Source organism: Anabrus simplex, chromosome 1 (assembly GCF_040414725.1).
Source record: "Anabrus simplex isolate iqAnaSimp1 chromosome 1, ASM4041472v1, whole genome shotgun sequence".
NCBI classification, from domain to species: domain Eukaryota; kingdom Metazoa; phylum Arthropoda; class Insecta; order Orthoptera; family Tettigoniidae; genus Anabrus; species Anabrus simplex.
In genome coordinates, this window is record NC_090265.1 from 1,764,512,740 (window position 1) to 1,764,801,097 (window position 288,358).

General features: G+C 40.0%; 2 protein-coding genes across 7 annotated transcripts; both read right to left on the reverse strand.

The window, feature by feature from the left end:
• Window positions 1-3,870: 3,870 nt before the first annotated feature.
• On the reverse strand, window positions 3,871-57,246 carry LOC136858756 (glutathione S-transferase 1-1). 3 transcript variants are annotated; one of them, XM_067138529.2, is made up of 7 exons: window positions 57,030-57,111; window positions 42,955-43,134; window positions 39,430-39,582; window positions 39,071-39,129; window positions 33,814-33,955; window positions 15,096-15,260; window positions 3,871-4,274 (listed from the first exon to the last, which is right to left on the reverse strand). In XM_067138529.2, the coding sequence occupies exons 3-7, from the start codon at window positions 39,568-39,570 to the stop codon at window positions 4,128-4,130; spliced, it is 654 nt and encodes a 217-aa protein (XP_066994630.2). In that variant the 5' UTR covers window positions 39,571-39,582; window positions 42,955-43,134; window positions 57,030-57,111; the 3' UTR covers window positions 3,871-4,127. The 3 variants fall into 3 exon arrangements, with proteins under 3 accessions (XP_066994630.2, XP_066994631.2, XP_066994628.2); XM_067138530.2 differs by lacking the exon at window positions 42,955-43,134 and having other exon boundaries at window positions 57,110-57,246; XM_067138527.2 differs by lacking the exon at window positions 42,955-43,134 and having other exon boundaries at window positions 3,872-4,274; window positions 57,030-57,180.
• Window positions 57,247-99,496: 42,250 nt separating this feature from the next.
• Window positions 99,497-225,401, reverse strand: LOC136858757 (uncharacterized). Of its 4 annotated transcripts, none has more exons than XM_068225684.1 (9): window positions 225,193-225,401; window positions 224,974-225,025; window positions 196,627-196,758; window positions 188,832-189,059; window positions 169,166-169,471; window positions 156,087-156,194; window positions 139,660-139,805; window positions 123,568-125,208; window positions 99,497-99,613 (listed from the first exon to the last, which is right to left on the reverse strand). In XM_068225684.1, exons 1-8 carry the CDS (start codon window positions 225,388-225,390, stop codon window positions 124,510-124,512), a joined length of 1,869 nt encoding a protein of 622 aa, XP_068081785.1. In that variant the 5' UTR covers window positions 225,391-225,401; the 3' UTR covers window positions 99,497-99,613; window positions 123,568-124,509. The 4 variants fall into 4 exon arrangements, with proteins under 4 accessions (XP_068081785.1, XP_068081784.1, XP_066994635.2 ...); XM_068225683.1 differs by lacking the exon at window positions 99,497-99,613 and adding an exon at window positions 116,002-116,377; XM_067138534.2 differs by lacking the exons at window positions 99,497-99,613; window positions 196,627-196,758 and adding an exon at window positions 116,002-116,377.
• Between the last annotated feature and the right edge of the window lie 62,957 nt (window positions 225,402-288,358).

The window sequence follows — 288,358 nt, forward strand, 5'->3', positions numbered from 1 at the left end:
CAGTGGAGATATTACAGGAATTGATTTCATTAATAAGGAGAAAATGTTATGGTTCAGTTATGCACACATATGAAATTTCTCCTGTTATACTAAATTTCATTTTTGAGTAAGGGGGAATATAACCTTCCAATGGCTGCTGGATCAGAGTCAAAGAGAACATTGGAAGTTTATGGTAATGTAAAATTAATGAAATCGTAGTTGTGGATACGTCCAGTTGTTATACGTCCAGGTACATCAGTAAATGAAAAACTCGCTCAGTTGAATAGGTAACAGATAACGAATTGAAGGTACCGGTGAATTCACAAGCTCAGAACCCCCTGATATTTATTAGGTTACGGTCTGTATCGGAATGTTTTAGTACGATGAGATAATACTGAATAAATATTGTAATTTCTTCAGCGGAAGATGAACAAACATCAGTAGATGGTATGAAATCTCAAAGACAAAGGTGTGTAGTGGAGGCCATGGAATGGGCAGGATCAAAAGGACCAAATCCAATTCACATATAGTGGTCATACATTGTCTATCTATTACGATATAATTCGAGAATCGAGACCCATTATGAGATAGTCGATTGGTACGTCGAGCTATGAAGGCGAAGGATTGTTAAATATGTTCCTTTGCCAAGATTAGTGATTACAAGAGCGTTTTGTATCAAATAGGGTATGCGTTAAACGTCAAAATCTTCTGGAAGGGAAATTACTGGCTACAGAATTCTAAAGATCTATTAAATGCAAACCGACTTTTTATTGTGTTCTAGAATTGGATTTTGTTTTGAGAGAACAATGTTGATAGAAATAAAAAAATATTTTAGAGGACATCAGAAGCATCGCACACGGCTAGGAAGAAGGTAGATCGAAAGCTGATTTTAATTGTATAAATATTGTACGAATAGTACGGATTATTCATTGTAAAGGGATAAAGATATATTTTATTTCCTCGAGTAATAAAGCAAGTGTAAACTCAGTATATTGTCAAATGCTATTGATGTATGTGACATTGTGCTAATTTCATATCACAAGTTTCAGGTACTACGACATCGCCACATAGGGGATAACTCATCATTATCTGGTAGTTAGGCATCATATAACACACATGATTAAAGATTGTTATATGATGCCTAACTACCAGATAATGATGAGTTATCCCCTGTGGGTGCGGGCGGTAGAATAACACACACGGTATCCCCTGCCGGTCGTAAGAGGTGACTAAAAGGGGCCCCAGGGCCTCTGAACCTTGGAGCGTGGATTGGCGACCACGGGGCCCTTAGCTGTGTGCTGGCATTGCTTCCACTCACTTGTGCCAGGCTCCTCACTTCCATCTATCCTATCCGACCTCTCTTGGTCAACTCTTGTTCTTTTCCGACCCCGACGCTATTAGGTTTGCGAGGGCTAGGGAGTCTTTCATTTTCACGCCCTTTGTGGTCCTTGTCTTCCTTTGGCCGATATCTTCATTTTTCGAAGTGTCGGACCCCTTCCATTTTTCCTCTCTGATTAGTGTTATATAGAGGATGGTTGCCTAGTTGTACTTCCTCTTAAAACAATAATCACCACCAATCACCACCTAATGATGAGTTAAACTCGGGAAGTGGTCCTGTGGGACCTGTAGAGTGTTGCAATGGATGCCAAATGATAAAATTAAGACCGAGAGGTGGGAGATGTCATCTTCCCGAACCCATCATTTCGATAAGTACGGTACCAAAAATAAATGTATTTCGTCTATTCTGTTATGTAGTTGCTTAAAGTAGTGTAGAATCAATTTATGGTGTCAGAATATCACATGAATAGGTAAACAACTTGAGTGATACCGTATGGTCGTCGATCATTATTTCATAATGGACAGGGAATGTTTTGATTTTCATTATGAATAATCCAGCAGAAATTATAATCTGTCGTGTGCTATATTTTGAATCGAAGCGCTCAACAGTAGATATTACGTAGGAGATTTTTAGATATGGTCGCTGCATTTTATTAAGATAATATCATCGTAAGTGAACCTCAGTGTGTGACTTGGTGCATAGATATGTTTTATTTGAAGGTGACCATAAGATGATTAACATGTGTGTCAAGATCATATTTTCACGTCATATGCATAGCTTTCGCGAGTAAAATGATAGTATTATCGTATTGATATTCATTTTATGGGTATGTAAGGATGAGGTAGTGTTCGAGAAATAATGTGCTTGAGTATTTGGGAAATTAATTGAGAATTTATTTAGTATGACGCGCATGTGGAATGAGAGAGGTTTAGAATAGGATGGTCGAAATAAAGTGAATAATTAATATGACTGTTTGATGGACAATAATTTATAGGGGCCATGCATTGAATGATACGATGTAGTCTTCGAAAAGTCCCGGTGATATGTAATTGAGGTAAGGATTTATGTTCGTCATGCGTATAAATTTAATGGTGGTAATGAGTGACGAGTACTTAGGCATCGATGTAATTTTTGTGATGATGTTTTCGAAGAATACTAAAGTTATTTATCAGATAGTCGTCAAAGATGCGATAACCTGAGATTTAATGTAAGTGAATTACGCACAGATGTGAAGGGGTGAAATAGAATCTTCGATAATAAATGACACCATGTAGATAAGAATCATGTGGCAGATGAGATGTTTAGATTTTATTTTGAGTAGTGTAGATTAATTTCCTTCTAAATAATAGTGTTCTGGTAGATCACTGAGTTGGTAATTAGCACTGAATGTAGATTTTCAGGATTTTTCATGGAGAATACCAGAGGTTGCATAGTCATCAGAAGTTTTGAATTAGTATTATTAGTGATGACCTTATTTTCAGTAACTTGTTGTCTAGATGCAGCTGTTGCAGAATTTCAAAGGAGGCTGATTTCCAATCTACTACGCAACCTTAGTAATTAAAAGGGGATCATAACATAATCCTAATATTTGATCGCATGGTGGTATAAGCGACAACGTTGTGAGCACGTCATTGGAGCACCCAAGTTGTTTTTTAGATTTTACTGAATTAGGTGATGTTTTGAAAGATAACGGAATAATGAAAGACATGAATTTTTGGGGTCAGCGAATACGAGTACCAAAGAATAAAATTTATCTAATTTTATTTTATTATCTAGAAAATAAATGATGTGGATAATGGATTTCTAACGTAAATTAAGCCTTCAGCAACTCGTATGTTGGTTTCTTTTTATTTGTTTGAATTTAAGGTTAATAGCGGAGCCAACCTGTTTTAATTATCCTATGAAAGTTTGCTATTGTGACATATTATAACCAACAAAATGTTAGGGACTTTGGACACTTACAGTTATTAATTATATTCAATTTCGACGAGACATTCATTTATGTTGCTGTTTTAATTAATTTGTAATTACGTTTCGTGAGATGATATTCATTAAACGGAATATCCTTCCAAGGAAAAGAACCATTCTCCGAATTCTCAATCATAGGCTAAGTTTAAAATCATAGTATGGTATATTTTTAAGTAATTATTGAATATGCGCTCTCGTACGTCAGTCAGATCTCGAAAGTCTAAACGGTGCGACACTGTGACCAGACTCGTCGAACTTGAGTGGAGCTTCTTGCATCCCTGCACGACACCAGCCGAGGCATAACATTAACATCTTGAATCCTGAATCAGAAATACGTATAAGGTCATAGCAGATTTGTGTCCTTTGTAAATATTTATATATCATTCATTTTAGATTAATATCTATTGTACATAGCTCGTATCTTTGTAATTCAGCGTTATGCTGTTGCTGACCTTGAATAAATAAATTTAAAAATATATTTCTAGAAATAATAAAATAAGAAGTCAGTAATACCTATTTCTCTTTTCCTTGCTTCAGGTTGTGCTCCCAATGGTCCACTAAGGAATTTGTTACGTTTGCTGTTTTGTAAATATTTTCTGTTATTCTTGTGTTAATTTGAGTTTTTTTATTAATATGTTCATTTATTATTTCTTGACATTACATTAGTTAAAGACATAAATGTACTATTATTTCTTGTGATACACAGCCTATTTTCCTTGAACCCCGTTTTAAGGAAACCCCCTTTTTAAGGAAGAAATATAATATCCACCTGAGATTCGTTAAGAAGGGGTTCCACTGTAGTCAATATTATTTTTAATACATGGAAACAACACAGAACAGTTCACTTCTTTGAAGTAAGATTTTCAAACATCTTCTTCAACTCCAAGCACCCTGCATGGTTAATCTCATCGTAGCCTTTCATTGTTGCCTTAGCTCTTGAAAAATACTTGGACACATTAGGATATCTGCTGATGTCGAATCCCAAAATCTGAAAAGGAAAGGGAACTGAAATGATCAGCATGACAAAAGCAAGCAATTACAAATTAACGTGAAAACAGTGAGAAAGATATTCAATACAGAATACTCTTCTTCTATTACTCCCCCCACCTCCACCCCATCCTGGTGGAGTTGCTGGTATGAACTGTGTTACACATATGGACTTTGCCCTGATTTACGACCAAGTACCTTTTGTGATGCCAATCCTGTGTAGAGGGATCTATTCACTATTGCATATATGTATATGAAGAGGATTGGGTTGGAACAAACGCAAACTCTCAGTCCTTGAGCCAGGAGAATTAACTGGATGCGATTAAAACCGTGACTTGGCCATAAATTAAACATTGGACCCCTTACAGAAGAGACAGTTCAGGATTGAATATAGTTCAAATAATTGTCTCACACAATTAGGGGAAAATAAAGTATAATATAAACTGTAGCCGTTTGTTTTGATGCTCTTGTCTGCTTAATGTTCATAGTTCTAGAGCTATATTATCAACTCTGATACTATTACTATTAGCATGTGCAACTGCCATTACTGGACTTGAAGTAAGAATGAAGGCAATTGAACCAAAAAACCGGTTAACATCCTACCCCTCGTGAGGAGGGATTTCTCTTACAGGGACCGAGGATTTAAATGTTAATTCCTCAAATCATCATCTACATCAATTGCTAGTACCATATGTAGACTATTTTAAAATCAACTTATATGCTTCCCAGTCATATATTAATTTTACTTATTCTACCAACTCGGTATATGTTTTGGCACATACTTCAAGTTAACTGTAAAACTATGCCATAAAATGAGGTGATTCCAATCACGTGGTGTGAATCCGATCATTTACAATTTTTCAATAATAGGAAATGTTGGCGTGGCACCATAACAACAGAATTGGGATTGATAAGGAGAGATCATGATGGAGTAGAAGAACTGGTTAGGTCGTATAATTTCCATGGTTTCCCATTTTCACGCCAGGAACATGCTGGGGCTGTACCTTAATTAAGGCCATGGCCATTCCCTCCCCACTCCTAGCCCTTTCCTACCCATCGTTGATCAGTGTTTTAAGTTCTAGACAAACTGGACTGCAATAACGGTGAATTGTAGTGCACAGTACCAACAATTGGCATTGTCAGCAGATATTTTTCATGTGTGCTGCACTTGTGAAGTAACTGCAGTTAGCGTCAATTTCCAACAAGTATCTCGGTTGTAGGATTGTTAGGTTATGCATTTTTTACTTTCATACAAATATCATAAACGCTACTCTTCATTTCCATGTCCATAGTTAACCCTGTTCTGACACTATTCATATATAAGTACACTCATGTTCATAAAAACCAGAACACCTTCAAAGACTAGAGATAGGAAGTTCATATTCACAGGACATGGGCATTAGTATGTTCTGAAGAAATGATTAGCATTTAAACCATCGGTCTTAGGTTCAAGGTCCACATCGATATCTTCGCGCACCACCACCAACTGGTAAAATGTGGCCTCGGCTCTCTTTGTCGTTATAAACCGAAGGTAATGGATCAGTCTGACTTGAACAGACGTGAAGGATGCCTCGCAGACATATGCGAGAACCGTACCATCAAATGAATGAGTTTTAAAGAGGACGCATTATTGGCATGAGAGAACGTGATACATCCATCCGGGAAAATGCTGCTCGTGTGGGACGAAGTGTTTCGGCAGTGCAACGGGTGTGTACAGAATGGTTCACAGAAGGCCATACAACACGACGATATGGGTCTGGTCGCACCACCAAGACCCCCACCCCCGAAAAGAACAAAACATCATCCGAATGGCACTGCAGGACAGATCTGCGTCCTCCTTGGCTCTGGCGCAACAACGGAACAGTGTAACAGATCTTACACTATCAGGAGTGACAGTCCATCGCTGTTTATTACGGTCTGGGTTACCTGCGTGTCGTCCACTTCTCCGCCAACCTTTGACTAATGGGCATAAACATGCTATAATGCAATGGTGTATGGAAAGACGTCACTGGAGGCAGGAATACCAGCAGATAGTGTTTTCGGACGAATCCAGGTTCTGTTTGTTTGAAAATGAGGCCACATTTTAGTTCGCCGCAGACAGGGGGAAAGGCATCACATTGACTGAATTCACACAAGACAAACAGCGCCAACTCAAGGACTTATGGTGTGAGCTGCTATTAGGTGCAATCACAAATCACAGTTAGTGCGTGTCCAGGGCACTGTGACCAGTTTGATCTACGTGAATGGCATCCTGTGACCCGTAGCCATACTCTTTCTGCACGACATCCCAGACGCCATATTTCAGCAGGAGAATTTGCGACCACATGTTGCTGTATGAACACGTGCCTTCTTATTGTCACAGGACGTCAGACTGTTGCCCTGGCCGGCCCGATCACCGGACTTGGCGCCAATAAAAATGTGTGGGATATGGTGAAACGCCGGGTGCGGCGCTGTGACCCATTGCCAACCACCAAAGATGAACTGTAGAAGCAAGTGAATGCAGCATGGATGGTTATACTTCAGAACGCCATTCGCGCCTTATACGCGTCGATGCCATCACGCATGGAACAAGTTATCAGTGTCTATGGGGGAACGAGTGCCTACTAGGTAACAGGACACATGTTGAACCTAGGTGACTGAACTGCTAATAGTTTCTGCAGAACATACCAATTAACATGTCCTGTGAATATGAATTTCCTATCTCTAGTCTTTCAAGGTGTTCTGGGTTTTTTTTTATGAGCATGAGTGTATATTACAATTTTGCAGGGTGAATCAGATCATATAAGTTTAAAAGAAGGTTCTGAGACCAATTTAAGAATCGATGTCCTGGCACAATCTTTCAAACTTATACTTCTTCTGCCTTAGGTGCATGCCCATTTTCCAGAAAGACAAATTAAACATTGCTATGAACAATTCATTTTCTCTAAAATGTAATTTCATGTGTGCCATCTTCAGTGGTCCAAATAGAATATCTAATCGTCTTTTGGTAGAAATTTTACGATACTGAAATAACCTAATTTACCTTTAATTCTGCACTCTATTTTTCCCCTTACCTTGTCTGCTTCTCGATTTTATTTGGCTCCCCTGTGGGTGGGTGACGCAGAAGAAGAATACACCCACGGTATCCCCTGCCTATCGTAAGAGACAACTAAAAATAGCCCCAGGGGCTATCAACTTGGGAGTGTGGGTTGGCGACCGGAGGGCCCTTAGCTAAGTCCTAGTATTGCTTCCACTTACTTGTGCCAGGCTAATCAGTTTCATCCATCCTGTCTCACCTTCCTTGGTGAACTGTTGTTCTTTTCCGACCTCGACGGTATTAGAACATTCGAGTGCTGTGGTGTCTTTCATTTTCACGCCCTTGGTGGCCCTTGCCTATCTTGGTCCGTTACATCATTTTTCGAAGAGACGGATCCCTTCTTTCTTGTTCTTTTTTCTCTCTCTACCCCCTGTAGGTGGGGTACGCAGACGAAGAATACACGCACGGTATCCCCTGTCTGTCGTAACAGGCGACTAAAAGGGGCGACCAATGGGTGATTGTATTAGGAGCACGAAACTACATGTGATAAGTACCATCATGCGGGGAACACCATGGGTCACCTTTACTTGCGAGTAGTACCACTATGTTCGGTACACAATAGGATTGTGATTAGTAGCAGCAGAGAGTGGTTCACTGTAGGTCTCCAGTACCCGTGATTAGTACCACTGTGAGAAACACCGTGGGTCTGGGCCTTACCTTCCCGGTCTGTACACTCCAAGTATATCACGTTGCCTATTACCTTTAGAAATGAGCCTTACACCTAGAATTTTACGTTTCTCATCTTTAACTTTTTCATAGCTTACAAATTCGTCTTTCACCAGAATGAATACTCCCCCTCTCACCATTCCTATCCTATCTACTATACACACTCCAGTTCCGTGAGAAAATTTCTGCATCCATTATACCATTTCGCAGCCATGATTCAACTCATATTACCATATCTGGTAAGTATGTATGTATTAAATTACTTAATTCTGTTCCTTTCTTTACAATACTTCTACAGTTCAACACTAACATGTTTATGTCATCCCTACTTGATTTCCAGTTCCCTGTTCCCTTATCACCGCTCCCTAGGCCACTCCGTTTCCCTGAATGTACCTCCCTATTACCCTTACAAACAAGTTTCCTAACTTATACGTACCGTACCACTGCGGTTTAAGTGAAGGCCATCTGAGTGCAGATCCCTATCTCCTACCCACCCATTAAGATCTAGAAATTTCACTCCCAGTTTCCCACATACCCACTCCATACTCTCATTTAGTCGGTTGACATGCTAAACTAGCAGTCTTATTATTCTTCTTAAGGTTATTTGCTTTACATCGCACCGACACAGATAGGTCTTATGGCGAAGATGGGGCAGGAAGGGGATAGGAAGCGGCCGTGGCCTTAATTAAGGTACAGCCCCAGCATTTGCCTGGTGTGAAAATGAGAAACCACGGAAAACCATCTTCAGGGCTGCCGACAGTGGGGTTCGAACCATTCTTCTTCTTTGTAGCAGTGTTTTGTTCAAAATGGCGGTTTATTAATGTGTGTGTGTGTGTGTGTGTGTGTGTGTGTGTGTGTGTGTGTGTGTGTGTGTGTGTGTGTGTGTGTGTGTGTGTGTGTGTGTGTTTAATTTGTACATAAGCACAGTTGAAAGCATTTCGTGTGTGCGTCTTTGTGAACACGATAAGCAAAATGAAAAGATTTTAAGGACGCATTTGTGGGAACAGCAGTAATAAGAAAGCAGAAGAAATACTGTGGTGGAAAGAGAAAGAGCACTAAAGAAATTGATAAATGGGAAATCCTCAGGAATGGATGAAGTAAGTATAGGAATTATTCAAGGTACTGGGAATTTGGGATTATACTGGTTATGTACGGTCTTTAAAGGAGCTGGAGAAAGGAGAAAATTCCAGAATATTAGGAAAAGGGAACTGTTGTCCCTATATTTAAGAAAGATTGTGGAAACTACAGAGGAATTATCCTGATTCCGCATGTTAATGAAAGTGTTTCGTAGAATTCTAGATAACATATGAAGGTTACTGGTGGAACCTCAACTCAGAGAGGAACAACAGGGATATAGGAGTGGGCGTGATATTTGCAATGTGACACATTGTGGAAAAATACAGGGAATATAACAAAAATCAAATTCAAACTTTTATCAATCAATCAATCAATCAATCAATACTGATCTGCATTTAGGGCAGTCGCCCAGGTGGCAGATTCCCTATCTGTTGCTTCCCTAGCCTTTTCCTAAATGATTTCAAAGAAATTGGAAATTTATTGAACATCTCCCTTGGTAACTTATTCCAATCCCTAACTCCCCTTCCTATAAATGAATATTTGCCCCAGTTTGTCCTCTTGAATTCCAACTTTATCTTCATATTGTGATCTTTCCTACTTTTATAAATGCCATTCAAACTTATTCGTCTACTAATGTCATTCCACGCCATCTCTCCGCTGACAGCTTGGAACATACCACTTAGTCGAACAGCTCTTCTTCTTTCCCTCAATTCTTCCCAACCCAAACATTGCAATATTTTTGTAACGCTACTCTTTTGTCGGAAATCACCCAGAACAAATCGAGCTGCTTTTCTTTGGATTTTTTCCAGTTCTTGAATCAGGTAATCCTGGTGAGGGTCCCATACACTGGAACCATACTCTAGTTGGGGTCTTACCAAAGACTTGTATGCACTCTCCTTTACATCCTTACTACAACCCCTAAACACCCTCATAACCATGTGCAGAGATCTGTACCCTTTATTTACAATCCCATTTATGTGGTTACCCCAATGAAGATCTTTCCTTATATTAACACCTAGATACTTACAATGATCCCCAAAAGGAACTTTCACCCCATCAACGCAGTAATTAAAACTGAGAGGACTTTTTCTATTTGTGAAACTCACAACCTGACTTTTAACCCCGTTTATCAACATACCATTGCCTTCTGTCCATCTCACACCATTTTCGAGGTCACGTTGCAGTTGCTCACAATCTTGTAACTTATTTATCACTCTATAGAGAATAACATCATCCGCAAAAAGCCTTACCTCCGATTCCACTCCTTTACTCATATCATTTATATATACACTGACTGACAGAGCAAATGCAACACCAAGAAGGAGTGGTTCGAAAGGGATGAAAGTTGGGGAAAAAACAGAGACGGCACGGACAAATAATTGATGTTTATTTCAAACCGATATGCAGGTTACACAATGCGCACGGCATCGACTCAGTAGGATGTAGGACCACCGCGAGCGGCGATGCACGCAGAAACACGTCGAGGTACAGAGTCAATAAGAGTGCGGATGGTGTCCTGAGGGATGGTTCTCCATTCTCTGTCAACCATTTGCCACAGTTGGTCGTCCGTACGAGGCTGGGGCAGAGTTTGCAAACGGCGTCCAATGAGATCCCACACGTGTTCGATTGGTGAGAGATCCGGAGAGTACGCTGGCCACGGAAGCATCTGTACACCTCGTAGAGCCTGTTGGGAGATGCGAGCAGTGTGTGGGCGGGCATTATCCTGCTGAAACAGAGCATTGGGCAGCCCCTGAAGGTACGGGAGTGCCACCGGCCGCAGCACATGCTGCACGTAGCGGTGGGCATTTAACGTGCCTTGAATACGCACTAGAGGTGACGTGGAATCATACGCAATAGCGCCCCAAACCATGATGCCGCGTTGTCTAGCGGTAGGGCGCTCCACAGTTACTGCCGGATTTGACCTTTCTCCACGCCGACGCCACACTCGTCTGCGGTGACTATCACTGACAGAACAGAAGCGTGACTCATCGGAGAACACGACGTTCCGCCATTCCCTCATCCAAGTCGCTCTAGCCCGGCACCATGCCAGGCGTGCACGTCTATGCTGTGGAGTCAATGGTAGTCTTCTGAGCGGACGCCGGGAGTGCAGGCCTCCTTCAACCAATCGACGGGAAATTGTTCTGGTCGATATTGGAACAGCCAGGGTGTCTTGCACATGCTGAAGAATGGCGGTTGACGTGGCGTGCGGGGCTGTCACCGCTTGGCGGCGGATGCGCCGATCCTTGCGTGCTGACGTCACTCGGGCTGCGCCTGGACTCCTCGCACGTGCCACATGTCCCTGCGCCAACCATCTTCGCCACAGGCGCTGCACCGTGGACACATCCCTATGGGTATCGGCTGCGATTTGACGAAGCGACCAACCTGCCCTTCTCAGCCCGATCACCATACCCCTCGTAAAGTCGTCTGTCTGCTGGAAATGCCTCCGTTGACGGTGGCCTGGCATTCTTAGCTATACACGTGTCCTGTGGCACACGACAACACGTTCTACAATGACTGTCGGCTGAGAAATCACGGTACGAAGTGGGCCATTCGCCAACGCCGTGTCCCATTTATCGTTCGGTACGTGCGCAGCACAGCGGCGCATTTCACATCATGAGCATACCTCAGTGACGTCAGTCTACCCTGCAATTGGCATAAAGTTCTGACCACTCCTTCTTGGTGTTGCATTTGCTCTGTCAGTCAGTGTATAAGAAAACATAAAGGTCCGCTAATACTGCCTTGAGGAATTCCCCTCTTAATTATTACAGGGTCAGATAAAGCTTCACCTATTCTAATTCTCTGAGATCTATTTTCTAGAAATATAGCAACCCATTCAGTCACTCTTTTGTCTAGACATGAAGAAAGCATATGATTGTATTTCCAGAGATAGGATTTGGTTGGTTTTGCAGAAGAAAAAAGGGCCCTCATAAATTGATCAAGACTGCAAATGCACCTGTAAAGTTTGGACCAAAGAAGGAGAGACAGAAGAATTCAAAGTTAGAACAAGAAAGGGAGTGTGCTATCACCTCTCCTATTCATTACCATTTTGGATGAAATACTCAAAGAAATCGAAAAGAGGACTGGGGCAGATGCACTAAACGCATGGTTACCGGTATTTACTGATGACACTGTGCTGTTATTATTATTATTATTATTATTATTATTATTATTATTATTATTATTATTATTATTATTATTACTTGTGAGGAATTCATACGGAATGAAGTGATTGAAGAATGGGGAATATTGTCCTATTGTGGAGACCAAGATGTTTGAGGAATGGAAGAGGAGGTTACCAGTTCAGTTTGAACCACTAGAGGTAACAAGATCATTGTAGTACTCTGGGAGTTTGATATGGGAAGATGGAAGTATGGCGGAAGAGTGCAGTTAGCTGGAGGGTTTTACCAGAGTGCGAGAGGACTGTTATGGAGTAAGAAATTGCCAATGCAAATGAAAGAAATCATGTACAAGAACAACTTTCAACAAATTTTGATGTATGGTGCTGAAACGTGGGTAACGACCAAAGCAGAGGAAAGTAAAATCCAAGCAAGTGAGATGGAATTCCTAAGAAGACAAGACAGGACCAAATAAGAAATGCAGTAATATAAGAAACACTAGGCGTATTCTGAGTGAGATAGTTTAGAATGATCAAGACCGCGATGATATGGGCATGTGAAAAGAATGGGAGAAACGAGGACAAAACTGTCATTATATCGGGCTGTTTTCAGACCAGCTTTGCTTTACAGGAGGGAAAGCTTATTAATAAGTTAGAAGTAACAGGCATGATTGCTGGTACAGCCAGGTGGGAACAATGGCAGGAGGGTACTAGGAATAAGGAGATAGGTAAGGAATTAATTTGATGGATAAAGCTGTTTCCATAAACCGGCTGTTATGGTGAGGTCCTGTGAGGCGAATGGAGGAGGATAGGTTACCTAGGAGAATAATTGACTCTGTTATGGAGGGAAAGAGAAGTAGAGGGAGACCAAGATGACGATGGTTAGACTCAGTTTCTAATGATTTAAGGATAAGAGGTATAGAACTAAACGAGAACACAGAACTAGTAATAAATAGAGGATTGTGGCGGCATAACAGTTTATAAAGAATATGTATGTATAATGTACTTGGTCCTGTCCAGTAATTTATCTACCCAGTCCTATGTGGAGCCTCCCTTCTCAGTTGTTCCTCCCCCTCCCACCAGATTTAATGTGAGTGAGCAATTTCAATGTGAGTGAGCAATCTCAATTTTTGCATTTCCCGTTCGCCCCGTATAGTATCACCTGGGTGCCTTATTGGAATAGATATTTGCTTTTTTATGTATTTATTATTGTTGATAATTCTTTATGTGCCAGAGATGAACCTTAACACCCCTTGTGACAAATTCTGGTTGGGATTGAGGCGTGAGTGGGTGCAATATGATAAATGATTCATATTCATTCCTTAATCACTTTACGTTCTTTGATTGTTTATTTCATTGTTCACTTTCTCAATTCTTTTCATTGTGAAGAACATTTCTGTTTCCGTTTTAGAGTATAAAGCTCTTCTCTGTCAGGAATAAAACAAAACAGTAGTTCTCAATGTAGAAATGTACAGTCTACTCCGCAAGGATTATTACATAATATGTTAGTTTCAATGCTGCTATTCTTACCTACAAGTGATTCTGGAGGAGAGATGAGTTCATTACGCCTGCCAAGGTCCAACCCACCCGCCTAGAAGTATATTTACTTTTACAACCTAAAGTAGTGGTCGAGGCGCCATTATCCATTGCTTCTGCCAAGGAACACAGGCATTGGCCTGCGTTACCAACCACTGCAAACGAAAAAAGACTAAAGAGTCCCACCGAGTTTGGAAGTGTCATGGCGTCGGACGGTAACCTTACATTTTCTCAATTCCTCCTTTAATCTCGAGATTTACGGCAGGAAATAAAGGTCATTTATTAGCTTTAACGTATTTTTGCCTATGCAGGCCAATCTCTGTCATGAGAACAGTGACACACTCCTTTCGAGAGGCTCTTTTCTATCGCCGCGGTGCATATTGTCCGCACAGCAAGGAAAAAAGTATAGACAAATCAAACCAACAACTTACAGTTGGCAGCATTGCTATTCTACTCACCTATACTTACCTCAGCGCTACTAGTGGAAACCCAAGTACTAAACAAAGGGCAGTCACTTCGCGCCCGCCACATAGTGGTGCCTCGTGTTACTAACATTCTGGAGTAGACTCTACAGCTTTGCCGTTCTCAACAACAGCAGCAACAATTGTTATCAAATTGCACACCGTTATACTTAGAAATGCATTTCAGTTTTATAAAATGTTATAAATTGGGTTTCAAGTAACAATAACGACATAGTGCTTTTCTGATTTTATTTTCTAGTTTTTGAAGTAACAAATTCACCAAGTCCAGTATATTTTCAAAATGAATGACGAAAATCAAAATTTGAGAATTGGTTGTTGAACAGTTGTAGAATATTTTCATTATTAAGTGAAAGGAGTTTACAAAGCTTTTAATTTCAAAATATGCAAGTGAAACAAGCAAAGAAAGAATATTCTCTTAGCTCTCGTGTTAAGTTCTTTATTAGTGTACAGTACCCTTTACCTCCAGGGCATAGATATATCTTGGTTCAAAACAAAGAGTTATTCTGTACTGTTTGATCCTAAAATCGTGCTAATACATCCTATAGAAAGCAATAAAGAAGGGCCATAATCATCATTGAATTAAAACAGTCTATCAGCACACTTGAGTAGCAGCTGTTCAGTCATTCCTCTGACAACAAGCACAATTGTCCTGAACATTTTAAACTTCTTGACAGCACACTTACGCGAATGTTAGTATATTTTTCAACATTTTAATTTGTACTAGGTCCACTGAACATGGAATACAGTTTCCGAAAGCCATTTATGTATTAAATGATTTTGACAAAGTGTGCTGATACAGACTGGGTTTTAAATCGAGAAATTGTAGCAATTCACTAAATTAGGTAAGTGGACATTTACAACTGAACTTACATCAGCAGTAGACACGGAAGAAACAACAGCAAAATCAGCAATAGTGAGGTTATTGCCAGCCACCCATTCCTGATTCTCAAGAAATGTATCCAGAAATTCATAGGCTTCTTCTAGTTTCTTCAATTTGGCAGTATCATAATCAGCACCAGCAAAGAACACAGGATACTAGAAAACCATTTATAACATCACATTAAAAGAATCCCTTATATCAAATGGTATATTTAATTTCAGTGTCATACGAGGGTGGATCAAATATAAACGGGAATACATACACACATACATATATTATCATTATAGACTGTTATGCCTTTCAGCGTTCAGTCTGCAAGACTCTGAGAATTTACTAAACGCCGCCACAATCCTCGATTTGCAACAAGTGTTGTGGCCTCATTTAGTTCTATACCTCTTATCTTTAAATCGTTAGAAACCGAGTCTAACCATCGTCGTCTTGGTCTCCCTCTACTTCTCTTACCCTCTATAGCAGAGTCCATTATTCTCCTAGGTAACCTATCCTCCTCCATTCGCCTCACATGACCCCACCACCGAAGCCGGTTAATGCGTACAGTTTCATCCATCGAGTTTTAAAATTTATTGCATCAAACAAAAAAATACACATAAGGAGATCACTTTTGTACACAGTGTCCTGCCTTTGATACACATTTTCTCCATCGGATTGGTAAGTTTTCGATGCCGTCCTGATAGAAAGAAGAGGGTCGTGTGCGGAGCCAGCTGCCCACAAACTCTTCTACACTTGCATCATCATCGAACCGCTGTCCTCCTACGTCTTTTTTGAGTGGTCCAAACAAACTGTGGTTGCAGGGCGATAAATCTGGACTGTACGGAGGGTGTTCCAGAGGTGTCCAGTGAATTTCCTCCAGTTTTTCCTACGTGAAAGCGGCGGTACGATGCCTTGCATTGTCATGGAGAAGAATGACGTTTCAGATCGGTTTCCGGCGTCGCTTGTTGCAATACGCAGCTTTTGCTTCGTCCAAAATGCGACAGTAATAAGTTGCATTAATTGTCGTTTTTTCGTGAAGAAAATCCACCAGCAAAATGCCCGCAGAGTCCCAGAAATTTGTTGCAAGCACCTTTCCAGCAGATGGACGTGTTTTGGCCTTTACCGGATCTGCTTCGTCTCTTCGCCGCCACTCCATGCTTGCTTGCTTTAACTCTGGGATGTGATGATGCACCCAAGTTTCATCACAAGTCACAATGTGACGCAAGAAATCCTCTCCTTCCTTTTTGTAGCGACGCAGGAGTCTCTGACAAACTTCCTGGCGTAATTTTTTTTGTTCCTGGTTGAGGAGACGAGGAACCCACTTGGCAGACAATTTTCTGAAATAGAGTTCATCTCGGATGATGGTTTGAACACTTCTGTAACTTATTCCTACGGCTAAAACAATCTGCTGAATTTTTATTCGCCGATCTTCACCAATAATATCACGAATGGCAACAATGTTGTTTGCAGTGATGCTTGTCCGCAGTCTCCTTTCATGAGGTTCATTTTCCACAGCGTCTCTTCCTGCCACAAATGTTTTAGCCCTCTCATACACTCGAGTCTGCGGAAGTGTTTCTTCCCCAAACTGTGCGCGGAGCCGTCTCAAAATTTCGGAAGGTTTGGTGCCCTTTTGCTGTGAGAAATTTGATAATGACGCGTTGCGCACCAGACGTATGCACCTCTTGATCACTCATGGCGTACTGAAGCAGCCCAGCTCTCCACCGTGGTTCGTGCGCACAAGCCCCTTCTCTAGACACCCCCAGCAACATCCTGGCAAAGCCCCATCTCAGAATTTTTACTAAAAACAGCAGCAGTACATTCAAATTCCCGTTCATATTTGATCTGCCTTCACAGCTACAGTATTAGTTTTTAACGTGGAGTGTGGGTTCCTTCCTTTGCCTGGCAGAAAATTCCTAGGAACAAAGGCGGTTGGGCATATAGCTAACCTTTCCATCCCACTTTATGCTGAGGTTACAAGTGGTAGAAGTCTTTACCTCCTACTCCTCCCAGGGACATCATGGCCTGTATGGAGTTTTCTTTGCTTCTTTCTATGAGAAAATAACCTATGAAATATATCAAAATTATTTGTTTGCTAATCTTCAATGCGCGGCTGGGACCTTGCATCCGGGAGATAGTGGGTTTGAACCCCACTGTCGGCAGCCCTGAAAATGGTTTTCTGAGGTTTCCCACTTTCACAACAGGCAAATTCTGGATCTGTGCCTTAATTAAGGCCACGGCCGTTTCCTTCCAACTCCTAGGCCTTTCCTATCACATCGCCGCCGTAAGACCTATATGTGTCGGTGCGACGTAAAGCCACTAGCAAAAAATATCTTCAATGTACTCAAAAACTACTGAATATTTTTCAATTTGTTCTTATTTGTCCTGAGAGGGTTTAGGGAGTAGTTTGAAGAAACTTAGTTACCTTATCCCACAACATCTTCTAAAACAGATCTACTACTCTTTAGTTCATAGTCACCTACAATATTTGAATGTTATCTGGACGCGTCTAAGAAGTCTGACTAGAAAGAGCTAATGGTAGTACTGAATAGAGCTGTTAGAAATATACTTAATCTTCCCTACTTAACGCCAATCAAATATCTATACCCAAGTGCTAAAATACCACCCCGAAGCATGAACACAGAATTCTAGTGCAGCCATACTCATTTATTTAAAAAACATAAATCAATACACCATAACACTACATATACCCTGAATTCTGACAACCAATTTGCTTTGTACAATGTTTACTCCTATAAATATGGTACAAACTGCTTGAAGTTCTCTGCAATCCAAATATTTAATAACATCCCTGTGGAGGTAAAAACAGCCGCAACATTGGCAACATTCAAACAAAAAGTCAAGCGTTATCTGTGGGAATGCTACAGTGCTGTTTAATTCAAAATATCAGTTGTCATTTAGGTCATTCTCCCAAATAATCTTGCAAAATGTCCCGATCTATTCTTGTACCTCTGCAACTCTTATGTTATGTAAATATAAATACTCCGTAAATACAGTCAGAAATATTTCTTTGTAATCCTCATATTAATGATGAATATAGTGCATTTATTGTATGCGTTTATATGCTCAACCACTTATAAACACAAACGATATTTTGATATGTAAGTGCCCGCCAGTATGTAATGTCCTGTACAATTCCTATGTAGGAGCCTGCAGGTTCGTTGGAATTAATTGAAATAAATAAATGAATGAATTATTGATACCTAGTTCTTTTTATGATGGGTAATTTTATGTAGTTATTTTAAGTACAAAGCTGCACCAAAAAGATTTGGATCGACCTTGATGGTCAGATTGTCGCTATGCAGCAGAGACTTGCTCTGTATCATGGTAGTCCAGTATAAGAAACGCTGTACTGTATATAGGAGGATGGGAACACGCCGCCATGTTTTGTGAAGTATCTTTCCACATATCCTGCTAAACCACTGGAGCAATTCCAACCAAATTTAGTACACACATGATTTACTATCTGGAGACAAATACTGTGGGGTAAGCCACCCCTAGCACCTATAGGGGTGGGAGTGGGAAGGGGGTAGCATATAAAAATAATTAAAAATAGTGTTGAAACCATAGTTTTCGGGGTCCCTGAGATGAACTGTGACGCCATGGATGCCGTTTAAGTCAAAGTTAAGCCCCATCAGCATGCTGGGTGAGAAGAAGATATCGAAAACTGGGCGAGATTATGGATGAATGTATGTTCCAGCATAGCTGTCAACCAAACTTAGTACACATATGATTCACTATTTGAAGAAAAATACTGTAAAGGTAAGATACTTCTAGCAGCCCTATGGGCGGGGAGTGGACAGGGGCGAAATATTAAAAAATTTAAAATGACCCATTTAAATGCACAGTCCATAGTTTTTGGGGTCGCTGAGGTGAATAGTGACACTTTGGATGTCGTTTTAAGTCCAATTCTTATATCGCACCAGTGTGCCAATTTGGACTCATCAGTTGGTAACTAGTACACCTACCAAGACACATGACTAGTGTATACTGTGGAGGCCAAGCATAGGCTAGTTAGAGCCACTGGCAGTGCCAATGCACTATGAGAGACTTCGTCTCTTTTTCAAAAATTGATACTACAGAAATTTTATTCCCATAGAAAACCTGAAATATTTGTCCCAAATGAGTAAATGTATAATAACAACTAGCAGTTACCCGCGGCTTCTCCCACGTGGATTTTGTAATTTGATAATATGAATCGCTCCTCGGCACTGTACTAAGACATTATCTGAAAATTCCTAAAGTATAAAAACTCACCGAAAAATTGAGTTTCATTTTCCCCAGAAATTCTTTGTAAACCACGTTTGTGGTATTGCCTTTTGGGGCTAAGATGACCATTGTGGCGATCCTTGTGTTTATTAAGTCGGAAACAAATAGCTATTCCTACGAAAAAAGGGAAAGGATGACATACACTAAAGCGTGTTAATAGTGCCACACAACAAGCAGAGCGCGGGGAAGCGTGGTATAAGATATATGTGGCGTCGAATTATCGAGACCGAACGATCATGAGCAGTAAAGGTAAGATAGCAAGACTTCAACTGAGTAGTGTACAAATAATTTTGGGCCCTATTTTCCCAGAGGATTTCCGTAGTAGGTACACGTAGTATAATGAGAGGGAATGAAAAAATGAGAACTCCCAAAATAACAGGTTTCAATAACAGATATATTGTAACGACAACAGAATGGAAACAAGAAGCATTATACAACAACGAGTAAAAATAGATATCTTTGGCTTACACAGGTACTGAAATAACCGGAGTAATATAAGTTATAATAATGGTTATCCAGTTAAATTTCCAAGGACTAGATTAGGACAGGTTTTTACATGAATTGGAGTCATTCACACTAAAGTACCAAAACTTTGAAAAGGCATACTCAATCTTTCACAAATAGAATGGAACATTCCGGAAATTAATATAAGTGCAAGTAAAAACAATGTCTAATTCCCCAAGATCAACCAGGCTTGCTTCAAATAAGAAAGATGACAGAATATTTCAAAGACCAGAGAAAATACACTATTCGATTCGCAGACCACAATTTCACAGTGATTAGTTTATAAAATCTTCATAATTAAAGGTAGAAAGAAAGGACAAGGGAAAATATGTTAGGAAGCGAAACAAGGAGGATGAAAATTTAAGTAGGGATCAGGCTGCAAAGTCCCAGTTGGAAATAATGATGTTGATTACACCAGACGCAAAGTTCAGTCACTGACAAGGTTGCCAGTCCACCACTCCCTTCTTACACACTCGGAGAAGAAGTCTCAGAACGAAAATTTGTGCACCATAATTGTATTTTGACGTTGAGTCCTGAAGGGACTAGAGTTCAGAATCAAATAGTAGTAAAGCCTCTCAAGGCAAGGAAAAGGCAAGTATTGAAAACATAATGTAAAATACTAATCTGCTCACCCGGTCTGAAGAGGAAGAAGAAGAAGGTTAACAGCACACGGTCCAGCCGTGCGGAATGCAGGAGCTCTCACTGCCTATTACAAAACACGAAGCACACCTGATCGCTGGTCGAAGGAAAGCGGCGAGTATATATACGCCAGGGAAGGCAAGTCTAGAAAATGCTGGAGACAAATGACGTCAGGTGGTGGCGTGGGGAGGAGCGACAGCGCAAGCAGTAGTGAGGCAGACTAGCAAGCAGACGGAACGAAAGGAGAGCAGTATAATGTGTAGCAGAACGGAGCGGAGAAGTATGCTTAAGGTAAGAAAAATGTTGAGATCGGGAGCTCGTAACACCATGCGACATAGAACTGTACACGTGAGAATATCTTCCCCCCAGTTAAACAACGTTTATTTGTTTTTAAAGTAAATTCCAAATACCAATTTCCACATCTGTAACATCTTCAGGTTTTGAGATATAAGTATCCCCATAAAAAGAATCCAACCCCTTCATCAGCCCTCCTCCACCCCCACCTAGGTGGATTTTCCAAAAACAAAAAAGGCATCCTTCTTTATTTTTAAAGGAGTATCCTCGTACCAAGTTTCATGTCTGTAACATGTTAATTTTTTGCCATACACTGTACATATTCCGATACTCATTTTAAAAATTCACCTGTGGTTTCAATTCTTTTCAGCCCCTTAAGTGGTTTTCCAAAAACAAAAAATACCTGTTCTTTTACTTTTAAAGGCGATTTCAAAAACCAGTTTTCACGACTGTAACATCTTCAGTCTTTGAGATATAAGTATGCTCTTAAAAAGTTCAACTTCTTCGTCACTTCTTTCCACCCACTCCCCCTTAATTGAATTTTCTAAAAACAAAAAATACGTGTTTATTTATAAAGGAGCTTACAAATACCAATTATCACCACTGTAACATCTTCAGTTTTTGAGATATTTTCATCCTCATGAAAAGAAGTCAACTCCTATTTCTCACCCCAACCCCCAAGTTGATTTTCCACTCAAAAATGCCTGTTTTGTTATTTTTAAACGAGATTCCAAATACACATTTTCACGTCTGTAACATCTTTAGTTTTTTAGATATAAGTATCCTCATACAAATAATTCAACCGATGTTTCAATCATTCCATCCCCCCTTAAGTGGATTTTCCGAAAACAAAAGAATGAGTATTTCTTTTTTTAAAGGAGACTCCAAATACCAATTTTTACGTCTGTAACATCTTTAGTGTTTGAGATATCAGTATCCTAATAAAAATAATTCAACCCTCTTTTCAGTTCCTTTTACCCTCACGTTAAGCAGTTTTACCAAAAGCAAACAATACCTGTTTTTTATTTGTAAAATTGTTTAAATACCAATTTTCACATGTGTAAAATGTTAAGTTTTGAGATATACTGTAGATATGCTCATCTTACAAATTCACGCCAACCCACTTTTCAGTCTCTTAGAGGTGAAGCTTCCACGGTGTGTGGAATTATTCAGTTTATTTTCCAGGTTGAACCGTGTTGTTGTTTTCTGTACATTACATTCAGTTTGCTGCCGTTTCGAATACACTGCAGTATTCTTTGTCAAGGCGACTGAAATACCCTTACTCGATCCGAGGAAATCAGTCTCCCAGGCAGCAATTACACTACAAGAGTGGTTGGTTCCTGACCTTGGTCTATATATCCTAGCATTTCTGGCTGACCTAAGTCCACTGACTGTCCCGTGAGAATTCTGGAAGGTATATGTCACAGCCGGGTAGTGGAGCTTGCCCGCGCCGTTATGTAATAGGAGGTTCGACCTGCGTGTTTATACTGTGGTAACGGCGCGGGCAAGCCCCACTACCCGGCTGTCACCCATACCTTCCAGAATTCTCACAAGACAGCCAGGGGTAAGGCTCTATAAGATGGGGATGCTTAGCCGCCATTTCGGTTCATACATGCGCAATGGGCCATATGATCAAAACTCTAGATTCTCCTACGCGCACTCGCTGCGTCACATTGAACGTATCGCTTTAGTCACCGCGTGCAGGGAGAGAATAGTGCTATGTTTGTGTGGATATTTATTACATAATGGTGGGCTGTCCTGCACCTAATTGTAGTAATGCCTTTACTGCGGGATAGAGGTTGTTTCGATTCCCTTCTGGTGTATTATGCCTCCACTGCCTCTGATACACCTTCTACTTCAAGTGCGGACTTAAACCTGCATCCAGCTCCCACTGACGTTACTACATCCCTTAATTTAGTCACATTGACCATTCAAAATTCAGTTCTTCCCCCAAAAATCCGGCAAAAGGAGATCAAACACCACAGTTACAACCAAGATATGTGGTAAGCCTATATGCAGACAGGTTTTAAACTATGAGCTTTCTGACTCAAGCTCTGGAACATTCGTTTTTTTTAATTTGGGTGGTGTAAGGAAACCAAACTGTGAAGTTATGGAATTAGATTGTAACTGTGAGGTCTTCTATAGGGACTATAAGCATTATATACTGTACCGGGAAATAGTTATGGGGCAAGAGCATGCGAAGGATCTCAGGTATTTTGCGATTGCGATTGGAGCAGGTACAGAGAAGGATGATTTCGCAAGGCGAATAATAGGTGGTAATTAAAACTGTTGACAATATTTATTGATAATCTCGAGCAAATCACCCTGCTTCTCCTTCATCACAATTAAATTTTCAATTGATCTCTTCAGAATGCAATTAAGTAAATGAAATATATGCGCTGTGATAATCCAATATATCCACTCGATGTTAATAATGTTCAGAATAAATAGCAGATCTCAATACATCCTAAAGTTCATCTAGGATCTCCTATACAAACTCAAATTCAAAACAACACTCTGATCATAGAACTTCATTCAACCACTTGTTGATTTACCAACATTTTTAAATTGCAAATTAAGTCTATCACTTGTGGTAAAAACCTAAAATCTTTCTAAAATAATTATTAAACAAAATATTAACTGACACTTGCCGTAGCAAGCCTACACTTCAAATTCGATATTTTCAGTCATTTGATGAAGAAATCCTACAGCTCATCTAAACAAATGTACAAGATTGTTAAATAGTGCACTTGTTATATGACAAGCCCTACAGTTCATCTAGGTATTGTGAAATGATTTCAGTTTACACAACTTCGAAGAGAAACCTAAAGTTCATTGAAATATGACTCTAAGTCTCCTACAATTTCTACAAGCAGAATTCACACGATTAAAATTACGAAGCACTTTTCATTTGATCAACGTAGCACTGTTGAATGATTGAGTGCATTATTAAAAGGTCAGTTAATGTCCAAGTGTAATTACTCACTTAAGAACAGATAAAATACACTTATATCACCGGTGTTCTGCTCATAAGAATGGATGAAGTACAGCTCTGCAGCTCGGTGACTGGAGCTTCTGTAGCGGACAGCCTGAACTCGAACTCAGTCACTGGTAACTGATTATCAGTGCAATACTTCAGGTTAGGAGATAAGATTCAGCTATAGAAGTAGTTACTCTATTCCTATTTTCTTCCCGAATGTAATTTATAACAACATAACATTTGTTTCATGAATATTCGGTTGAATAAACTAAAATCCTGTCCGGCTCCATGGCTAAATGGTTAGCGTGCTGGCCTTTCGTCACAGGGATCCCAGGTTCGATTGCCGGCAGGGTCGGGAATTTTAACCATCAATGATTAATTTCCCTGGCACGGGGGCTGGGTGTATGTGTTGTCTTCATTCTCATTTTATCCTCATCACGACGCGCAGGTCGCCTAAGGGAGTCAAATCAAAAAAGACCTGCACCTGGCGAACCGAAACCGTCCTGGGAACTCCCGGCACTAAAAGCCATACGCCATTTCATTTCAACTAAAACCCTCTATTCATTACAACTGCATAAGCTGGTGAGATTCATAATTAACACTCATAAAAAATAAGTTTATTTTGCACATAGAATGTCTTTTTTTAAATACTGGTAAATAAGAAAAGGGGCTAAATTTTAGAAAGAAATAAACATAAAGAATCTCAGTTACTTGAGTGTGTTCATCTTCGTACATCAAATTTCAGCGTTCTTTTTGTTCAAAGAATATTTTTCTCATTATTCTGACAACATTGAAAATAGTGCTGAATCAATTTCACACAAGTATGAAATATGGTATCAAAATATTCAATAACAATTTATATATCTTCGACGCGGACTGATTACCACTTCAAATCTCACGATTTAAGAATGATAGTAGCCTATATGTATACCACGGTATCCCTCATTTCATTTGACAGTACCGCAGCGCATAGTTTACGAGCATCCTATTCTGCTTATCAATAATAATAATAATAATAATAATAATAATAATAATAATAATAATAATAATAATAATAGTACTGGCTGGTACACCTCTACGCCGCACATTTGAATTTTCCGCCTTAAAGTACTCCTCTACACGAGAAACTTTGAACTTAAAACTGGATCTACTTAAACCTTTCCTCTGAAGATGTCACTGTGTGAATTTCGACTTGTTTTTGTTTACTATTTATCAAGAAGTTTGGACATTCTCTCATAGATGTCACTGAATAAGAACTGTGACCATGCACCCTGGTGCGAAGTGAAGGAACTTTCTTGAAGAAATTATGTACTCATTAGTTTTGTCCTTGCTAAATTTCGTTCTTTCATTTGTGGGTTGGCAAGATTAATCTTTCTTTCTGCCAGTTTTGAACTTAGCCAATCCAGAATTTCTGTAATTAATTTCCCACCAATCATAGGTTTCTTTTTCGATTTTGTGTGTAACTGTGTACTGTAGCCAATAAAAGCCTGTGGGTGTGTCTTGATTATTCATGAAAGGTCTCGAATCTTTCTCGAGGGTATAATAACTGTTGATTTTCTTGTCTCTAGGCCACTTCATCAACTTCTTAGTGTATGGACGTGTAGCAGGAGGCGGGAAGCGCCTCTTTCTTCAGGCAGCAGTTCTTCAGGAAGGTAATGGCCGCTTAACATCTTTATCTCTTGCTAGCTCAGCAGTTTAACCCGCGGGGAAGGTCCGAAACCTTTACCATGTAACCTATCTCTATAAACAAGTAAATTTTTTCCAGTTTATGTAAAAACTTCATATACCTTTAACTGTAAATCGGGGATAGAGAGTGCTTTACCGTCTCGAGCTCCCCTTCATTTTGATTTGATGGTGACTATGTTTTCGTAACCGATTTTCTACTCTTCCTTAATGTGTTAAGTTTATTCAGTATACGAGTAACGAGTGACATTCCGCAATTTTTAAGGTGAATAGCCCCTGTTTCTTCGGCCTAGTGCCTTTTAGGTTTTAAAATGTGTATTTAGGAGTGCAAGTACTCGCCTCCATTCCTTTGGTATTGCGGGCCATTCACTTAACCTGTTCTTTTTCCGCTAAGGCCCAGTAGATTGGGTAAAAGATATCCCCGTTTCATTTTGTGTAAGTTGTGCCTAGATGGCAATTTAGTGTAAAGCCTGGTATTGCCTTTAATAGGCTTGGAAAACTGAGAGCGGGTCAGCTCTTTTAAGTATTTGGATATGTGCCTCTAAGAGGCTTGACATTGCTAGGTGGGAGTAAGTGCTCCATGTTATTAGGGGTTTTCTGCCCTTTGGTAAATATGTGTTTGTGAGCTGAGAGCTCAGAAATTGTAAAACTTGGGGCTTGAAGGCCAGATTGTTAAATTATCTCTAAATATTGGCTTTTCCTGGTCTTGTACCTGATTGTCGGTTATTTGTTGATTTGTTGTTATTTGTTAAACTTTGAAATTCTATGTGAAAATTGTTAAGTTTGCTATTTTCGAAAATATAACCTTTAATGCAATTTTAATTCATATCTCGGCTTTGTAGTTAGACCCATTAACCCCAGCACCTTCTTTCACCTCTGCTGTTCCACAGATACCTCGGAATAATAATAATAATAATAATAATAATAATAATAATAATAATAATAATAATAAACCGATTTATTAGTAAGCTATTTTTTCTAATATTTCTCCAGTGAGATTATATGCCTAGTTTGTTTATTAAAAGACGCATAATCAACGACTTTGTTTTTACAATCACCGTCTCGAGCAGAAATTACATAATAATGTACGAAATATACTAATATTTATGTTGAGTAACCGTTTGAGTAATACTAGGAATGAGTATTTTTACAGTATGTTCGTTTAGCATTATTTTCTAGCGTGGAGAACAGTGAAAAAGAGGGATATACAAGGCTGGGGCGGTCAACTGCCTTACCAACGTAGTGCAGGAATGAACCATAATGGCAGGCGAGCATACCTAGTCTTTAAAGAGCCCTAGCCAAGGGGCTTACGTCAGCCAAAAAGGCTAGGATATATAGACCAAGGTCAGGAACCACTCTTGTAGTGTGATTGCTGCCTGGGAGACTGATTTTCTCGGATCGAGTAGGGGTATTTCAGTCGCCTTGACAAAGAATACTGCAATGTATTCGAAACGTCGGCAAACTGTATGTGATGTACAGAAAACAACATGTTTCAACCCGGAAAATAAACTAAATAACACTACTTTTCAGTCCTTTTTACCCCCCCCCCTTTAGTGTTTTATCCGAAAATGAAATAATACATGTTTCTTTATATATATATATAAAATGAATGTTTGTATGTATGTAAATGACACATCTCCTCCTAAACCACTGGAGCAAAATGAAGAAATTTGGTACACTCATAATTTACTATCTGGAGGCGAGCACTGTGGGGGTAAGCCATCCCTAGCACCCTTAGGGGTGGGGGGTCAGGGGGTTTATATATAAAATTAATAGAAAATAGTATCAAATACATAGTTTTCGGGTTCGCTGACATGAATAGTGACATGCCGGATTTTTTAAAAGTTCAAGTCAGCCCCTTTAGTGAAGGGGGCGAGGGAGGAGTGATATATAAAAATAATCGATAATAGCGCCGAATCCATTGATTTCGGGGTCGCTGAGATGAATAGTAACACTCCGGAAATTTTTAAAGTCCAACTTCAGCCTCCTTTGGAGTGGGGGGTCCGAGGGGGAATGATATATATAAAAATAATCCAAAATAGTGACGAATCTATGGATTTCGCGGTCGCTAAGGTGAATAGTGACATTCCGCAATTTTTAAGGTGAATAGTGACATTCCGCAATTATTTAAAGTCCAACTTCAGCCCCCTTTGGGGTGGGGGGGCGAGGTGTTAGTGATATATGAAAGTAATCGAAAATAGTGTCGAATCCATACTTTTCGGGGTTGCTGAGATGAATAGTGTCACTCAGGATATTTTTAAAGTACAAGTTCGGCCCGCTTTTGGGGTGGAAGGCTTACAAATATTACCTACCATCTGGAAAATATACTGTGGGGGCTGGACACCCCTAGAATCCATACGGAACGGGGTTAACTATAACCCATATTAATAAATGAAAGTTGGTTTGGAACGATCTATGTAAGTAGTATACTGTACTGTATATATAAGTTAAGGTATAAAAATTAAAATAGACGTTAATTAATTAAGCACTTCCAGGCATCCTAGAAACTTAAGACTTGGTACCAGAAAAGCTGATGACTTCAAGATCCATAGATTAATAGAAAATTTTCAAAATACCCTGAGGGGCCTCGGTGGGAGTCTCAAATTTGGGGCTCAGCATAAGAACGCAGTTGGATATATTTAACCTAAACGATAACCTATAGGTTTCATGGGCTTAAAAGTTTCCTGAAAGTCCTCATTTTTAATCCCCTCCCCCATATCGAGATGGCGGCATAATCTGCCAGACGAGCTAGAAAATTGAAATTTGGCAAAAGTATAGCTTTCAGCCTGTAACTGACGGAAAAATTACGAGATGTTTAATATGTTTATTTTTTACCCCCCAAAAATATCGAAATATGGAGGCAATTATATAGATGGTGCAGACCTTCCTTTTGCGGTATTTGGTGGCTAAATGGTAAGTCGTATCACAAAAGGGATGGCACATTCTACGTTCAATTTGGAGTGATCTACAACTTTGGACCTATGACTTTTTGTCGTATCTCTATCCCTTATACGTTAAATTTGGCTCTGTTTCTGTACTGTACGTATTTTTTGCACTTTTTACAGGTATAATTGGTAGTTTGATTCACTTATCCGAACGATAGGATCGTCACCTTGTACGTGAAGCTTGGCCCACGCAATAGCTATATGTGTACCAAATTTTATGTTTGTAGCTGTCACATATGTGTTCGAAAAGTAATTCATTGTGAGAAAACCTTACCAAATTTCACCGTATTCAACCTTTCAAACTCAATCTTACCCATAAGTAGATGAGGTACGAGAACACATCATAGGACCAGCCATTTAGACCGTTATATATGGCGTCTTATTGTAGGCCTACAATCCTTTTGTCGATATGATGTACCTTTTAGAGCAGTTAATCTTCAAATGAAGGTAAAAATTCATATACTTTCGTATATTGATCTATATTTATTCACTGAAGTCGATTTGTATTGAACCAGAAAGGGTGTGCGTGCCTTTGTAATTAATACTTTACAAATCTATAATGACTCTCAGCAGGGGGGCGTCTGCTATTGTAATCAGTGCCACCCACGTCGACTTTAACTGGCAGTATGAATGGAGTCTTTCTCCAACTCCTGTATACCATTATAACGAATATTTTCCTTCTCGATTTGACTGGCAGAAGGCTACGGAACATGCAATTTTTTTCAAAACTCCTTTACCCCACTGTGTTTGGTAGTAGACTAGGGCGCTCGCCATTATAAACGAATTTACCCATCTAAAATATGTTTGACGTTAGGCATAGTGGCCTGCTATTATAATGGAAACTCACCAACTCGGTGTGACTGGCATTAGAAAAAGGGACCTGTCATTATATTGATAACAGCAGAACTCAATTTTGACTGGCTGTAGGGAAGGTGCCTGCAATTATAATAAAAATCCTCGATTGTTATCTGTCTGGAAGTAGGAAATGGGGCCTGTCATTGCAACGAAATCTCCCCAAATATATTGTGACCGCGCAGCAGGCAATGGGGCCCGCCATTATAATGAAAATCGCCAAATCGATTGCGAATGGCAGTCGGTTATTGGACCTGCCGTTATCATCACAACTGCGCAACTCGCTCTTTACATTAGAAGCAACGTATGTGGACCTCCCTATGCTGTTTCTCGGATAACGCTCAGAGACATGGAATTAAAGAGATCATATTCACTGCATGTACAATAATTTTCTTAGATATCCGTATACAATATAGAATACCGTAGCGAAGCACGGGTACATTTGCTAGTTCTTTTTTAAAAATTTTTAACTACCACTTCACGTCTGTAACATGTTAAGTTTTGAGATATACTGTAAATATGCTCAGGGATTATGTATACCAATTTTGGTTGGCAGCAATGCCCGAACATACACGCATAATCGCTGCTGCAAAATCCTGGAGCTAACGTTGCCATGGTTACGGCAGTTAATGTCTTTACCCTATTCCTAGAGCAGGAGTAGTGTGGTGCCAATATTTCCATAACAAGCTAGCAAAAGAGACAAAGTGTCTCATAGTGCATTGGCACTGCCGGTGGCTCTAAGTAGCCTACGCAGTGGGCTGCAAGGTATGCACTGGCCATGCGATCGACCTCGCTATTGGGCATATCCAATCGCAATTTCTCCTACTAATTTTGCTCGGCCGGGTTGCTCGTCAACTATAATCAGCTTTCCGCCGATCTCAAAAAGCAAGTGGCCGAACTCCGCATTGGACGTGTGCCACGTCCACTACCACCACTACGACTACCACGACCTCCGCCTTCACCCTTCAATGCCTCCCTCTCACAACTTTAACTTACTACCATTCCTCCCCAGTAATGTCTTCATCTGTTCCTATACAACTCACCTCTGAACGCCCTAGCCTTTTACGTATCCCATCTCGCTACTTCCATCACCAGCGAATCACCGAAAAGTCTGCATCAATTACCGCATCCGTCGCACCGTCAACTTCGTTACCACCACCACCGTCTCAACCCGCAATGTTTAGCTGCATCCTTCGCGCCGTTGCCACAACCATCACCGAACAAGAAGTCCTCCATGAACTTCATGCAACAGGAGTCCCAGCACGGCGGGCGTTCCGCATACTGAACTCTTCTAGAACAACTACCTTAGTACGTCTCCATCTACCGACAGAAGACGCAGTCCATCGCCTCATCGCCAGTGGAGCTCACATCTATCGACCCCATTATCCAGTGGAACTCTCTCCCTCCCCTCCTCGACCTTTCCCCAGACATCCCTCCGTTGCTACACATCATCGCACCCGGCCAGCTCGTCCTCTCTATCAAAGTTGTCACTACGTACGCCCACCCCTTACCGCAACTCATTCCTTCTTCTACCCGTCTCCACATCCAGATCTGTATAGAATCCTCACAACTTCCCTCAGTCACATCGCCGCAGCCTACAACTCCTCAACCCATCCTTCCAATTTAGCACTCCCCTCCCTCTCTACAACCACTTATTCTCGCATCTCCCGGTCCGAGAAAGCGCGTAACGCTCTGCCCTTCCGGCGGGGAATGAAAACTTCTTCAACAACAACTAGTCATGCGTCTTGGTATATGTACTAGTTACCAACTGATGAGCCAAAATTTGGCACACTGGGGTAAAATATTGGCAACAGGAATGAGTTAGCTGGAAAATTTATTATGTCCAATAACGGACCAATTATAATGGATTTGTGTATGTTCCAGCATATTTCTTAACCAAACTTGATACACACGAATTACTATCTGCAAAAAATACTGTTGGGGTAAGACACCATTAGTACCCCGAGGGGAGGGGTTGATATGTAAAAATAAGCGGAAACGACTGATATTAGTGTTGAATCCATGGCTTTCGAGGTCGCTGAGATGAATTGTGACATTCCGGATGCCCTTTAAGTCCACGTTCAGCATCCACCAGCATGAGGGTTGAGAAAAATAATGTTATTGTCTTTACGGTCCATTAACCACCGTTTTTAGAGACACCGAGGTGCTGAAATTTAGTTCAACAGGAGTTCTTTCACATGCCACTAAGTATACCGATATGAGGCTGACATATTTGAACACCTTCAAATATTACCGGACTGGGCGAGAATCAAATCTGCCAAGTTGGGGTCAGAAGGCGAGCGCCTGAAATGTCTGAACCACTCAGCCCGGCATGGGGGTTGAAAAGGGGTGAACAAGAATATGCCCAAAATGGCCGATATTTTTCTTTAGTCCACAGTTTTCGGGTCCCTAGCCTGATTGGTGCCACTCGCAGTGACAGTTGGAATCGTGTACATCATTTCTATTGCGCGAGGCATAAATACACACGGTTATAACTTACTTTCATTATTTATAGATAAGCTACTTCCCCAACAATCTGGGCTGACACAGGGTAATAGTTTAACACTAAATTATAGTCTCAAACTAAAACTCAAAATTAAAAACACAACAATAATAATTCTAAATTCACAAAAGAGTTCATAGACTATCAGTCAACGTCACAATAAAGAAATCTACAAAAACATTACTTAGCACTACAGACCGGAAGAATCTTGGTCTACCAAGCGACCGCTGCTCAGCCCGAAGGCTGCAGATTACGAGGTGTCGTTTAGTCAGCACGACGGATCCTCTCAACCGTTATTCTTGGCTTTCTAGACCGCGGCCGCCATCTCACCCTCAACAGCTCCTCAGTTCTAATCATGTAGGCTGAGTGGACCTCGAACCAGTCCTCAGATCCAGGTAAAAATTCCTGACCTGGCCGGGAATCGATCCTGTGGCCTCCGGGTAATCAAACCGTTAATACAAATTCTAAAATTAAAAAGTCAAGAAAATGTCTGAGCAAAGCCGGGTAATATAGCTAGTTATGTTATAAAATAGATGCATTACAAATTCCAAGACCGCAATGTAGTATTCAGTTAAGCTAAGAAGTTACTGTATGTTCATGTAGATGTAATTACATTTTTTTATTACAGGACATTTAGTATGAGTTTTTCATCAAAATAGTAAAGTGAAATCATAGCCATAGATAGCTCTTAGTTTGTAACATGGAATGTGGGTTCCCTTCTTTGTCAGTCAGAAAAGTACTGCTAATTTTATCATCATGACACTTTCCTTTAATTCAGATAACGTACCTATTTTGTAATACTGTCCGATTGTTTCTAAAATTCTAGTATAAAGTATATGCTAGGTAAGGTTCTAGCATGGCCTAGTATGGCCTTCACAGCTGATCTGATGTGGTGTTGTCGCAGCAACACTTAAGCTCTAGTAAAGTTGGCTGAGATGCAGAACTTCTTCTTCTTCTTCTTCTCCTTCTTATGACGCTGTCTCCCAATTGGCGATCCAATTGATTATGATTACACGCGAAACGGCAGCACGGAAGATTTCTATCAACGTATGTCCATACCACCGCCGCAAGTCTTTCAGCCAAGAATTTCTCCGTCTTCCCACATATCTTTTCCCATCAATCTTCACCTCTCATGATGTGCCCGAGGTAGCTGAGTTTACACTCCTTGATGGTTATGAGAAGCTCTTTCTTCTTGTTCAGGATGTTGAGGATTTCTCCATTTGTCTTCTTTTCTACCCAAGATATTCGGAATATTCTTCTGTATAAGTACATTTCAAAAGATTCAATCCGCTTCTCCAATTAAGGGCTGAGCGTCCACCCTTCGAAACCATACAGAAAGACAGGAAAGACATAACAACGTAGCATTCGAACACCGAGCTGGCGGTTGAGTTCTCGGCTGGTGAATAAGGTCCTCATGGTATTGAACTTATTCATTGCTTGTCCAATCCTCGATAAGATTTCACATTTTTGAATCACAATGCTGGTTCACTAGAGTTCCAAGATATTTGATGGAAGATACTTGTTGGACGATGTTGTTATTGGTGTAAAGAGAGACTTGTTTTGGTGTTTCGAGAATACAGTCAGTTTGGTCTTGTTAATATTCAAGGATAAACCGTAGGTTTCACTGGTCCTCACGATGTTGTTTATAATGATTTGAAGATCACTAGGGTTGCTGGCTAAAACAATCGTGTCATCAGCAAATCGGATGTTATTAATGACATAGCCATTGATCGTGATACCTAGATTAACATCTTCCATAGAATCTCTGAACACAGCTTCAGAGTAGATGTTGAAAAGGAGTGGGGACAAGACACATCCCTGGCAGACATTTCTTCGTATAGCTATGTCTTCAACAGTAGTTCCGTCTATTTTGACCGCTGCCGTTTGATTCCAGTACAAGTGGGTAATGATGCGAAGAGACCCAGAACAGTGACACAAATATATAAATAGCTAAGTTGTTCAAAAATTACTGTATATCTCAGACTCTTGAAAGAAGGGAAATTAAAGATAAGGAATCTAAATAGTATACTTACATAATAATCAGCAAATCTTTGGTAGAGTGTTCCCATATCAAAATACAATCTTTGGTCTACTTGGGCTCTCTTCTTAACATCTTTGGGGTAGAGAGATTCATCTTTTCCATACTGCTGGACCAGGTAACTCAGTATGGCTCGGCTGATAACATATCATAAATTACGATATAAATTAATGTGTAAAATATTGATATACCAATATTGCATGCCGTAATAAAATGATGACTAGTAAGAGATGAACAATCATATATTACATGCATACACAAATAGGTATGGAAATTGCTGCAACCATAAGAAGTCATTGCTCAAATTAAAAAAAAATTAATGGTATTTCTGTATTGGTCGTGTCCACAGTAACAAGGAAATGCACTTTTAAAATTTCCGTCACCTCCGTCTGTCTGAATGGCTGAATGGAATTTAATGAAAATAAGTACTGTATGTTAAGTCGCGGGATGAGCCACTACACTCTAGGCTATAAATAATTTTTATTCACGCTCAGTGAAATAGTAGTTTAGAGGGAGGCCTAAAATGTAATTCTCAAATATTTACGCTATTAGTGGTCCTATCGATAAATACCACATAACTGAAGTTATTTAGAATTAAATATCCGATCATTTATGTCTTATACCTTTTTACTGTACCGGCTATGATATCAGAGATATTAATGATTTTGGATATTTGTTCGTAAGTACATAGGAACGCCGAGCCACGAGAAAATGGGTGAACAGAATTTAATGAAATATTGTTCAATCATGTTAACTGGCGATGGTTTTTGTCATGATTATCTTAAGGTGTAAAAATACAGGGTCAGTCCATATTGACAAGGAAAATTGTGAAGATGATCATAAAAATGAGAAAAAATCGTAAAGGAACGATTACTTGAAAAATAAGACAAGAAGGAGTCACGAAAGGAAGGAGGGCTTCCATTACATTAGATGCTCTAATATCACAGAGTGAAAACAAAACGAAATGTGAAAGCCTACAACATCAAAAGACCATAAAATTGATCAACAGAAACAATACATTGACCATTGTTTGTCTCTTCTGCTGCCGCTCATCTCCGATAGATGGGATCACTGATGCGTACCGAGTATAACAGCCTGCCTGAATATTGGTGGGAAGTAGCTGGGAAGTTAGATAAAGTTCTTCTTTAGCATGACATTCCTCTGGTTCATAAATTTTCTGATACTACTGGAACGTAGCATGCTGGTTCATCATAGTACTCCAGCGATTCGGTCCCTATTCTGAGTCGCTGATTGGAATGTGCAGTGTGCACACTTAACAGAATAATGGCAGAGAAGTGTTCACAGCTGTTTGCGGCTTGCTCATTCCAGCTCTGGAATTTTGGACTGTTATATCGGCAGCGTAGTACTGTTCGCAAAAAGTGAGAAAATGTGCGGTATTTCATTTGATCGAGTGTTTCATCTGATAGCATTGCTTTTAATCGCAACATTCCTACTGACGTCATTTTAATTACCTATGTTGATTTCAGTTGGGAAAACACAAAGACAGTCTTTCCGAAGATATGATAAGGGAGGTGGAGAGTGAGTATCTTTACAAGTTATAAATCTCAACACATTACTGCACAAAATAATGTCTGAAACACAACGCGAGGAATCCCATAAAGGCTAATTTACGCCGATCTAGACGACGTTTTATCATCAGTGAACTTCGTTTTTCAACCATCATATGTGATTTCAGCATTCCTCATCATGATTATTCTTTTTAAAAAACAGCATCATAGTTTATAATAAGAGCTCACCCTGATATGAAAAACTGTTTTTATCATAAACAGTCTAATGCAATCGAGCGTAGATATAATGGACAACGATTTTTAAGAACATCTAATCACTACATACTATCTTAACATTTTAAGTCGTCCATTCCATTTTAATGATCAATTTTTGTTTTAATAGACACATATAATCTTATTGATTATTTTTAAAGTGTTAAATTCATATATTTTTATCCATGTATATTAGACATTCTTTTGTGATATACACCAGGATCAGGGCCCTGACACACCAATGATTTATGTTATCTACGGCTGATGATGCTCACAAAGATTGAGCGAAACATGTCCAATTTGTAATTAAATGGTTTCATCCTAAATATAAGGATTTTGTGTATTGGAAAGGTGTTTTTTTTAAATATAATAATTTATTATTGAGTGAGAATCTGCCATTATAATGAAACCTGTACCACTCGATTGTGATTTGCAGTAGGCAAGTGGGCCTGCCAGCATAATGAAAACTCCCCAACTTGATTTTGACTGATAATAGGCAAGAGGGCCTGCCATTACAATGAAAATTCCTTAATCCAGTCTTCACATAAGAAAATACGTATGGTGACCTCCCTGTCGCATTTCTGGGGTAGCGATAAGAGGTGTGCAATTTAATAGAATCTTACTCACAGCATCTACACTACTTAACATAGACTTCAGTTTACAATGTAGAATTCCATAGCGAAGCACGGGTACATTAGCTAGTTTGCAATAAAATCAAATCCACATAGAGTACCAATGGTGAAATGTAAATTATTGAGCAGAATCCACATAAATATCACAGTAACATGTAATGTAGTGGGAGGGGGCGCAGCAATTGTCAATACCAGAGCAAAAAGGACCATAGAACAGGCTAGAATGTCACAAGCTAGACAAATATGCCACAGAATCCTACTTGAATCAAAAATGACCATTTAGACCTATTTGAATAGGGTTTTATCATCGGAATACATGAATGCAGATGGTTGATTTTTCATATAGCCAGTGATACTGAGTGTAGCCTGCATTTACTTTTTTTTTTTTTTTTTTTTTTTTTTTGCTACTTGCTTTACGTCGCACCGACACAGATAGATCTCATGACGACGATGGGACAGGAATGGTCTAGGAGTGGGAAGGAAGCAGCCGTGACCTTAATTAAGGTACAGCCCCAGCATTTGCCAGGTGTGAAAATGGGAAACCACGGAAAACCATCTTCAGGGTTGCCGACAGTGGGATTCGAACCTACTATCTCCCGAATACTGGATACTGGCCGCACTTAAGCGACTGCAGCTATCGAGTCCGGTGCCTGCATTTACTAATAACAAATGTGTGCAAACATGGGTACATACACATACATCACGTACTGTAGACAGGTAATAGCACTTGGTTCTGAGAAATTCTGCAGTTGGTGAGCCTGCACTGCTTTTGCCATTCTCAACAAGTATCATCAGTTGGTGAAAAATGAAATGGCGTATGGCTTTTAGTGCCGGGAGTGTCCGAGGACAAGTTCGGCTCGTCAGGTGCAGGTCTTTTGATTTGATTCCCGTAGGCGACCTGCGCATCATGATGAGGATGAAATGATGATGAAGACGACACATACACCCAGCCCCCATGCCAGCGAAATTAACCGATTAAGGTTAAAATTCCCGACCCTGCCGGGAATCGAACCCGGGACCCCTGTGACCAAAGGCCAGCACCCTAACCATTTAGCCATGGAGCTGAACATTAAAGGCAATGGGTTGAGATATAGTGCCATACCTGAAATACTTAGTTGATTACTATTTGCATGAACGAGTGACATCTAATGAATGAAACCAGTGAACAAAGGAAAGGGTGATAAACATAAAGGGGGTACTTACTACAGATTCAGACGGACGGACGTACAATTAATTGGAGAAACCAGCAACAGGGCCGAGATAGAGAAGAGAACATCCACTCGGCATCTGCTTGCTATCATGGCAAACTCACTAGCGTCACTCCCTTGGCATTGCAAAATTTGGGGATCGAGAAGGGCACAACTCAAATCCAGATCCTTAAAAATGCCAGGCACAGTATATAGTGAAAGATAGGGAGCTTTATGCCCAATTCGACCATAGCCTACAACCCTGGGAAACTTCTTTTATCAAATGGGCTGTATCGCGATTGACCTGTCTAAAGCATTTGATAGGGTGGATCATGGGAGAATACTTTCAAAAAAGAGTGCAATTGGACTAGACAAAAGAGTGACTGAATGGGTTGCTGTATTTCTAGAAAATAAATCTCAGAGAATTCGAGTAGGCGAAGCTTTATCTGACCCTGTAATAATTAAGAGGGGAGTTTCTCAAGGCAATATTATTGGACCTTCATGTTTTCTTATATATATAAATGATATGAGTAAAGGAGTGGAATCGGAGGTAAGGCTTTTTGCGGATGATGTTATTCTGTATAGAGTAATAAATAAGTTACAAGATTGTGAGCAACTGCAACGTGACCTCGATAATGTTGTGAGATGGACAGCAGGCAATGGTATGTTGATAAACGGGGTTAAAAGTCAGGTTGTGAGTTTCACAAGTAGGAAAAGTCCTCTCAGTTTTAATTACTGCGTTGATGGGGTGAAAGTTCCTTTTGGGGATCATTGTAAGTATCTAGGTCTTAATATAAGGAAGATCTTCATTGGGGCAATCGCATAAATGGGATTGTAAATAAAGGGTGCAGATCTCTGCACATGGGTATGAGGGTGTTTAGGGGTTGTAGTAAGGATGTAAAGGAGAGGGCATATAAGTCTCTGGTAAGACTCCAACTAGAGTATGGTTCCAGTGTATGGGACCCTCGCCAAGATTACTTGATTCAAGAACTAGGAAAAAATCAGAAAAAAGCAGCTCGATTTTTTTCTGGGTGGTTTCCGACAAAAAGGTAGCGTTACAAAAATGTTGAAAAGTTTGGGCTGGGAAGAATTGGGGGAAAGAAGAAGAGCTGCTTGACTAAGTGGTATGTTCCGAGCTGTAAGCGTAGAGATGGCGTGGAATGACATTAGTAGACGAATAAGTTTGAGTGGCGTTTATAAAAGTAGGAAAGATTACAATATGAAGATAAAGTTGTAATTCAAGAGGACAAACTGGGTCAAATAATAATTTATAGGAAGGTTAGTTAGGGATTGGAATAACTTACCAAGGGAGATGTTCAATAAATTTCCTATTTCTTTGCAATCATTTAACAAAAGGCTAGGAAAACAACAGATAGGGAATCTGCCACCTGGGCGACTGCCCTAAATGTAGATCAGTATTGATTGATTGATCATGATACCATTTGAGAAAGCCTAAGCTGTCGTGTTATAAGTACTTCTAACTTGTTATTTTATGTAACTGGATCAATTGTTTTACATGGAATCTTAAATACTGGGACTTCGAAATCTTTCACGTTTATGTGTGTCTTGTTGAGAATGTAGGGAACATATTGTTGTGCACTTTCTCTATTTTTCAAGCAAACAACCTTATATCGTGTTTAAACAGAGCTCACCTCTCCCAGAGAGCAAATCCATTGTCCACCATTGTTGGCACACAATGCTGAGGATTTATCTGAAAATAATAATAATAATAATAATAATAATAATAATAATAATAATAATAATAATAATAATAATAATAATAATAATAAGTGGTACCAGATAATATAATATTTTAAATGTATAATTTAAAAAAATATTTTGAATTATGCTTTTACTAGAAAATTAGCGTTGCACCTCTTATCACTTTAACAAATGTATATGTACACATACCATGTACTCTTTCTACAATGCCCCCTTGTGAGGCTTATTATTAATCGGAAGAATTTAATGTCAAGATTAACCATTTCATTGACGTAAGGTATACACTTACCTTAATAAATTCTGGTTTAAGATGATCACCCGACGTGAGTTCAGTCAGCTTGAGATTAAGATCAACTCCAATAGCTTTGGCACAGAGCAAGACTGATCTGCAGGGAGCACTTGCCGGAACATAGTAGAAGTCGACAGTCATGTTAACGATAAACTGCAAATATAAGCCAAAAGTGAGCACATAAGGAAGTTAAAAACAATGTATCTAAAAGGCATTAATATTAATTTTACAATAATGATAATTCCTTTGTAATAAAGTGGATGTTAAATAGTTAATTCCTGGTTTACAATGAGGTGAATATTCCGTGTGGAGATTTAATTACGAGGGTTGTAAGTAAACTAGTGCCAGCGTAGTCTAGACACTCGCAGGAGATTGGGCATGCGCAGATAGGATATGGGAGCGTTCAGATGGAACTGTGTCGATGTGTAGTGCACATTTGATGGGAGTCCAATTGGGAGTGTTGTTCCTGTGTGGCGTTAAAGTGAACTGTAATCCAAATTGCGACAGACGATTATCAGGTGAATGTTGATGCAAGTGTAATGGACTAGTATAACTTGGAAACAATTCTCTAAAACGATGGGTAAATACTAAAAATATTGAGCTAAATTAGTAAGTGTTATTATTATTATTATTATTATTATTATTATTATTATTATTATTATTATTATTATTATTATTATTATTATTATTATTTATGAGGTGTGACTATGAAGTTGTTTACGTACATGAGTATTATTATTATTTACGTAGTAATGTAGGGACATTTTTGGGTATAAATCGTGGTCGTATAATTTATTATTTGTGTGTTGTACTATCTGTCTTGTGTAAGAAAACTATTGTGAGGTTATGTCACGACACGTCTGCTATATGTATATTAATATGACTTTATTTGGTGTAAGAACACGCAATAAATAGTGTATAAATATGATGTATAAATCCAATGTAATATTGTAAAACACAAGGTAATAGTCCAGAACAACGCATCTTTGTCACTAGTGGTTTGTAGAATGTTCGATCCATTTGTACATAGGTTATTGCAGACTCGAGAAGATTCGAGAATAACATGTTGGGTCATACTTTTCTAGAAGCCTGGCCAGGCAATGTATATAAAGAGGCAGTCTTGGGAGACGGTGTAGAGTTGTTAGAGAGAGTTGTTGGTGAGGAGTCATTAGCCGAACTAGGTGTGTGAACTGGTGTTGTGATTTTGTTGTGTTGGTAGTGTACCTGTCCAAGGCTTCAGTACATAAACAAGTTACCGTGGTTCATAAACATAATATTAGAATGGAGCACCTCCGATGAGCTTCTAACTCAGCCCGGTTATCGAAGTCTCACCTTCCCCTACTAGAATGATTCGCTAGCTGAGTCGGAGTAGCATTTTCGGGTCTGACTGGACCGTCCGATTGGGCGATAATCTTCTAATAATCTCTATAGTAATGGAATATTAATTATGAGAGGAACACTAATTCATTACTAAAGAGAAGAAAAACTATATCTTATATAATAACCTTACTATACTAGTGAAACACATCTTATCCGCATGGATATGCCATACAAACACTTCACATATGGTATTTAAGGTGATCTTGACGTTTAAATGTTCGGTAGTCTCTCTCTACACCACATTCTACGTTCAATTATTCCAAAATTAAGAGGCGTTCCCTCTCGAATTATTTACACTACTTCAGACTTAGAGAGGCGTTTCCTCTCGAATTATCTGCACTCTACACTTACACTTATCACTTTGCGCACATATTTAATTAGTATGGGCATACCCTGCTATAATTCTGTTTACCTGTCGAGAATTAATATATTCAAATCATATCAAGTTACGATATCCTATGGTCGGATGAACTGAAGTAAACGTACGTTTCTTATGTATACATTCCCAAATCTTTGAAAGTCGTATCACAACACTTCCCTAAATTAACCATTGCTGAATATGCAATATAATACACACGCTCGTTTCATTAGGATTCCAGAAAATATACCCACATGACATTATGTACAACGCTGCAATCCTGTATTACAAAAAAGAACATGGAACGACTTCAACATCCAACATCTCATTAATATAAAATTAGCACTTCCTGCAATAAAATATACAAACATATATGCCCTTTAAATACACTAGATGAAGTTAGAGGTTTCCATCTGTCGGTAGTAACAGTGAACACAAACTTTCACTGTATCCAAGGAGCGAACCTGGTTCTCCTGAGACATGAATATGCAAATCTGAAACCCTAGTCGCTTTAAATGGTTAAAGAAGAAATTAGTGGGGATCGTCCATCTAAGAATAACGGAGCTCAATCGACGGTGTCAATAATAAATAATAGCTTGAGTCATTGTCTCCAGGGGAATACGACAGACAATACTTCTTTACTCTTCACAGACAGAGCGAGCGGTCGCGCTGGTCTCCATCTCCTTTTACCGAGCATCATAAATAACTCCAGACATGGCCTGGTTCACTTTCAACACACAACGGGGCACCTTTTCTAGGTCCCTTTAAATCTATCCCTTCACAGCCGAATACATCATTCCTTTCCTGTTATTTACATCTCGTATCTACTTCCGGCATTAATTATTTTATCTATAGTACGGCATATTCCTCGCATTGATCAATTTAACTCGAAAGGGGCTTCATCTACGTTCGCAATGTCATATCAAACCACAGTCTGGACAGTAAGCTGTCCCTTATCCCCTGACACGCTGACAACAAGCCACTTGGCAGATGATCCTATTACATGGGTCAAGTTATTCAAGCAAATCCCGAGCTAAATAAGTACACAATGCATATTCCAATTTCATGTCTCAGTCGCAATCTCCGATGTCTTAAATTCTAAATGGGACTTTCCTATATAATTATGCGAAGCGTTCTAGTAACATATTGAGGCACTTGTGATGACTCCTGTAATCTAGTGAATCGGTGATGATCTGAGCCATTTATACAGAATATTTACGCCCTATTATTTTACAACACTTCACAGTTACTCTAGGGTTCTTAAATCTACGTCATGCATTATATTATAATCCCTTGTAAATAAAAAGAAATGAAATATGGTTGCCCCAAACATTGAAAAATTTCCTATAAAAACCCATCAAATAAAATGCTGTTATACCGCTGAAATAGCATATTGGCGATCGACATTACATCTACATGCAAATTTACTCTATATTTACACTAGGAGACCACTTTCAAAGCTACAAATAGTTGGAAATGTACTCAACCTTCAGGACACCACGAACACAGCTTATACCGAGCTCGATAGCTGCAGTCGCTTAAGTGCGGCCAGTATGCAGTATTCGGGAGATAGTAGGTTCGAACCCCACTGTCGGCAGCCCTGAAAATGGTTTTCCGTGGTTTCCCATTTCCACACCAGGCAAATTCTGGGGCTGTACCTTAATTAAGGCCACGGCCGCTTCCTTCGCACTCCTAGCCCTTTCCTGTCCCATCGTCGCCGTAAAACCTATCTGTGTCGGTGCGACGCAAAACAATTAGCAAAAAACACAGCTTACAGGAGGGCATACCCATGTATTTACTCTGCCCTCATGATGCGATCAGCGATGTGAAGTCCTTTGATCACCAACTGCTGAATCACGAACATGATGGCTTGATCTCGTGCGAACTCCCAGACGATCTCTGCTACACCAGGCGAAATTCCGGCAGGCAGCTAGATGTCTCGTTCTCTCCGACGTTCTTGTAGACTCCTTATGTAAATTAGGGGAATTTATGTCATGTGAATGCGTTAATTTATATTACCCATCACAGATTAAATATACGGTTGGGTCTGCTCAATGACACAAGCATCCCAACCTAATGACGGTTGTGTCCCCGAAGCCCGACATTATTCCCTTCTTATCTACCTATCCTTCTTATTGACAGCTACTCTATGTCCTGAAGTTCCACTGGTTCACTTAGTAACGTCACTGGTTAGGCCACTAATGTTTTAGCACTCTCGTATTACACACCAATAATTCAGGCATACTCTATTGCACTTAGTCATACGTAAGTCGAGCTCTCTACTGCGATAGGGATTGATCTAACGTGGCACTGCCCTTAATATGCCGACAATGAGCCGTTCATTCACTTTTCTCATTCACTTTCCTTATATTTCACATTTATATCGAGTACACTCGCTCCAAGCACTTAGTTAAATACATGCCTATTTATGTTAATTGAGCCGTCTTAGTTTAGGCATATATGAGGCTCGATGCACGACCTCTTCGGCACACGGACAGCGATCATCATGGTTTCGTACCGTTCCTACTATATTTGTTAGCGGCACAGTGTACGCGCAAACAGCTTACTCAGATTGTGGTTATTTCCTCATACATACACAGACTTTAATAAATCACGGCATTACACTGCTCACATTACAGAATGGTTTCTTCATAAAAGACTTACACACAAATCACGACGAACTGGTAACGAACTGACGTTGAACTGAAAATGAACTGGTGGTGCCCGTTCCTCAGCTCCTTACTATATAGGCGAGATGCCCTGGAGCTGGCAGTGGGGGAAAAACACAGCCCCTTCTCAAAATGTGCTCCGGTAATACGCAACGTAGAGTGACGAACAGGATATCAAATTGTAGCTCCTGTATTACCATTTTCACTGAGCGAATATTATTAAAATAGCTTCGTGGATTCTCAAGCAATCTTAAAAGCTTCCTTTTGTCTCTGTCGGTGAATGATGACGAGCGCTAGGGAAATCCTCGAGCTCGTTGCCACGGTTGGGACCCAACATCTGGTAACCATTAAGACGCGCCCTTGTTAGGGCGTAGCTACTGTTCTTTCAATTATGTAGAGCACTTCTCGGCCTCATAATTATGTGTAAAATTCTCGGATTCAAGTGAATGTTTGCACGTGACTCTCCGTTGAGTATTTCGCGATTTATATTAATTATCAGGGAAAAACAATTGAACTCGATGAGTTGGCAGTGGTGAATGAATGAGGGAAATACGGTATAATGTTAGTTCTCACGTTGGATGTACTCCATGAGCTCTGTTAGTGACCTAGATTCTCTGTCACGTGATAACGCGTCTCCTTTCATCTCGCTTGTGGTTGGAGTGTGTAAACTTCAAGTACCAGCGCTCCTGCAATGCCTCGCTGCTAATTACCGACAACTAGAGTTGGGTCGCGCGAGTCTGCATACTGCGAATCGCATCCCGGAGCGGGTGGAAAAATCCTAACTTGGACAGTTTTTACCGCAGAATGACGCGGAAAACGGCATATTTCATCTCCTGAGTATCATGACATACTATTTGTGACGCTGTGAACGGTCACAGTAGTTATAGTAATAGTAATCGTATGGCCTCAGCTACTGTGTGCAGACATTTCAATTTGACGCCATCTGGCTGTTTTCTCGTCAAATTCGACGGTCGATTTTACTCTAGGCCTACTAGATAGCAGACCGAGTAAACCGTAGCTCTCTTGAGTGTCTGTGGCTGATATTTAATGAATTTTGTCGGGTAAACACCAAATGTGTCACCAGAGATATTTTACATGCCGACATCGTACGACATGGAGTGTAGAATGGACTTTTCCCCGCCCTTCAAAAATCCGACTACCTCTGCCGCGTTTGAACCCGCTATCTTGAGATCCGGAGTCCGACACTCTACCACTGATCCACAGAGGCAGCTTGTTGGTAGTTGGTTGGCATGCTAATGTGGCAGTCCCCTGATTCTTCTTCTTCTTCTTCTTCTTCTTCGTAGCAGTGTTTTGTTCAAGATAGCAGTTCATTAGTGTGTGTGTGTGTGTGTGTGTGTGTGTGTGTGTGTGTGTGTGTGTGTGTGTGTGTAATTTGTAAATAGAACCGTGTACACAACTGACAGCAACTCATGTGTTCGTCTTTGTAGTTCCGACAATGTCACCAGGTTTCTTGTGTCGAAAAGAGGCGGCCCTACTGTACGCCGCTCAGTTAATTGCTAGGAATGTGATCACCGGAAATACAGCGCCTGTCAGTTTGACTTGAAGAGGAGGGACTGTTCTCCTAAAAATATTGCGTCATAACTTCCAGAGCGCATTGGACTCTATACGCGTAATATTAAAAGAAGCATTTTGACAGCTAGAGCTGGAGGGAGGAGCATTACACGGTGTTGCCAAATTCCTGCATTCCTTTCTCCTTCCCTTCGCTTACGCCTCACTTGTTCGTTCGTTCAGACCGCTGTGTTGTGTTGTACGTAACTCAGAAGTGAGATGTTTGGCAACTTTAAGAAACACGAGCTGGCCAGCAGGATTATCTCCATGGCAACAACAGTGGGTCCGCCAACGCTTCCATAGCAACCATACCCTACTCCCTTCGCCCCTCCCGGGCAGGCAGTAAATGTACCTCCGTCTAAGAACTGTCGGAACATATCTTACTATATTACGAATACAGTTCGAAAACTGAACCTAGGTCAATGTTTTTATCACTAAAATGACATTTATCAAGGGTGGTCGGCTAAACGGTGCCAAGTCGAAAGGTCTGCGCCAGGTAACTGAGGCCATAGATCATGATTATTATTATTATTATTATTATTATTATTATTATTATTATTATTATTATTATTATTATTATTATTATTATTATTATTATTATTATTATTATTATTTATATTATTATTATTATTCGTTATGCCCAACTAAGGAGCATGTGTGAACTTAATTAGCTTAACCTTTCTTCTTGTCTTCCCAAAATCTCTTTATCCTTTCGCTGTGCTTCTTTTTGCGTTCTTCCGTCCATCCTGTAGCTTGTCTTTTAGGCTGATCAGCAAATTTGTTTGTTTATGAGATTTCTGAATTTTTTTCTATCTTGCAAGATTTCTTCATTATACCAATTTCCTGAAGATCTTTGTTTATTTTTGTAGGCCAGTTGTTGTTGTTGTTGTAATTTTTTTAGATAATGCGATATTTAGTATTTTCTTTGTTAGCCTATTGTTACCCATCCTGATGAGGTGACCATAGAATTTTAATCTTCCTTTTCTGATGGTGTATGTGATTTTTTTCTGTTAGTTGATAGATTTCCTGTGATTTCCTTTTTATCCAAATATAATTTTCGCATTTAGGTCCGAGAATTTTCCTGAGAATTTTCCTCTCTTGTTTTCCGGTTTTTTATTTGTGATCTGCCACTAATTATCATATTTTCTGATGCGTAAAGGGATTCTTGTTTGACAAATGTATTGTAGTGTCGTAATTTTCCGTTTAGGGTTATAGATATGTTGTGGTATCTGCTCCAGACAATTTTGTACGCTTTTTTAATTGTATAATTCTTTCTTTGTTTGCTTGCTGATTTATCCCGTTTGGTTGTATAATGTCGGATAGGTGTTTTAATTTATCTACTTGATTTTCCCATATCCAGTGATTTGAGGATGGTTATTAAATTATTATTATTATTATTATTATTATTATTATTATTATTATTATTATTATTATTATTATTATTATTATTATTATTATTATTATTACCTAAAATCAAACAGCATGACATGTACATTGCTAATGATGATGTTTCTGCTATCGAGCAACGACGTTCACTACCAAAATTATGTAAGAACTCAGGATCACCATGAGTATGTCACCTGTTTTACAGTAAACATTAGTTTGGAATTAATCGGCACATCTATTGAAACGTCCTGAGTGAAATGTTCGTTCGTTCGTAATCTGTTTACCCTCCAGGGTCGGTTTTTCCCTCGGACTCAGTGAGGGATCCCACCTCTACCGCCTCAAGTGCAGTGTCCTGGAGCTTCAGACTTTGGGTTGGGGGATACAACTGGGGAAAATGACCAATACCTCGCCCAGGCGGCCTCACCTGCTAAGCTGAACAGGGGGCCTTATTGGAGGATGGGAAGATTCGAAGGGATAGACAAGGAAGAGGGAAGGAAGCGGCCGTTGTCTGAAGTTAGGTACCATCCCGGAATTTGCCTGGAGAAGAGGTGGGAAAACACGGAAAACCACTTCCAGGATGGCTGAGGAGGGAATCGAACACTCCTCTACTTAGTTGACCTCCCGAGGCTGAGTGGACCCAGTTCCAGCCCTCGCACTACTTTTCAAATTTCATGGCAGAGCCGGGAATCGAACCCGGGCCTCTGGGGGTGGCAGCTAATCACACTAACCACTACACCACAGAGGCGGACCTGAGTGAAATGTATTGTCTTTAATCATGACCTCAGAACAAGCTTTATTACGATTTGAAAAAGTAGTTTTATGCTCCGAGTACCTAATTTCTAGTATTTGTGAGATAGCCATAATTCAATCCATTGAGTACTATTTCAAAGATAATACACAAAACACTGCAAAAATAACATTCAACTTTCAAGTGGTCCATTTGACCTCGTAAACTCCGCTCCCCTTTCAGTTAACATTTTTAATGAGCGATATTAGGACGAAGTCCGCCCCTGTGGTGTAATGGTTACGTGATCAGCTGCCATCCCCAGAGGCCCGGGTTCTATTCCAGACTCTACCACGAAATTTGAAAAGTGGTACGATGGCTGGAACGAGACCCACTCAGCCTCGGGAGATCAGATGAGTAGAAGGGGTTCACTTCCCACCTCAGCCATCCTTGAAGTGGTTTTTTCCTTCCCTCTTCCAATTCCCCACCACTACCACCACCACCACCACCAGGTAAGCCCACTCACGCTCCAGGGCACTGCCCATCAGGCGGTAGAGGTGGGATCCCTCGCGACTGCGAGGGTAAAAATGACGTATGGCCTGAAAATAATGTTAATCAGAATCAGAGGATACTCTGTTTGTTTGTTTTTTTTTTTTTTGCTATTTGCTTTACGTCGCACCGACACAGATAGGTCTTATGGCGACGATGGGATAGGAAAGGCCTAGGAATGGGAAGGAAGCGGCCATGGCCTTAATTAAGGTACAGTCCCAGCATTTGCCTGGTGTGAAAATGGGAAACCACGCAAAACCATCTTCAGGGCTGCCGACAGTGGGGTTCGAACCCACTATCTCCCGGATACGAGCTCACAGCTGCGCGCTCCTAACCGCACAGCCAACTCGCCCGGTGGGGATACTTTCACTGTCCCTTTCGTCTTCGTCTTCGCTTGAGTACACACTACCTAATTTTATAACAATGTTATCCATTTGATCTTCTAATAGACTATTTTTGCCGATTTCATGGCATGCCGTTCAAATCCTTCCCAATCAGCTGGTGTCGCAGGTAAGACAGCATCTCTCGTCACTTGCTGTGGTTTATCAATGTCAAGTTCCTAACTATGTTCCCTTACAGTTCTCTTGACTTTTCCACAAGCTACCTCGGTTGCGTTAAGTTCACTCATGTACGGAGGTAGCCTTAACGCCTCATCGAAGCGATATATGTTGTCCTTTTTTTTAACTTTTTACAGTCTGTCAAAATCATCACAATTTAATTTATACTCTACGGATTTTGATTGCTTTTTACCGGGAGTACACAGTGAAGATTCTCAGGCAGAAATGTCTCATTTCAAAAAGCTTGGTTTTTTTTCATAAGTTCAGAAAATGGAACATAGTTTTTCTGTAGACATTCCATCATGTCTCGTTTCACAGCGTATAAGAGGGTGGTTTATTTTCTTAAACGCTGTTATCAGTGGGATTATCTATGTTATATTGCTTTTCTTTTTAAAGGAAGCAATCTTTTACTCAACCTCAAAACTGGCAACATTCATTTGCAGATGGTGATCACCCCCGACCATACCTGCTCTGTAAATTCGCTGTGAGTCATCAATGAATCCACTTTTGGATGTAGCATGGACGAGTATCAGCCTATTTGACCAAATAGAAGCCCCTTATAATGTCTCGTATCACAAAAGTGTCGAAAACGTCACAATTTAATTTATACTCTTTGGATTTTGGTTGCTTTTTACCCGGAGTGCACAGTGAAAATTCTCCGACAGAAATTCCCTTATTTTAAATAGTAGGCCTAGAGATGCTATACGCCGCCTGTCCGGATTCATATTAGAAGAATTTGGTACGCCCACTCACGAGAATTTGACTAGGTAGTTGCGAGACCGTCCGCCTCTGTGGTGTAGTGGTTAGTGTGATTAGCTGCCACCCCCGGAGGGCCGGGTTCGATTCCCGGCTCTGCCACGAAATTTGAAAAGTGGTACGAGGGCTGGAACGGGGTCCAATATGCCTCGGGAGGTCAACTGAGTACTGCCGGGATGGTACCTAACTTAAGGCCACGGCCGCTTCCTTCCCTCTTCCTTGTCTATCCCTTCCAATCTTCCCATCCCCCCGCAAGGCCCCTGTTCAGCATAGCAGGTGAGGCTACCTGGGCGAGGTACTGGTCATCCTCCCCAGTTGTATCCCCCAACCCATGCTCTGAAGCTCCAGGATACTGCCTTTGAGGCGGTAGAGGTGGGATCCCTCACTGAGTCCGAGGGAAAAACCGACCCTGGAGGGTATACAGATAAAGAATAAGAAGAATAAGAAGCACTTAAAATGTCCATTTTATAAATCAAAATCTTGCAAAATACGCACATTGATCTTCAGGAATAATAGGTATTACGATAATTATCGACAATTATTTGTCTTCATTTAATGTTTACACAACGCTGAATATCAAACTCCAACTTTTCAGAAAGATAATTCATTCCATACATCGCCCATCAAAATCACTATTTCCCTCCACAATCGTTTGAATTATTGACATCGCAATACTGAGTGTATTTACTTCTACCTTTGATAAAACCAAACCCGGCGAGTTGGCCGTACGGTTAGAGGAGCGCAGCTGTGAGCTTGCATCCGGGAAATTGTGAGTTCGAACCCCACTGTCGCCAGCCCTGAAGATGGTTTCTACGTGGATTCCAATTTTCACACCAGATCAATGCTGGGGCTGTACCTTAATTAAGGTCACGGCCGCTTCCTTCCCCTCCTAGGCCTTTCCTATCCCATCGTCACCATAAGACCTAACTGTGTCGATGCGACGTAAAGAATTGTAAGAATAAAATAAAACCAAAGCTCAGTCACTTATGATGTATTTCTTCTGGTTTGATATCTTCTCTAGTTGGTTTCATAATTACTACGCTGAAAGAAGCTTGTAGATTCTACACAGGATGCCTGAAACCTACCCCTGTTGAGAAGCTATACTGGGTGGTATGAATAAAACGTGAGTACTTACTCAAACTACATACTCATGAGCATGAGCATTTAGTAGGAGTATATTCTCAGTCCAAGTAGTATGTACTCCATTTGGTAAGAATAAAAAGATTCTCCTGTGATGGAGTAGATACTCAAGCGCACCGCCATGTGGATCGTTTGAAACTGAGTAGATACTCATGTTGTGTACGATCGTCAACTGTTATCTTGTTTGGTTCCAATCGCAACATAACCTCAACTGGATCCGGTTTGGTTTGTAACTTTGCAGTTTGCACTGATTGTTCGTTCGTGAAGTTCGTCGATATGGAAAGTATTCATCCGGTAACATTTTCGAATATATTGCGGGAACATGCGGTACTTTTTAGTAAGTCCCAACTGCCGGCGGTTCAGAAAGAAAAATCCGAATCGTTGGAGGCAATTCAAACGAAATTGATAGCTATGTGCGGCAAGAAAGTTGAGATCGGCACCATTACGAAAAGGATAAACAACATGAAAATGAGGGTGAAACAAAAGTGCGACCTAAACCAAACGGGGAATAAAAGGATAGTGCTGAAGGACTGGGAGAATATTATCCACGAGCTGTTGGATGGGGATACCAATCCAACATTGACACGAATTCCAGGTATGTTCCTAAAGTATATTCACGATTATTTTCTTGAACAGGTTTATAGAGGTTGTAGAAAGTTCAGTATTTTGTGTGCCAACACTACAAACTTTAAGGTTAAGATATTTATATTTATTGCTTTATAAGAACCAAATAGCACCTAGGCATTTGGTTCAGAGTACCGGGTTTGAATCCCGGGCCTGGGATTTTAGCTCCGTTTAATTCACTTGTCCGTAGAAAACTGAATTAGTGAATTAAAACGTTTTTCGTTTTTTTTTTTTTTTCGTAGGAGCAACTGCGGTTGGAGTAGGGCTTACTGAAGTTCAGCCACAACATATTCCTCCACCTGTAGTGGAATTTGTAGTATTGGAAGAGGGAGGAGAAGGAGGGAGTCCTGTAGAAATCGACAACTCTCCAAATGTAGCCACCCCTAAACGAAAAAGAAGTGTTTTGGATGACTATGAAAATGACGAAACCAGAACTCTAAATAACACAGACCTGCAGCGCTTGGTGCTGTTAAAGCAGATAAGAGTGTTGGAACTCACAGAAAAAAAGTTAAAATCAGAGATGAAAGAATGAGAGTCGAGTATATATATATATTTAAAAATAAATTGTTTTGCATACATTTTTGATTTTTTTTAGTGAACAATAAACAGAGTGACACTGGTACTTGCTGCAACTCAAACACCTTGATATATTATCTCTGCCAATTCATTTCGCCTAGCTTCACCATTCCACCTGATATTTGCAGCAGCTGCCATGTCATCCTCATTTCCATCTTCTAACCTTACATTGCCACCTAATGGTTGTAGTTCAGGGTCCTCATCCTGTAAGTACTTGGCAATATTGTGCAACACACAGCAACAAATGATCAGTTTTGGCACTTTATTTAAAGATAGGCGTACTTTGTGCTGAAGAATTGGGAAACGTTGTTTTAGTTGCCCAAAACATCGTTCGATCACAACTCTTTCTTTGGTAATGCACCTGTTATAAGCAATTTCTTGAGGTGTTTGTGGATTTCTGAACGGTGTCATAAGCCAAGGTGCAATACCATAGCCACTATCCGCTAAAAGTAAAGCATTTACCCTATTCAGACTTACTGTTGTCTGGACAGCTGAATTTCTCCAGACTCGAGAATCATGCACAGATCCAGGCCATGATGCATCGACACTGGTAAAAACTTCCTTGGCATTGCACGTTGCCTGTACAGTAATACTTGTATAACCTTTCCTGTTTACGTATTCATCACCATAATGTGTAGGCTTATTAATTCCAACATGAGTGCAGTCAAGAGCACCTACCGCTGCTGGAAAGTAGTACTTTTCCTGCCACTCTTGTTTCGCAACTTCAAATTCCATATCTGTTTGAGGAAATTTTATCCACACTGCAGCTTTAGCCACGATGCGGTCCATAACCTCAACAAGATTTTTAGACACAGTTGTTTGGTGGATTCCAAGATCTTCTCCTATGCCACACTGGAATCCTGGGTCACCTACCAATCTTAAAAATGCTTTTAATTTTACTATGTTTTTAACAGCACCACCTCTTGTTTCCAGTTTCTCCGGTCCAAATAAGTATAGGTTTAACCAGTCCACATTAACTTTGGAAAAACGATATAGACTTTTAAAATTATTAGAGTCCACATGTTCACTTCTCTCCTTGTAAATTTTTCCACGAGGCACCACATTATTAATGAACTCAGCCATGTTATTTCTCCTCAGAAGCTAAAAATTGGCATATACTCAAGCTTGAGACAACTATCAGCCATACTCAAAACAAAGTGAGTATATACTCATCAATCTGAGAAGGTACTCCCTTTTATTCATAGCACATATGAGAAACTACTCTCAGACTCTTAGGAAGGTGAGTATATACTACACCATCTCCATAACATGAGTATATACTCAGCTAGTGAGTACATTCTCAAGAACTTTATTCTTATGAAGTGGAGTATATACTCAGAAAAGTTGAGTACATACTATATTCTCATTTTTATTCATACCACCACTGTCTTTCTGGCGTTGCACCTCCGAGTATTCGTCGAGAAATAACTGCCGATCAAGAACGACTGTAGGTTGAGAACATTGAACCCCCCTCACCCGCTGTTTGGTCATCAACAATCTCAATCTAGGCTGAAATCCAGGAAAAGCTTCCTCCAGACATCAAAGCCCTTGAAAGGACCACCAGATAAGGCAAGACTTTCCTTGTGGAAATCTAAGCAGCAAGAAGGGATGGAGCCACGTGAACAACTTCCGGCTGGCTACAATGAAGACTGGAGTGTTTGGAGGTCCCTTAACCGATTAAGAACTGGTGTCGGCAGGGCTAAGTGCTCACTTAAGTTATGGGGCTTCACATCAGAGGACAGCAAGTGCGACTGCGGTGAAGAGCAAACAGTGAACCATATGTATCAATGTCCTCTCTGCCCATTTTCATGCTTAGAGCAAGATGTAATGCTTGCTGATGACAACGCGCTAAATGTGGCTCAGTTTTGGAAAAACACCATCTAGATACACAGTAAATTTGGTCAATTTCCTATTATTGTAAATAGTTTTATTATTATTTTTAACTGTATGATTAAGTATGTTTCTGACACGACTAAATAAATAAAAATTACTAAAAATGAGGCTAATAATGTTCTGCTTAGTGCCTTAGTTGTAGTATTAAATTGCATGAGTGGTCAGACGCCTAAAAAATGACAACTATTTCGACAACTCGGTACCACGGTGCTCCACCTATGTAATCATGATCACGACCATTTTAAGAAGTACTTCCTCTAATCTGCTTCTACAAAAATCGTGTGGCGCAAATGAAGTTCAGTTACGTAGGGTAGACGATAATCGAGACCCAGAGGTAGATCAAGGAGAGGAGGTTAGATTTCTGAAATGATGATAGTCAGGTTTATTTATGATTTGAGTGGATAAAACAAGATAAATATTTATTTATATGATTCTAAATCAGAGGAATGAAAATGCTAACTTCAGATAGAGGTATTTTGGATGGGGTACATAGTTTATTTTTATAGACTTATCACAGGAATAACAATCTAGAATGAAAACGATTTCGGGCCCTATAAGGTAGTAAAAGAAGAAAATATAATAATATAATCATAATCATCAAGAATATATCACTAAGGCATAAAACAATTATTATTGATCTGTAAGGTGCGATGGCACAGTTTTCGAGTTGCTGTCCTCCCAACCTGTGTCCGGGCTCTAATTCCGGCGACCTTGGGTGTGATGTTCAATAAGAACATCCCAGGATGACGAGGAGAACGTTCGGCTCTCTAAAGCCAATAGATTATATAATTTTTTAAATTAAAAAAACTACGTTCGGCTCTTGATCCTCGGTAAGGCCAATGCTAGAAACACAGCCAATTGAGCCAGTGACCACACACAATTATGGGAATGAAGAAAAGAAGATGAACCATAATATTTGCCTCCATCCATGAGCACAAAAAGAAATGAAGCTTATAGTTTTTACGTGACTGTTGATAGTGTTGATTACGTTGAATGCAGGGGCGGGCACGGGCCTTAAGAGGTCCCGCAGACTGCTCGCAAAAATAAATAACTTAATAAATAAAATAAATAAATAAGTAAATGTAGCCTGGTGTCACTCTGCACGGAAATAGTCAGGGCGGTTTTGGGTAGAAATGTAGAGGCTACTCCGCAAGGATTATTACATAATATGATTGTGGAAGAGAGATGTGTTCAATATGCATGCCAGGAACTAACCCGTCCGCTCCTAGAAGTACCGGTATATTTACTTTTATAACCAAAAATACTGTTTTAGACGCCATAGTCCATTGCTTATGCTGTACTCCCTCAGTATGTCGTCCTCTGTGGTATTTGGATTTCCCGAACTTACCTTCGTAAATTTCGATGAAAACGCTGGGACCACTAATGTTCTGCTTATTGGTATGTACCCAAGCAATGCGCACCTCGCGACAAAAACTACACCTATAGTCCTGGAAATAAAACGTAATTCTTGCTTGATGAAGGGAGTGATAGGCTTCGGCAGATTCACCAAAGGACAGAACATAGTGATATGTCAAATATGGTAAGTCTGGAGTCACCGAAGAATGTGTTCTTTCTCCTACATTCATACCACACGCACTCTTTCCCGCCTTGAACGCGACGACGGCACCTAAAAACAATTATTTTGCCTTTAACAGTACACAATTTGACACTGTGACCGCACTTAACGTAATACCTGGTCGTAGTCATTAAATTATGTCCTTCAAGAACAGAATTAAATTAGCCTGGTTCTCCTTAAAATCGCTTGAAAACTTGTTCACCTTAATGTCACAACCACCACATACAGCCATTGCAAACGAACAAGATACAGCTATTGCAAAGAAACAGCAATGATCAACACCAACAGCAAAGGGAAGCATGATTTCAAGAAGCAACAGTTGGCAGCATTGCCGTTCCCCCTCAGCGCTACAAGTGGATAAACTGCGCTACTAGTGGATAAACTAAGTATTACACAAATGACAGTCAACTCGCGTGCGCCACCTAGTGGTGCCTCGTGTTACTAACATTGCGGTAGCCTCTACAGCTTTGCCCGATTTTGTAGAATCAGTCGAAATAGTTCGTTTTATAATGTGTACGTAGAGGAATAATTGAAAATGGTGTATAGTCTCGAGTTCAGCGGCTTAAACAAAGGAGGGCTAAAATAGAACTTACTAAATGATATTTCTAATAATCTCACAATAATGAATAATACCTTTGTTTATGTAATTTGACATTAAAGTATCTTTACCTGTTGTGATTCAATTTACATTAGTTATTCATAGGTCTTATATTTTATTTTTATTTTTAAATTTCGTGTGGCTATTTCTAGCCGAGTGCAGCCCTTGTAAGGCAGACCCTCCGATGAGGGTGGGCGGCATCTGCCATGTGTAGGTAACTGCGTGTTATTGTGGTGGACAGTGTTATGTGTGGTGTGTGAGTTGCAGGGATGTTGGGGGTCTGGGGACAGCACAAACACCCAGCCCCCGGGCCATTGGAATTAACCAATGAAGGTTAAAATCCCCGACCCGGCCGGGAATCAAACCCGGGACCCTCTGAACCGAAGGCCAGTACGCTGACCATTCAGCCAACGAGTCGGACTATATTTTATTTGAAGGGGCCCGAATTTATATTAGTTATTCATAGGTTTTACAATTTATTTGAGGGGGCCCGAATTTATATTTGTTATTCATAGGTTTTACATTTTATTTGAGGGGGCCCGAATTTATATTAGTTATTAATAGGTTTTATTTTTATTTGAGGGGGCCCTAATTTATATTAGTTATGCATAGGTTTTACATTTTATTTGAGAGGGCCCGAATTTATATTAGGTTTTCATAGGTTTTACATTTTATTTTAGGGGGCTCGAATTTATATTAGTTTTTCATAGGTTTTACATTTTATTCGAGGGGGCCCGAATTTATATTAGTTATTCATAAGTTTTACATTTTATTTGAGGGGACCCGTACCACATTCGTTACGCCCCTGGTTGAACGCCAACCACAAGGACATGATTTTTCATTTCAAAAATCTCACGTGCGTTGCCCGGGATTCGAAGAATAAAAAGAAACGATTTACAGTATGAGCGAACATTACAACTATCAATGAAATGAAAACGTCCAGATTTCGTAAAAATAGTTGTACCGGTAGTAGAATAAATGCGTGTGGGCGGCCTGTTCTTTTGGTAATCCTCTCAACTATCAACGTTTCGGTATCTTTTCCTGACAAACTTATACGGCACTTAAGTTGGCGAATACATCGTCTTTCTTTGGATGTAATTCGAATGTCACCACCTTCCCAAAGTACGGTACTGTCATTAATTCTCTGTTTTGAATCCTACATCAATGGAGCTTAAGTCGTGATATTGTGAACTAGATTATTACAAAATATCATTGAGCAACATAATTTATCATGTATAAACTTACCTTAAGCAAAACAATGTGACACACGTAAAACTTAACTGAACTAACCGAATTATATTTCCGCTGCCCTTCATATAACCTACCGTGGCTCACAATGACTCACTTCAGCATAATTTGCTGGCTCTCCGAATGGTGGCTGCGGTGGGTGGGGACATGAAAGCCAATCGCACAGCGTCGGCCGAAGTTTACTCGCGGAGCGCCACAGGTTTTAGGTTATCTTTCGTGCTGGGAGCTGCAGCGATAAGAACGCAACTGTCTGACATTCCTGGAGATCTTCACTCGGTTTTACCTCAAGACAACTATTTCCTTAGTGTACCGGTATACTCTTTTATGACACATATCTGCATTTGTGCATTTCATATTTTCGCGATTGGTTTCAGAATTACTATACGTGTCGAATAACTCCATTGCCTTTACCATTTCCTTGTCCGGCTCCATGGTTAAATGGTTAGCGTGCTGGTTTTTGGTCCAGAGGATCCCGCGTTTGATTCCCGGCTGGATCCCTTAGCTCGGGGACTGGGTGTTTGTGCTGTCTCCAACATCACTGCAACTCCCACACCACACATAACACTATCCTTCACCAAAATAACACGCAGTTACCTACACATAGCGGATGCCGCCCACCCCCATCGCAGGGGCTGCCTTAGAACAGGTATTATGGCTAAAAATAGGCACACAAAATTATTTCAAATTAAATCCTTGACGCAAAAGACGGTGCAACAATTTTCTTGAAAAAATCTTAATTTCGATCAGGAATGAAATAGCATTTATATCAAATCACATCAGAATAAAGGTGCGGGAGACGAGTAGGCAGGGGCGGATTTATGGAATCGCCCAAGTCGCAATCGCGGTGACGAGGGCCCCTAGTTCCGGTGGGTCTCCAGATCACAATGAGAGGGGAACTGATACAAGTAGGAAAAGACGGAAAGACAAAAAAAAAGGGGGCCAATCCTGTCGAATACAAGAATTCCCGTATACCGTGATTCAAACTTTATTATAGCACTAGTAGTGTGTTCTCTGCTTTAAGGCCTGTATTCACGAACGCCAGCAAACGATTTTATCTTAGTTTAATGCTAGATAAACAGAGATAACAGTTAAGTTTGTATTCGCCAACCACATTATCTCGGATAACGGGTATTATCTTTCTTTCTTTCTTTCTTTCCTTTCTTAATCTGTTTACCCTCCAGGGTTGGTTTTTCCCTCGGACTCAGCGAGGGATCCCTCCTCTGGAGCTTCAGACTCTGGGTCGGGGGATACAACTGGGGAGGATGACCAGTACCTCACCAGGTGGCCTCACCTGCTATGCTGAACAGGGGCCTTGCGGGGGATGGGGATTTTTGGTGTGGGAGTTGCAGTGATGTTGGAGACAGCACAAACACCCAGTCCCCGAGCTAAGGGATCCAGCCGGGAATCGAACGCGGGATCCTCTGGACCAAAAACCAGCACGCTAACCATTTAACCATGGAGCCGGACAAGGAAATGGTAAAGGCAATGGAGTTATTCGACACGTATAGTAAGCGGTCGTGGCCTTAAGTTAGGTATCATCCCGGCATTTGCCTGGAGGAGAAGTGGGAAACCACAGAGAACCACTTCCAGGATGGATGAGGTGGGAATCGAACCCACCTCTACTCAGCTGACCTTCCGAGGCTGAGTGGACTCCATTCCAGCCCTCGTAACACTTTTCAAATTTCATGGCAGAGCCGGGAATCGAACCCGGGCCTCCTGGGGTGGCAGCTAATCACACTAACCTCTACACCACAGAGGCGGACATAACTGGTATTATCTCGGTTTAAAATTTTACCGGATATTGGTTGACCGTATGCTTGTTTATAAGATACTGATGAAACGCTTACATGTTCATACATTATAATAGAATCTTTTTTTTTTTTTTTTTTTTTTTTTTTTTTTTTTTTTTTTTTGCTAGTTGCTTTACGTTGCACCGACACGGATAGGTCTTATGGCGACGATGGGCTAGGAAAGGTCTAGGAGTGGAAGGAAGGAGCCGTGGTCTTAATTAAGGTACAGCCTCAGCATTTGCCTGGTGTGAAAATGGGAAACCACGGAAAACCATTTTCAGGGCTGCTGACAGTGGGGTTCGAACCCACTATCACCCGGATGCAAGCTCACAGCTACGCGCCCCTAACCGCACGGCCAACTCGCCCGGTATAACAGAAACCAGCGGGTTGATTTCAAGTCGGTTGGATTGTATACAACCCATGTGTAGTTCCCTACCCTTTTAGTCGTTTTCAAACGGTTAGATAAGCCCGATTAAGGGGACCACAACACGGTCTGATGTACACGTCCTGAGAGAAAAGAGAGAATTATCATGCTTTATAAAAGAGATCCATTTTGATGAAATTTCCGGACATTTATTATTATTATTATTATTATTATTATTATTATTATTATTATTATTATTATTTGTTTGCTAGTTGCTTTACGTCGCAAGGACTCAGATAGGTCTTATGGCGAGGATGGGACAGGATAGGGCTAGGAGTGGGAAGGAATCGGCCGTGGCCTTAATTAAGGTACAGCCCCAGCATTTGCCTGGTGTGAAAATGGGAAAGCACGGAAAACCATTTTCAGGGCTGCCGATAGTGGGGTTCGAACCTACTATCTCCCGAATACTGGATACTGGCCGCAATTAAGCGACTGCAGCTATCGAGCTCGGTATTATTATTATAATTATTATAAACAACTACACCGGCAGATAAGCACATCAAGTGCTTTGCAGGTGTAAATAATTGCAAAGATAATGTATAATATCCTACTGCATATTTGCAAATGTATTTTAGATAAGTTATAAATAAATAAATAAATAAATAAATAAATAAATAAAAATTATTATTATTATTATTATTATTATTATTATTATTATTATTATTATTATTATTATTATTATTATTATTATTATTCACATCTCAAGAAAAGTTTCAAAATAGGTATAGCTACAATGTCTAAAAAATTGTATTGCTTATGTTTCATCACAAAAGATATAATAATTGTATGATGAATTTTTACATCATTTCATTAAACAACCTGAATGAAACAAATTAAAAATAAGTACACTGTACATCTACTTCCATAAAGTATAATATCATGTAGGCCAATCTAATATACAATAGTGATTTTTATTAAAATTAATATGGTAGATAAATTTGACGCTGAAGAGATTAAAAACAATTGATTTCTTAACGGATAAGAGTTACTCCGAAGATAACGAGACATCAGTGATATGCAAAAACCGACGCAAATAAAAATAGGTGTATTGGAACTCGAAAAGTCTACCTAAATTATGTTTCACCATACATTTGGCGTGCTTTATCATTACTAAGAATAATTCTTTCGCTAGAAACCGAAAGAAATAGAAGCAGTGGCGCCCACCTCAACATGCGTCTACCCTTACCCATAGCACTATCAACTTGAGATTTGATACTGTACCCGCTCAAAGCCTGAGTCCCAACCAGCATTTATCTCAGGGAGTGTTACGGTCCGAATCTATCGCACCTAATAAACAATAAAATTTAATATAGAGATATAAGATCTCAAACTAAATGTATGGGCGCCATCCAATCAGTACTACAGGGTTGAACGGGACACTCTATAATCATTAACTTTAAGGCCCATCATAAAAACACATAAAAAATATATTAAATCAGATCACAGGAAAAAATATGAAGGCTCCGTCCTAGGAATGGGGATGGATATTTAAACTGGTCACCAAGGGTTTACTATTTTACAAGAACAAGAACCTGGAACTGTTTCCTTGCAAATGTTAAAGGAGCATTTTATTTAAGTAAACAAAATAAAGTTTTCTTACACACACCTAAAATCTGCTGATCCTTAATTTGCCGGGATTGGCAAATTATTCCTGAAATTTTTACACAATATTTGACACTTTTGACCACCCATCCATTTGGGTGGCGGAACCGTTGATATCTGAAGGTATCAGATTTATCCTAGTTGGCCAAGTGGGCGCAATCACATGACCCCTGTCATCGCCTCCACTTTTATTGAGATGAGACCAACCCGGGAAACTACAAACTCTCCCCGGGTTCCTAACCAAGATATGCTAATCGTTAACTGAAGGAAACAACAAAGGGACTCTAACCTAATGGTCCAGATGTAGGGATTTGCCTTCATATTACAAATTTTAACTTAACTTATTATTTACAACAACTTGACATTATTACGTTATTTTGCCAGCTGACTTCCCTAGTATCATGCATCATCATCCGAAATAATAATAAAAAATAAAAATTATTATTATTATTATTATTATTATTATTATTATTATTATTATTAACATTATTATTAATAGTGGAGATCATGATTATCGTAACCCGTAATCATCCTCGCTGTAATATTTCAACTTCTCACTCTTATTATCATCATCTGAAATAAGAAAGCAGGTTCTTCTTCTTCTTCTTCTGATTCTTCAAATATTATTATTAATTTTATTGTAGTTTGAAAATTTTAATATTTTCATTTCAACTCCTACCATCATTGTTATGTTCAGAAATATTTCAAAAATTCTTCTTCTTCTGCCTCTTCAAATTATTATTAATATTATTATTATGGTAAATTAATTTCACGTGTTACACCCCCGTTAGCGATATTTATGGTTAATGCATAAGCTTTTACAATTTCGGTCTACTTTGGCCCTAGGCAATTGATTTATGATTTACTCGGAATCTTATTATTATTATTATTATTAGTATTATTATTATTATTATTATTATTATTATTTCGAAAATTTATATTTTAATTTCAATTTATACCTGGCAGTTGACTATTATTATGTTTAACGCATAACCCCTTTTTACAATTCCGGTCTAGTTTGGCACTTCATCAATTAAGACATGATTTACTTGGAATATTTTTTATTTTATTTTTTGCTAGTTGTTTTACGTCGCACCGACACAGATAGGTCTTACGGCGTCGATTGGACAGGAAAGGGCTCAATCAACAGTACGGCTCAATTCTCACCTCATGCCGGATTTTCCTCAAGGACGACTTCCGATCTCGAAAATGGGCTCAAACCACTCTGGGATTTCAACATATCATGACCATCCTATACATGTGCCTCTATCACTTCTAAACAAATATTTATGATTATTAGGGAGTCCAAAAACGTTAAATCAACAATTAAGGTTAAATCAAATTTACTGCCCGAATAAAAATATTCCGCCACATGTTATCTGCACATTGAAATTACTTTAACTTGCAATCATACCATTAACTTAGGCCCGTGCCATTATTCACAAAGCATTGCAATAAACTCGCATTTACACATTACCCATGTTCATTTATCACTCCGATACTTCTACTGATTATTATGCTTCTGTCCACTGGCGAACTTCGCTGCATGAATAATCATCGATATTTACAGACATTTCAATGGACTTCATTCCGTCCCACAAGAACAAAAACCACTCGGCAACCCTCTACCTCTGGATACTCTTACAACATGCCTTAATATCTATAAAGTTTCCGATAACGGAAAAAACATTTTGAGCACTTCTAAAATGAATATTAATCTTATCTTTACGTGAAACGTGCTGAGATGAGTACCCCTTAATATAAATTTGTAGATTGCTATCGTTAGCGGGAGTTTATCATATTCCTTCATTATGGTAACTTGATTGTGAAACATAATGTAAATATACATTCTTCGTTCCTTTTCCGGACACTTGGAACATGGGATACCTCGGGATCCCCTTTACGACGGCACGGACGCGCACTCGATTTCCCGACGCGTGTTCGCGCTGCTGACCAGGTATCAGTTGATGATTGACTGTTTACTGGATGAAATACGTCGAAGACCCGTGATCGTTCTCACGCCACGTACTTCCTAATTTCCTTTTGTAGAATCTCACACTCCTATCCGTAGGTTTTAATTTAATTTGTTCGGTAAATATTGGAACTCTTCTTGCTAGTAGACTGTTCAAGACTGTAATATGAACTACTACACGCCATGAATCACTGTGCTACGTAACATTCTAACACTTCGAACACTACTCCACGAGCAAATACACACATGCTCCCTGACGTAGTAACGGCACGGAAAATATTCACAAGTAAGTTACGCACCGCTGGCGTGGTAACAGCTCGAGCACATTATCAGAAGTAAGTAAGTCCTTCTCCACGACCCTATATTTATATTCATCTCCCCTCTCCTCCGAGTTCACGAAAGGTCATCTTACGACACACAACTCCGATATCCTCATACGACTATTTGCGGCTCTGCCAGTGGCTTAAATATGGGATCCAATGATGTAATTATGTTCTCAAAGGCTCCATGCCAATTCTCAACCAATATCGTTCGCTGGTAATTGATATAATTGCGAATTTAGCTCTTGTATCCCGGCCTGGGATTTCGCGCCATATTGTAGCGTCTCCTGCCTGCAGCCAATCAACGGATAGCATCCACGAATTCTCAGAATTTCGCTAATCAGTCTCCCTCAGTTAATAACTTTTAATAAAGTTTATTATATGGTTAGGCTTCTAAATTCCACCTTATTCCGAATTTATTAATCACTTCCTTCTATAAATTTAATCCGTGGAGTTAAGGATGACAGTGCTTCTTACAATACGAAGTTGTCGTACCTACTACTGGTCTATGAATTTTACGATTGGTCCAAGCTAGCGCGGGACAGAGAAGTTTCATATTTTTTCTTCAAGTGCCAACCTTGCGTTCAGCTCCTCCTAGTAACTTGGAGCTCCCTTGACATCCTTTCTAGGAATTTTGCACACGGCTCCATCCAGTGTCTCGCACTATAATTTCGCCCGCGGGCCTGAAACCTTCCACTGACTAGGAAATAACTCTTGCCTGTCTCTTCCCTCTCGTCACAATTTCTGAGAATTCTAATTCTGCTGGCCATTGTATTCCTTAATCTTAGTGGAGACAACAGTCTGTGGCAGGTTGCACAATACCATCTCGGCCTGGCCTGCACTTACTATATGTAAAGTAAGATATTCTTTCTTCTGAATATGAAATGTATATTCCTCAATTAATTATAATTGAATGACGCCTATCACACCCCCACCAGGGCGCAATACAATATAAACTTTGAACCTTTATCTCCAACTTTGTCGCTGTAAGTTTTTCGAGGCAATAATCCGGGTTTTCGTAGCTTACTGAAATAATGCCTGCAAAATATTTAGGCAGTAATATTGCAGACTTTTGTTCTTATTAATGCTGTGATTTGGTATGTGCGAGCAATACCAGTTGTAGCTAAGTAATATAATGAGACATATCATATATGCTCCATGATTATGTATTTGGAATATTGCATAACACTGTGCACTCATTTAAAAAAGGATAGCTTTGTGTGAGAGGCAGTTGGTTAACGGACGCTTTCTGGACCGCGCGAACTTAGAGACCAGGCGGTACCTAACCTCGTATCAGCGTTCAGTTTGAAATTTTTATATAAGTTGGTTGGGAGTGTCACAGTATCGCCTGTGTGTGGCACGTTTGAAAGAGGCCAATTGCAAGCTTGGAGGCGGGGTTTCTGGCGGCTAGGATCCCCAAAACAGTGACTTCAGAACTACCAACTTCGCTTACCACAGTGCTGGACAATCATCATTTTACGGACGAAATCTGTTATCAAACCTATGCTCAACGGTTTTGATATGTGCAAAGAGTTCATTGTGAATTTGCAGCTACCTGTATGCAGGAGTAATGATTACCTTTAATCCTGGTATAGAATTGATATATTTCAACGGCTCAGTGATTTTTCCTCAGAAAGCGGTTGAACTGTCAGAGTATTGTATCGTGGGGGTTCCCCTCGTTTGAATAAAGCTAAGGAATCTTTAAAAAAGCGAGCCGCGGGGAAAGCATTCTCATTCGTCCTCTGTCTATTCCGGTAGGCAGTCGATTCAGCCTGTGACTGACGTGGTGGTTCTATGCTTTTGTACTTTCAAGTGTGACGCTATGTTCAAGTTAGCTGTAAGAACAATTTAGCACAAAATGTGAGACTTTATTTTGAGACTATAATTAATATGCACAATCCCTGTGCGATTGAATTTATTCAGATTCGGGAGTGAACAGTTTGAGTTAGTGTGGCAGTTACCTCTGCCCTGCCATAGTGCGGGATTGGCTCAGAAGCTATTAACTGTGAGAGATGGTATGAGACGGTATAAATGTTCGACATGATAAAGCCCGCGGATTTAATTTGCATTTCTGCTGAGCACAAACTATAATCGGTTCGCGTATCGTGGTCGCGATTGTAGCGAGTGCGTTCCGTTATATCACCGCTCTTGTGTATTGCTATACCTGGGATCCGATCCCTGAACTAGCGGTGTGTGAACGGGAATATGTAATACACCGGCTGCTACCCAAAACCAGCCATTCTTTTAGGCATACAGTATGTATAAGTAGTCGTGTACTTCGAGCGGAGAAGAAATCCCAACGTCATTTCCATTATAGGTGTACCAAATTTCAAAGACAGTGATGGCAGCAACCAGGACCAGCAGAGTGTCTTCTAACATCATGTAGTGTCTTGTGATGTTGGCCTAAGTCGCTGAGACGCAGCGGTCATGGGACCGGTATGAAAGCAGAGATCGGCAAAGCTAAGTTCAATATGTCAAAATGATAAGCATGTCCCTAGATAGTAGAATTAGCCTAGCTTGATCCTCTTGTAAATATTAAATTAATGATAAGTGTCAGCCAATTGGAGCTGAGTTGTGCTATTTGTTTAAAAAATAAAGTTGTGGTTGATCCCACGGGTATATATTATGCTTGAGCCCTTGGTTTGGTTTTGTTTTGTTTTGTTTTGTTTTGTTTTGTTTTGTTTTGTTTTGTTTTGTTTTGTTTTGTTTTGTTTTGTTTTGTTTTGTTTTGTTTTGTTTTGTTTACTAGACGGGAAAGAGGGAAATTAGTAGGTTATAGTTAGGAGTGTGTTTCTTTTATATTATTTCAGTGTATTCCATTTGTGTGTGTCATGTTAAGAGACGAGAGATAGTATCTTTTGTTGCAGAGGCTATGCGCCCTTAAGATCGTTCGGGAATATATTTCAATACAGTACAGGTTTCTTTTGTTGTTATGTATGAGGCACGCTTTTCAGGTTTATTTCATGGCAGATGAGGAAGCTACGTGCAACGTTGTATAATTAGTATCCTTTATTCATGCAAAGAAGGCAAGCAATACGGGCAGGACCGAGCAAGAGAGCTGTAAGAGAAAGGCAGGAATAGCCTAAGAGATATATATTTTATACACAAGGGTGTTAAGACATGGCTGAGATGCCTGTGAAAATTTAGTGAAGGGGAAATTATATGTTGTAGCTGCGTATTCAGGGAACAGCTAGAATTGCCTAGATATTCATTGGTACAGAAAAGGGTAGAACTCCCGTGCCGCGAAAGGCCGGAGGTGCCTTACGTCTGATAGTGGAGCTGCGTATGTATAGATATGAGAGACTGAGGCCATATTACTCTGACGTACAGAGCATTGGTACAGAAAGGGAGGTCGATTTATTTTACGTTGAGTGAAACAGTAGGTGCACCGATGGAAGTTGAATCCCCCTTGTGACAGCCCCTCTCGGGCAGAGCTCGTCCGATACCGTTAGCCATTGTCGTCCCTATGATAGACAGGAAGATTGTACAGCTGGAGTCTAGCATAAAAGGGATAGCAGAACTAGGCCATGGCGTGCTCGGTGACGAAAGCCGCCCTCGGTGCACATGTTAACTGGGTCAGGAATCCCAGCAGCCCCCAATAAGAAGAAGTGCGTTTATTTCATGTGTATTTTATTTCAGGTATCCGGATATGCAGTGATTTTTTCTCTTGTGCATGGATTTATTTTACAGGATTTTATTGTGTGATTGGGTGCTTCTGGTTTGATTGCGCCATGTGTTTTTATCGTTGTTTATGTGTCATTGTTTCAACTTTGCTTAAATATTTTTATCTTAAATTTTAGTCCGAAGCTTATTTCAAAGGGACGTCAGCTTTGTGCTGTCCGATTTCTGACAGAACAGTCTGTCTATAGAGTCAGTGTATTTTTAAGGGAGTGAACCCTGGATTAACTGCGATTTGTTTATGTCAGTTTGATAATGTATACATGTAAATACGGATCGGATGTATTGTAATTTTCTTCTATCATGGGATGACTTAAGAGACGGTTTAAAATCGAATCTCGTACGGGACATTAGACATATTGAATTTGGTGGCGTCGACTCAAAGCGAAGTGTAGTGTTCCTCAAGATTCATTAATGTAAATGTTTTATTGTCATTTCGGGACGTTGCCGACTTTCTTTGGTACTTGGTTTTGAAATCGTTTAAAGATCAATCCCGGCACATTTCTGTCGGTTTGACATTTGTTCGAGCCAACTTCTAGCGTTTTCCTTTCTTTTATTTTTGTATTTAGTGTGGATATTTGACAATGTACTTAGTTGAATAAATCCATTCTTCCTTCTATATTGCTTCTTATTCACGTAGTTATGTTGCTGTTTACCCGTCTGGTATTCGTTCTTTTGATGTTCGTTTAATTACCTCCCTATATTTTTTTTTCATTTCGAACTGTAATCACGTAGCTCTCCGACGGCGCCGGCATACTCTTTCTAGGGCGGGAATGGCACAACATGAACCAACTAAGTGAAACCATTGCTTTAAAAGAGACCTTAATCAGGCTCGCGATGTGGACCTAGAAAAGCAAGCTATTTACGTTCCATGCTTGCCTTACCTTTCATCTAAGTATAAAATACCTATCGATCGGTAGATTGTCAGAGGCCTGCTATTTGGAGCAGATGCACCCTCCCTAGTCAGACATCAAATTTCCTACAAAACTTGAAAGTTCCATTCTGCGAGTTAGAAAAAATAGTAGTACAGATACTGAGGGACTCTCTGCAAATCATTCATTTCCATCTGTACCTGAGAACGTGATTGACATTCCTCCCCCACTAACCCTGGAGAGGAAAAAGAAGATAACAGCATCAACGATTACATTTTCATTTCTTGATATTTTTAAACTTCATTGAAACTGAATCTGTATTCCGGATCCAAATAGTCACCTTCACTGGAGGACGGATGATTTATTTCTTTAATAAATCTCTCTCTCATAGATTCTTCCACATTCATCTAAGTGTTTACATATCTGATTAGATCAGGCAAGACGCTGAACACTGCGAAGTGTGAGTCAATGTTTTCCAGTAGCATATAAGAGCCGACCTGTCTGGGCAGAACAGGAAGTTCGTGCTTGCAGGTACATTCCTCGTTCTTGCATTCTTCACATCTCCACACAGTAGGCAGGCATAAGATGAATATTGTCGATTATAGCTTGCCTGTTCACGACTGGGTGACTTTTTAATGAAGAATTAAAAAAAATACCGCCTCATTTTTTGAGTGAAATGTACAATGTGCATTTTCTTATTCTCTATGTTGTTAGTGCTTTCTGTCACAAAATTAAATAACAAAAATTCACCCTCTTGGAAAGTCATGTTTGGCTTCTTTCTTCGTTTCTATTCAATAGCGGACATGATTTATGCTAATTATGTACAAACCCTGAATAGATTCTAAACCGTGTTTATATTTCGATAATGGCGGCAGCACGTAGTCATTTGTTTTCCGTTCGTTAGTATGAAAAATTTACGGTTAAGATTCAGATTGAGACGAAAACTTAATTTTAGTAAACCGAGATAATAAATTCTGTGGTGAATACGGAAGTGAACCTTATCCGAGATAACGATATTATCCGTGTTTTCCAAATCTAAGATAACAACTAGAGTAACTGACGTTCATGAATACGGCCTAAGACATGAAAAGTTACTGAGAATTTTCCTAAAACTAGGGGGATGTTCTTGTAAACATGATGCTGGGTTCCTAGGTAAAATAATGTGGTCACTTTACTAGATATGGAGAAATAATAAAATGGTTTGATAATGATGAAATTCAATATAACCTATTTAAAAGTTGTAGCAAATATGTGCAATGTGTCTTAAGGAAATGGGGTCAGGCTATAATCCGCGTTTTGGGTACAAGGGTACTCGGAGAGAAAACATTGCTCAAAAAAGTGTACACGAATGAACACGGATATTCACAGGAAACGTAAATGCAAACGACTCCACGTTTTGAACTCGCATGTAGGTGGTTACACACGTTTATACACGGAAAACGCGAGCTGGCAGAACACGGTAGTTGAGAGATACCACGTCGGCTTCTCAGTCGGGTGTCTGGGGTTCGATTCACTCTGATAGCAATGCTTTTTTTACTTGCATAAACATACAAAAAACCAAAACCCCATGCCACTACAGCCCTTGAAGGGTCTTGGCCTACCAAGCGACCGCTGCTCACCCCGAAGGCCTGCAGATTACGAGGTGCCGTGTGGTCAGCACGACCAATCCTCTCGGCCGTTATTCTTGCCTTTCTAGGCCGGGGACGGTATCTCACCGTGAGATAGCTCCTCAATTCTAATCACGTAAGCTGAGTGGACCTCGAACCAGCCCTCAGGTCCAGGTAAAAATTCCTGACCTGGCCGGGAATCGATCCCGGGGCCTCCGGGTAAGAGACACGCACGCTACCCCTACACCACGACTTTGCTACAAGGGCCGTAGTGTAGGGCTAACGTGTCCAGTAGCGGTGCTAAGAAGCTCGGGGCTCCCCTGCAATAACTGAAAAGAGCCCCTCGTTTCCGGATAAGGAAAGCTGCAAGTTTATTTCGTAGTACAGTGTTGTATATTAGTACAATGAACAATAACGACACAACGATGATAATAATAATAATAATAATAATAATAATAATAATAATAATAATAATAATAATAATAATAATAATAATAATAACATCATTTAGTTTTCAAATCCGAAGGAATTTAAATAATACACTCGTATGGCACGAGCTGGCCTTTGCTGGCGAGATGTAGTGTTTACAGTGCGCTATGTCTTCTGGTATGGGCTAGAATAAAATTGTTACTTCCATTGCCCTGTCTCAGTCTTGATGATGATGCTTGTTGTTTAAAGGGGCCTAACATCGAAGGTCATCGGCCCTGTCTCAGTCTTATGCTTGGCTTTGACAATATGAAAGTGGCTGAGGTATGAGTGATGTTAGTAATGCCATTCCTTATGCAGCCAGTCCCTGCTATGAATGGTGTGAAAATGTCGCTCATAGAGTCGGTTGATGCACGTATTTCAGTGGGCTTGGCAGACTGATGTGCAATAGCAACTTCTGGCTCAGTGAGGAAAGCAACGGGAACTACCCCACTCCTCATTTCCCTAGTACGCCTCTTCAGTGACACCTAGGCAATCTATGACAGCTAATGGTGAACCTGTTGCGGATCCAACCAGCCTTCGGGCTGAATACCCAACATACAACATACGTACATACATGGCAAGAGCACACATGCAAGAAATGCATATTTCAGTCATTGTAACCAAAACACGTTGACCGTCACAATATTAAGAAATAATCTCGTTCCTAGGATCAAATAATTTACAACTCAACCGTCCATCGTAAGCCTACTTAGCTACACTGACTGCCGAGAGTTATAAACAGGCTGGAAACTTCAGTATTTAGAGTTAGAATAAGAAGGATGTCTTTGTTATCGCATCTTCGCTGACTACTGGTTTCTCAGAACTGGCTAATTATTTCAAAAGCCTTGTTGATTGTTGTAAGTGACAGCAAGGGCTGGTTATTATTGGAACAGGCTGTGAAACCCACATTCTTTCAGAAATAACTACCGTATGTTACTCCTATTGATGAAAGAAGTTCTGCACTACGACGGCCTAACACTCTGTAATCCAATAATACTGTGTTGTGTGCTGTAGCTTCATTAATATGTAAAATCACTATTCAGCTACTGAATTAAGAAAGTCATGGGCCCCTCACAGTCATGCACACCGCCCACCCAACCCTGCGGGGTCTGCGGAGTTCTTATCGCCACCAATGAACGTGTCCACCTGTTACTCGGAGGCCCCCGGTTCGATTTTCCGCCAGGCCAGGAATTTTAATTCTAGGCTGGAACAGGTTCACTCAGCCTCATGAGACCACATGAGGAACTGCCCGATACGCGAGGCACTGGAGCGGTCAAGAAAGACAAGCGATACGGTTGAGGATGTCGTCACGTTGACTGCGTAGAACCCCAGTATCTACAGGTCAAGACCCTAATGGGCTGTTGCGCCATGTGTTTGTTTTTAGTGTTATATATTTATGTCCGTAAATAGTAGTATATCCTGTGTCAGAGTGTTTACTACTGCATTTCAGGAGCTTTATCTTTCTCATTTACAATACCTGTCACTTCATATTTAAAAACGACACATTCAATTTCGTCATTTATATTCTTTTCCAATAATAACCATCCCTTGCTGCCACTCACAACAATCAACAAGATTTGCCAATAATATTGTTATTTTATCTCAGACTGCAGAAGATCTCGAGAAGCTGCTGAATGGTATGGATGAAAGATTGTAGGTGGTAAGAACGGTAGGGGTAGACCAAGGCATGAATATGACAAGCAGATTAGAACAGATGTATGATGCAATAGTTACGTAGAAATGAAAAGGTTAGGACAGGATATGGTGGCATGGAGAGCTGCATCAAACCTGTCTATGGACTGATGACTCAGACAACAACATCGTTTTCAAATTCTTATATTATTGTAAATATACTGCATAAATCTTAAGGTTGCATCATAACAGAAATTTTCATTATACATTGTGTTTTAATAATAGTTCGTCTCGACTTATTATCGATTTAGAACTGGAACTTGTTTAAAAGATATAATCTGGAATTTTAAGTTAAGGAAACACAACGCTTACACATCACTATAAAGTATAATACTTCTATTTCAACCAATTCATAATAGAACATTCCAAGAATGTACAAAGCTTTGCGAAGGCTATAAGGTAAAATTATAGCGTAGCCCTATGTTCTTTTGGAGGATTAAACATTATTTAATATATTTAATAATTTAATTACGCGTTAAAGAAACTCTAGAGAAAGTATGTACAGACACCTAATCATGACATTCAGTTGACGTATTGCTAATCTACAGATAGAGTCCTGCGCCGATTTACAAAATGTTATCCGCACCACACACGCATCCGTCAATGGTTATCCGAATTCACGAATGGGTATCCGCGGATATTGTAAATATTTAACTACAGTATATTACAACCAAGATATTAAAATGGATAAACAAAATACTATAAGCCGGATACCTGGCACCAGACCAGACACCCCACAATACGGGTTTATGAGGGATTTTCTCTTACGACAACTACGGACATATTGACCTTTGTTCCTTACTTCCATTAACTGCGGGCAGGAGCCAGTTATGCTTAGGTCAGATTTGCGGCTTTATAGACTCAAGGCTCTTTATATAACACCATTCTCCCATTCCTATGTCAAGGGTCACCTAACCACAAGCAAAAATACGAGTATATGAGGTTTGTCCGGAAAATACGTAAAAAAGTTGAATAATAACTTTATTTGACAATTATTCAGGTATTACAATATGGTCTCCTTCAAAGTACTCTCCCTGAGACAAGATGCACTTCTGCCAACGCCGTTTCCACTGTTGATAACATTGTTGAAAGTCTTCAGTTGTGATGCTGTTCAGTTGCCGTGTCGTTTCTCCCTTGATGGCTTCCACATCACCCAAGTGCCGCCCCCGAAGCACCATTTTGCATTTCTGGAACAGGAAGAAGTCACAAGGGGCTAAATCGTGTGAATAAGGCGGGTGGTCTGTCACGGTGATTGAGCTTCGGGCCAAAAACTCACGCACAACGAGCGACGTGTGAGCGGGCGCATTGTCGTGATGAAGAATCCACCTGCCCCCTTGTGCCAAATCCGGTCGAACTCGGGCCACACGAGCTCTAAGACTTGATGTTGATGCGCTGTTCCTCAATCAGAGAGAGCACCATACCGACGGCAGGTGAAAACGGGTAACTTTCAACAAGCAGCCGCACACTGCTACTGACGCGCAGAGCTCTCCGACTCGAACTGAGCGTTGAGAAGATTGGCGACAACAGCAGTGCCACCTGGCGGCGCCTCCACGATACGTGATACGTCACCCCGACGGATTTATACGTATTTTCCGGACAAACTTCGTACATGAGTGAAAATTAATAAACTTCATTATTTAGAAATGATCAGCAAAATTATCCGCACTATCATAGAGTTTGCATCCGCCAAGACTTCGCGGATATCCTCATCCGTGCACAGACCTATAGATAGCTATGAGCTATGGCTATCACGCTAATAGCCTAATTGGGACTAGATATTCTTCTAAGCGTTATATGACCGAGCGTAGCAATATTTTCTTTTTTAAAGTAGACTTTTATTTTACGACAAAAATTGGGAAGGAAAAATAAAAAATGACGCGAGAATATGGTTTCGAGCCTAGAATCAGATTTCTAATAAGGGCAAAGGTCTCAAAGTACACTGACTGTGCAAATGTCATGGGATAGCGGAGCACTGATGCGCAGGTGTGTTGTCTGCGCACCACACGCCCCTGTGGCAGCGGCAGTTGTATAGGAAACCTTGTGAGCAGTGGCTGTGCATGTGACAGGTGTAACACGGAACGTCGTCGTGAGCTGATAGCGTTCGAACGGGGTATGGTGGTCGGTGCCCGACGGATGGGAATTGCGATTTCGGAAGCGGTGCGGGAATTCGGCTTCACACGATCAACCGTGTCCAGGGTGTATCGTGAATGGTTGAATGCGGGTGTCACCGTCCACAACAGACGAACTTCCGGCCGTCCAGCCACCCTCGGTGACCGTGACCGACGACATCTGAGACGGATTGTCAATAGTGACAGGCGGGCAACCGTGCAACAAATCACGGCTCAATTCAACACAGGCCGTGCTAGACACGTCTCCCAGTGGACAATCCGTAGGAACATGGGTTCTATGGGGTATGGGAGCCGGCGCCGCACACGGGTGCCACTGTTAACCCAACGTCATCGGGTACAACGACGCGCATTTGTCTCCAGTCACCAGGGATGGACACTGGAACAATGGCGTAACGTGATATGGTCGGACGAATCACGATTTCAACTGCACCATGCCGATGGGAGGCACCGTGAATGGCGCAGACCACATGAAGCGATGGATCCCGCCTGCCTCAAAGGTGTGGACCAGGGCGCTGGTGTCTCTGTTATGGCCTGGGGTGCATTTTCCTGGTATGGAATGGGGCCCCTAGTTGTTCTGGAAGAGACTTTGAATGGTACGCGGTATGTTGAGCTGCTCGGAGACCATCTCCACCCATTTTTTGCATTCCAGCGCCCAGACGGTTCTGCGGTGTTTCAAGATGATAACGCGCCGCCACATCGCTCCCACGTCACCCGGGAATGGTTCCAGGAACATGCAGCGGAGGTCCAACGACTGCCATGGCCACCCAGGAGCCCCATGAATTCCGTGCCATGGATCCTGCACCCACGAACAGACCAGCATTGGCAGCCGCTCTGCAAACGATTTGGTGTCAGCTGCGTCCAGAGGACTACCAGAGACTTGTCGACTCACTTCCACGGCGTCTCACTGCAGTTCGCAGCACCAGAGGAGGTCCCACACGCTATTAGGTGACTATCCCATGACATTTGCTAAGTCAGTGTATATAAGGAGAATCCTAAAAGGAACTCATGGATAAATAACAAGTAAAATATATCAAAAGATAGGAAGAATGCAGTAAAGATATCCAGTAATATTGCAGTCATATTTGTCCCAGGAAGAAGCCAGGACATGACAACATGCAGACATCAGGGTTGTTCCGAACCAGAGACTCTGGGGCATGTTCGTGGATTTTTCTCTAAAGGGGAATTGCTGTGGAATTCACGACCAACCGAGTCCCGCCTTCTATTGCAACAGCCTAACGCAAAAAAGAGTTGCATAGAAGCGAAGTCAGCAATCTCCACTTCGGAAAATTTTACAGTAGAAGCAAAACATTTTTAGAGGTGTTCATGGAATGAAAATTCGATAAATAACTAATTGGTTACGTGAATTGACATCGGAAAAAACATTGTACATAATATTTTTATTGTAAAGCAACTGTGAGACAATATAATACAGCTTTTAATTAGGAGGTTGCTGCTTTTGCTTCTCATATGTGGATTTTGCTGACTTTGCACCTCAGATGGGGAAGAAAGGTTTCCAGCAGAGCTCTGAATATATTTGAAGGCTTAAAATTAAAATATGGATTACAACAGATTATTATATGTGCAATAAAGGATACTCTGAAATAGTGTTTCACGAAATCAACACTCTCAGTTTTTGGGTCCGTTTTGTTGGAACTATATAAACATTAGATCGTAAGCTATCTTCTACACACACAATTCTGGAGACTCTCCCATTAGTTCGCATGCACAGTCATTATTGCCTGCCTCGTTAGGCAAATCGGATGGATTGACACTGTCAATTGGAGACTTGTAAAAATCCATTTGTCAGGCTGAAATTTCTTTTCCTTGTTTTGGAATAGGACGCCGGTGTTACATCCTGGTTATTCATTTCACAGGAACTATTGGAATTTTATAATAGCTACTATAATAAATTCACTCAGTGGAAGCACCATAAACATACCATTACGTCATACAGAAATTTTCTCACGGAAGTGGAGGGTGTATCGTAGAGATAGGATAGGAAAGGTAGGAGGGGGAGTATTCATTCTCGTGAAAGAAGAATTTGTAAGCTACGAAAAAGTTAAAGATGACAAGCACGAAATTCTAGGGGTAAGGCTCATTTCTAAAATAATAGGCAACTAGATGTCTTTGGAGTGTACAGACCAGGAAAGGGTAGCGCAGATGCTGATTCAGAATTATTTGATAAGATAATCAGCTATGTGGGAAACGATAAGGAAAGGAACGTGATTGTAGCGGGTGATCTCAATTTACCAAATGTCAATTGGGAAGGTAATACGAACGACAGGAAGCATGAACAACAAATGGCAAATACGTTAATATGGGAAGGGCGCCTGATTCAGAAAGTGATGGAATCAACAAGAGGGAAGAATATCCTGGATGTGGTGCTGGTAAAACCAGATGAGCTCTATAGAGAAACCGAAGTAATAGATGGTATTAGTGATCACGAAGCTGTTTTGTGGTAATTAAAAATAAATTTGAAAGAAAGGAAGAGAGAAAAATTAGGACTGTTAGGCAGTACCATATGGCCGATAAAACAGGCATGAGGGAGTTTTTAATAAGCAATTATGATCGGTGGAAAACGGAAAATAAAAATGTAAACAGACTCTGAGATGGGTTTAAAGCAATTGTTGAGGAATGTGAAAATAGGTTTGTACCTTTAAAGGTGGTAACGAATGGTGAAGATCCACTATATTATAACAGGGAAGTAAAGAGACTAAGAAGGAGGTGCAGGTTGGAAAGAAATAGAGTTAGAAATGGCTGTGGAAGTAAGAAGAAATTGAAGGAACTTAGCAGGAAATTGAATCTAGCAAAGAAGTCAGCTATGGATAACATGATGGCAAGCATAATTGGTGGCCATATTAATTTTAGTGAAAAATGGAAGAATATGTATAGGTAATTTAAGGCAGAAACAGGTTTCAAGAAGGACATTCCAGGGATAATTAATGAACAAGGGGAGTGTGTATGCAAGGATCTTCAAAAGGCAGAAGTATTCAGTCAGCAGTATGTAAAGATTGTTGGTTACAAGGATAATGTCCAGATAGAGGAGGTGACTAATACTAAGGAAGTATTAAAATTTACCAATGACAGCAATGACATTTACAGTAAGATACAAAAGTTTAAAACTAGAAAAGCAGCTGGAATTGATAAGGTTTCGGGGGATATACTAAAGACAGACTTCTTTTTGAGCCTGATTTAAATATTTTGAAGGGAAAATTGGGGTTCATCTTGTATTCGGAGAAATACGCTACTATATTTTTTTCAGAAATAAACATACACTTTCACCTAGTATCGGATTACGAAAGATAACAAACACGTAAACCGTAGGGTGGATTTCATCTGCGGAAACACAAGTTTTGAACAAACTGATTGACGTTTCATACCGATTTTAATGTGCATGAAGGGTTTTCCGACTTTTACACAAAAATCGGATATAACGACAATCCGTTATAGCGAGTGAATTTTTCTCTGTTATAAATTCTCGCTATAACGGACTTCTACTGTAGTGTTTATTAAATAAACATTTAACGGGACTAGTTTCTACCTATTTAAATGTCATCTTCAGCCATATCATGTGTAGAACAACGTATTTGAAACACAGTGGTTTTGAAGATGGTCTTAAAACATAGAAGTTTGTCATTATGAAAATTGTTTGTAGAATTTCCTTAAAAACAGTTTTGTTCACTTAGCTGAAGAAATATATGAGAAGTATTTGAAAAACAAAAGTGTTTTTAAGGAAATTCTAAAAACATTTTTCATATGTCAAACTTGTATGTTTTAAGACATCTCTAAAACCACTGTTTCAAATATGGTGTTCTACATGCGATATGGCTGAAGATGACCCTGAAATAGGTAGAAACTAGTCCCATTAAATGTTCATTAAATAAACGCTATTTAATTTGTATTGAATAGATGGATTTAACCAATTATTTTAATTTAGTTCCAAAGTCCACCATCATTGCTGCATAAAAAGACTGAAATTATGGTATCCAACCGCCAACATATTGCAGTCGACATCAGAATTAGTGATATACCACTAAGGCAAGTAAATGTCTTTACCTATTTAGGAAGTAAAATCACTCCAGATGACAAAAGTTCAGTCGACATAAAGAGCAGAATTGCCCAAGCAAAGATTGCTTATTACAAGAAAAGGATACTACTTACATCAAGGAATTTAAATGTGGAGACTAAGAAGACATTTATTAAGTGCTATGTCTGGAATGTGGCCTTGTATGGCTCAGAAACATGGACTATTAGTGCATGTGATAAGAAACGTCTGAAAGCATTTGAGATGTGGTGCTGGAGGAGGATGGAAAAGATCTCGTGGACAGCAAAACTCACAAATGAACAAGTTCTTCGACGAATAGATGAAAAAAGATCCTTTTTAGCAACAATAAGAAAGAAAAGAGACCAATTAATTGGCCATCTCTGTAGGCACAATGATTTCATAGTTAATGTCATGGAAGGAATGATTCAAGGTAAAAGAGGAAGAGGAAGACCTAGACTGCAATATGCAAGACAGATCAGAGATGACGTAGGAGCAGGCTCATATGTGGAAATTAAGAGACTAGTGGATTACAGAGAAGAGTGGAGAGGACGAATTGCTGCCAACCAATCATAGGATTGAGAATTAAGAGATTATTTTAATTAGGTACAGTAGATGCATTATAACTCTGATACTGAGCAGCCGTGGTCTTTCTACGAATTTGAAGGCTCATATTTTTTTATCCCATTCTGCAGATTTGAGAAACGATTATGTAGAGGCTGATGGAATATCATTCTCTCTTCACTATTTCCCAAAATCCAGTGGCGTTACACATAGGCACTGTACAACCTGTCGCCGCAGCTATGTATAATAGAGACAATCGTTTGTCAATGAGTTTTGTGTGTGTGCACACGCGCGGAGGTAAAAAGAAGCAGCATGGTTACTGCGGCAGTTGCCAGCGGTGTTCATTACTGTTAGGCCGCGAATGCGAGACAACCCTTGATATTTCACACGTGATTCTGAGAGAAAAAAATGTCTTGGATTCGGAAAAATACGGTATCACTCCAGAGGTTTCTGTGGCAAACATTTCAGTTGTCCTCTTCAAACAGCATCACCTAACCTAACATCCGGCTCCATGGCTAAATGGTTAGCGTGCTGGCCTTTAGTTACAGGGGTCCCGGGTTCGATTTACGACAGGGTCGGGAATTTTAACTATCATTGGTTAATTTCCCTGCCACAGGGGCTGGGTGTATGTTTTGTCTTCATCATCATTTCATCCTCATCACGACGTGCAGGTTGCCTACGGGTGTCAAATCAAAAGACCTGCACCTGGCGAGCCTAACCCATCCTGGTATCTTCCGGCACTAAAAGATACGCCATTTGATTTTTCATACCTAACCTAACCGTGTATGTGTCATTGAAACATATTCCAAACGCATGTAAAGAAATAATAGGGCTGATAACCTGGATTTTGGGCCCCTTTAGACAACAAGGAAGGAAGCAAGCAAAGAAATAATAACCTCCCCGCTAAAATGTACACGGGAAAAGGCTTTCGAAATATAACTAGACGCGACAAAATATAAACTATCCTCCGAAATTCGTGATGAACTCTGCCATATCGTGAGGTGCATCACATTCTTACTTAATTTTAGTATATAATATTAAAATTAAGAGATCATTTACTTCAGCCTTTTTTTTTTTTTTTTTTTTTGAAGAGTCAACTGCTATCAACCTCGTTATTTACGCATTTATTACGAAAACGTGTTATCCTCTTTCATTTTGAATTTTGTTTAGAGAACAGCAGTCGACGGGTATTACTAATCGACTCCAACATCGCCTTCGAATGTCGACGAGAGAGCTCGCAAATCCACATAGCGAGAAAACTATACTGCACCAAAGATGATGGATAACATTTAGTGGCAAATATTTCAGTTTTCTTATTTTAACGTCATCTAACCTAACTTCACCGTACTATATTTATCATGAATACATATTTCTAGTGCCAGTAGAGAAATGCCCTTCTCGCTATAAATTTACATGATAATAGCCTTTCTGAAATTTAACAGTTGCAAGAAAATATAAACTAACATCTGAAATCAGTAATGCACGCTGCCATATATTGAGGTGTATTCCATCCTTACTTAATTGCAGTATTTAGCATAAAAACTAAGAGATCATTTACTCAGCCTTTACTTTTAATGATTTAACAACTGTTACCGGACACGTTATTTACGCATTTATTACGCAGAAAAGTTCTCTTTCATTTTGAATTTTCTTTACAGAACAGCAGTTGATGGGTATTACTATCGACTCCGACATCGCCTTCGAATGTCGACGAGATAACTCTCTCATGGACATAGTGAGGAAACGATACTGCGTGCAACATTATCTCTGGGGTGCATAAATATCAGCAACGGAAAAAATCGCTCATAATAACTGATGCGTCAGTGATAGGGCTCCCGCTGTAACTGAAGTATAATACACAGTTTAATATGTGAATTCTGAAGGGACGGACAAAAATTTTAGTTCTAACGGGGTTCTCGTTATATACCGTACTCACTCTAGCAGACTTCTACTGTAAAATAAATAATGCACACATGCTTGGGTACAATTAAATTGAAATAATAAATAACGCAGTTCACCCTATTCAATACAAATAAATGAGAAATGTAGTGTTACATTTGTATTTAATTATAAGCGGAAGCGTCACCGGTTTTGACCCAATCTGGGTCATCATCAGCCGAATAAAATGCAAAAGCAATGCAGAGGTAAATAAGAAATTAAAGGATGAGTCTTTCACAAAAACAGTTGAAGAGGCATAATAAGGTAATGGGGATTGGCACTGTGCGATTTTAAATCGTAAAATCTAGAAGTAGAAGGTCAGTCACTTACATGAAGTAAGGCACGATCTTCTGAATAGTAGCACAAGACACGCAAAGTTCGGCACAGTCTCAAAATGTTTACGAGAAGAGGTGAACCGTATGCGTATATTATCAGGCATGAAGTCACAACACAATTAGTAAATATGAAGTCCCAAAATTGTGTAGAAGTCGAAGGCTAGCTCCTGAAGATTAGCGCAACCATCACCTGTGAAATGCTGCCAAAACAAGAGAAGCATGATTCTTACGTTTTAGCAGTGTAGGAAACACGAAAAACAAACCTAACAATAATTGTATTTGAAAATTCGACAACGTTACAATACAACAAAAGGCTCGAGTATTATAATATTGTAACTCAAGATACAATGTTAATGCCTGTAACGGGATGTAGTTACTGTTACAATATTAATTATTTTGGGAATAACTTCTTTCTTTCAATTCCAAACATACAATTTTTTATGGTTCAAACGATTAGACAATTTCATTGTTAGTTCAGTGGTTGACTTAACTCAAAACCCCCAGAAAAGTGAGTTACAATGTTACTACTTGAGACCGTTGAAATGTGTTCTTTTTTTTTTATAAGAACTTATGGTCGCATTTCGCTTTTTAATGGATATTATACTGTAGTGTTCAGATGGCTATGTCTCACTGTTGACTAGTCTTTTATCTTATTGAGTTGCTGAAGATGATTGTTTCATGATCGAAACTAGTCCAGGAATTAGGTGGGATGAAACTCCTATTCATTCAAATAAATTCATATCCATCGGTTCGAGCCTCAAGATGAAAGTTATTGCCTATATGTAAATTCAGTTGTTAAAGAATATGGAGTGCGATATAATATAAAGGTACGTAGTGTGTGCCATTAGCGTAAAAAAAATGGTGTGGCTCTTGCCACTGCCAACCTTAATTTAATTTGTTTAGGCACTTCCAAACAGAATATCACTAAAAAATGTTAGAATTTTATTCATTGGGCAATGTTGTTTCAAATAAAAAATGAAGTCGTACTTGTTATGTTTTTTCATTCATATCTCCACTTAATGTATACGTCATGCAAATAAAACCTGCAGAATTTGTGAGGTCTGTTGCACTTGTTAATTGTCAAGACCTTCACGTGTTTAATGGAACTTTTATCTTTCAGCCTTTACAGAAATATCTGGTTTTCTTTATTCATTGTGTGCTTAAATGATCTCTGTAGAACTTTTTGAGAAGGGGCAAGACTTTATTCTTAATTGCGCATTGAAGAGAAACCGAACAATTAAGTCTAGTAATGATAAGTGCTGAACCAAACCCCTCCCTCGCTAATGATATACGACGCAATACATAATGCACGACGGGAGATTCGAGGGCATGGATCCCAACCAGGAAAGGCAGATAAAAGGCCTTGAACGGGAGATGTCCCTCATTAATAATGCATGACAAGGAAGTAACTAACTAATAGGAATGAAATTTAAATCAAATTGAATGAGGGTTTATTTATATAATCATATCATAAGAAAAGGAGAAAGCGAAGCCACTAATGAAAATTAAACAATAAAAGCATACATACTTTTGTCCTTCAGGTTTATGAGAGGTAGTAATGTAAATCTGCGAGCACAGCATATCTCAAACATCAAGAAAAATAATACCTTACGACATGCTCACCACTTGAATGATAGTTTCGCAACATATTTAAACATCTTGAAAAGAAAACAACCACACGGACTTTGTTTGGTTGTTTCTTTCAACGAGGTAAATTACATTCTTTTTTATTTCCAAGTATTAATCAAGACTCCACCATCATCATGACAACAATAGCCATTACCAAGATAAAGGATCACAAAGCATCACGGAGTAGAGCGAAAGCAGATGAAATGGAAGTATGCAGGTATCGGGATGGCCGAGAATGGAACGTCTCTGCACCAAAGATTAGTAAGGCAAAGAGAATTAGCTGTGCGCATCACCCGTATTTAAAATAAACAATAATGGCGGCCATGTTAGCAAGCAGAAACGGTCAAAACATAAATCAAGCCAAGATAAAAAACATCGTACTCGAAACGAAAACCAAGTACGGAAGGATTAATGAAACGAAATATCAATTAACTGACCAATAACGACATCCTTTCACTCCTCGCTCACGCCCACACACTCGCACAACCATTCAGCCATTACTGTATCGGGCAACAGTAGGGTCATTAACTCATTCAAAAGCAGATCCCAAACACATGTAATATGACTCACCTGGTCATAAGTAAAGGCCACATATACGACGGAGTAACGTGCACAATGCAAATATTTCATAACCAGGATGATATGGACCCATGGTTCGCGTATAAGCCCACCAACTTACGCATTGGGTACGACTCATATGGGTCTCCGTGTCGACACCCAGAGCATACTCTCTTTTTGGTGGCAAAATACATCACAACACCGTGCACATAATCAGAATTTTCGCAGAGACCCAGTTACCGCACCACCATCATCACAATAATGCCATCAAGCACCCAGGCCATTCATATCACGGAGCAAAAAGGCGTATACCAATCAGTTACGATTTAAGGCACAAGAAATGGCCACGAGATAAACATAAAATAAAAGTGAAAACACAGCTCACAGTACCTGCCGTATAAGCTGATTAATTCACCTCTTAACATGAAAGCCCGAGTATACTCGGGGTTTTATATATTTATATAAAATAAAATCCCGAGTATACTCGGGAATGTCGCTCATTGATCGGTACCTAATTTAAAAGCCCGAATATACTCGTTTATTTTTGTTTCTCAATATTTACGCCAAATGTTTATGGTATTATTACTTCAGGGTCCTATTTTTGCAAACAGATGTCTCTGACTCAACCGTAGTGGATGTCGGTGACTCAGGCAGTTCGTTTTCGCGGCTTTCCCGTCCGATGTAGCATTGTGTGTTGATCCTTGTTTTAGGGCATTTCACACAGCCACAAACATATCAACAGTATTGAGTGTCATGTTTTATTACTTGCCATCTGTTTAGTGCTGAGTTATTTATTTTAGAACCCGTAAAAAATATAACGAGTATAATCGGGATTTAAACAAGAACTTTTCGGTGGCTTATATTTCATTGTTAAGTTCGAAAAATATATTTTCATTGTTACCACTGTCATTAGTTTTCAATAAATAGCCTATTTTAACAATTAAAAAATTATGTAAAAAAAGATCACAATTTTGTAAATAATTGGTATGTTAAGAGGTTAAAAACCCGAATGGGAGTACAGGCAGACTTTTAAACCGTATGAATATTCATCGGTAATTGAGAAATGCCACTCCAATCAGAGATGACTCCATCTTGGTATTCCTCATGTCATAACCACAACAAATATAGCAAGTCAAGGAGATAAAGTCAAAGACTCACCGAAAGAAGGACCATCCGTGTTCAGAGCCGGGTGCTGCCCTTTGCGGTACAGTTAGGGAAATAGTTAAATCAGTCAATCAAGAGCTGATACAAACTCTAGCGATTACGGGAAAAGTTACATATTATGAACATGCTGAACTTCCTAGTGCCAACAGCATTCCTAAAGCTAAACTGGATATGGAACATTTGTTTCCTGCAAGGAGTATTTATGCTGTTTGAATAATTTTGAGGAAGTTTTATAGAAAGTGGCTCGTTATGCGTATTGTTCTAGTATTGTTTCCGTTATTCAACAGCTTCAAAATTCCCATGAGGACTGCATCTTGTCCTCATGCCTTTTTCCTTTCTTTCCAAGTTTTATAGCTCTCATAACCCTTTCTTTGAGAATACTAGAGCTGGATTCAGAATTGATATGATTTTTATTGAACAAGAAGTTTCCCTATGTGACTTGTCGACCCTCTCCCCTATCAGCACTGTCCTCATATCCTTATCCTTTCCTCTTATCCAGCTCCTGCTGGCTTGGGGTTAGGTCATTATGTCCAGCATCCTCCTTATCCCTTTCATGAAAGGTAAAGTAATTACAATATTACCCCACTTTTACATTCCGGCATTTTATGCTTCCCCTTTGTTTAAAATATTTTTTGCTGGTCTGGTCAATTTCATTTGCTCGCAATGTATTAAAATCCTCAAATTTACGTGAAGTGGAAAATGTCCAGACTGATCCGAGATTAGTGTTGAGTCCAGTTTCTGCGGTTCCTAGCTTGATTAGTTACAGTCCCAGTAACAATTGCAATTGTGTACATATCTATCTTGTGACATGTCAGTACATTATCAGTTAATTTAATTGTTAATTTGAAAGGATGAACTATTTCCTAGACAAAATGAGCTGCCACAAAAAACAAAGTTTAGGCTTGCGTGTCCCAATGAAGCAGATAGCCGAGCCGCTGAAAGCAACGGGAAACTACAGCCGTAACAAACGCTCAAGGACATGCAACTCTCTCTGTATGAATGATGTACTGATGACTGCTTCCCCCCCGGGTAAAATAGTCCCTCATTCGGATCTCTGGGTGGGGACTGCACGAGAGGGGGCGATCATCAGTAAGATGGATGCTAACATTTAGAGAGTCGGTGTGTGCAGTGTTAGAAGTTTGAATCGTTGTGGTAGGTTAGAGAATATGAAAAGGGAGATGGATAAACTAAAGTTAGATGTAGTTGGTGTATAAGTGAAGTACGTTGGCAGGAAAAGCAGGATTTTTGGTCAGGCGACTACAGAATAATCAACACACAATCAAATAGGGGAAATACAAGAGTTCATTTAACAAAGAATAAGAAAAAGGGCAGCAGGTAAGCTACTAGACCAGCATAGTGGAAAGGATTATTGTTGTCAAGATAGACACCAAACCAACGCCCACTACAATAGTGCAGGTCTATATGCCTACTAGTTCAGTGGATGATGAGGAAATGGAAAGAAAATATGAAGAGATAGAAGATTTGATACAATGTGTAAAAGGTGAGGAGAATCTAATTGTGATGAGAGACTGGAATGCAGTGGTAGGCCAAGGAAGGGAAGGTAATGCAGTAGGAGAATTCAGATTCGGACAGTGGAACAAAAGAGGAAGTCGGCTGGCTGAATTCTGCACCAATCACAATTTAGTCCTTGCTAATACTTGGTTTAAACACCACAGATGACGGCTGTACATATGGACGAGACCTAGAGACACTGGGATATATCAAATAGACTTCATTATGATTAGGCAGAGATTCAGAAACCAGGTGTTGGATTGCAAAACTTTCCCAGGAGCAGATGTGGACTCTGATCACAAATTGTTGGTATGAAATGCCATCTGAAGTTGAAGAAATTGAAGAAGAGAAGGAATCCGGTGAGATGGGGTCTAGACATGTTGAAAGAAAGGAGTGTGAAGGATTGTTTCAAGGAACAAGTTGCACAAGGACTAAATGGAAAGGGTGAAGGAGACACAGTACAAAAAGAATGGACAGTCATGAAGAATGAGATCCGTATGGCTGCTGAAGAGATGTTAGGAAGAAACGAAAGATCAACTAAGAATTAATGGATAACTCAAGAAATACTAGACCTGACTGATGTACGACTGAAACTATAAGAATGCAAAAAATGAAGAGGGCGGAAAAGAATACAAGTGATTAAAGAATGACGTGGCTAGGAAGTGCAGGACAGCTAAGGAAGGATGGCTGAAGAAGTGCAAGGAAGTTGAAAGTAGTATGGTCCTAGGAAAAGGTAGATGCTGCGTAGAGGAAAATCAAGGAAAACTAGGTGTATGAATATTCAGAGCTCAGATGGAAAACCACTTCTAGGGAAAGAAGACAAGGTAGAAAGATGGCAGGAACATATCCTGCAATTGTATCAAAGTAAGGACGTAGATAATGTGGATCTGGAACAAGAGACTGTTAATGCTGATGAAATGGGAGACCCATTTTTGAGGTCATAATTCAAGAGAGCTTTGAGAGCCCTAAATAGGAACAAAGCACCTGGAATTGATGACTTTCCCTCTGAATACCGACTGCTTTAGGAGAAACCAGCATAGCGAGGTTATTCCATTTAGTGTGCTAGATGTATGAGACAGGAGAAGTGCCATCCGATTTTTGGCAGAATGTTATACCTATTCCCAAGAAAGCCAGTGCTGACGAGTGTGAAAAATGCTGCACCGTTAGTTTAGTATCTCATGCCTGCAAAATTCTAACATGACATTATTTACAGAAGGATGGCAAGGAAGTTGAAAATGAGTTGGGAGGAGATTAATTTGGCCTCAGAAGAAATGTAGTAACACATGAAGCAATCCTGACTTTACGTTTGATCTTAGAGGATTGAATGAAGCAGGGCAAGCCCACATATATGACGTTCGTAGATCTAGAAAGGGCATTTGATAATGTTGAATGAAGCAAGCTATTTGAGATTCTGAAGGTTTTCGGGATCAGGTACCGAGAAAGAAGAATTATCTACAATCTATATAAAATTAGGTCTGCAATAATAAGAATCAAGGACTATGAAAAAAGCAACAATTCAGAAAGAGGTGATGCAAGGCTGCAGTTTGTCCCACCTCCTTTTCAATGTTTATATAGAACAGGCAGTAAAGGAAATCAAAGAAGAATTTGGAAAAGGAATCACAATCCAAGGAAAGGAAGTCAAAATCCTGAGATTTACCGATAATATTGTTATTTTATCTGAGACTGCAGAAGATCTGGAGAAGCTGCTGAATGGTATGGATGGAGTCTTGGGTGATGAGTACAAGATGAAAATAAGTCGAAAACAAAGGTAATGGAGTGCAGTCATACGAAGTCAGGTGATGCAGGAAATATTATACTAGGAAATGAAGTCTTAAAGGAAGTGGATGAATATTGTTACTTGGGTGGTAAAGTAACTAACAATAGCAAAAGTAAGGAAGATACAAGATGCGTTTTTGAAGACCTTTGGAGCGTGGCATGATATGGAAATGAAACATGGATGATAACTCGCTCAGAAAGAAAGTGAATAGGTTTTAAATGTGGTGTTACAGAAGGATGCTGAAAGTGAGATGGATAGATCCATTCACGAATGAAGAGATACTGAATTGAATTGGTGAGAGGAGATCATTGTGACTAAATTTGACGAGAACAAGAGATAGAATGATAGGACACGTATCAAGACACCCAGGACTTATGCAGTTGGTTTTTGAGGGAAGTTAGGGTGTAAGAACAGTAGGGGTAGACCAAGGTATGAATATGACAAGCAGATGTAGGATGCAGAAGTTATGTGGAAATGAAAAGGTTAGCGCAGGAGAGGGTGGTATGGTGGGCTGCAACAAACCAGTCTATGGACTGATGACTCAAACAACAACAATAATATAATAATATTTTTAAACTTAAGTTAAAAATTGAAGAATAACAATCTCTCACAATAAGTAAATTAGAGAAATTCCCATCATACATAATTAACAGGTCGTAACAATTCTAAGGTAAGCATTCTAACCCCAACGTAGTAGGTTCGATTCTGGCTAAGGCCGGTGGTATTTGAAGGTGCTCGGAAACGTCAGCCTCATGTCGGTGGATTCACCGGCACGCGAAAAAAGCTCCTGTGGGACTAAATTCCAGCACCTCAGCATTTCGAAAACAGTAAAAGTACAGTAGAAGTCCGTTACAGCGATAATTCATAACGGTGAAAAATTTACTCGCTATAACGGATTGTCGTTATATCCGATTTCTGTATAAAATTCGGAAAAACCCATACACATTACAATTCGGTATAAAACAGCAATCAGTATGTTCAAAACTCTTTTTCCGCAGCTGGTATCCACACTACGGTTTACTTGTTATTTTTCGAAATCCGATACCACGTGAATGTGTATGTTTAATTTCATTCTGAAAAAAATATAGTACCGTATTTCTCCGAAACCAAGACGAACCCCACTTTTTCCTTCAAAAAATCTTAATCAGGCTTAAAGAGTATTTTGTAAAATCATATGAATGCGTCTGGTGTACAGTAAGTCGACGCATTTGACTATTTTTATACGCCGAACATTGGCTTTCGTCATGCCATAATTTATTTTTTTACGGCTGTACAATTATTCTTTATTTCCGCGGGTTTAACGACCATTAACTTATAATTGGCATAATACCGAAGAGAACCCGTTGAAAATTTGCCGGCAGTACCTATTCCTTGCGGCTCTACAATACTACGATTCATCAGGAAATTATTCTTGCTGTCTATAAAACTGTTATTTTTACTCAGCGTCAGATATAACCGGCTATCGCTACACGCACGTCTCGCTTGCCGCCTAGCGATGTATAGGCCTAATCGCGGACATTGAAAGTCAACGAACGAGTTTACTGCGCCACGGTATGGCCATTCCGCCCTTGCGATTTTCTTGCACATACCTCACAATTTCATCTTCGACTTCTTTAAAGCGTCCTTGTTACGGACTACTGAATGCATTTTTTTGTACAGTACGCATTTATAGCTCTTTGTCTTCACGCTAACGCCAATATTTGCTTTAGTTACGCCTATGCCGTATTTTCTTGCGGCTGCACAATTACTTTACATTTCCGAGTGTTTAATAACCATTAACTTAAAATTGGCATAATAATATCAACGAGAACCCGTTGAAAATTTGCCGGCAATACCTTTTCCACGTATCTTTACAATACGACTATCCGTCACGAAAATATTCCTGCTGTCTATAAAAATTTTACTAAGCTTCAAGTAAAATAGACGCGTTATAACTCTGCCACTGAGTAGCCGGCCTGTCTAAGAATTCGAAGGCTCTCATGTTTTTATGCCATTCTGCAAATTTGAGAAACGATTTTGTAGAGGCTAATAGAACGTCATTCTCTCTTCACTATTTTCCGAGATCCAGTGACAGGCACTGTACATCCGGTTGTCGCGGGTAGCGATGTTTATAATAAAGAGACGGTCGTTTATTGTCAACGAGTTTTGTGTGTGCGCGCGGGGCGTGCAGGGGTGACAAGAAGCAGCGTAGTTAGTTACCGCGGCAAATACAGTAGAGACAATACACGACACTTACGGATTTCGCCTTGCTAAAATGGGAGACAATTCGACGGTGGCGCTCCTAGTGACTTGACCTGAACAAATCGCGCTAAATTCAAATATCAATGGAAATGTATATACGGAAATGGATAAATAAATTACGTCTAGAAAGACAGTGGTATTGAGATATTAACTTCGAAGTTGCTAAAGCAATTCTGGATAAATGAATGAAGAATTATTTAAAAGGTTATTATTCAAAGATTGAAATTAGACATATACACAAGGTGTGAAATGGACTGCTGTGAAATGGCTTGATCTTTCATTTATGCATTACTTTTTTAGCTTTAGCATACCTGCTTGAAATCTTACGGTTGGATTTGTCTTTTTTCCTCATTTAAAAACAATGTATCATCACATTAAGCCATTTGTCAATAAAAATATCGGCACATTCCATACACATATGATGCAATGAATTAACATTTAATAGCTGGACAATTTTCCTCTTAACATGAAGCCTACTAACAGAAAGAAAATCTACAAAATCCCGGCTTTAATCTGAGAAGAGGGATAAAAGAAAGAAAAGTTTGAAAATGTTGTCGATAGTGATGCTTTGAGGAATATTTACGTACAATTAGAGTAAAAATGTAACATACCCTTGGCTGTATAGTCGAGGATTTTTAAAGTCGCTGGCCTGGAAATGATCTGAACAGATCTTATAATTCTTATACAAGTGTAACGTCCCTTCTTTCTTGTACAATTTATCCAAATCGCTTCTGTGACATTTCAAAACCCACAGATCACACCTACAACAACACATCGGTATTGAAGGTTAACTGCTGCACTATACAATAAAATATGCGTATTATATTTTAAGCCCGTTAAAACATGGTTCGAGCAGGTCAGAAGATTATGAAGTACTATAAAAATCTCTGTCACTGGAAGAATATATATGCAAACACAATATTACTTACATGTTCTTGTCACGAGGGAACCTGAAGAACGAGCGCGCATTTTTCTCTACTTCGTAATTACTGCAGCCAAACACAGCACATACCTTACCCCTCATGTTGAGAGGAGATATCAAGGAATGACACACGCTACTATATAATTATGTCAACTCACTGAAAACGCATAAATAACACCAAAAACTTCACACAAAAATACACGTGCTCTTATGAGAGTATCAGTACTGTTCAGGTCTATCCGCTAGAGTGAGCTCCAATAGCTGTCCCTCGATATCTCTCTCAGTGTCGTGTATTGCCTCTACTGTATTTGACCGCGGTAGTTGCCAGTGCCATATTCTCTTTGGTGGTATCCATTAACTTACTGTTAGGCCGCGAATGCAAGACAACCCTTGAGATTTCGCATGAGATTCTGAGAGAGAAAAAATTAACGTCGTCCTGGATTCGGAGAAATACGGTATCACTCCAGAGATTTCTGTGGCAAACACTTCAGTTTTCTTCTTCCAATCGCGTCACCTAACCTAACCGTATATGTATCATGAAAACATAGTTGAAACACATGTAGAGAACTGATAACCTCCTCGCTAAAAAATGTAAATAGTCTTTCCGAAATTTAACTACAGTAGACGCGAGAAGATATTAACTATCCTCTGAAATCAGTGATGTACTCTGCCATATCTTGAGGTGTTTCACATTCTTGCTTAATTTCCGTGTGTAACATTAAAATTAAGGGATCGTTTACCTCAGTCTTTATTTTTTACGAGTTAACAACTGCTATCGGCCACGTTATTTACGCATTTATTACGAAAACGTGTTATTCTCTTTCATTTCGTTTCTTTTTTTACATTTTTTTATAGAGAATAGCAGTCGACGGGTATTACTAATCGACTCCGACATCGCCTTCGAATGTCGACGAGAGAGCTCGCAAATGCTAATGCACATAGTGAGAAAACTATACAGTACCGAAGATGATCTATCGCAATTTGTAGCAAACGTTTCACTTTTCTTATTCAAACAGCGTCACCCATCCTAACTTATCCGTATTATACGTATGATGAAAACACACTTCTAGCGCCAATAGAGAAATAACCTTCTCGCTATGAATGTTCATAATAGCTTTTCCGTAATTTATCCAGACGCGAGAAATATAAACTAACCTCTGAAATCAATTATGCACTCTACCATATCTCGAGGTGGATCCCATTCTTACTAAATTGCAGTATTTAGCCTTAAAATTAAGCGATCTTTTAGTCAGTCTTTACTTTTAACGAGTTAACAACCGTTATAGGACACGTTATTTACGCATTTATTAAGAAATTGTCCTCTTTCATTTCGAATTTTCTTTACAGAACAGCAGTCGACGGGTATTACTGATCGACTCCGACATCGCCTTCGAATGTCGACGAGAAAACTCGCTAGTGGACATAGGGAGGAAACGATACCGAAAGTAATCGATCGCATGCAATGTAATTGCTGGGGTGCATAAATATCGGGAACAGAAAAAAACGCGCGCACTTAATCGCTCGTAATAACGGATGCGTCAGTGATAGGTCTCTCGCTGTAACCAAAGGACGACACACAGTTTAATATAGGAATTTTGAAGGGACAGAAAGCTATTGTCGCTATAGCGGAGTTCTCGTTATATGCCGTACTCGCTATTGCGGACTTCTACTGTAGTTAGTGGGACATAAAGCAAATAACATTTTAAACATAAATGATATACCCGAGCAAGATATTTTAACCCTAGTATACTAACACGTCGTAAATTTTACACGGCAGTGTGGCAACATAGCCTGCTGCTCCAAAACCGGACATTTCTTTGCTCTGAACGCCTTGCTAACTTGAGTTGGAAGCGAGCTGCCCGGTTGTTTTGAATGTAGTATTTTATCAGTTTATCAATTTACGACACATTGGTTTTATTGCAAATTTTTGTTGTTCACGATTTAAATTAATTTTCCTTCGCTTTTCTCTGTATCTTCATTAATAGAATAGAGTTTTCTTAAAAGCAGTGCTAAATCAACTCCAAGTGATTGCCAAGTGTGCCCACCGCGTTTGAGAAGAAAGACGACCAATTTATGTGGATACTGTCACCGTGCCATTTGTGCCCAATATAGTGCAATGTGCTCTGTTTTGTGTGACGATTGAAGCAACAAATCATATCCACTGTTGTTAAATTTGAACCTCGTACTTCTTGAGACTGCGTACATTGTCAGTACTTTATGTTATACCAGTGGCGAAGCTTGGAGGGAACCTAAGAGTCTCAGATTCCCCAGACGAAATACAAATAATAAATTATTGATATAAGGCACGAAAATTATGTCTAATAAATTAATAGACTTCACGGCTTTCCGATCTGCCGCGCTACCCGCAGAGCACTGAGCCTAGCCGTTGAGTCTGGCTTCAGCCAGACTCTTACCTTTCTGCTAGCGGGCGGGGCTTGTACTGGTTGCTATGACAACGTATGACGTCATGCAGCGGTAAGTGCTCGCTTTGAAACCTAGCTGGGAGTCTAGTCTCCAAGTCGCGAGTTACGAGTTAATGTTTACGTTCTGATCTGTTGATCTGTGAAGTTTACAACTTATTATTAGTGGTCTGTGTTTTATGAAGAGTTGCCAGTATTTTTTAAATCCGTGTATAATGAATGAAAGTAATGATATTATTACATACTTGCTTCGAACTCCATTTTCTTCTTTGTCTTTCGAAGAAAAATGTGCCCTGAAAGACAAGCAGCCACAGCCATTATTGAAAATTGTGCAAAAGGATGGAAACCAAATAAGAACTTTCCAGTCCCAATGGTATAAGGATTATACATGGCTTACAGCAAGTGTGACAGATTGTAAGTTTTATTATTACATTTGCATATTATTTGGAGGTGATAGGGAATGGAATGAGGGTGGCATCAGTACCCTAGAAAATTTTCATAGAAGAGCACGTAAACACCAGATTTCAAAAAGACATATTCAGAACAGTGAGCGTTTTCTTCTTCTCCGCAGGAGTGGAATAGATCATGCGATATCAGGAGCGGCTCGTCTTGCAGCTCTAAAGCATAATGAGTTAGTAAATCATAATAGACGGGTTCTTGGCAGGTTAGTTCAAGTGGTGTGTTTTCTCGGAAAACAAGAACTTCCATTCCGTGGGCATGACGAGAGTAGTGACTCCGTAAATAAAGGTAACTACCTCGAGACCTTGGAATTGCTAGCACAAGAAAATTCATGAGAGAGCATCTGGGAGCAACTTCGGGATTTAAAGGAACTTCGAGTGACATTCAGAATGAACTTATTGACTGTGTAACTCAAGTGATGAATGAAGAGATTCAGAAAGAAATTTATATTTGTGAATTTGTATCAGTTCAGGCGGATGAAACATTAGATATATCTTGTCAGAATCAGATGAACATTATATTTCGGTATTGTGTTGGTTATAACGTTCACGAGAGGTTTGTGGGGTTCTACGACGTCTCAAAAGATAAAAGTGCCACTGGACTGTCAGCCGTAATATTGGATGTCTTACGAAAATGGGGCGTAGAAAAGAAGTTAATATGTCAGACTTACGACGAGGCTTCCGTAATGGCGGGTTCTACAGGGGGTGTTCAAACTATCGTAAAGCAAGTTTGCCCACATGCACTGTTTATACATTGCTATGCACATAATCTTAATTTGGTACTCTTGTATGGAGCAAAAGCTATAAAGAAAGTGCGTCTCTTTACTTATGATTTGACTGCCTTCCAAACATATTTCAGCAAGTCATCAAAGAGAACTCAAGTCCTAAGAGATAAAGGCTTTAAACTTCCCCCGGCATGTACGACACGTTGGAACTTCCACTCCAGAGCAACACTAACAATAGCATCCCATTTCAAGGACTTGAAAGAAGCTCTTACACACATTGTTGATAAAGATGAAGAATGGGATGGCGAATCTGTTAATTGTGCTATGGGACTGGTTAAGAGATTAGACGACCCTAATTTCCTCTTCCTGTTGTGCGTCTTCAACAAGATATTTTGCTACACGGATCATTTATTCAAGGTGCTGCAAGCAAAATGCACATCTAATGTAAATATCTGCAACCATGAGATAAAGCAAACCATAAATAACTTAAAAAATCTGAGACATGAAGAAACAGTGAATGAATGCATAGACACCAGCAAAGCTCTCAATACCGCAATGGCAACAGAATCATTTGTAGTGCCAATCCTCACAGTCTTAGCATATGAAATAATTGATACCACCGTGGTACAGATGGAAATACGGTTCTGTGACTTTGAAAACTTCCATTTTGCAGAATTATTGGATGAGAATCAATTTAAGGCTTACAACACAAGTTTTCCCTCAATGAAAATGAAACAACTCCTAAAGATGTACCCTTTTTTCGAAAGTGAACAACTGACAAATGAACTTAAGAATGTGTACCCTGATGAAGTTAAACATCTACCTCCACAAATACTGCTAAAATATATGTTGGATAATGGTCTGGACAAGGTTTACGAACAAACAACACGTTTGGTTCGTTTAGTTCTCACATTTCCAGTGACATGTTCGAGTGAAAGAAGTATGAGTGCGCTAAAACGCATAAAAACCTCCCTGAGGAATTCAGTGACAAACAGTAGACTATGTAATTTAAGTACACTTGCGATAGAGAAATCTCTATTGCACGAACTGTCAAATAATCAGAGCTTCAGGGACCGTGTCATTGATGCATTTGCAGAAAGGAGCGCCGCATACACTTGCTGTATAAAAGAATTTAAGGTAAGCTTGAACAATATTCTTAGACTCCCCAAGTAATATAGCTAGCTTCGCCACTGTGTTATACAGGTTTAAATTTGTAGCATCATGAAGTTTAAATAAAAAGAATCGTAACTTTTGAGTGATTAGTATTGACGTAACTCCTATCTAACGTTATTAAATGAGGCCACAGCACTAGTTGCAAATAGAGGATTGTGGCAGCATTTAGTAAATTCACAGAGGCTTGCAGACTGAATGCTGAAAAGCATAACAGTCTTTAATGATAATGTATGTATGTATGTATGTATGTATGTAAAAGAGAAACGTGTGGCATTCAAAACAACAACTGAGGGCTCTACACTAAATAAATTTAATGTTTAAATCATCAACTTAGCGTGCACTGTTTTTTGTCTTTCTTTGTTCACATCGTTGCTACAGTGCCATTCAGCGGACGTAATAATTTTCTAGAACATAATATGGTTGCCATGTCTGCGGCACTTCGTAAGTGTATCATTATCTCTTCAGGTGATTGTTATGGTGTTGAGTGTACCTAGAATTGACCCCATGTAAAGTGGATCCTAGGAGGATTATCTTAACTTGTGGTGTTATTATGTGTTCCAGACTCAGTGCGAACTATGTGCAGCACTCTACGGATCACTGGCGGAACATGTGGAGATGAGGGAGTTGCAGCTGAGAGAAGACACCAGAGTGGTGGAAGAATTGGAGAGAACTCTTAAGGAGACACAGAACAGCCTGAGGTTATGGGAAGAAGTACTCAAAAAGAGGGAGATGTTAATAGAACAAATGGAGGAGGCACTTGAGAAGAAAGTAAAGGAGGTGGAGAAAGCATGTAAGGATAGAGAGAAGGTTGTTGAGCAGCGAGAGTTGGCTTGTGAGATGAGAGAGGAACTTTCTCGTCAGAGAGAGAGGGAGTGGCGGGACAGAGAGGAAGGTCCACGATGGCCGGAACTGCTCGCCCAGTATGAACCAGGTCATGAAATCCTTCAGCAGACTCTAAATTGGGCAGCTGATGAAGGATACATCAATGTGGTGAATTTCCTTCTTGCAAAAAATCCCTGTGTGGACTGGAAATGCACTGCATTGAACCATGCTGCAGAGAGGGGGCAGCTGCATGTTGTGAAGGCTCTGGTAGAAGAGGAGAAAAATCAGGGTCGAGAGGACTGTCTCTCCTTTGGAAGGAGTGACATAGATGTGAACATTGGCACCCACAGTCAAGGAGTGCCTGCACTGTTCTTGTCAGCAAAAGAGGGCCACATTGAGGTGGTGAGGTACCTGGTGGAGGAGGGTGGTATTACTGGGGAATTGCTGGATACTGCTCTTGTTCAAGCTGCTCAGTGGGGTCACCTCGATATAGTGAGGTACCTCACCACACTAGACCTCACTTGTGTCAATGTAAAGACTAGTCATGGTCACAGTCCACTACATGTGGCTGCACAGTTTGGTCACCTCGATATAGTGAGGTACCTCACCACACTAGACCCCACTTGTCTCAATGTAAGTACTACTGTTGGTGACACTCCACTACACCTGGCTGTACGTGAAGGTCACCTTGAGGTAATAAAGTACCTAACCACACTAGACCCCACTTGTGTCAATGTAAAGACTAGTCATGGTCACAGTCCACTACATGTGGCTGCACAGTTTGGTCAGCTTGATGTAATGAAGTACCTCACCACAGTAGACCCCACATGTGTCAATGTAAAGACTAGTGTTGGCCACACTCCACTACATGTGGCTGCACAGTTTGGTCAGCTTGATGTAATGAAGTACCTCTTCACAGTAGACCCCACATGTGTCAATGTAGAGACTAGTGATGGTAGCACTCCACTACACATGGCTGCACAGTGTGGTCACCTTGAGGTAATAAAGTACCTAACCACACTAGACCCCACTTGTGTCAATGTAAAGACTAGTCATGGTCACACTCCACTACATGTGGCTGCACAGTTTGGTCAGCTTGATGTAATGAAGTACCTCACCACAGTAGACCCCACATGTGTCAATGTAAAGACTAGTCGTGGTCACACTCCACTACATGTGGCTGCTCAGTTTGGTCAGCTTGATGTAGTGAAGTACCTCATCACAGTAGACCCCACTTGTGTACAGACTAGGTATCGTCACACTGCTCTGACCCTTGCTAAACAGAATTTTTACAGTGAGGTTGTACACTTCCTAGAACAGTGCTCACTGAACAAGTAAGTTACTTGGAACATACAACAGCATTAATCTAGTGTGTCTCCCTCTATCTGCAGTACAGTTGCTGCCTGCGGGTTGGAGGTGAGGAGGAGCCCTTCCTCCTCTCTAGAGCATCAGTGTTACAACAGTGAGGGATCCTGTCGGTAACAATGAACTCTCTGTTGTGTCATGACCTGAAAGTGGATGATTGTCTGTGCTAAGGTTTGTACTGCGCCCTTTTTACCGGGCTGCTCAGCCGGAGAGCGAGAGTCTCAGACGTAGACCGTTCGCTTTCAGGCTATGCAAAAATTTCAAGGGCAAGGTTTAGCTTAAGGACTAGCGACAAATGAAGGAAACACTAAAATAGGTTTTAACATTTATTACAACCAGCACTCTCCACAAACAAATTAAAATTTTACAAAATCTTGGGTTTCTTTGATTATTTTTTTCTCCGCCAGTTTTCATTAATCGGGGTTTTCTTCCTTAGAAACCGGCAGACACGCGTTTCTGCAATTACATAGATAGAAATTAGCCTACATTTTACTTGGTAAAGTAATCAACGTGGTTTTGAGAATACCTTTCTCCAATAAAAAGTTTTAAATTACTTTAAAATTAAATTAACTTCTCCTATAATTCATTTATAACTAATACTTGGATTATCACTTTCTCTAATGGAAAAATTAAATAAAAATTCCACTGATGAAATTATCCTCAAATTATCTTTCTCAGATTTAAAAATTATCAACTGAAATATTTCTACAATTATTCTTATAAAATTCTCCTCAATAATTGCATAAATTGACACCGTGTCAATCTCAGTATTATCCATTGACTCAGAATTAATTGTTTTGCAAGGTTTACAATAATCATTCCGTGATTCCCATCCACGGACATGGTCCTTGCTTATTCATTTTTTCTAAAGACATAAGATCCTATTTTACCTTATTTTGCAATAAAATTTACTAAAGATTCACATTTGAATAAATCATGACCACAACAGACGACATTAAATCGACCCAAAATACGCGCGCAGCGGAAAGGAGTTCACGACAGATGTCGACAAGAAAAATATCACAGTCCACAAAAACATTGATAAAACACACATCACACTCACACTAGGATCCACGGCAATATTAAAAGAATATTTATAACGAATACTAGTCCTTAATTATTATTTTAAGTTTTAGTCAAAATCATAAAAAAAAATTCTGATGACGGTATCGGATAAAATTTATCATTGCGACAGATCGGAAGGTGATGATGTCGGGATTATCACTTTAATGATGAAATTAAGTTCACAACGATATCCAGGAGGATGTTGGTAATAGATATCTTTAAAAAAAATATCCTACGAAAATGTCCATGACGCAGGTCAAAATTAAACATACGCGCTTACGGTCCATGAGTTGCGACACTATTATTATTCTCCTAATATTATGGCTCTCAATTAATATGCGCTTCATCTGAAGAAATTATGTTTAGCAACATACTCTTTTCACACTAGCCTTAATTAATGGATTCACAAAACAATCACCTAATAATAGATCCATTTCCAAGTCACAATGCAGTAAATGTAAAGAATGATCTGTTAAGATACAGCCATGTCCCAGGCTCACATTTACCTAATCTGAGCACATATTAATCTCATTCAAGAACAAATAACATTTACACTCATGACCTTACTTATATTTTTAACCCGTAATGAGGTGTAATTATTTTTATTATTATTATTAATAACCGTGCGTGGTCACATCCGCGTAGACTACAGTACAATAAATTTACAGATGACTCGAATACATCTTAAATCCGTCAAAAGATCGCAATATCACTGAGGGTAAACCTGACTTAATGAAATGCGCTGATATTCTGTCCCATCTGACTTCAAATAAATTATAATATCATTTCAAATCAAATCTAGATTATCGGAAGGGTCAAATTAATTTTAATACTCCTATTATGCTGGATTAGGACATTCAAAGTACCTCTTGAAGACATCTACTCAAACTAACTAACTAACTAACTAATAGAATCCAATACTCATTCACACAACATCACTACCTACCTTGCACCACGGAAAGAAGGAATGGAAAATTTAACTACAGAAATACGAGAAATTACTGCAAATGAATAAGAAAAGACAATGTTTACAATAAGTTTACAAAGATTGACAGATAATAAAATTGTAATGTAGCACTCAAGTGAATGTTGAAGCTGAATTTTGGCGGATAATCAGAACATGGGTTACATCACCCACCATCGAACTGCGTCCCTTTCATGTCTGAAGATGCCTCACATGCTTAGAAATTCATTGAAGCAGCGAGGACATACAAGAAATAGCAGTGGACTTCAGCTTGCTGGTGTATGGGCATCTTGAAATATTTTCGAACTCCAGGTGGTCTTCCTCTTCTGTTTTTCCAGTAAAATAAGCTGAAACTAACAAACAAGCCTTAAAATGTGTCCAATACACACACACGATGATTAATATTTTGGGTGGAATACATAACTTTTCAATAACCCTCTAAAATTTGTAGACTGATTTTATAATAATTTTGAACTGCCGAATGCTCAATATTCAGGGAGGTCTGCGAAATAAAATTCCTGAGACAGAGGTGTGTCATCTTAATCGATCTTGATTGGTTGATCGCCTGCGCTCAGGCAGGTGTTATATTTTTATTGGCTGATACCGTTAGACGTAAAGCGGCCTTGGGATTATCGATCGGCTGGCCTTGCTCTTCCCCTGCTTGTCACGTGGTACACAGCTGACTGAAGGACACATGAAAAAAAATTCCCAACTCTCTCCTCTTGCTTGCTCGACCGGGGGAAATCCAGCTCCAAGTAGCTCGCTTCTCGACGATACGGAAATGATAAAATTCCCGTCCTGGCTGTTGAAATACTGTCCTAGCTCACTAGGATAATAAATTATTCCTTCTGAATAAAATATAGCAAAATTTGAAGGGCACAGTACCAATGTAAATAAATTGTTGTAAGGTTATAAAACTGTTAAATATGAGTTTATGTTGGCTTCATCCCCATCTTCCTTGTGATTAAATTAGCATCTCACTGCCTCCTTTGTTCTTGAGGGGTGCAGACTACATGACACTTTCTAACTGGGAGTTGAGTAGCATAACTGTTGTCCATAGTAACTTTGTTTATCATAGTATCGTCTAATTAAGTGGTTGAAACCACTCTACAAGCTGAAGATAGTGTGGATAGTCAGCACTGTAGATCATCCAGGGGCCTGTTCCATGAACAAACTTTGCAACTTTTCAGTTCTTGCAAAGTGCAAAGTCTTTCTCTTCCATGATCTAGGTTTTACTTTTCAATTTCTTTTTAGAGTGAAAAGTCTTTGTGAATGAATGATGCAATCAAGTTTCTTCCACGGACAAACTGTATAATACTCCATTATTTTAATGCTTTACCTTTCACAGCAATTTTGACAGTATAATTGTTGTACCGGTAGTTTTAAAGTTTTGATCATGGAAAAGAAAGATTATTACAAGAAGCTGGCTCTGCTGGAAGTTGTCAAGGAGAAACGGGACATTCTTTATAGCAAAATTAAAAATAACCTCTCAAATGATGAGCATCAATGTTCATGAGAGCACTGTCAGCACATCCACACACACAAGGAAATTCACCCTTCATTAGAAATTCCATTGCTGTATTATGTGGATTGTCAGGCCTATGTACTACTGTATGTTAGTATATATTACATTTACTATATTGACTTCATATTCACAGTGAGGCAGCTACAAAAACAGCACTGTGAGTGTGGGAAAGATTTGGTGATGGCCTTCATGGACATAGAGAAGGCACATGATAGTGTCCGTAGAAACAAGATCTGGGAAGCTTTGAGAGTAAAAGCAGTAAATGACCAGATATTGACAAGGGTGAGAAATATGTATGATGGAAGCGAAAGCTCTGTTAAAGTTGGAACCGAAAGAAATGGATGATTTAAGTTAACAAATGGTGCAAAGCAAGGAAGTGCCCTCTCACCTCTGCTATTTATAGTGGTGATGGATATAATACAGAAGGTAGCATTGGGGAGAGAAAAAAGAAAGCAGTGTTGTTTACAGATAAACTACTAATATGGGGAAACAGAGTGAAGTTTACGAACAGCTAAACGTATGAGAAGAAGTTTGCAGCCCAAAAGAGTGAAGTGCTGGTAACAACATGACATTAGGAGGGGAGCAGTTGAAAAGAGCAGAAAGCTTTAAATATCTGGGAAGTGTAATTGAAGAAAATGGAGGAAACAGGATGGAAATAGGAAGGTGTGCAAATGGATTCTTTAAGAGTATGGGAGGATTTATATGGAACAGGGATGTATCACAGAGATGTAAAGGAATTATCTACAAGACTTATTTGGTGCCAATTTTGACATATGGATCAGAAACGTGGGTGATGAAGGAGAGGGACAAAAATGAAGTTTCAAAGGTGTTGAGTAGGTTTAATAAGAATGGACAGAATAAGAAATGAGAGATCTTGGGAAATTGTAAATGAGGTCGGTGGCGGCGGCTGCGACTCGTATCCAAGTAAACAATATTCTTCACCAGTTTACATTTTCACACTCGCAAAGCTTTGTTGAATATGTTTCATATGACTTAGTAGCCCAATCTTTGCATGAAACATATGTCCACACAGATCACATAAAATGGTTGAGGGAGGGCGGAACTGAGCTTGACGGATTTTCCGTGCTTGTCGTTTATCCTCTTCAAGACACCGTTCTTCTTCTTCAAACACCGAAATTGATGTAGAAACAGTGTGGTGCCAAAGTGCATGATTTTAAGCAAATGTATCCCAGGAGTGAGTGTTAATTCCAAGTCTTTTCATAGTATGCTTTAGCTGATCCTTGAAACACCTCAAAGGAGCTTCATGAGGTCCTGTGGCGGAACAGAGTTCAGTATACAGAAGTTGACGAGGAAGCCTCGTTTCACTCATGCGATGGACATGCCCTATCCATCTGAGACGGTGGCCAGTGATGGTAAGCTCAGTCCTTATAGCATGTTCCTTCTCAAAAACTGCAAGCCTGGTGACCCGGTCTTACCATTTGATGTTCAAGTTGGAACTAAGTTTTTTTCAAATGGAAGCACTCTAGCTTTTTGATATCCTGACAGTAGTGTGTGTGTCAGTGTCAGTAAAGCAGTGTCTATATAACAACAGGATGGTAAACCATGATACTGGTGTGCATTGTGGTAAATCAGGTACCCTTACAGGAAAAGATAGAAAAATCTAGGCTGCAGTGATATGGACATCAAATCAAAATCTCTTTATTTGCAAATGAGGTGTCTACCTCGGTGGCAAATGGTACACTAAAATACATTATTGTCAAGCACTAAATATTAAATTAACTAGAGAAGAAAATTTTCCTATAATACAATACTATACAATTTACACTAACAATGCTTTCCTTTAAACACACAGCTCATCGTTAATAAATTTATATTGTTTACAAAATTCTACTTATAATATCTCCTGTACTACTTACAAATATAGTCAACTGATATACAGTATGTGGAATTACTTCAAATGATACTATACAACTGGTATAAGATTAATATTTACATTGCATTTATTTACTTATTTACTTTTTTTTTTTACCCATTCTGGAACCTAAGTAGCATAACGACCTGCTGCGTCTTAACCAGAGCCCCTTTTGCCACCACTTTTCGGAGTTCCTGAAGGGCCTTCACAGCTACCGTAGCGGTCCCAGGGCCCTCGAAGTCCTCACTGTACTTCACCCCTACAGGCAGTCCCCTACTCCTTAGACCAGACGATGGAATTAATTTATTCACACACATTTTTTTTATTTTTTTTACAATAACCTGCACTGGTCGAATGCCCTCTAACACTTCATTTATTTTCTCTGTTGCTGTTTATTCTCTTCTTGAATATCTGTACAGATTTTGTAAAAGGATCAAACACTACCCCTGGTAAACTGTTCCACTCCTTCACACCCTTCCCAATGAATGAAAATTTACCCCAATCGCTTCTGCTAAAATTCCTTCTAATTTTATATTTGTGGTCAGTCCTGCCGATATAATTATTTTCCAACTGAAGCCTCTCACGGATATCTCCCCATGTCTCTTCTCTTGTATAGGCTCTATATAATCCTATAAATCTAGTTTTCTTCCTTCTCTTACTTAGAGTTTCCCACCCAAGTTCCTCTAACACTTCTGATACACTACTCTTTCTCCTGAAATGCCCTGTTACAAATCTTGCTGCTTTCCTCTGCACACTATCTGTTTCTTTTATTAGGTATTCTTGGTGCGGATCCCAAACACTGTGTGCATATTCCAATAATGGACGAACCATACTCAGGTAACTTTTTTCTTTTAATTCTTTGTTGCACCCTTTAAGTAGCCTCATTATGACATGTAACGATCTGTATGCTTTCCCAACAATATCATCAACATGACCCTTCCAGTGCAAATTACTTTCAAATCTCACACCTAAGTATTTGCACTTGCCATCTTTTGGGATAACTACCTCATCCAAAGTATATTCAAATTCAGTTTTAAAGCTCCTGTTTGTAAAAGTTGTAACAGTTGATTTGCCTCCATTAACCTTCATATCATTTTCTTCAACCCATTGTTGGATACTTTCAAGGTCCCTTTGTAATTCTGAACAGTCCTCAATGTTGTTTATTTTCCTATAAACAATTATGTCATCTGCATACCATCTTATTTTTGATGTTATATTAAGAGAATGGGAGAAGAGAGTATACAAAGAAAGATGTTAGAAATGGAGTTGAAGGGAAGGAGACGAAGAGGACCGGGTGAGTTGGCCCTTTGGTTAGGGGCGCACAGCTGTGAGCTTGCATTCGGGAGACAGTGGGTTCGAACCCCACTGTCGGCAGCCCTGAATATGGTTTTGCGTGATTTCCCATTTTCACAACATGCTGTATCTTAATTAAGGCCACGGCCGCTTCATTCCCACTCCTAGCCGTTTCCTATCCCATCGTCGCTATAAGATCTATCAGTGAAGGTGCGACGTAAAGTCAATTGTAAAAAGAGACCTAGAGGAAGACTGAGGGACAGATGGCTGAAAGGTGTAAAGAAGAGCATCGAGGCAAGAGGAAGGTATTGGATAACAGTGACATAAGAGAAGCGGTGCATGAACAGAGGTTTATGTTCCAAGCAGACCTAGTCTGTGATTGGAAACTGCTCCGGATTATGAAGAAGTAAACTTACTAAGAATGTACGGTAATTGTTACATGCAATTCAATTACTTTTACTCAGGTACTTCGGGTACTTCCCAACTCTGAATGTTTGCATGATGAATACTTTGTAAACAAGGTGGAAAGGAGACTGCTGGGATAGATAAATTGAGAATGAAGAAGAGATAACTGCAAGAGTGAGAGGGAATGAGAAGCAGACGATTATGTCAGAATACCAAAAGAAGATTGGTAGAATTCTGCAAAATCAGCAAAAAAATGACAAAAAAAAAAGGATCGAAAGAAAGAGACAAACTGAGAAATAAAAGGTATGGTGTGGTGGTTAATGGATATGCAAAGGGTATTTTAGTACTGTATGTTCCTCGCATATTATATTTTATCAGACTTAATTAATATAATTTTTTTACAATTCACTTTTCATCGCACCGACACAGATAGGTCTTATGGTAACGATGTGATAGGAAATGGCTTAAAGTGGAAATGAAACAGCTGTGGTCTTATTAAAGGTATAACCCCAGTATTTGCCTGGTGTGAAAATGGGAAAAAATGGAATACCATCTTCAGGGCTGCCAACTGTGGGGTTCAAACCCACTATCTCCTGGATGCAAGCTCACAGCAATATGAAAATATTATTCACCTTCCATGTAGACACAAACCTTGTTGATACTCTCAACAAACGTATCTATAGGCTCATATGTTTCTGAGAAAAGTGTGCTGGCGAGGAACTTATAGCTGGAACCCCACAAATGCTTGGCGATGATGGAAAGTCTTGCCAGAAGTACTACACCCCAGAGCAGCTTTCCACCATGTTCGTGACCACACCTGAACTAAATCACCTCCATGAAGAAGAAGAAGAATGCGACTTTGACTTCGAGGGTCCTTACAGCTACGTTAAGAAATAGGATATCAAGTACTCTTTATTTTGAGTGACTGAACAAGAATGAATATTAAAGGGAGGAAGATGACAAGAACAGTTTTTTCTTGTGTGGCGAAACAGTGGAAAAGGCACACTTGTTAAGAGTCTGTAGGGAGACAGAATCACTTAGAATCAAATATCTCTGCCAGGCTGAGTGACTCAGACATTTGAGGCACTGGTCTTCTGGTCCCAGCTTGGCAGGTTCAATCCTGAATAAGTCCAGTGGTATTGAAGGTGCTGAAAATACATCAGCCTCGTGTCGGTAGAGTTACTGGCATGGATAAAACTCCTCAGGGACTACATTCCGGCACTTTGATATCTCCAAAAACCGTAAATGTAGTTAGTAATAGTATTATTAATCAAGTTTTCTGATAGTGAATCTCAGGTAAGAGAGAAAGAATTCTGCATAATTATGAAAGTGTTAAACAAAGAGTGGACTGCACCAGGAAAAAAAAACAAAACTATTTTTTATTTAAAAAATACTACTACTAAAATGTTTTCTTTCCTCCGCTGAAGGGGGGGGGGCAGGCCTCTTAGGTGGTAACGCCATCTCTCAGGCCATGTGATTTGTTATGGTGAAGAAGATCCAAACGGCAGGTTTCATTTCTATTACAGCATGGTAGGATAAAGTAGTACTAATATTAATCTAAGTGTTCAACTTTGTTGGTAATCCTTGAGTACCGGTAGTTTTTGCGAATATCTAACTTTAAGCCTAATTGTAATTTTAATTTCTGTTTGTGCTTGAACTTATTGTAATTAGGATACGTCAGAACATAGTTTAAAAATTATTGAAGTGTATCATAGTAACTTATTAGAAATTGGAGTGCTTATTCTATTATATTGAGTCGTTTTGGGAATTTCAAAATTTAATTATAATTCCCTTTTCTGTTTGTGCTTAGTAATAATCTGTTGTAATTAGAATATGTCTGAACATAGTTTAAAATTATTATAGTGTATTACAGTATCTTATTAGAAAATAGTGTGTTTATTCTATTACGGTGAAATAATTTTGTAGTATAGTATCTGTAGTAACTCTCTTACTAGAATTAGAAGTAGTAGACTTAACTGCAGTTTAGAATTGTGTAATTCTTGTGTATTATTCTCTGTTTCCAGTAATTAACAGCAATTTTCATCCTGTTAGGGTGTTGTAGGAATAAAAAATCATACAACTAAGTAATACTGTAGCGTAGTAGTAGCCTATATTAATTACCTTAATGTCGTGTGATCTTTGTGGACTATCCTAGACAATATTTCTTTCATTTCATTTTTATTTTGCACAGAATAAGTTATTTTTCCTTTTCTTTTCATTATTCAGTAAAGAATGCCTAAGGAGTGCAAGTGTAGGAATTGTGGGTGTGGCCAGGCATTAAGGAGTATGAGGGAGGAGTTCGAGAGTTTGAGGGAGATAATTAGGATTCTCTCAGAGGACAGGAAGGAAAGTAGGCCTCCCTCAAATAATGTACAGAATACAGTAAGTGTAATAGAGGGATGGGAAGGAAAGGGGGGAATTGTAGAAGACAGGTGGTCTAATGTTTTAAGAGGAAGGAAATTGCAGGCTAAGGGCTCCATTTGGAATCAGAATTCAGGACAGGTGTCTGTGAGAAATTGGTACGAGTCACTGCAGGTAGAACAACCGAGGGAAGATGAGGAACAGGGAACTTTTGCTGAGATGTGTGGAAGTAAGAGTGAGGGAAAAGGTAGAAAAGAGAAATGTAGAGTAGTGGATAGGAAAAGACAGGTGGAGCAGGGTCATGGGATGGATAAAAGGGAGGAGGAAGTAGCTTCTGCAGCTGTCAGGAAAGATAGCACTGACAAGGAGGGGAGGGGATTAAATGGGGTGGGTAAGGTTGAGGCTCTGGTCATGGGGGATTCCATTGTTAGACATGTTGGGAAAGTGTGTGGAGGAAAGGGTACCAGGGTAGAGTGTTATCCGGGAATTAGGTTAAGGCAGATGTTGAGGAAAGTAGAAGAGAAAGAGGAGGGAAAGGAGAAGGTGGTAGTGTTTCATGTTGATACTAACAACGTAAGACAAGCAGGTATAAGTACAAACATGTTGGGGACGTGTGGGAGCTGGTAAATGCAGCACGGTTGAAGCTTAAGGAAGCGGAGATTGTTATCAGTGGAATACTGTGTAGGAGGGATACTGCCTGGAAGGTGATTAGGGATTTAAATGAGACTATGGAGTGGGCATGTGGGAAACTGAGAGTGAAATTTCTAGATCCTAATGGGTGGGTAGGAGATAGGGATCTGCACTCAGATAGCCTTCACTTAAACCGCAGTGGTATATATAAGTTGGGAAATTTGTTTAGAAGGGTTATAGGGAGGTACATTCAGGGAAACAGAGTGGTCTAGGGAGTGATGATAAGGGAACAGGGAACTGGAAATCAAGTAGGGATGACATAAAAATGTCAGTGCTCAACTGTAGAAGTATTGTAAAAAACAAAATAAAGTAATTTAATAGATAAATACTCACCAGATATTATAACAGGAGTTGAATCTGGCTGAGAAATGATATGATGGAGGCAGAAATTTTCTCACGGACCTGGAATGTGTATTGTAGAGATAGGATAGGAATGGGATTCTGGTGAAAGAAGAATTTGTAAGCTACAAAAAAGTTAAAGATGACAAACATGAAATTCTAGGTGTAAGGCTCATCTCAAAAGATAATAGGCAACTTGATATCTTTGGATGTACAGACCAGAAAAGGGTAGCGCAGATGCTGATTCAGAATTATTTGATAAGATAATCAGCTATGTGGCAAACGATAAGGAAAGGAACGTGATTGTAGCGGGTGATCTCAATTTACCAAATGTAATTGGGAAGGTAATGCGAATGACAGGAAGCATGACCAACAAATGGCAAACAAGTTAATATGGGAAGGGCATCTGATTCAGAAAGTAATGGAACCAACTAGAGGGAAGAATATTCTGGATGTGGTGCTGGTAAAACCAGATGAGCTCTATAGAGAAACGATTGTGAGGCATCCATGTAGGTTTACATCCTGATAGTTATTAACAAATTATACGGGTTATTCAGCTAAGAAGCCCACCTAATATAACTCGTGAACAGTTTAAGATACTGGCATTCTGTCTTCACTTTCGTTAATGGTATTGAGGAGCTCATAGTTCAATATGCAGTGCTTTCCTAGGCTTTTGACAAAATTTATCGTCACACGCATTTCCATATGAGAACTGCTGATGATAAATATCGAGCTTACACTTGTAGTTACTGGGACGTCATGTCGCACAGCTCACAGCACACGAGAATCGGTGTCGAGGGCATTGCCCATCACCCCTGCTGAAAGAAATGGAGCAAAGACGGGCATTTTAGATTACACGTTCCGCTCGTGTGTAATGGGGGTTGCATATGTAGCAAAGCACATCTTCCTCGTCTCAAGTTCGAATAATGCACGCCTCTAGTATCAAAGTAGGTGTACGTCCTATCTACAGTTATTCACAAATTTTGCGGGGTTATTCAGCTAAGATATCCACCCTAAATATGTCGTGCACAGTTTAAGATACTGACATTCGGTCTTCACTTTCGTTAATTGTATTAAAGGGTTCATAGTTGAACATGCAGTACTTTTCCAGGCTTTTGACACAATGTACTGGGTCACACGTTTTCATATGAGAACGTTATTTCACGCAATAACTGCCAATGATATACTATCAAGTTTCCAGTGGTAGTTACTGGTACGTCGCACAGCTTACAATACAGGAGAATTGGTCTCGAGATTCTCGCGAGAGTCTAGAAATCTGCGATGTCAGTCTCGAGAGTCTCGAGCGAGAGCATTGGCCATTACTATCTATGTGCAAGCTACGGGGAAGCAAAGTAAGTGATATGAGACTCGCCCCCATTTAATGCGTTGTCCAGCATGTGTATCCTTATGTTACACAAATTACAATAACAATGTTGGGAGGACGTGGATAGAAAGAGAATAGGGAAAGGGATGTAGGAGGGGTAAGGCGTGATTATACTTTGGCAGAACTGACGTGTAAGGGAGGGTGGGAGAATGGAGAGGGGGTGATGTAGATTTGTTATGATGGAAAATGTCTCTGTTTTTATTTTATTTATGTCTGTCATAAAACAATGTGATGTAATCAAATAAGATATTAGATCTCTCAGATATCTCATTGAGATTAAAAATGGGATTGTAATACTGCTCCAAATGTACACTGACTGACAGAGCAAATGCAACACCAAGAAGGAGTGGTCAGAACTTTATGCCAATTGCAGGGTAGACTGACGTCACTGAGGTATGCTCAAGATGTGAAATGCGCCGCTGTGCTGCGCACGTAGCGAACGATAAATGGGACACGGCGTTGGCGAATGGCCCACTTCGTACCGTGATTTCTCAGCCGACAGTCATTGTAGAACGTGTTGTCGTGTGCCACAGGACATGTGTATAGCTAAGAATGCCAGGCCGCCGTCAACGGAGGCATTTCCAGCAGAAAGACGACTTTACGAGGGGTATGGTGATCGGGCTGAGAAGGGCAGGTTGGTCGCTTCGTCAAATCGCAGCCGATACCCATAGGGATGTGTCCACGGTGCAGCGCCTGTGGCGAAGATGGTTGGCGCAGGGACATGTGGCACGTGCGAGGGGTCCAGGCGCAGCCCGAGTGACGTCAGCACGCGAGGATCGGCATATCCGCCGCCAAGCGGTGGCAGCCCCGCACGCCACGTCAACCGCCATTCTTCAGCATGTGCAAGACACCCTGGCTGTTCCAATATCGACCAGAACAATTTCCCGTCCCGTCGATTGGTTGAAGGAGGCCTGCACTCCCGGCGTCCGCTCAGAAGACTACCATTGACTCCACAGCATAGACGTGCACGCCTGGCATGGTGCCGGGCTAGAGCGACTTGGATGAGGGAATGGCGGAACGTCGTGTTCTCCGATGAGTCACGCTTCTGTTCTGTCAGTGATAGTCACCGCAGATGAGTGTGGCGTCGGCGTGGAGAAAGGTCAAATCCGGCAGTAACTGTGGAGCGCCCTACCGCTAGACAACGCGGCATCATGGTTTGGGGCGCTATTGCGTATGATTCCACGTCACCTCTAGTGCGTATTCAAGGCACGTTAAATGCCCACCACTACGTGCAGCATGTGCTGCGGCCGGTGGCACTCCCGTACCTTCAGGGGCTGCCCAATGCTCTGTTTCAGCAGGATAATGCCCGCCCACACACTGCTCGCATCTCCCAACAGGCTCTACGAGGTGTACAGATGCTTCCGTGGCCAGCGTACTCTCCGGATCTCTCACCAATCGAACACGTGTGGGATCTCATTGGACGCCGTTTGCAAACTCTGCCCCAGTGTCGTACGGACGACCAACTGTGGCAAATGGTTGACAGAGAATGGAGAACCATCCCTCAGGACACCATCCGCACTCTTATTGACTCTGTACCTCGACGTGTTTCTGCGTGCATCGCCGCTCGCGGTGGTCCTACATCCTACTGAGTCGATGCCGTGCGCATTGTGTAACCTGCATATCGGTTTGAAATAAACATCAATTATTCGTCCGTGCCGTCTCTGTTTTTTCCCCAACTTTCATCCCTTTCGAACCACTCCTTCTTGGTGTTGCATTTGCTCTGTCAGTCAGTGTATAATATAATTTGGTGGTTAGTAACATGGTATGTTGATCCAAAGGTGTGTTTTAAGTCAAGAACAAGGATGTAGTCCCCAAGCCAAAGGAATCAACTAGATGCTGTAAATTACTGGCCTGGCTGGGAATTGAATCCAAGGCTCTGTGAACCAAAGATTGCTATTCTGAGCATTTAACCAAGGAGCTGGACACATTTTTGTGTAAGTTGGTGGTGTACACTAATGTATTACTGTACTTATCATGTGGATAAATAAGTATTCCACATTTTTTAATAAAATAGGTTTGCATCGTGTGTTGTAATATTATTAAGATGAGATATAGCTTTCCTATGGAAGACCAAAATTTCAGTGGCTTCTGTTTTATTTTCATTATCTAAATCCAACCCCAAAAAAGGAGTTAAATTTACAGTGGCAAATGCTGGGATCAAGTCGTGGGCTACCACTAGACTTAGGTTACCCCTTTTCGAAGGTAGGTTTAGAAAACGTCAAGGCTTAAATGTTTTGAGCTGCAGCCAATAGCCAATAGAGAAGCCTGCTGTGTTATCAAGGCTGCTTCACAAGCTACTACCCTCGCCTCTGCTACTGACAATAATCAACACCAGGTCAGTGGAGATGGTAGCCTAAGGTTTAGCAGATTAAAGTCTGGCTTTGTGGCTAAATGGATTGGATGCTTGCGTTTGGTCCGATCACCCCAGTTCAATTCTCGGAATCAACCCTCTCGTACTGTGAATTCCCTTGGCTTGGGACTGGGTGTTCATGAAGTCTTCGGCGTTTAATTTATCCTCATTAGCTCTCCACCATGCCTATACATATGCCATGCAAAATTCTTCTTCTTCTTCTTTATATCAGCCTTTTCCCACATCACGTAGGGTCAGCGTTGCTTTGGTGGATCCTTCTCTTCCATAAATGTCTATCCAATGCTTCTTCCCTCTTCCAACCCTTTTCTCTTAAATCCCCTTCTACCTTGTCTTTCCATCTCATGGTCTTACCCTTTTCCTTGACCCTTCAATTTCCAGGTTCCCAATTCTTTTCCCCACGTAGTCCTCCCCTCTTCTCTGAACATGTCTATACCATCTTAGGCTACTTTCTTGAACCTTTTTTCCTTTGGGTCCCACTTTGATCCTCTGATGTAATCGTTCCTTACTCTATACATTCTTGTAACTCCACTCATCCATCTTAACATTCTCATTTCTGCCATTTCCATCATTCTCTCTTGGGCTTTTGTGATCGGCCAAGTTTCTGCGCTCTAAAGCATCGCAGGTCTCACCATAGATTTATAGAGCTTTCCTTTCATCCTGCAACTGATCTTATCACATAGTACACCACTCAATTTCTTCCAATTCATCCATCCATATGACTCGCAAAATTATTATTATTAAATAACAATTTTTGAATTTTACAGCTGTCATACCCATCGTTCACTGGTTTGTTAGATTCCTCCGGAGATCAGTGGTGGTGTCCGACTCATGATCACCGGGGTGTTGGCCGTGCGGTTAGGGGTGCGCAGCTGTGAGCATTCATCTGGGAGATAGTGGGTTGTCGCCATAAGACCTATCTGTGTCAGTGCGACGTATATCCACTAGCAAAAACACGACCCATAATCATGGGTTTGATTCCAACCAACAAAAGAGAACACTAAACCTGAAAGATTGCATTTCATTTTAGCACATCTACCTATAAAAAGAAAAATACAGTATATTACTCCTATAACAGTAGCCCTGCAGTGTCTTTCTACAAGTATTTAGAAGTAAATGGGAGTGAAATACCAGTAGTCTGAGTATGAGGTGAGGAAGTATATACAATGAGGAATGCATGGTTGTTAGTTAGCAGTGGCAATCTGATGGAGGCCAGCCCTGCGGTGTACGGGTAGTGTGCCTGCTTGTTACGTGGAGGCCCCGGGTTCAATTCCTGGCCAAGTCAGGGAATTTTACCTGCATCTGAGGGCTGATTTGAGATCTACTCAGCCTGTGTGATTACAATTGAGGAGCTATCTGACGGTGAGATGGCGGCCCCGGTCAAGAAAGCCAAGAATAATGGCCGACAGGATCCGTCGTGCTGACCACACGACACCTCGTAATCTGCAGGCCTTCAGGCTGAGGAGCGGTTGCTTGGTAGGCCATGGTCCTTCGGGGCTGTTGGATCTGATGGAGCGAAGCCTAGCACAACTATCGCCCCAGTCCCCGCAGCTATCGGACATACAACAGCGAGCCGCGTGAGGTGGATTGAGGGGAGAGGGACACAGAGCCTGGGCTGCAAGATCAGTCCCCGATGTCTTGCTGTCAGAAATACGTGACTATTTTTCTCATTGTTCCATTTACAAAACTGGAAAGCAATGTCTTATGCTTTTTTTTTTTTTAATGCTATTTGTTCAGGGCGTCGACCTATTGCCAAATGCTTACTATACATTATAATGTACTCTAGATTTCTATCATTCTCATTTGAGGTTTGGGCTTCACAGACACCCTGGGTAGCCCTCGGTATATGCCACTGTAAATTTAGTAAGATGTATCCAAAACAAAATTCACCTTAATTACCTAGCATTTGCTGATGACATTGCTATCCTATCCAACAACAGACAGGAAGCAATCCAGTCTGTAGGAAAACTCCATGAAATAGCAGCCAAAACAGCACTCCAAATTTCTTATAAAAAGACACATTATATGGAAGGGACTAGATCAGGTTTTAATAGTCAACCATTAACACGTTGACTACCAGCTCCTCAGCGGGTGATTGTCCGGCTTCCACATCGACCGGTTTCCACATCTGAAAAATAGAATAGGCACATCCGCGTGAAGGTTTGTCTGATGGCATACATATTCAAGAAAATCTTCATTTACAAATAAATTTACGAAAGACATAATTTCGTTGCTATTTTCAATGTCAATATTTAATCCTAACCGGCCAGTGAACTTGATTGGAGGTGGGCAATAAGACGAATGCGCATCGGTTATTTGAATGTGCTGAAGTTCACCTTGCCTAGAGCAAACGCCGGACAAGCCATCCATCTAATTTTTGATCTGTTTTTTGATATGCTCTATTGGTGGAAAAGAATCTAATTCCCCCCATGGGAACTTAGAATTTCCATTTGGAATTGCTAGGCGGGCATTAATTCCATTGTGGAGTTTTATCTCCCGTATGCAGTTATCAGACGGTGCTTCATAAATGAGCTTCTGATAAGTTCACCTGCATACACCCCAGCGTCAGTGGGTAGGGTCTGACACATCCCACTCTGAAGAGTCTAGTGTCAGACCTAAGACGAAACGCTGGTTAATAGAGCAAACGCCGGACAAGCCATCCATCTAATTTTTGATCTGAATAATGAAGAACGTCAAGAAAAACTCTGGTGAACTAAATGCAATGGCTTTCATTGATGATTTTATGATCTCGGGAGGAACTGAGGAACAAGTACACTTGAGACTCAATGAATAGAGGATTAAGTTCCAGGAATTCAATCTCAATATAAGCGAACCCAAAACATTAGTGAACCGAGCAAGTTGGCCGTGCAGTTAGGGGCGCTGCTGTGAGCTTGCATTCGGGAGATAGTGAGTTCAAGCCCCACTGTTGGCAGCTCTGAAGATGATTTTCTGCGGTTTCCCATTTTCACACCAGGCAAATGCTAGGACTGTACCTTAATTAAGGCCATGGCTGCTTCATTCCTACTCCTAGGCCTTTCCTATCCCATCGTCACCATAAGACCTATCTGTGTCCGTGCGACGTAAAACAAATTGGAAAAAAAAAAAAAAAAAAACAGTAGTGATAGCAATAAACAGAAAAGGATGAGCAGCAAACATCAAGCTAGGAAACCAGCCACTGGAAAGTGTGGAAAACTTTAAACACCTCGGCAGTGTTATATCTTCGGATACACTAGCCACAAAGGAGGTGGCAAATAGAGTGCAGAAGAGCTCTCACTTTTACCAACAAGTATGAAACACTCCTCTGGGATCCCAAAGTACCAACAATATCATAGCTAGTGATGCTGTCAGTACTTCATACCAATCTTAACATTGGTATCGAAACCTACTCCTTCCCCCTCACCCTCATCAAGATTGCAGGCATCTGTGATGAGGTTCCTTAGGTCCACAATTCAAAAAACCAAACTGGACGGATTAAGGAATGATGTACCGAGTTCGATAGCTGCACTGTTGATAAACTTAACCATGACAGGTTAATATGGTTGTTTGATCCGTATTGACTTGTCTGAATGTATTACAGAACTATTTAAAATTGTTTTATTTGAATCCGCCTTGTCATTACACTTATTAATGAAAGAAAACTATTTATTTAAACATACATGTTTCATGAAGTCATGTATGGTTAAATAAATAGTTTTCTTTCATTAATAAGTGTAATGACACGGGGATTCAAGTAAAACTATTTTAAATAGTTCTGTAATACATTCAATAGTTGCAGTCACTAAAGTGCGGCCAGTGTCCAGTATTCGGGAGATAGTGGGTTCAAACCGCTCTATCAGCACCCCTGAAGATGGTTTTCCATGGTTTCCCATTTTCACACCAGTCAAATGCTGGGGCTGTACCTTAAGGCCATGGCCGCCTCCTTCCCACTCCTAGACCTTTCCTGTCCCATCATCGCCATAAGACCTATCTGTGTCGGTGCGACGTGAAGCAACTTGTAAAAGAAAAAATAATAAGATTATTGGCTTTACGTCCCACTAACTACTTTTACTGTTTTCGGAGACGCCAAGGTACCGGAATTTAGTCCCGCAGGAGTTATTTTACGTGCCAGTAAATCTACCAACATGAGGCTGATGTATGTGAGCACCTTCAAATACCACCGGACTGAGCCAGACACAAACCTGCCAAGTTGGGGTCAGAAGGCCAGCGTCTCAACCGTCTGAGCCACTCAACCCGGCAAAAAAAAAAAGGAATGATGTGGTTAGAAAGGAAGCTGGGATTGAGACATCATTCTTAGATCAGATCAGCATGTCCAGATTGAGGTGGTTTGGGCATGTAATGAGGATGGAGCCAACAAGGACAGCTTACATTAACTTGGAGAGACATGTGGCAGGAAAACAGATGGTGGGAAGACCTGGAGCCCACTGGATGTAGATTGTAAAGACGGACGTTGCAGATCGGGGAAGGACCCTGGAGACGTCATTAACAACAGAACATATTGCAAGTTATAAATCTCATTCCGTATTGACGGTTGTCACTTTACAAATGTAAGTATTTATAAAATCCTCCTTATCAATACAATGCAAATCAACTCATCTGTGAGATGGAACAAAGTCTATACATGTTTCAGCCTATTCTCAAGGCCATCTTCAGTAGCAGAACAATTATTACATAACACAAACAAATTAAAACCTTGATGAAGTTAAATGACAGTGATCATGATTAATGAATTAAAAACATATTGAGGTACAAAGTCCTCTCGTTCTCGTCTGATGGGTCATTCTTGATTGTCAAATAAAACTTGCTGACTGTTAAAATGAAAACACTGTGCTAAGCAGTGTAGTGAGACCGTCAATACCATGGATTAAAACGTGTTTAACATCTGTAATGAGAAACGGAATTATGAGTGGATGAAAAGCAAGTTAAGAAATAATGTAAGAAAAGAAAACTCACTTAACTTACTTGTAAATAAAAGTTGTTGTCTCGAATGGAAATGACCTTGTCAGTCTCAAGTCACATCGACAACTAAGCTTGTGTGTGGCTTACCATGTATGTGTGCCGATGCGGTTGGGTGGGGGAATGGAGAGGGAGGGACGAGGTGAATCACGGGAGGAGGGTGTTCAAGGAAGGGCGGGTCTTGTTCTAGAATGTCGGTAGTGAAACGCGTTTTTATTAATAAATTGTTCACAGATAAGCGGGACAAAGTTTTCCAATAATATATTTTTCTTTCCATTGATTTCATTTAAGTTGTGCATGGGACTGTTATATTGATCTCACTTACTTTACAAAAGGAGTATATTTATTACCCCACCTATTCAATACAATTAATACCACATTATGTGGTTAAATAAACATAGAAATTCTAAATTTTATGGGGACATGTTTTGTCCTTCTTTTATTGGGCATCATCAGCCTTGTTTAATCTTAAAGCAAACATTATTTAGAATTGTAATTGTTATATTAGTCGATATCTATATAAATATTCTCTAGTATATTTAGTAAGGGACCTTTCTGTTAATAGTGTAAGATCCTTAAATCTTGGTCAATTGTTGTGTATTTGTGATTTTTCTCTCTACACAAAAATTGATCAAAATTTAAAGATCTACACTATGAACAGAAAGGTCCCTTACTTACTATATTAGAGAATATTTATACAGATATCGACCAATATAACAATCCCATGCACAACTTAAATGAAATCAATGAAAAGAAAAATATATTATTGGAAACCTTTGTGGTCCATAACCCGTTAGAGGAGAGATCCTCACTTGGACTATGTGCAAGTAGGGTAGCATCCTGCTTCATGAATTTACCGAGCTCAGAACACTTTAAGCGAGCCTCGGACCTATGGGAGTAATGGAGTCCCACTCCCATTTGACAGGCGAGGGACTCCTTGGAAACAACTTGGCGAACTAAATGGAATTCGATGGGGAGCTATCAATATTAATGGGGCTTATGGAAGAAAGAAGGTAGAACTGGCTAAGTCAGCAAAGAGGATGCATCTGGATGTGCTAGGAGTAAGTGATATTTGGGTAAGGGGAGATAATGAGGAAAAGATAGGAGATTATAAAGTGTACTTGACGGGTGTTAGAAAGGGAAGGGCAGAGTCTGGGGTAGAGCTCTTTATCAGGAATACCATTGCACGCAACATAGTTTCTGTTAGGCACGTAAATGAGTAAATGATGTGGGTAGATTTGTCAGTTGGAGGAATTAGGACAAGAATTGTGTCCGTGTATTCACCATGTGAGGGTGCAGATGAGGATGAAGTTGACAAGTTTTATGAAGCATTGAGTGACATCGTGGTCAGGGTCAACAGCAGGGATAGAATAGTGCTAATGGGCGATTTCAATGTGAGAGTTGGGAATACAACTGAAGGATACGAAAGGGTGATTGGTAAATGTGGGGAAGATATGGAAGCTAAAGGGAATGGGAAGCGTTTGCTGGACTTCTGTGCTAGTATGGGTTTAGCTGTTACGAATACATTCTTCAAGCATAAGGCCATTCGCCGCTACACATGGGAGGCCAGGGGTACCAGATCCATAATAGACTATATCTTGACAGACTTTGAATTCAGGAAATCTGTTAGGAATGTACGAGTTTTTCGCTGATTTTTCGATGATACAGACCACTATCTGATCTGTAGTGAACTATCTCAAGGCCTAGGGTAGAGAAAGTGAAATCTGTCTGCAAACGAATAAGGGTAGAAAATCTCCAGGACGAGGAAATCAGACAGAAGTACATGGATATTATTAATGAGAAATTTCGAACAGTAGACAGTAAGCAGGTTCAGGATATAGAAAGTGAATGGGTGGCATATAGGGATGCTGTAGTAGAAACAGCAAGGGAATGCCTAGGAACAACTGTGTGTAAAGATGGGAAAATGCAAACATCTTGGTGGAATGATGAAGTGAGAGCAGCCTGTAAACGTAAAAAGAAGGCTTATCAGAAATGGCTCTAAACAAGGGCCAAGGAAGACAGGGAGTTGTACGTAGATGAAAGAAACAGAGCGAAACAAATAGTTGTTGAATCCAAAAAGAAGTCATGGGAAGATTTTGGTAATAACCTGGAAAGGCTAGGTCAAGCAGCAGGGAAACCTTTCTGGACAGTAATAAAGAATCTTAGGAAGGGAGGGAAAAAGGAAATGAACAGTGTTTTGAGTAATTCAGGTGAACTCATAATAGATCCCAGGGAATCACTGGAGAGGTGGAGAGAATATTTTGAACATCTTCTCAATGTAAAAGGAAATCATCATGGTGGTGTTGCAAACAGCCAAGCTCATGGGGAGGAGGAAAATGATGTTGGTGAAATTATGCTTGAGGAAGTGGAAAGGATAGTAAATAAACTCCATTGTCATAAGGCAGCAGGAATAGATGAAATTAGACCTGAAGTGGTGAAGTATAGTGGGAAGGCAGGGATGAAATGGCTTCATAGAGTAGTAAAATTAGTGTGGAGTGTTGGTAAGGTACCTTCAGATTGGACAAAGGCAGTAATTACACCTATCTATAAGCAAGGGAACAGGAAGGATTGCAACAATTATCAAGGTATCTCATTGATTAGTATACCAGGCAAACTATTCACTGGCATCTTGGAAAGGAGGGTGCAATCAGTCATTGAGAGGAAGTTGGATGAAAACCAGTGTGGTTTCAGACCACAGAGAGGCTGTAAGGATCAGATTTTCAGTATGCGCCAGGTAATTGAAAAATGCTACGAGAGGAATAGGCAGTTGTGTTTATGTTTCGTAGATCTAGAGAAAGCATATGGCACGGTACCGAGGGAAAAGATGTTCACTATACTGGGGGACTATGGAATTAAAGGTAGATTATTAAAATCAATCAAAGGCATTTATGTTGACAATTGGGCTTCAGTGAGAATCGATGGTAGAATGAGCTCTTGGTTCAGGGTACTTACAGGAGTTAGACAAGGCTGTAATCTTTCACCTTTGCTGTTCGTAGTTTACGTGGATCATCTGCTGAAAGGTATAAAATGGCAGGGAGGGATTCAGTTAGGTGGAAATGTAGTAAGCAGTTTGGCCTATGCTGACGACTTGGTCTTAATGGCAGACTGTGCCGAAAGCCTGCAGTCTAATATCTTGGAACTTGAAAATAGGTGCAATGAGTATGGTATGAAAATTAGCCTCTCGAAGACTAAATTGATGTCAGTAGGTAAGAAATTCAACAGAACTGAATGTCTGATTGGTGATACAAAGCTAGAACAGGTTGATAATTTCAAGTATTTAGGTTGTGTGTTCTCCCAGGATGCTAATATAGTGAGATTGAATCAAGGTGTAGTAAAGCTAATGCAGTGAGCTCACAGTTGCGATCAGCAGTATTCTGTAAGAAGGAAGTCAGCTCCCAGACAAAATTATCTTTACATCGGTCTGTTTTCAGACCAACTTTGCTTTACGGGAGCGAAAGCTGGGTGGACTCAGGATATCTTATTCATAAGTTAGAAGTAACAGACATGAAAGTAGCAAGAATGATTGCTGGTACAAACAGGTGGGAACAATGGCAGGAGGGTACTCGGAATGAGGAGATAAAGGCTAATTTAGGAATGAACTCGATGGATGAAGCTGTTCGCATAAACCGGCTTCGGTGGTGGGGTCATGTGAGGCGAATGGAAGAGGATAGGTTATCTAGGAGAATAATGGACTCTGCTATGGAGGGCAAGAGAAGTAGAGGAAGACCAAGACGATGATGGTTAGACTCTATTTCTAACGATTTAAAGATAAGAGGTATAGAACTAAATGAGGCCACAACACTAGTTGCAAATCAGGGATTGTGGCAACGTTTAGTAAATTCTCAGAGGCTTGCAGACTGAACGCTGAAAGGCATAACAGTCTATAATGATAATGAATGTATGTATGTATGTATGTATGGAAACCTTTGTCTCACTTATCAGTGAACAATTTATTAATAAGAACAAGTTTCACTACCGACATTCTAGAACAAGACCCGCCCTTCCCTCAACACCCTCCTCCCGTGACTCACCTTCTCTCTCCCGCTTCGCCCCTCCCTCTCCATTCCCCCACCCAACCGCATCGGCACACATATTGACTATGATTAATCCTAAAATAGCATCCACTCAGAGCTCTGACTTGGAGATGGAATTAATGGTTGGTGATGCCTGCAATGCGAGGCGAAACATGTACCATACTCTCAATGTAATGACATTGTTATAGTCATAAAGACTCAACCAGTATTGAATAGGTGGTTTCAATAAATTAATGTTTAATATTTAATAATTAATGTTGGGTGATGCCAATTTCTCATTCTGCTTTTATTTATTTTTTTGTGGTCGGTGTTGCCTGTATTTTCCTTTTGTCCCCATATAATTTAGTTTCACTGAGAATATCATCAAATATTTCATCATCAAAACATACATGAAAATATTCTACAGTATCAAAGTTTGATGGAAATATTGACCCTTGATCAATATTATGAAAGGTAATAATATTTGTTGGCCCAGGGTTCCTATTACTCACGTCCGTCCAGTCGTCCGCTCTGTCGCTGTTTGTGCCAGCGTTACTAGTGTCGTTGTTGCACTCAGACGAGCTGGAGAAAGAATTTTCGTCCTCAGACTCACATTCAAATCAGACACTTCTTTGACCTATCCTCCAATATTGACACTCTGTCTGTATCACTGTACTGTTTTCGTGATGTCATTTAACCAGACAACCGCAAAAAAATACGTAAGAAACACGCACATGAGAAAACTGCGTCACGCAACGTATGTATTACGTAACTCCCACAAACAGGAGAACAAATTCAGCAAGATACTGCGGGGATTTGCCTCACCGGAAGAGTTGAGAACAGCTCCTGCCATCTCTGAGCACATTTGGGTACCTCCTCGGCTAATAAACCCGCGATTTTCGAACGGAACATACATATATTTCGGCACGCAAAGGGTTAATCCTTACTTTCACTTTCCCCAAATCCATTCACCTCATACTTCAGCTGTGTGTAGACAGCTGGATCTGTACGCAGGGCTACGGGCCACAATGATTGTTCGTTGGTTCGATTCCACAGACAGTCCAGTAATTCACACAGTCACATGCAGTGAACATCCAAACAGCTCAGCAGTATTCAACAGCAGGACAATACTCACAACAGCGAACATTAACATGGTCCATTTATCCTCACGATAGTGGGTTTCCTCGCTGGATCATGGCAAGCCTCAATCCACAGAAATACACAAACACAGAGTACACTCAGGTAGTACACGTCTTCTGTTCCATCGTCTCCAGTCCATCTACTCACTGGTCTCTCCAACACTACAACGACAACTCCTCGTTCAGACCTCAGCGGGACACTAGCAACAGCCAAACCTCTGTCACCCTCAGCCCAGCCACCGAACCGATGAGAACAATACACGGAAAGGTCAGCCCCACCCAACAAGCTGGCTGGGAGATCCCAGGTCGTCTGAGTCACTAGCCCCTTCCTGGAAGTAACGAAAGAGGCTACCAAGGGGCTGGCATGTAAAAATGTATATAAGAAAACACATAGGTCCAATAAAACTGCTCGATGGACCCTCCTCTTAACCACTACAGGATCAGATAAAGCTTCACCTACTCGAATTCTCTGAGCTTATTTTCTAGAAATTTAGCCACCCATTCTGTTGGTTTTTTGTCTATTGCAATAACCCTTACTTTCATCAATAACCTTCCCTGTCAAAGGAGGGAGGAGGGAGAAAGGAGGGCACACCCTACCTCACTGACAGACCCTGCCTCCAACCGATTTCAACGAGCTTCAATGTACTTGTTGTGGTACACTCAACAGCAAGTCACGTAGATGGGTTAAGGTCAATATGCTTTCATTTTCAAAAGAACTGAGTTCAAATGTCATGATGCAGGATCCACTTCAGACCAAGTGGAAATCATAAAACACTAAAAGATGAACAAATTTTACTTAAACATGTCAGGTCCACAGCCTAATAATTTCCAAAAAATTGGTGAATCCCCAAATCCAATGCAATGCATATATACTTGGAGAGGTACACTGCAGTGAACCAGAGTGGTGGATGAGTGGTTAGCGTACTTGTCTGTGAACCTCGACGACGTGAGTTCGAGTCTCATTGTAACTATACTTATTGACAAAATAAATTATTATTTGAGGAAACATGAAGATAAACTTGCAAACAAAAATATTATGCAAGTTGCAGTTCACTTTATTTTTTACTTTTATTTTTTACGTTTACGTTTACATTAAATTTAGGTAAAAAATAAAGTGTACTGAAATTTGCGTAATATTTTTGTTCGCAAGTTTATCTTCACGTTCCCTCAAATAATAATTTATTTTGTCCGAAAAGTATAGCTACGATGAGACTCGAACTCACGTCATTGAGGTTCACAGGCCCAGATGAGTGCGGTGTACCGCACCAAGTATCTATGCGATGCATTGGAATTAGGGATTCATCAATTTTTTGGAAATTATTTGGCTGCGGACCTGACGTGTAAGTAAAATTTGTTTGTCTTTTAGTGTTTGTGTGAAGTGTGAAGTTTCGTCTTAATTAGACATAAAATATATAGTATTGACTAGGAGGATTAAAATAGTTTTGTACAATTTTGTAAGAAGTTCAACCGTCAATATGGATATAACAGGAGATTCATAGTCTGTAATTTTAGTGTTTTATCATCTTCACTTGGTCCGAAGCGGATCCCGTCTCATGATATTTGACCTCTATTTTTTTGAAAATGAAAGCGTGTTGACCTAAACCCTTCTACACACGTTACCGTACTGTTGAGTGTCCCCCAACACATACATTGAAGCTCATTGAAATTGGCTGGACGCAGGGTCTGCCCTCGCCTTGTAAGTGGATATATCAGTATTATGATAAGATATTAAATCAAGCACATTTCTTTTACTTTCTAGGCATATGGTAGCTAGAATTTAAATCCCATAAAACTGCAAGCTCATCTATTTTGCTTCAGTCACAAGAAGTTCCTTATGTAGCTTTGAATACCGGTACAAATTTATTTCTCATGTAACTAAATAAAGTAATTTGTGTAAAAAAAAAAAAAAAAAAACTAGCTATTTGACTGGCTTTAGAGGTTATTAAATTTTTATGCAATATTACCTTTTTATGATTCAGTCTCCTAAGAACTGTAGCCTCCATGGCTCAGGCGGCAGCGCCTCAGTCTCTCACCACTGGGTTCCGTGGTTCACATCCCGGTCGGTCACTCCATGTGGGATTTATGCTGGACAAAGCGGAGGCGGGACAGGTTTTTCTCCGAGTACTCCAGTTTTCCCTGTCATCTTTCATTCCAGCAACACTCTTCAGTATCATTTCATCTGTCAGTCATTAATCATTGCGCCAGAGGAGTGCAACAAGCTTCGGCAGCCAGCACAATTCCTATCCTTGCTGCAAGATGGGGGCTTCATTCATTCCATCCCTGACCCAGTCACTGACTGGAAAACAGGTTGTAGGTTTTCTTCTTCTCTCTCTTGAGAACTGCCAAATTTGTTCCTATTTTCATAGAAACTATGTGGCCGTGCAGATAGGGGGATAGTGAGTTCGAACCCCACTGTTGGCAGCCCTGAAGATAGTTTTCCATGGTTTCCCATTTTCACACCAGGCAAATGCTGGGGCTGTACCTTAATTAAGGCCATGGCCATTTCCTTACCACTCCTAGGCCTTTCCTATCCCATCATCACCATAAGACCTATCTGTGTCGGTGCAACATAAAGCAAATAGCACAGAAACTATGTAAGATTTCTTTCAGATTCTATGGTTTTTATATGCTTAAATTATGTATCATTTGTATGGTATTATATTATCACATGGTTAGTGATGGTAAACAAATATAGATGGCTGCAACAAGGTAACAAGTTTCAGCTGCATCTGTTCTCAAGCTATCACAGGTGCATATAACAAATTGTGTTATCTGGTGGTAAACATCCAGGTTGCTGACTGTCTAGTAAAGTTAACTTGGCTGTAAAATGCATTGTGGAAGCCATTCAAGGTAGGTAGAATTTAATAAAATTATTTATTGAAAGACTAGGCATTGTAACTAAAAGATTAATTCTCTAAGATATACTCTATTTCATCATACGAAGTTACCTCTACTTCTTCCATGAAAGAAATATCTGTTTCTCTTTTCTCAGCTAGCATTCTATTTATATGTTCTCTTTCACTGAGCACAGCATGAATGGAATCTGTAAACTGTTCATTATTTGACTTGTTGTCCTCATATGATAATTCAGAAAATATATATGAATCATTGTGCTCCATTTTTGAAAGTAGTAAGTCTGTATTTTCTAATTCAATGAGGTTCTGACGTGCAGTTACTTGGGCTGTTTCATTTGATGTAATGATTTCATTAGCAGTTCTTAATGCGTCTATTAGCTTTTGTCCTTTAGAATGTAACTCAGATTTTCCTCCAGGTATACTTCCCCATAACATAAAATGCAATTTTGAAATGCAAAGTCCTCTAGAGCCACTGTTTATATACCAGAGCATTTTATCAAGATCTTCCATTAATACAAAATGTTGGAGACTTGTTGCTTCCTGTGGAATGTCTTCCAGTGTGCAGTATGGTAGAACCACAGAAAAAAACCTCTTTCGAGATTTACAGAAGTGTTCTGCAAGAAGACGCAAGCCCTCTCGATCAACATCACGATAAATTCCTGCTTCATATTGGGCATCTTGTTGTGGAGATGTAATCACCATAACAGCATCAGCAGACTTGAATGTTTCTTGACACCAGTTGAAAGGATTCTAAAGAAAATAAATATGACATTAAAAAGCATATTTGCTACAATACTTGGAATACATTATTAGTCTACTGATGATTCTGATTTGAAACTTTAAAAAAAAGAAGAAAGTCAGGTGGAAAAAATCAATGCTAATGTAAAGAGGAACTCTGAAATTTTATGTTATGGTTTGCAGAAATTGGAACAATATTTGCTGCAAGTATACAGGTGTATCATAACTATACCGACAAAAATATCAGGGATGCTCTTTGTGTTATGTTAATCCAAGAAGTGCCAAGGATTGCTGAAAATGGCTTACTACCCCTTCCTGTAGTGCCAGGATCACTTTTTGAGATCCTCAGTAAATGTGTATTTTCTTGACTGTTATGCCATCTGTTGGTGAAACATCATACTGCATCAATTTGAATACCTCTAGTTCTCACTTATCATCACTATTACCACTTTAGGTAGTATTTGTTGGAGTTTCATGTCTATACAAATCTCGTATCTAGTAGTTGTCATGTGACTGTAGTAAACAAACTTGGCAGCATCGAAATCATAACCACTGTAAACTGAATCTAATATTTTACAAGCTCTTGATGATGGTAGTGACTTAAGTAGTGAAAATGATAGTGAAAATCATTCTGAGTACATTGAAAATCCAGTGAGGCTGGAGGAAGTTTGGATAATTTGTCAGAGACAATACACCATTGCAGACAACTGTATGTGCGACAACAGCAGAAAAGCGAGGGCAATGCAGACATTAGAGTCCAGGATGTAATGTGGGAGTCCATGAAACATGCTGGGATCAATTAGAGCACTTCTTCAGAGGAAGAGGGCACCAAAGGAAGAAAGCACAGGAAGATGAAGTAGAATCAGAATATGCTGGAAGAAAAAATTGAACATTTTCTTTTTCTCCTATTGTGATGTAAAGTGTTCTAGGAATGCTAATCATGTATAGATTTTCATGAAACTTTCAGAGTTATTTCAGCATTGTAGGATGAACATTTTGTACTTTTTTGTTATGATACTTTTTTTGTAAATCCACTTTTTTAAGATAACAGAAATTTGAATGAACAAGAAGTTTGCTTTCTGTAAAGGGTCTTTAGTTCCAATATTTTCATTTTTATATGTCTTTATCGTGAAACAACTCTTTCTGATCAAAATGGTGCATATATTGTTGGCTTCTGATAATATTTACCAATTTAAAAAATATTTTCTAAACCATAACAGTTTCAGCATTAATGCCTGGCATACAGAATATAGCATTGGCACTTGTAGGGTTAAGAACCAAGGTGCAATCGGATTGGCAGAGAACATTTTTCTTTTCGAGAAAATGAGGTAACTTTGTTACTTCTGCACATGCAGTTCAAGTTGACAAACTTGGTGTATTTGCTATGCCAGAGCGCCCTGCTGCCTGTTGCTGTGCGTCAGAGGAGGAGGGGGCTATTGAACATCTACTGTAATCAAACGATTGGGTGTATTGTTTCCTTTATTCAGTATTCGAAGGAGTGTCAAGATGGCGGCTGGAGGAGACACGCGCAAGCTTAGTGCTGCTGCAGTTTGTGTTGTTTGTGTGGTAATAATCAGAGTTGTTGCGCTTTACGGTTCTCTGCACGGGTCTATTCGAGTTAAGGAATCGGTGTGTGCAAGTGAAAAAGTGAGTTCTCCTTTTGAATGGCTACTAGCAGAGAGAAACTACTACATTCCGGCGTTCTCTCTGACTGGATGCGCCATTTTCCAGACTTATAGGCGCCTCCTACTGGCTCGGAGCCGGACAAGCCTAGGCCTGGTCGCTCAGCGATTAGGGGCTTGCTTTGCCTCCTACTACTGGCTGGAGATGTCCACTTAAACCCCGGTCCCACCACTTGTGAAATGAAAACAGACATAAACATCTATTGTCAAAATGTGCGAAGCCTAAACAATAAGTTGTCTGATTGTGAACTATCCCTGCCAGACTTAAGAGAAGTTGACGTGATTGGACTTACGGAAACATGGCTCTCTTGGGCTAGTGACAGTGAACTACCACTCAGTGCTAATTACAGCATATTCCGTCGTGATCGCGCTACTCTAGGTGGTGGGGTGTTGCTAGCAGTGAACAGTGCTTTACCATGTAAACGAAGGACAGATCTCGAACGGAACTGTGAGTTAGTGTGGGTGGAGCTACTCTTTCCTCGACGCCCTGTACTTGTGGGATGTTACTACAGACCACCAAACAGCCCATTCAGTGACCTTGAACACTGTCTGGACTCAGTCATTGCAGCTCTCCCTCATGGTGAAGTAATTTTAATGGGCGACTTTAACTTGTCTATAAAGTGGTCTTCTCCAACTACCGGACTGTCAGCTAACAACTATGACACATACTTTATAGACAGTTTTATTAATGGCCTCGGACTGAAACAGTTTAATATGTACCCAACCCGTGGACCCAACACCCTGGACTTCATACTCTCCTCATTAGAACTTAAAACAATAACCCCAGGCAGAAACCTTTTCCTGTGCGACCACCAGTCCCTCGATGCTACACTCCTCCTTCCCCACCCCTCCTCAAAGCCTCACAGCAGGACATCCTACCGCCCTACCTACATCTGGCGCCGTGCCGACTGGCCTGCAATGTGTCGTGCCCTGGAATGCCTTCCCTGGAGTCTGCTCGAAATAGCTGATATCGAATCGGCTCTTGACCTGCTGTACGACTGGCTGCAAGCTGCAATTAAAGACTTCGTACCTGCACAACGGGATACTACTAGCAAACATCAACACTGGATATCACAAGAGACCAGACTGATACTATTTAATAAGAAGAGAGCTTGGCGCCTGTGGAAAGACTTCCCTAACCCACACACTCACAATACCTTCGTTAAAATCCGCCGCCACGCGAGGTTTATGGTCAGAAGAGACTACAAAGCACACGTAGACACTGTCACTGAAAACGTCCGCAGCAATCCCAAGCGCTACTGGAGTCTCATCAACACACGGAGAAGGACGGAGCGGATTCCTGTCAGCGTGAACCACAACGATGCAACAGCAGATGGCGCCGATCGCAATGAACTGTTCAACAGGTATTTCTTCTCCAACTTCTCCCCTCCCTTACAAAACCAACCGCTCCCTCCCGTTGGTACAGCTTCAAACAGAACCCTATCAAGCATAACTACCACGCCAAGTGAAGTTCATAACCTTCTTCAAACTCTTCCGTACCAACAAAGCTACCGGTGCCGACACTATAGGTCCTCTTTTCCTAAAAAATACTGCCAGCACTCTTTGCGTCCCTCTCTCTAAATTATTTAACAGATGTTTTGCCGCGGGCTATTTTCCTATTACCTGGAAACAGGCAAATATTGTTCCACTTCTCAAATCAGGCAACAAATTTAATGTTTCATCTTACCGACCAATCTCTATTCTCCCCACACTATCCTTTATCTTTGAAAAAATTATACACCAGCGTCTCCTCGCATTCACTTTGCCGTATATCTCAACCAAGCAGCATGGTTTTCTACCAGGTGGCTCTTGTCTAACAAACCTGGCCACTCTGCATAGCTTTGCATCACACGCCATTGCAGCTAAATCACAGCTGGACATCTGCTACGTAGACATTTCGAAAGCTTTCGATTCTGTTTGACCATACTCTGTTGCTCCATAAACTCTCCGAACGATTTAATATACATGGCAGTCTTCTGACCCTTCTTGCTGGCTTCCTACATAACCGTTGGCAGAGAGTGGTAATATCAGGCACTTCATCCTCATGGTTACCAGTCACCTCCGGTGTCCCACAGGGCAGTACTCTTGGCCCCTTGCTGTTTTCTTTGTTTATGGACGATCTGCCGTCCGAACTCAACGAAACAGCGAATACCCTACTCTTTGCTGACGACTGCAAGATATTTAGGGAGATTAGGAATCCAGCAGATGCAGCTCTGCTACAGTCCTCACTTAATGCCCTCTCGAACTGGTGCCGTACTTGGAAACTTATCCCCAATCCACAAAAATGCAGCCACATGACCATAACACTGCGTAAATCTCCTCTACCGACATCATCTTACCTACTCGACAAGCCCATCACCGTGGTTACGCAACAGCGTGACCTAGGTGTAATATTCAATACAAAATTACAATTTAAGACCCATATAGAAACATATACAACCAAGGCTATGAAATTACTAGGTATTCTCTATCGCTTCACAGAAATTTCTGACCCCATTGCTCTTCGTCACTTCTTCCTCACAATCGTTCGACCTCTCTTAAACTACTGCTCTCCGATTTGGACAACAGCCGCCCCCTCCAATACTAAGCAGTTAGACAGAGCAGTGTCCTTCTTTGCTGCAATTGTAAGGAACAGAAACCCCAAGCTCAGAAATCTGTCTACGCAGCAGGTATTAATGGCAATTAATGTGTCACCGCTGCACATCAGGCGACAGGTAGCTGACCTGAGTTTCCTCCACGAGATCTTAAATGGACATTACCGCTCGGAACATCTTGTTTCTCTCTTCTCTCTCCGCGTTCCTTCCCGTTCCACCAGAACCAAAGACCTTCTCCACATTCCCCACACTCAGCACTCAATACTTCAATGATCTTTCCTAATCCGCCTCCCAACACTCTTTAACAATATTAATAGGAGACAAGAGCTTGATATAGCATCAAATAAAAGTGAATTCGAGAGGTGTGTAAATAGTATCTTAAAGATAAGTTGATGTGAAGGGATTATACCGCCATCTTGACCCACGACGACTTGGCTATGAACATGGACATTCTATGGTTTTCGATTTGGACAGTTATTAGTAGGATGTGTACCTGATCTTGTTATATTTTGTTATGTTTATTATATTTTATTATGAAAGTTTACGTTTGTTAAATAGTCTGTTGACAGTGCAAGTGAAATTTGCTCAGTGTAGCTGTATCTTGTGCTTCGTGAATAAATAAATAAATAAATATTTCATTTTCTCCCTGTGGGTAGGGGCAGTAGAATAACACCCATGGTATTCCCTGCCTATCGTAAGAGCAACTAAAAGAGGCTCCAGGGGTTCTGAACTTTGGAGCGTGGGATGGCAGCCACAGGACCCTTAGCTGAGTCCTGGGATTGTTTCCACTTACTTGTGCCAGGCTCCTCACTTTCATCTATTTTATCCGACCTTCCTTGGTCAACTCTCCTTCTTTTGCGACCCAGACGCTATTAGATTTCCGAGGGCTAAAGAGTCCTTCATTTTCATGCCCTTTGTGGCCCTATCTTCATTTTGTGAAGTGTCGGATCCCTTCCATTCTTTCTCTCTGATTGGTGTTATATAGAGAATGTTGCCTAGTTATACTTCCTCTTAGAACAATAATAACCACCTCAGTATTTCACTCCATTTACAATGTTGTGAGTGAAGGAACACACAATTGTAGGCCGGCAGCATTGCATCTTCAAGCATGTTCAATTATGAAGAATGTTACTGCGACCAAGAAAGGAGAGGAGAAATGTTCTGGTGCATTCCCTGATTGACAAGGGTGTCTTTGATTATACAGTGTGTTTGTGTACTGTGTGTGTGTGTGTGCAGCTACGGCATTTAATAAACGAACTGTGGAGATTGCATGTAAGAGATAGAGACAATCCTGAGTTATGAATTTCATTATGGTCCTATTGACAATTTTTTTTTTTTTTTTTGCTAGGGGCGTTACGTCGCACCGACACAGATAGGTCTTATGGCGACGATGGGATAGGAAAGGCCTAGGAGTTGGAAGGAAGCGGCCGTGGCCTTAATTAAGGTACAGCCCCAGCATTTGCCTGGTGTGAAAATGGGAAACCACGGAAAACCATCTTCAGGGCTGCCGATAGTGGGATTCGAACCTACTATCTCCCGGATGCAAGCTCACAGCCGCGCGCCTCTACGCGCACGGCCAACTCGCCCGGTCCTATTGACAATTGATCACTATCGAAGGGTAGAGAAGGGTCCACCTATTCAATACCATTTTTTTTTTTTTATTATTATTTTTTTTTTTTTTTTTTTTGCTAATGGCTTTACGTCACACCGACACAGATAGGTCTTATGGCGACGATGGGATGGGAAATGTCTGGGAGTTGGAAGGAAGCGGCCGTGGCCTTAATTAAGGTACAGCCCCGGCATTTGCCTGGTGTGAAAATGGGAAACCACGGAAAACCATCTTCAGGGCTGCCGACAGTGGGATTCGAACCCACTATCTCCCGGATGCAAGCTCACAGCCACGCGCCTCTAACCGCACGGCCAACTCGCCCGGTATTCAATACCATTAGCTTGTATATTGTCTTATAAAACTAGCACTAGTTTCAAGCGCATATATATTGGGTCATCTTCAGCCACGCTCCAATTGGAAGAAATGTGTACACATATAACCAATAATAATTTAAACACTCTTGTATGTCACAATTTACAGTCTGTATTTGAAACATTGATGAAGTCCGAACAATGTATCCAAACTTGAAACTAAATGATACATCAAAACTGCCGTGGTTGATGCCAAACTATTTCGTCGTTCCTACAGCATCCAAGTGTTCTTGAGTTGATCTGGGAGTTGGTATCCCTATCTGTATGGACGAGTAACTTGATTTATAATTTCTGTTTGTTCAATAGTAATATGGGTAATGACTTTTATGTAGCCTGAAGAGGAACATTTGTAATTTGAATAGGTATTTCTTTTCATCAGATGAAGTGATCAATTGTTTAATTTGTTTTGAAGTGAATGTCTGAAAAGAAAACAATTTGAAGTAAATTATTGGAGCGTGACTGAAAATGACCCAATATATATGGGCTGAACCTAGTCCCAGTTTTATTTGACAATATATAAACTAATGGTATTGAATACCCTTCTCTACCCTTTGATAGGGACAATCCTGTGCGAGTCAAACGAGGACACTTCTGCATACATGCGGAGCATCATGTCTGTCTCCATAATTCACAACACTTCCCCTCCCTCCCCTTCTCTTCCCTGAAGCACGGCAGCAGCTTGTGCTCTAGCATAGCAAATATGGCGAATTCGTCAACTTGAATCGCGCGCCCGGAAGTAACAAAGTAACCTAATTTTCTCAAAGAGAACGATTTTCTCCGCCAATCCAATTGCACTATCTTTCTTAACAATACCACGAAGAGCATCCCTGATTTTTTGTTGGCATAATTATGATACACCCTATATACTGTATAAGAAAAAATAGTTGCCTTTGACAACTGAAGAGCCTTATCATCCACAGCTTCGTTCTTAATTTGCAATGCCATAATTGTATGTACCGGTATTTCTGAACATAGTTTGCATCACAATCAGTCACTTGGCATATACTGTACAGTTCATAAGTGTTATTTAAAATGTATAGAAAGAGGCTCCACATGTTAGAGAGATTCAACTGGCGTCCTGTTGGTTACAAAACATTTGTGATTAATTTGCTGTAAATACTTTATCCCTGGAACCTTCTACAAAAATGGAAAATTTGTCAATCTGTTAAAAAATAGACTGACTTATCTTTGATTGTAAGTAAGTTGCTTCTAGTAATAAAGTTAAACATTGACTCCAAAGATCTTAAGAAAACTTCGGAAAGCTTCACAGTCCCTTCTAAATTAATTACCCTCATTTTATCACTACAAGAAGAAAATGAGGTACAAATTGAGGTAAATCATTCAACAACAAAGCCCATTAAATTATTGAGAAGCATAATGCAAGATTCTTCCCCTTTTGCCTGCTCTATATACTTTAGTTAGAGATCACATTCTCAATGAGCTTCCTGAAGAAACTAGCAACTAAATACAGGTTTTCACCTGTAGCTTTTCTGAATCCTCCAACAGTCCTTGCATTTGCCGACTATACAATAACTGTTTCAAATATTGTATACAATAACTATCGGAAAAGACAAAGATTCTGCTTTGGAATTGACAAGAATGGCATTACTAGTACACAATGAGATTGGACTTCAAATCAAATCACTTTATTTGCAAATGAGGTGTCTACCACAGTTGCAAATGATACACAAAATACATTCTTATTAAGCACTAAATTTTAAATTAAAAAGAAAATACATTTTCCTAAAATACAGTATTATACAATTTACACTAACAATTTTTCTATTAAACACACAGCTCATCCTTAATAAATTTATATTATTTACAAAATTCTTCTCATAATATCTTCTGTACTTACACACATAATCAACTCATATACAGTATATGGAATCACTTCAAACAATACTGTACACCTGCTATAAGATTAACATTTATAATGCACTTTTTTTCTTTTACACATTTTGGTAACTAACATGCATAAAGACCTGCTGCGTCTTTACCAGAGCCCCTTTTGCAATCGCTATTCAGAGTTCCTGAAGGGTCTTCACAGCTACCGTAGCAGTCCCAGGCCCCTCAAAGTCCCCACTGTACTTCATCCCTACACCCAGTCTCGTACTTCGGCTGTCCAACCTCCATAGACAAAGGGATGAAATTAATTTATTCACAAAAATTCCTTATTTACATTAACATGCACAGGTCGAATGCCCTCTAACATTTAATTTCTTTTCTCTATTGCTGTTAATTCTTTTCTTGAATATCTGTACAGATTTTGGAAAATGATCAAACTCTTCCCCTGGTAAACTGTTCCACTCTTTCACACTCTTTCCAATGAACGAAAATTTACCCCAATCACTTCTGCCTAAAATTCTGTCTGATTTTATACTTGTGGTCAGCCCTGCCGGTATAATTATTTCCCAACTGAAGCCTCTCACGGATTTCCCTCCGTGCTTTCTCTCCAGTATAGGCTCTATAAGATCCTATAAGTCTAGTTTTCTCCTTTCTCTTACTTAAAGCTTCCCACTCAAGTTTCTCTAACATTTTTGATACACTATTTTTTCTCCTGAAATCCCCTGTTACAGATCTTGCTGCTTTCCTCTGCACTTGAAATCCACACACCTGAATGTATAAACTTTGTTGATGGATAGCTCATTGAATACCTTTTTTTAACTTATGAAAGTGACATTAAAAGCATATCTCCTAAGGAGTCCACAAAGAATCTCTAAGTTAGCTTTTTCATAATATAATCTCCTTTAATCCTCAAAACACAGTATAAGACTGTTGCATGTCGATCAGAATTTTTGCGTTTTCAATACTTCTATCTGTTCAGCCCTCTTCTACCCTTTCCAAACTGTTCTTATAAATTTAATCACTGTGAAATTACTCACCAATGTAGACTTTAAGGAAATCCTTCAATTATGACCCAAACTACCAGATGGCATGATATACAGTCACTGTGGCAGTTAGTATAGTCTGGAGCCCTACTGAGATCAGCGAGAATGACTTCTTGCTCATTTAATGGTAGTTCTTGTAGCAGGCATTCCACATCCTCCCAGAACTTCTGTCTGGTCATACATCTTGTCTGACTTGTGGAGCATATGCACAGATCTGATGCATCTACCACTATGGAAAGTCGTTCAGGATCTCTGGTGACGAGTTTGAAGGCCACTGGCAATGCTGTTATCAACTTGAGTGTGTCAAAACTGGGAGTGATGATTCATGTCACTACTGAGAACGTGTGTAGAGTTTTGTGACACTAGCTGCAACAATGCCGAAGCGGATTGATCCTTACTGGGAGGGCTACATAACCACCCTTCCGATGCTAAATATAGCTATTCTGCAACCAAGGAATGTGTAAGAAATGTGATTTCTTGATTTCAAAAAATGGGATCAGTGCTGTATTGCATTAAAAAAAGGCAAAGGGCAACTGGGCTTAATTTCAGAGGGGAGAAAAACAGGCAAATCCATGATCAACCACCATCTGTACACCAGAAGTGGTGAGAAAAGTGAAGGTCCTTGTCTCAGGTGGTAACCCTGCCCCGCAAAGGACTATTTCACATAAGTTGGGGATGCCTGTTTCAACAGTTAACAACATAATCAACAAGGACCTGCAATTAGAAAAGTGGAATAAGCACCAATTTCACAAGCTGTTGCCTCGTCACATTTTGGATCGTCGCACTAATGCAAAAAAGCTGCATGAGGGCTATCTGGCAGGGGACAGATGGAAAAATGTGGTGTCATTAGGCGAAGCGTATGTGTACCTTAGTCACTGTAACAAACACCGTCCTAGAGACAAAAAAAAAAATTATCAAACATTGTATAAAGAATGCCAGGAAAGTTTTCCAAGGGGTTTCATGATCATCGCTGGATACTGCTACAATAGCAAGTTAACAATTTGCCGTGTCACTAATAACGTAACATACTATCAGCAAGAGGTTTTTAGCACCCATTTACAACACAAATATCCCAGCACTGTATGGGAGGGCAAAAAATCAGGTATGGGTACATCAAGATAAAGCATCCAGCCACACCTCTCATTCGACTCGTCTGTTCTTAGAGAGAATGGAGACAGAAACCGGAATCCATGCAATTCCTCTTACTGGTGTTCCGATGAAGGCACCTGATGGGTCGCTCATGGACTTCTGTACATTTGGACTCCTAAAAAGGGCCTTAGGAAATATACGTCCACACACTATCAATGAACCCTGGAAAGCCCGTCAGGAGGAGTGGGATAAGATAGGCATGCTAGTTCTGCGAAAAAATCTGCGGCAATGGAAATTATGTTGTTGGGCTATAGCTAGAAATGCTGGCTTTCCAATTGAGCATGACTCTAGGTGGAGACATGGCTTTACATAAGCTAATTACCCTTCAAACATCGCCCCCAGAGATCCCAAACGACCTTCTGTATTGTTTAGCGCTAGTTTAACGGCTATCAAATTGTCACTAATCCAATATACTTGAATTAAGTGACTAGACAGGACAATATCTGCAGTACATAGCCGTCATCATTCTTCTATGCACTTTATCTCCTGGATGTAAGCAATATAAGTTCTCTGTCTTTCAAGAACCTCTGCTAGTTCTGCAGGTTTTCCATCTAGTGCATCTGGGTTCCATGAGGTGATCCTTAACATCAGTCACTACTGATCTGCATTTAGGGCAGTCACCAAGGTGGCAGATTCCCTATCTGTTGTTTTCCTAGCCTTTTCTTAAATGATTTCAAAGAAATTGGAAATGTATTGAACGTCTCCCTTGGTAAGTTATTCCAATCCCTAACTCCCCTTTCTATAAATGTATATTTGCCCCAATCTGTCGTCTTGAATTCCAACTTTGTCTTCATATTGTGATCTTTCCTATTTTTAAAGATGCCACTCAAACTTATTCGTCTATTAATGTCATTCCACACCATCTCTCTGCTGACAGCTCGGAACATACCACTTATATCACAAATATTATAATAATATTTATAAAACCACCTATTCAATACAGTACAATCCACTAGTTAATGTGGTTAAAATTTATACATAATACTTAAAGTCTTAAGGTACATGTTTCACCCTTTTTATGGGCATCATCAGCCTATATCAATCTTAAAATTATTGGATATGGGACTTTTCTAATCTTATAAACTATAGAATAAAATCTTGAACAATGATCTCATAAAATATTATACAAGAACATCTAAAATAAGGACAATGCACAGAAAGTTTGTTAAGAATACTGAAAATTAACAGGTTTGAAGACATGGTTAATCTCGAATAGGTGAGCGTTTAAAACTAAAATAGATCCTCTTCTTATACACCATTAGGACTATGACGGCCTTGAGCATGAAAGCACATTCATCCAAGGGGAATATTTGTTCCACTCCCATAACATGAGTTCAATATAGTAAGACCAATGTCAAATATATTTAAAGCAGAAGAATGAATGTATCAAGTGTGTTAAAAAATATATACGGTAGATATATCAGAAAGTCGTAGAAAAGAGAATGGGACTTCTTGTAGGAAACGTTGTTAATGATAAAATGTTGAGGTGTCAAAGCTAGCTGATGTCAATGCTTTGTTATGTTAGTACGGTAAGCGATTGGTTCCAAAAGACGGTCAAGTTGGTAATACCATCCCTGTTGAAATATTTATTCGAAGAAATGATCTCATTCATTCAATTCCTGACCCGGTCGAATGACTGGAAATAGGCTGTGGATTTTCATTTTCATCAAAATATACAGTAATTCATCTTCCATGTAGACACAAACCCTGTGGATGCGTTGAGTCATTTCTGAGAAACGTGTGACTGCGATGAGCATTGAAATTTTATAGATAGCAGCACAAACCTGAGCAGTTTACTATCTGCAGGGAGAAATCTAATCATCATCATCATCATAATTATTATCAGTCACCACTGATCTGCATTTAGGGCAGTCGCCCAGCTGGCAGATTCCCTATGTGTTGTTTTCCTGTCTCTTCTTCAATAATTGCAAAGGATTTGGAAATTTATTGAACATCCCCCTTGGTAAATTATTCCAATCCCTAACTTCCCTTCCTGCAAATGAATATTTGCCTCAATTTGTCCTCTTGAATTCTAACTTTATCTTCATATTGTGATCTTTCCTATTTTTTTTAAATACTACACAATTTGTCTACTAATGTCATTCCAGTTTGGCTCTGAGGTGTAGGGGGCAATGCATCAGCCTATCACCCGGTGGTCCCGGTTTCGATTCCCGGCCGAGTCAGGGGTTTTTAATTGTAAATGATTAATATCCCTGGCCTGGGGACTGGGTGTTTTGTCATCCTTAATGTTCCTTTCCTCACATTCAACAATTTACTTTTCCGCAATTACAATTACACGCAGGTTCATAACGTGGTGCAAGTAGTGGCAAAAGATCTTTAGAGGTCGACGCCACGAACAAATAGCTTCTTTTTTTTAAAGTCATTCCATGCCATGTCTCCACTGACAGCTCAGAACATACCACTTAATACCAATATAACCGGTCCGTTATTGGACATTATAAATATTCCTGTTGCATTTCATGCCAGTGTGCCAATTAATGCTCATCATTTGGTAACTAGCACACCCACCAAGACACATGGCTAGTGCATACCGTGGAGACCACTGCATAGCTACTTGGAGCCACCGGCAAGGCCAATGTACTATGAGGGACTCGTTTCTTTTTCTTTTTTCAAAAAATTGTGCTTGCTAGGCCTTCAGACATTACAGAACAACTATTGTGCTAAGCAGATTGATGAACAGTGTGAAAGGTCCAGCAAGAGATGACTTCCAATGTCAATAGTTCAATCAATACTTCTATATGGTTCAGAAATTTGGGCTGAGACTTTAAAGTATGAAAAATACTGGTGAAGGATAGCTGCAGTACAGCAGAGATAAGCTTTAAGAATTACAAGTGCACATCGTACCATATCCGATCCTGCGATCCTTACAGTGGCAGCAGTACTACAAATTGACTTCCTTGCCTTAGAGAATCAGGAAGCCTGGCCTACTCGAGGAGAGTTAGGAAAGAAATTTGCCAAGAAGCTGGCATGCAGCAAACGAATAGAAGTATGGCAGCAAAGTTGGGAGGAAGATCCACGAGGGAAATGGACTAAGTAACTGATGCCATGTTTATTGAACTGGGTAGAACGGGCACATAGTGAAGATAATTATTACCTCACAAAGCTCTTGACAGGCCATGGATACTTCAGAAACTTTCTACATAGAATAGGCAGAGCGAGCAATCCATTGTGTATTTATTGTAATGATGCTGATGATGTACTACACACCTTTTTTCGTATGTGACCAATAGTCTACATGAAGATGATGTTTAGAAGTTGAGCCAAGGAGAACTGACACCAGAATCTATTGTCCTAGTGTGATGTTACGGAACCAGAAATGTTGGAAAAAGATAGCTGCATATGCAGAAAGTATCCTATGAGAGAAAAGAGTGATTTGGATGCTCATGAACATCAGTAAGGGGGAAACGAAGAAAAAAAAAAAGCCTGATATGGTAAAAGCACGGTGCCGCCCTTAAGTAATGCGAAAGTGGCTCCAGGGGGAGATGCACATCGTGGGAAAAAGGTGTGTGTGGTTTTTATAGTGGGTGTCCGACTCGTTGGCTGAATGGTCAGCGTACTGGCCTTCGGTTCAGAGGGTCCCGGGTTCGATTCCCGGCCGGGTCGGGGATTTTAACCTCCATTGGTTAATTCCAATGGCCCGGGGGCTGGGTGTTTGTGCTGTCCCCAACATCCCTGCAACTCACACACCACACATAACACTATCCTCCACCACAATAACACGCAGTTACCTACACATGGCAGATGCCGCCCACCCTCACCGGAGGGTCTGCCTTAGAAGGGCTGCACCCGGCTAGAAATAGCCACACGAAATTATTATAGTGGGTAAGAATCACACATGCTTGTGGAGTGTGAACCCTTCACAAGTGTCTCATGAAAGATTAACCACACTACCTCATAAGAAGAAAAAGTTTTTTTTTTTTTTTTGAAGTGGTGGTCACTTTTGTGGTAGAAAGCATGTGATGAAAATCCCACTACTGTTCTTAATTATTTTCAAAAGAAACCATTCATACCAGGATTTACATCCTCCATGGCAAGCCAGAAATTGAACCTGGGACAATTAGGCAGGAAACTATGATCACAGGTTGAAGTTACAAAATATACAAGTACAATATACAAAAAAAAAAAAATTTTGTAAAGCTTACATACCTTAGAGGCAGACAGGGGTATGTCATTTTGATCAATCCTAGCATCTATATGGCATACATTCCTGAGGTACTCGGTCAGTGCCAACACTACGTCAACATGAGATTGTTGGGTTGCCTTGTAAAGCATGAGAACAATTGGTGGAGTATCTGTGAAACAAAATGAAAACAATATTTCAGTCTTAAAATGTTTACAGTATAATAGTTTTTTTCAAAATGGCGCCCGGTAATGACGACGTAGTGTTTTATTCTCCGAGTAAATTAATCGTGAAATGTGACGAAAAGTGCGGAAAATGTCGAAGATTAGTGAAAAATAGAATGCTGTGTGATTCATGTGATCGATGGTGGCATTATAAGTGCGGAAATTGCCCTAGAGACGTAAAAACTAATGAAAGTGTTGACTGGATTTGTGAGCAGTGTGTTTGGAATGTTGTTGTTGACGAAGCACCGAAAACAGTCGATGAGGAATATAAAAGTGCATTAGAAATTATAAACATTCTAAAAAAGGACAATGAGACTCTTAAAGTTGAAAATCAAGAATTAAAAGAAAGACTGCGATCGCTAGAATTTGGGACTGACCCTTCTTCGAGTGATATACCGGTACCGGTACCAGTAACAAACTCGAGTACGTGGTGTCAAGTAGTTCGTGGATGGCCGGCTAAGAAGAAATCGGCAACTGAATTTCCGGAAATAAACATCAGAAATAGGTTTTCTGCCCTAAATAATTTAATTCTGGAAGAAAGTGATCGCGCGCGTGAAACCAAATCATCGCGATCCGCTGCCGTTGCCCTGCCGAGTTTAAAATTTAGGCCTAGAATTCAGATTTAAGACCCAGTTAGTCCTAAATCAGCGAAGGTAGCTGTGTTTGGTGATAGCCAAGGAAGGGGAACTGCGGGAGTGATTAACGACGAGAATAAAGCAGCAACCGGAGAAATAATTATATCCAGGAGCTTCTATCAGCAGTGTTCTGGAAAACGTAGAAGCAGCAACTAGGAACTTCGGGAGCAGCGATGCAGTGCTTATCATCGGTGGGACGAACGACGTACCGGTAGCTCACGACGATGCCAAGAATGTAAGATCACAACTTAAACATACACTAGGGAAGCTGACCCACACTAACGTCTTTGTAGTGAACGTGCCCCACAGGCATGATTTGAGTAGAGACTCATGTGTGAACACTGAAGTGGACAAGGTCAATACAGATATTGTTAAAATTTGTAAACATTTTCGGAATACTCAGGTTATTGAATGCAGCAGTTTTGAGAGATACTGTTATACAAAACATGGCCTCCATCTAAACAATTCAGGTAAACGAAAGATAGCAAATATTGTTCTAGATTTTATTAATCTTAAGATATGTACTGTAAAACAGGCAACTCCCTTGATTTATAATACTGACCAGGAAAACTAGTAGAAAGAGCCAGCTGTACTTCAAGCTGGCTCAGTCAACTAGAAAAAGAAACTCAGGATAGTAAGGAATTTCAAGTTATCCAATTGCAACGGTCAAGTTTTAGGGAGGAAGAGGGTCTGAGATTGCTCTTGGTAAACTGTCAAAGTGTAGTAAATAAACAATTAAAATTCGGTACATTGATGGAATCTTGTGAGACTGATGTGGTGATAGGAGTGGAATCGTGGTTGAAAGAAGGGATGGGTAATAGAGAAGTATTTCCAGAAGGGTACCGTCGAGTGGGGGGATACTTGGGACTGGAGGGAAACTTGGGACAATTTGGGGTATACTTATGTTTGTTCAATTATCTAACCTCCATATAATGCTAATGTTGTTTTTGTTATTTCCAGCTGAGGTGAATGCTTCAGGCATACTTTCTAACCATATTCAAGCTTTATAATCTTATTAAACAATAATTATCTACTAAAACAATAAATCTTAACAAAATCAATGCCAGTCTCACCTCATAAGAAATTGTTTGAGCAACAGCCCGCAACCCTCCTAATAATGCATCTTGAAATGTTGTCTCAAGCCTAGGGTCAACTATCTCTTTTATTGGAATTGGAAGCTATGTACAAAATAGTTGTGATTTAGTTTCAATATTATTTCTGTTTATTTTAGTAACCTTCTAAAACTTCGTCTGCCAAGGAGAGCTAAATGATCACTTATATCAGTTTATTAGTGCCCCACAATACATAGAATCTTGTAAATGTAACAACAATGTATTGAGCTGATATCTGATAGTCTATAGAAAATAAGTGAGATTTCATAAAAAAATGTTTGATGTGGGGTAACTTGGGATACCTTGAATTATTTTTCCGGATATTTATCACCATGCCTAGAAAGCACAAACGAAAGATTGGGAGCAGGAAATGCCATGATTTTACCCATGAGTCTTTGGAAAAAGCCATAAAAGGTGTAAAATATGATTTTGCTCTTGCAAAACTTGCAAAATTATTTGTGTGCCAAGTTCAGTCAATTACACCACCACCTATACTTGTAAATTTATGAGAAGTTACCATGGTTCTGCAGATACATTTATAATTCCTCAGATTGATGATATTGCAGATGTTTCCTTTCAAAATATCTGTAAACTGTTAGTCCCTATTCGTATTTTTCGGGATCACTACACATTTCAAATTTAGGTACCGGTACCATATGGTACCATGATTAAAATGGAAAAACTGACACTTTTCTTATGTCATTTGGAAAAGTTTATGTTTGAAATAGGAGTGTAATCATGGCAAACAATGTACAAATTAATTTGTTTTAGTACACTGACTCACAGAGCAAATGCAACACCAAGAAGGAGTGGTCAGAACTTTATGCCAATTGCAGGGTAGACTGATGTCACTGAGGTATGCTCATGATGTGAAATGCGCCGCTGTGCTGCGCACGTAGTGAACGATAAATGGGACACGTCGTTGGCGAATGGCCCACTTCGTACCGTGATTTCTCAGCCGACAGTCATTGTAGAACGTGTTGTCATGTGCCACAGGACACGTGTATAGCTAAGAATGCCAGGCCGCCGTCAACGGAGGCATTTCCAGCAGACAGACGACTTTACGAGGGGTATGGTGATCGGGCTGAGAAGGGCAGGTTGGTCGCTTCGTCAAATCGCAGCCGATACCCATAGGGATGTGTCCATGGTGCAGCGCCTGTGGCGAAGATGGTTGGCACAAGGACATGTGGCACGTGCGAGGGGTCCAGACGCAGCCCGAGTGACGTCAGCATGCGAGGATCGGCGCATCCGCCGCCAAGCGGTGGCAGCCCCGCACGCCACGTCAACCGCCATTCTTCAGCATGTGCAAGACACCCTGGCTGTTCCAATATCGACCAGAACAATTTCCCGTCGATTGGTTGAAGGAGGCCTGCACTCCCGGCGTCCGCTCAGAAGACTACCATTGACTCCACAGCATAGACGTGCACGCCTGGCATGGTGCCGGGCTAGAGCGACTTGGATGAGGGAATGGCGGAACGTCGTGTTCTCCGATGAGTCACGCTTCTGTTCTGTCAGTTATAGTCACCGCAGACGAGTGTGGCGTCGGCGTGGAGAAAGGTCAAATCCGGCAGTAACTGTGGAGCGCCCTACCGCTAGACAACGCGGCATCATGGTTTGGGGCGCTATTGCGTATGATTCCACCTCACCTCTAGTGCGTATTCAAGGCACGTTAAATGCCCACCGCTACGTGCAGCATGTGCTGTGGCCGGTGGCACTCCCGTACCTTCAGGGGCTGCCCAATGTTCTGTTTCAGCAGGATAATGCCCGCCCACACACTGCTCGCATCTCCCAACAGGCTCTACGAGGTGTACAGATGCTTACGTGGCCAGCGTACTCTCCGGATCTCTCACCAGTCGAACACGTGTGGGATCTCATTGGACGCCGTTTGCAAACTCTGCCCCAGCCTCATACGGACGACCAACTGTGGCAAATGGTTGACAGAGAATGGAGAATCATCCCTCAGGACACCATCCGCACTCTTATTGACTCTGTACCTCGACGTGTTTCTGCGTGCATCGCCGCTAGCGGTGGTCCTACATCCTAGTGAGTCGATGCCGTGCGCATTGTGTAACCTGCATACCGGTTTGAAATAAACATCAATTATTCGTCCGTGCCGTCTCTGTTTTTTCCCCAACTTTCATCCCTTTCGGACCACTCCTTCTTGGTGTTGCATTTGCTCTGTCAGTCAGTGTATATTAAACCACAAAATAGCAGTGTAACCAAAACATGAAAATTGTAGCAATTTGAAAATAAAATACATTATGGTGAACTTAAATTAGCTTGTATTGATGACTATATAACTAAAATCAAGGAGAAACCCCTTGATGGGTGTCCCAAGTTTGATTCATAATGGTTAACATTATGTTTCTCTGCAATTTGTATTGCTGTCCCAAGTATCCCCTCCTGGAGGGAAACTTGGGACACTTCGTTTTTAATTAAATCAAAGCATTTAAAGTCATATTTTCACAGGGTTTATTGCACAGATGTTGACAGCCATCACAGACCTGTTTCCCTGTAATTAATTGAAGTTTATATGATTATAGATTAGCATTCTATAACAATTTGAATGATAAAACTGTCCCAAGCATCCCCACTTGACGGTACACAGTCTACCGTAGAGACCTAGAGATAAAAAGGGAGGGGGGTGTTTATTCTGGTGAAGGAAACTTACTGTTCACATGAATGGTTTACCGATGAAAGGGATGAAATATTAGGGATAAAATTAGTTTGTGATAATATGAAGGAGGTGGGAATTATAGGAACATACTGGCCTGGAAGAGACGAAAGAGACATGGAAATATTTGAGAAAATAATAGATTATACTCAAAAAAACAATAATAATGATATGGTAATAATTGGGGGAGATCTAAATTTGCCTGAAGTTGAATGGAATGGAGCTGCAAGTGAAGCCCATGAACAGAAACTGGCAAATAAGTTAATTTGGGAGGGAGGATTTACACAAGTAGTACAAGAACCGACTCGTCTCAATAACTTACTAGATGATTTCTTGGTTAAACCATGGGAAATTGTTGATAAAACTGAGGTAATTGAAGGAATAGGAGACCATAGGGCTATAATAATGGATGTAGGACTCGTACAAAAAAGGCTTAATAAGAGGGTTACACAAGACAAGAAATTGTACAGAAAAACTAAAGTTGATGAATTTGGGACTTACCTTAAATCACAATTCAGTTGTTGGATAAGTGAAGGGAGTAATGTGGATACACTTTGGGCTACATTTAAAGGAATCATTTGGGAAGGAGAGAAGAGATTTGTACCTGTTAAGAAGGGTAAAATGACCTCAGACCCCGTTTATTATACAAGGGAAATAAGAAAATTAAAAAGAAAATGTAGAATAGTGAACAGGAAAATCAAAGAGGGTAGGGAGAGTAGAGAAACTAGAAAACAGCTAATGAGGGAACTGAATAGAGTGAAAAAGAAAGCAAAAGAGAATTATATGAATGGCATGCTTCAAGAGGGTAATGACCACAAAGGGAAATGGAAAAAGCTGTATTCATATATCAGGAATCAAAAAGAAAAAGGAATCCAAATTCCTACAATGGTGGGAGAAGGGGGTGAACACTATTTAACAGATACTGAGAAAGCAAACCTATTTAGTAGGGAATTTAGAGATTCAGTAGATGATTGTCAAGAGTTGGAAGCCGAAACAGAAGATAGAGAGGGAGAGAGACCGACAGAAACAAGAAGCTTCTCATTCACAAATGAAGATATTTTCAGAGAAATCCAACTGCTTCAGCAAGGAAAAGCAGCAGGAAGTGATCAGATTACTGGGGAGGTATTAAAGACAATGAGGTGGCACATAGTGCCTTACTTAAAATTTCTCTTTGACTATGTCATAAATAATAGTGTAATACCAAAGGAATGGAAGGAATCTATAATAATACCAATTTATAAAGGAAAGGGTGATAAAAGGAAACCAGAGAACTACAGACCAATCAGCCTGACCAGTATAGTTTGTAAAATACTGGAGAGTTTAATATCAAAGTACATCAGAGGTATATGTGATGATAAAAATTGGTTCATGAGGAGCCAGTATGGATTTAGAAAGAAATTTTCTTGTGAGGCACAACTGGTAGGATTTCAGCAGGACATATCAGATCAATTGGATTCAGGGGGTCAGTTAGATTGCATAGCCATAGAATTTTCCAAAGCCTTTGATAGAGTGGAACATGGAATATTATTAAAGAAACTGGAAGGAATAGGATTGGACGTAAGGGTTACACGTTGGATAAAAACATTTCTAAATTCAAGGGTTCAGAAAGTCAAAGTAGGAAATAATGTATCTCAGGAAGAGAAAGTTTGGAAGGGAATTGCACAGGGTAGTATAATCGGTCCGTTACTTTTCTTAATATACGCAAATGATTTAGGGAACAATATAACATCAAAAATAAGATTGTATGCAGATGACATAATTGTTTATAGGGAAATAAACAACATTGAGGATTGTTCAGAATTACAAAGGGACCTTGAAATTATCCAAGAATGGGTTGAAGAAAATAATATGAAGGTTAATGGAGGTAAATCAACTGTTACAACTTTTACAAACAGGAGCTTTAAAACTGAATTTGAATATACTTTGGATGAGGTAGTTATCCCAAAAGATGGCAGGTGCAAATACTTAGATGTGAGATTTGAAAGTAATTTGCACTGGAAGGGTCATGTTGATGACATTGTTGGGAAAGCATACAGATCGTTACATGTCATAATGAGGCTACTTAAAGGGTGCAACAAAGAATTAAAAGAAAAAAGTTACTTGAGTATGGTTCGTCCATTATTGGAATATGCAAACAGTGTTTGGGATCCTCACCAAGAATACCTAATAAAAGAAATAGATAGTGTGCAAAGGAAAGCAGCAAGATTTGTAACAGGGGATTTCAGGAGAAAGAGTAGTGTATCAGAAATGTTCAAGGAACTTGGGTGGGAAACTTTAAGTAAGAGAAGGGAGAAAACTAGACTTATAGGATTATATAGAGCCTATACAGGAGAAGAAGCATGGGGAGATATCCGGGAGAGGCTCCAGTTGAAAAATAATTATATCGGCAGGACTGACCACAAATATAAAATTAGAAGGAATTTTAGCAGAAGCGATTGGGGTAAATTTTCATTCATTGGGAAGGGTGTGAAGGAGTGGAACAGTTTACCAGGGGTTGTGTTTGATCCTTTTCCAAAATCTGTACAGATATTCAAGAAGAGAATAAAGAGCAACAGATAAAATAAATGAACTGTTAGAGGGCATTCGACCAGTGCAGGTTATTGTAAAAAAAAAAAAATGTGTGTGAATAAATTAATTCCATCCCCTGGTCTAAGGAGTTTGGACAGCCAAAGTAGGGGACTCCCTGTAGGGGTGAAGTACAGTGGGGACTTCGAGGGCCCTGGGACCGCTACGGTAGTTTTGAAGGCCCTTCAGGAACTCTGAAAAGTGGTGGCAAAAGGGGCTCTGGTTAAGACGCAGCAGGTTGTTATGCTACTTAGGTTCCAGAACAGGTAAAGAAAAAAAAAAGTAAATAAATAAATGCAATGTAAATATTAATCTTATACCAGTTGTATAGTATCATTTGAAGTAATTCCACATACTGTATATCAGTTGACTATATTTGTAAGTAGTACAGGAGATATTATAAGTAGAATTTTGTAAACAATATAAATTTATTAAGGATGAGCTGTGTGTTTAATAGAAAACATTGTTAGCGTAAATTGTATAATATTGTATTATAGGAAAATTTTCTTCTCTTGTTAATTTAATATTTAGTGCTTGACAATAATGTATTTTAGTGTACCATTTGCCACCGAGGTAGACACCTCATTTGCAAATAAGGAGATTTTGATTTGATTTGATTTGATTTGATTTGATTTGATTTGATTTGATTTGATTTGATTTGATTTGATTTGATTTGATTTGATTTGATAGTTATTTCTTGACGAAGAAAACAGGAACTGAGCACTTGAGCAAGCTGTGGCTGGATGACCAGACCATTTTCTCCTGTAGAATTGTGTAACATGCCGTGTGTCACGACAATGATTGCTATGGAGTTTTGTCAGGCCAGTACCAGAATACAACCTGTGACAGTAGCGTTTGGTAAATAAAGTCAGAATGGTCGACCTGGCAACACTGGCGACACACAACGCTGCACCTGCGTAGCAGCAGGTTTTGACCGCCTACTCCCAATGTCGTTCAGTTGAGCATCGTGTGTGTGTGCCATGTAAGGCATGTTTGACACAGTGCGTGTTTAGTGTATTGGTTCTGAACTGCGAACAGGAACATGAACGACTAAAAGATCAATGTACAGTTTTGTTTTAAACTTGGGAAGACACTGAAAGGAACGCATGCGATGCTGGTGCGTGTTTATGAAGATCAAGCACTGTCCTTGAAGTGTGTGTATGAGTGGTTCGCTCGTTTTCGAGGAGGCTGGGAAAGTGTTTCTGACAACCCCCGTAGCGGAAGACCGGCGACCGCCATCAGTCACGAAAACAATGAGGTGAGGACATTAATCACGAATGATCAGTGATTAACTGTGCGCATGATAATGGATGAACTGCAGATTAACTGTGAATATGTGCGACAAATCGTTACCCAGAAGTTGGTCTTTTTTTTTTTTTGCTAGTTGCTTTACGTCGCACTGACACAGATAGGTCTTATGGCGATGATGGGACAGGAAAGGGCTAGGAGTGGGAAGGAAGCGGCCGTGGCCTTAATTAAGGTACAGCCCCAGCATTTGCCTGGTGTGAAAATGGGAAACCACGGAAAACCATTCTCAGGGCTGCCGATAGTGGGGTTCGAACCTACTATCTCCCGAATACTGGATACTGGCCGCACTTAAGCGACTGCAGCTATCGAGCTCGGTACCCAGAAGTTAGGAAAGAGGAAAACGTGTTCTCGTCTTGTGCCACATCACCTGACTAGCGATCAGAACCAGGCACATTTGGAGGATTCACAAGATTTTGTCGAAACGGCGGATGTGACACCAAATTTCTTGAACTCTATTGTCACTGAGGATGAAACCTGGTGTCTCAGGTACAACCCTGAAATGAAATGGCAAATCATGGAATGGCGTTCTCCGGGATCCCCTCATCGGAAAAAGGTCCCACAACTCAAACTCGCTTTGAAAGGAAAGAGATTTGACAATATTCCTGACATCCAATGAAATGTGATGAGGCTTTTGAACACCATCCCAAAAGAAGCCTTCCTGCAAAGTTTCCAGGACATGTATCGCCGATCTCAGCCGCGCATAGTTATGGAAGGGGCCTATTCTGAAGGACAGTAAGGTCACTGGCATGCATTGTTCATCTACGTTGATAATTATAATTGTTATGTGGCTATTTCTAGCCAAGTGCAGCCCTTGTAAGGCAGACCCTCCGACGAGGGTGGGCGACATCTGCCATGTGTAGGTAACTGCGTGTTTTTGTGGTGGAGGATAGTGTTATGTGTGGTGTGTGAGTTGCAGGGATGTTGGGGACAGCACAAACACCCAGCCCCCGGGCCACTGGAATTAACCAATGAATGTTAAAATCCCCGACCTGGCCGGGAATCAAACCCGAGACCATCTGAACCGAAGGCCAGTACGCTGACCATTCAGCCAACAAGTCGGACATCTACGTCGATAGTACAGGACTATTCACCGAACTTTATTGTCACAGGTATATCTGAGTGGGAATCAGATGAAAGTCTAGATTGGGTAGAGGAATGGAGAAGTGTCAAACTTGTGAATTATGAATGTTTTTGGCAGCTGACCAAGAAAATCCATCATCAAATGAAAGGTGAGTGTGAGGCATATTGGAACCAAACTGCAGCTGACATGGAAGATACTGCTGCAAAACACAAGTATCACAAGCTATATCAAATGCTCAGGAGACTGAATATTAAGACCCAATCAACAAATGATAACATTTGGAAAGCTCAACTAAGGTTGGGTTGAAGGGAGAATCCCACCTTTCAATACGTATTTGTTTTCTTCTGCTATTCTATGTGATTGTAAAACATAGTCCAGCTTAAAATCTAGTTTACATTATTTAAACAAGTACATGTTTTGTTCCTAATGTGGAACATCTTCAGCTGAAAAAAAAAAAAAAAGGTACAAAAATTGGCACAAATGAAATAAATACACTTATGATGGTGATGATGATGATGATAATGATGATATAAAATGTTCTTTTATGTTGAGTCAAAACTCAACAAGTCAATATTCAAGCTTGAGATAAAATCTGTATGTAAGGGATCTTCTTTCTTGAAAACGCTGCAGAAATAAAATTGTATTTAATATATCTTGAGGATAGACTTAAAAGGTTTAAGATGTAAAATTTAAAATACGATGGCCTGGGGAAACTCTTTAAAAATAATCCCTCTTTATCTTCTGCTCCCCTCATAGTCACACACATACACACTCAGTCAGCTGATGACAAAGGAAGAGGTAAACACAGTAAACCGTCCAACAGGTATGCATTTTGTTTGTTCCTTCGACACTCCACGACCATATATTCACAAGGTTTTTTTTTTTTTTTTTTTTTTTCTGAAACTATTTTTCTTTCCTTTTGTTACAGACCCCCTTCAACATGTTAAAACTTTATAACAAAAACTTAACCTCAACTTTGGTTGAGTTGAGTTGATGCCAATATGGGACAAAAATGAGATTTATAAGTTATATTCAGAAAGCGGATGGAACCTTTGTACAATCCGCCACCGAACCCTTGGAGCAATGGAGACAGTTTGTAGCAAGTTATACAATCATGAATCACCACACAGGCCTCCTGTGAAACCACCAGAGATCGAAATATCTGTTATTGAATCCAGATGGGCTAGAAAAATAATGATATGCCATCTGGATGGAAGAAGAACATTACGTAAGCCATATATGACATGATTCGACACTTGTTGGTTCTTTTCCAATACTTATATTACATAGGAAAGGTAATAATGGTGATTGAAGGAACTACCATGGCACTTGCTTGATCTCTCTAGTTGGCAAAGTCGTTACCAAAGTTATTCACCTGAGATTCCAAAGGTGTCAGGAGCATAGTCAGGAAGAACAGGCTTTAGACCAAACTGTGGATACAATGGCCAGATCTTTACCACCCATTAACTGATGAAAGAAAGAATTCAATATGGCAAATGAATGGTTATAATTTTTTGTGATTTTCAACAATCAGCATTTGACTGCATCTTTTGGCCAGCTTGGTGGAAGGTGTTACAGAAAGAGTCTTCTAGTCAAGTCGTCATCATCATCATCATCATCATCATCATCATCAAGTTTCCACTCCAGTTTCCCAGGTGTGGTTTACGAGTGCTGTCCATTTTAGTCTATTCATTCACCACTGCTTCTTCAAGACTTCATCCCAGTTGATTCCTTTGGATGTAACATCTTCCTTCACTTGATCCAGCCATCTCCTCTTAGGTCTTCCGAGAGGTCTCTTTCCAGTAATCTCAGTATGCAACAATTGTTTTGCAATTCTTCTTTCTGTCATACATTTGACATGACCAAACCATCGCAAACGTGCCCTAGTTATGGTTCTCCTTCAGGGAATGATTTATTCCAGCTTGTTCTCTAATCTTCTCATTTCTTACTTTGTCTTTCCTAGTCTTTTAAAGCATGCTTCTTAGAAACTTCATTCCTGAAGTCTGGTGCTTTTTTGATAGTTGTGCATGGGACAAAGTATGTTTGAAACAAATAAGTATTTTAGATATGGTACTATATCCCAACCCATTGTCTTTAGTATATCCCCAGAAATCTTATCAATTCCAGCTGCTTTTCTAGTTTTCAACTTTTGTATCTTACAGTAAATGTCTTTGTTATCATAGGTAAATTTCAATATTTCATTAGTATTAGTTACCTCCTCTATCTGGAAATTATCCTTGTAACCAACAATCTTTACATACTGCTGACTAAATACTTCTGCCTTCTGAAGTTCCTCGCATACACACTCCCCATGTTCATTAATGATTCCTGGAATGTCCTTCTTGGAACCTGTTTCTGCCTTAAAGTAACTATACATACCCTTCCATTTTTCACTAAAATTTGTATTATGCTTGCCATCATGTTATCCTTAGCTGACTTCTTTGCTAGATTAAATTTTCTAGTAAGTTCCGTCAATTTCTTTTACTTCTATAACCATTTCTGACTCTATTTCTTTCAATTCTGCACCTCCTTCTTAGTCATTTACTTCTCTGTTATAATATAGCAGGTCGTTACACCTACAATAAAATCAGTGGATAAATGATCTATGAATCTTGTGATGCGGCATATTGGCGTGTTGCCAATCTTGAGTCATAAAATAACATAAACATGTAACGATGTGGTTCACAAAGTCCAGTTATTGCACCGGTTAAAATATTGTTGCATGCATGTAATTACAAAAATATAATACAACATGAGTGGCTATGCAAAAATAAATTAATCATGTAGTTATCCCATCATTGTGAACATATTGTACATGTTATTGACATAACATAAACAGTGTACATTGTACAGTGTACAATCTTTCCAAGACCCATTTTGATAAGTCGGAAATAACAGTTATGGAGAAAGGTCCCAAATTCAATCAGCCCGTTCAATTCAAACTCAAGGACACAATCATGATCATGGCGGAAGCTGAAAATGCAGTACAGAAGTTACCAATCGAGAACCAAACTGAGACTAACATTTAGAAAATTTTTTCTAATTTAATAAGTAACAACAAAGTAAGAGTTCCTTCACATCACAACCAAATAATAGGTTCATTGAAACAGAAAATTAAGGAGAATGATTTGACTTTGACTAAGATGGACAAGGGGAATGCTACAGTCATTCATTATGAGTAAAGAATCATACATTCAGAAAACCAAAGCCTTCTTTACCGAGAATTCATTCCAAATTACGAAAATGACCCGACCAGTATTATCCAGAGAAACTTCTAAGCAACTTGTAAACAATCTTTTTTCATCCTCAGTGAAGGGGAGTCCCAAAAACTAATTAATATGAACCTGGGTATCCCCACGGCTAGGGCACTACCAAAGGTGCATACAGAGAACATAACTATAAGACCTATCATCAATTTCAAAAATAGCCTTATATACAAGACATCTACAGATTTAACACAATTTTTTAAAACAACATTATAAATTTGAGAGTAATAAGTCCATTAAGAATTCCAAAGAATTTTTTGCTAGTTGCTTTACGTCACATCGGCACAGATAGGTCTTATGGCGACGATGGGACAGGGAAGGGTTAGGAGTGGGAAGGAAGTGGCCATGGCCTTAATTAAGGTACAGCCCCAGCATTTGCCTGGTGTGAAAGAATTTTTTTGATCGGACCAGAAGATGTATTCATTTGATGTCAGAAACAAGTTCCTGAATATTCCAGTATCAAAAACGGTAAGTCTGGTAAAGAACAATCTACTCAAGTATAGTAATTTAAGTAGACAAGTGGTAGGGGATTTTATTAATATGTGAAGTTTGTCACCGCTAATAATTATTTCACCTTTAATAGTCAGATTTATAAACAGGAATGTCTTCCCATGGGCGGCCCCAGCATTGGGGATTATGGTGGAAATTTATATGGATTTTCTCGAAAATACTAAAATCAACAACATTAAAGGGATAACATTTTGGTTGAGATGCGTGTACGACATGTTTACAATAATTGATCATAGCATTACTAATGGGGAGGAGGTAGTGGAACAATTAAATAATATGGATTCACAGATTAAATTTCCTTTTGAAGGTGAGAATACTATCTGCGCACTTTTTAGCGATAGATTTGTGTACGGGTTTGAGGAGTAAGGAGGGAGCACTTCTGGTTCTGTTAGTACTGCCAACTGAATGGAAATGAAATCTGAATTGAATCGATAATATGATCGATCGATATGAATTTTCTAAACCTTTGTTATTTTAAGCCAACAACTGTGTCACACACACATTATATAACATTATATAATATTTCTCAATGCGAATCTTATTCCTAGAGTGATTTCTATAGTTTGGCTTTGCTGTGTAAATAACAACAGTACTAGTACGTAAAGTGTACGCCAGACGTCGCACAGCAATGCATAAGCGATTCATAGTTTGTGTTTCAAAGATTGCCAATACGAATCTCGAAGATTGCCGAGGTCGACCGCTTCAGCACTAGGGTGTAAATCTATCGCTAAACATTATTACAGGGTCTGAAGTATGAAGAAAATATCTATAACACTAATATTTTCTACATTGTTTTAAATTGAATTTGTATTATGAGACTAGGAGACCTTATTTGTTATGTACTGGGTGCAATTCATACGAGGGTAATCCCAAAAATAAGGTCTCCTATTTTTTTATAAATACAGAACTGTGTTTGTGTGGCTGTTGGTCACAATATTGTGAAGAGTGTTTCCTGCACTCGCATATAAACTTGTGCACGCCGTGCTGAGGTACTCAGTCTTGGCTTGGCAGCCGTTGAGAATGGAGCTCCCACCAAGTGCGAAGTGCGCGCAGTTATTCGGTTTTGGAATGCAAAAGGTACTGAACCGATTGAAATCCATCGCCAATGGACGGAAGTGCATGGAGATTCGTTCATGGATATCAAAAATGTTCGTGAGTGGTTTTGAGAGATTGCAGCTGGTTGGACTGAAATTCAGGACGAACGAACAAAGGAGCGGGAGACCGTCAATTTCTGTCGAGACAGTCATGAAGGTTGAGCAAATCATGCGTGGAGATCGGTGGATCACCCCGGATGATCTCTGCACTTCGGTTCCTGAGGTTTGCCAAAGCGCTACTCACAATTTCCTGAACAGCATGGCGGCGAGCTGGTATGACATGGGCATACAAAAACTGTCACAGCGTCTACAAAAATGCATCGACCAAAATGGTGATTATGTAGTAAAAATAGCTCAATGTTCAAGTTGTGAAATGATGTAAACCACTGTATAAATAAACGGATCTATGTACACTGACTGACAGAGCAAATGCAACACCAAGAAGGAGTGGTTCGAAAGGGATGAAAGTTGGGGAAAAAACAGAGACGGCACGGACGAATAATTGATGTTTATTTCAAATCGATATGCAGGTTACACAATGCGCACGGCATCGACTCAGTAGGATGTAGGACCACCGCGAGCGGCGATGCACGCAGAAACACGTCGTGGTACAGAGTCAATAAGAGTGCGGATGGTGTCCTGAGGGATGGTTCTCCATTCTCTGTCAACCATTTGCCACAGTTGGTCGTCTGTACGAGGCTGGGGCAGAGTTTGCAAATGGCGTCCAATGAGATCCCACACGTGTTCGATTGGTGAGAGATCCGGAGAGTACGCTGGCCACGGAAGCATCTGTACACCTCGTAGAGCCTGTTGGGAGATGCGAGCAGTGTGTGGGCGGGCATTATCCTGCTGAAACAGAGCATTGGGCAGCCCCTGAAGGTATGGGAGTGCCACCGGCCACAGCACATGCTGCACGTAGCGGTGGGCATTTAACGTGCCTTGAATACGCACTAGAGATGACGTGGAATCATACGCAATAGCGCCCCAAACCATGATGCCGCGTTGTCTAGCGGCAGGGCGCTCCACAGTTACTGCTGGATTTGACCTTTCTCCACGCCGACGCCACACTCGTCTGCGGTGACTATCACTGACAGAACAGAAGCGTGACTCATCAGAGAACACGACGTTCCGCCATTCCCTCATCCAAGTCGCTCTAGCCCGGCACCATGCCAGGCGTGCACGTCTATGCTGTGGAGTCAATGGTAGTCTTCTGAGCGGACGCCGGGAGTGCAGGCCTCCTTCAACCAATCGACGGGACGGGAAATTGTTCTGGTCGATATTGGAACAGCCAGGGTGTCTTGCACATGCTGAAGAATGGCGGTTGACGTGGCGTGCGGGGCTGCCACCGCTTGGCGGCGGATGCGCCGATCCTCGCGTGCTGACGTCACTCGGGCTGCACCTGGACCCCTCGCACGTGCCACATGTCCCTGCGCCAACCATCTTCGCCACAGGCGCTGCACCGTGGACACATCCCTATGGGTATCGGCTGCGATTTGACGAAGCGACCAACCTGCCCTTCTCAGCCCGATCACCATACCCCTCGTAAAGTCGTCTGTCTGCTGGAAATGCCTCCGTTGACAGCGGCCTGGCATTCTTAGCTATACACGTGTCCTGTGGCACACGACAACACGTTCTACAATGACTGTCGGCTGAGAAATCACGGTACGAAGTGGGCTATTCGCCAACGCCGTGTCCCATTTATCGTTCGCTACGTGCGCAGCACAGCGGCGCATTTCACATCATGAGCATACCTCAGTGACGTCAGTCTACCCTGCAATTGGCATAAAGTTCTGACCACTCCTTCTTGGTGTTGCATTTGCTCTGTCAGTCAGTGTATTTATAAAAAAATAGGTGACCCGATTTTTGGGAGTACCTTCGTCTAAATATCATCAGTTTCATTGAGAAGTCATAAAAGAGTAAATGTAGTACTGTTAATAAATACGGAGATCTATAAGAGACATTTTGTTACAATATAGATACTCACCAGGAAGTTTAAAATATGATTGAATCCTAAAAAAGGCAATGCACACCAGGACTGCAAACACGATTGCAGTGCAGCCTCCAGCAATGAAAGGAACCAGTGAAGTAGGATCTGTAAATTTAAGACAATCAGTACTGTATGAACATCTTGGTAAAGAGGGAGAAAATGCAGTAGGCAAAGGCCCTCGGACTGGGATAACTTGTCACTTTTGTTTTTACTAGTGGTTTAATGTTGCACTAACACAACAAAGGTTTTCTGTGTCAGGATGGGAAAGATCTAGAACTCGGAAGGTAATGGCTGTAGCCTTAATTAATGTACATTTGTCTGGTGTGAAAATGGGAAACCATGGAAAACTATATACAGGACTGCAGATGGTGGGATTTGAATCCACCATCTCCCGAATGCAAGCTCACAGGTACGTGACCCTAACCGCACAGCGAACTCACTCGGTTAATATATCTCTGTGCACGTCTGCAGCCTGTATTAATTCATTCATTTCTTCACACCTTATTCAACTCTGCCATGCATTGGTTCGTCGCTGCCACCTGGATTCGAGCTTCCTTGCAAAACATGGTCTACTGTCAACAAGCTATGATCAGACCATAGTAACTGCGCAGATTTCCACCACAAATGGAAAATAATTTCTACACCTAACTGCGATTGTGGTCAGGGGCGAGGCTCTCCTTAAGGCTGTGAGGCTGAGCCTACCCTTAAATCTCCAAATTCGTTTTCTTCTGCTCTTATGAATGTCATTCTGATATTTCAAATACTGTATATTTGAACTTGCGCTGCCTAGTGCATGTCTTTGCCGACAACCAATAGCTATTCAGCTCAATTCAGCCCACTTTGTGCACAAGCAGTAACAATTACTTAATAGGCAGGGTGAAGGGGGCTCGTATTTCAAAAATGTGTACGTTTAGGCTTACCCAAGTAGCTGCTGGTCATAGTGGTGTGAGAAATCCACAACTGATCCACACTGATTGTCCACTGAGCAGGTTGTTAGTAACTCCTACAATCTAAGGGTGTTTGGGAGAACTAAAACAGTACAGTATAATGAAACATGATGATGATGATGATGCTTGTTGCTTTAAGGGGCTTAACATCGAAGGTCATCGGCCTCTTATAATGAAACATAAGGGTATACAGTTTTCAACTATGTTTAATACAAGATGGCATTGTTTTATGACATGGTTAAACCACAATTCATACTACAATGCTTATCAAGAAAAATATCACAGTCTTGAGACAGTTAAAGTTCTAAGAGCTGAAACAAACTCTGTGCTAGTCTTATAGACCATGTGCGCCCCCTTGTGCTTTGAATAACACAGCCAATATTTTTTTTTTTTTTAAGTTTCAACGTCAATCGAGGAATTCTTCGTTAATGTGCGCTTATATAATGGTCTTAAAATATGTTTTTTTTTACTTTAAATGATTGCCAAACATAATAGGTGGAGCAATAAACTGTATAATACTTCCTAAGGACTCGCTAATGTACTCATATATATGCACTTACGGAGCTGAGAAGATTTCTTTTTATTAATTCTTTTAATGTGTAGGTGAATAATACAATTTATAAAAGATATTTATTCTATTTTTAAATTTTTTCCATACCTGGTATGAGTTACCTCTTGAAGAAGGAAGTGTAAACCTCTAATGGGTTAAGGGATACGGCCTTTCTAGTAGAATAAGGCTGTCATTGTTGAGGAATTGAGCTTGTTACTTTCAAGATTCATTAAATCTCAGCCTACCCTACAAAAAATATCACGCTTTGCCACTGATTATTGTGCCTCTAAGTAGACCATCCAGCATATTAACACCAAGTATCCAAAACAGAAGTACAGTGGCAACATCAGTGGTCTTGCTCATGCGTTTCCAGAGACAGTTATATGAACAACCTAGATGTAAAAATATAGTTTGTTTTCCTAAATCAGTTAACATATATGTACGAAGGTTGGAACTTAAATAGTGGCAACTATTTATTTACAACAGATACAACAGAGTTACATGTTAGCAATCTTCACTCTCCTTCATTGTAGTCACCAGCCTTGTGTATAACCCATTGCCAGTGGTATGGAAGTCGTAGTATACATTTAGCAGAGTCTGTTCTGTTGATGGTGCAAATGGAGCGGTCTACTGCCTGTCAAATCTCTGCAACAGTTCTGAAGCGAATGCCATGAAGTGGTTCCTTCATCTTCGGAATCAAATCGAAGTCACAAGGACTTAAGTCCGGGGAGTATGATGGATGGTACAGTACTTCCCTGTCCCATCGACCGAACAAATCAGCCGCAGCTTGCGCTGATTGCACCCGAGCATTGTCGTGCAAAATGATGGGTGGATTCTGCAGAAAGTGTTGCCGCTTTCTCAAAGCTGGTCGTAGGTGGTGCTCCAAAAACAAACAGTAATACTGTGCATTGACGTTCTTCCGTGGAGGAACATAATGCGTTAAGATAACACCACCACAGTCATACATGAGGATCACCATAACTTTCACCGTACTGGGGCTCTAACGAACTTTCGACTTTCATGGTGACCCATAATGGCGCCATTCGTTCAATTGGCATTTCAGTTTTGGCTCGTACAATTTGGCCCTTGTCTCATCCAGGGTTATGAAATGGCATAAGAAAGTCTCTCCTTCGCGCTCATAGCGCTCCAAGTGCGTCTTAGCAGCGCCGTAATGTAACCATTTGTTCATTTCCGTCAAAACCTTCGGAACCCATCGTGATGCAATTTTTCGCATGCCCAGGCGTTCCTTCAGGATATGAAACACAGTCGTATGCGCTAATCTGGTTTCTTGGGCGAGCTCTTGAATCATCTGGTTTTGATCACTGTCCAGTAACGCGGCAAGAGCATGCACTTCTTCTTCACTGACCCTCGTAGGACGACCTGCCCGATGAATGTCCACCACAGTTTGCCGACCATCGTCGAAGGCTTTTACCCAACGTGCCACTGTTCTGTAAGGCAATGCAGATTGCCCGCAAGCCTCTTGAAGACCTTGATGACACTGTCATGCTGTACGACCTCTATCATATTCAATCGTGATCCAACTCCGTTGTTCCTGTTTGGAAAACATAGTGACAACATTACGTTAGACCGCTAGCTCACACGTGACTGTGTTTCTCTCGCTTGTGCGCACGCAGGTGATGTGGGAAGGGCGAGTCCATTTGCTCTGAGGTAAGGTAGGTATGTAACCAACGTGTGCTATAAGCAATAATATTAGATTCTGTTGCATAGCGTCTCCACAGCAGTGTTGCCACTATTTAAGTTCCAACCCTCGTATATACCATATTTACGCGAATAATGCCCACATTTTTTTTTTTAAATGAGGCACGGAATTGGGGTGCAGGTTTTATTTGCGTCAATGTTGGCGGGGATGTTTTTCAAAATCAGCCTTCCTAAAGTTAGGGTGTGGGGATTATTCGCGTAAATACGGTATATGCCGCACACACAAGTTCAATATAAATATTACACTATAACTAGAGCTAAGAATTTTAGGTGCAAAATTTTTGCTAAAAAGGTGCTTTAATGTAGTGAAAAAAGGGAAAAAAGAGGTGAAAATTTTAAATAAATATTCATACAAAGGTCACTAAAACCAATTTTACATCATATGAAAGGACACTAAATTCATTCATGTTACCATGTATTAAAAATCTGCCTAAAACAAGTCCCAGAACACAATGTTATTAGAATCACATTTCAGTGTTATTTTCAGTGAGGTTGCATTTCCAGTCACCAAGTAAATACTTACACACAGCAAAGGAATGTTCAACGTCAACAGATACAAGTGGTGCATATTTTGTTTGCAGTCGATATTAAATCAATATTAAGCCTGTTTGTTGCAACATCCTTAACATCAGGGTTTCTGGCAAAGTTCTTTTCTAGTATCTGCTTTGCAATCCCCTCCAATGCTTCCTTCACATCCATCACAAAAATCCATTTAAGAAATTTCATATAGCCTCCTTATTCTTCACATGTTTTGCCCTAGCTATATGCTGCATAACATGATTACGTTGGTGATTTTTTTTTTTTTTTTTTTTTGGTATCAATTGTTTTTGATATGTCACAAAAATTGCACCTCAGAACTGAATACCATCAGCACCAAACTATTTAGCCCTATCATGTATATTCTATGTTCCTCTTAAATTGTGTGCACTTTTTACGGAGACCACCACTGGTGACTAGAGACATTCACTTCAAACCAAATTAATGAATAGATCACTACATCTGATGAAAAGGAATACCTATTCAAATTATGAATATTCCCCTTCAATAAACCATTCCCCATATTACTATTGTACAAAACATATTTTATAAACCAAGTGGCTTGTCTATGCAGATGAGGAATCCCAGATCAACTCAGGAATGTTTGGTTGCTGTAGAAGTGATGACCGCAGCAGTTTTGATATGCCATTTGATTTCAATTTTGGATGTGTTGTTCAGACTTCATCAAGGTTTTAAAGTTGGATTGTAAATTGAGACATACCAGTTTCATTACTTTATTACTGGTTGTATGTGAACATATGGTTTTTCCAATTGGATCATGGCTGAAGATGACCCAGTGTATACGGGGTCGAAACTAGTCCCAATTATGTAAGACACTATACAAGCTAATGGTACTGAATAGGTGGACCCTTCTCTACCCTTTGATAGCAATATGTGGTACAATTCAAGCTGTCAGTGGTGAGTTGACTGGGAGTGACATAAGTAAACAAATAAGCTTGAGTGGAGCTTTGAAAAGCAGGAACGATCACAATATAAAGATAAAGTTGGAATTCAAGAGGACGAATTTGGGAAAATATTCTTTTATAGGGTGATGAGTAAGAGATTGGAATAAATTATCAAGGGAAATATTCAATAAATTTCCAAGTTCGTTGAAAATATTTTTAAAAAAGCTAGGTAAAGTATTATAAAGTAAACATGAGGTAAACAATTGCTAGGGAATCTGCAGAGCATTGATGAATGATGATGATGATTACACTCATGTTCATAAAAACCAGAACTCCTTGAAAGACTAGAGATAGGAAGTTCATATTCATAGAACATGTGCATTAGTATGTTCTGAAGAAACGATTAGCATTTGAACCATGTCGACCCTCAGGTTCAAGGTCGACATTGATATCTCGCTGCACCACCACCGACTGGTAAAATGTGCTTGCAGCTCTTATTGTCGCTATAAACCAAAGGTAATGGATCAGTGTGACTTGAGGAGATGCGCACGATGCCTCGCAGATGTATGCGAGAACACTACCTTCAAATAAGTGAGTTTGAAAGTGTTGGAATGTTGTGATTTTCTCATAAAAATAAAAATAAAATGTTGTATATTATATCTTGTTTTAGTTATAAGAAAACAACATTGAGGTTATGTGTCAGTAACTCAGGTAAATTGGGTCGAGTGGTTTAACTTCGTTTGCTTTGTTCTTTGAACGGTTGAACTGCTTGGTGTGTGTGATAGTTTCTCGATAACAGCTTGTAATAAAAGGATGTGTGTGATGAAGCTGGTGTTTGCATGGTATAATCCGATTACCTAAACTGGTGTAATGAGTAGAAATGAAGATATATCAACAGAAAGAGAGCGTATTATTGGTATGAGAGAACGTGATGCATCCATCCGGGAAATTCCTACTCACATGGAATGAAGTGTGTCAGCAGTGCAACGGGTGTGTACAGAAAGGTCCACAGAAGGCCGCAGAACATGACGAGATGAGTCTGGTTGCACCCCCCCCCCGAGAAGATCAACACCTCATCTGAATGGCATTGCAGGACAGATCTTCATCCTCCTCGGCTCTGTCACAACAGTGGAACAGTGTAACACATTGCACACTATCAGGAGTGACAGTCCGTTGTTATTCGTTACGGTCTGGGTTACTGGTGCATCTAACTTTGACTAATATGCATACACATGCTAGACTGCAATGGTGTATGGAATAAGGTCACTGGGGACAAGAATGGCAGCAGATAATGTTTTTGGACGAATCCAAGTTCTGTTTGTTTGAAAATGATGGCCACATTTTGGTTCGCTGCAGACAGGGGGAGAGGCATCACATTGACTGCATTCGCACAAGACATACAGTACCAACTCAAGGGCTTACGGTGTGGACTGCTTTTGGATACAACCACAAATCACAGTTGGTGCGTGTCCAAGGCACTATGACCGGTTTGAAGTACATGAATGACATCCTGTGACCCGTAGCCATACCCTTTCTGCACGACACTCCAGACACCATATTTCAGCAGGACAATGTGCGACCACATGTTGCTGCACAAACACGCACATTCTTGTTGTCACAGGATGTCAGAGTGTTGCCCTGGTCCGCCTGATCGCCAGACTTGTCGCCAATCGAAAATCTGTGGGATATGGTGAAACGACAGGTGCGGTGCTGTGAGCCAATGCCAACCACCAAAGATGAACTGTGGAACCAGGTGAATGCAGCATGGATGGCTATACCCCAGGACGCCATTCACGCCTTATATGCGTCGATGCCATCTCACATGGAACAAGTTATCAGTGCCCATGGATGACCCAGGGCCTACTAGGCAACAGGACACATGCTGAATCTAGGTGACTGAAATGCTAATCGTTTCTGCAGAATATACTAATGAACATGTCCTGTGAATATGAAGTTCCTATCTCTAGTCTTTCAGGATGTTCTGTTTTTTATGAACATGAGTTTATTATTATTATTATTATTATTATTATTATTATTATTATTATTATTATTATTATTATTATTATTATTATTATTATTGTACCGGGAGGTACACCTCTATGCCGTACATTTAAATCTTGCACCTAAAAGAACTCCTCTACAGGAGAAACACTGAACTTGAAACTAGACCTACTTAAACCTTTACTCAGAAGATATCACTACCGTAATTTTTGTTACTGTGAAGTTTCCAGTACTGTGTGAATTTCAACTTGTTTTTGTTTTCCGTTCATCAAGAAGTTTGAACACTCTCTCATATATGTCACTGCTAGAAAACTATAATCATGCACCCTGGTGCGAAGTGAAAGAACTTTGTTTTGAGAAGTTTTGTATTCATAAGTTTTTTTACTAATTGATGTTCATTTATTTTTGGGTTGGCAATATTTATATTTTCTTTCTGCCAGTTTTGAATCCAGCCAATACCTAATTTTTGTAATTAATTTCCAACCAATCCTGTATTTCTTCTTTGATTCTGAGGGCCACTTTTAAATTTGACCAATAAAATTCTGTGGGTGTGTCTTGATTATTCACGAAAGGTCTTGAACTTTCCCCGAGGGTTTATAAACCGCGGATTTTCACGTCTCTTGGCCATTTTTTTTCATCGTCATCTAACTAAGTGTGTGTGTCAAGCAGGGGGCGGGAGGCACCTCTTTCATCAGGCAGCAGTACTCCAACAAGGTATGGCCACTTAACACCTTCACTTTTGCTAGCTCCATAGTTTAACCCGAGGGAAAGGTTCAAAACTTTAATTATGTAACCAACTTCCTTAAAATGTAATTCTCCGTTCGGCTCATGTAAAATTTCATTAATCTTTAACTGTAATCCAGGGATAGAGAGTGATATACCCTCTCGAGCTCCCCTTCATCTTGGTTTGAGGTATCGCATTTGTTTCTGCAATGTATTAAAGTGATTTCCATCCGCGCTACCCGTTTCGTTGGCCAAGTGCCCTATAGGTCTGTAAATTTTTTGTGGAGCTCGATCACTAACTCCATTCCAGTTGTACTCGGGCCATTTATTGAACCTGTTCTTTTTACTAAGGCCCCGTAGGTTGGGTACTAGATACCCCTGTGTAATAAGATGGCTATTTGCAAGTAGTGCCTTGTAACGCCAGTGATTGTTAGGCTTTCACATGGTGTTGCCTTGAGTAGGCTGTGAATACTGAGAGCACGTCAGCTCTTTTCAAGTATTGTAGGAATGCCTCTAGGAGGCTTGATATTGTAAATTGGGAGCAAGAGCTCAATGTATTAGGGGATTTCTGCCCTTGTGTAAAATTGTAATCTTTGTAAAGTTGAGCTGAGAGCTCAGGTAATGTAAAGCGAGGGGCTGGAAGTCCTGGTTACTAAACAGTCACTAAAGTTTGGGTTTTCTTGCTTTGTCTAAACCTTGTAATGGTACCTATTATGTCATTGTTATCTCACTAAGTGAAAAGTTGTTAAAGTTTTGTTATATTTCAAAAATATAACCTTTGTTAAAAAAAATTGACTTTGTAGTTAGACCTGTAACAATTATTATTATTATTATTATTATTATTATTATTATTATTATTATTATTATTATTATTATTATTATTATTATTATTATTATTATTATTATTATTCCAGGGTATTCTGTGGAATGCAGAGGTGAAAGAAGGTGCAGGCTGGAATGGGTCTATCTTCGACAGTCAGAAGACTCAATTAAAACTTTGAAAATAAAGGTTATATTTCTTTTCCGAAATAAAAATTTTAACAAACGACAAGATTTCAGGTACAATCAATCAATCAATCAATCAATCAATCAATCAATCAATCAATCAATCAATCAATCAATCAATCAATCAATCAATCAATCGATATTCTAAAGGCTAATGCCTTGTCGATGCAACCACTCTTTTCTTTCATTGGTAAGTTACAGTTTGAGCTTGAAGCTCGTAATTTACAAAGATCCCAACATCACTAATGTTGCGCTTAGTTAGATAGGCTAGGAGATGAATCTCCCAATTTGTTTCATAGGAAATTCTAAATCACAATTTTCAAGAGCACTTCGCTCCCAAGGTTAAAAGTTATGGCCTTCCAAAGGCACCACACAAATATCTATTACATTACAAAAGAGAGACTTATATGCTCTACAAATTCTACCAAGGAGACTGCGCTCCCAAACTCTTACAGCCTTACTTAAGGCAACCTTTACCTTCTACACTAGAGATTAGGGCAACTTTGCTCAATAAAGTTACACTTTTAGGCCTCTCTACGCACGACCTACATTTTACAAGATCACATTAATTGTCTTTTAAGTTTATACAGGGGTATCAAGTAACCATTCTACTGGGCCTTCGTGGAAAATAATAGGTTCAATTACTGGCCCAAAAATCAACATGTATTGAGGCAAACACTTGCACTCCTTGAAATTAATTACAGTATATGAATATTATATGAATTATATGAATGGCATACTTCAAGAGGGTAATGACCACAAAGGGAAATGGAAAAAGCTGTATTCATATATCAGGAATCAAAAAGAAAAAGGGATCCAAATTCCTACAATGGTGGGTGAAGGGGGTGAACACTATTTAACAGATACAGAGAAAGCAAATCTGTTTAGTAGGGAATTCAGAGATTTAGTAGAAGATTGTCAGGAGTTGGAAACTGAAACAGAAGAGAGAGAGAGGGAGAGACACATAGGAAAACAAGAAGCTTCTCATTAAAAAATGAAGATATTTTCAGAGAAATCCAACTGCTTCAGCAAGGAAAAGCAGTAGGAAGTGATCAAATTACTGGGGAGGTATTCAAGACAATGGGGTGGTACATAGTGCCTTATTTAAAATTACTCTTTGACTATGTCATAAATAATAGTGTAATACCAAAGGAATGGAAGGAATCTATAATAATACCAATTTATAAAGGAAAGGGTGATAAAAGGAAACCAGAGAACTACAGACCAATCAGCCTGACCAGTATAGTTTGTAAAATACTGGAGAGTTTAATATCAAAGTACATCAGAGGGATATGTGATGATAAAAATTGGTTCATGAGGAGCCAGTATGGATTTAGAAAGAAATTGTCTTGTGAGGCACAACTGGTGGGATTTCACCAGGACATATCAGATCAGTTGGATTCAGGAGACCAGTTAGATTGCATAGCCATAGATCTTTCCAAAGCCTTTGATAGAGTGGAACATGGAATATTATTAAAGAAATTGGAGGGAATAGGATTGGATGTAAAAGTTACACATTGGATAAAAACATTTCTAAATTCAAGGGTTCAGAAAGTCAAAGTAGGAAATAATGTATCACAGGAAGAGAAAGTTTGGAAGGGAATTGCACAGGATAGTAAAATTGGTCCGTTACTTTTCTTAATACATGTAAATGATTTAGGGAATAATATAACATCAAAAATAAGATTGTATGCAGATGACATAATTGTTTATATGGAAATAAATAACATTAAGGATTGTTCAGAATTATAAAGGGACCTTAAGAGTATCCAACAATGGGTTGAAGAAAATAATATGAAGGTTAATGGAGGCAAATCAACTGTTACAACATTTACAAACAAGAGTTTTAAAACTGAATTTGAATATACTTTGGATGAAGTAGTTATTCCAAAAGATGGCAAGTGCAAATACTTAGGTGTGAGATTTGAAAGTAATTTGCATTGGAAGGGTCATGTGGATGACATTGTTGGGAAAGCATACAGATCGTTACATGTCATAATGAGGCTACTTAAAGGATGCAACAAAGAATTAAAAGAAAAAAGTTACTTAAGTATGGTTCATCCATTATTGGAATATGCTGACAGTGTTTGGGATCCTCACCAAGATTACCTAATAAAAGAACTAGATAGTGTGCAGAGGAAAGCAGCAAGATTTGTAACAGGGTATTTCAGGAGAAACAGTAGTGTATCAGAAATGTTAAAGTAACTTTGGTGGGAAACTTTAAGTAAGAGAAGGGAGAAAACTAGACTTATAGGATTATATAGAGCCTATACAGGAGAAGAAGTATGGGGAGATATCCGTGAGAGGCTTCAGTTGGAAAATAATTATATCAGCAGGACTGACCACAAGTATAAAATTAGAAGGAATTTTAGCAGAAGTGATTGGGGTAAATTTTTATTCATTGGGAAGGGCGTGAAGGAGTGGAACAGTTTACCAGGGGTAGTGTTTGATCCTTTTCCAAAATCTGTACAGATAATCAAGAAGAGAATAAACAGCAACAGGGAAAATAAATAAAATGTTTTTGATTTTATTTTATTTTATTTTATTTTATTTGATTTGATTTGATTTGATTTGATTTGATTTGATTTGATTTGATTTGATTTGATTTGATTTGATTTGATTTGATTTGATTTGATTTGATTTGATTTGATTTGATTTGATTTGATTTGATTTTATTTTATTTTATTTTATTTTATTTTATTTTATTTTATTTTATTTTATTTTAAAACGCTACTGGAGCTTGTGGCCCTGATGATGCAGTGGCTAATTCCAAACTACCCAAGGTGACTAGATGGACAAGTTAATTTACAATTTACGAATGAAAAACAGTTATAAAATCATAGTCACCTCAAGATTAATTGAAGGGGAATTTGTGAGGATAATGCACTCTCTATCCCTGGTTTTCAGTTTAAGTACTTTCAACTTACTTGACCTTTCACATGAGAAGAAAGGAAATTGATAGTTACATAGTTAAAGATAGGAACCGTCCTCTCGAATCATCTTGTGGAGATAACTACTGAGATAGAAAAATGGTGGCCATTACCTTAGCTGATGTTCTGCCCGCCCAAGAATGAGGCCTCCGCCTCCTCTCTTAACACACACACTCAGTAATGCGACGATCAATAAGACAAGTTAACTCGAAAAAGTGTCAGCTTTTATACTCGAGAGGAAGGTTCAAGAAGGCTCTGGACTAAAACCAGACACACCCTCTCATGTTTATTAGACAGTCGAAAAGTTACAAGAAGCCTATGATTGGCAGAAAAATAAATGCACAAAATTACTGATTGGCCAGACTTCAAAGCTAGCGGGATGAGTAAGAAATGTTGCAAACCTTGAAGTATCAAAAACAAGGAAAAACAATTCAGTTCAGAAAACCTATGAACACAAAATTTCTTTAAATTCTTAGTTATTCCACTTCGCACCAGAGTGCATGACATCAGTTCTTTAATAGGGACATCTGTGGAGAAAAATCCAAACTTGAAATAGTGTTACATAAAATAAACTTCATTATAAAGCCCGTATTGTCGTGAGTATACGTTGAAGGTTAGGTCAAATGTTCCACCTTTACAATACTAAGATTCTTTATTAACTAAATATTTACATGATTTTTAATTATATCGGGACATGTTTCGTCTACCTTGTAGACATCATCAGCCATAAAAACTTTTGAGAAAAAGCTACAAGGACAAGGACAAAGTAACACATTAAAATAATTCGGGTAACCGAATATGTCATTTAAAATGTGCTCAAAACAGTTCTGAATTCTTCACCATTTTAAATGACATATTCGGTTACCCGAATTATTTTAATGTGTTACTTTGTCCTTGTCCTTGTAGCTTTTTCTCAAAAGTTTTTATGGCTGATGATGTTTACAAGGTAGACGAAACATGTCCCGATATAATTAAAAATCATGTAAATATTTAGTTAATAAAGAATCTTAGTATTGTAAAGGTGGAACATTTGACCTAACCTTCAACGTATTGAAATAGTGTTGCAAACAGTGATACACCAAAAAAAAAGGTATTCAGTCAGTTTAGGAAACCTTAAAATAACACATTACTCTATCACTTTAGTAGTGATATCTGTTGATCAACGTCCCAACTTCTTGTACTAGTTGTTTATATTTTTATGTGCTAGATAGAGTTCTTGAAGGCGCTTCATTTAAATGCATGGAGTTGAGGTGTACCTCCCGGTACAATTATTATTATTATTATTATTATTATTATTATTATTATTATTATTATTATTATTATTATTATTATTATTATTATTATTATTGAACAACTCTAAAGAATTATTTTTAAATGTAGCACAACAACCCATGAGGGCCCTGGCCTGCCAAGATGATTACTGGCCAGCCAGATGGTCTGCTAATACTGAAGTACCACATGGTGGGCATATGATGACATCCTCGGCCAAACTGCTTAGCTTTCTTGACCGGGTCTGCTGCTTCACATGTCCAATAGCTTCCCAGTTGGTCTTGTGAGGCTGAGTGAACCCTGTTCCAGCCCTCAGTACAGAATTAACATCCCTAGAATGACCAGGAATTGAACACAAGCCCTCCAGGTAAGAGGCAGGCATGCTACACTTACACCATGGGGCTGGCCCTCAGACAGATAGCTAGTATAATAAATACCTTGCAGCAGTCATGAAGTAGGGTGATAAATGTTCCACTTAATGTGTACTAACCTATGTTGACTCTTGGAGATGTTGACACACGGCACAATGTTTTACACCCTTCAGGCTGAACAGTAAAGTAGAATTCTCCCTTGAGTGAGTTTTCAAAGACTGTATACATATTCCTATCTCCAGTAGGATTACTAAATCTCCTTGCAGGCACAACTGCATTACCGGTCTCCACACTTATCAGATTCACTACATATGATGTCATCCCAAGATGGCTGGGAGCTGCTTGCCAGTACACAGTAAGTTTAGGAAGTTCTGTAACATCTATGTAAATGAACACCTCCCAGTCTTCTGGCAATGTACTGTTATCTGTAAAAACAAATTTTAAAAAAAGTAATTTAAATATAAATTTAGAAAAAAGTACTCTAGAACACTGAAGAAAAATAGAGAGAATCTAGGTTAGAATTTGCCTGTTTTTTTTTTTCTAAACTTCTAAACTTCACTAGCAGGAGTACCATGAATATAAGCAAATATTGGAGCATTTCTATGATGTTCACATATAAGTCCCCTTAAAAACCAAACCACACCAAACCCCAGGGCACTACAGCCCTTGAAGGGTCTTGGCCTGCCAAGCGACCGCTGCTCAGCCCGAAGGCCTGCAGATTACGAGGTGTCATGTGGTCAGCACGGCGAATCCTCTTGGCCGTTATTCTTGGCTTTCTAGACCGAGGCCGCTATCTCACCGTCAGATAGCTCCTCAATTCTAATCATGTAGGCTGAATGGATCTCGAACCAGCCCTCAGGTCCAGGTAAAAATCCCTGACCTGGCCGGGAATCAAACCCGGGGCCTCCAGGTGAGAGGCAGGAACACTACCCCTACACCACGGGGCTGGCATAAGTCCCCTTAAGCAGTTAAAAATAGCTCCTGACCTTGAAAGACAGTTAGTGTACTAGTTTCATGTGCCTAACATGATAGGTTTGATCTTATTTGAAGTCAGTGGAGTTTTAAAGAAAGGAAAGTCCATAGTACAACATGTGATTCATGGTGGCATGAACAAAAAACTTTTAACCCATGAGTGGATGCAAAAAGTTACTCAAACATTTAGATTCCTGATCACTCTCCTACACATCATCCTTCTAATAACAATCTCCACTCCCTTAAACTGCTCTTGTGCTGACATAACCAGATCCCACACATCCCCAACTGTGTTGGTACCTCTTCCTGATTGCCTTACATTATTGGAGCTATTATGAAATACTACCACTTTCTCCTTACTGCCCTCCTTCCCTTCCACTTTCCTCAACATCTGCCTTAACCCATTTCCTTGATAACACTTTACCCTGATTAAATTTCTTTCACACACTTTCCCCACATGTCTAACAATAGAGTCCCCCATGACCAGAGCCTAACCCTGCCCTCCTAATGATATCCCCTTCCTTCCTGGTCTCTCATATCTTCCCTGATGGTTGCAGAATCTGCTTTCTCCTCCCTTATGTCTCTCTTATGACCTTGTTTTCGCTGTTCCTCATCTTCCCTCTTCTGTTCCACCAGCAGTGGTTATACTGATTCCTCATCGATAATCTCTTCTAAACACCAGTAAATGAGGAATGGTGTTTTAACAGGGGCGTAACGAATGTGATATGGCCCACCTGCCTAAAACAATAATTCAGGCCTTCTCAAATACAATGTAAAACCCATGAATAATTTAATGTAAATTTAATTATAACAGGAGGAAGTAATGCAATATGTTGTCAAGTTATATTAAAAAAGGGACTTTTCATTATTGTAAGATTATTAAAAATAATGTTTAATAGGTTTCATTTTGACTGCCTCCATGCTTTAAGAGCTAAGCTGCTGAACTGCCAACCATGCGCAGCTTAGAAGTTTGTACTTAACTTTAATAGCTTTCTTTTTTTTCAGTAACTACAGAACTATACTCTGTAACCAATATCGAAGTTTCACTTATAGTAATTTATTCGATTACAACACATAAAATATACTAATAAAATTAAATGAAAAACTGTTTAAACAAAGTTTTAAAAGTGCCAAACTGCACAATTAACAAACCTATTATTAACTTTGTGCAAAGTTTGAAGCTAAGTTGACTGATTGTTAATACAAATTCTTATTGGCATTATACAGCGTTATCCAAAAACTGTGCGACATAACTTTAATAGTCTGCAAAATTTGTGCATAATACTATGTCAGGCAGTGGCAGCTGGTGCAGAAAATCAGTTGTTTGCTGTAACCCATCCCCCCCTCCAAAAAATAAAAATATTTAAAAACATATGTGGTTTTCAAGAGGCTCTCCAATGAGTTTTTCATATTGAACAAATATACAAACCCCAACACATATACACATTCCTCATACAAAACTAATTAAACACACAATAACACCTGCAATGACAGAACATTCACAAACTCAGAAACACTTGGTGTGAGCGCGCAAAGGCAGAACTTCTCCTCAATGTTATCAAAATCATTGAAATAAAACCATCAACATCATAATGCAAAATTACATGTAATGTTGTTATAATGAAATTTATAAACTAGACATTTTGTAATTAAAGGAAAACACAATATCATGTCCCTATTTTGACAAGTTAAAAAGTACATTTTTATAGGTCATAAATTTACAAATGTGGCTATGGAATAGGCAAGTTGGGAGTATTAAAAGACCTGGCGGGAACAGCTGATTGCTTCCTCTACAGTATTTTGTTTTCCTATTTGCTTTGAACGATCTCCTCTTAAATACTACCACTGAGTCAAGAAGGTGCCACCTGCCACGTTCTCATTGTGGTTGAAATGCTGGTGTGACCAGTGCTGCCTCTGTGTGGTTGAACGAAGACTCGCTGTGAAGTGATGTCTTGGCTGTTTTTCCACAGCACATTGGAAAAGTTGAGCACGCATGTGCAAAAGACAAAGTTTCTTCTTTCTGGAAAAAGGCTTAGAAATTCTCACTGAGCTGTGATCTGCACAGACAGCACCCGGTGTGGAGCACACAACTAGTTACCTGGTGGTGAGGGAAGTTGAATGATTTGTTATTCTTTGGCTGGTGTCTTTTTCATTGCATTGTATTTGATTGTAGTAATTCATTTTTCAAACAGACAATGTACTGCAGCACTTCAGCACAAAAGGTACGGCCACCCTTGATGTCAGGTGCATAATACTATATCAAAAAGGTATCATTTCCTAACTAAAATATTTTGGTATCAATTTTCATTTCTGTAATTATTTTAAAATAATTTGGTGCAGGTCTTTCCTGAAGAACGTTTCGGCAGTGTTGCAAGAGACAGCAAAGGTAAGTGTACACATTGTAAAAAATAATTATTATTTTGATTGATTCTACAAAATCATCCTTACCATTTCCAGGCAGAGTGATATTAGGCTAGGGTATATTCTTTTATTTTTTGTGAGCAGTCTGTGGGGCCCCTTAAAGACCCAGGCTTGCCATGTTACGCCCCTGTGTAGTAATTATTTTGCCTAGAAACTTGAAGATATCTGTGAGGTACAGTACTAAATGGAAAAAAAAGATTATGCAAATTAAGGTAGACACTGCTGTTCGTATGATCAGAGTGATGCTGAAATACCGGTAATACAGTAATATGTTCTGAATGGACACATTGGTAATGGAAATGAAGATGTTAAGAGAATGGAGACTGATTTTTTTGCTAGTTGCTTTACGTCGCACCAACACAGATAGGTCTTATGGCGACGATGGGATATAAAAGGCCTAGGAATGGGAAGGAAGCGGCCATGGCCTTAATTAAATTACAGCCGCAGCATTTGTCTGGTGTGAAAATGGGAAACCACGGCAAACCATCTTCAGGCCTGCCGACAGTGGGGTTCGAACCCACTAACTTCCAGATGCGAGCTCACAGCTGCACGCTCCTAACCGCATGATCAACTCGCCCGGTAGGAGACTGATTTAGGGAGTCAATAATGCAGAAGTGCAAACCCAACTAGAGGCTTTAAATGACAATATTGAGAAATATGGTATGAAAATCAGTGTGGAGAAGAGCAAAACAGTGACAAGAGGATAAAGAGAAGGAAAAGGAATTGTTAGTATCAGGGGACAAAACCTTGAGGTTGTTGAATACTTAAAATTTTTGGGAAGTGAAATAATACAAGATGTAATGTTGGATAAGAAGATCACCAGACGGGTACAAGTGGGAAATGCATTCTACCAGAATGTAAGGAACCTGGTGTGGAACAGAGAAGTTCCTACAAAATGTAAAGAGATAATGTACAAAATGTACTATACCCCTATATTACTGTATGCATCAGAGACTTGGACTTTGACAGCAAGGAATGAGAGGAAAATTCAGGCCACTGAGATGAAGTTCCTGAGGAATATGGTAGGGAGATAAGATCTTCATTGGGGTAATCACGTAAATGGGATTGTAAATAAAGCGTATAGCAGTGGCGGCTGGTGGTTTAAAAGTTCAGTGGTGCACAATTTTTACCAATGATATAATATGATTACAGGCTAATTTTCAAATCTAGATACATCAACAATACTTTTTTATTATTAAAAATAAAACAAACATTTTACATTTCTATTTTCAGGAATATTACTACAACGCATTAACATTTTTTAATTTAAAAATTCTTTTACCATATTGAAATGAAACACTTTGAGGTAGCCTAATTCCGGTATTGGAAAAATATCCTTTTGTAATATATCTGGTTTCGAAATGAAACGTTGCGTGGGCCTACCCATTCGTTTCACCTCGGATTTTTCATCGGTAGTCCGTTGCGGAAACGGCCTAGACATTAAAAACTGCACCGAATTCATGATCTGGCAAAATACCACTAACTGATAAAAACGCACAATAATAAAAACACACATGCTGACACGAATGTTTACACAATGAAATCAATAAGCTACTTTGTACACACATAACAAAGCTCACGACTATACTGAAAGGAATGGCGGTGTTCATTTTCAAATTTAGAGCCATTAATTATATATCGAGCCACGACCGACTTGATGCGTCGCTCTAGCCATCCTGCTCTAGGTAGCTCCTTACGGAGCGCAGCAAGGGATCCAACTGGCCGTGATCCAGCAGATGAACTTCCATCCGGTGTCGCTAGATGACACTCCTGTTCTATAACAGAATCTCACATTGAGCAGCAATGGGCTCTAGCGACATTGCTAGTAGTTGGTTACGCTTCGCTCTAGCTAGCTCCTTAGCGCAACGAGGGTTCCAGTCGGCCGTGGTAGGAGGAGCCAGGTTGATAAACCTCCATTTAAGCAATGCATAAGAAGCCACGCCTATCTTTTCCTCTCCCCGCGCACCCCTCTAGCAGCCCAAAAGCACACTTCTAGCAGCCCCGCGCCCCCTCGAGCAGCCCAGGTTTCGTCCTACCACAGGTTGACTTCCCGCTGCAAACTTTTCCGGTTCCTGCAGTGAACATCTAAGAGTACCGGCTTGTAAAGTACCCTGCAGTCAATATTTGCTCTTTCAAGCTCTTGAAAGGTTTGTCTTGTTGAATGAAAATACAGTAGTTGAGTAATCCAAATTATAAAACTTTACCTAAAATAAACATACACATTTAATGGAGGTAGCGCAAACCTGCAACCTAATGGAGAAACCGCCCCTGGCGTATAGATCTCTGCACATGATTATTAGGGTATTTAGGGGTTGCAGTAAGGATGTAAAGGAGAGGGCATATAAGTCTCTGGTAAGACCCCAACTAGAGTATGGTTCCAGTGTATGGGACCCTCACCAGGATTACTTTATTCAAGAACTGGAAAAAATCCAAAGAAAAGCAGCTTGATTTGTTCTGGGTGATTTCCGACAAAAGAGTAGCGTTACAAAAATGTTGCAAAGTTTGGGCTGGGAAGACGTGGGAGAAAGGAGACGAGCTGCTCGACTAAGCAGTATGTGATGATATAGATGTTGATTCCCATAGGGAACCTGAAATATTTGTCCCAAATGAGTAAATTTATAATGCCAATATAAATGGTCCGTTATTGGACATTAGCTGGAAAATTTATAATGTCCAATAACGGACCATTTATATAAGCAGTATGTTCTGAACTGTCAGTGAAGAGATGGCGTGGAATGACATTAGTAGACGAATAAGTTTGAGTGGTGTCTTTAAATGTTAAAAATTAAATAATTGAAAAGGAGGTTCAACCTATTCAATACTTAAAAGAAAGAAATGCAGTAATCACATTCCTATTTAAATGGGACCGGTTTCGACCTTAGTCCAGGTCATCATCAGCTGTAAAAACATGTACAATGTTTATGAATATTGGAGGTCGGTTTCACACTCTGATAGGCACAAAGACACGACACCACATTCTGTCATGCACAAAGTCACAACACTATCAACAAATATACGAAGATCAAAAATAACTTGAAGTCGCAGACGAATAGATTTGTAGTAGAAAGCCGCCAGCTCCTGGTGATCAGCACGGCACATTCAAGGTCATGCGCTGCGGTCGAACGCCAAAGTAGAGTGGAGAATGTTTTGAAGGTCCAGAATTTGTCACGGTTGCGGGAAGTTAAGTACGTATATAAAAATATACGACGCAAATCAGTATAAATGAATGAGTACTTGTACTCCTGCCTATCAGAGTGTGAAACTGACCTCCAATATTCATAAACATTGTACATGTTTTTACGGCTGATGATGACCTGGACTAAGGTCGAAACCGGTCCCATTTAAATAGGAATGTGATTACTGCATTTCTTTCTTTTAAGTATTGAATAGGTTGAACCTCCTTTTCAATTATATAATTTTTAACATCAATCATTTCAACACGGAACAATGAAATTTTTATCTTTAAATGGTGTCTTTAAAAGTAAGAAAGATAGGAAAGATCACAATATGAAGATAAAGTTGAAATTCAAGAGGACAAATTGGGGAAAATATTTGTTTATAGGAAGGGGAGTTAGGGATTGGAGTAACTTACCAAGGGAGATGTTCAATAAATTTCCAATTTGATTGAAATCATTTAAGAAAAGGCTAAGAAAACACCGATAGGGAATCTGCCACCTGGGGAACTGCCCTAAATGCAGATCAGGATTGACTGATTGATTGATTGTCATTACCCTCTTGAAGTATGCCATTCATATATTTCTCTTTTGCTTCCTTTTTCACTCTATTCAGTTCCCTCATTAGCTGTTTTCTAGTTTCTCTATTCTCCCTACCCTCTTTGATTTTCCTGTTTACTATTCTACATTTTCTTTTTAATTTTCTTATTTCCCTTGTGTAATAAACAGGGTCTGAGGTCATTTTACCCTTCTTAACAGGTACAAATCTCTTCTCTCCTTCCCAAATGATTCCTTTAAATTTAGCCCAAAGTGTATCCACATTACTCCCTTCACTTATCCAACAACTGAATTGTGATTTAAGGTAAGTCCCAAATTCATCAACTTTAGTTTTTCTGTATAATTTCTTATCTTGTGTGACCCTCTTATTAAGCATTTTTGGTACAAGTCCTACATCCATTATTACAGCCTTATGGTCACCTATTCCTTCAATTACCTCAGTTTTATCAACAATTTCCCATGGTTTAACCAAGAATACATCAAGTAAGTTGTTGAGATGAGTCAGTTCTTGTACTAGTTGTGTAAATCCTCCCTCCCAAATTAACTTATTTGCCAGTTTCTGTTCATGGGCTTCACTTGCAGCTCCATTCCATTCAACTTCAGGCAAGTTTAGATCTCCCCCAATTATTACCATATCATTATTATTGTTTTTATGAGTATAATCTATTATTTTCTCAAATATTTCCATGTCTCTTTCCTCTCTTCCAGGCCTGTATGTTCCTATAATTCCCACCTCCTTCATATTATCACAAACTAATTTTATCCCTAATATTTCATCCCTTTCATCGGTAAACCATTCATGTGAACAATAAGTTTCCTTCACCAGAATAAACAACCCCCACCCTTTTTATCTCCTCGGTCTCTACGATAGACTGTATACCCTTCTGGAAATACTCCTCTATTACCCACCCCTTCTCTCAACCATGATTCTACTCCTATCATCACATCAGTCTCATAAGATTCCATCAATGTACTGAATTTTATTTGTTTATTTACTACACTCTGACAGTTTACCAAGAGCAAACTCAGACCCCCTTCCTCCTTGGGTGGTGTGCTAAGTCCCAACTGATGAACCTAACTTAGCACACGAGGGAGAAACGCAGGCAACCAAGACTGAGTTAGCTGGAAAATTTATAATGTCCAATAACGGACCATTATATTGGTATTATAAATTTACTCATTCAGGACAAATATTTTAGGTTCCCTATGGGAATCAACATCTACATCATTTGATGGCCAGGCAGGCACCTATTTTTGGAAATGAGACATACCGTAGCTCTCATAGTGCATTGGCACTGCTGGTGGCTTCAAATAGCCTATGCAGTGGCCTCCACGGGGCTGGTTCACTTGGCCTCTCCATTCGGGACTACAAAACTCCACAGCAGCTACAAATATTTTTGCTCGGCCGGGTGGCCCTCACCTCTATCTAGCTACCTAGCCGACGTAATAAAGCATTACAAGTATTGAAAATCATTTTATTTTCCATATTGAAAGAATCTCAATAATAATATAAGAGAATTTATTGGACTCCAACCTATTCAATACATTACAGGATGTTAACATTTTTAGTTAAACATCGTTAAAATGGAGACATGTTTCGCCCCCCATGTGGGGCATCATCATTCATATCAAAGCACCCCAAAATTAAACCAGACGTCTGGTTGGAAATTATGAACATAATATGTGAGAAAGAATACATGTGTAACTAGCCTGCCTTTATCTAGTCTTTTTAAAATTTGGAGATCCTGTGGTAAAACTCGGACAACAATAAATTTTCGGGCTCTGGCATTTATAGACTGAAATGGGGTGAATGTAACAGTTCATATATCGGTCAAACTGGTAGAAGCTTTGCAATTAGATATGCAGAACATTTCAATGCCCAAAAGGACAATAAACGCTCGGCCATGAGCATCCATATGAAAGACACTGGACATAGTTTTACCACAATCGAACAGGATCTCCAAATTTTAAAAAGACTAGATAAAGGCAGGCTCATGACCGAGTTCGAAAACTCATACATTTTTTTGGACCAAAAATATAATAAGAATAAAAATTTAAATGATCCAATAGACAACCGAAGCCCTCTTTACGAACAATTAATATTTTCGCTCAATAGTTTAAATCTGAAAGACAAAAGACTTGTTAACGTCCTCCAAACAAGCTCTCCAAGCACCCCCACTAAGCCGCTCAACTCATTGCGCCCCTATTCTCCCTCCAATACACACAACTCCTCCCCAAGCGCCAATCACATACCCACAGCTCCGCCTTTTCAAATCCACTCCCCTCCTCTAAGACGTCACACGTACAACACGAGGAGCAGGACATTAGCGACAGCCAGTGCTCCACAAACCTCTTAGCAATTAGGTAACAGCTCAACAGCTTTCAAGGTGAGTTTTAACTTTCACATCTTTCATTTCTCAATGATCTCCCCCCTTTTTTTCTCTTTTTCCGTTATTTCACTTAACTAATTAAGACAAATCCTCCATTTTCAGATTCCATCACATGTAGGACAGTTCAAACACCGATTGCACTGCACAACATTTTCGACCGTTACCCATTCAACCAACAACCGACTTTCCCACACTTCAACAACAAAGTATACGCAAACCTCTAGTTAACTAGGAAGAATCTAATGATGTTTTTAACTATTTTCATTTGAAGCCGGTGTTGTTTTAACTCTGTCTTAGCACGGCCTCTTTTTATAATCAACAAAAGCTGTTCACTTGCACTGTGCACTCCGTTCACATAGAGAGTGACCAACGGAGTTGACTACCTCATGAATTCTAGGGCGAATTATTTTGGTTGGAGCCAAATTACAAATAGACAAATTGGAATGTTTTACCTCATCGATTTTAATAATTATAAATAAGTGTACAGTAATTATAAATTGTATTTTATTTTGCCAACATTTGTATATACTACGTAGAACTATCATCGAACTCGATATCATATAGACTTTGATTACTTTCATTGTTATACTGTACATATGATGGCTTCATTTTAATATTAAGAAACCACTAGCGTATTTTACCATGTGTAACTAGTCTATTGTTATTTCGTTTAGGATAGGACCTTGTATGTGTTTTGTAATGTATTCTTTCTCACATATTATGTTCATAATTTCCAACCAGACGTCTGGTTTAATTTTGAGGTGCTTTGATATGACTGATGATGCCCCACATGGGGGGCGAAACATGTCTCCATTCTAACGATGTTTAACTAAAAATGTTAACATCCTGTAATGTATTGAATAGGTTGGAGTCCAATAAATTCTCTTATATTATTATTGTAATAAAGCATAGCGGCCTGACACCAAGTCGGTAGTCGGCCTCCCCTACAAACATGCCTACCTGTCTAATCCCCGATGTGGATCTGGAGCTCTCTGAAGACGACATTTTTATTGACCTCCGCACATCCGGCGTTCCAGTTGACAACATCTATAGACTGGAGGATGGCGCAACTTCCACACCATCATCGCAGATTCTAGTATATCTACGCAACGATGACGACCTGCGATGACTACAAGCCTCCGGAGCGACTATTAACCATATGGTAATACCTATGCAGTAGTGCCCACTCCTTCGTCTATCCTAGCCCAGCTATCCGCAAACCCCTCTATTGTTCCCTTCGCCAACGTGTCTCAACCCTGGACATCACACCAGCAATCATCGCCTTCCTTCTCTACAACTACAACCACCACGACCAGCACAATGTCCGCCTACACATCCTTCCCACTTCCAGTTACTACTGTCACGACCTGTCACCCTTCGTCAGTAATGTCATCTTCCCTCCCAATTTCCTCGACTCCTGCACCCCAGCAACTCCCTACCACCTCAGTGCCTGTGACTTCGACCGCCACCTTTCCGCCACTACCACCTGCACAGGACAACATCACAGCCGCCGCCACGTCATCTTCGACCCAGCAACCACCACCAGCCTTCCACATCATGTCAAGTTGTGTTCTCCGTGGGATAGCACCGGACATCTCTGAACGGGACATCATACAGGAACTACAAACAGACGGCGTTCCAGCTCGACACGCATTCCGGATCCACAACGTTAACGGCCCCACATATATGGTGCGACTCCATCTTCCCACTCCAGATGACGTCCACAACCTCATTAGCACCGGCGCCCAAATCCAAGGACATTGATACCGAGTGGAGCCTTCTCGCTCCCCACCCTCAACAGTTCGCCAACTTCACAACAACCCACATCGTCGCCCCCAGCCTGGCCCTCCTCCTGTTCCACCCCCTCAACCCCTTGGTCCACCCCCTCCCCAATCTAGTCACTTGCTCCTACCCCTACCAACATTAGATATAATCCGCCTTCTCACCACAACTCTTCATAACATCACCGCTACTCTCCACCTGCTCTTTCCACATCTTCCCCCTGGCGTTCTCTTCTAAACTTCTCCCATCGCATACACACATCTCCTGTCATTTCCCACTTCGTCTACCCACCATCCTTCTCCATCGCATCTCCTCGACCCGCTCGCTTCTCTTGGCCAGAGAAAGGGCGTAACCCTTTACGTGGCTGGCCTGCCCCACCCCTTCAGGGTGGGGAATGAAAACATTAAAATTTAAAAAAAAAAAAAAAAAAAAAAAGCCTCCACGGTATGCATTAGCCTTGCGTCTTGGGTGGTGTGCTAAGTCCCAACTGATGAGCCTAACTTAGCACATGAGGGCGAAATGCAAGCAACCAAGAATGAGTTAGCTGGAAAATTTATAATGTCCAATAACGGACCATTATATTGGTATTATAAAATTACTCATTCAGGACAAATATTTTAGGTTCCCTATGGCAATCAACATCTACATCAACATACCACTTAGTCGAGCAGCTCTTCTTCTTTCTCTTAATTCTTCCCAACCCAAACTTTGCAACACTTTTGTAATGCTACTCTTTTGTCGGAAATCATCCAGAACAAATCGAGCTGCTTTTCGTTGGATTTTTTCCAGTTCTTGAATCAGGTAATCCTGGTGAGGGTCCCATACACTGGAACCATACTCTAGTTGGGGTCTTACCAGAGACTTATATGCCCTCTCCTTTACATCCTTACTACAACCCCTAAATACCCTCATAACCATGTGCAGAGATCTGTACCCTTTATTTACAATCATATGTATGTGATTACCCCAATGAAGATCTTTCCTTATATTAACACCTAGATACTTACAATGATCCCCAAAAGGAACTTTCACCCCATCAACGCAGTAATTAAAACTGAGAGGACTTTTCCTATTTGTGAAATTCACAACCTGACTTTTAACCCCGTTTATCAACATACCATTGCCTGCTGTCCATCTCACAACATTTTCGAGGTCACGTTGCAGTTGCTCACAATCTTGTAACTTATTTATCACTCTATAGAGAATAACATCATCCGCAAACAAAGGGAAATGAAAAAAGATGTATTCATATATTAGGAATCAAAAAGGAAAAGGAATCCAAATTCCTACAATGGTGGGAGAAGGGGGTGAACACTATTTAACAGATACTGAGAAAGCAAATCTATTTAGTAGGGAATTCAGAGATTCAGTAGAAGATTGTCATGAGTTGGAAACAGTAACAGAAGATAGAGAGGGAGAGACACATAGGGAAACAGGAAGCTTCTCATTAACAAATGAAGATATTTTCAGAGAAATCCAACTGCTTCAGCAAGGAAAAGCAGCAGGAAGTGATCAAATTACTGGGGAGGTATTAAAGACAATGGGGTGGTACATAGTGCCTTATTTAAAATTTATCTTTGACTATGTCATAAATAATAGTGTAATACCAAAGGAATGGAAGGAATCTATAATAATACCAATTTATAAAGGAAAGGGTGATAAAAGGAAACCAGAGAACTACAGACCAATCAGCCTGACCAGTATAGTTTGTAAAATACTAGAGAGTTTAATAGCAAAGTACATCAGAGGGATATGTGATGATAAAAAATGGTTCATGAGGAGCCAGTATGGATTTAGAAAGAAATTTTCTTGTGAGGCACAACTGGTGGGATTTCAGCAGGACATATCAGATCAATTGGATTCAGGAGGCCAGTTAGATTGCATAGCCATAGATCTTTCCAAAGCCTTTGATAGAGTGGAACATGGAATATTATTAAAGAAATTGGCGGGAATAGGATTGGACGTAAGGGTTATACATTGGATAAGAACATTTCTAAACTCAAGGGTTCAGAAAGTCAAAGTAGGAAATAATATATCACAGGAAGAGAAAGTTTGGAAGGGAATCGCACAGGGTAGTATAATCGGTCCGTTACTTTTCTTAATATACACAAATGATTTAGGGAACAATATAACATCAAAAATAAGATAGTATGCAGATGATATAATTGTTTATAGGGAAATAAATAACATTGAGGATTGTTCAGTATTACAAAGGGACCTTGAAAGTATCCAACAGTGGGTTGAAGAAAATAGTATGAAGGTTAATGGAGGCAAATCAACTGTTACAACTTTTACAAACAGGAGTTTTAAAACTGAATTTGAATATACTTTGGATGAGGTAGTTATCCCAAAAGATGGCAAGTGCAAATACTTAGGTGTGTGATTTGAAAGTAATTTGCACTGGAAGGGTCATGTGGATGACATTGTTGGGAAAGCATACAGATCGTTACATGTCATAATGAGGCTACTTAAAGGATGCAACAAAGAATTAAAAGAAAAAAGTTACTTAAGTATGGTTCATCCATTATTGGAATATGCAAACAGTGTTTGGGATCCTCACCAAGAATACCTAGTAAAATAAATAGATAGTGTGCAGAGGAAAGCAGCAAGATTTGTAACAGGGGATTTCAGGAGAAACAGTAGTGTATCAGAAATGTTAGAGGAACTTGGGTGGGAAACTTTAAGTAAGAGAAGGGAGAAAACTAGACTTATAGGATTATATGAGGCGTCTATTTGCAAAACCGGCCATCTCCCAAAAAAATTGAAATCCACTTTTTGTGCTGAATGTGTTCTCTGTCCACTTTTACACAAGGTGGCAAACTATTAGCTGCAAGCTCAGCCTCCAACCAGCTTATTTACTTAATCGAAAATTGGGGTTAGTTGCAAACACGGCCGTCTGCGTATGGTTATGAGTTGCAATACCGGCCATCTCCTCTAACGCTCTAACGTTTTCGGGCTTATTGAAAAACAAACGAAGAAAATAGAAACTTTAATACAACCTGAGGAATTTCATAGTGTTCATTCTCAGTATGGCAAATTATTTTTACTAGGAAGAGATGACAATGTTCCCGACTTCGACTGGAAAACAGAATGTATTTCTATTTTCAAGCCTACAGGGAAATAGCACTTCAAATTTTCTGCTGCAAAAAGGGTTATTTTGACCAAATCAAAAGGAGGCAATTCAGTGTTAATTCAAGGTGAACCCAACTACAGAATAGATGTTGGAACAAAATTAGGAGTTTGTAAGAAAGGCAAGAATGTTTTGATGATGAATCCAAAAGTTATACATGCTGGTAAAATAGTAAACAATTTAAAGGCAAAAAATGTTGAATCTCTATTGACCAAACATTTTGGGACTCAGTGGAGAAATGTTGAAGTGCTTAAGTTTTACAAAGAACTGATTGATAAAAATAACCTTCCACAAAACAACCCAGAAGATGATGGAGATGAATGTGAGCACAGTGTAGACAATGGCATTAATGTTTAATTTCATGTTTAATGTTTTTTAAAGTTTAATTTTTTAAAATTTATTTCTGGTTCGTTTTGTGTAAATGCATCGGCTTTTTCTACTGCATTGATTTTTTAAGTGAACTTTTAAATAAAGCATTTTTTGTACATTTTTATTCCTTCAGTTTCTTTAGTTTGGTGCAAAACCGGCCATCTCCAAATTTGAAATTTAAATATTTCAAATAATTATAGGAATAAAACACTGGCATTCTGTAACATTAATTACAATGCTATTTATAAGTGATAAAACAAATACAAATAATTCTAAATCTCTTTATTTAGATTTTATACGTTTTTTTGGTCTCCTGAAAAATTTAACCATTTGGAGATGGCCGGTTTTGCAAATAGACGCCTCATATAGAGCCTATACAGGAGAAGCAGCATTGGGAGAAATCCGTGAGAGGCTTCAGTTGGAAAATAATTATATTGGCAGAACTGACCACAAGTATAATATTAGAAGGAATTTTGGCAGAAGCGACTGGGGTAAATTTACATTCATTGGGAAGGGCGTGAAGGAGTGGAACAGTTTACCAGGGGTAGTGTTTGATCCTTTTCCAAAATCTGTACAGGTATTCAAGAAGAGATTAAACAGCAACAGGGAAAATAAATGAAATGTTAGAGGGCATTTGACCAGGGCAGGCTATTGTAAATAAAAAATGTGTGTTAAAAAAAATTAATTCCATCCCCTGGTCCATGGAGTTTGGACAGCCAAAGTAGGGGACTGCCTGTAGGGGTGAAGTACAGTGAGGACTTCGAGGGCCCTGGGATTGCTACGGTAACTGTGAAGGCCCTTCAGGAACTCTGAAAAGTGGCAGCAAAATGGGGCTCTGGTTAAGACGCAGCAGGTCGTTATGCTACTTAGGTTCCAAAATGGGTTTAAAAAAAGGTAAATAAATGCAATGTAAAGTTTAATCTTATACCAGTTGCATAGTATTATTTGAAGTAATTCCACATACTGTATATGAGTTGACTATGTTTGTAAGTATGGGAGATATTATAAGTAGAATTTTGTAAACGATATAAATTTATTAAGGATGATCTGTTTGTTTAATAGAAAAAAATTGTTAGCATAAATTGTATATTATTGTATTCTAGAAAAAAAAATTCTTCTCTTGTTAATTTAAAATTTAGTGCTTGACAATAATGTATTTTAGTGTACCATTTGCCACCGAGGTAGACACCTCATTTGCAAATAAAGAGATTTTGATTTTGATTTTGATTGACTTTAAATATCTAAGATGAAATTCTAAAAGAACTTAACTGTGTAAAAATCACCTGTTCAATACACGTTTGCCATTTTATAAATGTTCTTTCTAAAAAGCTACATAGGACATGTTTCAACCTAGCCTAGAGGTCATCATCAGCTAAAATAACATAAAGAAGGAAGACAAATAACAGGTAACTGTTTTTGTTATATAACATACCAGTATTGTATATAACATATAACGTATAATATATCACTGTTTTTGTCATATGTCTTTTTTCTTTATGTTATTTTAGCTGATGATGACCTCTAGACTAGGTCAAAACATGTCCTATGTAGCTTTTTTAAACAACTATGTAACCTTTTAAACAGACCATTTATTAAATGGAAAATGTGTATTGAACAGGTGGACTTAATACAATTAAATTCTTTTACAATTTCATCTTAGAAACTTAGTCTGGCACAGGTCACTAGGAATGGAAGTGGGTGCCTGGTGAGATTTTCTCTCACCCATGAAATAAATGAAGAAAATCATCTTTATAGTAGAGTTTTAGATTTAATTGGTTAAGTGAAGCTTTCTGTCATTATTTTCATAAGAATTATTGAAGCTTTACAATATTTTAGTTAAAATATAGGGTATTCTACTTTGTTTAATCAGTATCACGAACATCTCTTTCACGTGTGACTCTTTTATGCATTTCTGCCAATTTGAGACTGGTATAATGCACAATTTACTTTATAGTGTCTTCAGGCAAAAATAAATGCCATGCTTCCATTGCCAAATATTTCGTGCTTATCCTCTGGCACATGGTAAATGTCATGAGATTCCATTACAAGGCCTGAATCCCCCTCCCCTTCCCCCTTCACTCCTCCCATCCTAGCAAACACAGCTGAGACAACAATAGACATGATCGTAAGAACAGGACTGTTAACTTTGAGGTCAGGCTGTTTCGAGAGGACAACCACTTAATAAGTAAGTTTAAAAGTTTCTTCACACTTATTTTTCATTTTTACTTATCAGCCCAAGTTTCTCATACAACTCATTTTTTCCATTACAGATTGGAACTTCATTACGGTTTCCACTGTAGTCACATACAGTTTACCATGCATCTGTTATCTTCTCTAACACAGCTTCTCAATTTTTTTGCTGCCCTCTGGACTATTAAAAATAAGACAAACACACCTAGCCAGCATTTGAAACAATCATTGAGAACGCAAATGCTAAAGTTGAGAAGATCAGGCCTTTCGAGAGTGCTACTATTTTAAAATTTTAACTTCATTGGTGGTGTTTCATCACATGTCACATACATTTCACCTGGGATATGCTGCTTCCACTCAAACTTAGATTCTCAAGTTTTTCGCTCCCCTCTTAAGTATTCGTGAAGGTGACTCTACAGAGACAGACTGTCAATTCTGAACTTTTAACACAGTGATTTCGTCTGGATTTTTAATTATATCACTGCAAAATTTTTAGACTAAGAGGTCCACAACCTCACTATAAACACTTATTGTTCGTTTACGTCTCATCTCATTTGTATTCATTCTTTTCTTCATAGGTTTTAACACATTTTTAGCTTCTATTATGTAAATAAATTTAACCCCCTTTTTACACTGAAGATCGCTTGAACAAGTCGAAACATCTAATGATGGAGTTGTGTTGCGTATTGAATAGGAGGACGTATTAAATTTTCCTTTGTAAAGTCACAAGATTCCTACTCTTAGTTTTATGTGTCGTGTTTATGAACGTACATCCCATGTGGTTACTCCATCTTTCCCTGTGTATAGGGGTCTATTTCATACTACCTGGTTAGAATTTGCAACAACAGTTTCCGTTTGAATTCCAGAAAACTCATTTTTGCAATTTTGTTCAATTCATTTAACATGAACACCGCAACTGTCAATCATACAAAGCATATTTTTTAAGTAAGTAATGTTTTGAAATTCCGCTGCTGCAATGCTGCAGTTGGGTGTCCCTCGCATGCGCACCGTGTATCTACATCCATTGGCAAGCCACAGAAGCCATTGCTGCAACAACCAACCGTGTGTACATTTGTTTGTGCGTATTTAAAATGCCTCCGCCGATTGAGGATCCCTCCAACTGTCAAATACACGCTGTTATTAGTTTTCTTAGTGTTAAAGGCGTGAAAGCAGTTGAAATTCGCCGTCAGATTTGTGAACTGTACAGACAAAACATTATGAGTGATGGAATGGTACGCAAATGGGTAAGAGCTTTCGAAGGTGGCTGAAAGAATGTTCATGGCAAGGAACAGAGTGGGAGACCCTCAGCGATTAGTGACGAGCTGGTGCAGAAAGTCAATGACAATGTGAGAGTCAATAGACACTTCATAATTTCTGCGTTATCACAGGTGTTCCCTCAAGTTTCAAAAAGTATTATCTACGACATTGTTACAGAATGCTTAAATTATCGAAAATTGTGCTCACAATGAGTACTGAAAATGTTGACTGAGGCGCACAAAACCAAATGTTTAGGTAGCGCTTGATTTTTCTTGAGCGTTATGATGCTTAGGACGATAATTTTTTAAGCCAAATTGTCACAGGCAATAAAACATGGGTGACCTATGGTAAATTAAACCAGAAACAAGAATGGTGGCATTCAACATAGCCCAAGAAAGTGAAGTTTAAGCAGACAATTTCAGCCCGGAAAATCATGTGTACTGTGTTTTAGAATAGGAAGGGGGTGTTGCTTGTTGATTTTTTGTCTCATGGTGACACAATCAATTCTGAAACATTTTGTGAGACCGTAAAAAAAACTGTGTCGTGCAATTCAAAACATAAGGCACAGCATGCTGAGTAAAGAGATCATTTTGCTGCATGACAACACCAGACCACATGTGGCCCATTGAACTCAAGATCTCATCATATCATTTGGCTGGGAACAATTTCATCATCCTTCATATAGCCCCATGATAGCGCTCAGTGACTACCACGTGTTTCTGCCACCGGAAGAGGCAGCTCAGAGGTCAGTGTCACGACGAAGACAATAGCCTCAAAACGGCCATGTTGCAATGGCTGTCAAGGTAGGCGGCAACCTTCTATGGCGATGGAATACAAAAGCTTGTTGTTCGATATGATAAGTGCCTTAATGTTGGTGGCAGTTATGTGGAAAAGTAGATAAAAGAGTGGTCTTTCATATAAAAATAAAATTTGTACAAAATGTTTGCGTGCTTTGTGGACATATCAAAACGGTACTTTCCGTACTTAAAAAAATATGCCTCGTATCATCATCTCAGTATTCATCTGCTTCTTCCCTCCTTTTCATCTTCTTTTCCACTTGATCAATCCATTGTAACAGTTTCCGTGCATTCTCATCACCCATAGTTAACACATTCAATATATTCAATATACCGTATTTAGAGTATTCAACAATGCCAGAAATACTAACGTAACAAGGTGTAAGGTGAGGGAAAATCTCACTGATTTACAAGGATTACAACAATGGCACCACAAACAAAAACAACAAACCTTTGCCTACAGGTAACAGTTACAGACTGATGCGGCAAATAATGAACTTATACCTAGAAGGATAGACATGGGTGCAAAACTGTTGTGCAGTGGGACATGACAAAATCAAGGAATGAGGGATTCCCTCACTACGTGCCCAGTGCCGGGTTAACAGCAGTTAATACAAGACAATAATTATGATAACAAATAAAGGGCTTGCTTGAAATTATAAATGCAGCATATTGATGCTAATGATTAAAGTTGGCATATGTTAACTTTTAATAAATTATTGTAGGAAATACTGTATTTAACTTACCAATATTTCTCAATGAAGGCATTTTTAATATCAAATGTCTGCTTTCCTCGTCAGACTGTGCTTGAGCTGAATACTCCAAATCAAATTCTTGATTTTCATATTTCTCACTAAATATTGGACAGGCTAAGTACACTTCGGAAGAAGAGGAATGGGTAATGGGGAATAGGTGAAGTTTTCTAAGAAAACAGCTTTTCTTCTTCCCCCTGTGTTTAATTTTGAATACCAAATCTGAAAAAAAGAAACAAAATGAATAATCAAAAACTACTATAACAATAATTATGTTCTATGCTAAACACTGACCTGAAATAAATTTAAGGTTGCCTAGTGTAATTTTCATCCTCAGCTCTAACCAGTACTATAAAACCTCTATTGAAAGACAATCAGTAATTCTGAAGTAAATTGATCTTTTAGAGGGGTTGTCTCTTTGAAAGAGGAGTGCTTTCTTATTTAGTTACTAGCTTCAACACGTTGGCCGTATAAGTGCAAGCAATCTGACTTATGGCTGTAAACTCCCCATTCCTATCAAGAATCAATCAACATCAATCTGCATTGGGGGCAGTCGCCCAAGTGGTAGATTCTCTATCTGTTGTTTTCCTAGACTTTTCTTAAATGATTGCAAAGAATTTTGAAATTTATTGAACATCTCCCATGGTAAATTATTCCACTCCCAAATTCCCCTTCCTATAAATGAATATTTTCCCCAATTTGTTCTCTTGAATTCCAACTTTATCTTCATACTAGCTGATGTACTCGTGCTTTATTTCGGGATTCTCAGAAAGACTGACTTTATGGTTTTCCTAACTGAAGTCAACATAGGTCATCACAAAAACGTCAGTAGGAATGTAGCAATTAAAAGCAAAGTTATAAAATACTCCATCAAATGAAAAACTGCACATTTTCTCACTTTTAACGAACTGTACTACAATGCCGATCTAACAGTCCAAAGTTCCAGAGCTCGAATAACCAGGCCGCAGACAGCCGTGAACACTCCTCTGCCATTATTCCGGTAAATGTGCACACTGCTCATTCCAATCAGTGCCTCAGCGTAGGGATTGAATAGCTCGAATGCTATGATGAACCAGTGTGTTACATACCAGTAGTATCAGAAAATTTATGAAACAGAGGAATGGCATGCTAAAGAAGGAAGCTACCTAACTCCCCAGCTACTTCCCGCCAATATTTAGGCAGACTGTTACACTCGGTACTACCAGGTGTGTGGGCCATGTGGTTAGGGGCACGCAGCTGTGAGCTTGCATCTGGGAGATAGTGGATTCAAACCCCACTGTCGGCAGCCCTGAAGATGTTATTCCGTGTTTTCCTATTTTCACACCAGGCAAATGCTGGGGCTATACCTTAATTTTTTTGTTGTTGTTATTTGCTTTACGTCGCGCTGACACAGATAGGTCTTATGGTGACGATGAGGCAGGAAGGGACTAGGAGTAGGAAGGAAGTGGCCATGGCCTTAATTAAGGTACAGCCCCAGCATTTGCCTGGTGTGAAAATGGGAAACCACGAAAAACTATTTTCAGGGCTGCCGACAGTAGGGCTCAAACTATATACCTTAATTAGGGCCAAGGCTGATTCCTTCACACTTATAGTCCTTTACTATCCCATCGTCGCCATAAGACCTAACTGTGTCAGTGCGACGTAAGCCAAATTAAAAAAAAAAATACTCAGTAAGCAGCAGTAATCCTATCTGTCGGAGATGAGTGGCAACAGAAGACAAAACACATCACAACAAACAATGGTCAATGTAATGTTATTCTTGATCAATTTTATGAGCTTTCTATATTGTAGGCCTTAACATTTAGTTTTCTTTAGACTCTCTGATAGTGCGTCTTATAAAATTATTTATAGCATAGACTGTAGTTCCTTATCTCCGAGACTTTACATACCGATTTTCATTAAATCCTGTTTACCCATTTTCTCGTGACTCGGCGCTGTAAGGACTTAATAACAAAAATTCAAATTAATGAATATCTCTGATCATAGCCGGTATGATAACAATGTATAAGACATAAATGATCGGAAATATAATGCTATATAACATTTGAGAATTCCATTGTAGGCTTTCCCCTAAATTATCATTTTACTCAGCGTGAATAAAATTATTTATGTCCCCTAACGATTTTCGTTAAGATACGACCATTAACAACAAATATTAGAGAACTAAATTTTAGGCCTTCTCCTAAACTACCATTTCACTCAGTGTGAGTAAAATTATTTATGGCCTAGATTATAGAGACTTATTCCCCGACTTTGTATACCAACCGATTTTCATTAAGATACGACCACTAATAACATAAATATTTGAGAATTAAATTTTAGGCCTTCGCCTAAACTACCATTTCATTCAGCGAAATAAAATTATTTATAGCCGAGATTGTAGCGACTTATTCCCCGACTTTGTATACCGACTTTCATTAAATTCTCTGAGCCATTTTCTCGTGATGCGTGTACATACATACATACAGACAGACAGACAAATTACGGAAAAGTAAAAAGTGCATTTACTTGTTACTGTGGGCACGACTGATACAGAAATACCATCCTTTTTAAATTCTGAGCAATGTACAGACAAAACTTTAATTTTATATATATAGATTGTGATCTTTCCTACTTTTAAAAATGTACCGGGCGGTACACCTCCACGCCGCTAATTCAAATATGGCGCCAGTTGAAACTCCTCTACAGGAGAAAGCCTGAACTTTAACAACTGTATTAACTCAACGGTTTCTCGGAAGATGTCTCTACTGTAAATTTGGTAATTTTGAAGTGTTCTGAACTGTGTCTATTTCGATTTGTGTTTGTTTGCTTCGTATCAGGAAGTTTGGACATTCTCTAACAGATGACTCTACCAAAACTATGATAACGCACTCTGGTGTAAAGGAATGTACTCTCCTGAAGAAATTTTGTATGCTTAAGTTTTGTCTTTACTAAATTTTCTTCTGTGGTTTGTGGGTTGGCAATATAAATCCTTTCTTTCCGCCTGTTCTGAATGTAGCCAATCATAAATTTCTGTAATTAATTTTCCACCAATAAGGTGTTTCTTCTTCGTCTTGTGTATTAGTTTTTGCTGTTATCCAATAAAAGTTTGTGGGTGGGTTGTTATCATTCATGAAAGGTCTCGAATTTTCCACGAGGGTATAAAAACTGCTGATTTTCTTGTCTCGGAGCCACTTCTGTAACATCTCTCTTAGTGTGTGAATATGTAGCAGGGGGCGGGAAGCGCCTCTTTCTTCAAGCAGAAGTTCTTCAACAAGGTAATGGCCTGTTAACATCTTTATTTCTTGCTAGCTCAGCAGTTTAACTCTCGGAAAAGGTTCGAAACCTTTAAAATGTAATCCATCTTCCTTAAAATGTAATTCCCTTCTTCTGTCTATGTAAAAACTACTATTTCTTGAACTGTAAAGCGGGGATAAAGAGAGCTTCACCCTCTCAAACTCCCCTTCATTTTGAAAAGGAGGTGACTACGTTTTCATAACCGTTCTTCTCTTCTTTAATGTAGTAGGTTTTCTCATACGTGTCACCTCCCTAGCTTGGGATTAGCCCCTGTATGATCGGCCTAGCGCCACATAGGTTTTTAGACAAAGACTTTGTGTAGGAGTGCAAGTTATCGCCTCCATTCAATTTGTATTTTGGGCCATTTAACCCGTTTTGTTTTCCTTCCTGCGAAGGCCCAGTAGATTGGGTATTAGATACCCCTGTTTCACTGTATGTGTGCCTTGAGGGCAGTTAATGTAAAGTCAGTTTATGGCCTCTTAAATAGGCTTGAAGACTTTGAGAGCGCATCTGCTCTTTCTTGTGTGTGAAACGTGCCTCTAGGAGGCTTGACATGGTAATTGGGAGCAAGTGCTCCTTGTCATGATTGGGGTTTTCTGCCCCTTTGTGTGAACTGGGTATATTGGTAAAGTTGGGCTCATAGCTCAAGAATTGTAATTGTGGGGCTCGAAGCCCAAAACTTGTAACGAACTGTCATCTGTAATTTCTTAATTTGTTGATCTGCTACTTGATACCTGTTACACTTTTGTTATTTGTTGTCATTTGTTGATTTTGAAAAGAAAATATAACCTTTGTTAAAGTTTTAAATTAACTTTAATTTTGTAGTTGAGACCTATTCCAGCCCGCACCTTCTTTCACCTCTGCTGTTCCACAGATACCTCGGAACAAAAAACACCACTCAAACTCTACTAATGTCATTCCACGCCATCTCTCCACTGACAGCTTGGAACATACCATGTATTACATGTGATAAATATCATTTTTGATCCATATTGATGATATTTGATTGAAATAATAACGTTATTTTATTAATTTGGCCACCTAATCAATACAATTTATTGTCTGTCTATCTGTCTGTCTGTCTGTCTGTCTGTCTGTCTGTCTGTCTGTCTGTCTGTCTGTCTGTCTGTCTGTCTGTCTGTTAGGTCATTAGTCCAGAGGGTGGTTGGATCCTCAAATAGCACCACCAAAGGTTATGCGGTTATAAGGAAACCCCAAAAACCAATGGCAGCACCAAAATGAGGCGTACTAGGCAAGATGAGCAGTGAGGTAGTTTGCCATTGCTTTCCTCACTGGGTCAGAATGTACTATTGCAGCACGAATGACCCTATGAGCAGCACCTTTCATAACACTCAGATGCAGTAGTCATGCTCTGAATGTCATTACTCAGCACTACCCATACCCCAGCAACTTCCATATTGTCACAGCCATGGATGCTGACTGGGACTTCGGTGGAAGCTACACTTTACTCTGGCCTGTGCCAATGATACAATAACTTATTGTTATTATTTCAATCACATACCACTTAAAACAGATCAGATGTAAGGCTTTTCAGGCGTTTGCTCTATTAACCAGCGTTTCGTCTTAGGTCTGACACTAGACTCATCAGAGTGGGATGTGTCAAACCCTACCCACTGACGCTGGGGTGTACGCACCACGTGAACTTTTTTTTTTTTTTTTTCTAGAATGTGTTTCATTCCTGCCCAAAGAGCGGGGCAGGCCCCTAGACAGTAATGCTGTCTCCCAGGCCAGAGATGTGATGAGAACTGTGAGGAGTGTTGAATGAGGGAGATGGAAAGAACGATGTGCAGAATTTAGGGAGGAGGAATTATGAAATATCTCGGTTACGTAGATGGAAGTTGTAGGGGATGTGCGCTAGGAGTAGGATTTAAATGAGTTTACCAGGGTGGTAGGGAGAGATGCAGTGATGTAGCAAGGAAGGTGGTGAGGTTTTACATGTTTGATTAACAATCTTACGATTTTAATGTACAATACAGTGATACAAGTATATGCAACGGTTAAAATCTGGGGTATGTGTGAGGGGAAATGTGGAGTACCAGGATGTGAAATAATGAGGAGAAATTCCAGAGTGAGGTGAGTAGTAGTCGGAGAAGGTCAGAGTTAGGCGGTGGGGTTAGAGGGCAGCCAGGCGGGGTTGGATAAAAACTAGGCGGTGGACTGGATGGTTGTGGAGGTGGAGCGAGCCAGGGACGACGTCGGGATGTGGTATGGTGGGTCATAGAAGGAAAAGGAGAATGGGAGTGTAGTGAACTGCCTCTTATATAGGGCTTCTGAATTAGATATTTTTCCACCAATAGAGCATGTCAAAAAGCAGATCAGATGTAAGGCTTTTCAGGCATTTGCTCTATTAACCAGCGTTTTGTCTTTTTGTCTGTTGCTGTGTACAGTCTGAAGTTTTTTTCTTTTAATCCACATGCCATTTACATGAGTGAGACCATATATTTTCCTAAATATTTTTTGTTCTTGCTTTCCAGTTTCATCAATTTTAGAGTAGCCTCCTAGAGATGTAGTTTCTGTGGCATACAGTATTTCCATCAAAACAACTGTCCTCTAAACATTTTCTCATGTAACGTATGTACAAACAGTGTGTAGCCTACAGTAGAAACAGTTAGAAGCTCATGCAACCTGGGTAAACAAGAGGCTGACAACCTAACAGGGAACTAAGATGTTATTACAAGATCTGAGATTTTAAGGCAAATGCCTAATTTGTTTCTTAAGAAATGGCGTGAAAATGTTTAAATATGTGGACGTTTCATGATAAATCCCTTAGATTTACAGTGTTTTACAGGGTAATAAAAATGCCAATTTCAAACTTTAGAGCCTATTTTAGTGCCTAAAATGCCTATAATGAAAGCAAAATTTTCAATTCAATTCAGTTCAGTTCAGCTAATGAAAATCATAAGTTTAAAATGACTGAAATATTTATAAACTTCAGTCTTCCCAGGGGATAAAATATGAAAAAGTGGGCTAGTGTACTGCAGAAGAATCCAGGTATTCAATGCTGAAAAGGTTACATCAGGTAAAGGATGAGAAAAAGTAGACAAAAAAGTACACTTACCTAGTGAAATTGAACTGAAAAATGTAGGTAAATTTTCCTATGCCCCTCTAACATCTGTGAGTGTAGAATGCACTTTGCTTTCAACATGTTGTGAACAGACAGAAGACACAACCTGACTCTGGAAAATTTGGAGAAGATTATTGTTATGTACTGTAAAGCAAGCTAGAAATGAAAGTGCTGGAGAAATGTTCCTCACAAATAAACACATAACTCCATTCATGTTGACATCATGCCTACAGTGCCATAATAAGAGCGATGTACTGCTAAGAGGTCATGATTGGGACAAGTTGATGGAGGAAGAATGGTACAAGGACAGGATGAGATGGAGGAGGCTCATATACCACACCCGGGAAACTGGAGATGGTTTAGGATGATGATGATGATGATGATTATGATTTTCCTTATAATCCATAACTGTTTTTATAAATGTCTTTTTAATTCTGTCTGAATTTTGTTGTTATTTCTGTTAAGAATAGGTATACCAAGTTTTTTTAAGTAAAAGAAAGATAAAATTACAGTTTAAGTGTATATTGTAATATTTTAAAGTCTATTTATTTTCTTTCCATTTACACATTTTTAAAGGATATTTTAAGTCCCTATTTTCTCCTTGCTTTAAAAGACAATTTTAGGTGCCTAAAACAACATTCTTTAGAGCCTTTGGTAATAAATGTGTAATACAAATTATAATTTTGAGATTCAGTGTTTCTTTTTAATTAATTCACAATTTCTTTGCTTTCTTTGCCTCTAACCTTGCCGTCAGCTATAGGAGTGGTTGGAAGGAATATGGCAGCTGCACGGACTTGGCCTCACTGTACTAATATAGTCGCTATAGTCCTCAGCACTGAGTGTAGTAACAGATGGAAAAAGTGAGTTGGCTGCGTGGTTCAAGGCATGCAACTGTTACCTTGCATTTGGGAGATAGTGAGTTCAAACTTCAGTGCCAGCAGACTTGAACATGATTTTCCATCATTTTCTATTTTTACATGAGGCAAACGATACATTTTAATTAAGATCGAGCCAGGCTGAGTGGCTCAGAAAGTTGAGGTGCTGGCCTTCTGACCGCAACTTGGCAGGTTCGATCCTGGCTCAGTCCAATAGTATTCAAAGGTGCTCAAATACGTCAGCCTCATGTCAGTAGATTTACTGGTATGGTATGTAAAAGAGCTCCTGCAGGACTAAATTCTGGCACCTTGGCATCTCTGAAAACTGTAAAAGTAGTTAGTAGGACGTAAATCCAATAACATTTGTACACTGACTGACAGAGCAAATGCAACACCAAGAAGGAGTGGTCAGAACTAGTTCATTCCTTTCTGTTATTGACAGGTGTGTAAGTTTGTCACAGCTCCTTCATGGTGCTCAGATATTTATGAACAGCAATGCTCTTATAATATTTGTATTTTCCTTAAGAAAGTATAATGAAACAACATTACTTGCCTTGCCACTTCACATGTGAAAATTTAAAACTGAATGCACTGTACTTAGAAATCTGAATGTGCTGATATGATTTTACTTCCAAATCAGATAATTTTATATTATAATTTGTAGATAAATTCAGATTTGTGCACTCTGGAACAAAAGAAATAAGATTAAATTTAGAAACGATATGCAACAACAAAATATATCATATTTTGACATAATGAATGCTTATAATATAATAAATACACAAAATGAAAAATGAAAATATGTACAAAATGAAAAACAGCCTAATTTCTAACCTGGTCAACATATCAGGAGCATAGTGCGGGGAGTGTACAGGGGGTGGACCACCCCCGGTGGGTTTTTTACAGAAAGAAAATAAACAGAAATGGACAATAAACAATAAACTAATAAACATTCAGAGGCATAATTGTAATACCAACAATCAATCAATCAATCAATCAATCAATCAATCAATCAATCAATCAATCAATCAATCAATCAATCAATCAATCACTAATGATCTGCATTTAGGGCAGTCTCCCAGGTGGCAGATTCCCCATCTGTTGTTTTCCTAGACTCTTCTTAAATGATTTCAAACAAATTGTAAATTTATTGAACATCTCCCTTGGTAAGTTTTCCAATCCCTAACTCCCCTTCCTATAAATGAATATTTGCCCCAATTTGTTCTCTTGAATTCCAACTTTATCTTCATAGTGAGCTTTCCTACTTTTAAAAACACCACTCGAACTCTACTAATGTCATTCCATGCCATCTCTCCACTGATAGCTCGGAACATACCACTTAGTCGAGCAGGTCGTCTCCTTTCTCCCAAGTCTTCCCAGCCCAAACTTTGCAACATTTTTGTAACGCTACTCTTTTGTGTGTACTCTCAGGATCGTAATATAGTAAGTGAGATTGAATCAAGGTGTCGTAAAGCTAATGCAGTGAGCTCGCAGTTGCGATCAGCAGTATTCTGTAAGAAGAAAGTCAGCTCCCAGACGAAACTATCTTTACATCGGTCTGTTTTCAGACCAACTTTGCTTTACGGGAGCGAAAGCTGGGTGAACTCAGGATATCTTATTCATAAGTTAGAGGTAACAGACATGAAAGTAGCAAGAATGATTGTTGGTACAAACAGGTGGGAACAATGGCAGGAGGGTACTCGGAATGAGGAGATAAAGGCTAATTTAGGAATGAACTCGATGAATGAAGCTGTACGCATAAACCGGCTTCGGTGATGGGGTCATGTGAGGCGAATGGAGGAGGATAGGTTACCTAGGAGAATAATGGACTCTGTTATGGAGGGTAAGAGAAGTAGAGGGAGACCAAGACGACGATGGTTAGACTCGGTTTCTAACGATTTAAAGATAAGAGGTATAGAACTAAATTAGGCCACAACACTAGTTGCAAATCGAGGAATGTGGCGACGTTTAGTAAATTCTCAGAGGCTTGCAGACTGAATGCTGAAAGGCATAACAGTCTATAATGATAATGTATGTATGTATGTACTCTTTTGAAGGAAATCACCCAGAACAAATTGAGCTGCGTTTCTTTGGATTTTTTCCAGTGCCTGAATCAGGTAATCCTGGTGAGGGTCCCATACACTGGAACCATACTCTAGTTGGGGTCTTACCAGAGACTTATATGCTCTCTCCTTTACCATCCTTACTACAACCCCTAAATACCCTCATAAGCATGTGCAGAGATCTGTACCCTTTATTTACAATCATATTTATGTGATTACCCGAAGGAAGATCTTTCCATATATTAATACCTAGGTACTTACAATGATCCTCAAAGGGAACATTCACCCCATCAACACAGTAATTAAATCTGAGAGGACTTTTTTTTATTGGTGAAACTCACAACCTGACTATATTTCTGGAAAATATAACACAGAGAATTAGAGTAGGCGAAGCTTTATCTGACCCTGTAATAATTAAGAGGGGAATTCCTCAAGGCAGTATTATTGGACCTTTATGTTTTCTTATATACACTGACTGACAGAGCAAATGCAACACCAAGGAGTGGTCAGAACTTTATGCCAATTGCAGGGTAGACTGACGTCACTGAGGTATGCTCATGATGTGAAATGCGCCGCTGTGCTGCGCATGTAGCGAACGATAAATGGGACACGGCGTTGGCGAATGGCCCACTTTGTACCGTGATTTCTCAGCCGACAGTCATTGTAGAACGTGTTGTCGTGTGCCACAGGACACGTGTATAGCTAAGAATGCCAGGCCGCCATCAACGGAGGCATTTCCAGCAGACAGACGACTTTACGAGGGGTATGGTGATCGGGCTGAGAAGGGCAGGTTGGTCGCTTCGTCAAATCGCAGCCGATACCCATAGGGATGTGTCCACGGTGCAGCGCCTGTGGCGAAGATGGGTGGCGCAGGGACATGTGGCATGTGCGAGGGGTCCAGGCGCAGCCCGAGTGACGTCAGTACGCGAGGATCGGCGCATCCGCCGCCAAGCGGTGGCAGCCCCGCACGCCACGTCAACCGCCATTCTTCAGCATGTGCAAGACACCCTGGCTGTTCCAATATCGACCAGAACAATTTCCCGTCCCGTCGATTGGTTGAAGGAGGCCTGCACTCCCGGCGTACGCTCAGAAGACTACCATTGACTCCACAGCATAGACGTGCACGCCTGGCATGGTGCCGGGCTAGAGCGACTTGGATGAGGGAATGGCGGAACGTCGTGTTCTCCGATGAGTCACGCTTCTGTTCTGTCAGTGATAGTCACCGCAGACGAGTGTGGCGTCGGCGTGGAGAAAGGTCAAATCCGGCAGTAACTGTGGAGCGCCCTACCGCTAGACAACGCGGCATCATGGTTTGGGGTGCTATTGCGTATGATTCCACGTCACCTCTAGTGCGTATTCAAGGCACGTTAAATGACTACCGCTACGTGCAGCATGTGCTGCGGCCGGTGGCACTCCCGTACCTTCAGGGGCTGCCCAATGCTCTGTTTCAGCAGGATAATGCCTGCCCACACACTGCTCGCATCTCCCAACAGGTTCTACGAGGTGTACAGATGCTTCCGTGGCCAGCGTACTCTCCGGATCTCTCACCAATCGAACACGTGTGGGATCTCATTGGACGCCATTTGCAAACTCTGCCCCAGCCTCGTACGGACGACCAACTGTGGCAAATGGTTGACAGAGAATGGAGAACCATCTCTCAGGACACCATCCGCACTCTTATTGACTCTGTACCTCGACGTGTTTCTGCGTGCATCGCCGCTCGCGGTGGTCCTACATCCTACTGAGTCGATACCGTGCGCATTGTGTAACCTGCATATCGGTTTGAAATAAACATCAATTATTCGTCCGTGCCGTCTCTGTTTTTTCCCCAACTTTCATCCCTTTCGAACCACTCCTCCTTGGTGTTGCATTGTCACTGTCAGTCAGTGTATATCAATGATATGTGTAAAGAAATCGAATCAGAGGTAAGGCTGTTCGCAGATGATGTTATTCTGTACAGAGTAATAAATAAGTTAGAAGATTGTGAGCGGCTGCAGGGTGACCTCGATAGTGTTGTGAGATGGACGGTAGGCAATGGTATGATGATAAACAGGGTTAAAAGTCAGATTGTAAGTTTCACAAATAGGAAAAGTCCTCTCAATTTTTTTTTTTTTGCTAGGGGCTTTACGTCGCACTGACACAGATAGGTCTTATGGCGACGATGGTATAGGAAAGGCTTAGGAGTTGGAAGGAAGCGGCTGTGGCTTTAATTAAGGTACAGTCCCAGCATTTGCCTGGTGTGAATGTGGGAAACCACGGAAAACAATTTTCAGGGCTGCTGATAGTGGGATTCGAACCTACTATCTCCCGGATGCAAGCTCACAGCCGCGCGCCTCTACGCACACGGCCAACTCGCCCGGTACCTCTCACTTTTAATTACTGCGTTGATGGGGTGAAAGTTCCTTTTGGGAATCATTGTAAGTACCAAGGTGTTAATATAAGAAAAGACCTTCATTGGGATAGTCACATAAATATAATTGTTAATAAAGGGTACAGATCTCTGCACATGGTTATGAGGGTATTTAGGGGTTGTAGTAAGGATGTAAAGGAGATGGCATATAAGTCTCTGGTAAGACCCCAACTAGAGTATGGTTCTAGTGTATGGGACCCTCACCAGGATTACTTGATTCAAGAACTGGAAAAAATCCAAAGAAAAGCAGCTCGATTTGTTCTGGGTGATTTCCGACAAAAGAGTAGCGTTAAAAAAATGTTGCAAAGTTTGGGCTGGGAAGACTTGGGAGAAAGGAGACAAGCTGCTCGATTAAGTGGTACAGACCTAAGACAAAACGCTGGTTAATAGAGCAAACGCCTGAAAAGCCAAACATCAAATTTTTGATCTGATTTGTTATATGCTCTATTGGTGGAAAAATATCTAATTCCCTCCATGGGAACTTAGAATTGCCATTCGGAATTGCTAGGCGGGCATTAATTCCATTGTGGAGTTTTATCTCCTTTATGCAGTTATCAGACTGTGCCTCTTAAATAGACTTCTGATAAGTTCACCTGCATCCACTGTCCACATACTTTTTCGGCTGGGTGGCGCTCCTTCTTGCTGCGGCTCAGTCGGCCCAAGAACAATCTCATGGGCAGACGCCTCGTTGGCTGTCGCCTTTCCTCATTATGGCGTCTCTCTCCTGTTTAGTTAAAAATGTGGACACTCAGTTTACTCCGGCTCAAATTCGCCGTTGGCTGCATGATGATGGCCAATTTCTCGCTACAGTGGTACTGCGCCTTCAAGATGCTTCCTCGGGCCAGCCTTCCCCGGACATCGTTGTGTTCTCTCCTCACCCTAGTTATGTGATGAACGCCCTCAACATTGGCTCTATGAACATCTTTTCTTCTTACCATACCGTTCTCCCTACTCCGGCCCATATTCTAGAGCAAATTGCCTCCGATCCTGATCTAGTCCGTAAGTTTCCCTCCCTAGCACAGCCTCCCACACCCACTGTTTGTTCTCCCGTGTCCACCACTCCTCCCGTCACCACTACCGTCACTACCGTTACACCTTCCGTTTCTCCTTCTTCTGTCCCTTCCTGCCTTCCGTCCACTTCTCTCTCTACCGTTACGTTCAGTCATCCTTCCCCTATTATGTCCACCACCCCGATCACCTGCCCTACAACCACTACTACTATTCAATCGACACCTGCAACTCACTTGGATGACACTCTCGCAGCTCAGCCTGCCTCTCAAGGCCCTGCCGCCCATTCTGCATCAACTTCTCCACCGACCGTTCCACCGAGCTGTGTCGTCCGTGGGATTGCCCCCGGCGTTTTGGACCAAGACATCCTGCACGAACTACAACAAGAGGGCATTCCTGTCCGACGGGTCTTTCGCATATTCAACGTTGATGGCCCGACCTTTATGGTGCGCCTTCGTCTCGCCTCCCCTGCTGATGTGGACCGTCTTCTCACCACCGGCATCCATTTTCGAGGACGTCTTCATCGGGTGGAGCGCTCCCGCTCCCCCCCAAGGATTGCTGGATCGACTCGTTCCACGCCTCCTCCTTCTCCCTCGCCCCCGTCGCCACCCGTCCCGCCGCCGCCACCCATCCCTCCCCCAGCTTCCCCGTCGCAGTTTAACCTTCCGCCACTTTCCATACTAGAACTCCTTCGACTCTTGGCCACTTCCGTTACCAACCTCACAACTAATCTATACTACCTCCTTCTTCAATATTACCCCTGTCCCTCTACTTATGCTTACTTTTCGAACCCCCTCACTCTTCCTCCACAACCTTTGTGAATATATTTGCCTTTGCTCTGTAATACTTTTCTTTTCTGTACTGCGCGCCCGAGCATCCTAGATGACTCCATACAGTTACTCGTCTCTGATGTTACTGGGGCCTGTCTGGGCGGGGGCCGTGCGGGTCCTCCCTGGGCTCCGCCTTGTTGGTCGTGGTGCCCCTGCGCCTCTTTCATAATTCTACTCTTTGTCAGGTATGTACGATACATACCACCCTGTGGAATGTTTCTCTCACACTTTCTTCCCTCCCGAAGGCCGAAGAGCTCCTAGTTGAGCTGATGGCCCGCCCACCCAATGGCGGTGGGAATGAAATAACTTGATGATGATGATGATGTTCACCTGCATACACCCCAGCGTCAGTGGGTAGGGTCTGACACATCCCACTCTGATGAGTCTAGTGTCAGACCTAAGATGAAACACTGGTTAATAGAGCAAATGCCTGAAAAGTCAACCATCAAATTTTAGATCTGATCAGTGGTATGTTCTGAGCTGTCAGTGGAGAGAAGGCGTGGGAGGACATCAGTAGATGAATAACTTTGAGTGGTGTCTTTAAAAGTGGGAAAGATCACAATATGAAGATAAAGTTGGAATTCCAGAGGAAAAATTGGGACAAATATTCATTTATAGTAAGGGGAGTTAGGGATTGGAATAATTTACCAAGGGAGATGTTCAATAATTTTCCAATTTCTTTGTGATCATTTAAGAAAAGTCTAGGAAAATAACATATAGGGAATCTGCCACCTGGGTGACTGCCCTAAATGCATATCAGTAGTGATTGATTGATTGATTTTATCCCTGTTTATCATCATACCATTGCCTACTGTCCATCTCACAACACCCGTTCAGTACCTTATCTCCTATATTATGTTATACTTCAATTATTTGGGAAGTGCAATAATGCAAGATACAAGGTTGGATAAGGAGATCAGCAGAAGGGTACAAGAATGTAAGGAACCTGGTGTGGAACAGAAGTTCCTATGAAATGTAAAGAGATAATGTACCAGATGTACTTTACCCCTATAATAACATATGCATCAGAGATTTGGATTTTGACAGCAAGAAATGAGAGTAAAATTCAGGCCAGTGAGATGAAGTTCCTGAGGAGTATGGTAGGGTAGGCAAGGAGAGACAGAGTAAGAAATGTTAAAGTCAGACAAGAAATAGGGGTAGGAAAACTGATTGAGAGGATAGAAAAGAATAAATTGCGATGGTTTGGACATGTTGTGAGGATGGAGGAGGAAGGGATACCAGAACAAGTGTTAGAGGCTCCGATAGAAGGAAAGAGGGCAAGATGGATGGACTCTGTCAAGAACAGTATAAGAAGAATGGACTGGAGTACAATTACTGAAGAGGAGTGGTGGAAGGAGAGGCAACGGTGGAGAAGTGCGACCAACACCCCAACCTGGCAGGAGCTGGACAAGAGGAAGTGAAAATGATTTTAAAAATTATGATGATTACGTTATACATTAGCAGGGATACATGTTTCATCTCTCACAGAGACATCCTCAGTTCCTTGAAATGTAGACATAAGATTACAAGGGCAACCCTCGGTCATCATCATCATCATCATCATCATCATCATCATCATCATCATCATCATCAATGTCCCACTCCAGTTACCCTGGTGTGGTTAACAAGCCTCCTCCTTCTGTCCTCCCACTTTTCCTGCTCCATTACTCCCACCACATCCAGTCCAGCTTCTCTAATGTCTTTCCAAATCTGATCCATCCACCTTCTTCTCGGTCTTCCAACTGGTCTCTTCCCCTTAACTTCTCTTTCCAATTCCCTTCTTGCTACCCATTCCTTTCCCATTCTTTTTACATGTCCGAACCAACCATCTCAGTCTTGCTTTCTGTATCTTCTGTACTAATGGTTCTATATTTAGCTCTTCTCTGATTTTAATATTTTGAATTTTATCTCTTCTTGTCTTTTTAACCGATGTTCTTAAAAATTTATTTCTACTGCTTGGATCTTACTATCTTCTCTTTTATTAGTTACCAGCGTTTCAAGTCCGTATGTTACAATTGGTATGAAATACTGTTTATATAATGTTAATTTCTTTCTCGGTTGATTTCATTACTTCCATTAGTACTATTACATATTTGGTTTTAAAAAAGATAATATCTATATGTTCAATTTTATCTTGAGCATCAACTTGCAGTCAATGCATACACACACTAAAATTCAATACTGTAAGGATAACCTTAAAATTATTTGGGTGATATAGTCTTTAAAATTGTATTTTGAGCACCAAGCTTACAGTCTACATGAACACACACTTAGAGTTAAAATCATATAAAATATAATTTAATCCAGTTGGATATCTGTAAATTATTTTTGTAGCAATTTGAGTTTAGTAATTTACTATGGTGTTTAAAATGTTCTTTTATTTTTAGACTCAACACTCTGGAACTTTAAGCGATTTACAACACATTCCACGAAAACGCAATTATCTTCTGAAGGAGTCTCACCTTCGACATTTTATTAATTTTAAAGAACGTGGTTTCAAAGTAGCAGGAGGTCATTTTATGCAAGGAGTGACTGTATCTAGTGTCCTCAAGTAAAGTGGATAGTTGTGAGATGCGAATAATTGATTATAATTTAAATTAATGTATTTGAATAAAAAAAAGGAAATATCACTATAAAGGATGAAAATATGTATTAACTAAGAATTTAAAATTTGATTAAAACTTTCACTGATTGAAAAAGTGGACATGATATTCTTATGGCCTTATGAAAGAACCACATAGCCTAATATTTTTTAAGGTGTTCAACATTTTACCAGACCACTATTGACTATGGTAAGATCCATATAATATATGGCCAAAACAAATCTTTCAAAATTGTACTTAAACCAAAGTAAAGAAAGAAAGAAAGAAAGAAAGAACAAGGAGAAGCTACCAAATTTTAAACATTGCATATTTTTGGAAAACTGGAGTAAACCAGACCAAGGGCTGAATGATGCAGAGTGCTTGCAGTAGATCCCCAAGTGGTCCCACATACGTAATTTCTGAAGAATGCTGTTCCGAGTTTGCAGTTTCTTAGATAAGTTCAATAGATCAATCAATCAATCAATCAATCAATCAATCAATCAATCAATCAATCAATCAATCACTACTGATCTGCATTTAGGGCAGTCGCCCAGGTGGCAGATTCATTAATGAAGCACGAAGTAAAAATAGCCTACACAACAAAAAACACTTATCGTAATTTATACCTAATTATCACAACTCTATTAACATCACAGACAATAGATACTCTCGATCAGGAATATACAGATTGAAATGCTCTACATGTAATTAATCAATCAATCAATCAATCAATCAATCAATCAATCAATCAATCAATCAATCAATCAATCAATCAATCAATATTGATCTGCATTTAGGGCAGTCGCCCAGGTGCAGATTCCTTATCTGTTGCTTTCCTAGCCTTTTCCTAAATGATTTCAAAGAAATTGGAAATTTATTGAACGTCTCCCTTGGTAAGTTATTCCAATCCCTAACTCCCCTTCCTATAAATGAATATTTGCTCCAGTTTGTCCTCTTGAATACCAACTTTATCTTCATATTGTGATCCTTCCTACTTTTATAAACGCCACTCAAACTTATTCGTCTACTAATGTCATTCCACGCCATCTCTCCGCTGACAGCTCGAAACATACCACTTAGTCGAGCAGCTTTTCTTCTTTCTCTCAATTCTTCCCAACCCAAACATTGCAACTTTTTTGTAACGCTACTCTTTTGTCGGAAATCACCCAGAACAAATCGAGTTGCTTTTCTTTGGATTTTTTCCAGTTCTTGAATCAGGTAATCCTGGTGAGGGTCCCATACACTGGAACCATACTCTAGTTGGGGTCTTACCAGAGACTTATATGCCCTCTCCTTTACATCCTTACTACAACCCCTAAACACCCTCATAACCATGTGCAGAGATCTGTACCCTTTATTTACAATCCCATTTATGTAATTACCCCAATGAAGATCTTTCCTTATATTAACACCTAGATACTTACAATGATCCCCAAAAGGAACTTTCACCCCATCAATGCAGTAATTAAAACTGAGAGGACTTTTCCTATTTGTGAATCTCACAACCTGACTTTTAACCCCGTTTATCAACATACCATTGCCTGCTGTCCATCTCACAACATTATCGAGGTCACGTTGCAGTTGCTCACAATCTTGTAACTTATTTATCACTCTATCGAGAATAACATCATCCGCAAAAAGCCTTACCTCCGATTCCACTCCTTTACTCATATAATTTATATATATAAGAAAATATAAAGGTCCGATAATACTGCCTTGAGGAATTCCCCTCTTAATTATTACAGGGTCCGATAAAGCTTCACCTACTCTAATTCTCTGAGATCTATTTTCTAGAAATATAGCAACCCATTCAGTCACTCTTTTGTCTAGTCCAATTGCACTCATTTTTGCCAGTAGTCTCCCATGATCCCCCCTCTCAAATGCTTTAGACAGGTCAATCACGATACAGTCCATTTGACCTCCAGAATTCAAGATATCTGCTATATCTGGCTGAAATCCTACAAGTTGAGCTTCAGTGGAATAACCTTTCCTAAAACCGAATTGCCTTTTATCGAACCTGTTATTAATTTCACAAACATGTCTAATATAATCAGAAAGAATGCCTTCCCAAAGCTTACATACAATGCATGTCAAACTTTTCAAATTTTTCTTATGTTGGCCAAACTGGCCGCAGCTTCTCCACCAGATACGCCGAGCATTACAATGCTCAAAGACACAATAAATTCTCCACAATGCCCAACCACATGAGGGACACAGGGCATAAATTCACCACAATAGAACAAGACCTCCATATCCTCAAAAGAGTCAATAAAAGTAAACTTATGACAGAATATGAAAATTTATTCATTTTCCTCGACCAGCATTTTAATAAAGATAAGAACCTAAATGACACTATTGATAAAAAAAGCCTCTTTTATGAACAGATTCTTATTATTATGAGAATCAACTCCCCTCACCAACATATTCTTAAAAACCTTCAACCTCACATCAATTAGCGTTCCCACCTCCTCTACAGCTAATACACTCCCCTCCCTTCCCCTCACCGCTAGTACCTCTAATTCAAATGCAACCAATAAACCCATAGCCACACCCACTGTAACATCGCTCCCTCCAATGGCCTTACACCGATACAACACGCGCAGTAATACACTCTCCTCCTTCCCTCCCACTAATAGCAGCCCCCCTCCAAGTACTACAAACAAGCCAATAGTTATGTCACCGCAAACAGATCCCCCTCCAACACAAACCTTCAGCTATAACACACGTTGTAAGAAGTCTACTGTTGCAAATACTTCTAACTCATAACATTACAAGTTATCTTCGTCATCGTCAAATGGTAAGTGTACACGATTCTACTTCAATACTTTTAAAACGTCTTTTCACACAATTAACTCTACGTTTCTTGTTTCCTTCTACAGATTCCACTATTATACGCCTTTTCAACTAGAATATCAACAAACTCACATTTTTGTAACATTTGAGCATTGCTTCAAATTTGAGATGGTCCGTAGAGATCCAATTTAAAACTGTTCTTCAACTTCTATTCTACAACTTCATATCCTCAATGTGTTCTATAACTTCACCATATGCCTCTGACTTTCGTCTTTTATCTTCAAGATTATGATTAACTTCGGATCTCTCGACTAACCTTCGACTTTTATTCTCTCTTCTTTATTTTGAATATATACGATTTTTCGCCATCGTCTAATTGTAACCGCCAGACATTCAACTTTATTTTCATAGCAATCTTACTACTTGTTGTATAACAGTCTGTTGTTTTATCCATTGTACTTATTATAGCAGCCTCCTAATGTTAATTTTATTAATACTTCCACCATTGTAACTCATCACATTGTATATTTTTAAACCATCATTGTTATTTTTAATGTTATTTTACTTCAAATCTCTTCAAGATTTTTAAAATTCATTTCATTATTACATGTTAATAAGACGCTTATTTTCAATCTAAGGTTAAGACAATGGCTGATGATGCCTTCATACAAGCGAAACATGTACCACTATTAGTTAACAAATCTATGTAAATCATCCAAGACGACTTTGTATTGATTAGGTGGTCTATTTAATAAATAACTTACTGTTATTATTCCAATCACATACCACTTAGTCGAGCAGCTCGTCTCCTTTCTCCCAAGTCTTCCCAGCCTAAACTTTGCAACATTTTTGTAACACTACTCTTTTGTCGGAAATCGCCCAGAACAAATCGAGCTGCTTTTCTTTAGATTTTTTCCAGTTCCTGAATCAAGTAATCCTGGTAAGGGTCCCATACACTGGAAGTTGCTTGAATGATAGAGTGCGATCTAAGGTTAAACCCAAATATTTGGGGAACCTGTTATGACGAAGAACTCGGTTACAGAAGCTTATGTTCAGTTTTGTGTTAGCCAGTCAGTTATTTAAGTGGAAGCATGATACTTCTGTTTTACTTGTGCTAGAACTGAGTCTCCATTTCTTGAAATAGACCTCTAGAGTGGACAGGTCCCTTGTAAGGATTTCTTCTGCTTTCTTGAGATCTTGATGTTGTGCGACTACTGCAAGATCATCAGAAAAACAGAATTTCCTGCAATTTGTCTCAGGAAAATCAGAGATGTATAGATTGAACAGCAGAGGGGACAAAACTGATCCTTGAGGTAAGCCATTCTTGAGTCTTCTCTCTGTGCTCTTACTGTTGTCTGAGCTCCTGTCACTTAGCATGTTGTTGACAACCTGAACGATGCTTCTGCAGGGTATGACTTTGAGGAGCTTGTAGATCATGCCGTCTCTCCAGACAGTATCAAAGGCAGCAGTGAGGTCGACAACTGCAGCAGATGTTTTAAGCTTCATTTGGAATTCTGCCTCAATATATGATGTGAGCGAGAGTACTTGATTGCAACATCTGCAACTTGGTCTAAAACCTGCCTGATCTGCAGGAATGTGTGCCAAGATTGTGGAGTTAATTCTGTTAAAAATAAGCCTATCAAACAGTTTGAAGCAGCAGCTAAGAAGAGCTATTGGTCTATAAGTTTCAGGTCTATTGGCGAGTTTTCCAGGTTTCAGAATAGATATTATCTTCACCTTCTTGAATTCTGGTGAGATTTCTCCAGTGCTTAAAATGTCCGTAAAGAACTCTGCCAACCATCTCTTGGCATTCTTACCCATGTGTAAGAGGAATTCTGGGTGAACTCCGTCGAAACCAGGAGCTTTACCGGACTTCAGATCTTTGAGTGAGGCATCTATTTCATCAGATGTGAAGGCTCGAGAGTAGTCTGATGTGCGAGGTATTGTTAATTTCAGAGCTCAAGGCTGCCGTCTGATGTACCCGGTATGTTGCTTATCTGCTGGAACTCGAGATGTTGCAACAATGTGAGATCCTATTTGATTAGGTGTCACCGTAGGCTGGTTTTTAACAACTGGTGCACTTTCTCCAAGTTTCCTAAGGAGGCTCTATGTCTTTCCACCGGAGTGAGTGAAATCCATATTTCCTACAGTTTCCACCTATCTGTTCCTTCGGTTAGCATCCAAACTTGTCAGGAGTTCATCAGCAACATGTAAGTCTCCACTTTGTTGGAAGACACTGTAAAGTGCCTCGCTCCCTACACTCCAACCAGGGTTGTATTCTTTCCTATACCTTCTTGGCATGCTTTTGTTGGCTGCTGACATTACTGCACCTAGAAAACATTTGTAGTTTTGGTGCTTCGGTTGGATCCAGCGAACAGACTTATCCAGCTCAGCAGAGAAGGTATTCCAATTAGCTTTTCGAAAATTTCACCGGGCATGTGGTGTCGATTTTACAATTGGGATTGAGATTGAGATGCCAATTTCTAGTATTACTGGTCGATGCTGACTGTGAGGAAAGTTCGCAATCACTTTTATGTGTGATATGCAGAGGATGTCCATTTTTACTGCAGCTGGCAAAACACAAATCAGGATTAGTATCTCTACTCCATACAGCTGATCTTTGGCATCAAAAACTAGATGAAGGTTATTGACTTCAGCCCATTCTGAGAGTTTAACCCCGCATTCATTGTATTTTGAGTACTTCCATGACTCATGATGGCTGTTAAAATCATCCACATAGACTGCAGGATGTTCAGCAGTTGGTAGAACTTCATCAGGTCAAGATGTGGTGGGTATTGCTCTCCTGTATGGCTTAATAGCCCTTATACCTGATATATTGACACATAACTGAACAACAGCATGTGCCTTATTTCAGGCACAATTAGGTCCTCGCCAACCCATTGGCTCCCGCTGCTCACGGGAATAATGCCACCTGATCTGCGCAGATCGAATACCCTCTTAAGAGAGTACTATAAAATCTGTAGAAACCCCCAACTACCCGTACAAGAAGACATCCCCGTACTTAATCTTCAAAGATTGAAGTCTCGTGATCCACCTTTGCAAGATGCTGCTAATATGGCTCACAACAACTTCAACACTGTGAAAGTTTGGAAAGATCATTGGGAAACTTCAACAGACTTGTCTCTGCACAACCTCTTTTCTGGTGCGAAAATTGCTAGTTGATCCCATCTACCATGCAGACAGTGGGCCACTCTTAACAGAATTTGGACAGGCCATGAAAGATGCAGGGACTCACTCTACAAGTGGAACTGTTTAACGTCACCAGAATGCGACTGTGGTGCTCCACGGCAAACCATTCCTCACATCGTCAACAGCTGCAAACTACGAGCCTACTTGGGTAGCTGGGCTGGTTTCTTCATCCTATCAAAGGGAGTATTAGTGTGGATAGAAGGACTGGACATTTTGACATGATTATGCTTTCTTGATATTGTGCCATATTTAATTGTATATATGTATATTTTATGTCATACGCTAAATAATAATTTTGGAAAACTGGATTATCTTAGTATGGTATTCTTTTTCCTCATTACCCATACAATTCATGACACTTCTTTTATTTTATCACCTTTTCCCTACTTTATTTATAACTAGTGTAAACAAATTAATATGGTACCATATTGCATCTAACTATCTTTGAGTTTCATTATCCTAAAGATTATTACAATGAAGCTCAACTTGTAGGATTCCAGCAAGATACAGTAGATATTTTAGATTCAGGAGGTCAAATGGACTCTATCACTATTGATGTAACCAAGGATAGGGTAGATCAGAGAAGACTACTGACTGAAATGAAGCTATTGGATTAGACAAAAGAGTGATTGGTAGGGTGGTTAGATTTCTAGAAAACAGATCTCAGAGTATTACAATAGGTGAAGCAATACCTGATCCTGTAATGATTAAGAAGGGGGTTCTGCAAAGCAGTATTATTGGACCTATAGGTTTTCTTATATGAATTAATGAGTAAAAAACTGGAAAGAACACCGATAAGGCTTTTTGTACATGATGTTAGTATATGACACCAAGAAACTCAGAAATAAATTACAAGAATCTGAATGTGAGAAATGGTGCCAGCTAAGAAGCAAAGGTCAGGGAATGTGTCTGTACACGGAGTTCTCTCCTGCAACCTGCTGGATTAGAAATCACAATGGCCATTCTAGCACAGAGTGACATGTAGCGTTGCACCTGTAAGAGATGTACTGGGAAGGTCCCATGATGGTAACTGATGCAGAAGATGCAGTGAGACTGAAACATTACCTCGCGTCTTGGGTTCCTGTGCCTTCGCTGAAGCTCTTCAAAACACCAGGCATCATAACATCAGGTTGTTCGTAGCAGAGGAAGGATTTCAAGTGCATGGGCATTGGAGTAAATGGCAGCATGAGAAGAACAGACATGATCCCCATTAAAGAGTAAGATTTGAAATGCCCTGCGACCAACCAGACAAATATTAAAAAAATACGAGCTGGATGACTTAGATGATGTAGAAGTGAGGGGTGCAAGAGGGACAGTCCCTAAGAAGACAATAAAGCTGATGAAGAGCTTCACCGTCAGTTCCAAGGAGTTCATCAACTGGTGGATGAAAGCGCTCGGGGGTTCACTTTTGATACTCAGACACCACTTGTATTCGCCAGACTGAGACTTATAATTTACTTTTGATTTTTTAATTAAATTGTTTTATGTATTCTTTGTCTTAGGCAGCCTCCAAGTGGAGGAAGATTTTGAAAATAAAATAGAGAATTCTGAGCGACTGCAAAAAGACTCTACAATGCTGTGAGATGAACAGCAGACAATAGTATGATGATAAACGGGATGAAAAGTCAGGTTGTGCGTTTCACCAAGGGGAAAAGTCCTCTCAGTTTTAATAACTGCGTTGATGGCGTAAAAGTTCCTTATAGGGATCACTGTAAGTATCTAGGTGTTGATATAAGGAAAGATCTTAATTGAGATAATCACATAAACAAGACTGTAAAAAAAAAAATGTACAGATCTCTTCATATGGTTAGGATGTGGTTTAGGGGTTGTAGTGAGGATGTAAAGGAGAGGGCATGTAAGTCTCTGGTAAGACCCCAATTAAAGTATGGTTCCAGTGTATAGGACCCTCACCAGGATTACTTGATTCAAGAACAGCAAAAGAATTTCTCAAAAGTTACAGTCAAAGGTTCCACCTTTACACTACTATTTTTTGTTTGGTTGTTTCATTAGCAATTAATAACTTTCGGGACATGTTTTGTCCTCCTTGGTGGACATCATCAGCCAAAATAATTCTGTAAAATAGACAAAGACAAATAAATACACATTAACACGTTGAGTGCCGAGCCGATTGTAGCACACTATTCCACTGGTGCCAGGCATGCTTTTGAATTGCATTCCGCTGGTGCCAAAGCAATTGTACGCATTGTAGTCTGTTTATATAATCTTGGGATGTATTTATATGATGTACTAAGTAAATTTTATCTCACCATACCATGGTCATGTGTGACGCCATATGGTGTCACATCAATTTTTAGGAAAGATAAAATATAGCGTGACGCCATATGGTGTCACAGAATTTTTTGTCATGGAATGTGCAATACGAATTTCAAATACGGGATATTTATTTGCTAATTCAAATTAACGCAATATTTATGAAAACCTAGTAAAATGCAAAACAAGTACTTATATTACATTACATATTGTTGTGAACAGTTTTCTGATAACTCTAAACAATGAAAATATGCGTCTCGGCATGCCCGAGTTCTTGTTACTCGTTGTAATTTTTCAAACCTTATTGGCATCGTTGTTCAAACATCGTCCTTTGTACACTTGTTTCATGTGCTATTTTCATATTTACATTTTGCACATCTGATCAGGAAGTTAAGGGGAACGCGCCTACTATACGCTACCTGGCTGCTGGCGCAGCTCGACGTAGCCCGGTTGGTTCACGTCCGCTGCTTCGCTCCTCCCTACCTCTCCGCCACACCCCGATACTCCCACGGCACTTCTAATTTTGACTATTTATTTGTTCAATTTTGGCGTTTAAACTTGCGTTGTACATGCAGTTTTCACCTTAGCATTCTACTGCCTCCCACGAATATTCCTACCAAATTTCAGCCGAATCCAAGTGTAACACATGTATGTGTTCCCTCGTAAGATTATTACCAATATCTTCCATTTTTTATATTTTTGCACAACTATGTAAACTGAGTGTTAATACGTACGTAAACGAGGAATAAACAATGCCTGGCGCACTTTCACCTGTGACAATGATCACTGGCCAATCAGTGACTTCGGAAGAATACTGTGGCGCCACATAATGGCATAGAGTAAAAATACATAGCTGGAATAGACCCTGAAGTTCGCCCTTCACTTAGTACCAATTTTACGCGCATAGATGTCACAGCTGATTATCTATGGTGCATCGCCTAAAACTCAACTGTGCCACCATATGGCGTCACGCCAACTCTGATTTCAAGAACGGTGTGCCGCCATATGGCGTCACGCCATCTCAAATTTGAAGACCACCGTGACGCCATATGGCGGCACGTGGCACCCAACGTGTTAAAATACAATTCGGGTTACCGAATATGTCAGTTAAAATGTATTAAAAAATTTGGAGAATGTTCTTAAAATGCTGGAGCACAAATGTTTGGTTCTGTTAAAATGAAGATAAAGATGTTAAACACACGTGATAGTTCCAATAGAATATGATGATCGAGCTCTTCCTGTTGGCATGATGATCTTCTTGATAATTCTTTGTTAGGTTATGAGGCAGGCAGAATATTTGACTGTAAGCACATACATGGAAAAAAACTGTGGTTCAGAATTCGTCCTTGTCTGCCCAAGAGTGGTTATGCTGGATACGTGTGTTACTATTGACGGCTGACTGAAGGTAAAGGTGGAACCTTTTTGACTGTACCTTTTGAAAAGTACACTAACGACAATACAGGCTTTGCAATGAAATTTATTTTATGCAATAACAGCAAAAGATCCAAAGAAAAGCTGTCCAATTTGGCATGGGTGATTTCTGACAAAAGAGCAGTGTTACGAAAATGTTGCGAACTTTGGACTGGAAAGAGTTTGGAGTAAGGAGATGGACAGCTTGACTAAGCAGTATGTTCTGACCTGCCAGCAGAGAGATGGTGTGGGATGATATTAGTAGAGGAATAGAGCTTTTAAAAAAGCAGGAAAGATCATATCGTGGGCATACAAGGAAAAGGCACTAAGTCCAAAATGATAGTTTTGAGATAAACACATTTTAAAGTTCGATGAGTTCTGAAAAATCTGTTTTTATTTTAAACCGGGTTTTCTTGTCTTTATCTAGTTATACATATATTTGGCTGTATCTTCATCATTTATTTACCCTGTGGAGTAAATTTGAACCCAATGTTATAAACACAATAATTGATAGCGCATTACATCATGTTTAGTTCTCAGGAAGCTACATGCACATCTGTAGGATTTTAACAGTCATCCTCAGAGTCATCACTTGCGCTATATTCTACTGCAGGTTCTGGAATTCTATCAGTTGATGTGTCAGATGTTGGTAGAGAGTTGTACCAACCATGAAGCTCCTCAGGGATGTATCGACGTCGACATAACTTAAGGAGATCATTTTTCTTTGCGCAGCTTATTGGAAATTGGTGTGTGTAGGCTTTCGGCAGCTGCTTTAAGCAAGCAGGTGGTCATCCCTTTCCAAGAATGTTAGTTGCTCTGTATTCTTCAGAATGGTCGTACTTATATTGTAGTACCCATGGAATTTCTTTCGTGTACTTGAAACACTTAACTTTGAGCCATTTCACTATGTCGCCATGAACATCTTTTGATTTGTGTTGGACTATCCATTTCATTAATTTCTGAAGACAGATAAAGTCAGAATATTTCAATTCTTTCACAATGTAAGGATTGTTCTTCTTATTCCAAAGCCTTTACGATTGAGCAATTCAAAATATTGCAAGTCAGTCCTGCATGCTGAACACAGGGACAAACTTTTTGGTGTTTTCTATGGCACTGTGCAGAGAATCGACCTCCATGTCAGTGTGGCTACTTTCCAAGAACATGTGTTCTATTACCTGAAGATGCGTAGTTTTGCACAATCCAGAGTATCATAGCTGCAACATGCTGGTTCCTGTTCTGACCTCCATATGTCTCAGAAAACAGGGACACCTCAGTAAGATGTTCAGGAAGGGAATGGAGATATTGAGACAAACAGGTACCAATTTCTGTACTACCCCTCCCGCCATTTAACTTAGTCCAAGCGGAATTCTGTACTGAGCTGTATTCGTAAACCGTGAAGTTGTAGACGCATATCTTTCTGCTGTAGTACAGTTGATTCACATCTGAGGATGGTATTTGCAGTACCGACTGCAAATCAAATGTCGCTGTCACAAAATTTGGGCCTGAAATAGCTCTTTCTTTGTCAGCAGATTTTGCTGTATTACAATGTTCTTTTCTTTGTTGATGTTCATCATACACATTCTGAAGTAATGATTTCACATCACGGGGCGCATTTCTGTATTTTGCACACAAACTACACTGATCTTTTTTAGGTTTATAAAATGATATGTTGTACTCTTTACCAAAAATTTGCCTGTATGCTATTTCTGAAGCAGGCTGTTTTCCTTCATTCTCACACATGTCTTCGTACAAGTTATACATCTTTGCAATGCTCAGTCCACTATTCAAGTACAAAAGTTTTGTTGTTTTCTTTGAATAACGTGATTCTACCACCGGGAAACTTTCAATGTGACGTTTAACGTCTTCGATAACTTCCGTTTTTTTTTTTTTTTTGTTGGCTGGTGTATGTTTTCTTCTCTGATTCTCACCATCGAAACTACTACAAGAATTCCTATTCTTGAAAGCTGTAAAAATTACTTTGTTGCTAATGTGAAGTGTTTTTGGAAAAAAATCCTGACAAACCCTTAACTGTTCTCCTTCTTGTTCAAGGAAGTACTGTTTGGAATCTTGACAATGTTTACCATTGTTCAGACAAACTCTCCTCCTTTTTGGTGTACTGCTGACAACATTTCGGAGAATAAATTATTTCTGTTGTATATAATTGTCCAACTTCCAGAAGATGGAACAGATTTTCTTTTGGTGTTTCTCAGAGAAACGTTCGGTACACTTAAATCTGCACTTACAGTTCACAGGTCTTGGAATTTCGGCGTACCGTTGCAAGTGTTTTATTTTATATGGCAATCCCTCCCAACGTTTATTCCTTTCTATGTTGCGTTTCCATTTGCTAGGATTACTTTTCTTCCATCTGCTTCTCTTTTCCGTTATAGGCTCGACAGGAGTTGCAGAATCTTCATTAATGTTTGAAATCGAACACTTGGACAGTTTTGCTTCCTTTGGTGCTAAGGTAATAGAGTCATCTGACACACAATACAGTCACTGTGATTTAATAGGTGTACAACATTGAATTACCTTTAAAGGATGTCAAGTACTGAAATTACAGAACGTACCTTCGCAGAACTCGGATTTGGGTTTGTAATCGGAATCCAAATCCATAATATCAAAAGCATCATATAATTCTTGCAAACTTGTGACTGGTGAATCATCTGACGTAGATGGCGCATACTGTTTACTACAACCTAAAAGTTAAGTAACACAACCCCAAACTGTATTATAGTAGTCTATTCCTCCATTTCATTATGACACACGACTGAATCAAAGTATTTACTTACCAGCAACTACTTCAGCATCATTTTGCAATGCTAGCTGCACCAATTTCCTTACTCTACTCAAACTCATATTATTTTAACTGTACATTGAACACATTAATCGGTCACTAAATTGCACTAAATACTATAGGCCACTGCCACATGGATCATGCAACATGTGAGATGCATGATCAGTAATGGACTTCATCCGGGAGATAGTGGGCTTGAATCACATTGTCGGCAGCCCTGAAGTTGGTTTTCCGTGGTTCCCCATTTTCACACCATGCAAATGCTGGGGCTGTACCCTAATGAAGGCCATGGACGCTTCCTTCCTATTCCTAGGCCGTTCCTGTCCCATCATCGCCATAAGACCTATCTGTGTTGGTGCGACGTAAAGCAAACAACAACAAAAAAAAAAGTAATGGACTTAAAGCATTATGCTTGCACATTATAGTTTGAAGAATGCACATTCAATGAACAGGCAAAGGGCATTGTGCACTTAATGCCTTTTCTCTGCTAATATTTGTTTGAAAATGGACTTACTGCTTTCTTACATGTTATTATGTTGAAAATGGGAAGACCTAGGATTTAGTGATTTTTTGCAGTGGATAGAGCACACATTGTTATACATAGTATCACTAAAAACTCATTTTGGCCATTTTTGGACTTAGTGGCTTTTCCTTGTATGCCAAGATATAAGAAGAAGTTAGAATTCAGAAAGACAAACTGGGGCAAATATTTGTTTAGAGGAAGAGGATTAATTAGGGATTGGAATACTTTACCAAGGGATATTTACAAAAATATTCCAACTTCTTAGAAATAATTTAAGAAAAGAATACTGAGTGGCTGCGCAGTTTGGATCGTGTAGCTGTGAGCTTGCATTCAGGAGACAGCTGGTTCAAACCCCACTGTCCACAGCTCTGAAGATGGTTTTCCATTGTTTCCCATTTTCACATCAGACACTTTAATCAAGGCCATGATTGCTTCCTTTCCACGCCTAGCCCTTTCCTATCCCATCATCGCCATAAGACCTATCTGTGTCGGTGCGACGTAAAAAGAAGAAAAGAAAGAAAAGTCTAGGTAAACAACTAATAGGAAATCTGCCACCTAACAATCAATCAATTGATCAATCAATCAATCAATCAATCAATCAATCAATCAATCAATCAATACTGACCTGCATTTAGTGCAGTCGCCCAGGTAGCAGATTCCCTATCTGTTGTTTTCCTAGCCTTTTCTTAAATGATTTCAATGACATTGGAAATTTATTGAACATCTCCCTTGGTAAGTTATTCCAATCCCCAACTCCCCTTCTATAAATGAATATTTGCCCAAATTTGCCCTCTTGAATTCCAACTTTATCTTCATATTGTGATCTTTCCTAATTTTAAAGATGCCACTCAATCTTATTCGTCTACTAATGTCATTCCATGCCATTTCTCCGCTGACAGCTTGGAACATTCCACACATTACATGTAACCAATCTCATGAATAGACCCGTATTGAATTTACTATACTGTAGCAGTGTTGTAGCATTATGATCTAACAACATAAAACCAATTGTACTGAAAAGGTGGGAAATTAAAAATCACAATGTTGTAAGCATATTACATTCCACTCAGTCAAGCAGTTCATCTCCTTTCTCCCAGTTCTTCCCGGCCCAAACTTTGCAACATTTTTGTAACGCTACTCTTTTGTCGGAAATCACCCAGAACAAATCGAGCTGCTTTTCTTTGGATTTTTTCCAGTTCTTGAATCAAGTAATCCTGGTGAGGGTCCCATACACTGGAACCATACTCTAGTTGGGGTCTTACCAGGGACTTATATGCCCTCTCCTTTACATCCTTACTACAACCCCTAAACACCCTCTTAACCATGTGCAGAGGTCTGTACCCTTTATTTACAATCCCATTTATGTGATTACCCCAATGAAGATCTTTCCTTATATTAACACCTAGATACTTACAATGATCCCCAAAAGGAACTTTCACCCCCATCAATGCAGTAATTAAAACTGAGAGGACTTTTCCTATTTGTGAAACTCACAACCTGACTTTTAACCCCACTCATCAACATACCATTGTTTGCTGTCCATCTCACATTATCGAGGTCACGTTGCAGTTGCTCACAATCTTGTAACTTATTTATTACTCTATAGAGAATAACATCATCTGCTCCTTTACTCATATAATTTATATATATAAGAAAACATAAAGGTCCAATAATACTGCCTTGAGGAATTCCCCTCTTAATTATTGCAGGGTCAGATAAAGCTTCACCTACTCTAATTATCTGAGATCTATTTTCTAGAAATATAGCAAAACATTCAGTCACTCCTTTGTCTAGTCCAATTGCACTCATTTTTGCCAGTAGTCTCCCATGATCCACCCGTCAATTGCAATACAGTCCATTTGACCGTAGAATCCAAGATATCTGCTATATCTTTCTGGAATCCTACAAGCTGAGTTTCAGTGGAATAACCTTTCCTAAATCCGAACTGTCTTCTATCGAACCTTGAGTTATAATACTGACCAGGAAAACTAGTAGAAAGAGCCAGCTGTACTTCAAGCTGGCTCAGTCAACTAGAAAAAGAAACTCAGGATAGTAAGGAATTTCAAGTTACCCAATTGCAACAGTCAAGTTTTAGGGAGGAAGGGGGTCTGAGATTGCTCTTGGTAAACTGTCAAAGTGTAGTAAATAAACAATTAAAATTCGGTACATTGATGGAATCTTATGAGACTGATGTGGTGATAGGAGTGGAATCGTGGTTGAAAGAAGGGGTGGGTAATAGAGAAGTATTTCCAGAAGGGTACACAGTCTATCGTAGAGACCGAGGAGATAAAAAGGGAGGGGGTGTGTTTATTCTGGTGAAGGAAACTTACTGTTCACATGAATGGTTTACCGATGAAAGGGATGAAATATTAGGGATAAAATTAGTTTGTGATAATAAGAAGGAGGTGGGAATTATAGGAACATACAGGCCTGGAAGAGAGGAAAGAGACATGGAAATCTTTGAAAAAATAATAGATTATACTCATAAAAACAATAATAATGATATGGTAATAATTGGGGGATATCTAAATTTGCCTGAAGTTGAATGGAAAGGAGCTGCAAGTGAAGCCCATGAACAGAAACTGGCAAATAAGTTAATTTGGGAGGGAGGATTTACACAAGTAGTACAAGAACCGACTCGTCTCAATAACTTACTAGATGTATTCTTGGTTAAACCATGGGAAATTGTTGATAAAACTGAGGTAATTGAAGGAATAGGAGACCATAAGGCTGTAATAATGGATGTAGGACTCGTACCAAAAAGGCTTAATAAGAGGGTTACACAAGACAAGAAATTGTACAGAAAAACTAAAGTTGATGAATTTGGGACTTACCTTAAATCACAATTCAGTTGTTGGATAAGTGAAGGGAGTAACGTGGATACACTTTGGGCTAAATTTAAAGGAATTATTTGGGAAGGAGAGAAAAGATTTGTACCTGTTAAGAAGGGTAAAATGACCTCAGACCCTGTTTATTATACAAGGGAAATAAGAAAATTAAAAAGAAAATGTAGAATAGTAAACAGGAAAATCAAAGAGGGTAGGGAGAGTAGAGAAACTAGAAAACAGCTAATGAGGGAACTGAATAGAGTGAAAAAGGAAGCAAAAGAGAATTATATGAATGGCATACTTTAAGAGGGTAATGACCACAAAGGGAAATGGAAAAAGCTGTATTCATATATCAGGAATCAAAAAGGAAAAGGAGTCCAAATTCCTACAATGGTGGGAGAAGGGGGTGAACACTATTTAACAGATACTGAGAAAGCAAACCTATTTAGTAGGGAATTTAGAGATTCAGTCGATGATTGTCAAGAGTTGGAAACCGAAACAGAAGATAGAGAGGGAGAGAGACAGAGGGAAACAAGAAGCTTCTCATTCACAAACGAAGATATTTTCAGAGAAATCCAACTGCTTCAGCAAGGAAAAGCTGCAGGAAGTGATCAAATTACTGGGGAGGTATTAAAGACAATGGGGTGGTACATAGTGCCTTATTTAAAATTTCTCTTTGACTATGTCATAAATAATAGTGTAATACCAAAGGAATGGAAGGAATCTATAATAATACCAATTTATAAAGGAATGGGTGATAAAAGGAAACCAGAGAACTACAGACCAATCAGCCTGACCAGTATAGTTTGTAAAATTCTGGAGAGTTTAATATCGAAGTACATCAGAGGGATATGTGATGATAAAAATTGGTTCATGAGGAGCCAGTATGGATTTAGAAAGAAATTTTCTTGTGAGGCACAACTGGTGGGATTTCAACAGGACATATTAGATCAGTTGGATTCAGGAGGTCAGTTAGATTGCATAGCCATAGATCTTTCCAAAGCCTTTGATAGAGTGGAACATGGAATATTATTAAAGAAATTGGAGGGAATAGGATTGGACGTAAGGGTTACACGTTGGATAAAAGCATTTCTAAATTCAAGAGTTCAGAAAGTCAAAGTAGGAAATAATGTATCGCAGGAAGAGAAAGTTTGGAAGGGAATTGCACAGGGTAGTATAATCGGTCCGTTACTTTTCTTAATATACGCAAATGATTTAGGGTACAATATAACATCAAAAATAAGATTGTATGCAGATGATATAATTGTTTATAGAGAAATAAACAACATTGAGGATTGTTCAGAATTACAAAGGGACCTTGAAAGTATCCAACAATGGGTTGAAGAAAATAATATGAAGGTTAATGGAGGCAAATCAACTGTTACAACTTTTACAAACAGGAGCTTTAAAACTGAATTTGAATATACTTTGGATGAGGTAGTTATCCCAAAAGATGGCAAGTGCAAATACTTAGGTATGAGATTTGAAAGTAATTTGCACTGGAAGAGTCATATTGATGACATTGTTGGGAAAGCATACAGATCATTACATGTCATAATGAGGCTACTTAAAGGATGCAACAAAGAATTAAAAGAAAAAAGTTACTTGAGTATGGTTCGTCCATTATTGGAATATGCAAACAGTGTTTGGGATCCTCACCAAGAATACCTAATAAAAGAAATAGATAGTGTGCAGAGGAAAGCAGCAAGATTTGTAACAGGGGATTTCAGGAGAAAGAGTAGTGTATCAGAAATGTTAAAGGAACTTGGGTGGGAAACTTTAAGTAAGAGAAGGGAGAAAACTAGACTTACAGGATTATATAGAGCCTATACAGGAGAAGCAGCATGGGGAGATATCCGTGAGAGGCTTCAGTTGGAAAATAATTATATCGGCAGGACTGACCACAAATATAAAATTAGAAGGAATTTTAGCAGAAGCGATTGGGGTAAATTTTCATTCATTGGGAAGGGTGTGAAGGAGTCTAACAGTTTACCGGGGGTAGTGTTTGATCCTTTTCCAAAATCTGTACAGATATTCAAGAAGAGAATAAACAGCAACAGAGAAAATAAATGAAGTGTTAGAGGGCATTCGACCGGTGCAGGTTATTGTAAATAAAAAAATGTGTGTGAATAAATTAATTCCATCCCCTGGTCTAAGGAGTTTGGACAGCCAAAGTAGGGGACTGCCTGTAGGGGTGAAGTACAGTGGGGACTTCGAGGGCCCTGGGACCGCTACGGTAGCTGTGAAGGCCCTTCAGGAACTCTGAAAAGTGGTGGCAAAAGGGGCTCTGGTTAAGACGCAGCAGGTCGTTATGCTACTTAGGATCCAGAACGGGTAAAAAAAAAAAAATAGTAAATAAATAAATGCAATGTAAATATTAATGTTATACCAGTTTTATAGTATCATTTGAAGCAATTCCACATACTGTATATCAGTTGACTATATTTGTAAGTAGTACAGGAGATATTATAATTAGAATTTTGTAAACAATATAAATTTATTAAGGATGAGCTGTGTGTTTAATAGAAAACATTGTTAGCGTAAATTGTATAATATTGTATTATAGGAAAAATTGTCTTCTCTTGTTAATTTAATATTTAGTGCTTGACAATAATGTATTTTAGTGTACCATTTGCCACCGAGGTAGACACCTCATTTGCAAATAAAGAGATTTTGATTTGATTTGAACCAGTTATTAATTTTGCAAACATGTCTAATATAATCAGAAAGAATGCCTTCCGAAAGCTTACATGCAATGCATCTCAAACTTACTGGCCTGTAATTTTCGGCTTTATGTCTATCACCCTTTCCTTTATACACAGGGGCTACTATAGCAACTCTCCATTCATTTGGTATAGCTCCTTCAACCAAATAATAATCAAATAGGTACTTCAGGTATGGTACTGTATACCAACCCATTGTCTTTAGTATATCCCCAGAAATCTTATCAACTCCAGCTGCTTTTCTAGTTTTCAACTTTTGTATCTTATTGTAAATATCATTGTTATGTAAATTTGAATACTTCTTTAGCATTAGTCACCTCCTCTATCTGGACATTTTCCTTGTAACCAACAATCTTTACATACTGCTGACTGAATACTTCTTTTGAAGATCCTCACATACCCACTCTCCTAGGCAGCAGCCCTAAATCCAGGTCAGATGGGATTGATTGATTGATTGATTGATTGATTGATTGATTGATTGATTGATTGATTGATTGATTGATTGATTGATTGATTGATTGATTGATTGATTGAGGTATGGCAATGGAACAAATCAATCCTTTGAATAAGACAGCAGATAAAGCAGGTCTACAAATTTCTTTTGACAAGATGGAATTTATGGCAAACAGTAAAGATGCTCCAAAATATCTTAACAAGAAATACGGAAAAATTAAGAAGGTAAACAAATTTAAGTACCCTGGAGAAATAATTTAGCCTAATGGTCTTGATAAAGTAGTAAACAAAACAAGATCACAAAAAATGGAACTAGCTTATCAATTAACTACAGATATTTACAGCAAAATGTAAATAAAAGTGATACTTTTTTATTACTACACCATAACACTGGAGTGCCTGTGTGCAGCTGAATGTTTGGTCTTAAACAATAAAGAAGAAATTTATGAATTAGAAAAGAAGGAAAATAAATTAGGTACTAAGAAAAATTCTTGGTCAAAATAAAATTGAAATTAATGGGGGGAGACGAACAATAAAAAACTTAATTTGAAAAATGAAAGGCTTCAGTCAGTATTAGAGAAAGGAGGATTAAGACTACTATCTTTTATGACCATTTGGTCTGGAGGCTAACGAAAGTTATATTTAGTCATGTTCATAGAAGGAGAGAAAGAACATAATGAAAGAATGAAGAAATGCTGAAAAGACATGAAAGCAAGGAGAGGAAGAAAGTCATGAAGTTACTTCATGTGTCTACAGCTAGCCAAGATCGAATAATAATAATAATAATAATAATAATAATAATAATTATAATAATAATAATAATAATAATGGAAATAAAAAAATAAAATAAAAAGTAATGTCTCCAAATATCATAATAATAACATGGAAATATAGTCTATTGTTAACCTGCAATAAAGCATTAAGTGTGTACTTTCTGCGTTCACTATTTATACTGACAGGCACACATAAAAATACAGATAAATAATGAAAATATTACGATACCTTCCCAGTCATACTTCAGTATTTCGCATCTCTGCATACTCTGACTGAAAACCTAGAGGAACAAAGTAGCCGATAAACACGGAATCTTAAAACAAACATTAACATGTAGGCCTACATTTAATATTTATAAACATTTATTCTCTCTCTCTCTCTCTCTTACACAAACATACGATCTTTTTCGACATTGTAACTGTATTGCATTTGCGTAGATCACGGTACCTTAAACACGCATTTCTCCTTGCTGACCGGGACTGGGGATTTCAAGCCATCTACCATCCTGAAAATGCTGCAGTTCACAAGATGCCCAGAAAACTGGGGAAGTAAAGAAACATATAGACTAACTGCGAAAGCAATACGTGGAAACTTCACTGTATTTTTCGTTAATACACAATATTCTCTCCGACTGCCGGCAGACATTGTGCTATTTCCCCCTCTCGCTGCCATCCAGCGTTATCTCCCCGCTGTGTTGACTAATATTATCACATTTTCCGTCCCCACCTAATGCCAGCTGTGGATTGCAGATTTGCTTCTTTAAGAATAGTAACCACTATCAAAGAAACAAGGAAAAGGAATAACTCCGATATTCTTACAAATTTAATTAAAAGAATCCAATCCAGACTTAAGTTCACAATATAAATTAACACTAGCTACTAAAAATTATTATTATAAATAGCATTTTGCTGAGCAGATTGCTGAGAGTACAGTATGTGCTAAGCATAAAGGCGCAAGGTTTTAAATGCTTTCAGGCCCAACTTTTAGTCTATTCACGAATGAAGATCTGCGAAAACGTAACCAACAGCTGTCATTAACGCAGCAAACAGCCATACAAAAATAATAGTGGGTGTGTATAAAACATTGAGAATACAACATAGGTTATTCAGTGCACAATTTGTGTTGGTCTTTTCTTGTAGACATTAGCATGGTATCGGGTAGCGGCGGTTCGTGTTCAAGAGCACAAGTGCACGTGAAAACCCTGAATCTGGACCCTTGTTACTCTTTAATTACGTGGTATCAAATTGATTAATTAGAATTGTCATCTACCGGATTTTAAATTTGTCGGATTCTACGCTTCAAACTTCCAGCATTGCATGCATGTGCACACAGGTCTTGGGCTCTCCTTACGGAAGGGGTGGCTCATGCGCGCGAGTTACAGTGACATCATGCCTTACGGAGACGTTACTGTACGGCAAGTGCACACGTCCAATATGCTCCTCTAACCAAACCTTACTGGATGGTGCTGCCATCTCTATACTTTTTTGAAAAGCTATAGGTAGTCTTCCTTTTATATTTCAGTATCCCGCAGTTTCTAGGCTGGTGAAGACTAGTTTGACTTACTGTTATTATGCAGTGTGTTATTGGCCATTGCGTATAGACTTGCTTCAGTGGCGGCGATAAGGACCCCGCTGACCCCGCGGGGCGGAAGAGGAGGGGGGCGGCATGGCTTGTGAGGGGACCATGACTGTTTCTTAATTCAGTAGCTGAAGTGTAATAATAATAATAATAATTTCGTGTGGCTATTTCTAGCCGAGTGCAGCCCTTGTAAGGCAGACCCTCCGATGAGGGTGGGCGGCATCTGCCATGTGTAGGTGACTGCGTGATATTTTGGTGGAGGATAGTGTTATGTGTGGTGTGTGAGTTGCAGGGATGTTGGGGACAGCACAAAGACCCAGCCCCCGGGCCATTGGAATCAACCAATGAAGGTTAAAATCCCCGACCCGGCCGGGAATCGAACCCGGGACCCTCTGAACCGAAGTACAGTGCGCTGACCATTCGGCCAACGAGTCGGACAGCTGAAGAGTGATTTCACATATTGATAAAGCTACAGCACACAACACAGTATTATTTGTATTACAGAGGGTTATTCCAAACGTGGGCCTTCGTAGTGCAGAGCTTCTTTCGTCGGTAGGAGTACAGTAGTTATTTCTAAAACAATGTGGATTTTCCAACCTGTTCCAACAATAACCATCCCTTGCTGCCACTTACAACAATCAACAAGGCTTTTGAAGTAATTAGCCAGTTCTGAGAACTAATACTAAATTGTGTAACTTCTTCTTCTTCTTCTTCTTCTTCTTCTTCTTCTTATTATTATTATTATTATTATTATTATTATTATTATTATTATTATTATTATTATTATTATTATATAATTCGCTGGGGCCATCAAGGACCACGTTAAGTCTTGTTGCATTTGACACTGAACTTGGCCTTCTTTAGAGCCCAAATTTCCCTCCTTCTTTGTGAGTGGGCCTGCTTACGCTCCTCTATCCAAGGGGCACCGTGTCTTCTCTTCGGTTGCTCGTCTCGGTTTAGCCCGTTCGTCAATATTTTCTTGCGGAAGAGATATCTGTTAAGGGCGTCTTCAGCTGAGATATGTAGCATTTGCAGGTCTTCTTTGATATTTCTAAACCAGGGAAATGTGGTTTTGGGGTTAGAATCAAAAAAGTTAAAAATTTCTTTAGTTAACTTTCTTCCGTCCATTCTTTTCAGATGACCGTAAAATCGTGCCCGTCTTTTTCTGATTGTGTCGGTTAATTTTCTCTATTTTGCTGTAGACTTCCCCGTTGGATCTCTTTTGATGGATTCAATTTCTGTACTTTGATCCCAAGATTCCCCTCACAATTTTGCGCTCTTTTTTTTTCCCCAGTTCTTCAAGGAGTCCTTTGTTGGCATTTAGAGACAAGGTTTCGGCTGCATATAGAACTACTGGCTTCAGAACTGTTTCATAGTCACGTATCCTGGTGTTCTGGGAATGGCATTTTTTGTTGTAGATTGTGCGGGATGTTTGGTAGGCTATTTCCAGTTTGCGTACTCGCTCCTGAAGTGCTTCTTTGTCCAGTCCATTTTTCATGATAATCTCACCCAGGTATTTGAATTTGTCTACTCGGGTGATGTCCCCGTATTTTGTATGGAGTTTTGGTGGAGCCTCTTTGATGTTAGTCATTACTTCTGTTTTCTCAAACGATATCTGCAAACCAGTTTGTTCGGCAATTTCCTTTAAAATTTCAACTTGAGCTCTAGGGGTTTCTATGTCGTTTGAGAGAACAGCAATATCATCGGCAAATGCTAAGCAGTCTGTTGCGATCCCCTTGGATTTGGTTCCTATTCTCAATGGACTGTAGTTGGTTTCCTGTAATCTCACCCGCCAGGTTCTGATGATCTTTCCAAGAACTCAGTTGAAGAGTATCGGGGATAGCCCATCACCTTGTCGGACTCCTGTTTTGATGTAAAAGGAATGCGAGAGACATCCATGGAACTTCACCTTGGATTTTGTATCGGTCAGGTTGGCTCTAATTAATGCCAGCAGTTTCAAATCAACTCCAAATTCATTTAAGATGTTTAGCAGGACTTCCCGGTCAATGGAGTCGTACGCTTTCTTAAAGTCCACAAAGACGGACACATACTGCTTCGACCTTAGTGTACAATATCTGATGATCGATTTGAGATTTTGGATCTGTTCAGCAGTTGAGCGACCTTTTCTGAAACCTCCTTGGTATTCACCTATTTGATGTTCGACTTGTGCTTCCAAACGCTCCAGGATGGCAAGTGATAGAATTTTGTAAGTCACGGGTAGCAAAGATATTCCTATGTAGTTTTTGATGTTCTTCATGCTGCCTTTTTTGTGTAATGGATGGATAAAAGCTATTTTCCAATCTTCGGGTAGGGTGTCCTTGTTCCAAATTTCTTCTATTTGCTTTTGCAAGATATCAAGTGATTCCTCTGGGGCATATTTCCATAGTTCTGCTACTACTGAGTCTTCCCCCGGCGCTTTGTTATATTTGAGACGGGCAATGTGGCACTTGATTTCATCTCTGTCGGGTGGTCTGGAATCTGGGTACCTGAATAAGGGTTCCTTGGTCTCAATGGCGCTTTGCGGTTTAGAGCAATTAAGTAAATTCTTGAAGTAATCTGCCAGAATGCTGCAATTTTCTTCATTTGACGTCGCCAGTGTGCCGTCCTTTCGCTCAAAGCATAGAGATGGTGGTTTATAGCCAGTGAGTTTGCGTTTGAAGGCTCTGTAGTACTCTCTGTTTTCATTCTTCCTAAAGTTTTGTTCTATCTTTTCAATGAGAGATTTTTCGTATTTACGTTTCTCAGTTCTGAACACCTTAGCTGCTTGGGCACGTTGGGTTTTGTAGGTTTCCCAATCATTTTCTGATTTCGTAGAGTAGTACTGTTTCCACGCATTGAGTCTTTCTTGGGGGACTGATTCGCAGGTACTATTCTACCAGGCATGGTTTTTGCTTCTCTTGATTTCTGCAACGTCTTTGGCGGCCTCAACAAGGAGACTTTTGGCGTTGTTAAAGTCACAGTCATTTGGTCTAGCCTTCTCCTGGAACTCCTCGACCTTTTGCCGAAGTTCATAATTGTCGAAGCGTGTGATCTGTTTGGTTGTCTTCCTTGTGTTTGCGGGAATTGGTTTGAATTTGATAAGAGACATATAATGCTCTGAGGCCACATTGATGCCTTTCTTTACCTTGACATTCATAATCTCAGGGCTGTTTCTCCTGGAGATTGCAACATGATCAATTTGGAACTCTCCGAGAGCTTGGACGGGAGAACGCCAAGTCATTTGCTTTCTGGGTAGATGGCGAAAGTCGGTCGACATGACCTGCAGGTTGTGATTTTCGCAAATGGACACCAGTCTTTTGCCGTTGGGATTGGTTCTTTTGTGAGCAGGTTAATTTCCTATAGCTTTCTTGTACTTCTGTTCACGACCTAGTTGGGCATTGAAGTCACCCAAAAGAAGCTTGACATGGTGTTTGGGGATTTTGTTTAATTTTTCATCCAGTAGGTCCCAGAAATTATCAACTTTGTTTGGATCAGACTTGTTCTTATCGTTTGTAGAAGCATGTGCGTTAACTAGGGCGTAGGTTTTGTTCGCGCATTTAATTGTGAGTATAATAATAATATAATTTCGTGTGGCTATTACTAGCCGAGTGCAGCCCTTGTAAGGCAGACCCTCCGATGAAGGTGGGCGGCATCTGCCATGTGTAGGTAACTGCGTGTTATTGTGATGGAGGATAGTGTTATGTGTGGTGTGTGAGTTGCAGGGCTGTTGGGGACAGCACAAACACCCAGCCCCCGGGCCATTGGAATTAACCAATGAAGGTTAAAATCCCCGACCCTGCCGGAATCGAACCCGGGACCCTCTGAACCGAAGGCCAGTACACTGACCATTCAGCCAACGAGTCAGACAATTGTGAGTATAGACAATCTGTCATTCACAGGTTCGAAATTTGCAACCGATTTAAGGATCTTGGTTCTAACAGCAGACGCGGTTCCAAGGATCACAGCTCCATTGAGGATTCCTCTTTGCGCTTTGCTCTTGAAAAATCGGTAGCCTTCGGATTCAAAAATCTCTTCATCTGGGTACCTTGTTTCCTGTAGGGCCATTGTGGTTATCTGATTTTCGTGAAGAGCTTTGGTGAGGGTTTTCAGCTTGTCCGTTTGTGTAAGTGAATTTATGTTGAAAGTTGCTAGAAAGGTTTTAGATTTTGGCCTGAGTTTTTGACTCTTCGGGGTACACCGAGACGCTCCGACTCGTCTCTTGCATGATGTCGAGTCTCCCCCAGAATCCGAACGAGACTCGTGCGCCGTGGCGTTTACAACGAGGGATTTATCCGAAGATTTACCCGCTGGGGTATGTTTCTCGAAATGTTGTGCCATCATGCTTTTTGACTTGACTTTGCTTTGGACGGGTACCCATCCTATTACAACTAGGGTTGTTAGCCCTAGAGGTTGTCTCAAGATGTTTTCTGTCTTCTGGTCATTTACCAGTCTTCGCCGTAACCCTGGTAAGGGACCAGTTTTTTTTTTCACGGTGGTATTTTATTTCCCTACTACCCTCTGACTCTGCTGGGGCAGAGCCAGCGAGCTTCCCCAATTCCAATGGGACGCGCCCGATGGAGGTAACCGGTAAATCCCCACACGGGTATTATTAATATTATTATTATTATTATTATTATTATTATTATTATTATTATTATTATTATTATTATTATTATTATTTCTTCCTTTCGGCCAACTAGGGACCACATCAGTTCAACTGTCTCTTTTTCCGAGCTTTAATTGCCACCCACTGCTCCTGCATTCGTCTCTGGTGTTGTTCTTTTCTCTCTTGTGTCCACGCCTTCCCTGTCTTCAGCTTCGGCTTTTCCTGGAAACCTTTGTGTGTGCGTAGTTTTTCCTTAAACAGAATCCATTATTATTATTATTATTATTATTATTATTATTATTATTATTATTATTATTATTATTATTATTATTATTATTATTGTTGTTGTTGTTGTTGTTGTTGTTGTTGTTGTTGTTGTTGTTGTTGTTACGGGGTTACCCGTGGAATGCAGAGGTGAAAGAAGGTGCGGGCTGGAATGGGTCTAACTACGAAGCAGAGATATTTATAAAAATTGCATTAAAGGTTATATTTTCAACAACAGCAAAACTTAACAAGTTTCACATAAAACTTCAGATTTTAACCAATAACAACAAGTTAAATCAGGTACAAGACCAGGAAAGCCAAGATTTAGAGACAATAAAACAATCTGGGCCACAAGCCCTACTTTTTACAATTTCTGAGCTCTCAACTCACAACCACATATTACCAAAGGACAGAAAATCCCTAATTACATGGAGCACTTGCTCCCATCTAGCAAATCAAGCCTCCTAGAGGCACATATCCAAATACAAGAAAGAGCTGACCCGCTCTCAATGTTCTGAGCCTATCAAACGCCACAACGGACTTTACTATTCACTGCCCTCAAGGCACATTTACAAGGAAACAGGGGCATCTTGTACCAACCTAAGGCCTTAGTAGAAAAATAATAGGTTAAATTAATGGCCCAAAATGCAAAACTGAATGGAGGCGTGAATCTGCACTCCTACATGAAACTTCTTAAAACCTAAGAGGCACTAGGCCGATGAAACAGGAGCTATTCCCAAACTATGGAGGTTACTCGTATACAGAATAAATTTAACACATTAAGGAAGAGTAGAAGAATGGTTACGAAAACGTAGTGTCCTCAAATTCAAAATGAAGGGGAGCTCGAGAGGGTAAAGCACTCTCTATCCCCGATACGCTTCTGGTATTATTCGATTTAAGTAAGGCATTTGATAGAGTTCATCATGACCTCCTTCTGACTAAATTACGCACAATGGGCATATCTCTATCAGCTCTCTCTTGGTTTGAATCGTTCTTGAAAGGGAGATCTCAGCGTGTAGTATTTGACAAACAAAATTTTTCTAAGTGGTCTAGTGTGCATTCTGGCGTCCCTCAGGGTTCCGTGTTGGGTCCCGTTTTGTTTTCGCTGTATATAAACGATCTGCCTGGAGTTTTACGCTACACGAGACATCATATGTATGCCGATGATTTACAGATCTATTACCATTTTCCTGTGAATCGTGTTGTCGAAAGTATTAGTAAAATAAATCTAGATATAGACAGACTACATCAATATACACTAAGTCATAATTTACTATTAAATGAAAACAAAACTTTAGCTATTTTTCTAGGATATCGAAGAAACTTATCAAATCTTTTCAACAGGGACATTCCTCCAGTAATTGTAAACGGTTCTGTAGTCAAGTATCAGGAATGTGTTAAGAATTTAGGTATTCTAATGGATAACACTCTGTCCTGGACCTTTCATGCCAAGCACTTGGTCAAGAAAGTGTCTGGCATATTGCATCAGTTTCGACGAAACTTGCCGTATCTTCCTTTCTCGGTGAGAAAGATGCTGATCCAAACTATGGTATTTCCTATTTTAGATTACGGCGCTGTAATTTACAGCGATATCTCTGAGAAATATAATAGCAAACTCCAACGTATTCAGAATGCCTGTGTTCGATTCGTCTTCAATATTCGTAAAGACTGTCACGTAACATCTTACTACAAAGCCGCAGAGTGGTTGAAACTCAGGGATAGACGATCATACTCAGCTGCTTGTTTACTTCTGAGAATTTTAAAATCTAATGCTCCCTCATATTTGACCAAGTCCTTTGTTCAGATGAGTCAAGTGCACGACCGGGACAATAGGTTTACAGCTAACACCCTTCAGGTTCCACAGCATCGTACGGTAAAGTGCAGTAAGTCGTTCATTGTCACTGCCTCTCAATTATACAACGATCTTAAACTATATGAAATTCAGCAAAGTAGTGTTGGAACTCAGAAAAAAATATCTTAAATACCGCTACCTTTCCACTTATTAAGCCATGTAAATGAATTTTCACCAAATTAATTAAATAGTACGAAATATCATAATCCCCTAGATACATTTTAGATGCTCAGTCTTATTCTTAATTCATCCTCGGCTTTAAAAATCTTAGGTTTCTGTTTCGTCTTCTGTTCCTTGTTAGTATAGTGTATGTTTATGAAATGTTAAAGTATTATTGTAACCTCCTAGATGTTTAGTTTTTAATCTTATTCTTATATCCTCAGTAGGAAAATGTATCTTACGCTTTTTATGTATTCTTTCATTAGATTTTGTATGTTAGGTGATACATTTAAGTTAAAGTGGCAGTTAGTTACAGCCAAAGGGACCTCTGGTCCTACTTGTAATTAACTTTAAATAAATATATTTCTATTTCTATTTCTATTTACAGTTAAAGATATATGAAGTTTTACAAAGTTGTTTGAAAATAGGTTACATAAATAAGGTTTCGGACCTTCCCCGCGGATTAAACTGCTGAGCTAGCAAGAAATAAAGATGTTAAGCGGCCATTACCATGTTGAAGAGCTGCTGCTGGATGAAAGAGGCGCTTCCCGCCTCCTGCTACACTTCCATACACTATGCTAGATGTAGTTCGAGTGGCCGAGAGACAAGAAAATCAGCAGTTTTTATACCCTCGTGGAAGATTCAAGACCTTTCATGAATAATCACGCCACACCCTCTTTCGTTATTGGTCCGTCTTGAAAATATACTCAAAGTCGGAGAAGAAATACATGATTGGTCAAAAATGAATTACAGAAATTCTGGATTGTTCAATTCAAAACTGGCGGAAAGAAAAGATTAATATTGCCAACCCACAAATAAAAGAACGAAATTTAGTAAAAAACAAACTTACGAATACAAAATTTCCTCATAAAGATTTTCCACTTCGCACCAGGGTGCTTGGTCATAGTTTTTAGGCGTTGGCATCTATGAGAGAATGTCCACACGTCTTGATTAATGGAAAACAAAACAAATTGAAATCCACACAGTATTGACAACTTTGTAATCACAAAATTTACGGTAGTGACATCTTCTGAGAAAACTTATGAGTTGATACAGTTGTTAAAGTTCAGAGTTTCTCCTGTAGAGGAGTACTTTAAGGCGGAAATTCAAATGTGCGGCGTAGAGGTGTACCACTCAGTATAATTATTATTGTTATTTATATCGTTATGCCTTACTCAGGAGCACGGTTGAACTTGCTTAGCTGATGCGTTGGCCTTCTTTTCCTCCCAAAATCTCTTCATCCTCTCGCTGAGCTTCTTCCTTTGTTCTTCTGTCCAAGTTATAGTAGTTCTGGTGTTGGGTTTGTCTTCAAAGTGGTGATTGTCGATTTTGGTTCTGAATTTACATCTGTCCTGTACAATGTCTTCTGATATGTTGACTTCCTGGAGATCTGTTTCAGTTTCACGAAGCCAGCTGTTCTTGGTTTTTAGTGAAAGGGCCAGGTTGAGAATTCTTTTAGTTAGCCTGTTAGTGTTCATTCTGATAATATGTCCATAAAATTTCAATCGTCTTTTCCGAAAAGTGTGATAATTTTTTTCAGAATGACAGTATGTCTCCTGGGATGATTTTTTCCTCCATACTCCATGTATGCAAACTGGGCCAAAAAAATCGTTAAAGTTTCCTTTCTTGTTTCTCAATGTCTTTGGTTAAAGATCCGTCTCCAATGATTCTGAGGCATATAACGCTTCAGGTTTGATTCCTGTATTATAGTGTCTAAGTTTTGCATTCCGAGATATTGATTTTTTTATTATACCCGTTCCAAGTGATCCTGAATGTTTTCTGTAATTTTGAAATTCTTTATTTGCTTCGCGGTTTAAACCAGAGGGCTGAATAATTTCTCCCAAATATTTAAATTGGTTCACTTGAACAATTTTGCCAAAATTTAGTTATCATAAATTGTCCATCTAAGTATCGTGAGACTCCTTCCATGTACTGAGTTTTCTCATACGAAATTTGAAGTCCCGTTTTGACTGCAATTTCATGTAATTTTTCAATGGAATGAATTGCTTCATGTCTATTATTGGAAAGGATTGCTATGTCATCAGCAAAGGCCAGACATTGCACGTGAATTCTGTCTGTACGTCGTCTTCCAAGGGTTATTCCTTTAGTTTCCTTTTCCCGGGTCCTGATTACTTTCTCAAGTATCAAGTTGAACAGTAACGGAGATAAACCATCTCCTTGACGGACCCCGGTGTTAACAGGAAAAGGCTCAGATATATCGCCTAGGAATTTAACTTTTGAAGTAGTGCTAGTTAATGTTTGTTTGATTAATTCTCTTTTTCTTTTATCCACTTGAAATTCTTCTAGAGTATTGAAAAGTGTTTGACGGTCTATATGCTTTTCTGAAATCTACAAAAGTAATGACTGTTTGTCTGGATTTGCGCTTTTGGAGGATAGTTTTGTGATTAAGGATTTGTTCTGTACAAGAGCTTCCTTTTCGGAAACCTGCCTGGTATTCGCCAATTAGATGGTCTGTTTGTTTCTCAAGTCTAGTGAGCAGGCCTTTGGAAAAAATTTTGTAAGCAACTGGTATCAAGCTAATTCCTCCATAATTATTGATGTTCGTTTTATCTACTTTCTTGTGTAGTGGATGGATTAACGCACATTTCCAATCTTCCGGAATTTCTTCAGTGATCCAGATATTCTCAAGAATCGAGCGGATTTTCCTGGCTACGCTGTCACCTCCTATCTTCAGAATTTCTGCAATTATTATTATTATTATTATTATTATTATTATTATTATTATTATTATTATTATTATTATTATTATTATTATTATTATTATTATCATCGTTGATGTTCATGTAATAATATACAACCTTGTACTACGAAATAAACTTGTAACTTTCATTATCAGGAAACGAAAGGCCTATTTTCAATTATTGCCAGTGGGGGGGTGGAGCTTCTTAGCGCCGCTACTGATTGGCTTCGAAAAAGTGCTGAGTAATCTTGCCAGAAACTGAGTTTTCAAATAGATTTATTTATTTTGATCAGGCAAGGTAGCACGAAATCGGTAGCTTTAGAATTGAAAAGTGATACCTTTACATACCAGCAGCGCCGTTCGGCGAGTAACAAGCATTTTACTTAATACGTTGCTACTCAAAAGTCAGTCATCTCCGTATTGCACCGTTCCCGCGTCCAGGTGAGGATACATGAGATCCAGACTAGCTCTTGATAAATGATTTTTATCTGATTAATGTTGCCGGGTTGTGGGTTCCGCTTGAGAAAGTACGCCGATGGCGTATGGTAAATCTCAACCTACGCAGAAGGACGTCTCCAACACGCTATCAGTCGGATACCATACTCGCATGTCGCCAAAATTAATCGCAAATTTCAGGTTACTACGATATTTCAAGTGATTCGTACGTGTCGCTAACGAAATCGCAATCAAAAAATGAGTTATTACAGTCTTACATCTAGTTCTTATACTAAGTAGGCATTAAAAAATTATAGAATTTCACTACTCAGCTTTTATTGACTATTCAGTCCAAATATTAAGAAAATGTTATCTAAGATATCGTTAAAAATGCCTTATACAACGTAGATAGTTTCATAATATTATAAATATCTCCATCAGTTGCAATTAAGTTGAAATAAAGAAAATTAGGTTCGGAAAAACCCGTAATAAGTAGTTGAAATCTAGGCCTTAATTATCGATTCATTAACCCTAGCCTGTTGAAAAATCTAAGTCATAGTTAAGTAATGTTCGCAGAATCAATTGAAAAATTAAAATATATAAATCAAATGAAACATATTAAATAGAGTTGTAAGAATTAGATGCATCCAATTGGTTAAAAATGAAAAGAAAATTACACTCCCTACTATATTCATCATTTCAGATTATAGTTTTAAAATAGAATGTAGATCGCAGTGAAAATAGCCAAATAAATAATTCATTAAGATCTGGAATCTCTTCTCACTGAGCTGAATTGCTCCTCAAAGTTACTTAAAGTTCTATCATTTAACCTTTAACTCACATATGACTGGTGAAACGAATGTCACTTTGTACTAAACTTAACATCTGTGTCCATACACAGTAGAAAATCGTATGGGAAAGCAATGTCTGTTTCCTGAGGACTTCAGTTAACTCATATGTTTGAAAGTTCGCTTGTTTTTTTAATGTTTCATAAGATCTGATCTCCATATAAGCAAATTCAGGTCCACTCTATGTCGTAATTGATTTCAAATTAATTCTATCATATGGCTTATGTGGTTAATTCACTTTATTATTATCTTAATCCATGGTTAAAATTCACTTTAATTAAGTGCGTGTCTGGCTGAATATAGCATTGCCAAGTATATTTTATTAACTTTCTAACAAATTATATCACAAGTGGAAAAACTGGCATGTTAGAAGACTCTACCTTCATCTAAAAATCCATACATGAATGACTAAGTCACCAGTGATGTGTCAACATGCTCGTATAAAATCAGGAATTAGGTTACCAAGTGTGAGAGTACTTGAAAATGGTCATAAATAACTCAGTGAAGGTCTAAATATTATCGTTATTAGCCTCTTGGCTCATCTGATGATCCTACATACTCAAACAACTCTTTGTTGATGGCACTGAGATCGTATCCTAACCTACTTTGTATATCTGGGAATAAAAACAGCAATTGAAAGTAGTACTTTTCATTATATATCTTAGAATGCCTAATTTGCACGTACTATCATCTCACAGAAGACTACTATGACCAACCTCTCAAATAAAAATAAATATCACCATCACAACTTAACATTCGCTTAAATTATTACTTCATTCACCATTTACCATTTTAAATATCACGTAATATCCATATCAATGCATTTCAAGCACCCATCTCATTAAATACGATGCATATGTGCCATAACCTTCACATATAAAAAACATTATCCTTACCGTCATAGTGTCAAAGAAAAGTGTATCACAATACTAAGCTGTACTACTATATTTCGTCGTAAACATTCCCTAAATACGATCTCTAAGCTTGTTATTCCGATAAAGTCATCACACATGTATATTGACATTCATATTACACTTTAACACTTCACTGATAACGATTAAAAATATCTATTACTTTCTCTCACACCACATTGATAAATTTGCGAACGGCTTTCACTGGTATTTTACGCCTATATATGGGATTGACAGTAACTTCAGATGAATACCTACATCCATGTAATTACACTTCAATATTATATACGCACGCATAATGCCACAAATCATATCACACATAGCCAAAAAGTAAAGGTTCTACTTACGAAAAACGACTCATAGGGGACTGAACTTTGCTTATTGGGCCCTGTTTGCCACCTCGCTGTTGGTCATCGGGAATGGTAGGCCTCGCTCCATGGTTCTGCTTTAGGTAATCGGGTCCATCTCGTCTTCTCAGCTGATTTCCAATCCTCCTGGGTCATCAACCTGGTAAAGCGCCACCATAGTCGGAGTAGTCTCTGCCTTGGTCTTTTAGAACATCATAGTGGTCTCTGGTACGTTAGGAACAGAATAATACAATGTATTAGTTAATGTTGTCATCTTGCAATTTATCTTCGTTTCGTAATGCCTATGATATCAGAATAAAATGTGCTCTGGGACGATTAGTTTCGATATAGTAGTTCTAACTGTGCTACTATTTGTAAAAACTCTCTCGCTTGCCGAGCGAATGTGATTTTTCCATGCTTATTATAACTGCACTTGACAGCTGGTTGGACTCTGCTGTTTACGATGTGCAGTATCAGACAAATATAAAACTTCCAAGTCCAGCCGTGACGTATTCGTTGTACCAGACTTGCTAATTCCTTTTTGCTGGTCTTTAAATTTCGGGCAGTTATTTCAATCTATGAAGTTGACGTTGAGCGGGCTTCCGCGGATTTTATTCTCCGTCAATATTTGATCTTAAAATTAGATAAGCTGGCTTATTTCTTTGCTCGACTCCGTCTTACTTGCCGTAGTGCTGAATTGTGTAGAATGTTCTAATGGAAGTCTCTTTTTTTAATAATTGGTTTAAATAATCCGCTTCTGTCATTCATTTCTCACAGCCTTCTAAGGATGGTTCTTTCGGTGACTACCGGTTGAAAGGATTATCATTTCCGTTCGTACCGATGTTAGTTGCTTTCACATTGACCTTTTAATTGTTTGAACGCCATTTTTGTTCCTACTGATGCAAATATAGAGCGGTGAAATAGCACAGTATACAGGCCATGAAGGCTCTTGGCGGGGTGGAAGATGAAGGCTTCCAGGCCACCTTAACCCCCAGGAATTAACCTGGTACTCATTTTTGGTATCGGCTGAGTGAGGTTGTTGCTTTGTTGGATGCGCTTGAGAACGGTTGGCTGTTGAGAGAGCACTTGCGTTATTGTAGTGATAAAGTAGTCAAAACCTATTGAAATAGCTTAATTTTGTGTATTTGGGGATTATTTTAGTGTATTTTGGGATTCATTTAGTGTTATTTATATAGTAGTGTTTAGTGCTTGTTGGTAGAATTTGGGAGTAGGGATATTTATTTAAATTGTATAACAAGTATTTCAGTTGGTCTTCAGTAAATTACGTTTTCTAGGTTAATTAGGCTAGCTAGGTGTACCTTGTTTCCAATTTAGGTTTAAGAAATACCGGTACTTTAGGTAATAATATTCAAAATATTTGTAAATATCTGTAGGCTCGTTGGTACTTACGTTAAAGAGATTACACGGTAATAGTTAACTGCCGTTGTATTGTTATTGATTATTGTCTCTCTTAATATTCAAATATAGCATTGTTGGCTACAGTCATGAACAAAGTGTGTAGTGTAGTCAAGTAAATATAAATAAAAATCAGCTGATCTTGTATTCCAATCATTTGTAGTTCTGAGTAGGTAGTTAAAGAATCAGTAATTTATATTTCGCTCCCTCCATCTTTCAGTATTTATGAGCGGTTAGCTAATAATAATAAAGTTCATATTGAACCCGAGTGACTTAGGCCCAAAGTCAATCATGATTTGATTGATAAAATAATATATGGTACATTTATTGAAATACAGAAGTGTAGTTGAAAATATTTCATCTGTGTAATGTCGAAATATGAGCGAGGAAAGACGACAGACTGGAGCCTGACGGATTAGCTCGACACAACAACATTTAGCTACTTCACAGCAGGGGATCTCATTAGTTGGCGAACAGGGAAATACAAGTCCACAAATAAGTCTTGGTCAGAAAGAGAAAGGGATAGGTGACACAAAGGAAGCTCGCAACATGAGTAATGCGCTGGGATATTTTTGGCGAACGGAGATCCCCGTGACGTCATGGAAAGCTACAGCGGTTGCGAGGACATTCGCTAGCCTAGGTTCGGGCAGGTGGAGATTTAAATCACGTGACCAGTTGCCGGCCAATCGCTAAAATTTGATGGAAGACCCAGGGATACCATCTTAAGGAATGATGGATGAGATATTCTCGTAACTTCAAAAGTAATCAGTAATAAATTATTGTGAGTACACGGATCGATGTAATGAATTTATTAGATGTCACGCATGGAAAAATAATCAATAATTATTGGCAAATTAAATAAATTGAAGGCTGGATTTCTTGGAAACCAGACAGCTTGAATGTCATTGGCTGGACGAAGACCACGTTGTAAGGGACGCTTCCAAAGGCGCGAAATGTGAGGAGCTAAATCCATCCGTATCTCCTAAATCTGTGATCGTTAGGAGTTCATATTTAATCCAGCAAATATGCTAGCGGAGTGGATTAATTTGATATAAATTTTAACGTCCAATTCGGAGTGCAAGTACCGATATTAAAAATCCACCCCCTCCCTCAGGGGTATGACGTCAATGAATCCGCGAGGGAAAGCTTTATCCATATATACGGGACAAGGGATACTCGCCACCACACTTGAACTGAATCTCTGGAGCTGAACCGACGGTCGCAGCTAACTTAGAATTCTACGGGCGTACAGTAACTCAACATTTAATGGCGCCAGCATCCGCCAGTGTTTATAAAATGTGATCGCGCTCAAGCAACATGAACTGGAAATAGTTAACGTAGGACAGTGTTTGTCAGTTATAAATATCAGTGAAGTAAATTAATTGCACTGTAAGAGAGTAATATAAATTGTACCACAATAAGTACGTAAATAACATACTGTGTGACGAACAGTACTTTAAGGGAATAATAGCCTGTACTTTGGAATTTCGAACCGCTATCATGAACACTTCAAGAGTGCCGTATGAAACGGGCGTATCGCGTCGGACGACATAAATCGCGACGGGCGTAAAATTTGACACCTCGTCGTACGTGTCCAGGTCCATTGTGCGGTAATTGGACGAAGATTAAAATAGTGTAAATATTAAATTTTTGGGTCTAGGATATTAATTTGTTTTATAAAAGTAATGTGTTCAGTGTTAACGTTGTCAATGGTGAAGTATTGTGATAATTAAGGTATTAGTGTAAAATGGTAATGTGCCAGGAAATCTTTTGTGGAACTACGCCATCAAGAATGGAGGAGTAAAATGCAGAGAGGGGCCGAAAGGAGCCTCTCATCTGCAAAGCTGTAATGGAATACCGAGAAACTAAGATGAGTACATAATGTAAATAATATTTGGGAAATGTTAGCGTGATTGGAAAAATGGGGATTATTTGATTAGACTTGGTTACCTTCTGTAACAAGATGAGTCGCTTAACGACCCCATCCTAAATTTGTAGCACGGACAGTAGTAAATAATAACAATGTAAATAATCGGGTATTTTTTTATGTATTCAGTTTTGTTGGAGATGTAAATTTTGTAGATATAGGGTAGTACGTTAAGTCATGCATGCATTCATAATTTCTTTGTAGTCAAGAATAATTTTCTTTACATTTGATTTTGGTTATTATAGTTAAATAGACCCGATATGTGCTTTTCTGTTTGTCATTTTAACGAGCTATGTAATGACATTGAAGGAAAGTCCAGCTTCGTCATACCAGTTGTGTTTTGTTGTTGATTAGTATGTTCATATTTTCTAAGTGAAGTTGTTAAAATTTGTGAGAAGCGATCATAATAATAAAATTTCCAAGTAAATCGTATCTGGAGTTGATTAGTGCCAGAATAAATCGAAATTGTAAAAGGGGTTATGCGTTAAACATATTAAGAGTGGACTACCGTGTAACAGGCGAAAATATTTTTTTAAAAAAATTAATAATAATAATAATAATAATAAATAAAAATAAAACTACTTTTTAAAGAAGAATTTACTTTTTTATAATTTGGATATAATAATAATTCATGAGATATCGGAAATTCATTGAGCCGTGCGTAATAATAAATTTAAGTGATCAGGTGTTGAGTTTATCAGGAATCATTTAATGACGGGATGTCGTTTTTAATTCGGAATTAAAGTGTGTGGTAATTTAACTTGATAAATTAATAATATTGAAATGTAGATCGGTGCTAATAATCCGTACATGTTAATGAACGTGTGGTTTAAATTACGGTCCAATATATTTTTACGTATAAATGTCGTGTCTTAAAGTTGCAATTCATTAGCCGGAACACGTAGGACTAATATTACGAAACCATGATTGTCAAATTATGGTAAATATAATTTCAAGATGTTACGATTATTTGTGGAGAACGAACTAAGGCGTAGATCAAAATGAGATAGAAAAATGTTAAAGAATCTGCAGTTAGATAATAAATGGTCGTACGATGTCAGAAGTGAATAAATAAGTCAGTTGATAATTCTGTGAGAAATAAATGAATCAAGGAATATTGAGATAGAAAGGGATATAAATTCCGTACGAGAGACACTTAGGATATTGAAATGAGTGTAAAATGTACGGGCAGTGTCACAGAGAAATACTGAGTTACGTAGCGGGTAGAATTCGAACCCGTGACAGCATGTACGAAATAAATAGACTGCACCGCTATTCGTTGAGATACTACGGATCTAAGGATAATGAGAGTTCAGAGTTCACATAAATGATCGTATAGTGTAATCATTGTAATGACGAGCGATGACAATCATGATGTCGTGATAATAATAATAATAAATATTGCAGATAAATGATTGGACCGCCTTACTTAAATAAGCGTTGATAAAGATGTTAAACGGGAATCTAAATGAGAATATGCAACCGATAATAATAATAATAATAATAATGTAAGGACGATGTTAAATCATCGCGGTCAGATTAAGAATAATTGTCATAATAATAACAGTAATGATGTCGTTGGTTGATCAGTGAAATAATTATAATTGCGACCGATATCTTAATATATTTTTGGCGGAAGTGACCGGTTCATTAATAATAATAATCTTGAGTGACGTTAATAATAATAATAATATTTGGAGTCACCTATTCATTAATAATAATAATAACCACAAGAGGGATATACTAATAATAATAACAGTAATAACCATTGGTGTTTGCGTCCCGCATAATAATGACGATATTAATCAAACGTGACAGTGCCAGGAACCGTTGAGTAATAATAATAATAATAATAATAATAATAATAATAATAATAATAATAATAATAATAATAATAATAATAATAATAATAATTTCAATGATGATAATTTCGGGGATAAATGAATATTTCTGACGATAATTAATTAATTAGTTGGTGACAACATCCCTCTACTCTTACGTTTGAATAATAAGAGTGATAAATATTATAGTCATTTGTTACCTCGTTATCGTACGGTTTCCGCACGGTATTTCCCACCGCTTCTCGTTATCTCATCTGTGGCAGTAGTCTACTGAGGCTACTTTGTAACATCTCAGATCATGTGTAAATAAAATATAAATGCTAATTCAGTGGTATGGCATCAGCTGGACATCGTAAGATAGGAACTGTCCGTGTAATCCATTTTTCGTAATTCACGAGAAACATTACCCAGTCCGAGTACCGGTCTCGGAAAAATGTATATAGCCGGGGTACATCATCTTAGTTAAATCGAGAAGCCGACCGTAACATGGGTTATGCTCGGGCTCCCGATAGAAGGAAGCTATATCCTTGAACAACGGTTCGATTCAAATGGAATCGATCCGTAAGTTATACTCCACTTGTAATTTCTTTCAGAAGCAACCCAGCAACATATTGATACCACTTGCGGTATAGCAAGTGATTTATTTATGTAACATGTGTGGGAATTTAAATATCGTTGCCAAATGTATCAAAGTTTCGTACGTCGGATGGCATAATAAACTGCTCCTTCTGGCAATTATTTCAAAGGAAACCATTCTCATAATCTTTTATTGTAGTTAGATGATGCCCTTTTTAAAGTTAACAGTCACTTCCTAGTCCTATCATGGAGTCCTTAAATTCAAGTTTACAATCGAGCCTTCCCCATTTTAATTTTAAATTGCTCCGTTCATTCCCGTGTTCATTGATGCCGCTATATTTATATTTGATGACTTAAATAATGAACCGACACCCCTGAGATAAATGCTAGTCTGGGACTCGGGAGGTGGACGGGTGCAATATATCCCAGTTATTGCAATTCAAGTCCCTGAAGTAGTAGGAGTAGATTTGACGGAAATATTTTTGAGAAATTATTGTAGACAACCTTGTATTATGAACACTTTTATTCTCCGTCCCGTGGAGTAGGGAAAATAATAGTAATCCACCAGCTGTAATAATCACATAACCACATTTCAGTTGAGAATTGTAGTGAAGGTAAGGTATATTAGATAGTATCTTGCCTGTTATATTCGTGTTTTTCTTTGTGTACGGCAATCCTTTCGATACTTAAGCATTTAACCAGACGCAAGGTTTCATTTTTATTAGAGCATAGTAGGATAAAGTAATACTAAAGAAATAATTTTCTGTCTACGCGTTTAACTTTGTTGGTAATCCTTGAGTACGGTAGTTCTTGCGAATTTCAAACTTTATGCGTAATTGGAATTTTTACTTCTATTTGTGCTTAATAATAACCTGTTGTAATTAGGATACGTCTGAACGTAGTTTAAAAACCGTTGTAGTATACTGTAGTGACTTATTAGAAATTAGAGTGCTTATTCTATTATTTTGAGTAGTCTTGCGAATTTCAAACTTTAATTGTAATTTCCATTTCAGTTTGTGCTTAGTAATAATCTGTTGTACGAGTATTATAATTAGGATACGTCTGAACGTAGTTTAAAATCATTGTACCGGTAGTACATTATAGTAGGTATCATATTATAAATGAGTGTGCTTATTCTATTACTGTGTAATATTTGTGTAGTATACTATCTGTAATATCTACAGTATCTGTTGTATCTGTATTAACTCTCTTACTAGAATTCTGTTGCAGTAATTAGGGTAGACTTAACTGAAGTTTAGAATTGTGTAGACCTAATTCTTGTGTATTACTTTCGGTTTTCAGTAATCAACAGCAATTTTCATTCCGTTAGGGTGTTGTAGAAAAAAATTGTACAACTAAGTAGTATTGTAGTGTAGTAGTAGCTTATATTAACTACCTTGTTGTTGTATGATCTTTGTGAACTATCCTAGACAATATTTATTTCCTTTCATTTTTACTTGCACAGAATAAGATATTTTATTTTTCCTTTTCTTCCCATTATTCCGTAAATAATGGCTACGCAGTGCAAGTTTAGGAACTGTGGGTGTGGCCAGGCATTAAGGAGTATGTGGAGGAGTTCGAGAGTTTGAGGGAGATAATTAGGATTCTCTCAGAGGACAAGAAGGAAAGTGTGCCTCCCACAAATAATGTACAGGATACAGTACGTGTAAAGGAATGATGGGGGGGAAATGGGGGAATTGTAGAAGAGAGATGGTCTAATGTTTTAAGGGGAAGGAGATTGCAGGCTAAGGGCTCCATGCGGAATCAGAATTCAGGACAGGTGTCTGTGAGAAATCGGTACGAGTCACTGCAGGTAGAATAACCGAGGGAAGATGAGGAACAGGGAACTGTTGCTGAGATGTGTGGAGGTAGGAGGAAGGGAAAAGGTAGGGAAGGGAAATGTAGTGTAGTGCAAAGGAAAAAACGGGTGGAACAGGGTCATGGGTGGGAGAAAAGGGAGGAGGAAGTAGTTTATTCTGCAGTGACAGAAGATTGGGCTGACCAGGAGGGGAGGGGATCAAATGAGGTGAGTAGGGTTGAGGCTCTGGTCATGGGGGATTCCATCGTTAGACATGTGGGGAAAGTATGTGGAGGAAAGGGAAGTTGGGTAGAGTGTTATCCAGGAATTCGGTTGAGGCAGATGTTGAAGAAAGTAGAAGAGAAGGAAGAAGGAAAGGAGAAGGTGGTAGTGTTTCACGTTGGTACTAACAACGTAAGGCAAGTGGGTATAAGTAACAACATAGTTGGGGATGTGTGGGTTCTGGTAAATGCAGCACGGATGAAGTTTAAGGAAGCGGAGATTGTTATCAGTGGAATACTGTGTAGGAGGGATACTGACTGGAAGGGGATTGGATTTAAATGAGACTATGGAGTGGGTGTGTGGGAAACTGGGAGTGAGATTTCTAGATCCTAATGGGCCTTCACTTAAACCGCAGTGGTACATATAAGTTAAGAAACTTGTTTAGAAGGGTTATAGGCAGGTACATTCCGGGAAACGGGGTGGCCTAGTGAGCGGTGTGAAGCGAACAGGAACTGAAAATCAAGTAGGGATGGCATAAAAATGTTAGTGCTCAACTGTAGAAGCATTGTAAACAAAGGAATCGACTTAAGTAATTTAATAGATATATTCTTACCAGATATTGTAACAGGAGTTGAATCATGGCTGAGAAATGATATAATGGATGCTGAAATATTCTTACGGAACTGGAGTGTGTATCGTAGAGATAGGATAGGAATGGTAGGACGGGGAGTATTCATTCTGGTGAAAGAAGAATTTGTAAGCTACGAAAAAGTTAAGGATAAACAACACGGAATTCTGGGTGTAAGACTCATCTCTAAAGATAATAGGTAACTTGATGTCTTTGGAGTGTACAGACCGGGAAAGTGTAGTGCCGATGCTGATTCAGAATTATTTGATAAGATAATCAGCTATGATGGATATGATATGGAAAGGAATGTGATAATAGCAGGTGATCTCAATTTACCAAATGTCAATTGGAAAGGTAATGCGAACGACGGGAAGCATGAAAAACAAATGGCAAATAAGTTCATATGGGAAGGGCAGCTGATTCAGAAAGTGATGGAACCAACTAGAGGGAAGAATATTTTGGACATGATGCTGATAAAACCAGATGAGCTCTATAGAGAAACCGAAGTAATAGATGGTATTAGTAATCACGAAGCTGTTTTTGTCGTAGTTAAAAATAAATGTGAAAGAAAAGAAGGTATTAAAATTAGGACTATTAGGCAGTACCATATGGCTGACAAAACAGGCAAGACGGAGTTTTTAAAAAAGTAACTATGATCACTGGAAAATGGTAAATAAAAATGTGTAGGATGGGTTTAAAAGAACTGTTAAGGAATGTGAAGATACTGAACCATACTGTTCATGGACTAATAGTATAGATTTTAGTATTGGATATTGGGATTACATGAGACCACCCACGAAGTCATTGTCTTATAGTATATTTCATAAAAGAGTCCAGAAGAAGCGTTCTTGTGTGAAGAGAGCTAGAGCCTCATTATGAGAAATCTCTAGAACCTCATTAAAGGGAGTTATGTCCCAAGCCAAGCCTCTTAATGAAGATTGGGGACGCTTCCCGGATCCCGGCAAAACTTACATTCGGAGGGAAGAAAGAATTAAATTAATATCTTTAGTTACGGAAGAGTTGCATTGGATTTGATACAAGAATTGCAACCTGCATAATTTCTGCTTAATTTTGATATGCATTAGGGCTGCAATCATAAATGCATTCGTTAAATAGAGTACTTGACGTGCGTTGTGCGGGAAAACTTCGAGTCGCGGGCGCGCGTATCCTGCACGCGATCAAGTGGCGTGGTTACGCTAACCTGATTATAAAAACGAGGCCGCCTGGCGTATCAGTCTCATTCTTTGACCGTAAGTCTACGTGAACGAAGTCGTCATGCTACAAGTCGGAACTGCGAACAACAGTTTGTCTTCGAGCTGCACATACAACTAGTACTACTGTATCTGCGAGGAAGTAAGTAATCAACTTGAATATTCAGCTGAATTCTTAATTTTACCTGTGTTGATATGCTATGGTGAGATGAGGTACTGCCTGTAAGAGACTGATGAACTAGTAGCTTCATATTTCTGTGAGGTCAAGTTGTAACTGACGTAATGCTAGAATAAATATAGGCTCAGGATAATTCAAGCACTACAGGTTGTCCGAGTGAAAGGACGGAATATCAGTGTTAATAAGAGTAGTGAAGAAACTATAGTGTACCAGGTTTAAAATTCTGAACAAGACTTGGTCAATGTAACGTGTGAGACACGATAGCAGTGGAAACAGGCATCGAGTTTGGTCAGTCTGTAATAAATGAATTTGTTTTCAGTTACCCCTGCATCAAGCCAGAACGAGCTTTTACATCATCATTGCGAGGAAGCCACAACCGGAGCTGAAGCCAACACGACAACGGGAATCGATCCAGGAACGTTGGGAGTACCTGATCAGCGCGACGTCGAAGGGGACATCTTCCAACCATCTAAGGAGCTGTACGAAGGAGTCACGCAAGAAAGAATGTCTCCAAGTAGTCAACAGTATCTGCTGCAAGCGTCGCAGTCTGTCATGATGTGGTAAATTCAGTGGTCCACAGGGAGGGCCGCTCCCTCATGTCATCAATCACATAAGGTCAGAGGTTTCCAATTCTGTTTCAAGCATGTCATTTAAATTTAGATAGGAATAGAGGGGCCGTCAGTCAACAGATTAGTTATGGTAGGAAAATTTCTTGGTAATATAGAGCTAGGCCTCAAGCTCGAACCCCGTACATTAGGGTAGATGATAGTTTGTAGATGTTGGTGTGTTTATATTTCCTTTGATAGTATTATATTAGCGTACGTGTTATCTTTATGGGTCAGGTCGAACTCCCTTGGTCATAGTAGGTTAGTCTAACAGGCAGGCACTTTTTATTGTGTCGCGTTCAGGCATTTGTCTCTGCAGACGTAGGCTGTATAGTGGAGACCAGGATGTAACCCGTAATTCACCTAGCTTCACTGACAGGGCGAGCGAGTCCGAATATTTGAGAGATGTGAGCATTATGGATATAGCTGACTGTATGTATTGATATGAGAAAGCCCAGCACAGTTAGAGAGTGTATTTGATGTATTGGAGATGCCTTAGTATGGCCATGTGACTACCACTTACAGATTGTGTCTTTGTATTGTCAAGGTTGAGCCCATGGGAGGCGGAAATAAGATTGGTTATAGTGCTGGTGATATTGAGATGAGGGCGGATAGCCCAGGTGTATTTAAAAGAGTGCTTTTAGCAGCCAGATTACGTGAGGTGTTTTTGAAAGGCGAGATTTCTTAGCCTGCAGCCCAGCTGAGCTCGTAAATTATGTGGACTGTCGCTTGTGAAGTGGTCGGAGGGTGAGGTTTGTTGTGCCTGACGTCACAGTCTTGAAACTCGGTTATATTGCCGTCTGCAGCTTGTCGAGTGTATTAAGGGGAGGAGACGACCTTGATGTTTTGAAAGCAGGGAGAGATTTTTTTAATGTTCTATTTGTTCTACATTATTTTAACACTGGCCCGTTTGATATTGACACCCTTGGATATGTTGGTTGTGTTCTTTTTATATTGTTTGTATATGAATATTATACGCCTTACTCTTCATGGGACTAGGGTTCATGACCGAGTCAGGACACTGTACATTATGTGGTGATATTTGTTTGCACCGGGGTTCGATGGTACGAGGCATAGTAAATGTTATGGGAATTACTGTTACATGTGTATTTCAGCAGATATCCGTTTTTCTAGATTTCGTTACTTACACAATTGTAACATGCTTGTTACAGTACAGCTGTTGCGTGAAGGCAGTGAACTGGTTGTCATCGGCTCAACATTATATTTACCCAAGCATTTTGAAAGCTCTTTCATTTGTAAATAATTTTATTTTATGTAATAAATCCCTGATTGTTAAACTTTGAATGCAGCGATGTTTTCTGTTAGATATTTTTTTAATTTAGCTGATTCTTACCTGATTAGTCACATATCCTAGTGTTTTATCTTTATGTTGCCCATTGATCCCCATGTTATCCCTGAGAAGAGCGCTATTATCCGGCTGAGCGGGGATATGTGGTCAGGTAAGACTATGTGCACCAGCTCACGTTTGTGAGAGTTCTTTCACTACTGTACTCTGGGTTCGAGACCGGCTTTCGCCTGGCCGGAACTTTAGAGTCCTGTAGGGCACAATACGTATGTTTTAAAGGTGGTAAGGAATGGTTAAGATCCACTATATTATTACAGAGAAGTAAAGAGATTAAGAAGGAGGTGCAGGTTGGTGTCAAATAAAGTTAGAAATGGTTGTGGAAGTAAGGAGAAATTGAAGGAACTTACTTGGAAATCGAATCTAGCAAAGAAGTCAGCTAAGGAAAACATGATGGCAAGCATAATTGGTGGTCATACAAATTTTAATGAAAAGTGGAAGAGTATGTACAGGTACTTTAAGGCAGAAACAGGCTCAAAGAAGAACATTCCAGGAATCATTAATGAACATGGGGAGTGTGTATGCGAGGATCTTCAAAAGGCAGAAGTTTTCAGTCAGCAGTATGTAAAGATTGTTGGTTACAAGGATAATGTCCAGATAGGGGAGATGAGTAATACTAAAGAAGTATTATATTTACCTATGATAACAATGACATTTACAGTAAGATACAAAAGTTGAAAACTAGAAAAGCAGCTGGAATTGATAAGATTTCTGGGGATATACTAAAGGCAATGGGTTGGGGTATATTACCATACCTGAAATACTTATTTGACTATGGTTTGGTTGAAGGAGCTATACCAAATGAATGGAGAGTTGCTATAGTAGCCCCTGTGTATAAAGGAAAGGGTTATAGACATAAAGCTGAAAATTACAGGCCAGTCAGTTTGACATGCATTGCATGCAAGCCTTGGGAAAGCATTCTTTCTGATTATATTAGACATGTTTGTGAAATTAATAACTGGTTTGACAGAAGGCAGTTTGGGTTTAGGAAAGGTTATTCCACTGCTCAGCTTGTAGGATTTCAGCAAGATATAGCAGATATCCTGGATTCAGGAGGCCAAATGGACTGTATTGCGATTGACCTATCTAAGGCATTTGATAGGGTAGATCATGGAAGACTACTGGCTAAAATGAATGCCATTGGACTAGAGAAAAGAGTGAATGAATGGGTGGCTATATTTTTAGAAAATAGAACTCAGAGAATTAGAGTAGACGAAGCTTTATCTGACCCTGTAATAATTTAGAGGGGAATTCCTCAAGGCAGTATTGTTGGACCTTTATGTTTCCTTATATATATCAATGATACGTGTAAAGAAGTGGAATCAGAGATAAGGCTGTTTGCAGATGATGTTATTCTGTACAGAGTAATAAATAATTTACAAGATTGTGAGCGGCTGCAGGGTGACCACGATAGTGTTGTGAGATGGACGGCGGGCAATGGTATGATGATAAACGGGGTAAAAAGTTAGGTTGTGAGTTTCACAAATAGGAAAAGTCCTCTCAGTTTTAATTACTGCGTTGTTGGGGTGAATGTTCCTTTTGGGAATCATTGTAAGTATCTAGGTGTTAATATAAAAAAAGACCTTCATTGGGGTAATCACACAAATATGATTGTTAATAAAGGGTACAGATCTCTGCACATGGTTATGAGTAGGGAGCGGATTTTTATGTGCTAAAAATGTGAAAAATATTTATTTTTTATGTGCTGAAAAACTTTAAAATATGTGATAAAAATTGAAATTATTTTCCTTTAAATATCACATAACTACTCGCTCTCAAGAAGTAAATAAGTATAATGTTTTGTATTAGAATATGGTGCTACCAAACGTGCTCCTTCAGGCAAAATGATGTCTGTGTATGGAAACGTGCTGTATGGTATATTAATTTTTGATATTCCAGAGTAGATATTATGAATGGTTATTTTTTAAAGGTAATGATTTGCTTAAATATGGCAAAAGCAACCTATCATCTTTGAAGAAATAGTACCAGTTTGTACTCACCCATCACACGCTGGAATACTAGTTGCTAGAAGTAGTCTCAGAATTGCAGTGAACAACAAAGGTCATCTCCAAATTGTCCATCACAAATGCATGCCGATTATCTCTAAAGAACGCCTTATACTGCGAAAACGATCGCTCCACATCACAGGAAGTCAGACGAGCATAGTTAAAGAGAGGAATGTCACCAACAATAACGCCATAAATTTCGCCAACATGAGCACCCTCTAATATATTAGAAATTTGGCACATTGTTTGAAATCCTCTGTTTTTCCTGAAACAAATTTTGATATTTGACATTTAACAGTCCCTGTACCTGCGAGGCTGGGAGTGAATCTAATTTATTTTCAACAGCGCGCACTTCCTTCACTGTTTCTGACAACAGGTTAGTGGATTTTTCAAGTATGTCTATAGTTTTACACAAGAAGCTTAGATTGGCAGATATAAACGCCAAATCATTTTTCAAAGAGCAGTCTTTTAGTATCTCTTGAAGAATCTCAATTGACGACGCGTCGTGTTTATCTAGCACGTTCACAATGGATGCAAAACTTTCGAAATTGTCTGCGTAGTATACCACAGCGCTAAGCCAGGTACCCCACCGCGTAACAATAGGCAGAGGAGGAAGCGCAAGATCCGGGTTTTTCTCTTTAAAGAGATCGATTCTTGAGGGTGCTTTTACGAAGACTTTTTTGCCATTAGACACTAATTTATCCACTTGAGGATACTGAGCCCGCACAGTTTCACATAACCTGTGTAGAGCATGAACAACGCAAGTTACGTGTATCATTTTCGGAAAGCTCACAGAAAGGCCTTCGGCTGCCTTTTCCATGTAAGCTGCACTGTCAGTAAGGAAAAGCAATACATGGTCGTATTTTATACCTTTTGGCCAAAGTAAGTGCATGGCTTCATTGAATAACCTAGCTACAGTGACGTGGTTTGCAGCAAGCATTTCTTTACACGCTAGCAAATAAGAATGTTCGCAAGCAGTTTTGTCATTCTTCAACACACCAACTACAACATTTCCTACTTTTCTGCCACTTGAATCAGTGGTTTCGTCGATGCTCACCCACAGTTTTTCGCTATCACATACTGCCCGAATTCTCTGTAAAGTTTCTTCGTAACATTTTGGGAGATAGTTTTTCCTTAATGTGGATTCGTCTGGAGGCTCAAAATTAATGTACCGTACTTTGTTAGGAAATTTCTCAGTCCCGGATTATTTATTTTACCAAGAGGAATGTCGGCGCAAACAAATGCTCTGCACACATCTAAATAATACTGGGAATATTTAGATGGGCCTGCATTTGAAGTAGCTGGTTCAGCTATTAGTAATTGTCGCGAACGCACACGCGAAGCAGCCGCAGTATGCTTATTTCCAGACAAATGCTGGATTACTTGAGAACGTTGATATGCACGTACTGTTTTACCACACGGTTGGCAAAATAATACTTTTCCATCGGTAGTGAAAATGCTTTTAAATTCCACTACATATTGTTGAAGACGCGACCTTGTACTCGACTTCTCTTTTGGCATTATTTTGCAGTTTACCACACACGCATTTACGGTGAATCACTGTTTCAATAAAAAGAATAGCAGCGGACACTGAAGGAAATATTTGCTATAAATCCATACAAAATCACACGACCACGGGAATGACATATGGACCCTAAGAGCTAACCTTACTCTTAGGAGTGATGAAATTCCACTACCTAATGGTGGGGCAATATTCTTCCGAGTCTCCCATGTCGTAACGGAATTACGTCACCTTATCTCTCCGTGGTTGCCTTTCGCTGATATTCTATAAACAAAACCCGAGAGGGCTGACTCATAAAGAGTTGGAATGACATTATGCGAGGAAATATTTTGTGCAGCAAATCAAATCGCTGTCTAAATGTAACGACGTAGCCAGTGACCAGCAAGTTTTAGAACTTACGGAGGGAAGTCCATAAATAGCCGAAACATTCAGATATATTATGTTAAATACACTGTTAAAAACAATACCGTAATCGTAAAATAAAAATATGAGCATTGTTTTATAACACAGAAGCATTTTAAATTTTATTGATCAACAAATATTGGCGATTTATGTGCTATTATAGATTTTCTTAAAATATGTATTTACATAAAAAAATTGTGAAAATATGTGTTTTTATGTGAAATAAGATTCAGTTTTTACACTTGGGGATACACAATAGGAATAATGAACTTCGTAATTTGCGTTAAAACTTACGCAAAAAAATATGTAATTACATAAAAATCCGCTCCCTAGTTATGAGGGTATTTAAGGGTTGTAGTAAGGATGTACAGGAGAGTGCATATAAGTCTCTGGTAAGACCCCAACTAGAGTATGGTTCCAGTGTATGGGACCCTCACCAGGATTACTTGATTCTAGAACTGGAAAAAATCCAAGGAAAAGCAGCTCGATTTGTTCTGGGTGATTTCCGTCAAAAGAGTAGCGTTACAAAAATGTTGCAAAGTTTGGGCTGGGAAGACTCGGGAGAAAGAAGACGAGCTACTCGATTAAGTGGTATGCTCCGAGCTGTGAGTGCAGAGATGGCATGAGAGGACATCAGTAGACGAATAAGTTTGAGTGGTGTCTTTAAAAGTAGGAAAGATCACAATATGAAGATAAAGTTGGATTTCAAGAGGACAAATTGGGGCAAATATTCGTTTATAGGAAGGGGAGTTAGCGATTAGAATAACTTACAAGATTGTGAGCGGCTGCAGGGTGACCACGATAGTGTTGTGAGATGAACGGTGGGCAATGGTATGATGATAAACGGGGTTAAAAGTCAGGTTGTGAGTTTCACAAATAGGAAAAGTCCTCTCAGTTTGTAAGTATCTAGGTGTTAATATAAAAAAAGACCTTCATTGGGGTAATCACATAAATATGATTGTTAATAAAGGGTACAGATCTCTGCACATGGTTAGGAGGGTATTTAAGGGTTTTAGTAAGGATGTAAAGGAGACGGCATATAAGTCTCTGGTAAGACCCTAACTAGAGTATGGTTCCAGTGTATGGGACCCTCACCAGGATTACTTGATGAAATGAAATGTCGTATGGCTTTTAGTGCCGGGATATCCCAGGACGGGTTCGGCTCGCCAAGTGCAGGTCTTTCTATTTGACACCTGTAGGCGACCTGCGCGTCGTGATGAGGATGAAATGATGATGAAGACAACACATACACCCAGCCCCCGGGCCATTGGAATTTACCAATTAAGGTTAAAATCCCCGACCCGGCCGGGAATCGAACCCGGGTCCTTCTGAACCGAAGGCTAGTACGCTGACCGTTCAGCCAACGAGTCGGACACTTGATTCTAGAACTGGAAAAAATCCAAGGAAAAAGCAGCTCGATTTGTTCTGGGTGATTTCCGTCAAAAGAGTAGCGTTACAAAAATGTTGCACAGTTTGGGCTGGGAAGACTTGGGAGAAAGAAGACGAGCTGCTCGATTAAGTGGTATGCTCCGAGCTGTGAATGCAGAGATGGCGTGAGAGGACATCAATAGACGAATAATTTTGAGTGGTGTCTTTAAAAGTAGGAAAGATCACAATATTGAACCCATGACCTTTGTGCCCTAAGAACATTATGCGTAAATTGACAATTTAATTAGAAGTTCGTTTTTTGATGTGCATGGATTTGACACGTGACGAGGGGGTGATTACCTTCGGTCCCACGCTCCGGGATACGTGACGTCAGCCGCACGTGTCAACGGCGGAAGAATCTTAAGTCATTTTTGTGAACTATTTCAAAGCGCGTGTACATGGCGTGCCCCAAGCCAAGTCAAAAATATAGTGCCTCTCAAAGGAGGTCATTTATCCCACAAATCGAACACGTATAAATTTTTAATGTCCATGAACACTACCGCCAGAAATTTCGCAAGTATGTAGTCACTTTCAAAACTCTTGTAATTACAGTGTAGTTAAGTCAGAAATTTTATAGAAATTTTCTTGGCGGCAAAGGGAGATACCCGAAGAGAGGGGATGACTGGTATAAATATGAAGGGACGCCATGACGAAGTCTCCTTCTCCTTCATTTATGGTACGAAGCGGATGATAAAGTGTTGAGCTGCTCTGTGAAATCAAACAACAAAAGTAGACTAAGTTCAACCGCAGATTTTAGCCATTGTGGCTGGGGTCTTGACTCCATGTGGAGATAGTTTTCTTGAGTGGAAATAATTGTACCAGATAGGACGGTCAAAGTACTGAATAAATTCTCTTGTCATAAAGTAATTCGTGTGCGGAAGTAATTACAGTCCATCGTGTGCGATCAAAAAAATGAAAAAGTGAAAGGCATTTCTTTTTTATGCTTTATTCCAGGAAACCTGAAGAAACATAATGATCTGTACAGCCATGAATGTAAAAATGGCTAAATAAAATGCCAGGGTCCCAGGTGAGCCCTATGACGAACAATGGTGTGACTACATGAGGTAGGTGACTTTCCATCTTACTACCTATTATATCTTGTTTCATGATCTCTAAAAGTGTATTTGAATGGGGATATGCGACGCAGTGGTCACCCCTATTAAGTTTTTGTAAATGTTAGAATACGACTAAAAGAGTCATTTGTTTTATTTTACACTTGGATAAATTTTTGAAGTCTTGCGAGTGTCGTATGATGTTGTAAAGTTATTGAATAGGGTTTCGAATGATATCACGTCCAATGTAGATCGTCATTTCCGTGTGTTTACAGCCTATTTTGTGATGTTAAATTAAGATGTTCATTCGACGTAAAAAAAATTCTGTCTGAAATTTTGACGAAAATAATATAGAAATCCATGGTTACTCATTTTCAATCGAATGGATCGCTGTCGGGTGAGAGTCTAGTGTGATGAATTTGGTCACGGAGAGAAACGTTTTCCTAGGCCCATTTTGAACTGTGTCTGACTGACAATAAAAAGATCTAGTAGAAATTTTCAGCCATTTTTCGTAAAAATCAAGTTATTAAAAATACGATATGATGTTATGCGAAGTTGTTAATTATTAATGCATTTGTGTATTAGACGTCATGAACTCTAGTAAGGATTTTATTCCAGTTCTTTGTTGATGATAGTTGCGAATGGGGAAACAGAGGTTAGTTGTCGTGTGAGTCGAAATGAGATTTGTGGATCAGGTTATAGACCTGTCATTGAAGCCGGGACATGGAAGCCCGAAAAATATTGTATAATGTTGGGAATGGAAAGAAATATATTGAAATCCATATCGGTATTAATTTGCGACGCGTATAATTATTGTGGGCATCTTGAAGCATAATCTGTGCATTTCATTGGTTAGAATATCGTATTTGTTTAATTATGTCGGCGGAGTTTAAAAGGGAGCATTTTGAGAAGCCAGTCAAGTAGAACGGACCAGATGTCCCGTGTAACTGCCAAGCGAACTTGGGGACGAGAGGCCTCAGCTGAGAGGGTTTCACCGTAAGATAACGGGACACGCGTGGAATTGAGATTGTATTTCTCGGCCGGGGAGAACGTTAAATGTTGCATTTAGTTGATATTTTCATCCGGTAATAACCTGAGTAGTATTAGATACTGTAAAATTTGTTTAATTGGGGACGTAATGAACATTTGAAACCTCGAACTTCGAGTATAATGAACAAGAGTAACCAAATTCAGGGTTGTCCAAAATATTGAGCGATGGTTGTGATTATGGTTTGTATGTGAGGGGTGCGCAAACTTTATAAATGTTATGACGAGATATGGCATCGTAATTATATGGCGAGTTGCTTTTGGTTTGTACGTAGATTATTAGGATATCCAAGTGTTAATAATGGCTAGGATTAGATTAGATTTAAAGTGTAAGATCATGAGACAATAGCTGGACATGAATTGTATAACAATTCTTTCCCGGCCAGATAAACATCACAGGATTGAATTTACATCACAGCTGCGTAGAAATTAGTGAAGAAACCCGAGTCCGCGGAGATAGAATTTGTTGTCCTTTCAGATTTCATTAAATCATTTAAATTTATTTAATTATTAAATTCAGTGAAACCGCATTTTGAAATAACTTTAATCAAGCGAATAAATTGGAGATGCATTCTGGAAATCTTAATTTGTTTTCTGGGGAATATGTAAACGATAACGTAACGATTAAGGGGTCATATCCGAAGGAAATGGATTTTACTGCCACAAAGCTTGTGAGCATTGCTATTGTTGTAATTATTTAACTGTGATTAATTAAGCAGTGAATGTGCTGGGGATAGTAAAGTGGAAACTTTGTGTTTAGCCTTCGGCCTAGAAACTTGGATGGTCAAGGGGTCATCAACCTCAGTGACTTAGATTAGGGCCATATGCCACTGTAGCATCATTTTCCTTGCGGTCATCATCCACAATGACTTTAAAGTAAAGAAGTTCAGATGTCGGTCCATGACATAGACGCAGGTCACATCGATTCAATTAAGGGTCCATGTCGTATGACCACTGTGTGGCACACACCGATTGGACGGCCTTAATTATACCCAGAGTTCAGAGTTCGTGTTACGAGGGCTGGACCATAACGAATCAATATGATGGTACATGTGGTCTCACATGGAAGCCGAATTTAAGGATTTCCAGACTTTCCTTTCTTTAATAAAAAATGCGACAATGGTTTCTAGTAAGAATGCCCATCAGGCAGACACGTCAAAGGCCCACCAGTGTTCTAACATTCTATGTAATAAAATGATTGTGGTGTCCTGTGGACATGTGTAATTTCAGTAATACCGTTGAGATATCAGAATGCTTCAGAATTTCCTGAATAAAATTGGAATCTTTTAAACAGACCTTTCATTCAAAGTAGATAGATTAGAATTACTGAACCCTACCTTTACCTCAGCAAGTGACGAAGAACCCGATACGACCCAAGAGACATATCTCATGAACTTTGCTGATAGGTAACAAAGGTTGGTATCCCTAAATATGGACCCAAAAGGGTTCAATATGAAGATAAAGTTGGAATTGAAGAGGACAAATTGGGGCAAATGTTTGTTTATAGGAAGGGGAACTAGCGATTGGAATAACTTACCAAGGGAAATGTTCAATTATTTTCCCATTTCTTTGCGATAATTTAAGAAAAGGCTAGGAAAACAACAGATAGGGAATTTGCCACCTGGGCGACTGTCCTAAATGCAGATCAGAAGTGATTGATTGATTGATTGATTGATTGATTGATTGATTGATTGATTGATTGATTGATTGATTGATTGATTGATTGATTGATTGATTGATTGATTGATTGATTGATTGATTGATTGATTGATTGATTGATTGATTGATTGATTGATTGATTGATTGATTGATTGATTGATTGATTGATTGATTGATTGATTGATTGAACCTTAGGTTCATAGACTATGCACCTCCACCCCAGGAAATGGAATACTCATATCTAATATTTTTTGACGTGATGGCGGGGAATCGGACCCACGTCTTCCTTAGTTTTCACAAGTTGTGTTAACGGCTTTTGAAAAAATGCTCTTCTATTTTCTGAAAAGCAGCAGCTTGCAGCCATTTCGAAAGTTGACAGTGATTAAGATGATCTGCAGCTGTCCACTTCACGTCGATTTGGTGGTTTTACACAAGGATGATAGCAAAAGTATTATTATTATTAGTAACAAGTACATCGCAATTGGGAAATATCGCGGTGGCAATGATAATAATGTAAAATTAAAACATATTTACCTATCAACAACTAAACAACAAGAGTACAACAACTAATTCCATGGAAAGAAAATATTACAAGACATTTTGAGAATTTGCTTTACGTCGCACCGACACAGAGAGATCTTATGGCAACAATGGGATAGGAAAGGGCTAGGAGTGGGAATGAAGCGGCCGAGGTCTTAATTAAGGTACAACCCCAGCGTTTGTTTGGTGTGAAAATAGGAAACCACGAAAAACAATCTTAAGGGGACAGTGGGGTTCGAACCCGCTATCTTCCGGATGCAAGCTCACAGCTGCGCGCTCCTAAACGTTTTGCATTATGGAGGAGCTTCTTCTAATTCCTTTAATAATAAAATAGATTGCCCTAATGAACAACTACGTGCCATCCATTTTCGTATCCACAGCCTTTTATTATTTTTGGTTAATTCATCTCCTGCTGTATCTGATACTTCTGCGTACAAGACATGCAATAATTTTCTTCAGTTTCCTTGGACCTGTTTTTCTGAAGTACGAACATTGTCTTGTCTTGTCCTGCGCAACTGATGAGTTGTTTACGAAGCACACCCAGCCAGGACATTACAGTATTGTCTTGTCCTGCATATTGTCGCCGTGTAAACTCGGCTTAAAACTCACGGAAGATTACGTCTGAGCTATCCATTGTCCACGTAAATAGCATAGTAATCTTGCCGTTGTCAGTGCAGGAGGGGAAGAATTCGAATTTTAAATCTAATAAAATTGCGCTTCGTCAGTCGAGTATATGCCACACAAATTTTGCTATGGCTCCCAGTAGGCCTAGAGTAACTCCTAAATGCACTACCACCATTAACAGAATAATGTATACGATCACAATGTTCCTGAATTCATAGACCCCAGAATATCTGTAGGTATACAGGGGTGGCTCGTGTTACAAGGGCGGGACTTCTGTAATGAAGTATTGCCTCTTCTCTCGATGGCGTCAAGTTATACAATCAATTCTGCTGGCTTCATTTTTCCGATAGTAACCTTACTCCGAGGTCACGCATAAATTTAGCTCCTCGTTCATTCTGGGGGAGAGAAAAATAATTCTTCAATTTTTCACTCAGTGTGATTATCACATACAAAACAGAGTGGCCCTGTAGAGATTAATTCTTCGAAACAGGCTTCCTGACATCTGAACAGTATATACGAGCGTTAATGTACGGTATGTATTTTTATATGTATATTTTTTCATGTATACATTTTTAGGAATATGAACCGGAATACTACTGCTAATAATAACCAGTGCTTGTTTTTCTGGAAAAATTGTTTACGAAGTCTCAGGCTACAGTTTATGTGGTGTCATATAATCATATTATATTACCAGGTAGTCGGCTGCAGAAAATTAGTTAAACTTAATTTAAAACACATAGTGTACCATAACGTTTGACTCAATCTATAGGAAAAACACAACTTAATCTAATCTTTACATTAGCTTTTAGACTTCAACAAAGGTTAACTGAACTGTTAGTAAAAATTAAGGTATCACAGTAGTACCTTTTCCATTAAAGTGCCGGTAACTTCCAAATCGGACCTTCTTCATGCGAACGTTCTTTGCTCTTTATGTCTTCCTTTCAGGTATCAGGAGTCGCAATGAAGAATTCGGCCCATGTTGCTGCCATTCGCTTCTTGGAGATCAATTTCAGATTAAAAATTATTGAATGCCTGATTTTTCTTGACAGTTTCATAGGCTGTTTGGAGGTTATATCTTTGTTATGTTCGAAAGCTTGAGTAAAAGGGACATCCAACATTCCTTCTTTTACAGCAGTCCATGTTAGTGGCAGCTTTATGAACGGAATTAATTTAATGATCATGGGTCTTTTTTCGTAGATAATAATAATAATTGCGTGTGGCTATTTCTAGCCGAGTGCAGCCCTTGTAAGGCAGACCCTCCGATGAGGGTGGGCGGCATCTGCCATGTGTAGGTAACTGCGTGTTATTGTGGTGGAGGATAGTGTTATATGTGGTGTGTGAGTTGCAGGGATGTTGGGGACAGCACAAACACTCAGCCCCCGGGCCATTGGAATTAACCAATGAAGGTTAAAATCCCCGACCCGGCCGGGAATCGAACCCGGGACCCTCGGAACCGAAGGCCAGTACGCTGACAATTCAGCCAACGAGTCGGACTTCGTAGATAAGTTATTTGATTTTTTTTAGTTTCACCGAAAAAAGTAATCGGAATATTTGACCATGTTAGAAATATTCATCTTATTTTTTCCCAATCAATCAATCAATCAATCAATCAATCAATCAATCAATCAATAAATAAATAAATAAATAAATAAATAAATAAATAAATAAATAAATAAATAAATAAATACCGATCTGCATTTAGGCAGTCGCCCAGTGGTAGATACCCTATCTGTTGTTTTCCTAGCCTTTTCTTAAATGATTTCAATGACATTGGAAATTTATTGAACATCTCCCTTGGTACGTTATTCCAATCCCTAACTCCCCTTCCTATGAATGAATATTTGCCCCAATTTGTCCTCTTGAATTCCAACTTTATCTTCATATTGTGTGATCTTTCCTACTTTTAAAGACGCCACTCAAACTTATTCGTCTACCAATGTCATTCCACGCCATCTCTCCGCTGACAGCTCGGAACATACCACTTAGTCGAGCAGCTCGTCTTCTTTCTCCCAGTTCTTCCCAGCCCAAACTTTGCAACATTTTTGTAACGCTACTCTTTTGTCGGAAATCACCCAGAACAAATCGAGCTGCTTTTCTTTGGATTTTTTCCAGTTCTTGAATCAGGTAATTGAGGATCCCATACACTGGAACCATACTCTAGTTCGGGTCTTACCAGAGACATATATGCCCGCTCCTTTACATCCTTACTACAACCCCTAAACACCCTCATAACCCCCTCTAGGGACACCAAGACCTTGACGTCGGTGTGGGGGCTTGTGTGCTTGTTGATCCCGAGGGCTGTGCCTGCTCAGGGTTACCCATGCTGGATTGGCCTCGGTGTAGGGCCAGACTAACAAGGTGCCCCCGAGTTGCTTGAGAGGTATCTGTGCTCTTTATTCTTCATCACTATTTCTACCCTTCTATTCTCACCATCTTCAATTTCATTCCTCTTCCTGTCTGGCCACCCTCTCTGCCTCGGATAGATTAGGTTAGGACGGAGGTTTTATCCTCCCCCAGTCACAAGTTTCGGGTCGTGGCGAGATTTGCATGACTACTGGGTGGGTAGTTCCTAGCGACCCCCTCCAGATACCAGGCGCCCTCTGGAGTAAATAGCCTTGCCTTCGGTACATTTCCTTGGCTCTGCCGAAGGTCGACCTTATATTTCCGGAGTTCTCGTGGGAGCAAAAAACTGAACCTCTCTCTTATAATTCTTTTGTTCCAAAGGGTGGTGCCCTTCAAAAAACAGCGTCTAAGATCGCTAAGAAACGAAAGCGGTATACTCCAGTTCCTGTAGACTACATGAGTGACGAACGTCTTCCTCGATTCCTGGTTGGTTCCAGGGTCGATGGTAAAAGTTCCCTTGACGAATGTCCATTTATGATAAGCAATTCCATCGAAGAAATTGTTGCTGGTGAAGTCGATGAGATGCGCAAGCTCCGAGACGGATCCGTACTTATCAAGTCATCTACGACTGAACAGTCCAGACGGCTACTTAAAGCCAAGTCATTCGGAAAGGTAGAGGTGAAAATCGAGAAGCACCAAACCCTTAACTCCTGCAAGGGAGTTATATCCCACAGGGATTTGGTTAAGTCTTCCGATGATACAATGATCCGGTACCTAGCACGTCGGGGTGTAAACGACGTGAAGAGATTGAAGAGGCCTGTGGGTGATAACCTACTCGATACGGGTGCTTTCATCCTTACCTTCGACGCTGAGACCGTACCTGAACGAATAAAAGTAGCAATGTATCGTCTCACTGTTCGTCTGTACATTCCAGCATCAATGAGGTGTTATAACTGTCAAACGTTTGGCCACACCTCACTGCGATGTACAGGTACGACGGCCTGCAAAATGTGTGGGAAGTGCGAGCATGCTGGGGTTGACTGCACACCACCACCTGTGTGCGTCAACTGCCCGGGTGCGCATGCTCCTATCTCCAAGGAGTGCCCCACATTCAAGCAAGAGAAGAAGATCCAGGAGATAAAAACGCTGGATAAGCTATCTTATCCAGACGCCCGGAGGAAGTTCAAATCCATCGCTGCTCCGGAGTTCTCCATCTCCTTTGCTGAAAAGGTCGCAAAAGTGCGGATCACTCCACAGAGTTTTGTACAGAACAGCAGTATTGAAAACGCATCGATAAGTCAAAGCCAGCAACAAAAGAAAATCGCTAAGGAAACTGGAGTTTTAACAGCTCAACAAACGAAAAGTGCGTTATTGCCGACGTTGCCTGGGAAGGCTGTTTCCCAGGAACGCTCGGCTGGGAAGTCCACCCCCAACAGGGCGGGGGGAAAGACTTCCTCAAATAGGGCTGGAAAGTCCAGCCCTCCTTCCAATGCCCAGATTACAAAGGAGGAGAAAGGGAATCCACAGAGCTCCCTTAAGAAATTGGAGAAGAAGCCTCCTCAACTCGATCGGGGGTCACAGAATCCCCGAAGCAATCCGGTAAACCTGCCGGCTCTCCTCCAAAAAAGAATGATACGGTGGGCAAGAGCGAGAGGCCCCGACGCCCTCTTGTTCGATCACTTTCTGGAGAACCTAGTTCTCCCCGGAAGAAGGCCCACTGTAACCGGACAATGAGATTACCGTCCGCGGACGGCCCAGTCACCGTGCCTCCTTCTTCTGAGGAGACAATGGAGACTGAACCACTCATTGTCGTGGATGGTGATTGTGACGGCGGAACATGGCAGCTTATGGACAAAAAGAAGGGCAAGAAATTGCTCTAAATTCGAAGTCTTACCGATCCACACAATGGCACTATGGCAGTAGAACTGCAGTAGTTACTCTGTCGCCTAACTGAGTTACGTCAATTGATATCTGTCTATGCGGCCTCCATAGTCTGTCTACAGGAATCTCGTTTGAGACCTGGACACGACACGACTATGAGAGGATACCGTCTTTTTTCCAAAGACAGAGTAGCTATAGATGGCGCGGCAACTGGGGGCGATTGTACCCTGGTTCGCTCCGACATCTTCAGCGAAGAAGTACCGCTCCGTACTCAGCTAGATGCAGTTGCAGTTCGCACTCCGTTGCCAGTAATGACAACGGTTTGCAACGTGTACTTTCCACCTGATTATAACCTTGATATTCGTGTACTACAAGATTTGATCAGTCAGCTGCCTCCTCCCTTCCTCATGTTGGGAGACGTGAAGGCCCGTAACAAAGTATGGGGCTCTCCGTCTTCCTGTTCTAGGGGGAGGATGCTCGAGCGAATGATCAACCTATTTGATTTTTGTGTGCTTAATACAGGGGAACCGACACATTTCAGTAGCACGCATGGCACATTCTCACACCTGGATGTCACTTTGTGCAGCCGTGCGCTAGTTCCCCTGCTACGGTGGCAAGTACACGACGACCTCTGTGATAGTGACCACTTCCCGATAATTCAGTCTCTCTTGAATCAAAGACAGTCCGAAGTACCCAAGCGCTGGTTACTTCGGCGGGCAAATTGGCCAGAATTTACAAAACGCGCAGTGATGGCTGATGATATGCTGGAATCTGTTGACGACACGTTTCTTCCATTTCTACTGGAATTTTGGCTGCTGGAGAGGAAACAATTCCTTCCTCATCCGGTATTCGTCGCCGGAAACAGGTCCCATGGTGGACGGACGTAATTGCAGCAGCATACATGATCGCCGACGGGCTTTTAAGCATTATCGTCGGAATCCTACTATGGCCAATCATATCACATTTAAGCGTCTGAGTGCGAAGGCCCGGTTTTTGATTCGAGAAAGTAAGAAATCTACGTGGGAAAAGTATGTGTCATCCATCACGGCACATACTCCGTCATAACAAGTGTGGACAAAACTCCGCCGTATTATCGGAGTACAGAATGAGCCCTCAGTACTCGGAATCTCCATCAATGGAGATATAGTTACGATTCCTTCAGTCATTGCAGACCACATCGCATCACATTTCGCAGATACGTCCAGCTCTAGGAGATACGACCCTGCATTTCTTCCAATTAAGCGCGAAGCAGAGGCACACCATCTCTCTTTTGCCTCTAGTGCTTCGCATCCCTACAACGTGCCCTTCACGGAGTGGGAGTTGCTGAGTGCACTCGCGCTATGCAGAGATACGGCTCGTGGACCGGACAAAGTCCATAATCAAATGCTTAAGCATTTGAGTGACAAATTTCTGAAAGATATCCTCACCCTATTCAACAGAATATGGAGTGAGGGCGTGTTTCTATCTCAATGGCGTGAGGGAATTGCGATACCAATTCCCAAGCCAGCCAAAGATCCAAAACTTCTGGATAGTTATAGGCCAATATGCCTTACAAATGGCCTCTGTAAGCTATTTGAAAGAATGGTTAACCGGCGTCTTGTGTGGGCCATGGAAAAGGAGGGTATCTTGTCTAACTACCAGTGTGGTTTTCGCTCTCATCGGTCTGCCACTGATCATCTGGTCAGACTGGAGAGCGCCATTCAGGAGGCCTTTCTCCGGAAGGAACACCTAGTCGCCCTGTTTCTTGACCTGGAGAAAGCTTACGACACTACCTGGTGGTATGTGATTCACTCCACACTACACCAGTGGGGATTTCGGGGAAATTTGCCAACGTTTATTGAGAACTTCATGTCTCTCCGTCTCTTTCGAGTCCGAGTAGGGAATGCATTTTCTCAATATTACGTTCAGGAAAAAGGAGTACCTCAGGGATCGGTACTGAGTGTCACGCTGTTCGCAATGGCCATCAACGGCATAGTTGCCGCTGCTGGGCCCACAGTCGTTCCTTCGCTGTATGTAGACGACTTAGCTCTGCATTACAGCTCCGGAAGGGTGGCGTTTGCTGAGAGACAGCTACAGCAAGCTATTAACGGAGTCGACAGATGGGCCCTACAACACGGTTTTCGATTTTCAGCAGCGAAAACCTCTGTTGTACACTTCTGTCGACGTCGGCCTGTGCATCCCGAACCAGAGCTCCGCTTGCGAAACAGTGTCTTACCAGTGGTTGACACCTGGAGATTCCTGGGTCTCCATTTTGATAAGAGACGTGGCAGCCCCACATCCGTCAGCTGCAGGTTGCCTGCATGAAGAGACTTAACATGCTTAAGTTTCTCAGCGGCACTTCATGGGGGGCCGACCGTGCGGTACTGCCACGATTTTACACGGCTACTGTCCTCTCCCGGATTAACTATGGAAGTGCGGCTTATGGCTCAGCATCAAAATCTACGCTGAGCCTTTTAGACAGTATTCACCATAGTGGAGTAAGGCTGGCAACGGGTGCTTTCCGTACTAGCCCCATTCCCAGCCTACTCGCTGAAGCGGGAGTTCCACCTTTACGGATAAGGAGGCAGCAGTTACTCCTCACGTACGCTGAAAAAATTCGTGAAATTCCGCTTCATCCAAGCTATCAATGCATCTATCGCACCCAATACCACCAGCGGTGCCAGGACCGGCCGAATGCCACACGGCCGGTTGGGTTTCGGATTGATAGCTTGTGTCATGATTTGAATATTGATATCGGTGGTTGTCTTGAACGAATTCTTAGCGAGGTGCCTCCGTGGTTGGTTCCGCGACCGGATATACGTCTAGATCTGCTCCGTGGACCCAAGGTGAACACGGATTCCTCCGTCCATCGGAGGTATTTCCAGGACTTCGTTCACCAATATCCGGCTGCGAGACTTATCTTCAAGCACGGTTCTAAAATCGGAGATAATGTTGGTTGCTCTTTCGTCATTGATGATATGAGTACGAAGATCTCGCTCCTTAAAGAAGTATGTAGCGTGTATACTGCAGAGCTTTACGCCATCTTAGAGGCTCTGCAGTTTGCACTGCGTGACGAAAGAAGCCACTTTCTTATGTGTACCGATTCGTTAAGCTCTCTGCAGTCTATTGAAACCTGTTTCTCGCAACACCCACTGGTGCAGCAGATACAGGACCTTCTAGCCAGGTTAAGGGATGCTAGCACCAGAATCACTTTCGCGTGGCTTCCAAGCCACGTTGGGATTGCGGGAAACGAACTTGCGGATGAAGCAGCAAAGGAAGCTGCACTTTTACCTCCAAGACCTGTCAATGTACCTGCTAAGGATATTTGTTCTCAGCTACGTCGAACCATCTTGGCGTCCTTGGAATCGGAGTGGCTAGATATCCGAACTCCCAACAAGCTGATAGCAATTAAGAAGACAACTACCGTGTGGCGGTCCTCTTTCCGACCTTCACGGAGAGAGGCCATAGTACTGTGCAGGCTGAGGATGGGTCATTTACGATCCACGCACTCTTATCTCCTAAAGAGGGAAGACCCCCCCCCAGTGTGTTCTTGTGGTGCCGACTTCACTGTGGCCCACATCCTCAAAGAGTGCGCCGATCTCTCTGGCCTAAGACGGAGCCTCGGCCTGCAGGAAACACTCGAACGCATACTAGCCGATGACGCGACTACTGCTGATCTCGTCATCCGCTTTATGTGCGACAGTGGACTTATCAAGGATATATAAATTTCAAGTGTACTGTTACTCAGGGAACGTACGTTCCCTTTTGATTCGTTATTAATCCTTTCGGCCTAATTATGTAATAGTTTTTCGTTTTATTTTTTACTGTGTTTCCAAATTCCTTTGTTGAATAAATCATTTTGATTTATATTTTAAATTTATTTTCCACTTATTTGTTCAGAGAGGATGATTTCCTCGTTGTACTTCCTCTTTAAGCAAAAATCACCACCACCACCACCACCACCCTCATAACCATGTGCAAAGATCTGTACCATTTATTTACAATCCCATTTATGTGATTACCCCAATGAAGATTCTTCCTATATTAACATCCAGATACTTACAATGATCCCCAAAAATGAACTTTCACCCCATCAACGCAGTAATTAAAACTGAGAGGACTTTTCCTATTTGTGAAACTCACAACCTGACTTTTAACCCCGTTTATCAACATATCATTGCCTGCGGTCCTTCTCACATTATCGAGGTCACGTTGTAGTTGCTCCCAATCTTGTAACTTATTTATTACTCTATACAGAATAACATCATCCGCAAAAATCCTTACCTCTGATTCCACTTGTTTACTCATATAATTTATATAAGAAAACATAAAGGTCCAATAATGCTGCATTGAGGAATTCCCCTCTTAATTTTTACAGGGTCAGATAAAGCTTCGCCTACTCTAATTCTCTGAGATCTATTTTCTAGGAATATAGCAAGCCATTCAGTCATTCTTTTGTCTAGTCCAACTGCGCTCATTTTGTCATTTTTTCTGGCTGGACCCAAATAGATTACTTCTTGACTTATTCAATCATTGCTGAAAGTCAAAGAGAAGCGAAACTATGATGCTCGGAAGTTCGACACGCAATATATTGCGCCGTAACTGCTATGGCACTTCTCACGAGACGCAATACATTGGACCGTGACCCGGAAATGTTTTCCAGTCTTTCTTTTTCCACAAAAATCAGCTTTTTGCTGTGGAGTCCAACACTTGGGAAGATTTTCATTCGGAACTGCATATTCGGTAGCCACAATCCCATGTTCAGCGTTTACAGATTTGATCGCAGCATTTCCCCCAGGCTTAATTTCAGCACACTACATTCACTCGAGTCACTCTCTAAAAGTTTCAAATTCTTACATGCCGGAGCGGAAGAGACAATCTGAGTGATTTTCTAGTTCATTGCGTTTTATAAAGCCCATGGGAAACAAACCAATTCAAATACAGAATGCACAATAGACGCTACCATAGAACAAAAAGCAACAAAGTTAAGTGAACAGAAGGTGAAGTGAAGCTGAACATACTCACGCGAAGGAGGTTCCCAAATTTTAAGCGCCAAGCACGTACATTGATAACATAATATACTTTATAATATGGTCGATAATTATGGATGAGAATTGATCTATCGAGACTTCCTGACGCCATGATTCGACATCAAGCGATAATGACAGCATCTAAGCAAGACCGACTCCAATCCTCAGGCCTTAACGTTACTCTCGATCGTTCAAAGATGGCGAACCGAGTAGCCGGAATTGTTGGAAATCTGGGTTTGTTTTGGTTTGTTGTTATCGTATGTAGTCTGTGTAATTTTATGAAAGTTGACGATAAATGTTAGTTTCTTTGTAGAATATAAGTGTGCGAGTATATTTATATGAGTAGTGGACACATACGCAGTAATGTGAGAATGTGCTTGTTTTGATCGTGTTTTTACCCATTAAAGAACGTGAGTGCACTAGGTGGACCAGGTTTTAATCTAAGCATGACAATGCCTCTCATACACCTATTCTTAAGTTTCCTACGGAATATAACATTAAGATAGAAATGGATTAGGAATACACACCATGATTATTTTGAAGTCCATGACAAAACTGTAGCGTGCATTCATCATTTTGAGTATAAGTCTGAGGTTAGGGAAGCCATTTCTCTACTTCCAAACTATTCGCGTTCCTCGAAAAATATTAACTTAGATAGAATATAATTGATATTTTGTTATTCCGTCAGTGTTTATGTGCTTCAAAGTGTCGAGTGATTTAGATGCAAGTTTATTTTACAATAATCTGTGCTTTGCCTGCGAAAATGTTTGGCTCGATCTTGGAGTATAGCAAAACTTATACTAAGTGTGACAGTTGGAGCGATCTCTATACGGTACTGTTACACAGAATAGTGACTTAGAGGGATTAGCTGGGTTTGTAACGTAGAGTTTTACACTACCAACGCCTTCCGATTCATGCTGCGGTTATCTGTTATCAAGAAGAATGCGCCGAACTGAAGCTCGTGCATGTGGTTAAATATCAATGTTTAGTCAATAGAGTTTTTGCACTCATGTTCTTTAATGGGTAAAAACCTATTATATCTTTAGTGTCTGAACGTTTCATTACTAATAATGAGTAGTATAATAAGCGGGTTCGGCCGCCTCCTCCTCCTCCCGCCGCCTCCTCCGCCTCCTCCTCCGCCGCCGCCTCCGCCTCCACCGCCGCCGCCCGCGGGAAATTTGAATTTTGGCGGGAAATTTGAATTTTGGCGCGAGATTTGAATTTGTAAACAAAGCCACGTGCTTTTTGACAGCTGTCATCGACAACAACGCAACGCTAACCTCACTGCTGCCATCTTGACGGGCCTAAACCTCACTAGTGCCAACTTAACCTAACTAGCATGAGGTAAACAAAGCCACGTGTTTTTTGACAGCCACGTGCTTTTTGACAGACAACAACGCATCGCTAACCTCAGTACTGCCATCTTGACGGGCCTAACCTTAGTGGTACCAACTTAACCTCACTAGCATGAGGTAAACAAAGCCACGTGCTTTTTGACAGCCACGTGCTTTTCGACAGATTTGTAAACAAAGCCACGTGCTTTTTGACAGACAACAACGCATCGCAAACCTCAGTACTGCCATCTTGACGGGCCTAAACCTCAGTAGTGCCAACTTAACCTAACTAGCACGAGGTAAACAAAGCCACGTGCTTTTTGACAGCCACGTGCTTTTTGACAGATTTGTAAACAAAGCCACGTGCTTTTTGACAGACAACAACGCATCGCTAACCTCAGTACTGCCATCTTGACGGGCCTAAACCTTAGTGGTACCAACTTAACCTCACTAGCATGAGGTAAACAAAGCCACGTGTTTTTTGACAGCCACGTGCTTTTTTGACAGCTGTCATCCGCCATCTTTAAACCACAAAGCACTGTGCTGCCCTCTATATCGCAGTAGCCGCAAAATTCGTCACCTGTCATCAGCAGTGCTGCCATCTTGACTGGTCTAAACCTTAGTGCTACCAACTTAACCTAACTAGCGCGAGGTAAACAAAGCCACGTGCAGATGTCATCTGCTATCTTTAATCCAGAGAGCATCGTGCAGCCCTCTTTAGCTACTTACCTTTGAAATGTGGTACGTCACAGCTGTCATCCGCCATCTTGCATCGCAAACCTCAGTGCTGCACTCTATGTAGTGGCGGCAAATTCCACATGCTCTTGTTTGGAAACAAAGCCACGTGCAGCTGTCATCCGCCATCTTTAATCCATAGAGCACCGTGCTGCCCTCTTTAGCTACTTACCTTTGAAATGTGGTACGTCACAGCTGTCATCCGCCATCTTGCATCGCAAACCTCAGTGCTGCACTCTATGTAGTGGCGGTAAATTCCACGTGCTCTTGTTTGGAAACAAAGCCACGTGCAGCTGTCATCCGCCATCTTTAATCCAGAGAGCACCGTGCTGCCCTCTTTAGCTACTTACCTTTGAAATGTGGTACGTCACAGCTGTCATCCGCCATCTTGCATCGCAAACCTCAGTGCTGCCCGGTGGCGGCAAATTCCACGTGCTCTTGTTTGGAAACAAACCTATGCGCTTTTTTGTCAGCTATCATCCGCCATCTTTAATCTAGAGAGCACCGTGCTGCCCTCTATGTGGTGGTGGTAAATTCTACACGCTTTACAAACCCATGTGCTTTTCTGACAGCTGTCAACCGCCAGAGAGCACCGTGCTGCCCTCTTTATGCCGGTGGCAAATTCTACATGCTTTTTGACAGCTGTCACCCGCAAGAGAGCACCGTGCTGCCATCTTTAGCTAGATACCTGTGGTAGCGGTAAATTCCACGTGCTCTTGTTTAGTAAACAAAGCTACATGCTTTTTTGACAGCTGTCGTCCGCTATCTTTAATCAATAGAGCACTGTGCTGCGGGTAATTTCATCAGCTGTCATCCGCCATCTTTAATCTACACAACACCATGCTGCTCTCTGTAGTAGCGGGCAATTTGAAAAGTTCTGTTAGCTATCATCCGCCATCTTTAATCAAGAGAGCACCGTGCTGCCATCTATGTGGTGGCGGCAAATTCCACGTGCTCTTGTTTAGTAAACAAAGCCACGTGCAGCTGTCATCCGCCATCTTTGAGCACCGTGCTGCGGGCAATTTCGTCAGCCGTCATCCGCCATCTTTAATCTACAGAACACCGTGCTGCCCTCTGTAGTAGCGGGCAATTTGAAAAGTTCTGTTAGCTATCATCCGCCATCTTCGAGCACCGTGCTGCCCTCTATGTGGTGGCGGCAAATTCCACGTGCTTTACAAACTCACGTGCTTTTTTGACAGCTACCATCCGCCCTGCTCTCTGTAGTAGCGGGTAATTTGAAAAGTTCTGTTAGCTGTCATCCGCCATCTTTGAGCACCGTGCTGCCCGGTGGCGGTAAATTCCACGTGCTTTACAAACTCACGCGCAGCTGTCATCCGCCATCTTACATCGCAAACCTCAGTGCTACACTCTTTAGTTGAAAAATGGTGGCGGATAATTTAAAAAAGAAAAATTCTACAGCGGCCATCTCTCGACGCTAATTGCACAAGATGGTGGCTATACATGACTCCTTAAAGGTGCTTATGCGAGATGATCGCTATACATAGACGCCCTTGGGATGCTTGCGCAAGATGGCGGTTATACATGGCTCCTTATGAGGGATGCTTGCGCGAGATGGTGGTTGCTCTTATGAGGCGGCTTAAGGATCCTTGGCTAGAGCCTCCCTAAGGATGCTTGCGCAAGATGGCGCAAGGATCCTTGGCTAGAGCCTCCCTAAGGATGCTTGCGCAAGATGGCGCATGCAAGATGGTGGCTATACATAGCTCCTTATGAGACAGCCAGTACAACATGTGATCAGAACATTGATTGATGTGTTCAGAACACAAAATAAGTAGAATCGAACACTGTACTCGATACAACATGTGATTAAAACATTGTTTGGTGTGTTCAGAACACTAATCGAACGCTGTACAACATGTTAGGGGATACCTTTGTTTAGATTGAAACATAACAAGACTAGAATTGAACACTGCACATTGATTGATGTGTTCAGAACACAAAATAAGTAGAATCGAACACTGTACTCGATACAACATGTGATTAAAACATTGTTTGGTGTGTTCAGAACACTAATCGAACGCTGTACAACATGTTAGGGGATACCTTTGTTTAGATTGAAACATAACAAGACTAGAATTGAACACTACACTCGATGTCGTTACATGTGTTCAGAACAATGATTGATGTGTTCAGATCACTAAACAAGTAGAATCGAACGCTGTACAACATGTTAGGGGATACCTTTGTTTAGATTGAAACATAACAAGACTAGAATCGAACACTGCACTCGATGTCGTTAACCTTAACATGTGATCCGATACAACATGTTAGGGGATACCTTTGTCCTAAGAACCGAACACTGTACAACATGTTAGGGGATACCTTTGTTTAGATTGAAACTAACAAGACTAGAATCGAACACTGCACTCGATGTCGTTACATGTGATCCGATACAACATGTTAGGGGATACCTTTGTTCTAAGAAAATTAGATTGAAACATAGCAAGCCTAGAATCGAACATTGTTTGATGTTTTCAGTACAACTTCAATGATTAACACACACACTGTGCACATATCGCATAGCTATCTCGCCTAGTATGAAAATCAAAAAACACACTGTGCACATATCGCATAGCTAACACTTCAAATGATTTGCTTAGTACGAAAAAAAAATCTATACCGCGTAGCTAACTCGTTCATCACACTGCTCAGACGCTTAGTAATTGTGAATACACTCATACGAAAATCAAGAAAGCACACTGCGTAGCCAACTCGCTCGGCTCACTCGCTTAGTAATTACAACACTGATACACACACGGATAAGAATGTTCCGAGATACTACATACTTACATGTTTTTTAAGGGGGGGTGAAAGATCATAAATTATATGTACACATGTTGTCTCCTCCAAGTTGTAAGATGAAATAGACGCAGTACTGCGAGTTTCCGCTCTAGCTGGCGAACGGAAGTAGCATGATATCTCAGCAAAAAATAAAAATACGCGTGAGCTTGCAAGTCAGACACAATGATGGATACCGCGATTCAAATCCTGGTAACTTATGCCGTCGGGAAGGGTATCCGGCGAGCATCTAGCTGTAAATCCCCGATTCTCGACAGATTCTTAATCCCAGTTCTTTGACGTCAGGAAGGGCAACCGGTTGAAAACAATTATCGAACACGCATCGCGAAGGCAAGAGTGTGCAGCGATATGCTTGTTTAGACTTGCAGATTACGAAAGAAACATAACAAGACTTGAGTCTTAAAACAAATTCTTGCGATTTAAAATCTTAGTCAGGAAGGGCATCCAGCCGTAAAACAATAGTTCGTGATACTGCGATTTAAAATCTAGCTGTATATCCCCCCGATTCTCGATAGATTCTTAATCCGAGTTCTTTGACGTCAGGAAGGGCAACCGGTCGAAAACAATTATCGAACACGCATCGCGAAGGCAAGAGTGTGCAGCGATATGCTTGTTTAGACCTGCAGATTATGAAAGAAACATAACAAGACTTGAGTCTTAAAACAAATTCTTGCGATTTAAAATCTTAGTCAGGAAGGGCATCCGATAGTAAAACAATAGTTCGTGATACTGCGATTTAAAATCTAGCAGTAAAACCCCCGATTGTCAACAGATTCTTAATCCGAGTTCTTTGACGTCAGGAAGGGCAACCGGTTGAAAACAATTATCGAATACGCATCGTGAAGGCAAGAGTGTACAGCGATATGCTTGCTTAGACTTGCAGATTACGAAAGAAACATAACAAGACTTGAGTCTTAAAACAAATTCTTGCGATTTAAAATCTTAGTCAGGAAGGGCATCCAGCAGTAAAACAATAGTTCGTGATACTGCGATTTAAAATCTAGCTGTATATCCCCCGATTCTCGATAGATTCGTAATCCGAGTTCTTTGACGTCAGGAAGGGCAACCGGTTGGAAACAATTATCGAACACGCATCGCGAAGGCAAGAGTGTGCAGCGATATGCATGTTTAGACTTGCAGATTACGAAAGAAACATAACAAGACTTGAGTCTTAAAACAAAATTCTTGCGATTTAAAATCTTAGTCAGGAAGGGCATCCGGCAGTAAAACAATAGTTCGTGATTTAAAATCTAGCAGTAAAACCCCCGATTCTCGACAGATTCTTAATCCGAGTTCTTTGACGTCAGGAAGGGCAACCGGTTGAAAACAATTATCGAACACGCATCGCGAAGGCAAGAGTGTGCAGCGATATGCTTGTTTAGACTTGCAGATTACGAAAGAAACATAACAAGACTTGAGTCTTAAAACAAATTCTTGCGATTTAAAATCTTAGTCAGGAAGGGCATCCAGCAGTAAAACAATAGTTCGTGATTTAAAATCTAAGAAGTGCATCTAGCTGTATATCCCCTCGATTCTCGACAGATTCTTAATCCGAGTTCTTTGACGCCAGGAAGGGCAACTAGTTGAAAACAATTGTCGAACACGCATCGTGAAGGCAAGAGTGTGCAGCGATATGCTTGTTTAGACTTGCAGATTACGAAAGAAACATAACAAGACTTGAGTCTTAAAACAAATTCTTGCGATTTAAAATCTTAGTCAGGAAGGGCATCCAGCAGTAAAACAATAGTTCGTGATACTGCGATTTAAAATCTAGCTGTAAAACCCCCGATTCTCGACAGATTCTTAATCCGAGTTCTTTGACGTCAGGAAGGGCAACCGGTTGAAAACAATTATCGAACACGCATCGCGAAGGCAAGAGTGTGCAGCGATATGCTTGTTTAGACTTGCAGATTACGAAAGAAACATAACAAGACCTGAGTCTTAAAACAAAATTCTTGTGTTTTAAAATCTTAGTCAGGAAGGGCATCCGGCAGTAAAACAATAGGTCGTGATTTAAAATCTAGCAGTAAAACCCCCGATTCTCGACAGATTCTTAATCCGAGTTCTTTGACGTCAGGAAGGGCAACCGGTTGAAAACAATTATCGAACACGCATCGCGAAGGCAAGAGTGTGCAGCGATATGCTTGTTTAGACTTGCAGATTACGAAAGAAACATAACAAGACTTGAGTCTTAAAACAAATTCTTGCGATTTAAAATCTTAGTCAGGAAGGGCATCCAGCAGTAAAACAATAGTTCGTGATTTAAAATCTAAGAAGTGCATCTAGCTGTATATCCCCCCGATTCTCGACAGATTCTTAATCCGAGTTCTTTGACGCCAGGAAGGGCAACTAGTTGAAAACAATTATCGAACACGCATCGTGAAGGCAAGAGTGTGCAGCGATATGCTTGTTTAGACTTGCAGATTACGAAAGAAACATAACAAGACTTGAGTCTTAAAACAAATTCTTGCGATTTAAAATCTTAGTCAGGAAGGGCATCCAGCAGTAAAACAATAGTTCGTGATTTAAAATCTAAGAAGAGCATCTAGCTGTAAAACCACCCGATTCTCGACAGATTCTTAATCCGAGTTCTTTGACGTCAGGAAGGGCAACCGGTTGGAAACAATTATCGAACACGCATCGCGAAGGCCGGAGTGTGCAGCGATATGCATGTTTAGACTTGCAGATTACGAAAGAAACATAACAAGACTTGAGTCTTAAAACAAAATTCTTGCGATTTAAAATCTTAGTCAGGAAGGGCATCCGGCAGTAAAACAATAGTTCGTGATTTAAAATCTAGCTGTAAAACCCCCGATTCTCGACAGATTCTTAATCCGAGTTCTTTGACGTCAGGAAGGGCAACCGGTTGGAAACAATTATCGAACACGCATCGCGAAGGCAAGAGTGTGCAGCGATATGCATGTTTAGACTTGCAGATTACGAAAGAAACATAACAAGACTTGAGTCTTAAAACAAAATTCTTGCGATTTAAAATCTTAGTCAGGAAGGGCATCCGGCAGTAAAACAATAGTTCGTGATTTAAAATCTAAGAAGAGCATCTAGCTGTAAAACCCCCCGATTCTCGACAGATTCTTAATCCGAGTTCTTTGACGTCAGGAAGGGCAACCGGTTGGAAACAATTATCGAACACGCATCGCGAAGGCAAGAGTGTGCAGCGATATGCTTGTTTAGACTTGCAGATTACGAAAGAAACATAACAAGACTTGAGTCTTAAAACAAATTCTTGTGTTTTAAAATCTTAGTCAGGAAGGGCAACCGGCAGTAGTGATACAGCGATTTAAAATCTAAGAAGAGCATCTAGCTGTAAAACCCCCGATTCTTGACAGATTCTTAATCCGAGTTCTTTGACGTCAGGAAGGGTAACCGGTTGAAAACAATAGCGTATGATGTAAGAGCTTAGATACTACCAGTTTTGCGTCAGGAAGGATAACTAGTCTTAAAACAAAACAGATTCTTAATCCGAGTTGTCAGGAAGGGCAACCGGTTGAAAACTATAGTGTGAGAGGTTAGATACTGCTAGTTTTGCATCAGGAAGGACAACTCAACACATTCATGCGATTTAAACACATTTTTATTCCCAAGAGAATCGAACCCGAGACTACTGGGTGAGAGGCATGCACGCTAAACTAAACTGTAGGCTATGGGTTTGTTCTACAGTCCTCGAAGTATCGGCACAGTCATTCTGAGCGAGTTGTGTGGAATGCATGTGTTAGCTGAAATTGTACACGTATCTTCCGGCTCAACCTTGAGCGAGTACACTGATAAGCGACTTGTAACTCGCGAACGTCTTCTTAGCTGAGTAGCATGTAAGCTCTTAAAACACAGTACCAATTAAGGTTGTAAAATATTCTGAAATAGTCCTCCTCTGTGGTGTAGTAGTTAGTGTGATTAGCTGCTACCCTCGGAGGTCCGAGTTCGATTCCCGGCTCTGCCACGGAATGTGTAGCATTTAGCCTATGTAAGTTCCTAACGTAAAATATCATGATTGTACGGAGAGGTTAAAACACACACAGTGCCTACTCCTATTGAAAGAACCTGCACGGTACCGGCATGTAGGCTTCTCCTGATGAAGGAGCCTGCACAAGGTTTAACGCCTCCTATCAACAGCCCTTACTTAATGCTAGCTTTTGCACACCCCGCCTCACACCATAGTTTTATACGACCGGTTACCCCTCCTGACCAGGATTTTTAAATCGATAACTAGATGTCCCGACATAGCCTACTCCTACCGAAGAAGCCAGCTTAACGCCTCCATCCGACGAATGAATCACCCTCAACACTCTTCAATCATTCACACTACTTCGGAAGATAGCGGGTTCGAACTAGAAGCTGTAAATGCTAGGCGAGGGGCCTGCGCGATCGTCATTACATGATCTAACTAGATGCCCTTCCCGACGGCATAAGTTGCTAGGATTTGAATCGCGGTATCCATCATTGTGTCTGACTTGCAAGCTCACGCGTATTTTTATTTTTTGCTGAGATATCATGCTACTTCCGTTCGCCAGCTAGAGCGGAAACTCGCAGTACTGCGTCTATTTCATCTTACAACTTGGAGGAGACAACATGTGTACATATAATTTATGATCTTTCACCCCCCCTTAAAAAACATGTAAGTATGTAGTATCTCGGAACATTCTTATCCGTGTGTGTATCAGTGTTGTAATTACTAAGCGAGTGAGCCGAGCGAGTTGGCTACGCAGTGTGCTTTCTTGATTTTCGTATGAGTGTATTCACAATTACTAAGCGTCTGAGCAGTGTGATGAACGAGTTAGCTACGCGGTATAGATTTTTTTTTCGTACTAAGCAAATCATTTGAAGTGTTAGCTATGCGATATGTGCACAGTGTGTTTTTTGATTTTCATACTAGGCGAGATAGCTATGCGATATGTGCACAGTGTGTGTGTTAATCATTGAAGTTGTACTGAAAACATCAAACAATGTTCGATTCTAGGCTTGCTATGTTTCAATCTAATTTTCTTAGAACAAAGGTATCCCCTAACATGTTGTATCGGATCACATGTAACGACATCGAGTGCAGTGTTCGATTCTAGTCTTGTTAGTTTCAATCTAAACAAAGGTATCCCCTAACATGTTGTACAGTGTTCGGTTCTTAGGACAAAGGTATCCCCTAACATGTTGTATCGGATCACATGTTAAGGTTAACGACATCGAGTGCAGTGTTCGATTCTAGTCTTGTTATGTTTCAATCTAAACAAAGGTATCCCCTAACATGTTGTACAGCGTTCGATTCTACTTGTTTAGTGATCTGAACACATCAATCATTGTTCTGAACACATGTAACGACATCGAGTGTAGTGTTCAATTCTAGTCTTGTTATGTTTCAATCTAAACAAAGGTATCCCCTAACATGTTGTACAGCGTTCGATTAGTGTTCTGAACACACCAAACAATGTTTTAATCACATGTTGTATCGAGTACAGTGTTCGATTCTACTTATTTTGTGTTCTGAACACATCAATCAATGTGCAGTGTTCAATTCTAGTCTTGTTATGTTTCAATCTAAACAAAGGTATCCCCTAACATGTTGTACAGCGTTCGATTAGTGTTCTGAACACACCAAACAATGTTTTAATCACATGTTGTATCGAGTACAGTGTTCGATTCTACTTATTTTGTGTTCTGAACACATCAATCAATGTTCTGATCACATGTTGTACTGGCTGTCTCATAAGGAGCTATGTATAGCCACCATCTTGCATGCGCCATCTTGCGCAAGCATCCTTAGGGAGGCTCTAGCCAAGGATCCTTGCGCCATCTTGCGCAAGCATCCTTAGGGAGGCTCTAGCCAAGGATCCTTAAGCCGCCTCATAAGAGCAACCACCATCTCGCGCAAGCATCCCTCATAAGGAGCCATGTATAACCGCCATCTTGCGCAAGCATCCCAAGGGCGTCTATGTATAGCGATCATCTCGCATAAGCACCTTTAAGGAGTCATGTATAGCCACCATCTTGTGCAATTAGCGTCGAGAGATGGCCGCTGTAGAATTTTTCTTTTTTAAATTATCCGCCACCATTTTTCAACTAAAGAGTGTAGCACTGAGGTTTGCGATGTAAGATGGCGGATGACAGCTGCGCGTGAGTTTGTAAAGCACGTGGAATTTACCGCCACCGGGCAGCACGGTGCTCAAAGATGGCGGATGACAGCTAACAGAACTTTTCAAATTACCCGCTACTACAGAGAGCAGGGCGGATGGTAGCTGTCAAAAAAGCACGTGAGTTTGTAAAGCACGTGGAATTTGCCGCCACCACATAGAGGGCAGCACGGTGCTCGAAGATGGCGGATGATAGCTAACAGAACTTTTCAAATTGCCCGCTACTACAGAGGGCAGCACGGTGTTCTGTAGATTAAAGATGGCGGATGACAGCTGACGAAATTGCCCGCAGCACGGTGCTCAAAGATGGCGGATGACAGCTGCACGTGGCTTTGTTTACTAAACAAGAGCACGTGGAATTTGCCGCCACCACATAGATGGCAGCACGGTGCTCTCTTGATTAAAGATGGCGGATGATAGCTAACAGAACTTTTCAAATTGCCCGCTACTACAGAGAGCAGCATGGTGTTGTGTAGATTAAAGATGGCGGATGACAGCTGATGAAATTACCCGCAGCACAGTGCTCTATTGATTAAAGATAGCGGACGACAGCTGTCAAAAAAGCATGTAGCTTTGTTTACTAAACAAGAGCACGTGGAATTTACCGCTACCACAGGTATCTAGCTAAAGATGGCAGCACGGTGCTCTCTTGCGGGTGACAGCTGTCAAAAAGCATGTAGAATTTGCCACCGGCATAAAGAGGGCAGCACGGTGCTCTCTGGCGGTTGACAGCTGTCAGAAAAGCACATGGGTTTGTAAAGCGTGTAGAATTTACCACCACCACATAGAGGGCAGCACGGTGCTCTCTAGATTAAAGATGGCGGATGATAGCTGACAAAAAAGCGCATAGGTTTGTTTCCAAACAAGAGCACGTGGAATTTGCCGCCACCGGGCAGCACTGAGGTTTGCGATGCAAGATGGCGGATGACAGCTGTGACGTACCACATTTCAAAGGTAAGTAGCTAAAGAGGGCAGCACGGTGCTCTCTGGATTAAAGATGGCGGATGACAGCTGCACGTGGCTTTGTTTCCAAACAAGAGCACGTGGAATTTACCGCTACTACATAGAGTGCAGCACTGAGGTTTGCGATGCAAGATGGCGGATGACAGCTGTGACGTACCACATTTCAAAGGTAAGTAGCTAAAGAGGGCAGCACGGTGCTCTATGGATTAAAGATGGCGGATGACAGCTGCACGTGGCTTTGTTTCCAAACAAGAGCATGTGGAATTTGCCGCCACTACATAGAGTGCAGCACTGAGGTTTGCGATGCAAGATGGCGGATGACAGCTGTGACGTACCACATTTCAAAGGTAAGTAGCTAAAGAGGGCTGCACGATGCTCTCTGGATTAAAGATAGCAGATGACATCTGCACGTGGCTTTGTTTACCTCGCGCTAGTTAGGTTAAGTTGGTAGCACTAAGGTTTAGACCAGTCAAGATGGCAGCACTGCTGATGACAGGTGACGAATTTTGCGGCTACTGCGATATAGAGGGCAGCACAGTGCTTTGTGGTTTAAAGATGGCGGATGACAGCTGTCAAAAAAGCACGTGGCTGTCAAAAAACACGTGGCTTTGTTTACCTCATGCTAGTGAGGTTAAGTTGGTACCACTAAGGTTTAGGCCCGTCAAGATGGCAGTACTGAGGTTAGCGATGCGTTGTTGTCTGTCAAAAAGCACGTGGCTTTGTTTACAAATCTGTCAAAAAGCACGTGGCTGTCAAAAAGCACGTGGCTTTGTTTACCTCGTGCTAGTTAGGTTAAGTTGGCACTACTGAGGTTTAGGCCCGTCAAGATGGCAGTACTGAGGTTTGCGATGCGTTGTTGTCTGTCAAAAAGCACGTGGCTTTGTTTACAAATCTGTCGAAAAGCACGTGGCTGTCAAAAAGCACGTGGCTTTGTTTACCTCATGCTAGTGAGGTTAAGTTGGTACCACTAAGGTTAGGCCCGTCAAGATGGCAGTACTGAGGTTAGCGATGCGTTGTTGTCTGTCAAAAAGCACGTGGCTGTCAAAAAACACGTGGCTTTGTTTACCTCATGCTAGTTAGGTTAAGTTGGCACTAGTGAGGTTTAGGCCCGTCAAGATGGCAGCAGTGAGGTTAGCGTTGCGTTGTTGTCGATGACAGCTGTCAAAAAGCACGTGGCTTTGTTTACAAATTCAAATCTCGCGCCAAAATTCAAATTTCCCGCCAAAATTCAAATTTCCCGCGGGCGGCGGCGGTGGAGGCGGAGGCGGCGGCGGAGGAGGAGGCAGAGGAGGCGGCGGGAGGAGGAGGAGGCGGCCGAACCCGCTTATTATACTACTATAATGTTATTTGCTTTACGTCCCTCTAACTACATTTTCGGTCTACGGAGCCACCGAGGTGGCGGAATTTAGTCCCGCAGGAGTTCTTTTACGTACCAGTAAATCTACCGACACGAGGCTGACCTATTTGAGCACCTTCAAATACCACCGGACTGAGCCAGGATCGAACCTGCCAAGTTGGGGTCAGAAGGCCAGCGCCTGAACTGTCTGAGCCACTCAGCCCGGCGCGTTTCATTACTAAGGTTACTAACATAGTGTGAAGTGCTGCTAAGCGGTATCTCAACATTATGTTAACATTACCTGGGCTGTTTACTGGGTTAACATAGTCATTTCGGGTGTACCTGGGCTGAGTGACTCAAACGGTTAAGGCGCCGGCCTTCTGACCCCAAGTTGGCAGATTCGATCCTGGCTCAGTCCGTAGTATTTGAAGGTGCTCAAATACGTCGGCCTCATGTCGGTAGATTTACTGGCATGTAAAAGAACTACTGCAGGACTAAGTTTCGGCACTTCGACGTCTCCGAAAACCGCAACAAATGTAGTTAATGGGAATTAAAGCCAATAACATTATTATTTCGGATGTACTTCCTGTTCGTTTGGTACTGAATTTAAGAAATTGTCCACCACTTCAAAACTAAGGCAACAAATTGTGTTTCACAGTTCTCATGAGAGCGAATAAATCATGGAATTTCGTACCTTAATTTATTTTGAAACATTCAAAATTATGTTAGAAGTATCATTTTAACAGTTTCATCATGTATTTTCATCTATCCAGCGAAGTGAAATCTAAGAAAATGCGTTACTTGACGAATTGAAATTTCTACATAATCAGCTTGTTGGTCTCTTTTCTAGTAGAATATATGTGATTCTTATTGGCGAAGCATTTTCATACGTATAAAAGTGATTTTCCCTATGATGTTACATTTATCATGTTAATTTACCGCCGTTTATATAATATGTACGTGATATTTTCGTGTCAGCCAATACCAGCAATCCGGCTACTTCGGCCGCCATGTTTTTTATATATTACGGACTGAGGATTGTAGTCTGTCTTGATCTAAGTGGCGGTGGTGATTATTGTTTTAAGAGGAAGTACGACTAGGCAACTAGGCCTTGATGGGGTGAAAGTTCTTTATGGGGCCACTGTAATTACTTAGATGTTAATATATGGAAAGATTTCATTGGGGTAATCACATAAATGGGATTTTAAATAAAGGGCACAGATCTCTGCACATGATTGTGAGGGTATTTAGGGGTTGTAGTAAGGATGTAAAGGAGAGAACATAAACTATAAGTCTCTGGTAAGACCCCAGCTACCTAGAGTATGGTTCCAGTGTATGGGACCCTCGCCAGGATTAATTGATTCAAGAATTGGGAAAAATCCGAAAAGTAGCTCAATTTGTTCTGGGTGATTTCCGACAAAAGAGTAGGGTTACGAAAATGTTGCGAAGTTTGGGCTGGGAAGACTTTTGATAAAGAAGAGGAGCTGCTCGACGAAGTGATATATTTCGAGCTGTCAGTGGGGAGATGGCATGGAATGATATTAGACGAATATGTTTGAGTGGTGTCTTGAAAAGTAGAAAAGGTCACAATATGAAAATACACTTGGAATTCAAGAGGACAAATTGCGACAAATATTCGTTTACAGGAAGGGGAGTTAGGGATTGGGATAACTTACCAAGAGAGATATTCAATAAATTTCCAATTTATTTGAAATCATTCAAGAAAAGGTTAGGAAAACAACAGAAAAGCAATCTGCCACCTGGACGATTGCCCTAAATGCAGATCAGGAGAGATTGATTGAAATATTTGAAGGATTCCTCACTTCGAAAAATGAAGGTAACGGAGAAAGAAAGGCAAGGGCCACGAAGGGCTTGAAAATGAAAGACTCCCTAGGCCGCGAGTGCTCTAATACCGCCGGGGTCGGAAAAGAACAAGAGTTGACCAAGGGAGGTCGAATAGGATAGATTAAATTGAGGAGCCTGGCACAAGTAAGTGGAAGCAATGTCAGGACTCAGCTAAGGGTCCCATGGACGCCAATCCACGCTACCAAGTTAAGAGCCCCTGGGGAACTTTTTAGTCGCCTCCTAAGTCAGGCAAGGGATACGGCGGGTGTTATTTTACCGCGACCACCCACAATGGGAGCACCTAAGTGGAGACACACTTTTAACCAAAAAATCAAAATCTTCACCATAATTTTTACAATATTAAGTTTACCGGTACGCGTACCGGAGCGTACCGACCGAAAAGAAGCCCTGCTAATAATAATAATAATAATAATAATAATAATAATAATAATAATACACTGACTGACAGAGCAAATGCAACACCAAGAAGGAGTGGTTCGAAAGGGATGAAAGTTGGGGAAAAAACAGAGACGGCACGGACGAATAATTGATGTTTATTTCAAACCGATATGCAGGTTACACAATGCGCACGGCATCGACTCAGTAGGATGTAGGACCACCGCGAGCGGCGATGCACGCAGAAACACGTCGAGGTACAGAGTCAATAAGAGTGCGGATGGTGTCCTGAGGGATGGTTCTCCATTCTCTGTCAACCATTTGCCACAGTTGGTCGTCCGTACGAGGCTGGGGCAGAGTTTGCAAACGGCGTCCAATGAGATCCCACACGTGTTCGATTGGTGAGAGATCCGGAGAGTACGCTGGCCACGGAAGCATCTGTACACCTCGTAGAGCCTGTTGGGAGATGCGAGCAGTGTGTGGGCAGGCATTATCCTGCTGAAACAGAGCATTGGGCAGCCCCTGAAGGTACGGGAGTGCCACCGGCCGCAGCACATGCTGCACGTAGCGGTGGGCATTTAACGTGCCTTGAATACGCACTAGAGGTGACGTGGAATCATACGCAATAGCGCCCCAAACCATGATGCCGCGTTGTCTAGCGGTAGGGCGCTCCACAGTTACTGCCGGATTTGACCTTTCTCCACGCCGACGCCACACTTGTCTGCGGTGACTATCACTGACAGAACAGAAGCGTGACTCATCGGAGAACACGACGTTCCGCCACTCCCTCATCCAAGTCGCTCTAGCCCGGCACCATGGCAGGCGTGCACGTCTATGCTGTGGAGTCAATGGTAGTCTTCTGAGCGGACGCCGGGAGTGCAGGCCTCCTTCAACCAATCGACGGGACGGGAAATTGTTCTGGTCGATATTGGAACAGCCAGGGTGTCTTGCACATGCTGAAGAATGGCGGTTGACGTGGCGTGTGGGGCTGCCACCGCTTGGCGGCGGATGCGCCGATCCTCGCGTGCTGACGTCACTCGGGCTGCGCCTGGACCCCTCGCACGTGCCACATGTCCCTGCGCCAACCATCTTCGCCACAGGCGCTGCACAGTGGACACATCCCTATGGGTATCGGCTGCGATTTGACGAAGCGAACAACCTGCCCTTCTCAGCCCGATCACCATACCCCTCGTAAAGTCGTCTGTCTGCTGGAAATGCCTCCGTTGACGGCGGCCTGGCATTCTTAGCTATACACGTGTCCTGTGGCACACGACGACACGTTCTACAATGACTGTCGGCTGAGAAATCACGGTACGAAGTGGGCCATTCGCCAACGCCGTGTCCCATTTATCGTTCGCTACGTGCGCAGCACAGCGGCGCATTTCACATCATGAGCATACCTCAGTGACGTCAGTCTACCCTGCAATTGGCATAAAGTTCTGACCACTCCTTCTACGTGTTGCATTTGCTCTGTCAGTCAGTGTAATAATAATAAAGTTGCTGTGAAAATCTAAACAGATATCTATGTACAGAAGTATTTGGATTGCTATACGCGACTGTTTAGGCACACAGTGGATTACTAGTGAATTAGGCTGTTAATGGTTGCTCATCGTCAGGTACTGACCACGCCAATGTTGCTTGGTTTTTATGCAACGTTTGACGTTGTCACTGGCTTTCGCGGCAAGAATACATAAATTCTTGTGTGTCAGCGGTATGAAGGGTGTTACTGACACTTGTTATGAATTAAGAATAGGCAGCATGGTGTTACAGTGTCTTGCTGTAGATGTGTCCCGCCTCGGTGGTCCTTGTTCCACTGCTTCGAGCGTGTTGGCAGTAATCGGAGTTAGGATATATGTTTAGAAGGATTGTGGCTGAGATAGTTGTGTTTGGCTGCATTTAAGAGTAAGAGCTTGGAGGGGGGATGGAAATTTCAAACCGTTGGCCATTTAAACTCTGGAAGGGACTATTTTTTTTTTTTTTTTGCTATTGATGTAGTGGTTAGTATGATTATCTGCCACCCCCGGAGGCCCGGGTTCGATTCCCGGCTCTGCCACGAAATTTGAAAAGTGGCACGAGGGCTGGAACGGGGTCCACTCAGCCTCTGGAGGACAACTGAGTAGAGGTGGGTTCGATTCCCACCTCGGCCATCCTGGAAGTGGTTTTCCGTGGTTTCCCACTTCTCCTCCAGGCAAATGCCGGGATGGTACCTAACTTAAGGCCACGGCCGCTTCCTTCCCTCTTCCTTGTCTACTTGTCTACCCCTTCCAATCTCCCCATCCCCCACAAGGCCCCTGTTCAGCATAGCAGGTGAGGCCGCCTGGGCGAGGTACTGGTCATCCTCCCCAGTTGTATCCCCGACCCGATGTCTGAAGCTCCAGGACACTGCCCTTGGGCGGTAGAGGTGGGATCCTTCGTTGAGTCCGAGGGAAAAACCTACCCTGGAGGGTAAACAGATTAAGAAGAGAAGAATTACAGGTACATATTTAGTTAAGGAATATACTGTTTAAAAATTCCAAATCTGTTGGTATACAACATACAGTACAGAAATATATGAGACAATACTTCTTCTTTCAGACATTGCATATTTTCAGATCAACACACTTTAAAACAGGAATTCCGTGTTTGTTAAAAAAAAAGTACTTGTAGAATTTAGAATGAAATGTGGTTTTTTTTTCACCTAGAATGAATTCAACGAAACCGCAATGGACATTCCGAAGAAAGAAATTGGAATTACTATAACTGGAATCACATTTGGATTAACCACGCTAGTTACAGAAACTGGAATTCAGCTTTGCAGTATATCACAACAGTCATCTCCAGGTTCTTAGATGTAAAGAATCGACAGTTTTCAGACAGCACATCGAGAAACTTCACTCCACATCAACGGATGTAAAGGGTTCATAGTTGAAGCAAATGAGATCTTCCTCTTCAAAAACACGCACATCAACACTTTCTCCTTTCAATATTTCCCTTATCTTGCGCATGACTGGATACCCCTGTTTTTCAAACATTAGTTTCATTTTTCATTTCATTTAACTTCATTTTCGTTTCATTTTCTCTCTTACTAAGGAAAAGATCAGGGCTTCTCAGGGTTC

Coding starts and splice junctions, on each gene's coding strand:
- LOC136858756 (XM_067138530.2), bottom strand. CDS start 39,570: ATGACTGTCGACTTCTACTATGTTCCGGCAAGTGCTCCCTGCAGATCA. Junction 39,130..39,429: donor TTAAACCAGAATTTATTAAG/GTAAGTGTATAC, acceptor TATTATTTTCAG/ATAAATCCTCAGCATTGTGT. Junction 33,956..39,070: donor GGATTTGCTCTCTGGGAGAG/GTGAGCTCTGTT, acceptor ATATGTTATCAG/CCGAGCCATACTGAGTTACC.
- LOC136858757 (XM_068225684.1), bottom strand. CDS start 225,390: ATGTCTGCCGGCAGTCGGAGAGAATATTGTGTATTAACGAAAAATACA. Junction 196,759..224,973: donor ACTGAAGTATGACTGGGAAG/GTATCGTAATAT, acceptor CTTTTGTTCCAG/AGTGCACAAATCTGAATTTA. Junction 169,472..188,831: donor GCCTTCATTGAGAAATATTG/GTAAGTTAAATA, acceptor TTGTTTTTACAG/ATAACAGTACATTGCCAGAA.